At 41.7% G+C, this 288,358-nt stretch overlaps 4 protein-coding genes across 6 annotated transcripts; 3 read left to right on the forward strand and 1 right to left on the reverse strand.

The window, feature by feature from the left end:
* Positions 1–83,524: 83,524 nt before the first annotated feature.
* On the forward strand, positions 83,525–189,472 carry ATG10 (autophagy related 10). 2 transcript variants are annotated; one of them, XM_033163699.1, is made up of 8 exons: positions 83,525–83,546; positions 86,646–86,768; positions 98,307–98,426; positions 157,126–157,252; positions 164,412–164,509; positions 183,747–183,844; positions 184,850–184,965; positions 189,007–189,472. In XM_033163699.1, the coding sequence occupies exons 2-7, from the start codon at positions 86,646–86,648 to the stop codon at positions 184,959–184,961; spliced, it is 678 nt and encodes a 225-aa protein (XP_033019590.1). In that variant the 5' UTR covers positions 83,525–83,546; the 3' UTR covers positions 184,962–184,965; positions 189,007–189,472. The 2 variants fall into 2 exon arrangements, with proteins under 2 accessions (XP_033019590.1, XP_033019591.1); XM_033163700.1 differs by lacking the exons at positions 83,525–83,546; positions 86,646–86,768 and adding exons at positions 153,475–153,597; positions 178,506–178,574 and having other exon boundaries at positions 98,362–98,426.
* Positions 189,473–208,508: 19,036 nt separating this feature from the next.
* LOC117054956 (40S ribosomal protein S23) lies at positions 208,509–211,457 on the reverse strand. The gene is made up of 4 exons (XM_033164211.1): positions 211,365–211,457; positions 209,839–209,998; positions 209,096–209,216; positions 208,509–208,701 (listed from the first exon to the last, which is right to left on the reverse strand). Exons 1-4 carry the CDS (start codon positions 211,366–211,368, stop codon positions 208,555–208,557), a joined length of 432 nt encoding a protein of 143 aa, XP_033020102.1. The 5' UTR covers positions 211,369–211,457; the 3' UTR covers positions 208,509–208,554.
* Positions 211,458–212,075: 618 nt separating this feature from the next.
* On the forward strand, positions 212,076–215,170 carry LOC117054957 (40S ribosomal protein S23). The gene is made up of 4 exons (XM_033164212.1): positions 212,076–212,153; positions 213,027–213,186; positions 214,069–214,189; positions 214,982–215,170. The coding sequence occupies exons 1-4, from the start codon at positions 212,150–212,152 to the stop codon at positions 215,126–215,128; spliced, it is 432 nt and encodes a 143-aa protein (XP_033020103.1). The 5' UTR covers positions 212,076–212,149; the 3' UTR covers positions 215,129–215,170.
* Positions 215,171–223,839: 8,669 nt separating this feature from the next.
* ATP6AP1L (ATPase H+ transporting accessory protein 1 like) lies at positions 223,840–242,746 on the forward strand. 2 transcript variants are annotated; one of them, XM_033164364.1, is made up of 7 exons: positions 223,840–224,015; positions 230,121–230,161; positions 231,327–231,388; positions 233,036–233,268; positions 235,365–235,415; positions 235,878–236,121; positions 241,276–242,746. In XM_033164364.1, exons 1-7 carry the CDS (start codon positions 223,921–223,923, stop codon positions 241,576–241,578), a joined length of 1,029 nt encoding a protein of 342 aa, XP_033020255.1. In that variant the 5' UTR covers positions 223,840–223,920; the 3' UTR covers positions 241,579–242,746. The 2 variants fall into 2 exon arrangements, with proteins under 2 accessions (XP_033020255.1, XP_033020256.1); XM_033164365.1 differs by lacking the exon at positions 223,840–224,015 and having other exon boundaries at positions 230,144–230,161; positions 231,327–231,414.
* Positions 242,747–288,358: the final 45,612 nt, after the last annotated feature.

The raw sequence follows: 288,358 nt of genomic DNA on the forward strand, positions 1-288,358 counted from the left end.
ATTTTTATTATTATTTGTATTTTCCTGTCTCTAGTGTGCTTTATTTCCAAAATTTGAATTTACCTTGCAAACCACTACACAAAAGACTTCTATATGCAAGCACTCCTCAGTTTCTCATACCCTGCCCATCACTCTGCTGAGAGCTCTGCTATAGACATCACAGACCCCGATCATCCTGACACTGTTTCTTCCGGCTGAGAGCTTGCTCAGTCTCTGATGTGCTATAAAGGGAAATCAGTGGGTAGCCCTCTGTCATTGTCAGGGCTGGGTTGTAGGCAGCAGTCTGAGGGGAGCCAGGAACCAGTAGCTGTGTGGGATGAAGCCAGTAACCAAGACTGAAGAGTCGGAACCAAAGGATGAAATAGGAGGCAGGATCAAGAAGCAAGTCAGGAGTCAGGAACGAATCAGGAGGTAGGAATGAAAAGCAGTCCAGAATTCAGGGCTGAAGGACAGTCAAAGGATACAGGAATGCCACAGAATCCAGGAAGAATTTGTTGACCAAGCAAAGCTTAACCGGAACAGGAAACCCTTTTATACTGCTCCTTGTCCAGGTGGATCCTAAAGTCAGCCAGAGTGGGTCCAAGGACCCTAAATTGCCTGTGCAGAAGCTGCAACATGCAGTTCAGTAGCTCATCAACATGAGACCTAAAGTTTCCTATTTTGAGCTCCAGCAGTTCATGAAGCTGGGTTGTCCAGTGCCCTGTACTGACTGTATTCAAGCAGTCTGTAACCATAGAGGTGCCAAGGCCAAGCTGTAGTCTTGGACAGCTGTACTGAAATCTGATACAGTAGTATATTCTTTATAGTCAGTGGCTGAAGGGGATAAGTGTGATCTTAACATTCAACAAGCCAAAGGTGCTGCTCTGTTGGCCAAACAAAGGCAGGAGGTCAGATTCCTTCCATTTTTACCAGGCCTGACCAAACCAGAGAGACTTTGTACTGCCTACCAGGTGCTGTAACTAATCTTGAACATCCCTGTTCCCTCCAACACCTGGAGGAGGGCTCTGAGGTACAAGATTAGCAGAGCTTGGGCTAGGATGCAGCTTGAGATCCTGTGAGTCTCAAAATCCCTGACAATAAGAATATGTGCAAGCTGAGCTATATTGATTAGAAAGCATGTTTGTCTTTAGGGACATTCCTCAACATGTAGCACAATCTATGCAGATGCTGTTCCAGATAAAGGAGTCACCATGCATCTAGTTACTTGGATTCTCCTATATTGATAGAGTGATCTCTAGAGGCTGTGTAATGCAATATGCTTTGTGCAGTTTGTCCATACTTGTGAAGCTCATCTTCCTGCTGTGAGTGTGTTTAACTGAGGTGCTGGGAAATAAAGATGTTGATTTGTAAACTAAATCCAGATTTATTTATTTATTTTAAAAAACCAATGCTGAAGCCCAGATATTGCTGGCTAAAATCAGTGTTTGTCCAAAATTTATAGAGCGGTTATGTCATAGCTTCATTAACTATGATGGGCAAAAGAGAGGATCTAATTGGAGTGCATGAGCTCACCATGGTTTTCTTTAAGGTGACTCTTGTTTCATCCTCTAATATTGATAATACTTTTGTATTACTCGTTATGCCACCATACCGTAGAAAAACCTGTGTTTTCCAGGATTTTAGCTCTATTTTCTTTCAAGTTCTGAAGTCTTAACAATAATTAATATGTCATTTTATTTACTGGTTCCTTCTCTATCTTCTGGCAAAGGTACTGGGAGTGTACTGCAGCATAACAATTAAAACAAGCCTAATCAATTTCATATTTTTTTTAAAGTTAGGGATTCAGAAACATCCCAAAATTTTAACTCCAAAGGGGTTGGGCTTTTATGAGCAGCCAGGTGATCATGTGAGCTGGCCTTTAAGCATCCCACCCTTCCATTTCAGGTCATAATGTCCTCACCCTTTTTCCATATTACCTGATACACCGAGTGGTTCAATAACTTGTCCTTAAGTGATACTCAGCTTGACCATGCGAATCTTGGGGGGGGGGGGGTAAGAGTGAGGGAGAGCCTGAAGGAAGCCTCAGATAAAGACTATGTACACTCTAATCTGTTTGCAACAGAAAAATGTAGGGTTTCCCCCCCACCAATATGGAACTGTTCATGCTAGTTCTCAGAATGCTTTCAATCTAGATTGCTTCTAGACCCTGCCATCCACAAAGGGGTGTGTGGTTATCACTGGTGTAGGAAGGGCGGGGCGTAGGGGGCGGTGCGCCCTGGGCAGCGGGATCCCGATAGGGTTCCATCTCGGTGTGCCACGCCCCCATAACGCACGCCACGCCCCTGCAGGCGGCACACCCCATGCCCCCAGAACGCCCCCCACGCCCCTGCCATCCCCACCCCTGCCTGCTTCCCGCCCCCAGTGCCGGAGCATGAAGCTCCGCCACTGGTGGTTATTTGATACACATTTGAAAAAACTCCCCTTTATTAGGTTATTCGTGCTGTTTTGTCCCCATACATGAAGAAGGAAGTGTTAATTGTGATCTTGGTGTGCACTCACTCTCTCAACATCACTGAGTGTGGATACATGTGGCCCCAATTGCCAGGGCCGCTTAAGATCTGTTTTCAAATGGACACACTGCAGAGTAATGCAGACACAACCTGCAATGAGTTTTTATTTTTGGAATGAAACCATTTTCTCAATAAGTACTTTTCAGGGGCAAAAAAGATGCAGTAAATTTAGATTGTGTGTGGACTACATAGAGAAAAAATCCAAAATCATTCTCCATTGATTCTAGAACAAAATGTTGTGTCTGCACAGCTAAAATCACGTGAAGCTAGTTAAATTCTGGCCAGGAAATTATTTTCTATTACTGTCGTTTAAGGGGGGGATTCGCTTTAAGAAAATTCAGTTGTTGTGAATGTAGTTTGCTTTACCAAGCTTTAACCAAATCCAGACTTTTGTGGGGACGGAAGAACTTGGCTTAACTCTTAATGAATAGCTGAAAAATCTTATGCATGTCCCCATCCCTCCCCCCCCATCTGCCCTGCCATTGAGGCCCAGTGTAGAAAAGCTGAAATCCTGAACAGAAACCATTTCTTCCTGTCCCATTCCATTAGAAAAGTAAATAAATGACACAATGCTGTTTATTCTCTCAAGACTTCCAGTCCATTCTGTTGTGCAAACGTGTTTGGATAACGCTGATGAGCTGTCTACAGGACTGACCCACTTTTCATCCTCCAGAAGTGGATAAATTAATATTGCGGGGTTTACAAAGGATAAAGTGCCAGAGAAACCCAATTGCTATTTTAAACATATGAAATTGCAAAAATTAGCAAATGATGACAATGGAAGCAATAACTCAGAATTGCAGCAAAACATTTTATATTTGGTGTCTTACTTGGGGGGGAAACTCAGTTTGGTTAAACAAGTAACATTTTGATTTGGATTGAAAACTAGCTTGATTTATTATAAGTGGGGAAAATCATGACTTAAAAATAACAACCCAAATTTTGTAGCCTTCCTTCATTGGCATAATAACATCATCTCAGGGCCATATTCAATCTATTTGAAGGTCTTCCTTTTTTTGTCCTGGAAGTAAATCCTGCTGGGAGTCAACAGAGACAACTTCCGCTTAAATGCATTGATTCCTGAGTTAAACATCTTAAAGCATCCATGGTACAACAGTTTTCATCTATAGACTAACTATTTTTTAGCAAAGTTTACTCAATTATGAGTGGAGAATTATTCTGCATTTTAAAAGCCTTTGGCAAAATGTTTTATAAACTGCTATTGCTTTTGTGAGGTTTGTTGAGTAGAAAAGGAGTACAATCTAATAATTTACTTTCTTACTGAAACTCAGGCAATGCAAATGAGAGCAGTAGGATTTTTGTCAGATTTGAGAATCTCAAAGGACACCCTGTTCCCTTTTTATGTATTTCCCCCATTACACCCAGTTGGCATCCTGTTCACACTATCAGTTTTAATCAATACATATAAGGCATGCTAAAAACAAAACAAAACACCATTGTAGTTGATGGGTGCAAGGAGATTTTAACAGCAGCAGCAAGAAACACATAAAGTGTAATCCATGGAAATTTAGGGATATCTAAATCCATTTAAATATGTGGGACCTGGGTGGTTATTTCCATATTACGTCACTGAGACTTTTCAAGAACGCTTACCTTTCTCCAGATTGCATCCACAGTATGTAAATCTTCAACAATATTTAGCTGAAAGCAACCTCAACTGAAATCACTGGGGCCTATTTCCAAGTAGGCATGTTCAATTTAGGGTTGCAAAATAGACAAAGTGGAGGGCAACAGGTACAAAGAGGAGTGTTTTGCCTACACAAGCCTTTTAGGTCACTTCCAGATGTTCTGTTTATTGAGCATTCATCCTGATTTGTTTGCAGGGAGGTTATATGAAATTGCATCAAGCAATTGTTACCCCCCCTCCTTTTGACAATGCATTTGGAGGGTGTGTGGGGAGGGGGTTTGTTAGGAAAGAGCACCAGAACAACTTTTATTACACAAACTGAATTTGCTAGCATGTGATGGAATCCCACCTGAAAACAACATCAGTTACTAGGTCTACCAGTTAAAAAATGGCAGAAAAAATGTAAGGTTAAGCACTTAATTTCCAAACTCTTCACTGTTCACTGTCCTTGCCTATGAAAGTTTACACCCCAATAATTTGTTACAGCCAGTTTAGATGAAATATTAATTGTGCGAGTGCCATCAATGTGTGTGCTTTTTGTTCTGTTAATAATGGCCTCCCTTTTCCTGCCATGGCCCAAAGAAAAATCTTCTCTCTAAAGCTGCTATTTGCATTTCAAAGGAATTTCCCACTGGTGTCCAGACAGAATTTTCGTTGATGGTATTGTCTCTCCATCCCAACATTGCAGATGCTTCCTCTTAGCTACTATGTAGCTCAATGGCAGAGCATCCTTTGTTTGCAGAAGGTCCCAGGTTCAATCCCTGGCATCTCCAAGTAGGCCTGGGAAAGACCCCTGCAAAAATCCCTGAAGAGCCAATGCCAGTGAGTGTAGATCATGGGTAGGCAAACTAAGGCTTGGGGGTCAGATCCGGCCCAATCACGTTCTCAATCCGGCCCGCAGACAGTCCAGGAATCAGCGTGTTTTGACACGAGTAGAATGTGTCCTTTTATTTAAAATGCATCTCTGGGTGATTTGTGGGATATAGGAATTCGTTCATATTTTTTTTTCAAAATATAGCGGCCCCCCCACAAGGTCTGAGGGACAGTGGACCTGCCCCCTGCTGAAAAAGTTTGCTGACTCCTGGTGTAGATAGTGCTGAGCTAGATAGACTAGTGGTCTGATTCAGTTTAAGGCAGCTTCTGATGTACTTACATAACAAAAAAGTGCATATTAATTACACCCATGCAATTGAAGTTGCATGGTCCTAATGAGTCGTAGAGTGTAGACCAGTCAGAGATGATCACTCAGCCCTGTGCTACTGTATGTATGTATGTATGTCCTGAAGTTGAGGCTCCAGTACTTTGGCCACCTCATGAGAAGAGAAGACTCCCTAGAAAAGACCCTGATGTTGGGAAAGATGGAGGGCACAAGGAGAAGGGGACGACAGAGGATGAGATGGTTGGACAGTGTTCCCGAAGCTACTAACATGAGTTTGGCCAAACTGCGAGAGGCAGTGAAGGATAGGCGTGCCTGGCGTGCTCTGGTCCATGGGGTCACGAAGAGTCGGACATGACTGAACGACTGAACAACAACAACAAATGTATGTATGTATGTATGTATGTATGTATACTGCCTTTCATCTGAAGATCACAGGGTGGTTCACAACATAAAAACAAAAAATACATAATAATGACTTACTTTCAGGTACTCAGGTTCCAGGACAAATGAGCACCTTGGGTGACACTGACAGCCAAGACATCTGGAAGGCTCAAAGGAAAGGTTTGGTGCCTCCCTCACTGATGTTGCCAAAAGCAGGAGAAAGTTGCAGATCTGAGAATCTTTATACTTGCTGATGATGCCAAAATGTTCTTTGTGTCAGATGAATATTTTTATCTCTAATATTACTACTACTACTACTACTATTTATTAAACGTATTAGTTGCTTTTTCCTATGATAACTCAAAGTGACTTACAATACAGCTAAGGTGAAGCTCATCAAAAACTTGTTTGCCAGCTTTCAGCAGAAGTCAGTTATGGACAGCACCGATTGGTCCTGTGACATCACAAAACCACCTCCCTCTCATTGCTGATGCAGTGCTATACCTTAAAAAAAACTGTGCTACAATTGTGCTTCTTAAGACAAAATACATGGACAAACATACATTTAGTAATCTAAATCTACAGGTCAAACTTTAAAAATAAAATAGGTAAGGTGAGATGGGTGGAATGATGAGTAAAACTGATGGCGAATGGATCAGAATGAGAATCTTTGGTGTATATGTTTGTCTCTTTTGCAGAAAAGGTGAATGGAAGCCACTCACCAACAGCAGAAAAGAATGTGGATTATATCCACTGTTAACGCTACTCAGGGTAGACCCTTTGAAATTCATAGACGTGACTAACTTAAAGGTAAATGGAACCCAGACCATTAGGTGCAGTCGCGTACGACTCTGGGGTTGCAGCGCTCATCTCGCTTTACTGGCTGAGGGAGCCGGCGTACAGCTTCCAGGTCATGTGGCCAGCATGACTAAGCCACTTCTGGCGAACCAGAGCAGAGCACGACGGATCTACTGTACTTTCGTTAAGACTAGCACCTGAACGTTTGCATCTGAGTGTTTCCATAAATCCTTTTTTGAACAGTTGGATGTTATTTAAACAGCACAGAAGCTGGTTTAAAAGCAGCATCTTCCTCAGATAGCACAAACTGCCAGAGTCCCAAAATGATGTCACCCTGCTTGGATTAGTCACTGCCTGCAGCAAGCTCAGAAGTGCCAACTGCTATTAAGAATATTGGGTTGACCCTCTTTTCCATCCTTATGCTAGCAAGATCATCATTGAAAACAATGGGAGTTCTGAGGGTGGGGGGAAGAACAGGAGGAGTAGTCTCTTTATTTTAAATAACTGCCACTGTGGCTTCTAGGAATAGCAACTTACCTTTCACATCTCAAGGCTAGCCATTGATAACTTCCAGGTGTTAGTCTGCAGTGGCAAAAAAGAAAAAGAAAAAAAATGAGTAACTGGGTACAGAGGCAGGGGATGGGGAGAATACATCAAATGTGCTGCCTTCCAGAAGTTATTGATGTACAACTCCAGTCAGCCCCAGGCATCATGGCCAATGGTCAGGGGTGATGGGAGTTATAGTCAAATAACATCTGGAGGGCACTATGTTGGCCATCCCTGTCATAGAGTCATCCTTCTGACACATACCAGTCAAACTCTCTCTTCCTGTACTTGCTACTTTTTATCCAACATGGGCCTTTCTTTTCCTGCCTGTGTTACTTAGATTGCAAGCAGGGTGCAGCACAGAGACTTGCAGACTCCTGGTACTGAATAAATGTTTAAGAACAGCAGCAAGACACAGATGGGGGCAGGTATACCAGGCTAGAGAGCGATGAAGATGCTGTTTGTTTAAAGACACTGTTTTGTGCCTTAGGCATGTTCCAGTCAAAAACCCATTGAATGCTGCTCGAATGACAAACATCACTGAAGTGAATGTGGCTGCAACAGGAGCAGGGCTTAGCAGCTGGAAATTAAACGAAGGTGAATTCTAATGGTTATTTTTCACTGTAACGTATTGCAGTCCCGGATGATACCAATATCAGATATCTTCCATCCATGTGTGTTGACCGAGACTAGTTGTCCCAAGGTAGAAGAAGATAAGCTCTAGCTGTCTGAATCTGCTGTTAGCTGCAAAACATGGGATTTGGCTTTTTAAAAGGAAAATGAGACGTTTCTTCACTGTTTTTTGGATGGTGTGGAGTAAAAAATGGGCAGGAGAAAACAACGAAAGAGCATGGTAATCAGGCCCCATTATATCATATAAAACTTAGCAAACAAGAAAAGGGGGAAAGGTGTTTAAAAAACAACAGCAGGAAAGCTACAGTCATTCACTGTGTATATTTGAAAGTAACAGAATTTCTATATCAAGCAGTCTAGTTTTTGAAACTGATGCCTGAATATTTTCTGCTATAATAGCGTCAGTGCAAGGCCTTTGTCCTTGGGTAGGCTTAGCCACCCACCCCTTTGTGATCCGTTGTTGTGGCCCAAGGTCTCTTGATCCATAGCTGTCAACTTTTCCATTTTTTTAAGGGAAATTCCCTTATTCCGAATAGGATTCCTCGCAAGAAAAGGGAAAAGTTGATAGCTGTGCTTGATACTCTTGTTTGTGCAATGCAGATGGAAACAAGACTGAAGGTTTTCAGCTAGAAGTCAGGTGCCTTCAAAGCAAGAACAAGAAAAAGGCAGGGTAGCTGGAGCATTTTGCAGCACAGCAGTTCATGTTTACAGAGACATGAATGTGAGCAACAGTTCAAGATTAAGGTCAGGACCACTCAGCAAGCTCACAACCTGTCTATCTTTCTAACACTATTATAACAGTTTTCCATAATTGCCTAAAACACGTTTTTGCTTGTTTGCTTTCTTTCTTTCTTTTAAAAGAATGGGGCAGCTTTTGCACTGTTTCCTGCAAACATGATCAGCTAGTTTTAAAAGAGGAAGAAAGGGGAAGTCATCCTTATCTCATTTACATGGATGGGAGTTTCTGTTCACCCCACCCCCACCCACTTACTTGAAATTAAATTCTCAGAAGAAATGTTCTCCTTGATATAAGAGGAAATAATTTCTGGACAACAGCAGGGCTCTTCCAGACATTTTCTAATGTGAAGAATATACATTCAATTTCACAAGAAATGCCTCATGTGTTATACTTCCTTTGCTGTTGTATGGGGATGGAGAGTGTTCTGTTCCATAGGCAAGGCGTATAATTTGCCAGGGTTTTGAGTTCTGACCAGTTTACAGTATGTTAAGATTCAGACTGTATGATCTCAACAGGAGAGCACAGAAAGGGAACAGACACAGAGGATCAGAAGCAGTCAGGGAACATTAACTGCATACATGCATAATTATTACTACAGTGACCTGATGGAAATTCTGCAAGGATTTCAGAAATACTTCTCATAACCTTAACTCTAGCTGTGTGACTGCTCAGCTGTAATATGAGGTTTATAAAGAATCAAATCCTTTTATTTTCTCGTGTGTGTGTGTGTGTGTGTGTGTGTGTAGCACACTTCCCACAACTAATATGAAAATTAAATATAAACAAATGACCATTTATTTCTACAGGAAAATTACCATACCTTGATGAGCTGTAAAGCTATATAAAATTCAACAGAACATTTTAATATCAGCTGAAGCATAGAAGCAGCACAACCACAAAAGAATGCAATATTAAACTGTTTTGATTACTCCCTGTTCTGGTCTTTGTGTATATTTTAATTTGTCCTAATAGAAAAGTGTTTATTCACCAGGACTAAACTTTCAGGCACTTCATGCATACCATAGTCTACTGTATGTATCATGGTGTATATTTTGACCAATTAAACAATTACATGACAATTTACTGCTGCTGATGGATCAGATCAAAGCATTAAATGTGTGAAGTGTCTACAGATGCTAATATTAATAAATCACAATCCACTTGTCCATAGCTTTATGCTAGCCTGCCTCCACATAAGTTCAAACTAAAAAAGTTTTCTGTTGCATGTTTCCTTCTTTCTGTCTTGTTTCTGCTGCTGAATTTAGGCTAAGCTAAATGTTTAACAGAAGCAATGCAGAAAACAAAAGAAAAAAAGAAATCTACTAATTTAGCTTTAAAATAAAAGTTAAATAAAAGTGCCTTTAAGTTGTGCAATAATCCTTCCAGTCCTTTTGCATCCCAAAAGACTACAAATGTGACCAGACACTGCAAAATGGCAAGTTGTTTATCAGTAGTCTGTGTTCCAAAGCGACACCTGTAAATTCCTTCTCTTTTTGCATCAGCAGAATTAAGATATCTATAAAAAACCCTCCAAGCCACTTTTCTGCATATTAATACATAAATATGCATAGCAAAATGACCTGTCCCTCACCTTGAAGATGAGATACATTGCATCAGATTCTTCCTTGCCAATCTAGCTACTTTCTGTAGGATGTAGGAAATCTCTGCTTCATACCAACAGGGAATTATACCAGGGTGTTTGTTTTGTTGTTTTACAGTTAAAACATGGGCATTTAAGCCTTTGCTATCTCTTAGGCATTCAACTCACTTCAAGGATGCAGTGAAACAACAGCAATTTTCTAATGTGCATAAGATGTACGTAAATATGATTAGCTCCTCCCTACTGTAGCTTCTTGAAAGTTAATTGTTTCTTTTATACCCATAAATGACTTTGGGAACCATCTCTCACACAGTGATTCTGCTGTACACACATACTGTTACTTGAAAATAAAACAAGTATATTATTTAATTGAAAATACTTCCATACACAATAGATTTGTTTAGAATTAGCATGCCAGGCTATAGTCCCAAGGGTATAGAAACACCCCTGGCAGTGGTGCAGCTAGGGCTGAGCCCCAGAGCCAAATTCCACAGCCCCGAGAACACTAGGGGCCCCCCAATGACCTTGCAGAGTGCAATGCACAGGGCCCATGGCAACACCTGGATTAGCATTCTGGGGCCCACTGGGACTGATGCTGATCACTGCAGCTTCCTTCCTTCCTCCTTAAGTTTTAAAAATATTTTATAAGGCAACCAGCCAGGCATGTACATGGTTACAGAGACTTTAAATAGATTATCCCTTTTTAAAAGAACAAAATGGTGCTTTTTCCCCAGTACATGTGCAGCAGAAGCAAACTCTATTTTATTCCAGTAGTCATGATGGTGCTATGATTTAAGGAATGTAGGAGCAGTTGGATAGCATGGAATGGTGGCAAGAGGGGGAGAAGAGGAATGTTTATTATGGGCTTTACAACTGAAGTCAGAAGACATATTACTTTTGTGGTTATAAAAGTTTTCATTGTACACTGCTTTGAGATGTGGAAGGCTAATAATAATAATAATATACACATGTCATTGAGTGTGAGGCCAATTTAACTTAATAGGATTTCTGCCTAGACATGGATAGGGTTGTGCTGAAAGAAGTCTTGAAGAAACTATGTCAGTTTCTGATCTTATCTGTAAAATGGGAATAGCAGTGACCTTCTTTATGATATCATTGTAAGGACAAACAAACAAACACAACAACAACAACATGAACAGATTACAAAGTTGGGTATTTTGTTTTATAGCTAGAACCTGGTTCTAAGCTTATAATCCAAGAGTTCCAGGTATCCTCTCTATTCTCCCAGTTTATATAATAAATAACTTCTTGAAGATCCAAAGTGGCGACTGGATTCTGTCATCAGAAAGATATGTGGGTGAGTAAGAATTTCTGTGTATCTTGTAAAACAGCTCGGCACTTGTACGTGCATGTGTAGAACTGCAAATGATTTTATGAGATTGTTGGGAATGTGTGCCTGCTTATCTAAGAGGGAAAAGTGAAGTAAGAAGAAATAACCTGTCTCCTGACTTCAGCCTTGCCTGCCAAGCTTAAAATGTTTCTTTGTGTATGTTTTCTTTCTTTCTGAAGTGTATGCTGTCTCATCTCCTTCAGTAAAACTGTTAAGCATTGGAGCACACTTCCAAATAACTGTATCGTGAAGAGGCACAGAAGAGGAGGATGTACGCTGTACTGTGAACCAAATATACAGGGCAGGGATGGAGAACCCAAGACCCAGCTCCCAATCTGCACAAATGAGAAGGGCCAATGGTCAGGGATGATGGGAGTTGTAGTTCAAAACATTTGGAGGGCACTACGTTGGCTACCTCTGGTCTAAAATCTGGTCAAATATGGCCAATTAATACCTTCAAGGAATTCACTGGACATACCCACCCCAGGATGATTATTCTGATAGCTGGACCAAGAATACAGGAACAAGCACAAGCCTGCCAAAATTGTGCACACAGCCCATTTACAGTGCCTAGTAACACTGCACCCAAAAAGTAATATCCTGCAAAGCAAAAGGTGTAGAGAGGGGGCTAAGGACCTAGTAAATACATGATGTGTTAAATATAAAGCATGTTGTGAGTGATTATTCTCAAACACACAGCATGCAGGAAGGGGAGGTTTAAGCCTTCACTCACCAAACTTCATATTGGTGAAAATTGTTGTGGTGGGGGGGGGGGATGATTAGCAAAATCAATCCTCCTGGCAAATGGGGAATATCCCTAGGGGTCAGCAAACATTTCCACAGGGGGCTGGTCCACTGTCCCTCAGACCTTGTGGGGGGCTGGACTATATTGGGGGGGAATCCCCCCACCAACTCTCCCCTATCTTCTACACAGCACTGGACGAGCAGCTGCTTACCTGTGCCTTGCGAGCAGCAGGGGCTGGCGGCGACAGAGGGACCTTGAGCGGCACGAAAGGGCTGGCTCTGGAGAGGGGCTGCTTAAAATGACGCTTAGCCAACCACAGCTCAATAAAGCCTAACCCCCCTTCCTCCTCTAGGCAGGGCGGGGAGAAGCCAGGAGGAGGGAGAGAGGCAGTGGCGGCGCAGTGTGTGTGAAGGGGGGGGGGAATGGTGCAGCCCAAATGATCAGAATCCCCATGCCAATCCATGCGGCGATTCCTGGACCGTCTGCAGGTCAGATCCAGAAGGCAATTGGGCCGGATCCGACCCCCGGGCCTTAATTTGCTGACCCATGCCCTTACACATATTTAGGACATTCCACAACTTTCCTCAGCAGAGTTTCTTTCTTTCTTTTTTTAGAAAAATAAGTGGCTCACTTAAATGTAAACTAAGCTTTAGTAATAACGGTAACAAAATAACATGAGAGAAACTACTGTAAATACAACAACATGAGGCAAGTCTGAGGCAAGAAAAGAAGAAGAAGAAGAAGAAGAGAGAGTTGGTCCCTCTTAACTGAAACTTAACGGAACACACTGAAGGGAGGGGCTAATTCAGGAGCGTAACAAAGAAGCCCCGCCCACCAGATACCAAACATTGTGCTGATCAAATTAGGCCCCAGTGTTTTTCCTACAGGTTTAAGCCTTCACTCACCAACCTTCATATCGGTCAAAATACCCACACATGGAAATTAGCATTGAGGGGGAAATTCCAGCGGGTGCCCATGGGTTCTGTTTTGTAAGACACAGGTGGTACAGTGTAACCAAAGTGCTGTCCTGCGTTGATCTCTAAAACTAGGCCTAAGGAAAGGAACTGGCCAAACTCCAGAGCAGTCAGTTATCAGGGCAATCTTGGAAACACAGGGTCTAAAGGAGAAGCTGAAGGCAATCACAGAAAGACCTACCAAGTGCAGGCTTGCTCTTGTAGCAGGGTAATGAGACAAAGACAGGGTCAAACACAGTAAAGCAGTCCAAGAGCAGGCTGAATGCTTCTCAGCAAAGTCTTTGCAGGGAGTTGAAGTAGGGTCAGGCCACTCATGAGGCAAGGTGAGGCAACTGCCTTGGGCACCAGGATCCACAAGGGCAGAAAAGCTGGCCTCCAAGGAAAACACTGCCTGCTACTGCTGCAATGACAGCACCAGCTGCAGTGTACTCCTTGAAGGCTAGATCTGCCACCTCCTCGGCAGCCCCCATAATACTGCCTCTACAGTGGTCTCTCAGCAAAAAGGAGGTGCTGCTGGTTCCCCCCCCCCGGATGAAATGATGGGGGCTGTCCTCTGGGGTCTCCTGGGCACTGCACCCACTTGATGTAATTCAGGGTGGGCCCTTTCTCCCACCCACAATGGCTTTTGATTCCCACTTCAACCATCGGGCGAGGTTGCTTTGACCCCACCATCCTTGTTCCCAATATAGATATTTAGTCCCCCTTGTTCCCAATATAGATTTTCACCCACTTCTTCTTTCCACCATTTTGCGGTTTACCTCAGGTGCCAAAAGGTATTGGGCCAGCCCTGGGTCCAGTCAGAGTGGGGAGATGGCTCAAGAAGCTGTGTTGCTAAAGAGCTGCATTGTTCCAGCAACTAAGTCTTCAGTTGGGAGCTTATGTTGTCTGCACAGCTGCAGCAGGTTAGCTCATCCTTCAAGGTTCCCTGCTTCTGAGACATCCTCTTTTTTTTCCTGAGGAGGTCCCTAATTCTGGTTCTTCTGATCTTAGAAGCATGTGTTCTCTTGATGGGTGGCTGCCTGCCTGCGTCTGCATCTTCTATTCTCTGCATTTCCTGTGCCTGGGACGTAGTTCAACCTTCTTTTATGCTACAGGCAAGGCAGCTGCTGCAGGTGAGTTAGAAACTTTGACATCACTTCTCTGAAGATGCTTTAGGTGTTTAGGGTAGAGCCAGCGTCAGGAGACCCATAATGATGAGGAATTGGACTGTGTTGGGTATGACTGATATACAGATAGTGTCATTATATGGTTTACTCACTAGGTGGTATGGGGCTAGTTTTAACTGCATAGAATGAGGGGTTTGCTATGCTATGTGCTTCTCTTTAAAGAGAGGCAATAAACTTATTTTCTAGCTACCTGTTTTGGTGTGTCCTCTAACTCTTCAATGGCACATACTTTTTCTGACACTTTTATGTGTCTTTCTTAATCTGCTTTTCAAAATTTAAGCAGAAACAGTTAACCTGGACAGACAGTAAATTGCTTACAATACATAGCAGCTACCTTCAAATAGATAAAGCGAAAAAAGAAAAAAGTTTTGCCTGCTTTCCTTGTGGAAGTCATTGATTTAATTTGAGTTTTGCCTAAGCTGGATGGCTCAGTTGGTTAGAGCATGATGCTGATAACACCAAGGTCACAGGTTTGATCCAGCGGAATATTCCTGCATTGCAGGGAGTTGGACTAGATGATCCTCGGGGTCCCTTCCAACTCTATGATTATAGAACAGCCTGCTTACCTTTCATACCTTCAGCAAGGATGGAATACTTGCTTGTAAATAAAAGGGAAAATGTGAGATATTAAAACAGCATTTTGTATTAGAAAATATTAAAAAGCAACAGTACTGTTACCATATATAAACTGTAATATTATCCTTCCAGAGCAAAATGATTTGTGATAAGGAACATAAGCACAAAGTAAAGGAACACTTTATATTCTAAATAGCATTAATACCGAGATGATGCAAGTAGTGAGGTTGTCTAATTTAATTTTGCTGACAGAAGATGTATAATGAGAATGTATGGAATATGGAGATTAAACCTATTGTCTTGTAAGCAAAGCTAATGCCTTAGAATTGCACAGCAGCAAACCTGTGATTTGATTGTGAACCTCTTTCTTCCATAAACAACATTAATCTTGCATACTAGTGATGTTAATACTGCTTACCTTATAAAGAGACAAAATATATTTTCTTTTCTATTAAAAATAATGTGAACAGGGGTTCTTTAAAAAACAGAATAGAGACTCATCCATTCGTCCCATTAAATAATTTATTCATTAAACAATTTGTGAGGGATGGCAAGATAACTCTTCCTTCTAGGCCCTGTGCTTTTCTGGATATCTACACTCCATCCTTTAGCTATGTTCTCCTCCCTGCCCATTCAGAATGATCTCCTGTTTTTGCTAGTCTGCTGCTAGGTAAATGAGGGACAGCAGAGACTGTGGTGTCTTTATGATACTGTATATGGTTTATATACACACACATATGTAACCTGAGTCTATAATGGACGGGCTCACAGCATTAACACCCCAGGTCTTGCTTCTCCCACAGTCTCAGCCTTCGCTTCAAGCAGAAATCAAGCATAGGTCTCTCTCTCTGGATTCTGCAAACAGCCTGCTTCTAGCTCTGCATTCTCTCTCTCTCTCTCTCTCTCTCTCTCTCTCTCTCTCTCTCACACACACACACACACAGGGAGAGAGAGGCTTTTGTTTTTCTCTCTACCATCTAGGTGAGGGAGAGGGCCCACCCATTTGCCCTCTGGCACAAAGCAACTTCCTTTCCTACACTAGTAACAACCCATAGTTAGGGCCATTAACTCACCAAGAAACTTGCCTTCAACAATGGAAACCCCCAAACTTGCAACAATATCAATGTAGGAGATTCATCATGTAGATGTGGCCCTTTTGGATTTTTGCAGTGTTTCATCATCCATCGCTCTCATCTTCATGCTTACCTATTCCTCTATCATCCTGTTTCCATCCATGTATCTTTTCTCCTGACTGAAATATGTCTTATTCAATGTCCATGACTGTTATTACTGCATGCCTATTCCGTGCTACACTGATGACAGGTATGCTCTAGGACATTGCTGTTCAGATCCCTTACTTGAGTGAGTCAACATCATTATCACCTGTGTGATTTGGAACTAGCCTGTAACCTGATGCAGTCAAGTGACTTCGAAATTCCCACACTTCCCCATCTATACCATTGTGCCCTGCCCTGTTTTCTAAAGCAGAGAATAGTCTGAAGGAACGTGACGTGCTTCTACTGCTAAAACGAACCAGATCTGGTCCTACAAGCTCTCAGGATGGGAGACTGTCTGTGAACCATAAATAAGGAACTTTCAGCTCCTCAGGGGGAGAAAGTAAATAAATCATGACGCTTTCTCCAGTCTGATCATGCTACAGTTTCTTGCTCAAAGGGTAAAATACATTTTGAGCTGCATCTAATATTAGTCATAATCAAGAGTAGACCCACTGAAGTTAATAAACATGACTAACTTAATACCAGTGGTTCCACTCTTGAGCAATCCTAAGTTGGATACAGCCCTTAAAGTTCGTTTATGTTATGTTGCCCTGTGCATCAGTGGATATTTTATGTAAAGCTATCCTGCTGAAGAAATCTTAGTATATTTTCTTGAGTTCTTCTTCACTCTCTGAAGTCTAGTCATGTGTTCTCTCCCTCCTATGGGGAGGTGGTGGTGATGAGGGAAAGAAATACTCCTTACTTTTGTTTTTTCATGCTCACTTGGCAGAGGTTTTCCATTTCCTGTTCATCAGGTCTTTCACCAAAATGGTCAAAGGCTTTTCACACTTCATACAATTGTTAAATTAAAGAAAGAAAAAAGAAACGGCAGGCACATTTAGCGGGAACATTAAAGCAATCTTGCTGGTTGAATATCATATTTTAGGAAAGAAGTGAAAACATACATTTTGCATGAAATCAGAAACATGTGGTAATAAAAGGGAAGATGAAATGTACCCAGTTTAAATGTACATATGAAAAGATCTGGTAACATTATGCAGAGTGAGGAAACAAATACTTGGTATATGGCTGAACAGTCTGTGGAAAGATCAAATGAGAGGCCCTGCATGGATCAAAGTGGCAGAAGGCATAGCCTAATCTATATCTAACACTCACCTCGGTTTAACAAACTGTCCATGATGTGATGCAGACTTATCTGAATCTAGGCCCTGCCATCTGTAAGAAGATACATACTGCAAGTTATAAGTTATAAATATCAGGTTTTGGTGCCCCAGAGCATGCAAGCTTTCTTTAATTGGTTCTGCAAATTATAGAAGCTTTTTAACAATCTCTTCTGTTCATGATGCACATACAGTAATGCCCCAATGCATGGGGAAAGACTAAAAAGAAATGGCCTAACGCATACATCTCTCTCTCTCTCTCTCTCTCTCTCTCTCTCTCTCTCTCTCTCTCTCTCACACACACACACACACACACACACACACACACAATTTCTCTCTGTGCTGATCAGACCCAGACCTTTTCCTCTAAAGCAGACAGTTGTATTGACAATGTGTTTGTCAAAAGCAACAGACATTGAGCTGGTAAAAGTCTTGTAGTATGCAAATAATCATGCAACTGCAGGATACTGGAAATTGTAGGAGATGCTGGATAAAACAGGAACTCACGAGGGATTGGCCTGTGAGAACAAAAAACAAAAAAACAAAAATCAGCTTATGGCCAACTCTGGTGGTAAACAAGTATTTATACACAACTTCTGAAAGCCAAGGGTAGGTAAGATTCTGTGGTGTGTTATCTTGGAACCAAGTTAAGGCATTTGTAACTTCATAATTAAATGGTACTGACAGAAGGGTCTATGGTCACTTCCAGACGACCTGTTTCTTAAGCAGCCATCTTGATCTGTTTGCTGTGCTATTATACAACATCACAGCATGCAGTTGTTATCCACCACTTTCCAGTGCATTTTCCTATCGCTTTCCGTACTGCAAAACTCCACTTTAACTGTGCAACCTAAATTTGCCAGTATGCGAATGAATCTCACCTGCAAATAGCAAAAGTGAAAAAATGCCCCAAGACTATTGTTTTTGCAGCTGTTTGATTTTGTACAACAGAAGAGAGATGCAGTTGTAGGATGCAATGGAATTGACTTAATGGCTGAAGAAAAGCTAAACGGTTATGTAATTATGAACCAGTTCTGTGTAGCATTAGATAACAACTAAAATAGATAAATCTAATACAATGCTTCCATGAATTTCAAACTTGGGTGTAAATTCTCATACCTGAGAATAATGATGCCTTATATTTGGACCTTTTGTGTTTTGGGTTTCTGCAGGGCAGACCCAAATAATTTCGACCATAGTGAAATAGGCTCCTGAGTAATAGCATGGGTTTTAGGACTTTGCTGATAAGTAGAGGCCCCTGTCAAATTCGCATCACAGGGAGAAGTAGTGAGTTACTACAGACAAGGAGCTACAGGATGTAACAGACTGCAGTGAAATTTCTTTATGGTACAAAGTCTGATAATGAGTCTGCTTCAGAGAAGATAATACTACTGGTTGGTTGATTTATGTATTTAGACTCTTTCTATCCCGTGCTTCCTTAGCTCAAGGTGACTCACAATAACAGGGAATGTTAAGAACAACTTAATATAAGCATACTGCTACAAAAGTTGGGTGCCTGCCCCTCTCTCTGCCAAGCAGTGCCAAGAGCCCATGGGTCCCAGGCACATACACAGGGTCTGTGTCCCTGCATTTATTCAATCCTAGGGTTTAGGGTAGAGCTTTCCAAACTTTGTGAAAACACATTAGTGTGTCAGCTGCAGTGTGTAGATGTGTCGCAGGAACGCTCTCCACACTCCTCCTGGGGTTGGAAAGGGGTTAGTTTTAACCTCCAGTTTGCTAGTAAAACTGAATTCTTGTGTTGTGAAATGATGCATGTATAAAAAGTGTGCCACCAACATGAAAAGTTTGGAAAGCTCTGGTTTAGGGGGACCCCCCCCCTAGAACTATAGCAGTACAAATCCGCACAACAGCAAAACAACATATTCAGCACCTAAACACTTTGCAAACTGAGACTGTTTTGTATCAACTATGAAAAGCAGTAAGGGAAACAGCTCTGTACTTCCTCTGCCAGGGATTCCAATAATGATGATCTAGAGCCTTAGTAAATTAAGAATTGCTCTCTGAAGCTGATATTTCTGTCCACCAAAGTGAAGGTACTCTATGGCTGCCTGGTTTTTACTTTTTGAAATATGGGAACCCTAAGGAGGGCCTGACCTGCCAACTATAATAGCAACATAGAGTGCTAAAGATGAAATAAAAATGTATGTGTAGATATACACATATGTGGCTTAGCTTATTTCATATTCTTATTAAACGATTTATAGAGAAGTATTAAATATTTTGCATTCCACCTCATTTTTGGATACCGTTGTGGAAACTATTTTACAGCCACATCTGTTTGCCACATGCTTGCATTGCTGCACATCACCATAATGCCATGTGCCATGACAATGTGTGTGCTGGCCCCAAGGGTTTGTCCATGAAGCGAGGTCCAAGTCCAGTCCTGGGTCTAGGGGTCCAAAGGAGGTCAATCCGGCGGGGAGCAAGGCAGGGAGCAGGTCAAGGTCCAAGGCGGGTTCAGGCACAAGGTTGCAGGTTGAGCACACGCTTGCAACTAAGTTGCTCACGCAACTTGGGCTGGGTCTGGCTGGCTTTTATCTGGCCCTATGCTTAGGGCGGTCCCGATCCTCCGGAGACTCGCCTCTCCTCCGGGCCTGGAGGCGAGCACTCCTCCTGCAGACACTTAACTCCCTTCGCCTCTCTGCCCTGAGCCTCTGTAGCTCAGGAGAGGCTGGTGGGTTACTAGACCCAGGGGATGCCTCCGCTTCTTCTGAAGAGGCTGGGAGTGGAGCACCTGCAGGCAATGAGTCCTCCCTCCCATCAGGAGCCAGAGCAGACTCTGCTGATGCCTGCACCTGGGGATCCAGCACAGGTGGGGATCCTTCAGGCTCAAGCCCTGGCCCCGGCTCAGCTGGTTCTGGAGGCGGGGAATCCTGTGCAGGCTGGGATCCCTCAGGTTCAGCATCAGAGTCTGACTCCCAGGCCATCACACCATCCCCCCTCCCAGGCCTCCCCCTCAACCGAGGGGCCGGACCAGGCTTGCTGGGGTAAGCTGCATGGAAATCACGGAGGCAGGCAGGTGCGTGGACGTTTCCCGCTGGTTCCCATGAACGATCCTCAGGCCCATACCCCTTCCAGTCGATGAGGTATTGGAGCTTCCCCCTGCGGTATCGTGAGTCGAGAATGCGCTCCACCTCGTACTCAGGCTCCCCCTCAACCAAAACTGGCTGCGGTCGTGGATTGTCTGGGTGGAACTCGTCGGGTGGGGCGACTGGACTAAGTAGGGACCGGTGGAATACTGGGTGAACCTTGAGCGATGGAGGTAACTGGAGGCGAAACGCCACCGGCGACACCTGCGCAGTGATGGTGAATGGGCCGGCAAATCGTGCATCCAGCTTTCGTGAGGGCCGAGAAGGATGCAGGTGACGGGTGGAGAGCCACACCCGATCGCCAACACGGAGTTCTGGCCCCTCCTGACGATGTCGGTCAGCCTGGGCCTTGTATGCGTCCTTGGCTTGGCGCAGTTGCTCCATCAATAATTGTTGCTGGGACTGAAGCTCCTGAAGCCAGTCTGTCACTGCGGGGACCGCGGAAGCTGGCAGCACGTCCGGGAACAAACGTGGATGGTAGCCGTAGGAGGCCTGGAACGGGGTCTGCTGGGTGGAGGCGTTCACTGCATTGTTGTAGGCGAACTCCGCCAATGGCAAGTGATCGACCCAGTCATCCTGCTGAAAGCTGCAGTAGCACCGGAGGTACTGCTCCAACACCGCATTTGCCCGTTCCGTCTGGCCATCGGTCTGCGGGTGGTGGGCCGAAGATAGACAGACCTCCGTCCCAAGGGTCTGGTGCAGGGCTCGCCAGAAGTGGGATGTGAACTGGACGCCGCGGTCAGAAACCACACGCTCGGGCAGGCCATGCAGGCGGAAGATGTGCTGCAAGTACAGCTGCGCCGTTTCCTTAGCTGTGGGTATGGACGGGCAGGGGGCACAGTGCACCATCTTAGTGAAATGGTCCGTGAAAACCAGGAGGCAGGTACAGTGACGAGATGGGGGCAAGTCCACCACAAAGTCCAGCGAGACCGTGTGCCAGGGACGCGGTGGGACTGGTAATGGCTGGAGCAGACCGGGGGGTCGCCCGGTAGGACCCTTGGCCCGCCGGCAGACGTCGCAACCAGCAACATAGCGTGCCACATCAGCCTTCAGGCGGGGCCACCAGAACTCCCGGCTTACCAGATGGGTGGTCCGGTACCGCCCAAAGTGCCCTGCCGCTGGGGCATCGTGGGACATCTGGAGAACCTCAGCCCGCAATGGTCCTGGTGGGATGTATAGACGACCCTGGTGCAGCAGTAGGCCCTGGTGCAGGGCCAGCCCCGGATATCGAGGGCATGACCCGTCAGACAGTTCCCGGAGCCGTTCCTGTGCCCAAGCGTCGACCCGTTGCTGTTCTCGCACCCGAGCCTGCAGCGGCTTGGCCTCCTGAGTGGCCAGGAATGCGGCTGGTGGTAAGATAGTCGTCGGTACTGCCTGCTGTACAGTGTCTACGACGTCCTCAGGTTTCCGGGACAGGGCATCCGCTTTCCGGTTTTGGGAGCTAGGGATGTAGCGGATCCGGAACTGGAACCGGGAGAAAAACAGCGCCCACCGGATCTGCCTTTGGTTCAACTTGCGGGTGGTCTGGAGGTACTCCAGATTCCGGTGGTCCGTTCTCACTTCCACCGGGTGTCGTGCCCCCTCAAGATGATGGCGCCAGACCTCAAAGGCCACCTTGATGGCCAGTAGTTCCCGCTCCCACACGGTATAGTTACGCTCCGCCGGAAGGAGCTGCCGGGAGTAGTAAGCGCAGGGTAACAGTGGCGCATCGGGTCCGTGTTGCTGAGACAGGATGGCACCGAGAGCCGTACTGGAGGCATCAGTCTCCACCACGAAGGGACGAGAGGGATCAGGATGCTGTAAAATCGGCGCCCTCTGGAAACAGGCTTTCAACCCCTGAAATGCCACTTCAGCCTCCTCATCCCAGGAGAAGGGCGTCTTGGGGCGCAGCAGTCGGGTTAATGGGGTGGTGCGATGAGCATAATCTGCAATGAAGGTCCGGTAATAGTTGGCGAACCCTAGGAACCGCTGTAAGTCCTTGCGGTTCCGGGGCGCTGCCCACTCTCGAACCGCAGCCACCTTCCCAGGGTCCATCTGCACCCCGTCAGGGGAGAGTCGGTGTCCAAGGAAGTCCACTGACCGCTGGTGGAACTCGCACTTGCTGAGCTTGGCGTACAGGCGGTGCTCCCGCAAGCGCTGCAACACGGACCGAACATGACTCTCGTGATGGGCTGGGTCACGGGAATAAATCAGAATATCATCTAGGTACACCACCACGTATTTATCTAGCAAGTCCTGGAACACGTGGTTGATGTACCGTTGAAACACGGCGGGCGCGTTGCATAATCCGAACGGCATAACCAGGTATTCAAACTGCCCATACCGGGTCCCGAATGCAGTCTTCCACTCGTCCCCGGCACGGATCCGAATCAAGTTGTAGGCCCCTCGGAGGTCCAGTTTGGTGAACATCTGCGCCCCCTGCACCCGCTCCAGCAATTCTGCAATAAGGGGCAAGGGGTACCGGTCTGGGATGGTGATCTTATTCAGGGCCCGGTAGTCATGGCAGAGGCGAAGCTCCCCACACTTCTTCTTAACGAAGAGTACAGGAGCGGCAGTGGGTGAGGTAGAGGGTCTAATGAACCCACGTTCCAGGTTCTTGCGAAGGAAGTCCTGCAAAGCTTCACGCTCTGGCTCCGAAAGAGAATATAGGCGGCTCACAGGCAGGGGCGCCCCAGGCTGTAGGTCTATGCCGCAGTCGAAGGACCGATGAGGCGGCAGCTTGTCTGCTCCCTGTTCCTCGAACACGTCTAAATAGTCCTGGTACACGGCAGGGAGCGTTGACACAGCCTGCCCCATGGGGGCAGCTGCTACTAACTCGGACTGAGCACGGGAACCCGGGTCTGGGAAGCGTACAGTCCGATTGACCCAGTCGATCTGAACATTGTGTGACTCCAGCCAGTCCATCCCAAGCACCAGGGGAAACCGGGGCATGGTGGCAATGTCCAGGGTTCGCACCTCCCGGTGCTGCTGGTAGCACAGGACCAAGGGCTGGGTCTCCCGAGTAACAGCGCCCGAGCGTAGGAGCCGTCCGTCAATTGCCTCCACCTGTACTGGTTCCGGCTTGTTCTGAAGCGGCACCTGATGCTGAGTGGCGAAGGCAGAGTCCATATAGGAGCGGGTTGCCCCCGAATCCACCAGAGCGTGGGTGAGAATCCAGGGCCCACCGGGGGGGTATAGACGCACCGGTATCATGAGGTGTTGCAATTCCACTGGTGAGGGCCCATCATGTGATGCTTGGGTCCCCAGGTAGCCTGGGCCATCGGCTACTGGGGTTGGCAGTTTTCCCTGCGGCTGGCGTTTCTCAGGGCAGGTTCGGGCGTAGTGTCCACTCCCACCGCAGTAGAGACACAGGTTCCCCTCCCGACGCCGAGTCTTTTCCGAGGGGGAGAGGCGAGGCCGCGCTGCCCCGAGCTGCATCGGCTCCTCCAATGACTCAGCTCTGGCCACGGAACTGCAGGGAAGCACCGGCGCCGGGAGCCCGGAGTGCCGGCGGCCCCGGGCCTGGCGACGGTCCTCCAACCGATCGTCTATCTGCAGACTCCGTTGGATGAGGGCATCCAGTGTGGCAGGGCGATCCAATGTGGCCAGCTGATCCAGTATCTCGTCTGAAAGTCCCTCGAGATACTGGTCCCGCAGGGCAGAGTCGTTCCAGGTCAAGTCCTGCGCCAGCAGCCGAAATTCCGTGGCGTAGGTGGCCACTGTGGACTTGCCCTGTTTCAACCGCCGAATTGCCCGATTGGCTTGACTCCCCTTCTGAGGGTTGGCGAACGTGGTTTCCAGATGATTGCAAAACCCCGTATAGTCTGTCAGCAAGGGGGAGTCTTGCCGGAGCAGCGGCAACGCCCACTTGGCCGCCTGGTCCTTCAGCAAGCTGATCAGGAAGTGCACCTTGGTGCGGTCGTCAGGGAAATCCCGAGCTCGCCCCTGAATATACAGCTTGGCCTGGGCGAGAAACATGGGAAAGCTGGCTGGGCACCCATCAAATTTCTCTGGCAGGGCCACTGGGTACTTGCCAGGAGCTGGGGCGGCGGCCCCAGGAGCCGGTAGGGCATCCAAACGCTGCTGAAGCGCTGTAACCGCATTGCTTAGCTGCTGCACGGTGTGGGTCAAGGCCTGGTTCTCCTGGGCCAATGCCACTAGCGCAGCCGCCTGGTCTGCCATGGCTACTAGTTCCTCCCGAACGCACCCCAGCGAAGGGGGAGTGCGGGTGTGGCGTGAGCAAACTGTGCTGGCCCCAAGGGTTTGTCCATGAAGCGAGGTCCAAGTCCAGTCCTGGGTCTAGGGGTCCAAAGGAGGTCAATCCGGCGGGGAGCAAGGCAGGGAGCAGGTCAAGGTCCAAGGCGGGTTCAGGCACAAGGTTGCAGGTTGAGCACACGCTTGCAACTAAGTTGCTCACGCAACTTGGGCTGGGTCTGGCTGGCTTTTATCTGGCCCTATGCTTAGGGCGGTCCCGATCCTCCGGAGACTCGCCTCTCCTCCGGGCCTGGAGGCGAGCACTCCTCCTGCAGACACTTAACTCCCTTCACCTCTCTGCCCTGAGCCTCTGTAGCTCAGGAGAGGCTGGTGGGTTACTAGACCCAGGGGATGCCTCCGCTTCTTCTGAAGAGGCTGGGAGTGGAGCACCTGCAGGCAATGAGTCCTCCCTCCCATCAGGAGCCAGAGCAGACTCTGCTGATGCCTGCACCTGGGGATCCAGCACAGGTGGGGATCCTTCAGGCTCAAGCCCTGGCCCCGGCTCAGCTGGTTCTGGAGGCGGGGAATCCTGTGCAGGCTGGGATCCCTCAGGTTCAGCATCAGAGTCTGACTCCCAGGCCATCACAATGTGCAAGAAAAGCATTGGGGATACCTATGTCCTAATTGCTTATGTCTTAGTAATGCTACAAGCCTAAGTACAGGCCATGGGCATAGCCAGGATTTTTGTTGGAGGGGGCAGGTCTTTTGTTAGGGGGTCAGGCCTTTTTTGGGGAGGGGAGAACCTCAGTTAGCTATGTATTTTTATTGATTTTTATTGATTTAAGGGGGACAGCTGCCCCTCCTTGCTCCCCCTTGGCTACGCCCATGGTACAGGCTAGTAGAGCACAATCGTGATACTTTTAAATCATTGGCAAAACTTTAATCGGTTTTAAGGTCTCAAAGTTGCACCATTAATGATATACTCAGGACTGAATGATATGCCAGTGGTGTTGCCTCACCATTGGCAAGTAATTTTCTTTTCTGACGAGTCAAGCCTACCCCAAATTCTACTTTTCATTGAAATGAAAGGATGCAACCTATTTTTCCATAGCATCGTGCAATAAAGCTGGTGAATAAAATCCATGTCTTCTACTTTTTGACAAAATGGCGTTATTTTTCTGTAACAGTTACGGATTGTTCCTATATGCTAACAGCAAACCAATACTTTGAGTATGAATCTTTATGTAACCACACCTGCACCATCTATGCAGAAGCTGGACACATTAGCAGGGCCTCCCAAAATTTCCTGAAGTATAAAAAATTATTTAGGAAAAACTGTGAGAGGAGGTGGGGTGAACCTAGTTAGGACTGACTCTTGGGTGGGGGGAATAGAGTGCAGCATCCCCAAAAGCCTGGAATCTAGCAGTGAGCAGGATATTGAACCAGTGGCTACAGAGTCACTGGCTAAGGAGCCAGACCAGATTCCTGGCACTGAGCCTTGATGGTGGTGATCAGGAAAACACGGGATCTGAACCTGGCAGACAGTATCCCCCTGAAGCAGATTCTACTGCACCAGGGCCCATAGAACCAGAACCAGGACCCTGATGGGTGCCTTCCTGGGTCTGAAGAACCGAGTATTCCCCAAATTTCCTCACTGGTCCAACAAGACGGGGAGCATAGCAAGCAGGAGGTGGCAGAACATAAGAGATGTGCCTGTCTTGAGGCCAGAGGACTGGCACTGTAGGAACTCCAGTTCTCAGAAAAGGAGGAGGAGGAGGAGGAGGAGGAGGAGGAGGACCAGGAGCTTAGGAGAGGTTCTGAAGGCTTTAGCTAAATCCCAACCCTTGGGAGCCACAGAGCTCTCTGTGGTTCTGCAAGAACTGACCTGCCTTGCCCTGTGAGTTCTTCTTTGGAACCAGAGCACAGTGTGGACTTTCATTAAAACCATCTCATTGTTTTGATCAGATAAATATAGCAACATGCTGTGCAGTTTCACTTAACATCAAGCAGTACTAAATAATGTACTGAAAGGTACTGCTGTACCGGCATGATTTGTAATAGTATAGCATGCAGGGCTGTAGCTCAGTGGTGGAGCATCTGCTTTGCATGCAGAATGACCAGGTTCAATCTCCAGGTAGGGCTGAGAGAGACTTCCTGCCTGAAACCCTGGGGAGTTGCTGCCAGTCAGTGCAGACAGTAATGAGCTACATGGGCCAATGGTCTGACTCACTATAAATTTTCCTATGTTCACAGCAACCATGGAGTCTTTCTCTGAACGAGGCCCTAGAAGCCAATGACTCAAAAATGCCAACTTACAGTCATGTATATATGTGTCCAGAATGAGGCATCATGGGATGCTTATTGTTCAGTGAAAGATATAGCAGCTTTATAAAGGTCACCTCATACATTAAGTTCTACAATGTTCTATATATAGTTAAGAAAAGCATAGTCATCTCTGAAGTTTCCACATTGCCTATCTTACTGCACATATGTGTTGGGAATCTGCGTCCCACCATGGTAACATGGACACATATGTGATCCCCACCCCAGTTTTGGCCATGTGTACATTAGTTTTATCAGCTATGCCTTTGTAAATATGTGTACCAAGAACAGTGGCTTGGATCTAGACTTGCAGCAAGGGAGTTGTACTCCGCTAGAAGAAGGGAACAAAGCTACTCAAGAAGAAGGAGAACCATGAGGAAAGCATGAGAAGTGGTGCTGGGAGCTGCAGGGAGAAGCAGGAATCTGTAAAAACCACATTCCCCCCCCCTTCCTCCAGCAAGATCAGAGGCCCTTCTGTGAAGAGAAGAAGAAGAAGAGGAGTTTGGATTTGATATCCCGCTTTATCACTACCTGAAGGAGTCTCAAAGTGGCTAACATTCTCCTCCCCCCCCCAACAAACACTCTCTGAGGTGAGTGGGGCTGAGAGACTTCAAAGAAGTATGACTAGCCCAAGGTCACCCAGCAGCTGCATGTGGAGGAGCAGAGACACGAACCCGGTTCACCAGATTATGAGTCTACCTCTCTTAACCACTACACCACACTGGCACACTGAGAGAGGGAGCACTTGCAGTCATTGAAGGTCATGTCTGGATCTAACCCAATAAGCACAAAGTAGCTGTGTCTGATTCAAGTAAAGGAATCATTTGTGTCCTGTATTTCTTGAAAATCTGGTTATTCTTCATTTAATTTCATAGGTGGGATTCTTAAACCAAGAAGCTACTAAAATAAATTAAGTGAAGTTTTATGTAGGACATTAATTTTGTTCACATCAAGTGATATTTAACAATTTATATTTCTGTGTTTGGCTTGGCATGATGATACCAAATTGTTTGATCGCTTGTATTTTCAGTATTGCTGTTTAGTTATCTGAGTCATTGCTTAGCTCATGTTCAGGCATGTTCTTCATGGAGCACAAATAAGGCAAAATTTTATCTGACAATAGAGAACGTAGCAGTAGGAACACTGAAGTCAATGGCCAGACTTTTATTGAAATACACCGAGGGCACACCCTGGGGACTGAAAGGCACCAGGCCACTGAAACTATTAGGAGTTACTGACTGACTGACTGACTTATTTACTTTATTTAAGAAACTTGTAAACCACTTCACAGCCTGAAACCATCCTTTGATGTACAGCATGGGGAAAATAAGAGAAAATACAAAAACAAAACAAAACAAAACAAAACAAAACAAAACAAAACACCAAGTTCTAAAAACAATGCAAACCATTCCTACAAACTTGAAAAAAATAAAACTATACAAATGGGCAATTAATATTCCATAAATGGGTGGGTCATACCTCAAGGAAGGGTGACCTTCAGGCAGTCTCTCTGCCTAACCTACCTCACAGAGTAGTTGTGAGGATAGAACAGGAGAGAGAGAGAGAGAGAGAGAGAGAGAGAGAGAGAGAGAGAGAGAGAGAACCATGTGTACCACCTGGAAGAAAAGATGGGATATGAATGTAATAAATAAATAAGAAGCGAAAACATTGACTGTATCAATGTAATCTGCGCATATGCACACCTCCCCATTTGCCTTCAAGGGCATGACAATTGGGGTCTCCCATCTGGTGGATTCAACAGGTTGTAACACCCCTTGGGCTACAAGTTTGTCTAATTCTGCATTGATTTTTGGCTTAAGGGCGAAGGGAACTCACCTGGGCTTAAGCCGGATGGGAGCAATACTTGGATCAAGGGCAAAATCAATGCCCCTCCCCCCTAACACCCCAGGGATCATCAAAAAGCATTGCAAACTCCTGGTACAATACATCAAATTTTTCATTAGTAACTGTAACAGAATTAAGCCCCAAAATCCCCAGTCCCAATGCTGGAAACCAGTCCGTGCCCAACAGACTGGGGCGGTTACTCCTAACAATCACAAGCTTCAGTACGGCTGCCTGGGCTCTGAATTGTACCTTGACGGAGTACATTCCCAAAATTGAGATGCGGCTCACCGTGTATGACTGCAGCGTGGCTGGGAAAGGCTCCAATGAGGGAAACTTACCCCCCAGAAAGAAGGCGTGGGCGGTTCGGTCAGAGACCATGGAAAATCCCGACCCGGAGTCCACTTCCATTTTACAGGGATGCCCTTCAATCTGGACAGAGATGGTTGCCTTCTCCTGCGCGGGGAAGGGCACGGTCTTCCCGTTTATCACGGTGAGGTAGTTGCAGTCATCGACGAGGTGAGTACTGGATGCAGGTTTGCGGTGCGATGATCTCGGGGACACTGCAGGATCGTCGTCGTCGGAACAACAGACCCTTGCAATGTGGTCTAACCACCCACATGCCCAACATGTGGTGTTGCGGAAATGGCAATTCTTCCTGTTGTGGAGCCCCCCGCAGCCGGCACAAGCGGGACAACGGTTCCTGGACACGGTGGTGTTCTGGCGGACCAACTCAACCCCTCGCACGGGGCTCTGGTCTGGACTGGCTACGGGATCTCCCATGAAATGGGTGGTGCTCAATGGTGCTTTCGCTGGCTTGAGTGCATCAGTGGACCCTTCCTTCTCCGTGGCTTCTGTAGCAATGGCTTCCTGCAGAGCAGAGGCGAGAGTGACCTCTTCTTTCACCATGATGCAGCGGTGGGCCTTGCTGCTACTGAGCCCACAGACAAAACGGTCTCTAAGGCTCTCCTCGAGATTGGAGAACCCACAATGCTGGGCAAGCTTCCGGAGCTCGGCTAGGAACATTGCCGCGGACTCCCCTGCTTGCTGCTGCCGCTTGTAGAAATCGACCCGCCAGGACATCTTGGTCGCAGTTGGAGCCAAGTGATTGGTCATTTTGGCTATGATGTCTGACCAATCGGTGGCCTGTAGTTTAACTGGCACCAGCAGCGCCTTTGCTAGCTCAAAGGTCTCTGGGCCACAACAGCTGAGAAACGTGGCCCGCTTCTTAGCGGCATTTGTAATACCCTGCGCAGTTGCGTAGAACTCGAAACCCTCTACGTAATCTTTCCACTTGTGTGGAGAGCTGAGCTGGAAGGGTTCCAACACTCTGACGGCCTCTATTCTGCTTCTGGTCTGGGTGACTGCTGCTGGTCGGTGTAGGCTTGAGCGCAAGCAGCAGTCCTCAGAACCTGGGCCAAGGGAATGGCTCCTTGCAGCCTCAGAATTCCGATCCCACCTTCGTCGCCAGTTGTTATGTCGCGAGTGCAGTGTCTATACGATTTCAGCTCTTCGTGTAATCAGCTCTGGGTAAGTGATTCAGCATGCTAGCAAGTTTATGCTAGAGTCAAGTCTAACAAGAACAATCTCCTTTATTGCATTAGGAACTTGACTGGCTGGAGGGAAAGGGCGAGCTCCTTTTATACTCTCAGGAACAGGAGTTGGGGAAAGGATACATTTAGATTTTGGCGGGACCCAATCAGAGTAAGGATCCAAATTGTGCCAACAAGTTAACCAATAGCAACTGTCACCGCACCTGTTTGAATCACCCTGGAGTGGGAAAGGTGGTTACAGAACTACGGTAGCAGTGAAACTCATGTATACATATTAAACCAATACATAACACCCACAACACAGAAGCTAACACAAGAAAGCCTTTTTCAACTGCCTTCTCATTCCACTCAAATCTTTGCCCTGTTTAAAACTGCTGCTTCTTTCCTCTTGTGTTGCTACATCCCTGCTTTACTCAGACCTCTTCCTCTTCCATTCCTCAGCTGCCTCGTGTGTGAGAGATACAGATGCACTAGGTATTAATAGCAGGTAGGCTCCCTTCAGAGTCAAGAACTTAATAAGTGGGAAGACAAAGCTAGGTTAACTAGAGAGGAAAGTTCAATGAACAGAATAAAATGCATAAGGCTCCAGGAGTTTTATAGCCTTTAAAAAGCACAAGCATTCATTCTTATTATGTATCTGTAACCAATTATCCATTATTGTTAGCAAAAATAAGGCAGTAATTAGGAATGAGTGGCAGAGTTAAGAAGAGTTAAGAAAGCAGCACAGAACATAGGAATGGGAGGAACCAATATGAGAATCACTACTTACCCAGGACAAAACCCAAAGCGCTAAAAGATTGGCAATGTGTGAGAAAGCAGAACCTCTGAGAAGGTATTGGGGACTGATATAGCTCAGCTTGCACTGAAGCTTAGTTTGCAATTCACCCTTGATCACGTTATTATAAGCTAGGTTTCGAGCAAGTTAAAAATAAATGCTTGATTAACATGCACTTATAAATATGCATTCTTACGATGTCCACTCCAGTTCCAGACTCTTTTCTCTGAAATATAGAATTTGAGCATGCAATTTAAGCTTGTTATTGGCAGTAGGCCTCCATATACTATATAAAGAAAAAACATTTTTGCTCAAGCATATGTATGTTTCTGTAGCAAAGACGTATCATGCAATCAGTGATAGAGAAGATTATGCTCTTGAATACATGCAGAAAATCTAAGTTTCAATCAATCAAATGTACATTATACTCAATAACCAATGGCAGAATCCAGCCAAAGCTAAGTATATTTGTCTCGTTGATTTTAATGGGTGATTTAAGCATGTGTTCATTTCTATCTCATTTAAATCAATTTGATTTGCAAATGCTAACTTTGATCCTGCTCTATTACCATTTGAATTACAAGTTTGGGAAATTAAAAGGAAATATTGACATTTATTAAAATGGCCTGAATCAGTGGAACTTTCAGGTTTAGGGTTGAGCTACCAACCTAAGGTACCGGTAAATCCAGGAAAAACAACAACAGCAACATTTGTTATGTTTACTTCAATAGTATTAGGCACATTGATACATACAAAACAGTACAAAGATATTGATATATTTTTGAACATTATACATTGCTCCAGTAAAATGTATTACCTCCACCACCTTCTTCCTTTCATTTTCTGGAAGCATTAAAATGACAACACCATCTTATTTGGTACCTTTGAACATATAGCTCTTTCATTTTTTTTTACCCACATCCAGGTTGCCACAACTGTCAATCTTTTATTGTGGACATTTTCATGCCTTTTATTTTATTTCTAACTTTTTTGTGCTATCAATGCCTCCTAAGAGTTATCCAGTGTTTGTCCTTTTTAATATTCTGTTCTAGCTGGAACAGTGTGAAAGATGTATAATTGCCTGGAGTAGGAAGCACCACTGGGAGGAATGCTTGTCCACAGCAGAGAAGTAGCTTGACATTACTCTGATATTACTTTCGGATTATTTCTAATGAACCAACATGACTGCATTTGAAGAATCCTGAATTTAGCTGCTGAAGAGGAGATTCCTAGAACCAGAGTAAGACAACCTTTGCTGTTGTTGTTTATTTCATTTATGAATCTCTTCCCTTGAGGCATCCTGAAGTGATTTACAACACAGTAACATAACTGATTTACAATACAAAACAGTTACATATATAAAAAAACAGTTAAAACAACTGCAGGTAGAAAAACAATTTTAAAAACAATTATGAATATACACACAGTTTAAATAAACAACAGCACATACATAAAATCAGTTCAAATCCAAGACAGATACGGTACCAACTGGGATAATGAGTTTAGAAGGCTTGTTGAAAGAGGAATGTCCTTGGCAGGCATCAAAAAGACTATTATAAAGAAGATGCCTGTCTGATACACAGTGGAAGGGAGTTCCAAAGGGTATTTGCCACCACACTACACACCCAGTTCCAACATTGTGTGGAACAAACCTCATCGTTGATGGATCTGCAGAATACCCTTTACCACAGAATGTGATTGGTTGAGTGTGTAGGGAAGGAGGCAATATTTTAGTATTAGAAAACTGGCTGGAAAGATAAACATGTCCTCCAATCACTAGCTACTTACAAATAAAGTTTTGCTAATCTAATGCTGCCATATTTTCTTTACTCCTGATCTCTGCCTTGTAGGACAGTAAGTTCCAATTACTGCTAGAGGCAAAACTGAGTAACTAGTGGCTTATATATTTGCATAGAGTGAGCAAGCTGCCTTGTTTCTCTGTCCATGTAGCCTTTGAGGCAACCCTACTTAATTAAGCCTGCACTAACTCTTTCCCACTTTCTAGTTTAAACTTTTTCCCAAACTGCAAATTACTGATAATCAGCAAGGTCTCGCCACCATCTCTATGGCCCATGAAGCCTGACAAAGAATTTTGAACTCAAAAGGTTATTTCTTTGTGGTGATTTAGTTGGTTTAAAAAGGGTATCGCCGTATTTGTCGCTTTTGGCTGGTCTGTTTTATAATGGGCCAAGAGAGCTAATGCTATCTGCTTCAAAAAACACAATACTGTACCAAAAAACGTGGAAGTACAGTCATTCTTACTTAGAACTGGATCAATGTAACGGTGGAATGCGCAGCCAGACCTGCAGGGGGCGGCGTGATTTCTGGTGCCCAACTCGCCGGCAGCAACGTTGCCTGACGAGAACATTGCAACATGTTCAGCTTTGGGCTCAGAAAACGATAGGCAAGCTCATGCAAAAGCCTATAAACATCTCCACAAACTATTTCTGTACTCCTGTCTTGTACAAACCTACAAGAGTTTTGGCAAGCCTCAGGGCGAATCAGCCACTGTAAACGAAATGCATCGCCCTCGTCGTCGTTCCCCGCCCGCTTCTCCTGATGGCAGCAGCCCAATTGCTCACAGACCCATTTGAGAACAACGTGGAAAAACTCATTTCCGACTGAAACGTGTGTCACTAAAGGCGAGGGAAGCGGACAAACTTCTAAGAAGACGTTGTCTAAGTGCCATTTTGGCACAAAAGTCCTGCAAAGCACTGCTTGGAGGCGGTGTGTGTGTATATATATATACACATATATATGCCTGTGTGTGGTTGTGTGTGTGTGTGTGTGTGTGTGTGTGTGTGTATGTATGGTGTGTGTGGAGACTGGACCACCAAAGGTGTGTGTCTGCGCGTTTAGATGTGCGCGCATCTGGCGTGTTTTTGTGTGCCTCAGCCGTGGCTGTGCAAAGAAACCCGCGCCACCTCCTCGCTCCGAGCAGAACCGCCTGTCTGAGGCGGGCAACGGCAGCGCACGCGTCCTCCCTCTCTCACTTTCTCTTGGCAGGGCACCGCCATGAGACGAAGTGGGAGGAAGGAACATTAACTCCAACAGCTGTTTCTTGACCCCGGCTGTCAGTCTGCCCGAACATACATTTTTGGAGAGCCCTATTCGGGGAAACAAAAGAGGGAGTTTTCGGGTGCGGGAGAGAGAGAGCGTGTGAGAGAGAAATGGGCTATGCGACTCCAGGGGCCGCAGCCCCCAAAGCAGCAGAGGAGGCGCCGCTCTCGCTCCACAGGAAGCCTCGTCTGCCTCTGCTGTGGCAGGGCTGGAGCGAAGTAACTTGAAAGCTCCCGGCTCGGCTCCCTTGCCTGCAGCCTCCCCCTCCCTCCTCCTCCTCCTCCTCCTCCTCTCCTCTCCCGACGCACGCGCTCGCTCTCTCCCTCTCTCTCTCTCTCTCTCTCTCTCTCACACACACACACACACAGCCAGCGCCAGTGCTAAGAGCCGTAGCTAGACTACAGTAATTCCCCAGCATGGGCGGCTTGAAACTGCTCAGGCTGAATAGCATTTGCTGTTCCGTCCCCGCGGCCGCCTCCCGCCGCCCTTGCAAGAGCAGCTCTCTCATTCTCCTGGAAGTTGTGCTGACACAGTCTCGCTGCCACAAGAAGTTTGTCAACATCAAACTTCTCCTGCGAGCGAGAGGAGCTGCTCGACTCCCGTTCGCTTTTTTCGTTCGCGGCGCCGAGGCAAGAGCGAGCGGCGGCGGCAACAGTTTGCCGAGGCTGCACCCCGCCCCCCACCGCCCCCAAAAAACTCGCGGTGTCCGCGCACACGCGATGTAACCGTGTTTTCGATACTTGTCTGAACGCCGGCGCTCGTTAATGAGCACCAGTGGCGCAGTAGATTATTTGGCCTCATGCCTAGGAGGCACCAAGAGACCGAGATATTTCATAGCGCAAAAGTTGGAAAGGTAGTTCTGTCGTGTTGTTATGTATGAACTTGGGCGACGCCGGGTTGGAGGGTGGGGAGTATTCATGGCAAGTTGCTAGGCACACAACAGAGGTTCTGTGTTGTAAATGCACACATGGAAAAGTCAAGTTTACTATTTCCCAACAGTTATAAGTGACAGGAGTCTGGGCCGTACAAATGAACATAAAAGGAGAGCTCAAGAAATCTACTGCAGAGGGAACGAAAGGCAATTTATTGTTAGAGCGATGGTTCAGTTACTTTGGCACCTTGATTAGCCAAAGAGCAGAAAAACTTCAACTGAGTCCTTTCCCTAATCCAAGCAGGTCTAGCAATATGTAGCTACATGATTTTTCAGACTTAAAAAAGAAGACTTCTTAATGTTCTCTTGCGTTTCTCCAAAGTTTCTGAAGAGTAGTGGAAGGTTAACCCTTTGCATTCCTTGGAAGTATATGCTGGGGAATGTGCTAAATATAGCCTGCTAAAATGAACATAACAATTATTGTTCTAGAAATATATTTAAAAATAAAAAAATTGTTCAGTAGCACCTTAGAGACCAACTAAGTTTGTTCTTGGTATGAGCTTTCGTGTGCATGCATACTTCTTCAGATACCTGTTTGCAAAGCTCGGATATGGGCATAAGGCCATGTAGGTTGGTGGAGGGGGCAGTAAGAGAAACTACCACCACCCTTAAAACCCCCAAACCCAATCCACTTTCTATGTAGTCCAAAACAATAAAGCTGTAAAAACTTTATTAGGAAATTTTGTTTTTAGTGATTTCTCTCCCTCCTGCTTTTCTTTTCAAAAGTGTAGCCCATTCCAAACTTGATCATCTTGTTGGCTACATTCATAGGCCCACCTTTTCAAAGCAACTGCCTGAGGACTTGTGGAGTACAGTACTGCTTAGCTTAAAATATATGAGTGCTAGCGCTTGTCAATAAATTAATTCTAAATTGATTAATAATCAGTAAATTTGATTACATTTCTTTATTACCACACCTCTATGTGCTTTTTTAAAAGGATATTGAGGGATGTGTTTTAAGTAGAAGATAACTTCCAGAATAGCAAAGCAAAGCTACTCCTAATAATTATAGAGGTAAAGGTAAAGGGACCCCTGACCATTAGGTCCAGTCGTGTCCGACTCTGGGGTGCGGTGCTCATCTCGTGTTACTGGCCGAGGGAGCCGGCATACAGCTTCCGGGTCATGTGGCCAGCATGACTAAGCCGCTCCTGGCAAACCAGAGCAGTACACGGAAACGCCGTTTACCTTCCCGCCGGAGCGGTACCTATTTATCTACTTGCACTTTTGATGTGCTTTCGAACTGCTAGGTGGGCAGGAGCTGGGACCAAGCAATGGGAGCTCACCCCATCGTGGGGATTCGAACCGCCGACCTTCTGATCAGCAAGCCCTAGGCTCTGTGGTTTAACCCACAGTGCCACCCACGTCCCTTAATTATAGGGATAGACCACGTTTAAAGGTTTTCTGCTGGTTATCTGGAGTGTAGAACACTCCTCTTTACAGCAACACATCAGGGCTGAAGTCAAATTCTCATCAGTATTGTGGAAGATTTAAAATACATGGAAGTATTATTTGGACGTCCTGGATGCCTTACTCATGCTCATGTTTGAAAGAGCCCTACATGAACTGTAAACATGTGGGCTTTGTCCACACAACTGGGGACCTTGCCCATCAATGGTTCCCTTACAATTTGCACATACATTTTGTAGGCATGTGGATTCTTTCAGCCATTACACTGCGCCAGTGGGTCAGTGGCCATGATCTATCCACCCCTTTCTGCACAGACAAATTATGAGTGATGGTAGATGGATAATGTTTTCAGGTGAGCATGTTCAGTTTGGGTTATCTGTGATTCTTACTGGTAGAAGAAAAGCCACAGTAGCTTCTCTTTGAAATATAATACCTGCAAGCTTTGGATACATATTTGAAGGAAATGTCTACAATTCTTCTTCAATTGGCATCAGAAACAGCAGTGTCTGTGTAGCTTGCAAGATGGTGGGATCTTCAGTTTCAGCCCAACAGTTGCATTCATTCTTCATTCATTCTTATTTTTTTTGGAAGAGTTAAACATTACAAATAGAAAAGGAGGAACTCAGCATGTAAGGGGAATGGTGTGGGAAGAGGCAAGTTATGGTATGGGGGGGCAGTATAGTATTAAGGTTGGGTTTTTTTTAAAAAAAAATCCTTCCCTCTTCTTCATATTTCTATGTGGATATATATTTAGGTTCTGACTATGCAAAATTCTACCTAGATTTTCAGATGAGTGTGTGTATCTGTATCTATGACTCTCAATAGACTCTTATACAAGGGTTCATTCCTGCTCCACTTCAGCAATGGCAGAGCCTCTGATGCTCCCATAACATTTAATCAGGCTTGTGTTACCCTTACTTTTTTGCATATATTTGGCAATATTGAGACGTCATGTGCACTAAATGGTGGGAATGTTTGAAATCTGCAACACAGCCCTTAGATCTTGCAATTTTTCCGACATGCAAGATTGGTCTCCTCTTTGCAGATGGCATGGTAGGTCTTAATTGAGTTTTTAATGATATTTTGATTGTTTCAGTTTTTAAAATCAGTTTGTTAATAGTATTAGAGTGTCTTTCATTGTTTCTGTTTTGTGAGCTGTCCGGAGAACTTTTGTTAATGAGTGCTTATCTAAATGTAGCTAATAATAAAGAAAGAATCGTCATTCATTTATTTCACCTTTCTTCTATCATTGAGCTCAATGCAGCATAAATAGGGTTCATTTGCAGTTTCCCATCTAGGCACTGCCTGGAACCAGAGTTGTTCATCTTCAGCAAGTTTGCTGCATACCTTCACGCCATGCCTATGCCTGCATTTAGAGTCCCATTTCTTTATTGTTGTGGTTCTCTGGTATGGTGTGTTGGGTGATGTGTGTGCTTGTCTCTCTCTCGTGAGAAAAGTCACAGGTCCTCTAAACATGTTTTGTTGCCTTCTCCACCATGTCAGCCTTCTGGTAGTATCTCTTCACCGGTGGAGCAATTCAGCTGTATTAGGTGGATAGATGCACTCACAGACAGCAGGTACATTATATTGTTATGTTCATCATCTCACAGCCAGCTCTTACAGTGCCTCTGTCCATGGGGCTGTAGTGGATGGAAACCGTGTTACCTAGTACTTCTGAATTAAATTAATTTCACTTAGCTTTGCAAAAGATTATTTATTTGTTCTTTAATCTTCCCAATACTAAGTTAGCATGATTGGAGAAGAATACCTGTTATTTATGACTGGAATATTTACTGGATCAGCACAAAAAGTTGTTGCAAGCAAAACAGGAAAGGGGAAATCCCTGAATCTTAAGTTGTGCATCCAGCTGCCCATTTCCCACTATCAGGAAGGCTGAAGATTGGGAGACAACTATTGCTTTGGCAATGAAGCAGCTCAGACAGAAGTTATATAGGAGCAGGAAGTTCCACCCTTTTCTGCCTCTCATCCAGACCCTAATCCGAGCAAGTGTTTCCATGCACTTCTCCCTCCTGCTGAGTAGGTTTATGTGGAGCTAGATGGACGCTTTGGCAGTGGTTCTGAAGTTCCTCTGCTCCTCTGGCCCTGAGGTGTGAGAGCTGGTCAGGCAGCTGGCAGGGATATCTGGATCCCTTGGTAATTTGTTGGCAGTGTGGAGCTCTGTCGGGGTTTGGGTGCTGGAGCTCCTCGTGCATGGCCTTGGACTGGTTATGCACGAGGTACCAGTTGCGGGGAAAGCGGCCAGCGTTCCGCGTGCTTTTGAGCACGGTCGCCGGCCAAGTCTCACAGTCTGAAGGATGTTGAGTAAGCCAATTGACGACTCCGATGAAGTGTGAGTTCCTAATTGCCTTCTTTAATGAATAGTTGCCTCGTGAAATAAAATATATACCCTGACTCTGAATAGACGGACCAGTTTAAAGAAATTAAATTTTTTTACTTTACTCCCCCCTTTCAACCCCAAAGGAAGACAGACACCGGTTGTATCTTTAGTGGCTTCGGCAGAACCCGCATAGGCTCGTCCCCTGAGCTAAGTTCTCCTAAGCTTAAAGTCCCTGCGCGCCCAATCTTCCGCGAGGCTAACTAAATAAACTAAAAACCGAAATATCTTCCGCGGGCCTAACCCTAGGCTAACCTAAAAGAACCTGTCTAAAACTAAAACCGAATGATCTTCCGCGATCTAACTCTAACTAAAGAAAAACCCATCCAACCCATCCAGCCCGCTCCTAATCCCTTAAACTAAACTTGACTTCAACTAAAACCCAACTAAAAGAACATAAGAAGAACGTACGACTAACCAAAAGAACGTGAAAATCTCGTGCCTAAGCGGGGTGCCTCTGCCTTTTATTCGGGAACAAACGTGACATCATCAATAATGCCTCAACCAATAAAATCACTGTTGCTGCCCTCCAAAAGGGCGGGAAGCAAATTTAACGCTCATTAACAACTTTGAACATGACCGGAACTATAAAATAAAGGCGGATTAATCTCGTAAGTGAACCACACTATTCATTCATGCTTTCACTTTCGCTTTTACGCGCAGTTATACCAAAAGTAGACCTCGAAAAACTCATAAAATAACCAAATAAATATGAATCCATGGCGGATCCGTGAAACGTATTCCGACATATCATCTTTCTTTTTTTGTTTTAAATTAAATTAATTTTGATTTAGTTATATAAAAAAAGAAGGTTAGAGATATCATAAGCATTTATCTGACACAAACATTACCATTTGTTTTGATATAGACCTTGACATGAAAAGGCAAACGTCGACAATGTCGACAGTGTCCACACCAAAGTCTACATCAAAACTGTGATATAAACACCAGCAAAACCATCAACATCCACCCCCTTCATAAGAGGAAATACTTGTACAATAATGTAGCAATAAAGTCATGAAAATAACAAACCACTAGCCGAACATAAAAGGTGATCGATCCGATACACTGTAAACCTTTTAGGCATATATATAAATACTTCAATATGTAGTGTAACACAACAAATCACCTCATAAACATGTATACTTTCGCGTGCAGCGTAAAACAACAAATTACTCCCCAAACACAAGAGAGGACCTGATACAGGTCCAAAATTAAAAATAACGGATAACGACTGCCCAAACATAAGAGAGGTCCCGATCCGGGACCCAAAATTAAAGTATAACTAGAGCTGGGGCTACATGGCCTACCCAGACCCCTCCCCCATTTTTTTTAATTTTTATTTGGAAAACTGAAGAAAAATGGATAAGGTAACGGAAAAGGGTTGTGGCACTGAGGCTACAGAATCGAGGGAACTTTCAGGAAGGTAGATTCTGGACTTACCACAGCGACCACAGGTAACGGGGAACTAGGGTCCGATTCCAGAGAAGGGATTTAAGCCACCTATGTACAAGTGTTTTTCGCCACAAGAGGGGATTTAAGCTACCTACGTAAAGGTGTCCCAGCCAGGATGAGGATTTAAGCCATCTACGCAAGGGTTTCCAGCAACAAGCGAGATGGGATTTAAACCAGCTACATAAGGGTCTCCCATCAACAGCAGGAAACAGAGTGAAGGGAAAAGCTGGGAACCTGGTTTACTGCCAAAAGGTAGCATATAGAGGGGGATTCTTTAAAAGAAAAGAGGGGTACCAAGAGGGTAGGACGCCACCAGACTTGACATATATACCTTGAACAAATCCGAGAATGACCAATTCTTTGACCAAAAGAAAGCATTTCAACTAAGGTATATAAGTGTTACCACATTTTGAACTACAACTTTTGTAAGCACAACGAGGAGATTTAAGATTACTGAAATAAAACATATATGCATGAATATGTCTATGACTAGAACTGCATAAAGACAATGCTTTGACCTTACATAAACATTTCCATATCATCAAAATTGTGGCACTCTAAATGGAAACCATTTCAGAAAAGCTTTGTATATATATAAACACCCATATCATTAATTACCAAGCTATATTGAAAACACATGTAACATGCGAGGCGGATATTTCAAGAAGCATACAAAGGTAAATATGCAATTTTTACAAGTACAATATAAAGTACAAGACAGGTTTAGAACTGCAAAATGGTGTTGGAGAGGAGGATGAAGACGATGAATGAGTTGCCGGTCGTCTTCTTCTCCGACTACACACGACCATGTAGAAGAAATAGTCCTGGAACTCAGGAAAAGTTCATGGAGCTCAGGAAAGTACTGAAACATCGAGTTCTGAAGAAACAACGATACCTGTAGAAGAAAGGAGGTTAAGCAAGCAAATCAGGGTGATCTGCCAGTGAATGCAGGTAAGAGAGTAACTGGAACAAATCCAGGCAGCCAGGAATCAGAGGGCTGCCCAGAGGCAAACAAAAGGCCTAGGCAGTAGGAGGGTAAGGCAAACTGCCCAGAACTCAACTGGTGCTATTTGTTGAGCACTTTTTGAAGAGTTGCTGCATTTGACAGGAAGTTGAGAAGTTAGCGAATAGCTAACAACCAGAGTTAGACATCACGGCTTGCGATGAAAAGGGAGTATCGAATTTCACGCAAAGTTTGTCCAGCGTGTTTCTTGAGTGAAGAATGGAGTTGAACACACAAACAGGTGTGGGAAATAGGGGTTCTTTCCGCAGAAGTAGGGACAGTCCTCCGCTGAGAAGGATTAAGCAACAAGGGCTGTCGTTGAAGATGCAGGCTGGCAAGTACCACGCAGGGTTACATGACTTGATCTTCAGGTGAAGAGTTCCTTGCGGAAGACAGTACTTCTGAGCACAAGGAGGAACCGCCTGAAGAGCCTGTAGTAGAGTTCTTGGTTGATGCAGGAAAAGATACTCCAAAAGAATACCTGGGGAGATGCGGAGCATATTTGCAATCAGGTAGAGAGCAACAGAAAGCAGGTGAAAAGGGTTTGCGATTTTGGTTGGAAACAGGTATGCTGCAAGAAGTGATGGCAGCAATCTGTAGGCACGGTGAGTACCATTCAAAACCAGCCAACAGAATGCCCATGCAAAAGACAGCACGGAACATAGCAAGGAACGTCCCATGGTTGGCGATTGGATCACTGAAACAAAGGAAAGTTTCAACGGCGTGAGAGCGCTGGAAGATGTTGCTGAACAGAACTTGTAGACAGGAGAATTCACCTTACCAAGCAGTGAAACTTTCCAGGGGGACTTTACAATAGGCTTATAGCAAAGGACAGTTTTAAGACTATCAAGGGAACGCTCTAAGGTCAATGACTGTGGAGCTTTATCCATGAGGTACTGACGGAGAGTAAAGGGTTGCATGCGATCCTGGTGTAGCAGCTCTTTGATTAGGGCCTCTGCTGCAGCGAGCTTTTCTGACGTCAGCGCCCATTGGTCGACCCATACAGGGGGTCCTTCCTTCCATGTGAGTGGAAGAGCATGTACTGGCGCTGATGCAAAGGCCCACATCAAAAATGCGTATGGACAACAGTTCTTGCTTTAGACAATAAGTCTCTACCCCAAAGGGTGATAGGCACATCCATAACAAGTGGACGGAGCTGCACCATGGAGCCTGAGTCTGACTGGAAGGTAATCGGATGCACGCTCTGGTGGGCGGGTTCGAAACCTCCGACTCCGAAGACTTCCTGGGTGACAGTCGTTGCCCACTGGTCAGGCCAATCCTTTCTGGCGATCACTGTGACATCTGCGCCTGTATCAAGAAGACCCTTGATCTTTCGTCCACCCATTTCTAAGACGAGATGAGGGCGTTCTTCTGTAATCTTGATTAGCGCCATTGCTGCCTGAGGAGGCAGAGAGTCTACAGGAGCTGTAGGTGTGGAAGTAAGCAAATAGAGTCTGGCAATTTCCAAACCTTTTGTTAGGACACAAGGAACAGTTGAAAATCCTGGAATCAGCAATTGCGATGAATCTGTGATTCGAACTAGGCCTGCAGTCAGTGTGACTGTGGCAGGGAGGCGATCCATCCTAGGCAGGATAAGGCAAATCGAGGTGTCTGGGAATGGACCACGAATGGATGTTGGCAATTGCTGAGCAAACCATGGATTTGAAAAGTAACAGTCCTCTGTTAAGAAGAGTGGTATACCTGGGACAGAGGATTCTTCTTGTTCCTCATTGGCAGTGTCTGAAGACATCTTTTTGGCTTCAGGTTTTTTGCACTGCTGAAGTTGGCAACTCTGAAGCTGCTTGGCGTTGAGTTGGCAAACTTGGGGTTCTTCTGTTAGTAAAAGTTGCTGATGCCGTTGAACCTGCTGGCACTCAGTCAGTTGTGCATCAAACTGGCAGGATGGAACTTCTTCTTTGACACAAGGCAGTTGAAGTTGTTGTTCCTGATAATTGCTTGATTGTGGCGGGCTGAGCTTAAAAACTGGAGGTGACACAAAGGTGTGGACATTGTTAACTGGAGTGATGTTTAAACTTCCACAAGAGGGAGCTGGCTCACTTACTTGTATTCTTTGGCCACATGGAAAGTGATCATCAGCTGGGTTGCAACTTGAACACTGCTGTTTCACCAAGGGCAAATGTCCTTCAACGATAGATTGACCTTGACTCGAAGGTGAGTAAAGCTCAGGTGTTGCAAGGTTGACTTCAGTAGGATGTCTTCTCAACGTTGAAGGCAATTCTGCGATCAGAGACTTGACTGTGATTGCTTGCTGTGAAGCGGGGGTGACATCAGCAGGAACTGAAGGGCGGTTAGCAGAAGGTGAACTGAATGCTGTGTTCTCTACTGGAACTCTTTGAATAGGTAAGGCAGATGATGAAACCTCTGGAACCTGAATGTTTGATGAGGTCACATCTTTTCTCTGGACATCTGAAGAGTAGATATCTCTCTGGATCACTCTTTTTTCCTGATGACCTTGATAAGGAGTAGCGTTGTTCACCTTTCTGGGATGGTTGACCTTCATGATGTTCTTGAACTTGCACCCTATTGTTTTACCGGGGCCGGGGCGCGGCCCGCAGAACCGTTTCCCTGAACTGGAGATGAGGTAGGTGATGTATTTTGTGGATTCAAACGACAATCATTCGCCCAATGAAATCCTTTTTGACAGATGGGACATCTTTCTGGTGGCTTGGCAGAAGGCCTTGGTGTTGCCGTGCACTGCGACCTGAAATGCCCATCGCCTCCACACCCATAGCACTTCTTGACTGGCGTAGAGCTGTCTTGACGTGGCATCTGTACCGCAGCTGCCAAGAGTTGTGCTTTGTAGGAGTGGGTACCAACATTCTGGCAGACGCGTAGCATCTCAGTCAATGTGGCATCTGGGCGAGCTGCAACTGCTGTTAGAGCATTCTTGCAGTCATCATTGGCATTTTCAAAAGCGAGTTGTTTTGTCAGCATGTTTCTGGCATGACGATCTTCTATTTGGCGTTCCACTGCAACAATCAGGCGATCCACGAAGTCCCCATAAGGCTCTTTTGGACCTTGCCTAACTGCAGCGAATCCTGATACTGAGCTGGCATCTGTGCGATTGGGTAATCTGCGCCAAGCTTTGACTACGATGTCTGCTATGGTGACGAGTGCAGCATCGGGTATGGCTAGCTGTTGATTGAGATTGGAGTAATGTCCTGATCCTGTGAGCATATCTTCTGTGGCAAGTGGCGTTGCACGTCTGGCTGCTACTTCTTTCCACTCTTGCAGGCACAGAAGAGCATCTGTAGGCGACAGGAAGGTGCGAAGAATCAACTTCCAATCAGATGGCAGAAGTCTACTAGTGGACAGTCCTTCAAGTAAACTTCTAGTGTAAGGAGCTTGAAGTCCATTTTCGCGTATGGCTTTTCGCAGTTCACATAGTGTTTCAAAAGGGATGGCTTGATATCTTGCAGGTTGTCCTCCATTGGCACGAATCACTGGAAAGATGTGCATTGGATCAGCACTAAAGTCTATTTGTCCCAAAGCTGCTTCCAAAGCTTGGGTTCTGCAGATGGGTTGCATTGCTGTTGGATCTGTAGGTGGCATCAGTGAGTTTAAATCTTCTTGATGCTTTCCAAATGATGAGCCACTAGATGGTGCTAAAGAGTCTTTGACATCTGGATGCCTTGAAGATGGCTGACTATGAAGACAAGATGGCTGACTTGAAGTTGGATGAAGACAAGATGGCTGACTTGAAGTTGGATGAAGACAAGATGGCTGACATGAAGTTGGAGCATAAGGTTGTTGGCTCTGTACTGCAAGTCCTGGCATCTGGATCATCATTGTTTGGCTTTGTTCTTGTCTTGGAATCTGCATTGGCATTGGAGGTGCTGAAGGGTTGGTTAATTGCTGTTGTGCTGCTTGCATTGAAGCTTGGATTGCTGTTGATTGGAAATCAGCTTGCTGCAAAACTGGAGCTGCTGGCTTGAGCGCGGCCTGCAGGGCAGCAGGGTTTGCTGGCAAAAAAGCTGCTTGCTGCTGCTGCTGCTGGATCGCTGGCAAAAGCGCGGCTTGCGATGGAGGAAGCGGGACCGTTGCTTGGAGCGAGGTCCGCGGCTGCTGCTGACTTGAGATCGCTGGCTGGTAAAAGGCCTGCGATGACTGCTGAGCGACTGGCGGTGGGGCAGTCCGCGGCGGGGCTTGAAAGGCCGACGGCGTCTGCTGCACCGGCACAGGCGGCAATGAATCTGGCAATGACAAATTGGACAAGGGCGAGTGCGTGTACGACAACGGGGCCTGAACTGGCTGCTGCGAGGGGGCCGAAAATGGCACAACCGCAAGCGGCAGCACAGGGGCACTATTAAAAGCAGTATTTCCCAAATTCACTGTTCCATTAAGCAAAACATTTCTTGGAGCGATTTGTTGAAAGCAGTTTCTTACTTTGCTCCATACTAATTGTACAGGAATTCCGATTTTCGGGTTGGCCATAAATTCTAACCCGATCCTTTCCCATGAAGCTAGATCTTTCGTTCCCTCCTTAGGGACCCAAGGGCAAACTTCCCCAATGGTTTTAACTAAAAGCTCTACTTCTGATTCAGAGACAGGGTGACCATTTCTTTTCAAAAGGTACAATAAATCTTCACAAAATTTAACTTGAGCAGTTGAGAGTGAGGAGCCCATTTTTTAACACTTTTCCAAAACTTTTCCTCCCCCACCCGTAGGCTTCTACTAGGGGACACCGGTCCTACCCGTAGGCTTTAACCGAAAAACCTGGCACCCGTAGGCTTTAGCCAGAAAACCTCCACCCCCACCCGTGGGCTTCTACTAGGGGCTACCGGCCCTACCCGTAGGCTTTGACCGAAAAACCTGGCACCCGTAGGCTTTAGCCAGAAAACCTTTCCCTCCCACCCGTAGGCTTTTTTCGGGAGACACCGGCCCTACCCGTAGGCTTTGACCGAAAAACCCTGGCACCCGTAGGCTTTCGCCAGAACCCTTCCCACCCGTAGGCTTTAGGGAAGACCTTACCCTGCCCGTAGGCTTACACTAAACTCCTTGCCGCTCTACCCGGGGACCCCTTGGGGCAAAATACACGCGCGCAATTTCTATTTACACTACTTTGGGCAAGCGGTGGATTCGCGCTACTGCAGCGAAATCCTGGATAAACCGGGCCGTTATACCTCACCTCTCAATGTCTGTTTCCGAGCCACTTCCGATATGTTGCCTTTAACCGGAGTCTTCGTGGAAGCGATTTTCGACTACGCTTTGCCTCACACGGGGCACCACTTGTCGGGGTTTGGGTGCTGGAGCTCCTCGTGCACGGCCTTGGACTGGTTATGCACGAGGTACCAGTTGCGGGGAAAGCGGCCAGCGTTCCGCGTGCTTTTGAGCACGGTCGCCGGCCAAGTCTCACAGTCTGAAGGATGTTGAGTAAGCCAATTGACGACTCCGATGAAGTGTGAGTTCCTAATTGCCTTCTTTAATGAATAGTTGCCTCGTGAAATAAAATATATACCCTGACTCTGAATAGACGGACCAGTTTAAAGAAATTAAATTTTTTTACTTTACTCCCCCCTTTCAACCCCAAAGGAAGACAGACACCGGTTGTATCTTTAGTGGCTTCGGCAGAACCCGCATAGGCTCGTCCCCTGAGCTAAGTTCTCCTAAGCTTAAAGTCCCTGCGCGCCCAATCTTCCGCGAGGCTAACTAAATAAACTAAAAACCGAAATATCTTCCGCGGGCCTAACCCTAGGCTAACCTAAAAGAACCTGTCTAAAACTAAAACCGAATGATCTTCCGCGATCTAACTCTAACTAAAGAAAAACCCATCCAACCCATCCAGCCCGCTCCTAATCCCTTAAACTAAACTTGACTTCAACTAAAACCCAACTAAAAGAACATAAGAAGAACGTACGACTAACCAAAAGAACGTGAAAATCTCGTGCCTAAGCGGGGTGCCTCTGCCTTTTATTCGGGAACAAACGTGACATCATCAATAATGCCTCAACCAATAAAATCACTGTTGCTGCCCTCCAAAAGGGCGGGAAGCAAATTTAACGCTCATTAACAACTTTGAACATGACCGGAACTATAAAATAAAGGCGGATTAATCTCGTAAGTGAACCACACTATTCATTCATGCTTTCACTTTCGCTTTTACGCGCAGTTATACCAAAAGTAGACCTCGAAAAACTCATAAAATAACCAAATAAATATGAATCCATGGCGGATCCGTGAAACGTATTCCGACAGAGCTCTGCTGGAGGATCCTGCTTCCCTTGTATCTCCTCTAAGGAGATCTCAGGTTCAAGGTCTTGGCAGGACTCAATCCTTATACCAGTCTGTGTATGTAAGCAGACATAGCATTACCACCAGAAAAGCAGAGGTGGTTTGATGTGCTTCATAGCACTGATCACTGTAAGATAGGATGGAATCAGGATCAGACCCCCCACTGGGTTACCCCTGCCCAACAGGTGATTGGTGCGGTAAAATAAATTGCTCTGTTATAACACAGCCACAGCCATGGATACATGATGTTGTCTTCTGCTTCATTCACAGCTCTCTGGATTGGGGCCATTATCTTTAGCATTCATTTGCAAACCTGGAAAACAGGGTGGCCAGCATATTATGCAGGCATGCAAGGAAACATTCAACATGCACAAACTAGTGCTGTTAAAGAACTCTCACAAAATTAATGCCAAAATGTGGATTTTATGCAGGATAGGATAATAAAGGAACACATCAAAGAATGCTCAGATAATTTGAAGTTCTTTTAATATTAGCAGCATCTGCCGTAGTAAGTTGCTGAAAAGTTGCAGCCATTGGGTATTATTTTGAGCAATTATTGTATGCCAAATGAGGTCACATAGGGCTACAAGAGACGGGGAGGGAGGGAGAATTCTCATGAGTTTCTTAATCAGATTTCTGTGAACAAGAATATCACTGTGGGTTCCCATGGAGTCACGTCACCTAAATATCCTTTTAGAAGTCCAAGGCTCTGGCCAGGTATTGCCTAAAGCAGGGTTAGGCAATGTGGTGGACTCTAGATTTTGTGGACTACAACTCCCATCAGTCCTGACCATTTACCATGCTGGCTGAGCTAATGGGAGTTGGAGTCCAAAACACCTGGAGGGCACCTTGTTGCCTTTCCCTGTTTAAGGCAATACCTGGCCAGAGACTTGGACTTCAAAAAGGGCACATAATTACACATGATATTCAGGAGATGTGTCCCCATGGGACCCATTTCCTACATATTTTTCTTCTTGCTAGTGATTTTAGACTCTGGACTTAATGGTTTTGGGGTGGGTGAGGGTGAGGGTGGAGGGACAATTTACATGGTAAAGTGTATTGCTTCACTTCAAAATGTAGTAAGCCACCCCTGCTGCACAGGCCCCTGCAGAGGGGGGTGGGCAGCCTGGTGTACTTGCTCTGGGTCTCGAAGGGCTAAGCTGACCAGGACCCCCGCTAGGGACTGGCTGCCTTTTTGTTTGAATTTTTAACTTTATTCTAACAAGACCTCAGACAAACTCTGCACTGGTCTGCTGCTGCATTTGGATGCTTGCCTTCTCAGTTGTTCTGCTCCCAAGTCCTACCCTGACAGCACCAGTGACCATTCTGGAATGTTCTGAGCATGAAAAAACAAAGAAGCATGTGGGGCATACATTCTCTCTAGCAAACAGTGATGTGCGTGAGAGAGAAAGTGAGGGAACAAAGAGGGCAGACTGCAGGGAGATAATAACTTTTGGAAGCATTTGTGGTGCAGGCTTCCTGGGCAAGATGGCTGGCGTGTTGCAAGTTTTGGCATTAAAATAGCCTTGGTAACCCTGATTGATAACCATGTTGAGGAGAGAGATGGGGTAGTGCAATCCTGTTGGTTCTCCTTGACCTCTCAGTAGCTTTTGAAACCATTGAACATTATGCTGTTCTGGAGGAACTCGAGGGTGACATACACCTCTGTCTCTTCATTGGGTCAGAATCAAGAGATGCTGTGGAGGTGTTGGAGATTTGCCAGGAAGCAGTGAAGGACTGGATGGGGGCCAATAAAACCAAGGCAGAATCCTGATAAGACAGAAATGTTGGCAGTACAGTGGTACCTCAGGTTACATACGCTTCAGGTTACATACGCTACAGGTTACATACTCTGCTAACCCAGAAATAACGCTTCAGGTTAAGAACTTTGCTTCAGGATAAGAACAGAAATCGTGCTCTGGCGGTGCAGCGGCAGTGGGAGGTCCCATTAGCTAAAGTGGTGCTTCAGGTTAAGAACAGTTTCAGGTTAAGAATGGACCACCAGAACGAATTAAGTTCTTAGTAGGTAGTTCCCCTGTGTAAGCAGTGGCGGAACACTGGGCACCTGGGGTGGGAAGCAGGCGGGGGCGGGGTGCGCCACCCGCAGGGGCATGGCACGCCAAGATGGAACCCTATCGGGATCTGCTGCCCGGGGCGCCCCGCCCCCTACGCCCTGCCCTTCCTACGCCAGTGTGTGTAAGAATTAGGTTTTTAGTATGGAAGTAATCCTGGAATCCAACTTGTCACTAGAATCTCAAGTGGCATCTGTGACTAGGAGTGCTTCTGCCCACCTCTGGTGACTTCCCTTCTAGACTATTGTAATGCACTGTATGTGGGGCTGCCCTTGAAGATAGACCAGAGGTTGCAGCTAGGGCAGAATGTGACTGCTAGGCTGGTAAATGGGGCATCAGGCTGCCCCATTTACCAGCCTAGCATATAAATCTCTAAATTGTTTTGGAACCCAATTACACAAAAGTGTGCCTTCTCCAGTATCAACTATCTCAGACCCTACAACCAGCAGGTGAGGCCTTGTTGGTGATGCCCAGTTGGGGGCTTCCCAGTTGGCATTGAGTAACAGGGCCGTGACAGGGTCATTTCAATGGTGGATAACCATTTGTGGAATCCCCTCCCTGGTGTGGTGTCTCTGCCGGTTTATATATTTTCATGAGGAATTAGAAAATATTCCTGTTTGCCTAGGTATTTGATGAATGAAACGCACTGTTCCTGGCAACCCAGAGATTAAAAAATATTTATAATTTCATTTGCTTTTAGAATGTTTTAACTGTAACCTGATTTAGAATGCATTTTAAAAGAAATGTTTTGTTGAGTGTGATATTAATAATAATAATAATAATAATAATAATAATAATAATAATAATATTGATTGGGATTCAATCACATGCCAACAAATTGAGATTGTGCAATTGTAATAGATTGGAAGGTCTTGTCCAAGAAACCTGCTTCCTCAAAAGATAAGACTATTTGCAATAAGGAAAGTGATGGGGAAACTCACTGGAAAATGTGGGATAATGCTTGCTTGAGGCAACGTCATCCAACTTTCCCACAGACAAATTGCGATGGATGCTTACTAAATAGTCAATGTCCAACCTCCCTGCAAGCAAATCAGGATGAATGCTCAACAAGCTGGTTATCTGGAGGTGCCCACAGATTAAAAACCTCCTCTCATCTCTTTAGGGCAGAGCTTTCCAAACTGTGTGTCGCGTTAGTGTGTCGGCTGCAGTGTGTAAGTGTTCTGCACAAACACTCCTCGTGCTCCTCCCAGGACTGGAAAGGGGTTAGTTTAACCTCCGGTTTGCTAGTAAAACTGAATTACTGTGTTGCAAAACGATGCATGTCTAAAAAAAAGTGTGTAACACCAACATGAAAAGTTTGGAAAGCTCTGCATTAGGACTTCAGCAATAACCCAGTCTACACTGCTAGCAAACTACAGCCAAATAACATGTACTGTATTCTGTTTCCCTCTACAGAATAATCCACTCCTTATTTTCATTCCTCCCTCAACCAACTCTTCACAAAAACAAGGTATCCCACTCAACAATACAAAACAAATCCTTTCCCCAGTAGCTTTCTTACCTGCTTGCCTATTCTCCCCATAATCTCACCAGGGAAGCTGAGGGGTTGGCTATATTGGAGAGAGGTGGGAAAGGAGACCACTACTGTACTGGCATTGGTCAGGCTATTTTTTTTTAATGCTGTTGTGTTAGTTTTAGATTTTTAAAATCTCAAATTGTTGTTTTTTCTTATTGTATTATTTGTTTGACGGGACGTGGGTGGCGCTGTGGGTTAAACCACAGAGCCTAGGGCTTGCTGATCAGAAGGTTGGCGGTTCGAATCCCTGCGACGGGGTGAGCTCCCATTGCTCGGTCCCAGCTCCTGCCCACCTAATGGTCAGGGGTCCCTTTACCTTTACTTATTATTTGTTTATAAGCTTTTGGTTTTGATCAGGTCTTAGATGACATTTTAAAATGTGTGACAAACAAGCTGCAATTTGATAATAAGATATTAAAATAATATAGCATCTAAATAGCAGAGTTGAGACCTGCAATATAGGAATTTAAGTACCTCAAGAGCATTGCAGTTTTCCTATTAGTTCATAACTACTGTTTCCTGCCTGCCCATACTCTTAGCCTTCAGGAGCAGGTTGTCTCTGAGTATATACTTGAGAACGATTTCTAATATAAATGCTGGAGCCCACAATGTTCTCCCTCTTTTTTTCTTTCTTTCTTGAAAACAAAACCACACACTTATGCTTTTTTTCTGCATCCTCCATTCCCTCCCTCTAGCTCGGGGTTTGCAGTTAAAGTGTTGAACTAAGGCATGGGAGAAATGGGTTCAAATCCCCATGACCTTGAGGCCATCCCCTTCTCTCAGCCAAACCTACCTCTGCTCACTTCACCATGAGGTGGTGAGAGTGGTTTCTGTTTTTTTGCTCCTGAGAAGTAAATGGAGTGGAAAGAGGAAGTTGGAAGAGGGACTCCTTCCCACTTTCTCTTTCAGCTCTAAGGGCTTTTCAAGACTCTTATTTTGGAGAGGAGGTCTACATATACACATAAAAAGGTAAAGGTAAAGGACCCCTGATAGTTAAGTCCAATCATGAATGACTCTGGGGTTGTGTCGCTCATCTCGCTTTACTGGCCGAGGGAGCCGACGTTTGTCCACAGACAGTCTTTCCGGGTCATGTGGCCAGCATGACTAAGCTGTTTCTGGTGAAACCAGAGCAGCACAGGGAAACGCCGTTTACCTTTCCGCTGGAGCAGTACCTATTTATCTACTTGCATTTTGACGTGCTTTCGAACTGCTAGGTTGGCAGAAGCTGGGACTGAGCAATGGGAGCTCACCCTGTCGCGGGGATTCAAACCACCGACCTTCCGATCGGCAAGCCCTAGGTTCAGTGGTTTAGACCACAGCGCCACCCGCGTCCCTACATATACACATAGATCCAGCAAATCTGATCCTCTTGAAATTGCATTTCTTCAGTGCCCACCACCACCACCACCAGACCCTTTTGACTGAAGTACAAATAGATCTGGTGCTTTCCAGTGCTGCTGTTAACTCAAAAACATGGGTCTGAGGCACAGCTCCCTATGGATCCTCATCATTTTTACAAGACCACCATCAAAGGATAGGTCACTTCTGAGTCCACAGATCTGTTCTGTGATTTATTGTTAGTTTTGTTGCTATCCTGTGTGTCTTGGATCAATGCTTTTATGGTACTGGAAAGCACTGGAACCGTGATTTTGATTAAGCAATCACCATAGGATTTAATCTGATGGGTTTTTGTTTTTTTGAGAAACCCTATATAAAATCATGCAAATTCAGGAGTACCCTTTTTAATTCTACTGGTTCCACCTTTTGGCCAGGTCTCTTGGAAAAGAAAAAGGGGTGTGTGTGTGTGTTTTCTGCCTGTCTATTGAAAGTGATTTGGGGTAAGGGATGGGCAGAAGGGTGTGCCCCTGGCACTGTCTCAAAATTTCAAATGTGCCCTCAGGCCCCCAAACACTGGCAACCCCTGCAGTTCCCATTCCTCTTTCTCCTTATTCTTGAGGAAGGCACCTTTAATTTTGTTGTACTCCTGTTTTATCGATGGGTGAAAAGGTGGAGCAGAAGCCAGGAAGCACTTGCCTTGTCAATTCTTTTACCTCAGAATTTCTGTCACACCTCTGGGAGAGACAGAAATAAATTAGTTAGCCTGTAGTACAGTAATAAGTTATGGGTTGCATTGAACACTGAATGTTTAAAGCAGGGAAGTTTGGGATATGTGTCTGTATGTGGAATCAGTAAACACATTCAAAAGAATACCTTTTACATCCATGTCTTTGCTTCAAATCATTGGGTTCACAGTTACAACAGCCATACTTTTGCTAACACAACTAGATTTGTGTCAAAGATACAGAACTACATATAACCATATGATATCATAGGTTTAAATGACCACAAACATGCATATACTGTACCGTGTTTACTTGAATCTAACACTTTTGGACAAATTACGTTGTGACAATTAAGGTGCACATTAGATTCGATGGCACATTTACATTCGCCAGCAAATACTTTTTTGGGTTTCAAGGTTCTGAAAATTGAGGTGCGCATTAGATTCGATGGTGTGTTAGACTTGAGTAAATACGGAAACCAAAGAAGGGGCAGACTAAAACTCTGGAGCTTGAGGTGGGGTTTTCCCTGGGACAGTTGCTTGGTAAGTGGCTTCATTTCACTGGTAATTAGCACTCAACAAATTCTGTCTTTAGTATACCTAAGTCTGATAACAATCTGTTACGACCCACCTGAGTATGAGAAATCAGCTACAGCAAATCTTGTATCAGACTCAGAAGTGGGCAACTAGAACTTTACCCAAAAGTAAAAGGCAAGCTGCTGACTAGTTTTGGTTACCATGGGAACTAGAGAATTCGGGGTGGGAGAGGTCAACTGGGAGAAGGCCTAGTTTATTATGCTTGCCTATTTATATGCTTTTTAAATGTTCTTTTTAATATTGACACACAATCAAATAATATGCAGGGTGGGGAAGCCTAGGAGAGATCCCTGATGAAGAGCCTGGGTGTGAAAAGTTGGAGCTGAAAACTGTTGGCTGGACAGATATCTATCTGAAAGCAGAAGAGACTGGGAAGTTCCTGAATAAAAGAAAGCTAGCGGGGAGGGCTCTGCCTGAGAAGATGAAGATCCCAGCCATTCTGAATTTGCAGGCAAGGGAGACCAGAACAAGAGCTGTAAGGAGACTGGTGCTGAGGAGAATCTCATCCTCTTCAGACACCCTCTTGTGTACACATGATGGCTTGAAGTGGCACTGGGATAGTGTGAATGCCAGCCCCACCTTCAATGTTCCTGGGCATGCAGACTTCTTTTTAGACTTTTGCATGTTTAGTAACTGGCAGTTTAATGTGGAATTGCTGCTGCTCATTCATTCACTTTTTTAATATAGATAATACAGATGACATCATTCGCAGATTGCTGTTGTACAGTTTTCAGCATGACTATTTCTTTTTCTTTCTTTGTGCCAATTTCTCAGAAATAGGCAAGATTGCACTGCTACCTTCTGCTTCTGTACCTGGTGCCTTTATATATTTCAAGAGCCTTCTGTCTTTTCTGTTGTTACTACTAAAGCACAAATGTGGGGTTGTTGTTTTTTAAAAATTAATTTTATTTTGCGCTACGTTGTAATATTTCCATACAGTTATAGCATTATTTCACAATTTCCTAGTAGCACCAATATCTCTTGGGCATTTGGGAGGGTGGGAGGGAGATACAGCAACTCAGAAGCAGTCATCAGAATACTGATTCACTAAATTACATAGCTAGAGAAATGGCCTTGCAGGGTTGTAAGCACATATATATCAGGATGTATTGTTAATGCAGTAACTTGCCTCTAAGGTACGTTAAGGAGAAAGTGTGTGTGGAGGCACACACAGAGGTGTATTTCTTCCCACTACATACTAAAAAAATAGCAATTATCTAATTTATATAGTTTGTGCATTTGTTAGGTTAATCAGTACAGCAATAATTTATATTTAGTAATACCCACAATATATGCTATTTGTTCTTCAGCATCAAATTTGGGAGCTGATTATTAATCAGACCTCTAATCCTGGCTTGTGAAATCATCTAGGAGTATATTGCATTCTGGTTAAAATCCTCCAAGCATGTGTTTCAACACCATCCAAGGACATATTGTGAATGAAGTACGGCAAAGGCCATATCTATCTATGGTGGAGAGGGCAAGAATGTAGGGACTAGAGCTACACAGCTTAAGTTACGGGAGGGTAGATTTTGATGGAACATTAGAAGAAACTTTTTGACTGTAAGAAGAGCAGTTTGACCATGGAACCAATCAACTGGTATGGCCTTTTGTGCAGTGTCACAAGGCAGTCAGTACTAACAGAAATTTATAAAATGGTTTTGTATAAAATGGTTCAGTACTATGCCCCTCTGAGGTCTGTACCCTAGGCGGCAGCCTAGTTGACCTAAAGGCATGAGCCTTGATGATGGCAGTGGTGGCAGTGCCCGGCTTGTGGACAATTCGTATACATTAACTGAAGAAGAAGAAGAGTTTGGATTTGATATCCCGCTTTATCAGTACCTGAAGGAGTCTCAAAGCGGCTAACATTCTCCTTTCCCTTCCTCCCCCACAACAAGCACTCTGTGAGGTGAGTGAGGCTGAGAGACTTCAGAGAAGTGTGACTAGCCCAAGGTCACCCAGCAGCTGCATGTGGAGGAGCAGAGACGCGAACCCGGTTCCCCAGATTACGAGTCTACCGCTCTTAACCACTACACCACACTGGCTCTCACTGAAGATGTGTATATTCCCTTGGGCCTTGGGGAGATACTGTAAATGGTTATTCATTTTTGCCTACTGTGTTTTGCTAATTTGCTTTTGGATATAAAGTTTTAAATGTTTTAATTATTGTTTTGAAACTCATTGTATTTTGTCATGTTGTGATCCCTGGGCTCCCTTGGATGGTAGGGTGACAAATACTACTACTATGATTAACAACAACAACAACAACTTGATTCTATGATTCACATAAAATAATGTGACTTTCCTTATAACGGCAGGGGGGGGAAATCCCTGCTAAATTCACAAACAATGTCACTTATGAAGAAAATAATTATCAGTGGGGCAAGTATACAACCCAGCTCTATGCTCTGGATCATTGGTAGGGGGTTAGTCAAAAGACAACTGGAAGAAGCTTTAACCTTTTAAAGCATTGGATAAAGGACTTTAATGAACCGCAAGAAGCAGTAATCCAGATTTGTACACGGATTGTGCAGAGCTCTATTCTATTGTTAGATTTCAACAGTTATGAAAATAACAACAGGTGATCCTTCTATACCATCACATATTTGTGTATCATGTGAGCAGCTACAAAGCAGTTATTCGTGGAAGAATTACTAGATCATAATCCAGCCTTCTCTTCCGTTAATTTACCTCGCTCTTAAATTGATGAAGTAATGGTTGTCTAGTTACTGGTAAGACCACAATGAGTTGCATCCAAAGGTTCAATTCAACATGAGAAAGAAATCTCCCTCCCTTGTAGAAAGGCAGTTTTATATCTCATGCTATAGCATTGCACGAGAAAAGTGAAAAACAAATATGTTCTTCAGTTTGTCCAAGATCATGCATAATCTCTGGCAGAGGTAGCAGCATGAGAAGTGCCAGAGAGACTGTCACAACATTGTGTGAAATTGTGTGAACATGCTAATATGGAAGTGTTTCTGGAACAGCATTAGCATCTATTTTCCTTCTGCTCATGGTTCTTTGGATCCAACCCATAATCTGTTAAATTTATCAGTTTAGTGAGGGGGAGGGGAAAGGTCAAAGAAAAGGAGAGTTATCATGTGAACAAATCCTTTTTATATGTTCTTTGTTTTAAAATATAATGTGGGAAACCTTATGGAAAGTGAGTGATTATCTATCTGCTTAATAATAATAATTCCACTATTATAAGCCTCAAAATTCTATAGCTTATAAAAATAGCATCTGTTGAGCTAATAACTTGAAACTGGATAATCTACCTAATGGGGTCCACAAATGCACCAAATCACAAAAGATCCACAAAAATTGCCACTGCTACAGCAAGTTAAATGCTTTTTAAAAAAAACAAAAAACCCCACACGGACTTTTCTCCGATTTTTAGAAAGTCCTATATATTTCTTTCAATTTTTGGTAGAAACTAACAACTTAGTTTATTCAGGTTTGTCAAGGAACACAATCCAAGGAACATTGGTTTAGTGAAGTGGCAATAGTTAAAAAGGTGTTCCTGCCCCATGGCAGCATCTCCTGGCAAAATAAGTTAGGGCATGTACAGATCGATGTTTGAAGTAGCTTTTTTTTCTTGGACTACAGTGTTTTCTGAGAGACCATCTGCTAGATGCCATGCTCAGTGAATACACCTTTAGTTATGGCATATGATAGTATAATGCAATGGATAGACAAGGGTGCACTAACTTGGGGGGGGCACTTGGAAACCTGAGAAGCTATTGGGGGAGACCACACTCCCAATCTGCAACCTTCCCAATCACCCCACATCCCCCTGTGAATTGACCCATGCCTCTTTGTTGCTTAAATCAGCAGCTGGCAGACTGGTTTAAACAGTGGGAAGGGCTCGCCACAGAGGAGGCCGTTCCTGTGGCACTATAGTAAGACTGAATGAGAGTTCAGTTTTCTTATTCTGAACTGCAACATGATGAACATGAAAGAAATGCTCATTCACTACCGTGTTGAAATTTCCACCGGCCAGCATGCTGCAAGATATCTGGGGTTATCTTTGGAACCTGAGATGCTTGGTGGAGATAAAAGAGGCTGAGTAGGATGGTGCTGCAATTGAGACAAAGTGATACGTAAGTACTGTAGAAGGGCTTTAACATCCCTTTCCAGCCAGTGCAGAACTTACTCGCTTCAAATTACACCCTGCCAATAGCATCACACACACAAAAGATGTGTGGGCTAAGATTTGTGAGTTCAGATGTCTAACTTGAACTTGAACTCCCTGTGAACTGACTTGAACTCCCTCTGAGCTCCTTTTTAGAGGGGAGGGGGAAGCACTGGCCTACAAATGAACTGAAATATAAATAATTAAGCAACCCATCCCTGCTCAAAATCAGTATGTTAACCACCTCCACACTGCCAAGATTCACCATTTGTTGTTGCCTCTTTAAAAATCTATGAAATGGGTGAATTGTTTTTAAAAACGTGCCTTGGCATTCATTGTCGTTGGCTTCAACATCAATCACAATAGTCGCTACAGGACTTCATATACAAAATCGGCCAGGCACAAGAATAGTTTTTTCCCTTGTGCCATTAAATTATTAAATTCGTAGTTGTATAGCTGAAGTGAGGTAAATTATGGGTGGGGTTTCTTTGCTTCTTTGTATTGTGAGAGAAACAGTGTCTGTATGTTTATATTGCAATGTAGCCGAAACAAATTCCAAGTATATTTGAAAATGTACTTGGCCAATAATAAATTATTCCTAATAATTATTCCTATTTTTCCTCTTACCCCTGCTGTGTCAGAGGAGACCAGACCATCTCCCACTGTTTAAGCCAATGAGTGATGTAAGCAAGAAACAGGCATGGGTCAACCCACACAAAGGCCCAGGTGCATCCCAAGGCAATTCAGGACCAGGACAATATGGGGCATGTTTGCTGGTTGCAGGGACTTCAACCTTGCCAGGTGAATTTGGGACTCAATGACCATGGAAAAGTGTGAATGCATGGAAGGTTAAGGCATCAGCTTCCAGTTTCCTGACTGGGGAGCTTGAGCTTGCTGTAGTGTGTGGCTTGTCTCACTACTTTTGTTATCTGGAGCAGTCTGCTTGCATGCACATTTAGTGCCTGCTTTCTGGGGTGAATGCTTTTGTGAGTGCCATTGGTTGGCAACCCCCTGATCAGACTCCTTGTGTCATGGACTAGTGGATATTTTATAAGACTATGGGGCTGCTAAAGGTGCAGCTTTGAAAAACCAAGCAGGGAAGCCTTAAGATCTGCTTATGTGTTATTCCGGAACAGATATAATATCTCAAATTGTGTAGAGGGCCTGGGGCAGCACGCACCAGCTTAGTCCCCAATGCCCCCTTGTACTCCATCCCTTTTATGCTTTGAGTCGGAAGTTTTGAAGGAGGATGGAAATATATTCAGCTGTATATGCTAACAGTCCTCCCATGACTGGGAATACTGGTCATGGGAAGGCTTGTGAGCACATGAACCTACATTTACCAACAACCCCCTTTTTAGACCTTCCTGCTTAACAGATAGGGGGCCAGACACTGGGGCAGGGCTTTCATGTATGACCCATAGCCCTCTTAACACATTCCATAATTCAGTGTAATGGTTGCAGGACAATCTAATTTCCATCTTTTGGGGCAAATGTCAGGAGGATGGGGGGGCATCTATGGGTGATTAACAGTGAATGGGCTGTCATGACATAGGAAGCATGGAAATGGAAAAAGAAAAACAACAACTGTAGGATTTGATTGCTTAAGTGAAAGACAAGGAAACATAGATTCCAGATACAAAATAAACTGGCATTGCTGATTCCCAACATGAATTTTTCCCTTTTAAAATGGCAATAGCTACGATAAGCAAGCCACAGTCATCATAGCCAGGCAGGGTGAAGAAGAAGAAGAAGAAGAAGAAGAAGAAGAAGAAGAAGAAGAAGCTTTTTTGCCTTAGCATTTGACAAAATGCAACTGAACTTTGTTGATGTTGTTGTTGTTGTTGTTCAGTCGTTCAGTCGTGTCCGACTCTTCGTGACCCCATGGACCAGAGCACACCAGGCACGCCTATCCTTCACTGCCTCTCGCAGTTTGGCCAAACTCATGTTAGTAGCTTCGAGAACACTGTCCAACCATCTCATCCTCTGTCGTCCCCTTCTCCTTGTGCCCTCCATCTTTCCCAACATCAGGGTCTTTTCCAGGGAGTCTTCTCTTCTCATGAGGTGGCCAAAGTACTGGAGCCTCAACTTCAGGATCTGTCCTTCTAGTGAGCACTCAGGGCTGATTTCTTTGAGAATGGATAGGTTTGATCTTCTTGCAGTCCATGGGACTCTCAAGAGTCTCCTCCAGCACCATAATTCAAAAGCATCAATTCTTCGGCGATCAGCCTTCTTTATGGTCCAGCTCTCACTTCCGTACATTACTACTGGGAAAACCATAGCTTTAACTATACGGACCTTTGTCGGCAAGGTGATGTCTTTGCTTTTTAAGATGCTGTCTAGGTTTGTCATTGCTTTTCTCCCAAGAAGCAGGCGTCTTCTAATTTCGTGACTGCTGTCACCATCTGCAGTGATCATGGAACCCAAAAAGGTGAAAACTCTCACTGCCTCCATTTCATCCCCTTCTATTTGCCAGGAGGTGATGGAACCAGTGGCCATGATCTTAGTTTTTTTGATGTTGAGCTTCAGACCATATTTTGCGCTCTCCTCTTTCACCCTCATTAAAAGGTTCTTTAATTCCTCCTCACTTTCTGCCATCAAGGTAGTGTCATCAGCATATCTGAGGTTGTTGATATTTTTTCCGGCAATCTTAATTCCGGTTTGGGATTCATCCAGTCCAGCCTTTCGCATGATGAATTCTGCATATAAGTTAAATAAGCAGGGAGACAATATACAGCCTTGTCGTACTCCTTTCCCAATTTTGAACCAATCAGTTGTTCCATATCCAGTTCTAACTGTAGCTTCTTGTCCCACATAGAGATTTCTCAGGAGACAAATGAGGTGATCCGGCACTCCCATTTCTTTAAGAACTTGCCATAGTTTGTTGTGGTTGACACAGTCAAATGCTTTTGCGTAGTCAATGAAGCAGAAGTAGATGTTTTTCTGGAACTCTCTAGCTTTCTCCATAATCCAGCGCATGTTTGCAATTTGGTCTCTGGTTCCTCTGCCCCTTCGAAATCCAGCTTGCACTTCTGGGAGTTCTCGGTCCACATACTGCTTAAGCCTGCCTTGTAGAATTTTAAGCATAACCTTGCTAGCGTGTGAAATGAGTGCAATTGTGCGGTAGTTAGAGCATTCTTTGGCACTGCCCTTCTTTGGGATTGGGATGTAGACTGATCTTCTCCAATCCTCTGGCCACTGCTGAGTTTTCCAAACTTGCTGGCATATTGAGTGTAGCACCTTAACAGCATCATCTTTTAAAATTTTAAATAGTTCAGCTGGAATATCATCACTTCCACTGGCCTTGTTGTTAGCGAGGCTTCCTAAGGCCCATTTGACTTCACTCTCCAGGATGTCTGGCTCAAGGTCAGCAACCACATTACCTGGGGTGTATGAGACCTCCATATCTTTCTGGTATAATTCCTCTGTGTATTCTTGCCACCTCTTCTTGATGTCTTCTGCTTCTGTTAGGTCCTTTCCACTTTTGTCCTTAATTGTGGTAATCTTTGTGCGAAATCTTCCTTTCATATCTCCAATTTTCTTGAACAAATCTCTGGTTTTTCCCATTCTGTTATTTTCCTCTATTTCTTTGCATTGCTCATTTAGAAAGGCCCTTTTGTCTCTCCTTGCTATTCTTTGGAAATCTGCATTCAATTTCCTGTATCTTTCACGATCTCCCTCGCATTTTGCTTGCCTTCTCTCCCCCGCTATTTGTAAGGCCTCATTGGACAGCCACTTTGCTTTCTTGCATTTCTTTTTCATTGGGATGGTTTTCGTTGCTGTCTCCTGTATAATGTTACGAGCCTCCATCCACAGTTCTTCAGGCACTCTATCCACCAAATCTAAATCCTTAAACCTGTTCTTCACTTCAACTGTGTATTCATAAGGAATTTGATTTAGATTGTATCTTACTGGCCCAGTGGTTTTTCCTACTTTCTTCAGTTTAAGCTGGAATTTTGCTATAAGAAGCTGATGATCTGAGCCACAGTCAGCTCCAGGTCTTGTTTTTGCTGACTGTATAGAGCTTCTCCATCTTTGGCTGCAGAGAATATAATCAATCTGATTTCGATGTTGCCCATCTGGTGATGTCCATGTGTAGAGTCGTCTCTTGTGTTGTTGGAAAAGAGTGTTTGTGATGACCAGCTTGTTCTCTTGACAGAACTCTATTAGCCTTTGCCCTGCTTCATTTTGAACTCCAAGGCCAAACTTGCCAGTTGTTCCTTTTATCTCTTGACTCCCTACTTTAGCATTCCAATCCCCTATAATGAGAAGAACATCCTTCTTTGGTGTCATTTTTATAAGGTGTTGTAAGTCTTCATAGAATTGATCAATTTCAGTTTCTTCAGCACTGGTAGTTGGTGCATAAACTTGGATTACTGTGATGTTAAAAGGTCTGCCTTGGATTCGTATCGAGATCATTCTATCATTTTTGAAATTGCATCCCAGTACAGCTTTCGCCACTCTTTTGTTGACTATGAGGGCCACTCCATTTCTTTTACGGGATTCCTGCCCACAGTAGTAGATATGATAGTCATCCGAACTGAATTCGCCCATTCCTGTCCATTTTAGTTCACTGATGCCTAGGATGTCAATGTTTATTCTTGCCATCTCATTTTTTACCACACCCAGCTTTCCAAGGTTCATGGTTCTTACATTCCAGGTTCCTATGCAATACTTTTCTTTACAGCATTGGACTTTCCTTTCGCTTCCAGGCATATCAGCAACTGAGCGTCCTTTCGGCTTTGGCCCAGCCGCTTCATCAGCTCTGGATCTACTTGTACTTGTCCTCCGCTCTTCCCCAGTAGCATGTTGGACGCCTTCCGACCTGAGGGGCTCATCTTCCAGCGTCATATCTTTTATATGCCTGTTGTCTTTGTCCATGGAGTTTTCTTGGCAGGGATACTGGAGTGGCTTGCCAGTTCCTTCTCCAGGTGGATCACGTTTGGTCCAAACTCTCCACTATGACCTGTCCATCTTGACCTGTCCATAGCTTCCCTGAGTAATTCAAGCCCCTTCGCCACGACAAGGCAGTGATCCATGAAGGGGACTTTGTTGATACCAAGGTGCTTTATGGTCACTTTGATTTAAGTGATGCCATCTAACATTGATTAAAGTGATGCCATTGGCCTTTCTGCCAATGTGAATTTCTCCTACAACTGTTTTATAAGCTGTCCTTTGTGCTTATTACCAATGGTAGTATTTCCTCTTCTCTTGAGTTTGAATTTGTATTTATGTATAATTTTATTATGCCTAATGGCAATAATGAACTTTAGTTTTTATTGTTTCATTGCAAATGGGGCATCTGAATTGATAGCCAAAAGTATTAGGGTGTTGTTGTTGTTGTTGTTGTTGTTGTTGTTGTTGTTGTTGTTGTACAACCAGTATTCAGAAATTATGTGATAGACGCTAAACTCTCCTTTTAATGAAGCTTTCGGAACTGCTCCCCCAATTGTATTCATAGCACATCTGGTTGTACTGCAAGGCAATACTAAAAGTGTTAATTAATGTATGGCTCTCAGACTGCAAGGAGATATCAATATGTACTGTATATCCTAGACTCCAAGTAGATATCCTTTTATGAATTGCTAGGACAAAAATATAAAGAGGTTGATACAATTGTACTTGGAAGGATACTCTTAAGGGTGACACCTAATCCTACGATGAGGCAGAGTAAGGCTCCAAGTACGTTAAAGCCCTAAACGGCCTCAGTCCAGTATACCTGAAGAAGCGTCTCCACCCCCATTCGTTCTGCCCAGACACTGAGGTCCAGTGCCGAGGGCCTTCTGCCAGTTCCCTCACTACGAGAAGCCAAGTTACAGGGAACCAGGCAGAGGGCCTTCTCGGTAGTGGCACCTGCCCTGTGGAACGCCCTCCCACCAGATGTCAAAGAGAAAAACAACTACCCTGTTTAGGGATGCTTTTAATGTTTAATAGATTACTCCATTTTAATGTTTAATAGATCACTCCATTTCAATGTCCTTTGCCTCAGGCAGCCAAATGTCTTGAGCTGGCCAAAAAAGTAATAAAATACTGTAAAAACTATTCACCAAATGTGTGTGCCCCAGAGATATTAGCAAAATGATATTATCAGTACTGGGATGTAAGCAGCCGAAGCAGATGTGGAAGGGATACTTCTTCTTCTTCTTTGGCGATCACTCATAGCCAAGTAAGATGTTCCATGAACATGGTCTTAACAGTAAGTGACGGTGAGGCCAATGCTGGATCCACAGGATATAGGCCCAGCATTGCCCCCAGGTATCAGAAGTAGTTTGCTAGTTAATTGCAAGACACCGAACAGCAAGGATAATCCCAGATAAGGTTGTCCACTGGTCTGGGAGCTCAAACCTAACGTGTTTGTCCAAGGAAGCTGGAAGCAGGATACTGGGTGGTTGCAGAGAGGAAGGTTTCCAATTCAAGACCTGCAGATTCCAATAGACCAGACATTTAATTCAGTGTCTCTCAATGTCCCTTTCTCCAGTGTGGGCCAGCAGCACAGCTGAGGCATTCCTGACAGACACTTGCACCGATGCCAGCTAGTCAACATCCAATCCAAAGCAGACTGTGCCAAGGAAGCTGGTGGTCTACAATGACCTGGCATCACTTTGTGGCTGCATATTCAGTGTGTTTCCATGCTTTTGTGAATATTATGTAGTCTGTGAATATTATGATTGTTTATTGCACTTATTTGTTGCTTTACAAAAATAGTCTCAAAGTGGCTTACAATGGTTAAAATCAGTTAAAAATCAGCTTTTTAAAAAAACACGGAAAATTCCTAAAGTGTTGGTACAGATTACTATGGGACGGATAAATCTCATTCCACTCCACTAAAAGATGAGCACCACAAAAGAGGCCAGAATCATCCTGAGGTATCTGGGCAAACAGGAATGCCTTAGCCTGGTACCTTGAAAGTGATATTGATGGTACCAGGCATTCTTCCGAGTATTCAACAAATGGAAAGCCACACAGAAACAACCTGTTTTAATGTTGCCACCATCCATTTCCCTCAGAGAAGGGAGAAGGGCTGATTATGATGACTATGGGGTCTGGTGAGGTTTATGTGGAGAGAGGTGGTCTGAGGTACTGGGGTCCTGAGCCACATAAGGCCAGTCAGCCATCTGGCCACTGAATTCTGCACAAAATGGAGCATTGCAGTATTCTAACTTAGAGGTTACCAGATCATAGACAACAGAAGCGAGGCAGTCATAGACAGGCCATCAGCTGAAGTTTACGGAAAGCACCCCTCAGCACCAGGCCAATAGTGTCTCCAGAGACAGCAGTGGGTCCAGAAGAACTTCCAAACTGTGCACCTGTCCTTTCAAGGGGAGTGGAACCCCTTTCAGAACAGATTGAACCCCATCCATCCTGTCTAGGGAATCACCTTCTAATTGTGCTTCAACCTAATAGTGGATTGAGATTGTGTTTATTGACTCTCATCCAGTCCGTTACTGAAACCCGACACCAGTCTAGTAGTACAGCCACAATGGAAGGCGAAACAGAGCTGTGTGTAGTAATCAGCATATTGATGACAATGCACTCCAAATATCCAGATGAACCCACTCAGTGGTCTCATATAGTTGCCGTTTAACATCCATATTGTACCTAACATACACATTCCTGCGAGTAATTTCCCCTAATATAACTCATATTTGTGTTTTTTTATTACAAAAACAAACAAACAAACAAACAAACAAACAAACAAACAAACAAACAATAGTCTACAGCCTTCTAAATGTGTTTGTGGGAGTGGGAGTTATTCTTATGTTTTGTTTTTGTTTTAACTATCTATTTTGTGCTTTTAGCTTGCATTTTTTATCTCGTGAACTGCCCCGAGATCTTTAGATGAAGGGCAGTGTATAAATTTAATAAATAATAAATAAAACAATAATAATATTTTCCAATAACATATGTGCTCTATGCACGCTTCCCCTTAATATATGCACCAAAAGTTCAGAGAAGTATGAACTGCGGAAGGAAAATTGCTTTTCAGTTTGTCTGTTGTTTGGGAAAGCGTGAATTGGGTCGGTTTGCGCTGAAATACAAACTGAACTGAATTTAACCCCTTTCCTATCAGGGCTGTGTGGTGGACCACAAACCATTTGCAGGTCTGGATGGGGAACAGGGTATGTCCACCTGACTAACACGTTCAGTTCAGTACACATCTAGTGCTGATGATTGCACTGTGGGATTACAGCATCCTCTTAATGTGCCAGATTCATTTCCCCCTCTATCTTGGATGCCATTCAACTGGTGACAGAAATGCCTGCAGGAGGGTTGGTAATGTAGTGTTGACCATCTCTGATTTGCTGGTGACTCTTGTGCACTCAGGGGGGTTTCAGGCTAAAGCGAGCAGCACTTAATTTTTGAGTAAGCATTGTTTAGGATTGGGATATGTTTCTAAAATAGTTTCTTTAACATGCTTTCTGCTTGGAGTGGAAACACGCCGTTACAATTTATACTGTGGTTTGAATTCTCATAATTCTGATCTGTAAAGTTGCTTTTCTACTTTTGTACTGCAATGTTACATTTAAAAATCTAAACGCATAATGACGTTTTACTAGCTGAGATGAATACCTAAACAATTTCACAGTTTCAGTTATGTAGATATAATATGTAAAGTCACTTGATGCCAAGAAGCTCATTTAGTAATCTTGCTGTACCTTACTATATTGAAAAATGACTAGATATAGATTTATATTTAAAAAATTAATGAATTATTGTACTGTAGGTCCACCCACTTCTCATATTTTTTATTAATGGACATATAAATAAGAAGGTGAATCTTTCAGCACACATAGTCTGTTTCAATGACTTCCCAAGTGTACAGAAATGCACGTTTATTCATTGTAAGTAATGCTCTATCTAAAAATTATGTAAATTAATTTCACAATAGAAAGAAGCTGGGTATTATGCTGGTATTACCATCTTAATATAAATTAATTATGGCATTATCATATTATTCTAAATTAATTCTTAATTAATCTGAAATAATTTTGTTTTCGCTAAGTATTTATAATAAAAAGTTCCTAAACTATATGCTGAAATATATATCAGAAGGTCATAAAATTGGAAAGCATACAAGCATTTTGAAATGGGATTTCTCTAAGACAAAAGTACATATATTTCAGACCTGAATGGTCTGCTGAAACACTGTATTATTTGTTTTAATTTTTTCCTAAATCTCACTTCACCCTAACTGATTCTAGGATTGTATTCAGCATGACACTGTATTTTTTTTTAATTATTTTTTAAAAAAACAAACCACTGCCCATCCTTCATAACAATACAACTGTAAATATTTAACATTTGGTATGATGTAATATACCTGTTGCACTGGCCCAGACTGTCCATTCTGTAATAGAAAGGTTCATTCCATTTGTCAAAAACACTGGAGAAAGGGGAAGCAAATTTCCTGCTGTAGATGACTCAGAAATCATGGAAACATTACAAGTTGGTGATGGTGTTGTGCTGCTTGTGAGTGAACAATATGTTGCAGTACTGAGAACGGTCTAGTGTGGCTGGCGGCTAGATATCTTCTGGATACAATGCAAAACTTTAATGTGAGCAAGCATTTTAAAATAAACAGATTTTACTAATTATTTTGTGGCCAGGGATATTTATATGCATATAAATATACAGTATTTAAGTATTTTTATTAGTTTTTTCAATCATTTTAACCCACTTTATATTTAAAACCCAACAGCTTACAATGACAATTATAATAAAATCCATTATAGCAAACAATATAAAACTGCCACCAGAGCAAAATAACAACACACAAAACAACATCTTCATGGGGATCCAAGGTATTTTTGCACCTCCTCTTCTGTCTGCAGCCCTATCTGCTCATTTTAAAGCCCCTATACTGTAAAGATCAGGGGTCTTCTGGAGCAGCTCATGAAGTGTGAGAAGCTTCAAAGAGAAAGAAAACTGGCTATGTATTCCCTTCCATGTGTACACTGAATTGTTTTGCAAGGAAGCCTGGCCTCCATAGATCGTGGGCACCGACCTCTAACCTTAAATGCTTGATAGAAGATTATTTGGCTTCCTAAATACTTATAGAGTTGGGAACTGGCAAATCTAACCAGCTATGTAATGTTAGAGGCATTTCTCTAGAAGGACCCTCCTCACGAGAATTGCAGAATCACAATGACAATAAGACTGCTAACCCATTAAAAGACTAGATCTTCTGTGGCCTATGGGAGAAAAGTGACTAATATATTTATATCATAAAACCTTATGTTTTCCCCTTCCCTGTTCCTGCTATTAACAATTTAAGAGCAGCAGTTTATATAATGCTGATGCCAGGTTCAATCTGAGATTACCTTGCCTAAAGTTCAAATTTGTGCTGTTTTGTAACCTCTGACATGTTTTTACATGTTTAGTAGAACTGCTAATGGGAAAATATGCTTCACTGGGAATGTGATAAAAGTTGGAGGTTTTTTTTAAATAGTTCATATCTATGTACTGTTCAAAGAGAGGAAAAGTAGATGCCTTGCATGTTCTTAACAATATTTTGTTTCATAACATGAGGAGGATACTAAATATTAAATATGTGTTTTTTGGGAAACTATTTGTACAATTCCTGTAATACATAATTATTTCATTTGGAAGCACATTAGGATTCCAAAACATCTCATTCTTAATTGTTCAATTTGACCAAGCAAGATAGAGCATTCCAGTTCTTATCTGAAAGCTTCCTAGAAGCTTCTTATGGGACAGTCTTGAAACATAAATAAGTCTGAATACACCTAGGAAAAATCTAGACATATTTAGCTATATGTAGATGCCCTGTGGGTGCTGTGTTCATATTCTTGACTGGACAGCAGATAATTTTCAAGGATAATGTAACGAAAACTCAAGCCTCAGTGCTGTTCATGGACAGAAACAGGCAAGATTTAGATAGCAGAAGCCAAATAACAAACTTGATCCATTAGCAGGTGTTTGTTCTCAAGTGATACCTTAGATTGGGGTGGAGAACCTCTGGCTTACAGGACTAATTCGACCTGGCACAGGTCCCAGTTTGGCCTGCAGAGCCACCTGCCCCACACCAGATCTGTCCCATGTCAGGTGTGGGGCAGGTTAGTATGCAATTCCAAATGAACAAACAAAGGCTTAAAATGAGCTGTCAATTGTTTCTTTGCGAGTGGGTCTCATCAGTGTATTCAGTGAGTTCCTTTGAAGGGGTGTTTTCAGTGCCAGTCAGCTGATTGCTGGGGGAGGGTGTCACTATGAGCTCCAGTTTGTCCATTTGCAGGTGTAGTTTGATTTCAAACCACACCTGTAAACAAACTTCAGAAGGCACTATGTGACCACTGATCAGCTGATACAGCAGGCCCCCTTTGAAGTTGTTGCCTGGTGTCATAATGACATCTGATGATTGACAGGTGGGCAGTGTTGGCCCACAGGTGATGGAGGAAGTTGGGATCTGGCCTGCCAGCTGGATCCAGTTCACCACCTCTCCCTTAGATACTTGTGAGCCAGAGAAAAAGCAAAGACCTATTTCACACTACTCCGTCTTCTCAGCTACTGTGGCTACTTCAAAGGCCAAGAAATCAACTGAGGACTTTGTATCAGTGAAGCAGGAGCTGAGCTCATCAGTAATATGCATTTGGTGTTCACATGACATCAGTGGATGCTCTGCGTCTTCCTAAATAGATACGTTATGGCCTGTGGAATGTTGAGTAGGATCATGTCACTCCATCCAGTGTGACATGGTATATGGAATGTTAGGCAAGATGCACACAATGCATGGAATGTTAGACTTGGGCCCGGGAGCTCTGGATTCACAATCCCATTTAGCCTTGGACATGTCTAATCAACCTCAGATATTTTACATACTGCTCTGAATGCAACATCAAATGTTATAAGTGAAAATGAGGGCAGGGTGCAGCTCTGCTGGGAAGAAAAGGATCTGGGTTGCTGGTTATGGGGGATTTGGAAGATGACTGAAATTTGATTCTGCAATGAAACGCAGTATTTGAAAAAAAAAATTGTTCCTAGGCAAGTGTCACTAGCTGCTTGGCACAGGCACGTCGCATCAAGGATGATCTCCACAGTGCACACTTCAGTGATCCCAAACAGAGAAACTGTGTTGCACAATCTTTCATGATCAAACTGTAAGTAAACAAGAATGCAGGAGCTCAAACCAATAGACTTTCTTCACTCCTTGTTAGTCTGCAGTAGCCAAACATTAATTTCAGATGAAGAGGGGGGTGGGGAATCTGAATGCTGATGATGTTCTGTGGATATGAAATGAAGATAATTTCTCTTGACTGAACAACATGCATAATTTATTGTTTGGAAAATCATTGGGCAGCAATGCAGTTAAGTCCAAACACCTGGATTTAAGCCAAGTCGCTCTCAGTGGTCTAAGTTGAGTTCAGTGTGATGGGTAAGTGCATATTCGGTAGGATCACTGATGAGCATGCCACAAGCACATTTTATGTATAGCAGGATATTCCCACAGATATCCTTATTGCGGAGATGGTCATGCTGTGTGTGTCCTCTCTGAGAAAGAAAATGTGGTTAATTGAGCACTTGCAGTCATACATCAGAGAAGTGCACAGATGCGATGCTAATATTTTTTCAGAAATGTAAAATAAAATTAGCACAAAAGGTTTACAAAATGGTCTGGGCATTTCTGCAGGAGGGTAGCTTTTGTTTCTGGGTGTGTCTGCGATGTACATAATTTGAAAGGGTTGTATTTTATTTAGTTATATAATTATCTCATAAAGACTGAAATCGGGGGGGGGGGGAGGGGAGAACCTATCCTTTTTCTTTTCCAGCTGAAGCTGGCTCTGCACAGCACGGATTGGCTGACTCTTTTTGGCCTCCTGAGTCTATTCTCTCCTGCTTCCCCAGGCAGATTTTCAACTTTAAACAAATGTGTATGTGCTTTAATAAGATAAAGAATAGACATTCAATTAGCATGGATGTGAAGCAAAAAATTAGAAATTATTCATGTATTTGTATTTGCTTATTTGAAATGAAAAAGTTGTTGTTGTTCAGTCGTTCAGTCGTGTCCGACTCTTCGTGACCCCATGGACCAGAGCACGCCAGGCACACCTATCATTCACTGCCTCTCGCAGTTTGGCCAAACTCATGTTAGTAGCTTCGAGAACACTGTCCAACCATCTCATCCTCTGTCGTCCCCTTCTCCTTGTGCCCTCCATCTTTCCCAATGAAAAAGTAGGAGCACCTAATTGGAGCATGTGGTAGCGGGGGGGGGGAGGGGAAGCAAGCAATAAACTTTGTGTGTCTCCTCCAGGAGAGGTCCAGAGGGTGGCAACAAGAGAATGGGCGTTTTCTGCAGTGGCTCCCTGTTTGTGGAATGCTCTCCCCAGGAAATATTCCTATTCTCTAAGGCCTTTGACTAATTGAACAATCTATTGCCTTTTAATTTCTGTGTGTGGCAACCTCAGGACTGAATTACTGCACTGCATGTGGTGTGGTGATGCCCTAGTGCTGCTAGGTTGTCAACCAAGGCAGCTATCCGAGAACATGCTATATAGGCAACCCCCCATTTACGCATGTTCAATATGAGCACAACTGCCCACATTGCGCCGAACCCGGGCGCGCAGGGGCCAGGGTGCGGTGCCCTCGGGGCAGAATGGGCCAGGGCGTACCAAAATCCCGGTGCCCGAGCCGTGTTCTGTTCCGGTGACCTGCAGGCTTTCACAGGAGACATCACTACTTAACTACAATTCTACATTTTAAAGTATTTGACATATTAATTGACAGATCCATCTTACTGATTCATTGTTACATTCAGATCTGGAAAATGTGTTTTCCTTTACAAAGGGAACAGAAGTAGCAATGTTCCCTATCAAACACGTTCTAGAGTTGTAGCAAGCTAATTCCCGTCTACTACGCAAATAAATTGCATGAACTTTTTTTATAGCGCTAATGTTCTAAAATGTACTTCATTTTATGTTTATAGGAGACATATAAAGATTTTCAGGAAGACTAGTTTCCAGACATGGGGAAAGATTTCAAGACCATGCTATCTCTAACCTTAACTGTAGAATGGAAATGATGAGTCTTTTAAAGAAACAATTCATGGGTTATACATGCAGATTATACATAGCATGTGCGGTTGGTTATTCCTGAAGTTCAGCTATTTTTGGTGAAGTGATTAAAGCTATTTCGCGTACAATGGCAAATGGAGCTTAAAAGAAACTGTACTGCTTTTAATTATATGGCAGCAATTGTGTAGAAAGACCATGTTTAACTTGTGACGTAAGCTAATTGCTTGGAGTAATAATAATCACTTTTGTACTGAATTCCGGCATATCAAACACTTTTGACAACCAATTCTAACACTAAAAATATCTGTGGCATCTCCAGTACATCAGTACATACCTATTTGAACTTCAGCACTTTATCCATGTAATCTTCCCTAGCCTGATTTTTTAATGCCTCGTGCCAGGAACATAGAGGAGAGATCTGCAGACTGAAAGAGAAGTGAATCTCTGCAAGTTAACCTGTGCAGATAAATATCTGGGGCCGGGCAGGAATAAGTCAGGATAAATCACATATTGTTCAATGAAAGATATGTTGCACTTCAAATGATAGACTGAATACAATAACAGTGAGAGTACAACATCATGACCCTAGCAGTTGGGGCAATGCAGCCATTACATTCACCCTGCTTCTCAAGGTTAACACAAATGTATGGTATTTCAGGATAACACGTTATTGTTGCAAATGATGGTATCATTTTTATTACAGAACAATTTCTTCAGAAGTCTTTCCTTAGTGAAGTCCTGCTGTAAAACGTCAGCAAAAGACTGAAGGAGTTTGCTGTTTTGAAACAGCTCACATAAATGTAACATTTTATGTTTTCAGCTTATCTCTACCAAGTTGACTTTTTTTACACACAAAAGGAAGCTGGAATCTATTTTTATATGTGTTATGTTTGTTTACAGTATAGTGCATGACTCCATTTGTTAAGGAGCCTTTGCAAACTCAGGGTGCCTGAATGTGCCTTTGAGGAGTGTTATTCAGTACCTCCTTGTAGTTAAAGGCCAAGCAAAGAGTGTGTATGAATTCTGAAAACGTGGTGCTCCTAAAACTGTCAGACTGAGATAATAAACGTTGAAGGTTAGGGTGGGCAACCTGTGCTCTCCCCACAGTGCTGAGGAGCTACAACTCCCATAATATCTGATGGCTGGCTATTATGGCTATGGCTGATGGGCATTGGCATCCAACATTGGGAGGGCCACAGATCTCCCCACCTTGGCGTATGGGTTGATGGTTATGTCCCCCATGTTGAGGCCACCCACAATGATTCTGTGTTGCACAGAGTAAGCAAACAATTTAAAAAGCCACTTGCTATCTACACAAACCCAATTTGTGGCAGCAGCTCACTTCATAAGCGAGCCAAGCAGCGTATATGGGAAGCAATTTTGTCATTCTGTCATGTTGTGATAGCTGTCCATTGAGGGCATTCCTGGGATGCAGTGAGTAAGAAGAGCCTTGTGTATGTGAAGAGTAGAAGAGAGATGGGACAGGAACGTGTCTGCTGATATGGACACTTTTATTATAGTATTATATATGATTTATTATAGTAGTATAGTTATTTTATAATACTAGCCATTTATTAGCATGCATATAGCACCTGGAAATGTTTAGCTATTGCATACACTTGAAATCTGTACAAAGAAATTTAATAGCACAAGCGGCATTTAGGGCAAACTTCAGTCAGTTGTAAAGTTAAAACAATATGAGTGTCCCAAAAGAAGGACATGCAAAACACAGCTATTCCTGCACTCAGCTGCCATCACCTTTATATTTAAGGTAGTAAAGAAATTGTGGTCTTGTCTACTCAGGAATGTCCTATTGAATTAAGTGGGCTTCCTCCCATGTAAGTTGATATAGGATTACTGTATAACCTGCAAAATCTAGGAAACTGAGGGGATACCCGACTAGTAACCATGAGAAATGTAAAAGCTGAGTAACAATTATTTTCCATAGCAAGCAAACCTGAACAGCAAATGAATGTTTAAACTGTAGCTTAATATTTAATCACTTGTGAACACTGAAAATGGTGTCATTTAAGGAATGATTTTGGGATCTATTTTTATCCAGAGACTTTTCTCACTGCTTTGTGCTGCAACGTAAAAACACAAGTCAGTATGTGCAAGGGTGGTAAAATATGTTTAAGATACATAAAATAATAATAATAATAATAATAATAATAATAATAATAATAATAATAGACTTCAGGAAAAGGCTGCCAGCCATTGTATAATGCATTTCCTTTGTAAAAGAATGGCGTGATTGCCAGTCTGGAGACTGTCCGACTTTTGAACGGAGCGAGGCGGGGCGGAGGGGATCATTTCCCTCCCTGCAAAGGCCACGTTCCCTTCGGGGGCAGGAATGTGTCTGAGGCTGCCTGCCAGTGGTGGAGCTGCAGACAGAAGTAGACCTGGCCACCCCACTCTTTCACAACACACAGCACCCTCATCCACCTATTCACACTCATTCCCAAGCACACTCCAGCCATCCATCACCTGGTTATTCTTTGACACTCACATTTGCATTTGGGGAAAACCTCCCATTTTTAGCAGTGGCAGGTGGGACAGGATGAGCTGGGTGGGGATACACTGCTCTCCCAGGCAGCTTCTGAAGAAGGCAGTGGGGAGCTCAGCATGATGTGGGTGCTACGGCAGGAGTGCCAGATTGAACCTCTGCACCCGCTTCGCTCTGCACTGCCTTGCCCATCCTCCTCCCTGTAAGTGGCAGCTACATGTGGCGTTCAGAGCCTGGGAGAACAACACAGCCCCCGGTGACAGACAGGATACCAACATGCTTGTGTCCAATCTCACTAACTAAACCATATAAAAAAGGCACTACACTACTTAGAGCGCATTGCAGCAATCTAGTCTTGAAGTAACTAATGCATGAGGACCATTCCATTCTTAAGGTTTTATAATTCATTGGGTTATGTTTTATAGCGGTCATGATTGTCTTTACCTGAATGCTCACGGTAATATAAAGAGGTTGCAGATACAACCATCTCCCCTTCTCCATAAACTGTGTTAAGCCTGGTTTAAACCTTCCCTAGAGCAGAATGCCTGTTGCAATCTTAGCAGCCGCTTTCACATTGCTCTGGGACAACTGTAAAGTGTTCCTGATCCCACAGTGTTTTGAACAGAACCAGTGCTTTTTTTCTAGGGGGTACGTATACCCCCTAAACATTTTCTGAATCTTTGTACTTTTGTCCATTTACTGCATTTATTTCCCCCGATTTGAACTATAAAATGGTGATTTTCTTGAGTCAAAATGAGAGTACCCCTAAACATTTATTTAAGAAAAAAAAGCACTGAACAGAACTATGTCTGTGCAATGGGCCACCCGCTTTGCAGACGTTCCTTCAATATGTGGTCGGGGATGGGCATGGAGTGCAGCCCTGCTCTCTGCTTCCATCTGCAGAGTGTAACATCTTCAGAGGACTAAAATCTTCTATCCATGTGGTTAGGGATTGTATGGTTAGGTAGCAGTACCAACAAGAATAACTCAGCTGGGATTGTTTCTGGCTTTGCATGCCTCCTGAATTGCTCCCATCTCATGGCACAGTAAAAGCACTTTATGAAAGGAATCCCATTCTGGCGTTCATAAGTATGGATTTTAAACATTACCCTTTGGTGGTACTTGATATTTCTGGGAACCAGCCAAGAAGGTAACATTTTGGCTGATCAGCAGCAGTTGCCTCTGAGGACAGGAATCACTCAATACTGCTTTTCCTTTTTGACATTTCCATTGCTCCAGCTATGTTTCTTTTATGTCTGTCGAACAGAGTATTTACTTTTTTAAAGCATTTTAACCATACATTAAAATTAGCTACATTGTGACTGATCATGCTGTTGTTGAATTAACCCCGCTGCAAAGTAGCACCACATTATTATTATTATTAATATTATTTATTAAATTTCTATGTGACCCTTCATCCAATGATCACAGGGCAGTTTACAGTATAAAAACACAAAAAGTACACAACACAGTAGCAAATGAAAACAATAAGCTCCCAGTTTAAATGGCCGTAGATTCTTTAATTAGCCAAAGGCTAATTTTGATTTGTACACACATTTACAACTTATAGGGTGTGGGTTTTAAACACCTTTGGTCAGAACAAGACATTATTAGATTATCAGGCCACTGCTGAAAAAAGCAATCCAGTGGCTCCTCTGATAACGTGTGGCAATGTGATATCAGACAAATGGCAGCCGCCATAGGTTATAAAGAAGTGAATAGGTGTGCCATATCAGTTGCTGGGGAACACAAGTAGAAAGAGTGCAGTTGCCCTCAGGTGCTATTTGCAGGCTTCCCTTAGGCATCTGATTGGCTACTGTAAGTACAGGACGTTGGACAGACTTGGGCCTTTGGCCTGCTCCAGCAGAGCTGTGTATATGCTCACTACTGGGTTTTTTTTTGGGGGGGGGGGGAGAGAAGCTATATAAAGCAGCCACCTAATATCTTTCCTAACAGAGCTTGATAAATTAAAAGTGTCCTTTCTCCCAAACAAGCTTCCACCAGATATCTTTAAATATTGGTTGTAGTATTGTAGTTCATGTAACCATAGTGCTTGTGATACCCAGATGGGACATAGACAGCAATGGATTAATGATTAAATCCAGCAAGAGCAGCATGATAGCTATCAAGAAGATCGCCTGTGTGTTTGATGAGAACTGATGCCTGACGACAACCGCCCACCTTCTGCTCTGGTTTGGGAGAGTATGTTATCGCCACCATTCAACTAACTCCATAGGAGCCAGGTAGTTTTCTTCAGAATTTCCATCCCTCCTTAGCATGCACTCCACTCTCTTCCCAAAGCCCTAGAGAAATTCTGGCTGCGTCAGAGCATTACAGCATGCAGCTGATTAGAAACTGTGTTTCAGGCTATTACTCTGTAAAGCAGTAGAATTTTAGCTGTGGAATTTGAAAGTAAGGGAATGAAATTAAGACAATGGTTGGTTGGTTTCTTGAGGCTTACCGTTGACTTAAAGTCAGCAAGAGAGTTAATAAAGCCAAAAAGAAGAGCACACACCAACTGTAAAATGATTCCAGTATGTGTAATAGTTTTTCTGTTGCTCTGCAACCGTATAGTCTGGGATATTATATGCTGGTGAGTACCCCCAAACAGTTGTGTTAATATTTTTGCTAATGAGTTCTGACCTGTATAGGTAGTGTCTGATAATGACTGTAATTAAAAGTCTTACAAGCCTCATCAACTAAATCCTTTTCTCCCTTGAGGCATCTTCTAAATTGTTATTTGCATTTGGTTTTGTATTCCTACCCCCACCCCCAAAGTTTTTAGGTCAAGGTGTTTGCCAGGCTTTTCAGACAATCTGCAGAAAATCAAGGAAGTATTTAAGTCAGACAACAACCCACTATGCATCTACCCCAGAGCAATCTCATGATGTTAGGTGGTACTACTCTAGTATTGTGGTATTTGTGTATTCTTCATTTGCTACTCTTCTAACTTTCTTATTTACTTGTTTGCACAATATTTTCATGGTCATACTGGGTTGCTAACATTCAGCTTTAATCCAACTGAGTAGATTGGCTGCAGAATGAATTGATAGTTGGGTCAAGATATTAGCTAAATGTGTTTGGGCTTGCCATTAGGAAAGCTTGCCAACAATTTGTGAATAGCTATTCAAAGCCCTAGGAGACTTTAGAACTGGCAAAAATAGATATCATTTTATTACACAGGATAAATTGCTCTGTATGTACTATAGATTCGTCAGATTAATGTGAACTGTAGGAAACTTGTGTTGTGGGTATGTAAAACTAAAGAGAAATTTATTTCAGTAATGTAATATTTATTGAAACAGTGACTTTACAATAATACAAATAAAAAGATATGGACTGGAAAAAACAGATTTGCTATATTTTAAGATTTAAAAGCAACTTTCTGATGAAAAGAACCTGAAGCAGTGTACAGTCAAAGCACAAATGTTGCATGATGTGATGAAAGACCAAATCTGAATATAGATGGACTCTGCCACAAACTCTGCTGGACCTCCACATCTAGCGGGAAATTACAGCTTTCAGAGACAGGAAGCTAACTACTCTCTGACAGTCTAAGCCATTGAATTAAACCTTCTTGAAAACGTGATGGGCCGAGCAATCCTATAGTCATATTATGCTGGGGTGAAGATACCTTGCCACTACACCAGCAGAACAGTTGCCAAAGCCTATACTCACCCTGTCGGGGTAGGGGATCTAAAAGTGAAGGGGAAAACACCCACCTCATCCCTGGAAACTTTGCCAGTCCACTCCAGCAAGGGGCACAGTCAGAAATGATGCCTACATGCCACACAGACGAGACGAGAGTCAATCTGAACAAACCAATCTGATCAAATGGCTTTATGTCACAGCATTCCTAACACTCAAGAAATGCAGAGGATCAGGCAGAGGCAGCAGCTGTAGCCAAGGAAACTCTGTGGCATGCTGTGCTAAATGACAAATATGCAAGCATGCTCCAAGGATGGCTTGTTCAGATCTCACCATGGTTGAAATATTTAACTTCACCTCTCTCCCAACAGAACAAAATACATGGATGGCTCCAGTCAGCCAGCCTGCTTGCCTTTGGGCCGTCAATCTGGCCCTACCAGCTGACTCCTGCTCATCCCTTAATCTTATGATAATATAACTTTGGGTGAGCAACACAGGAAAAATGGTGACCCTGGAAGCCAGCCAGCCTCTCTTGAGGCAGGTGCACATGCTCTTTGGGCAATTATCGACCCAAGTGGGTTCTTTGGGCAATGCTCTTTGGGCAATTATGGACCCAGAGGCAGCAGAGCTTCCTCTGGTACATGCAAGTCCAGCCGCACTCTGTGATCATTGAGTGCCATAGGGCAAGGGTACCAGCTGTGGCATCTGCACAGGACCTTGGATTGGAATGGGGATCGTGCAGTGCTAGCCAAATGTGTGGCTGCATGCCACTAGATGGACTTTATCCTGCAGCTTCGGAAGGTGGCTTGTGGAAAGCAAAGGGAGACATACAGAGAGAGCAAGGAGTAAACAACAATCAGTGGCTAGTAGGCTCCAGAGCTGCATACACAGTAGATATTTCTAAGTAAGGGAACAGGGGGAAGGGGAAGCAGTGTCACCTGAGTGATCAGTCAGTACCTCATATCTCAGCATCCTTCCTTTGGAGGGGAGAGGCTCCAGTTCCCCCTCCCTCTTGGAGGATGACGTTTGACTCTAGTGGCAGCTTGCTGTGCTCCATTCTCCTGTCCTGTGATGCTGTAATCTAACAGATCCTCAGCCATCAATCTTCAGTATAGGATTGCATCCCGACAGACTTTGCTATTGTAGATGGTCTTCAGCAAGCTACTTCCTGTTAACTGTGGTCTCTGTCTCTCTGTCTCTGTCTCTGTCTCTGTCTCTCTCTCTCTCTCTCTCTCTCTCTGTGTCACTCCCCATATGCAGAGACTAAACAGTAACCTATTTCACAGGGCTGTGGATGCTCAGATCTCTATTTAGTTAGGGACTTGTAGGATGACCTTGGGCAAGTCATTATCTCCGCTTGTATTTTGTATGAAATCATAATTACTTACTTTAGTCTTTCCAAGTGGAAGACTAAAAATAAAATAAAACTTTACAGCACATTTACAAGACTGATGTGATTATAGCTATGCCACTCCGTTATGAAAATGACTCTCTTTTTCTAGAATGGGTGCTAGAAAGAAAGAGGGTTCATTTTAATTTGGCCAGAGTTTTTCAGCTTGGCTGAGATAAGTAATCTTGAGGCTTTGGGCATGGTGGTTCTGCTGCCTGTGACCAACATTTTGTGAGATAAGCAGCCCCATATAACCAACATGCTTAAGTCTAATTAACACATAAAAGGGGTTAAAACTATAGCATAAGCTGTCGTGCCACACTTAGCTATGTTCACTACCTCTCACACTGGAAGGCAATAGGACATGATGCCTTTGTTTTCTCTTCAGTTGACCTGAGAAGCTTAGCCACATGGCTGTCACAAGCTATGCTTGAGTTCCTATGCCAATAATTTAGGAAATTTCACCACTGCAACTAAGCCAAGTTTTAATGCATTTGCAAGCTTTTCTGAATGCTGTATGGAAAAGCACATGAATCTGATCTTTGGAGAGTTTGTAAGTAAACCATTTTTAATTTAACAAGCATGCTAGGGGAAGTGGAAACTTTGGAAAGAAACATTTTAAGGGGACATTTTTAGGTTTTATTGTTGGTATTTTCACGCTTTACTTTGCTGCATATTTTGTGATTTTAAATCTCTACTGGATTTCTCCACCGAGTGCTTGCCCCAAACTTGGATCTTGGCACCCAGGAATTCTCCTTTTATAACTATTTTTTCCCTTGAACCAACACATTTCATGTGTACATATCTGCTTGCCATCTGCTCAGCAGACACAGCACAAATCTCCTGTCTTTTTCCTACAGAAATTGCCTTATAGTTGTTGACTCACTGGTTTCCCTCTGCTCAGTAAAGGATGTCAAAACAATAAAAATGACATTTGACTCCAGGTGTAGGAGAGGATGAAGGACCACTCTAAATATGATGACATGCAGCTCTGTCCCTCTGTCTGAATCAGCATATGATATTTCATTTGGGGGGGGTGTCTCACCCACATCATATGTTTTAAGTATTCTTATACCACTTTAACTGTCATGGCTATCCCCTCCACCAAGAATCTTGGAAACTGTAGTTTGTTATGGGTGCTGAAAGTTGTTAGGAGACCCTTCACATAGCTACAATTTAAAATCACCCTCAACAAATTACAGCTTCCAGGATTATTGAGGGGAAGCCATGACTGTTAAAGCGGTATAAGAGTGCTTTTATCACATGGTGTTGATGGGATTGACAACAACTGGATTTTGGCTAAGCATTTCACTTAAATATCAGTGTGTGTGTGTGTAATTAAAGTGGGTTGAAAAAGTCAGCTCTATCTTTCTTTACAGAGCTGGCAAGAAGTGAAAAATGAAACGGCTAATATTTAGGAACAAATCATATATCCAGACAAAGTCAGTGATGCAGAGGAATTTAGCCAACTCTACATCATTTATTTGACAGTACCACATGGCAAGCAATGGCAGAGTTGGCTTTAAAAGCTGAAGACAGATTGTTTCTTTAGTTTGTACTTTGGGTGAAGTATAACTGCAGCATAGTAAAGTATCAAACAGATAACACATTCTGGGTATAATTACATAGTCAGCAACTTGTGATATCCACTGTAATGGAGCTGGTCTTAGAGAGGTCACTAGAAATGCTTATAACAAATGTTATGAAGCCCGATGATCAACAGCCTCTTGGATCATGTTAAATTTACTCCCTTTTTGGCTTGAATATGTCACTAAATTTAGCTGTGCTTGTCGGTCATTGTTAACAAAAATCTTCTTCAAAATTTCCCACCGTGGGAGGGATTATGTCCAGCACCTTGAAAGAGGCAGTGGTGCAGATCTTCCTGAAGATCCTCCTTGGATCTATAGGTTTTAGAAAACTACCACCTAGTCTCTAATATTCCCTTCCTGAGCAACATGATTGTGTGTGTGCGCATGGCCAGTAAGCAGCAGAAGGGAAGCAGATTGTCTACACACTCTGGTTTTAGCACTGAAACATCTTCGGTTACTCTGATAGCTGACTTTTATTGGGAGAGACAAGAGGGAGTGGGAGTGTGCGACCATCTTGGTTCTTCTCAGCCTCTCAGCAGTTTTTAGTATCATTGACCAGGATGTCCTTCTAGACTGAGTCAGTGTGGTTGGAGCTGCTGGTGTCATGCCTATCTGCATGGTCAGTACCAGAAAGTAATACTAGGCAACTGTTGCTTAAATCTGTGGCTTTTGAGCTGCAGGGTCCGGCAAGAGTCTTTTCTGTTATTTCTGTTATATCTGTATTAGAGAGCTGTCACCTGGGGATTTCAAGCACAGTACCATCAGTATGCTGATGACATGCAGCTCTGTCTCTCCGTCTGAATCAGTCCATTAACACTATATTTTCCCATATATTTGAAATGCTTTCCTTGTGTGTCCTTTGTACAATACTGACCTACTCAACACATAAGAAATTAATTAATTCCAACAATAGGCACTATTTATTAGGTGGCTTGTAACAGCATTTTTCATCTTTGTGTCCTTATATTTATTTCACATGATAGTGTTTCAATTTCCAAATATTACTTATAAAGTTACTTTACCATCTCCATTTAGTATACAATTATATAATCAATAATTATTTTAACAAATGGTGCAAGAAAGGGTTAAATATTCTATTTTGTACTTTTGTATTATTATTTTTTAATAGAAGGGATAGCAAATGGAATGTCACAGCCACACCATACATTTAAAGCACCCTTATACCACTTTAATAGTCATGCCCCCCCAATTCTAGAACACCCATTAAAAACTACAGTTGAGAGTTATTAGGAGACCCCTAACAAGACCTACAATTCCAAGCATCTGTAACAAACCAATTCCCATTATTCTTTGGAGGAAGCCACAACTGTTAAAATGGTATAACTGAATTAAAATAATTTCCCCTTTGAATAGACCAGAACTTCTTTCCAATCTATCCTATGTAATGCCCGCACTTTGTGCAAGATTGGTTCCCCTCTGAAGTACAGACAACTCCCCATTTACATGGGGGTTACATTCTGAGGCACCACATATTTAAGTGAAGTCGTTTCTATTGGGAACACAATTGAAAAAGCCTGCAAACACACTAGCCTTTGGAAACCCTTGGGGGGGATCCCCAAACCCCACCACAGTTGCTCTCTCCAAGCCTCCTTGCTCAAACTCCCTACTCTCCCCAGGTCTCAAAGGTCAGTGCAAAGGCTTGTGGGACTGCTATGTGCTATTTTTGCACAAATTTTGCCATATTTTCGGGCTCTTCTTCACTCTGCCTCATGGCCCCCAGAAAGTTACCTCGCTTCAAGGTTATTGGAACGAGGAAGGCTGCCTTCTGCCAAGTTCTCACCAAGACTAAAAGATTTCAGCAAAACATTTTACAATTCTGGATGAGATGAGTCAGAGCAACCAACTGCAGGGACTGGCAACGTTCCCACCAACTCTCAGAACTTTATCTCGCCTCATCGCTTTGGTGAAGTTAGCCAGCGCTGCGAGAACCGCAGACGTGATCAGCGCTCATTTTTTGCAGGCTACTAGGAGAGGAGCAGCAGGTTGTGTACTGTGAACCCTTATTTGTTGCAATAGAAGGTAGGAATTTTGGGGAGGAAAAGTGTTGCTGCTTTGCAAACGCGGAAATCGAGCGGGAACAATTCCAGCTGCCTCATGTTTAGTAACACACTTAAAAAAAAAAAAGGAAAAAGGTGGACTTGGGAGGACCTTCACGTTAAACGCTGCCAACCCTGAAACAACGCGCAACGCCCTTTCCCAACACAACACTTTACCCCTGCCCTCTAACCGCCCCCTCGCATACAGACGCGCATGCGTCGGACTAGCACATGCGCTTTCGAGGTGCGGGTCCCGAGGCTCTTCCCGGAGCCCGAGAGCGGTGGCAGAGAGAGAGGGAAGGAAACCGCGCGGGTGCTTCTGCGCTTGCGCTCTGGCGCGCTCTCGCTCCCCTCCCCCGAGCTCCTCCCACAAGAAAGGAAGAGACGGATCCTTGTTGTCAGAAATTGGCGGGAGGCGGAGAAGGTGAGCGAAAGGGGGAGCCGAGGCGAAGAGGGAGGATGGAAAGGAAGAGGCGGTCGCAGGGCGCTCGGGTGCCGCCGGCAGCCCCAGCCTGGCAGGAGGCGCGGAGGCTGGTCTCTCGAGCCTGTTTCCTCCCCGAGGGGCTTTCCATCGCTCTTTGCTAGCCAACTTCGCCTCAGAGGCGCGGTTTGGAAACTCCCGCCCTCCGTTTGAAACTGCCATTGCCGTGGCCCATTCCTTGGGCAGCACTCTTCACTTCCCACATCCCCCCTCAGTGTACGCTCAGTTTCTCTCCCCCCCCCCCACCGTAAACGGGAATGCCATAGGTGTGTGTGTGGGGGGGCGTTGTTGTGCTGCCTTACTGCATGTTTTTCAGGGGAATTCCCACCCCACAGTACACAGATCACTTCTTGTCCATACAAACATGCCGAAAGCAGGAGTGGTTTTACAGGCGAGGAGGAAGGAGAAACAGGCTTGCAATGCGAATGCCAACCTATGCCTTGGCGCAGCTTGGTCCCCTGGGACAACAAGTTTCAGGCCATTTGAAAACAACAAGAAGGCACGTTTTCATTCGGGCGTCCTGCTGCCTCTCCGTTGCTCCTGACTCGGCCAAATGAGGGAAATGTGGGCTGTGGAAAGGTGCACATGTTTGCGCTGGTCATTGGTCACCACAGCAGCCCCGTTGGGTGGTTGGAACTAAGCAGCGACTGAAACTTAGGGAGCAGAGGGCTTTGTAAACGCAGCAAAAGACACCTGTGCTTTCCGAAACTTAGAGCCAGCTGGAGATGTACTAAATATCCCCTGCCAGTGTTCTCTGGTGTGTGTACATAAGGAGGAGCCCTGCTGGCTCAGATCAATGGTTCATCTAGTCCAGCATCCTGTTTCTTACAGTAACCAATCAGGAGCCTATGTAGCCCTGAAGGGGTTTGCGCCTTGTTATTCCGCAGCAGTTTGTGTTCAGAGGAACAGGCGGGATCAACAATGAAAGGTTCCAGTGCTTAATGCTCCTGCTCACTGTTCCATGCCCTCAGGGTCCTTTGCAACCCTACAATTCTATGATTCTAAGAAGGCCTTTGGCTGATTGAACAATTTATGACCTTTTAAATGTTCATGAGAAGGGCATTATCAGTTTGTTTTTTTGGTGTGTATTTTGTGTTCTCATTTTGTATTTTTATGCTGTAAATTTCCCTGTAGTAGTAGTAATAATAATAATAATAATAATAATAATAAACATTTTATACCCTACCTATCTGGGTGGTTTTCCCCAGCCACTCTGGGCAGCACCCAACAGAATTGATGATGATGATGATGATGATGATGATAATAATAATAATAATAATAATAAAGCGATAAAACACCAGACATAAAAAACTTCCCTGAACTTCTCTGTGATCATATCTATCTGTTCCATTCCCCTTCCTATCTGATCTTCTGTTTCCACCTCATCTTTCAGCACTGCAGCTTCTGTGTATTCCTAGTCCTCACTCCTTTTGGAGTTTCTTTAGGCTTTTTAAAAATGTTTTTTTTTTTGTACTGTATTTAGGAAATAAATATGTATGTGGGTGCTGTTTTTTTTTTGCTACAAAACAATGACACAGACATCTGAACAATGAAGATAAAGGAAACAATGTTATGTGTTTCGGGGGGGGGGGAGCCTTTGAAAGTCTCACTTAGGCAGGATACAATGAGACTTTTGTGATGTTTTGGGGTCATTTCCAGGTTTGATGCGGTGTGTGTATGTGCAGTCACACACATATTGAACATGTGTAAATGGGGGTTGTCTGTACTTTAAATGCATCAGTTAAAGCTTGTATAACACACCAAGATGAATCTGAGCACAATACTGTAATGTATTTTGGGTTTTCAGGCACTCTATCTCTCCCCTCCCCACTCCCTCCATTTTTAAGTCTAAGGCAGGTATTAGACTAGAAAAATATATCAAGTGTTTGGTAAAATACCACACATGTCTGATGGATTGCATTCAGCATGATGAGGGACAAGTTGTGCAGCATTGCTATAGGATCCTTAATTCTGAAAACCAAACATAAAGGAAAATTGGTAATGTTACAAGGTATAAGAGCAGACTAAATTCTCATGGATGCTTCAGAATTTAGTACGCTGCTTATATGTGCATTTAATAAAAAAAACTGGCCAATTATTTCCTCTTAAAATGATTTTATTGTACAAGTATGGGGAAAGAAGCAATACTGCATTATAATTTTCAGTTTCTCTGTTATGCCTACATCTGCTCATTTGCTAAAAACAGGTGGTTCTATTTGAAGTGTGTGTGAAGACTACAGTATTTTTACCTGCACTGTGTTGATTACAATTTCACACCTGATAACTGCAATGGGAGATGTAGTAATTACTGACATTTTCCCCAAACTTGGAAACTTCCCAGTTCCTTGTAATCCAGAGTGGTGGTGATATTTGATCCTACTCATACTGTCAATAATCCATGTAAAACTGAGAGATACAAATGGCAGAAGGTTCACCTATACCAGCATTTCAATCCTTGAAAGTGGTCTGCTTGTCTAAGCTCTGCTCATTTTATTGAAGCATATTGTCTGACAGAATGCATTACAGGTTGAAGTGTAAAAAACAGTACCCACTCTGGAGAGGCTTCTGCCTTTGGAAAAGTATACTAGAATTGTAGAATTGTAGAGTTGGAAGGGACCCTGAAGGTCATCTAGGTCAACCCCCTGCAATTCAGGAATCATTAGCTCAGGGATGGGGAGTCTTTAGCTTTCCAGATGTTATTAGATTATAGCTACCAACCACTGGCCATGTTGGTTTGGGCTGATGGCAGTTGGAGTCCAGCAACATCTGAAGGGCTGTAGGTTTGCAATTCCTGCATTAGCTTAATGTCCCATCAAACTGTACAGGTAATAAGTTACTATAGAAATATTATACCATCAAGTAATGACATGAAATCATTGTCCATAAGTAGAAAGTTCATCTGAAGGCAAGGGATTGGGCAGTAGCCCAATTCCTATTGTTTGTTGATCTCTTGTATTGCTTCCTGTTCCTTTGGGAGATCTATATATTCTGTTCAGAGTTAACTATATCTGTCTATACTAACACTTTGGTTTTTTTAAATAGATGTCACTTAACTTGTGTGGTGAAGATTTCTTTCTGGAAGAGAATAAATTCAAGCAATATTGTGCAGAATTTATCAAACACTCACAACAAGTAGGAGACAATTGGCAGTGGAGAATTGTAAAGGTATGTGCCAGATTTTAATCTCTAACCGAAACACTGTGTTGCTAGTTTTGTCTCAAATTTTATAGGCCAGGGATGTGTTTTGATGTCCTGGAAGGCTTGCCTGGTGCCTTCATTGCATATCTTTAAATGCCAGGCAAAAACATTCATTTTCTCCGAGGCCTTTCTTTTGGCCAGTTAAACAATCTGTGGCCTTTTAAACTTGGTGGTGGGTGGTGGGTAGTGGGTGGTGGGTGGTGGTTACTGTTTTGGTTTATTGCTATGTTATGTATTTTTGTATTTTTATATTGCAAACAGCCTTGTGATCCATGGATGAAGGGCGGAATAGAAATTTAATAATAATTAAGAAATCTGTACTCCTGTTTTACTTTGTTACCTTTTCTGCACTATGGTTCCTTCAAATTGAAAAGTAGTTTGGGGATTCAATGTGTGTTTAACTATTTTTCAGGTGTTTTTAAATCATGGAATTATCAGAAAGATTGTATAGTTTTGGAAATATTTACAAAAGTTACCAACCTCCCCCCCCCTCTCTCTCCACACACACACACACACAAGCTTTCCTGTTCACAACTGGCATTAGTATTTATAGAACATAAATTGTGCTTTGAATGATATTCTGATTAACAACAGCTTTCCTATCTAATTGTTGAGAGGGGAGCCTTTTTTGCAACAATTGACCATGAAAATCGCTGTTTGTAGTCTGACCATAAAAATGAGGTAAATTGACAATTCTGAATTGAAATAAAGATTGTTTTTTCTGCATGTGTGGTGTTCCATTTAAAAGTATCTTAGGAAAATATATGTCACATAAGTAATATTTTGGGGTAAAAATAGTCAAGCTTGGGAGTTAAATGTCAAGGCTAAGTGATTTGTGTGTGTGAGGGTTTTGTTTCAGAGCAAATCAGATCTTGATTGCAAAATTTCAGTGCTACAGTCGATTGTTCTACTTATTTATTTTACTCCTTCCCTTCCTCAAATGTGGTCAGGGTATTGTATATGGTTGTGTCTCCCTCTCCCCATCCAATTTTGTCTTTACAACAGCTCAGTAATGTATCAGGTTGCGCTTGAGACCAGATTACCTGTGAGATCACCTTATCCCATATGTGTCCACTCAAACATTTCGATTGGTGGAATTGGCACTACTACAGGTGCCACATAATATCGGTTGCACATTTGTAAGAACTCGATTGTTTAGTATGACAGCAATAGCACTTTGGAATTCCTTGCCTATTGAGATCAAGCAGGTACCGGTAATTTCACGGTACTCTTTTTGGTACCTACTAAAAACACTTTCGGTTAGGCAAGCCTACCCAGATGCTTGGAAAGTTGAGGTAATTTTAATTTGTGTTAGTATTTTAACTTTCCCAGTAGTAATGTACGGAAGTGAGAACTGGACCATCAAGAAGGCTGATCGCCGAAGAATTGATGCTTTTGAATTATGATGCTGGAGGAGACTCTTGAGAGTCCCATGGACTGCAAGAAGATCAAACCTATCCATTCTCAAGGAAATTGGCCCTGAGTGCTCACTAGAAGGACAGATCCTGAAGTTGAGGCTCCAGTACTTTGGCCACCTCATGAGAAGAGAAGACTCCCTGGAAAAGACCCTGATGTTGGGAAAGATGGAGGGCACAAGGAGAAGGGGACGACAGAGGATGAGATGGTTGGACAGTGTTCTCGAAGCTACTAACATGAGTTTGGCCAAACTGCGGGAGGCAGTGAAGGATAGGCGTGCCTGGCATGCTCTGGTCCATGGGGTCACGAAGAGTCGGACACGACTGAACAACTGAACAACAACAACAACAAAATTTTAACTTTTGTATGTTTTTAAGTGTGGCTGTGAATTTTTCTTGTTTTATCGTTTTGTAAACTGCTTTAAGGTTGTTGGTTTTTTTTTTTTAAAAAAACCCCCAACAATAATCAAGTGGGATAGGGATTTGAACTTAGGTTTCCTTGGTCCTGGGAAACCTAAGTTCCCAGGTCCTGGGCATGCAGTATTATGCTACTATAGGAAACTGGAACCTGTCTATACAGATTATGTTGAACATAGCTCATGGCTTTAGTTTCAGTTCGCGTGCCTTGCCTGTAAACAGTGCCAGGTTAAATCCCTGGCATCTCCAGCAAGGCTTGGGAAATATCTCATTTTTAAATCCCGAACAACCACTGCCAATCATAGGCAATACTGAGCTAGATAGACCAGAGATTTGACTTGGTATTGGGCTGCTTCCTATAGTTTTGTGATCATACTTTAGTTCCATTAAAATTACAGAGGGATACAGATGAAGGGTAGTATGCAAATTTATATAATAATAATAATAATAATAATAATAATAATAATAATAATAAGTGCATCATGTTGCATGAGAGTAGCAGTGGATACAATGCTATGCAGTAAACCCTGCTATGATCAACGGAATTTACCCACATGAAAATGTGACAAGAATTGCACCCAAATCCATTAATTTCAATTTGATTTGAGAATACCCAACTTCTGAATTGTAGCTAGCATTTAAGTTCAGAATTCCATAGCTACTGAATATGCTACTGAGATCTTTCTCTTCCTGGTAGATCCTATTCCCCCCAATTGCTTAGATTTGAGTTCAGTTATTGTTCCTCATTGAACATTACAGCTGCATGCGCAAAAAGAATTGGTTTTTTCTAGCACAGGTATGTTCAGAGTTTGGCTTATTGTGTCTTAGTGGGAATATAAATAAAGCATCGCCACAAAAGTAACTCTAAGAACAAGGTAATTTTCTCTAAACTGATCTGTTCTGTGTTCAAATGTTTACTGACAGAAGCACACACACTGATTTGTTTTAGGAGTAAACTTGATAAAAAGAAAGTGCTACTATAGCCCATGGCACTAGCCATACATAACACACACACAGAGATATGTGTATATATGTAATGCTACTTAAAAGACGGAACTAATGTGCTGGAGTGAGACACACATTGATTTAAAGATCAGAGCAAATGAAATAAACTCTGTCAGAAATGATAGATTAGTCAAAGAGTTAAATTTATAGTTAAATTTGCAGCCTTGTTGAGTAATTTAATGCTACATTAATGGGTTCTGTACAGAGACTTGTTTTGAATAGAATCCTTTTATATCAGATGTTGCACATATGCTTTCTGTTGTGTTTGTCTAAAATAAAACTTAATGAAACAGCTAATAAAACCCCAATTTGTTTGTGCTTCCTTTGAGAAATAAGCTCTTAATATGCAGCTACCATTCATTATCAACTATGCAGTTTGGTTCCCTTTCAGCAGATATTCTTCCCAGCTATGTTTGCCACGTGATTCAATCAGTACTTAAACTTTTTTTGGCAAGACTTATTTGTTGAGGACAGCATGCTTAATTTGCTTATTGGAGCTAGTATGTAGGAGGTTTATAATGAAGTTGGGGGGGTGACAGGGCACCTGCTTCAGGTGCAGTCTTTGCAGGGATGCAAAATGGTCCCCAAAGGTTATTTAATATATTTACAGTTAATAAATAAGGTTAAATTATGCAACATTTTCTGTTTGGGATAATTGGATATGTTTTCAAAGAGGCAGATGAAAAGGCAGATAATGGGTTTTCAGGAGGCTTTGTGAAGGCAGCAGCTATGGAGGGAGGCACACTTGCATATTATTGCTGGTTCTGCGTCTACAACCTAGCACTTACAGCTATTGGATATTGCTAGGAGGAGAAAGTGTTTCAGAAAAAGGAGATTCTGCCCAGTTAAGTGTTGATTGGAAAGCGGCAACTGACAGGTTTTTGTACCAAACATTCCAAGCTGTCTTGATCTAGAGCCACAAACAGCAGGAATCTGTGTACTGAAAACTGAGCAGCACCCTTAAAGGTATGCAGCTGTTCTAGACTCACTTTAGATTTTATTAACCATTCACATCAGGCACCAGGCCAAGAATAATTCCTGTTTTATTCTTTTGTACATACAGGACGTGCAAATATACATCTCCCATAGAAAAAGATGCTTCTTTAAATTTATGTGGTGCCAGGTATGAGGAAGGGGTCTGTCTGAGGTGCAGGGAGTTCCTTGAGAGAAAAATAGCATATTCAGGCAAAGTAATTTAACATAGTTTAATTAAACTTGATGTTACAAGAGATTGGTTCAAAACAAAAAAGGATGTATCACACCCCTATTTGACATGAAAATTACTTAAAGCTGAAGAAATGAAACATCTGGTTTTCTTCTGTGAAATTTCGATGAAGCTATATTCCCAAAGAGGTAAACAGTTTTGCTGAAAAATATTGATGTTCCTTTCAGTCTCCCCCAGGAACAAATGTTTTCTCTAAAAGTCGTCCATGTGGCCATCTAGCTAACAAAAAGTTGTTGGTGTGAACAGCTTACATTTAGTTAATAAAATGTTGTTGGAGTGATCTGAACAAGAAAGATATATTTATAGACTAATTCAGTTCATTCCAGGTAAACATAATAATTAGAAAACAATATTGTACTTCATATATACAGGGGACGCGGGTGGCGCTGTGGTCTAAACCACAGAACCTAGGGCTTGCCGATCAGAAGGTCGGCAGTTCGAATCCCCACAACGGGGTGAGCTCCCGTTGCTTGGTCCCAGCTCCTGCCAACCTAGCAGTTTGAAAGCATGTCAAAGTGCAAGTAGATAAATAGGTACCGCTCTGGTGGGAAGGTAAACAGCGTTTCTGTGCGCTGCTCTGGTTCGCCAGAAGCGGCTTAGTTATGCTGGCCACATGACCCAGAAGCTGTACGCTGGCTCCCTCGGCCAGTAAAGCGAGATGAGCGCCACAACCCCAGAGTCGTTTGTGACTGGACTTAACAGTTAGGGGTCCCTTTACCTTGCTTCATATATAATATTGCATATGTCTGCACATTTGCAGATATGTTTAATCTGGTATCTTCTTGCTAGTGGGAGGAGGGCAGTGTAAGCTTTCAGAGACAGGGAGAATGACACACGGGGTGCAGGGTGCATCTCCTTGGGGTTTTGTTGTAAGGTAGCAGGTTTGCTGATAGTTGGGAGTTCATAAGCTGCTTGCCTCAATCTATGCTCTACTATATCTGTAAATAAACCAAATATTACAGAATATTTCCTCAAAGAAAAACCAAACCCTGAGTAGCACTGTCCTTAGAACTTCTCACTTCTTGAAATAGTGTACATTGGTGAGGATATTATAATACATTTCCTCCTGCAAAACTTCCCTGGCTAGCTTTGATTAGTTAAGATGGGCAAGAGTTAAGAGTGCATGTGGATGGGTGCATACTAGCAAGCAGCTTGTCTGTGTCCTTGGGCTACATCAACTAAAAATGATCTCAGAAAACTCTGTTAGATGCAACATTGATGCTCTCATGTGGACTTGCTGTAACAACAGTATCAAGGTCATTGTGAAAACAAGCAATTTTACCCACAACATGCTTTGCACACAAGCTACAGTGGGCAACCAAAGAATCAGTCACATAGAATCATGTTGGCATAGCTGTCAAGTTTTGGATTTGAAAATAAGGGATCAGCAGTCTCATGTCAGTGGTGGGCAGAGCCAGAAACAAACGTGGGCGGAGCAGCAATGTAAACTCCAAGAGGGCTCGGAGCGGAGCATAGAGGAGGGCAGCCAGCAAAGAGGAGGGCAGCCATGTGCTCCGCGCGATGGAGCCCCATCGTCTTCTTGTCTGATCCCATCAAAACAGGACAGGAAGCAGCAGCTGCTCAAAGGCAGCCAGGCTCTGCCCGCCAGCTAACCCTATTGGCCAGCTGAGGGGCTCGGTGGCAATGGATAGGGGCTGATGCAGGGGGAGGAATACACCCCCCTGTAAGCACGGGAAAGGGCTCCCACTTGCTTTGAGGGCTGAGGCTTTTCTCTCCAAGTAGGCGAGGTCTTCCCACCCAGTCCCTGGCCAGCAGGGGAGGAGCTGCTTCCATTAAAAACAGGAAATTTAAGGGAAATAAAAAACAAGGGAGAGCAGCGGGAAACTGCTTGAAATAAGGGAGAATCCCGGGGAAAACGGGATACTTGACAGCACTGCATGTTGGAAGGGACCGTGAGGATCATCTAGTCCAACCCCCTGCAATACAGGAATGTGCAGCTGTCCTGTATGGGGATTGAACCTGCAATCTTGGTGTTATCAGCACCATTCTCTAACCAACCGAGCTAAAGTTTGCTTAACTGAATGAAAGTTTCAGAGGCAATTTTGCCTCTCACTACCAGTGATTGCTTGGAACAAGAGAAGATGGCTCTTGTTTTTATGTTCTGCCTTGGGCTTCGCAGAGGCATCTGACTGGTTGCTGTGAGTGACAGGATGCTGGCGAGTCCCTTTTGTCTGATCCATTAAGGCTCTTCTTAATCTGCAAGAAAGAAGGTGTAAAGTAGCCATTCCCAGTCTGGGTCCTCATTTAGACTATAGACTATAACTGCTGTCAATCCCAGCCAACTTTGCCAATGGTTTGGTGATGGGAGTTGCAGAGGATGCATGTGAGCTGAGGAAAGGAAAATAGGCAGGATCAGCTTGGAGTACCAGAGTGTAGGAAACAGGACATGGGAATGGGGTGAGCAAGATATTCCTAGGACTAAAAGTGATTGCATTGACATGGATTTATCTGTATAGCTTCATGTTAGTGTTGGCTATGTTTTATTCTAAAGTTCCTCTAGATGTTTTAGATGTTTTAATTTTGTATGGATAAATGTATTTTTTCTGACTGCCAGTCGAATAAAGAATGATGATGATGATATTCCTAGGAAGGATAAAATAATGTACAGTACAGTATATTATAAGAAGGTGCCAGAAAATATGAAGAATTAGAGACCAGGGAAAGGAAGTTGGAGAAAAGCCACCTGGGAACAAGAAAGCAAAGTTGCAGTTTACATTTGCCCACCTACCAGGTATCATCTACCTTTGCATCATTGATTCTGTACACATTTCACCATTTGCCCAGTATCTGGCATTTTAAAAAGCAAAAGCTTTAAAATATTTACTAATGAACTGCAGCTAATATTTGGCAGGTGAATATATATATATATATATTCCCACACACTGTCAGTAGACTCATCTCTTATGTGTTTTATTTTGTGTTGGCATTAATTTTCCTTTTGCCTTTATTTGCCCTGATAGCATCAAGTGGGCAAAACAGTGAGCAAGTAGTCCTCACCACCATTCATCCCCAAAAATGTGTGAAAAGACCCACAGTGCTGCATGATTATACATCAGTCTTTGTTTATACAACCTCATCACTTGTTTATTTTTGTGCCCATCTTGATTTTGTTCCTCTTCCAGCTTCCTAATGCATATATTATTTATAGTATAGTTTCATTATCACAAGCATAGTAGATACGTATTTGTTGTATCAATATCGTCCTGGCCATATAATTCCTATAAATGTAAACATATACTGCATTTTTCGCTCCATAAGACGCACTCCCCCCCTCCTAAAAAGTAAGGGGAAATGTTGGTGCGTCTTATGGAGTGAATGCTCCCTGTCAAGTGAGTGGCGGGGGGCAGCAGGCAGCGGAGCAGATGCTGCTTGTTCCTCCCTGCCGCCTCCGTTCGCAAAAGCAGACTTGTTTTTGCAAACGGAGGCTGCGGGAAGGATCCAGCAGCATCTGCTCCGCTGCTGCCCCCCCACCTCCGCCATGTTCGGTGGGGGGCGACAGTGGAGATGCTGCTGGATCCTCCCCGCCACCTCTGTTCGCAAAAACAGGTTTGTTTTTGTGAACGGAAGCTGCGGGCAGGATCCAGCAGCATCTGCTCCACTGCCCACCGCCCCACCTCTCGCTGAACGCGGTGAGAGGCGGCGGCGGGGGGCGGGACCTAGCAGCCTGGGAGAGCCGCCCTGACGCTGTGTACATTGCTAGCAGTTCTTCCCCCTTGCTTTAAAGCCAGCGTCAACGGGGCGGGGGAGGAAGGAGGAACGTTTCCCCCCCCCGCCCCTTTGCTGCTGGCGGTGGTGGCAGCTGCGGAGGAGGAATGTGCAGCCCAAAAGCTGCTTTCTCCTCCTCCGCCGCAGTTGCCGCCAGGTTTGAGGCAGAATATTTTTTTTCTTGTTTCCCCCCTTTTACAGAATAGGTGCGCCTTATGGCCCGGTGCATCTTATGGACCGAAAAATATGGTATTTGGGATTACATTTGCAATAAATTTCTTATTTCTTTTCATAATTGATGTCATTTTAATATGTATCCATTACTTTTGTTCACTTGTTCTCTCATATGAAGTGCTCTTTGTCTGATTTGCATGCTTTCCTGCGTTTTAGGAATAATGTACAGTATTTTAGTTTTATGATGTGAAATATGCAGAATTTTCTAACTTTCACAGACCTTAAATTTTGAAATTTAAGTTAGTGATTTCTAATGCTTTTGTTCTTACAGGGCTTTTTAGTGTGAGTTTTCTGGGTCTGAATACTTTTAATGTTTAATTTTAGAAAGTGCTACTTCACATTTCCCTGATTTACAGATGGTAAATTTTCCAATCACATTTTCAATGGCATATGGGAAGGATACATCCTCAATGCTTCTATTGAAATATCAATTGAACGTTTGTTCTTTTTTTGTCAGTATTTACAGGTTTACCATATTTACCTAACTGAAAGTAGGTCAGCTGTTATGGCTTAAGGAATACCACCTTGTTTTATTTGGATTATCTGATGTTTTTGAGATCTCTTTTCTGAATAGAGGGTTATCTGTTGATCTATATTCATGGCCATTCCTCTGCCCCATATCTATTTTTATTTTCTCTCATTAACACATATAGCTAATATAATATAAACATATATAATATTTTAAAAAGTATTTTAAAGGTGATTTTCCCCCTTTTATTATGTGTAAATCATCCTTTCGCAAATGATGCATTTCCTCCACCCTTACACTTTTGTGTATCCACTGATGTGTTCTTAGGATAAAGTTTGATCTCGAAAAAGGTTTGGGCATGTATATATATAAGCCATATAAACAAAATACCTGGTGGAAAGAAGAGGAGGGAAAAGAGGACAAACAGTAAAGGCAAAGGGATTTTTTTAAAAATTGAACAGTTTAAAAGGCAAAAGAGAGGAAGTAATACTAAATGGATCTTAAATTATTTCCATGGAATGTAAATGGACTTCATAATAAAACGAAGAGAAATATCACACATTGGCTAAGCAGAAATTAGATATTATTTGTTTGCAGGAGACACACATAAAAAGACAATATATAAAACTACTAATAAATAAAGGACTAGGACAAGAGTTTATATCTTCAGATAAAACCAAAAAGAGAGGGGTAATGTGCGTCAATCCTAAATTGGATCCAAAATTAATCTTTAAAGATGAAGAGGACAGAATTATTGCCATCGAAGTGACTGTAGAAGGAGAACCTATCATTTTAATAGGAGTATATGCTCCTATCGATCAGAAAGCTGAATTCTTCAAAACTATAGAAGAGAAACTGTTTGATATTTGATGGCAAATTAATAATGATGGGTGACTTTAATTGTGTGGTGTCCCTAGATTTAGACTGATCTATAAGAAAACCAGACGCTAAAGAAAGGAAACTACCTAATGCTTTCTTCAACATGGTGGCAAACCTGGATCTACCGTAATTGATCTTTGGTGTCTCAGACACCCACTTATCCGGGAATTCACTTTTTCCTCAAATGCAAACAATTCTTCAAGTAGAATAGACTTGATATGGGCTTTGAAAGAACTGACAACTAGAGTAAAAAAGGTTGAGATCCAACCAAGGATGTTATCAATTCACAATGGTATTCTGATGACCATGGCAGGTGAAAAATGTTCTTCTTTCTGATGGAAGCTAAATGTTCCCTACAAGAATTTTTCGACCTAAACCTTAATAAAGGAACAGATCTAAATATGGTTTGGGATGCCAGTAAGGCAGTAATGAGAGGCTTTTTAATCAAACAAGGTGCATGCATACACACCCACACCCACACCATGGAAGCTCGAATTTTGCTAGCCCAAAGATGGAAAATGAGCGAGATCCCTAGTAAGGAAGACTGGCAACTTAAGATGATAGAATTTGCAGAAGCAGCAGGTTTAACATAGAATAAGAGGGCAAGAGGAGTGGAAATTTTTTACTGAATATTTAGAAAATAATTGTGTACAATTGAAAACGCTGGTAGTGTTTTGATAAATTCAACAGTATGGTAAATATTTGAAGGATGTAAAATGGAGAAATGATTAGATTTGCTATAGTAAAATATGCAGGAATGATGATAAGTAAAATGAAGCATGAAAGGGGAAGGAGGGAAGTCAATTGTTACATGGTATTATGTAAAATGTTTATTTTGAGATGTATAAACTGAAAAATTAATAAAAATTGTTTTTTTTAAACAACAACAGCACCACTACCACAATACCTGGTGGAAAGTATTGTGCAGGACACCATTTGCAAGTAAAAAAGACATAAAATAGAGTAGTGAAGAATATTTGTGAATTCTGCTGAACATTTTTAACCATATCTGTTAAGAAATATATATCGGTTATTTGGCTCTGTGCCTCTTTCTTGAGGTGTAAAATTTTCCACTAGAGTCAGAAGTAGCCCATTTGTTATTGTTAGAATTTTTTTCATACAGGGGAGCTCCGCACATATCAAGTAGAACTGGTCTGAAGATAGCCGTCTCTCTCCACTGTTTGAGTACATTTGGAAGTAACCTGTTGACTTTGAAAGTTTTTTTCCAAGCTCAGAAGGTGTCTTCTGGGTCGTTATATCAGTTATGTTTGCCTTATAGGATTTCTCAGCTAAGGCCAGTTCTTGAGCCAGGCTTGTTGGGTAGTTAAATTTTTTGGAATCTTGACGGAGCCCTTTAAGATGAGTTGATCAATCCAGAACAGTGGAAGGAGGGGGAATGGCCTCATCTAGAATTAACTCGTTCAGCTCCCTCTTACTCTCTTCCTTTTGGAGAAAATAATGTATGATTTTGCTCTGTCTCCTTCGGGGTTCTGGGGAGCTGGTTAACGAATCTGGCATGATTCCCAGATCTTTTCATTTCTTTCTAGTAAGTACCATAATAATTATGATTATTTGATGGCAGTTTGCAGAAATCAATTATCTCCAAATGCAGCGGCCTTGAATTTACGAGTCCAGAGTCAATGCCACGCAGCAGAAGGGAGCATTTTGGACTCTCTGCAGCTGCCACCTGGGCTTGCTCGTCAACAGTTCTGATAATTAAGATGTTTCTCTTCCTTAATTTATAACTAGTATCTTGTAAACTTTGACACGGCATTGCGTTTGGCACTGCCTAGTAAAGTGCTCAGCCAGCCCAGCTTCATGCGGCCTCACAGTTTAGGGGAGTTAGAACAATAAAACAATGAGATAAAACAATAAATTAAAGCAACAAAATGAAGCACTAAAAGGAGTTAAGAAGTAAAACGGAAGAGAAGGTAAAAACAAGTGCTAAGGGTTGGTTATGGAGCAGAAACATGCCTTAAGAGTTGGCCTTAGAGCTCAAAACCCTGCTTCAAGCATTTGGCAGTCATCTTCTCCCGCAATCTATATCGGTTAACGAGGCCTAAATGTTTCATTTATTGAATTGCTGAGGTTTCTGGTGAAAAGATAGCAATGTCATTTATTTTCTTTAAACACAGGACTCTGTTGATGATGGCTATATGACTAAAACACACTTTCAAGTGAAAGGTGGAAGTGTCGCAGCAGACATAGAGGATATGGCTAGTGAGTGTGATGAAATAACATTTGCACATATTGGGGTAAGTACAACCTACAAAATTAGACAATAAGTCCCTATGTTATTGAAAACATTTTGATATTTTGCTGTTGAGCTCTGTGACAGTTCAGCCACTGCCTTATCAGCAAGTTGCATAATCTTTGTTGAAGTATATTTGCACTTTGAAGAGAGTCTAGAACTAGTTACACAAAAAGAGATATACACAAATTGGAAGGGTTGCTGTTACCAAAGTCAGGTCCATAGCTAGTTCTGAAAAGTGAGTTGCTTCTGTTCTGCTTCTTGGTAGTCCTATGTACTTGTGTGTGCTTACAGTTAAGTGTACTGTAATCTGCAGCTTTGTGCTAGCCTGCACAATTCAAGTAGATGTTGATTCTCAAGAAGGTGGTGGGAAGGACAGTAGCAGCCTGTGGGGTGGGGTGGAGCTTAGAGCTGCCCTCTTGACTGGTGTTGTCACTCCCCTCCACCCCAGCCCCATTAAAGTAAGCTGCAGTGACACTCAGGGTGGTTTGGATTTAAATCAAATCAATTTAAATCACTAGTCAGTAAGACTTGATTTAAATCACTAGTCAGTAAGACTTGATTTAAATCTTTTTTTTTAGAGAAAGATGCATTCTTGCTGATATAATCTTAATATTTACAACCAGATCAAGGTTTAATTTTTGGAATAATAAATGTTCAAAGTAGTTTTTACAGTTATATCAAAAATTACTGATTTGGTTATACTATTAGAAATACATAGATAATTATGAAATTATTGTGAAGTGTAATAAGTTAACTGTTTATATTTGGACAACTTTTCTGTTGTACTTTATTGGAAAGAGAAAAATAATCATTAGTAACAATTTAAACAATTTATTTAACTAAAACAATAACATTATAGCATATGTATCCATGTTTGTTAACTGATGTGGTTAACTGATTTTTTAAAATAAAAAAAGACTAAGTTTTACCACACATGAAAAACTTAAAACAAATCTTTATTTCCTGATGAATAACCTTTGGACAATAATGTAACTTAAATAGAAAACTATCTTTAGGAAGATTTTTCCTCCAAAAGCATATTTTTTTTAATTTACATTTAAAAAATCCAATTTAAATTTCAAAAATCCTCTATCTATCTATCTATCTATCTATCTTTGTTGATTTTTATCCACCCTGGTGACACTGGTGTAAGAAGGGTGGCTCTGCAGCTCCACAATGCTGCACAGGCTGCTATAAGTGCACTGTCCTTTCAGCTACAGGAGGAAAATGAGTAGCATAGCAGTATGACTGAGGCTAGCTGCTGTTTTGCCTATAGCTCAACTGATGCCTTTGCACCAAATGAAAAACTTGCACTCAGCATAAAGAAGATCTCAAAATCATCTGGATTTCACTTCCTGCACATCAATGAGTTTTTAAAATCCAAAGCACACAAATCAGGAGCAAACAAGGTACTGCAGGGTAACTCATGTGATTTTAGGCAAACTGTGCTACAGTGAAGCTGAGCAAGGCTTGGGCTACTCAAAGAAAGCTACCCTGCAACTAAAGAGAATTAGTTTATAATTCTAAAACAAAATTGTTCTTTTTTTGGGACATTATAGGGAATAAGTTGGAAAACAAACTGGTTGAGCAGCCAAGTAGTGGTGATTGCTAAAACTTACAGGGCTGATCACACTGAGAAGGATCATTGTACTACTAAACCTAAATAACTTCAAAAAATAGGATATTAATTAGGAGACGCCTGGCGGGAAAAGTTAGGAAATTAAAGTCCATACAATCGGCACGAAGGCTGCTGAGGAATACCTTATTAGAGAAACTGAATTTATGCATAGCGCTGGAACAAAGAAGGAAAATGGCAAGGAAGAAACCTGCTATGGCTGCTTGACAGAGTAGAAGACTATATTCACACTACAAAGGGATTCTCTATATAATGGGAATTCAATCTAATAGTTTCTAATAGAAGAAAACATAATTTTTTGGCAGACAAGATGAAATATTAAGGAGGCATTTGAAAAAGCAAATGTAATTCACGAAGTCAGAAGAAAATATGAAGTTCTCAGGTACATCACTGGTGCATTACTGTAGTCACTGAAATTAAAATAAATATAGCATCAGAAGTGAAATAACATTAATTGGATTAATTTTTATGCTAATGAAGGTGCTCCATGAAATGATGGGCTGTGTGAAGGATATGACTTGTCAACAACTAGCATTCTGATCCTGAATGTCTGTCTGCACTATTGGAATAATACCATATTTTATGAAGTTGTTGCAAATTGCTTTCTTTCAGGAAAATTAAGAGCATATAATCATATGCAACCATTTCAGCCATACAAATGAATTAGCTTAATATTAAGTTCAAACCAGCAGTAACAATCTGCATTAGGACCAATCAGTAGTCCCAAAATAGAAAGCTAACTTTCCTGTTTCGCAAGACTTCCCCAAACTGGATATTAAACAAAAAGTGGGAAGAATGGGAGAGGAGATTTTAAAATGTTGCTGGTAAAAAGGCATTATGGAAGCACTGTCTGTGATAAGATGGTGAGTTGGGAAACTTTCAAACTAAGTGGAGTCGCATTATGCAAATTGCAAAGTGTTTTGCTATGCAAAGTTTTTACAGTTCATTGTCTTAGGGCCAGACTATATGTGACTCAGAAGATTTGTAAATTGATTTCCTGACTTCTTTTTTTTAAAGCAGCAATGTTGTACTGGGTCTGTAGTGTGTACCGGTATGTATGTGTGTGTGTGGGGGGCAGGTTTTAACTTTTCTTTTGCATGCCATTTCTCCAATTCAAATGTTCCATGTCATACTGCTGTTAGCTACAGAGCTGGAAAAGACAAATAGCTGTACTTTGATTTGAAGTTGGTTTTTTTTAAGCTGAGTCCAGTTTTTTAGTTCTCCATTTATATTTATTATTCTACTTAATGTTTTGGATTTTATTGCTGTAATTTAATAATTGTAACCTACTCTCTTGGTATTTCTAGGTATCTTTCTGGAAATACTTTGATAGATATGTGTACAGTCATACCTCTTGTTACAAATACTACAGGATGCATACAACACGGGCTACGAACGCGCCGAACCTGGAAATAACGGAATGCGTTACTTCCGGGTTCGGCAGTTTGCGCATGCGCAGATGCGCCAAAAGACGTCACATACATGCGCAGAAGCACCGAATCGCGTCGTGCACATGTGCAGATGCGGCGCTTCAGGTTACGCACGTTATGGGTTATGAACAGGTCTCCGGAACAGATCCTGTTCGTAACCAGAGGTACCAATGTATTGTGCTAGTCTTTCCATCCCTATCTTCGCAGTAGCAGTTTGGGGAGCAGTATGCAGGAAATGCAGGAGATGGCAAGAATAAACATTGACATCCTAGGCATCAGTGAACTAAAATGGACGGGAATGGGCGAATTCAGTTCAGATGACTATCATATCTACTACTGCGGGCAGGAATCCTGTAAAAGAAATGGAGTGGCCCTCATAGTCAACAAAAGAGTGGCGAAAGCTGTACTGGGATGCAATTTCAAAAATGATAGATTGATCTCGATACGAATCCGAGGCAGTCCTTTTAACATCACAGTAATCCAAGTTTATGCACCAACTTCCAGTGCTGAAGAAACTGAAATTGACCAATTCTATGAAGACTTACAACACCTTATAGAAATGACACCAAAGAAGGATGTTCTTCTCATTATAGGGGATTGGAATGCTAAAGTAGGGAGTCAAGAGATAAAAGGAACAACTGGCAAGTTTGGCCTTGGAGTTCAAAATGAAGTAGGGCAAAGGCTAATAGAGTTCTGTCAGGAGAACAAGCTGGTCATCACAAACACTCTTTTCCAACAACACAAGAGACGACTCTACACATGGACATCACCAGATGGGCGACATCGAAATCAGATTGATTATATTCTCTGCAGCCAAAGATGGAGAAGCTCTATACAGTCAGCAAAAACAAGACCTGGAGCTGACTGTGGCTCTGATCATCAGCTTCTTATAGCAAAATTCCAGCTTAAACTGAAGAAAGTAGGAAAAACCACTGGGCCAGTAAGATACAATCTAAATCAAATTCCTTATGAATACACAGTTGAAGTGAAAAACAGGTTTAAGGACTTAGATTTGGTGGATAGAGTGCCTGAAGAACTGTGGATGGAGGCTCGTAACATTATACAGGAGGCAGCAACGAAAACCATCCCAATGAAAAGAAATGCAAGAAAGCAAAGTGGCTGTCCAATGAGGCCTTAAAAATAGCGGGGGAGAGAAGGCAAGCAAAATGCGAGGGAGATAGTGAAAGATACAGGAAATTGAATGCAGATTTCCAAAGAATAGCAAGGAGAGACAAGAGGGCCTTTCTAAACGAGCAATGCAAAGAAATAGAGGAAAATAACAGAATGGGAAAAACCAGAGATCTGTTCAAGAAAATTGGAGATATGAAAGAAACATTTCGTACAAAGATTACCACAATTAAGGACAAAAGTGGAAAGGACCTAACAGAAGCAGAAGACATCAAGAAGAGGTGGCAAGAATACACAGAGGAACTATACCAGAAAGATATAGAGGTCTCATACACCCCAGGTAGTGTGGTTGCTGACCTTGAGCCAGACATCCTGGAGAGTGAAGTCAAATGGGCCTTAGAAAGCCTTGCTAACAACAAGGCCAGTGGAAGTGATGATATTCCAGCTGAACTATTTAAAATCCTAAAAGATGATGCTGTTAAGGTGCTACACTCAATATGCCAACAAGTTTGGAAAACTCAGCAGTGGCCAGAGAATTGGAGAAGATCAGTTTACATCCCAATCCCAAAGAAGGGCAGTGCCAAAGAATGCTCTAACTACCGCACAATTGCACTCATTTCACACGCTAGCAAGGTTATGCTTAAAATTCTACAAGGCAGGCTTAAGCAGTACGTGGACTGAGAACTCCCAGAAGTGCAAGCTGGATTTCGAAGGGGCAGAGGAACCAGAGACCAAATTGCAAACATGCGCTGGATTATGGAGAAAGCTAGAGAGTTCCAGAAAAACATCTACTTCTGCTTCATTGACTACGCAAAAGCATTTGACTGTGTCGACCACAGCAAACTATGGAAAGTTCTTAAAGAAATGGGAGTGCCGGATCACCTCATCTGTCTCCTGAGAAATCTCTATTTGGGACAAGAAGCTACAGTTTAGAACTGGATATGGAATAACTGATTGGTTCAAAATTGGGAAAGGAGTACGACAAGGCTGTATATTGTCTCCCTGCTTATTTAACTTATATGCAGAATTCATCATGCGAAAGGCTGGGCTGGATGAATCCCAAACCGGAATTAAGATTGCTGGAAAAAATATCAACAACCTCAGATATGCTGATGATACAACCTTGATGGCAGAAAGTGAGGAGGAATTGAAGAACCTTTTAATGAGGGTAAAAGAGGAGAGCGCAAAATATGGTCTGAAGCTCAACATCAAAAAAACTAAGATCATGGCCACTGGTCCCATCACCTCCTGGCAAATAGAAGAGGAAGAAATGGAGGCAGTGAGAGATTTCACTTTCTTGGGTTCCATGATCACTGCAGATGGTGACAGCAGTCACGAAATTAGAAGACGCCTGCTTCTTGGGAGAAAAGCAATGACAAACCTAGACAGCATCTTAAAAAGCAAAGACATCACCTTGCCAACAAAGGTCCGTATAGTTAAAGCTATGGTTTTCCCAGTAGTAATGTACGGAAGTGAGAGCTGGACCATCAAGAAGGCTGATCGCCGAAGAATTGATGCTTTTGAATTATGGTGCTGGAGGAGACTCTTGAGAGTCCCATGGACTGCAAGAAGATCAAACCTATCCACTCTCAAAGAAATCAGCCCTGAGTGCTCACTAGAAGGACAGATCCTGAAGTTGAGGCTCCAGTACTTTGGCCACCTCATGAGAAGAGAAGACTCCCTGGAAAAGACCCTGATGTTGGGAAAGATGGAGGGCACAAGGAGAAGGGGACGACAGAGGATGAGATGGTTGGACAGTATTCTCGAAGCTACTAACATGAGTTTGGCCAAACTGCGGGAGGCAGTGAAGGATAGGCATGCCTGGCGTGCTCTGGTCCATGGGGTCACGAAGAGTCGGACACGACTGAACGACTGAACAACAACATGCAGGAAATAGATTTCTCATACCTTTTATCCCTGCCACGTGCCTCTACTCTATCCCTGCCACCTGTGTCCTGCATAACTGGCTCTCAAAATGTTTTTCACTTGTGCACATAAGAACACATAAAAAAATAAGAAGACCCCTGACGGACCCCAAAGTCCTGAATCCTGATGTCACAGTTGCCAACAGGTGCTTATAGGAAGCCCACAAGAAGGACTTGAGCGGAGCAGCACTCTCTGTAATTGTGATTCCCAGCAACTGATATTCAGAGGCAAACTGACTTTATTTATTGTTATTGTTATTTGACAGTGGAGATGGAAAATAGCTGTCTTGGTTAGGAGCCATTGATAACCTCATCCTCCATGAATTTATCTGGTCCTCTTTTAAAGCCATCAGAGTTGGTGGCTATCACAACAACTTGTGGGAGCAAATTCCATAGTTTAACTATGCACAGTTTAAAGAAGTACATTCTTTTGTCTGTCATAAATCTTTCAATATTCAGTTTCATTGAATGACCCTTGGTTCCAGTACAAAGGATGCAGGAGATTCCCTCCTCCACTTTTTCTACATTATGCACAATCTTATTATACACTTCTATCCTGTCCCCCCTTACTCTACTCTTTTTCTAAACTAAAAAGTGCCACATATTGTACTCCAGCCCTTGGTCATTTTGGTTGCTCTTTTTTGAACCTTTTCCAGCTCTACAATAACATTTTGGACAGAAATGACATAGCCATTGTAATTTGTGTTTTGGTAACTTCCAGAGTGGAGTTATTTTTAGTACCTACTCTATTTGTATGTGTGCTTGTAAGTTATTTTAAATGGTTTTAAATGTATTTAATGTACAGTGGTACCTCGGGTTACGGACACTTCAGGTTATAGACACTTCAGGTTACAGACTCCGCTAATCCAGAAATAGTACCTCAGGTTAAGAACTTTGCTTCAGGATCATGCGGTGGCGGCGCGGCAGCAGCAGGAGGCCCCATTAGCTAAAGTGGTACCTCAGGTTAAGAACAATTTCAGGTTAAGAACTGACCTCTGGAACGAATTAAGTTCTTAACCCGAGGTACCACTGTATTTTAAATTATTGTAACCTACCCATAGACCTTAGGGAGAAGACTGGGTAATAAATAAATTTATTGTTACTATTTTAAATAATACTAATAATACTAATACTAATAATAATAATTGTACCCTGCCCATCTGACTGAATTGCCCTGAGTACTGGTTTGCATGTGATGCTAAGCAGCTACTCAGTGATTTGTTTTCTGCCTCTGGAAAAGGAGCAGTGAAGTGAGTAAGATTGAGTAGCATGCACTAGCATGGTAAGCCATGGTTTATTTCAGACAAGGCTTACCATTCGCTGTGAATGAAACCTCTGTGTTGTAGGTTGAGGTAGTTATTGTTAATTTTGCAAAAGGAAAATGTTACAATATTTTTCAAGATAATAAATCACATTGCTTTCTGGCTTTTTACTTTGTTAATGCTTGGTAGCCCAACTAGTGCATGCTAATAAAGTAAATGTGTTAAATATGAGCATGACCTCTCTCTGTCTAACTATTTCAGACAGATCAGAGATCCCTTAACATAGATGTTAATAATGAAAACATTGTTTTTGTTTGTTTGACTAACATTATTCGGAAAATGTGACTACTGCTAAATAGTGAGACATAAGCAAATCATCTTAAATTGTTGGCTATAGAATTACTAAAATGAAGCAATGTTTACTCTAACTCGAACCATTCCTTGTTGAACATCAAATTTTAGAATATTTTTAGTTGAAAAAAACAACAAAATATGTACCAAACTCATATTGTTTGCTCTGGGAGATAATCCCACCCATCTATATCTCATATACTGCACATAGATGGGATAGGAAAATTGCTTTTCTAGAGAAAGCTGTGCCATGGATAACTTTCTTGATATTTGTGATAATTTTACAGATTTCTCCCCCTGTAGCTAATTACTAGGATTTCGTTTTAAAAGCTTTGGTTTATTAATTACATTTACTAATCATTAGAAAGAGGTTGAATCCTATGGCTGTGGTCACATATCATGCTAAACTATAGTTAAATATCAACTGTGGTTTAATGAGAACAAGCAGCATGTTGTTGCATGCTCCTCAAAAATCATAGAATAGAATCATAGAAGTTGGAAGGGACCCTGGTTTGCTTCTCTTCCACCTGGCCATGTTGTGCCAAGAGCAACAACTCACAAGCCTTGCCTTGCTGTGTTGTCTGAACCTGGGCTCATGATTTGTGTCCCCCCCCCCAAATAAAATAAAATAAAATAAAACAAAACACAAGCCCAGATTTGGATGGACAACTCTTGTGGTTGGTTGCTTGTGCCATGGCCAGGTACTTCATACTGCTTTGTATTAGACCATATTTCACTACTCACCATGTTTTAATGCGACATGTGACCCATGCCTATGCGTTAGTAGTAGGTTTAGCATTTTACAAAGCCCAAGATGAGTGCAGTCCTTCTCCAAATAATATATTACCTGTAGGATGAAGGCAGTGATGATTTCCTGTAAAACGCTGAGGATTTACTTAGTTTTACTGTAACTTGATCTATCTATATGTTTTCTGCATGCTTTGCTGCTTGTGGCTACTGCAGATGGCATGACTCAATGTGGAATACGTTCTGAGGATACAAAGATATCTGCTGGATGAATCAGCTGGCAAGTTGTGGGTGCTGAACATGATCTCTTCATTTGAAAGCAAAACACCAGCCTGCTTAAATTTGTGTACTTCCAGTAAAGGACATCATCTTACACATCTATGTAGGCACAAATTGCTGCATCTTAAATATCTATGTAGGCACAGATTTCTGTATAGTCACAAGTACTGTCCATGTGAAAAATCTGGGACTTAGGCCATCTTGCCCATCAAATTAATTGTGACAGCAATATTGTTTTGCATACATCATTGCAGATGAAAATATTCCAATTCTTAGGGTTTATTAAATCTTTTCCCCTAAACAAATCAGTGGATTGGGAATTAAAAACCAAACCATTCTCATTTTTGTGTCGAAATAAATAGCATGAACAAAAATGTAAATATTTGCAAAACCAAAGTATTTGCTAGAGGGCAAAAAACCTGAAGTAAAAACTTAACAAACATTACTTAAGGAAAAAAAATGTAAACAAATTTAATAAAACCCAGCATTCAGTAGGAATGTCAAACTGGTCCCAAGGAAAAATAATGTATTCTAGAACTAAACCAGGAATTAACTGTTGGTTTTGTCAGAAACCCAAGGCAAGGTTCAAGCCAAAAATCTAGACAGACCAGCTTTCTCATCTCAAAAAAAGCATCTAGTAGCCTATAGGAAGTATACCAGCAGGACACAAGCACAACAGCATTATCCCTATGTGTGCTCCCTAGCAACTGGTATAAATTATAGTATAATCAAAATAGTAGTTGGAGAAATAAATTGCACTATGGATTGCAGGTCATGTTTTTGAACATTAATTAGAATTTGTAGCTTGTACCAGCCTTGATGCCATTTCCCTTAGGTGATCATTCCATATGTTTCCCTCATTCAGAAATGTTCTGTAGGCCATGGCTAGGTCTCCTACCTCCTGTTTTAAATATCTCCTGGCCCTTTTACCAGGATTGGGTGAGGAAGGGGAATATATTCAGGTTGCCTAGAAATCAGCATGTGGTGCTTCTTTGGGTCTGTTAAAATACAGTGGGTTACATACGCTTCAGGTTACATACTCCGCTAACCCAGAAATAACACTTCAGGTTAAGAACTTTGCTTCAGGATAAGAACAGAAATCGTGCTCTGGTGGCGCAGCGGCAGCGGGAGGTCCCATTAGCTAAAGTGGTGCTTCATGTTAAGAACAGTTTCAGGTTAAGAACGGACCGAGGGGGGTGGAGATGTTCCTTCAGGTATACAGGACCGAGGCCGTTTAGGGCTTTAAAGGTCAGCACCAATACTTTGAATTGTGCTTGGAAACGTACTGGGAGCCAATGCAGATCTCTCAGGACCAGTGTTATGTGTTCCCGGCAGCCACTCCCAGTCACCAGTCTAGCTGCCACATTCTGGATAAATTGCAGTTTCCGGGTCACCTTCAAAGGTAGCCCCACATAGAGCGCATTGCAGTAGTCCAAGCGGGAGATAACTAGAGCATTCACCACTCTGGCGAGACAGTCTGCGGGCAGGTAGGGTCTCAGCCTGCGTACCAGATGGAGCTGGTAGACAGCCGCCCTGGACACAGAATTAACCTGTGCCTCCATGGACAGCTGTGAGTCCAAAATGACTCCCAGGCTGCACACCTGGTCCTTCAGGGGCACAGTTACCCCATTCAGGACCACACCCGCCCGCCCCCTGTCCCCCAAATACAGTACTTCTGTCTTGTCAGGATTCAACCTCAATCTGTCAGCCACCATCCATCCTCCAACTGCCTCCAGGCGCTCACACAGGACTGCCTTCACTGGTTCTGATTTAAAAGAGAGGTAGAGCTGGGTGTCATCTGCATACTGATGAACACGCAACCCAAACCCCCTAATGATCTCTTCCAGCAGCTTCATATAGATATTAAAAAGCATGGGGGAGAGGATGAAACCCTGAGGCACTCCACAAGTGAGAGCCCAGGGGTCTGAACACTCGCCCCCCAACACCACTTTCTAGACACAGCCCCGGAGAAAGGAGCGGAACCACTGTATAACAGTGCCCCCAGCTCCTAGCCCCTCTAGACGGTCCAGAAGGATGTTATGATCAATGGTGTCAAAGGCTGCTGAGAGATCCAGCAGAACTAGGAAACAGCTCTCACCTTTGTCCCTAGCCCACCGGAGATCATCGACCAGCGCGACCAAGGCAGTTTCAGTCCCATGATGAGGCCTGAATCCCGATTGGAAGGGATCCAAATGGTCTGCATCCTCCAGGCGTGCTTGGAGTTGTTCAGCAACCACCCGTTCAATCACCTTGCCCAAGAATGGTAGATTTGAGACTAGGTGATAGTTGGCCATATTGGCCGGGTCTAAAGATGTTTTTTAAAAAAGCGGTTTAATGACCGCCTCTTTCAGCGGTTCTGCGAAGACTCCCTCGCAGAGGGAAGCATTCACCACCCCGCAGAGCCCTTTGCCCAGCCCTTCCCGGCTCACTTTTATTAGCCAGAATGGGCAAGGATCAAGGAGACAGGTGGTCGGTTTCACTCTTCCAAGCAGCCTGTCCACATCCTCGGAGGTAACAGATTGGAATTGATCCCATGAAACATGACTAGACAGGGCTCCAGCACTCTCCCGTCCTGGCCCTGCTCTCACGGTGGAGTCTACCTCCTCCTGAATCTGAGCAACTTCATCTGCAAAAAAACTTTGCAAAAGCATTGCAGGAGATCTTGGGGTCCCTACCAGGCCCCGGTGATGCAGGTGGTTCTGATAGATTGCGAACCACCTGGAAGAGTCTCCTGCTGCTGTTTTCTGCAGATGCAATAGCAACGGTGAAGAAGGTCCTCTTCGCCGTCGCCATTGCCACTTGGTAAGCTCGAAGTTGAGCTCTAGCCCGTGTCTGGTCTGATTCAGAATGAGTTTTCTGCCACCGGCACTCTAGCCGTCTCAGCGACTGTTTCATCGCCCTCAGCTCCGGGGAAAACCATGGGGTTGTCTGGGCTCCATGCAATCTGAGAGGGCGCTTCGGAGCCAGACAGTCAATAGCCCTGGAAAAAGAAGGAAATGCTCAAATGGCAAGAGTAATGCAGCGATGCGCCTCCGCCTAAGTTCATGAAATGCAAAGGCGGCCCTTGGCATGTATATTATGCATGTAAATCTCTCCCTGCTCTGGAAAGCGGGATGTTTGGGGAGGGGGAGGGGGTGATGGAGGGAGGTGGGCTGTGAGAGGAGGTCCATAGGACTGTTAGACAGCGGCGGGTTCAGTAATTGCTGGGCGGGCTGGGTTCAGGACCCTTGCGGGCCAGATTCGGCCCATGGACCATAGTTTGAGGACCCCTGTTCTAAAATGTATTCTAGCCTATGTTCAAGTCTTCCACCATTGTTGATCTAGTTGTCCATCTTGCCATTTCATTACTGTCAACTCCTTGGGCCACAAGGCAAGGAGAAGGAATTGTATCAGAAGGGTCCTTTCCCCATTCCGGAAGCCAAACAGAATATCAATAGGATTGAGTGTCATGGAAATTCCCAAAAGAGCCATTAGAAAACCACTTGGATCCATCAGTCATTTTGGGCAGGAACTGAAATAGGTTTACATCCCCACATCATCCAACCAGTTCTCTGTGATAACACTCTGGATCAGTACTAGACCGCTCAGCACTTGCACTTGCTAAGACTTGAAATATTATTTTGCCTTCTGGTTCAGCACTGTCCAGATGAATAATACATCTCATTAACCTACAGAAATATCCCAGAAATAAACAAAGATAAATAAACTAATTGCAGAGTATATAAACAACTGTAGGAACAAACCAAATGAACTCTAACCATGATCATCCTCCTGTTAAGATGCTTATGTAGAGTGGTTCTGTGTTTTTTTTTTTAATCTGCTATTATGGCATGTAGAGCTGTCAATTATTTTCAAAAGAATGTTCACACTGAGCAAATTAAAAACAGCTCTAATTCAATTTTTTTGTGTCAGCTCAGTTTGAGTCACAGGGATAGAAGACAAGGTGTAATCCCAACAGCAAACCTCCCTTGATCACCTTGGTAAATATGTTTCATTCTTTGTATAGAACAAGTATCACTCAGTCAGAGTGTAAATGAAGAAATTTTTTTTTTAACAGAATTTATTGACATTTTCATAATATAACACAAACCCAACCCCACACCTACAAATACCAAAACAAATACAAATACAAATACACATAATGTCAGGATTCTTCTTCTTATCTATATACCTTACAAAAAAAAAAATTCCTAGTTCTGAATCTTGACGCTTGACTTCCCCCGCCTATACACCTTCGGTTTTAAATCAATGTACTATTTCCTTAACAACTTTTCTCTATAAAAAATGTAACTTTACTTAAAAAGAAAAAACACAATTGTCTTAATCTTTGCATTATAACCTAAATCTTAACCAAGTATTCTTATAGCTAAACTTATTTCTTCTATCCTTTATCATGCTGCTTTTAACTTAAAATTCAATATCTCCTTACTTATTTAAAATAAACTTGTAATTAACAGACTTCACACTCCGATTTCGGATACCATGGCAGACCATTCAGATTATACATTTATTACTTCAACCCACTCCCCTTCTGTCCATTGTCTTTTTCTGTCTTTCACCAGAACCGGATCTCCAATTATCTTCTTCTGGATGTCCACAGATCCAGGCTGCATTCACAACAAACCTTGCATCGAGCTTCAGGATATTCATCCCCTCCATTCTGGGTTTCTCCGTTTCTTTGTGCCATACTTCTTCTTCTTGTAGAAATCTTAATTCTATGTCCCTTGCCTCCGAGCTGCCACCTCGGAGTCTGGATATTGTAAATTTTCCCGTTCCAGGGCTGCCACCCCCAGAAACCGGCCCCCCTTCCATTCGGAGTTGCCCAGCCATCTCAGACCATCCTTCAAACACCTCTCCCAGCTCTTTGCAAAAGTTTGTTTCCATTGTGTAGAACTTTTGAAAAGCCTCTTCTGTGGAAGATAAGTTCTTTCCATTTACAATTCCACTCAAGACTTGCAGTTTTCGATTAAGCAGTTCCAGTTGAAAGACAGTGAGCATTTCCTCATCCTCCATATCAAAGTTCAGTATCAGCGCAAGCGCAAAGTCCAGCATCTTGGGGGGAAGGGTGGGTATCAAGTTTCAGTTCCTGTCTCTTCCTTCCTTTGTTTCAGTTTTTTCCCACGAAAATCCAAGTCGCCGCCATTTCTCCGATGCCGGAGTATAAAGACCAAAACTTCAAATGGAGATATTTTTTCCCCAGTTAACCCCCGGAGGGAAATCTCAACAGTCTCAGTTTTCAATTTCCAGATACTTTCTGTCAATTAGTGTAGCAGCAGTCACTTAAAGAGTTAATTCCTTTCATCTGCCGAAGGGAGGGAGGCGGGCTGCCTTTCTTCTTTCCCCCAGATCGTTCCAAAGATACAAAGAGTCAATCAATTACTCACCGCCTCTGGGTTCTTTTCACTCACTAAAGACAGGTAGAACTTAGACGCTCATCACAGGCTTTGTCGCCGCATTTACATCCCGGTTGGGGCATGTCCCCTATAGCCCGGCTCCGTCGCCCCTTCACCCCCACTCCCCCTTTACAGGGGGAGCGGGGGAAGGGTTCGGAGCCACAATGGGCACAGCCGGGGAGCCCAGGGAGCGGGACGCTCTTCCCGCACCCCAACCGGAGCCCCGCTTTGCGGTAGCGGGGCTCCTAACCCCCGGGATGGACTGGGTGCTTCGCAGCCGAAGCAACCCACGACCACCCGCAATGGCGTCAGCCGCCGGAAGAAAAATTTCACAGTACTTCTACATTGAAAGCCCAATAATTTCCTGCTATCAGTAAGGTATTTCTGATCTCTTGGGTTTGGTGCAGTGTTTCTGCATAGAGCGAGTTAATGCAGAAATATAGCAGCTGTAATTTAGTGAGTGTTCAGTGTTATTTCTCATGGCATCTAAAATGCTTACAGTGTGAAAAATGAACGGTGAACTCAATGGGTGCTTTGTCATTGGCTTTTGTCAGTGACCTTCATAAAACCCAGTCTCAGTAAAGATCACCATTCTGATCTCCTGTTATTTAATGACAGGCCTGTCCTACTCCGCTGTGTTCAGTAAAAATTCTCAAACTCTATGTAGACTTACATAAGAGTGGGTTCAGGAAACAATCCTAATTAGCATAAAATTTTGTTGCATATTTTTGAAACCGGGAAATTGGATGTATTATTATTATTCATTTCATTTATCAAATGTCTCAAATTGACTTTAAATCCATAAAATACAACAATGCTTACTAACATGTAAAAATAAATACACCCCAAAATGCAATAACCTTCAGATTTTATGAGAGTGAAATGAAAAATATGTCTGTAGCTAGAACAGGCAGTAGCCAGGCATAGTGTGTGATCATTTTAAATAAATTTATTTATTTATTTCACAAAATTTATATACTGCTTGATTGTAAAACAAAAACCCTCAAAGGGCTTTATAAAAAGAATTTTAAGAGTGTAATAAATTTTAATTTTTAATGTTTTGTACCAGTACCAGTCTTTAAGCTCCAGTACAATTCTAATCAAATAAATAACTTAAGTCAGTGTTTTTCAACCACTGTTCCGTGGCACACTAGTGTGCCGCGAGATGTTGCCTGGTGTGCCGTGGGAAAAATTGAAAAATTACTTTATATATAGTCAATATAGGCACAGAGTTAATTTTTTTAACATTTTCTAATGGTGGTGTGCCTCGTGATTTTTTTCATGAAACAAGTGTGCCTTTGCCCAAAAAAGGTTGAAAAACACTGACTTAAGTAATGCAATTCTTTCATTTTTAGCAGGCTCTGGGTCAGGGAGTAGTTTGAAATAACCACATTGGATAATTTCTCCATTATACCAGGTTAGTGGGTTATGCTCTCAGTACAGGATTGCACAGAATTGGAAGTTAATATATATTTTTGTAGAAGAACTTCAAGATAAGAGGCCCTAAGCACGTGGTTTAGGAGCTCAGGAAAGCATGTAAAAAATATTTATATCTTAAAATTTTATAGCCTACTTCATTTCCAGATAATATGCCATTTATATGAGGTTAAGTGTTCTTTCATCATTCTCTTAAACTGTATGTTATTTATTCCATGTTATAATTTTCTTCCATTTCATTGAGGTTATTGTAGTTTTCTAATTACTTCAAACCTGGATAATATACTTTAGAATTCAGCAGTACATGCAAAAAAAAAAGTTGATAAAAATCTCTTAACGTTTTAATAATGCTTTTATTGAGATTTGGAAGATATAATGAGAGTGCTTTCCAAATACATAAAATAAAATTGGCAGAGTGATGTCAGATGTCATAAGCATAGGATTAATGTTCAAATACAAACAACAGTAACACTGTACTCCACGTTCTTCTCTTTACTAACACCAGGAATTTTCTATATTTAACTGAGCAACAGGAAAATTTGGAATGATTATATATATGGCATATTTGTAATGTGTTCTGTATATCATTCAGAAAAAGGAGCCTCTGTTATTTTCAGATACTTAGGTTCCCTTTTCAAGAATAAAGTTGTCTGTAGTGCCCCTGGATAGTGATCCTACAGGCACAGTAAGTCCACTTTCTGTTGTATGCCCTGGGTTATCCTTGATATTTTAATAATCATTCTATAGGATAACCAAAGACTCTTCACCTTTCATGATAAAAGCCTGCTCCTGCTCAGTAATCTGAACACCCGTGCCTCTTTTGCTGCAGCTATGCCTACTTTTGGCTGCTGAGTTCTGAATTGACTTTGGGCCCATCTGCACCATCTCAAAAACCGCCTTGCTTTGGACTTACTTCCTCATTATTTTCAGATGAACTGTTTGATGTTATTGTGGATCAGAGCAAATCTTGATTTTTGCGTGGCTAAAATCCAGCTTCCTACTAGCTGGCAGTAAAGAGGTAGGGTTTCAGAATTGATTGTGTATCACGCAATTTCCCAGGCTGTGGGTGTTTGCCATTTCATGGTTTTTGGGTTCTCCCATTTTCTTCTGTCTCTTAACTCTTCCTCTGTGCTGCTGCACAAGCCCTCCAGCCAATCTCAACTCTCCTCGCTTCATTTCTTTTAGTTGTTGCTGTGGTTGATTTCTGTCCTTTCTGTGCAGAAACACAGGCTGGATTTCCCTCTATTCATTTGTAAGATTCCTAATAGTTCTAAGGGCATTTAGTTTGGTGTTTGCTTGTGATGCTGATCAGTGAAATGCATTGTTAGCTAGAAGTTGAAATGAAGTTTAGTTGAAGGATCGTAGCAATCTAATGATGTCCTGAAATACATGAAAAAAGAGAAGCAAGCAAAGCAATGCCTTTTCCTAATTTCCACTGGAAGCAGTAGTAGAGTCAGTGGGTTTTGTGGGCTGCATACGAAGGGTTCATGGGCAGTTATTTAAAACGAATAACATGATTCTAGATACAAAGTACAAGTAGGCAGAGCTTGTGGTTCTTGTACAATGATATGTGGATACAATGAAAAAACTCAAGAGGTTGGAACCTCAGAGTGCTTCAGCAGAGAAAATGGATTTAGAAAATGTGCATGTGATGTGGACAAGCCCTTTGCTTATTTCCTACCTTCATGATACCATCTCTCTTCATCCCAATGGTTCTTATCATGACACAGTTTAGGAACTGATTACAATGCATTAAAGGTAAAGGTAAAGGGACCCCTGACCACCAGGGCTAGTCGTGTCTGACTCTGGGGTTGCAGCGCTCATCTCGCTCTATAGGCTGAGGGAGCCAGCGTTTGTCCACAGACAGCTTCCGGGTCATGTGGCCAGCATGACAAAGCCGCTTCTGGCGAACCAGAGCAGTGCACGGAAACGCCGTTTACCTTCCCGCTGGAGCGGTCCCTATTTATCTACTTGCACTTTGACGTGCTTTTGAACTGCTAGGTGGGCAGGAGCTGAGACCGAGCAACGGGAGCTCACCCCATTGCAGGGATTCGAACCGCTGACCTTCTGATCAGCAAGCCCTAGACTCAGCGCCAAATTTCATTCACACTAGTGAAAAAGTGGCACTTTAAGAATGAAAATATTTCTGCCTAGATATGATAGTTATATGATAGAATTCATCCATAAATGTCTATCGCAGATGGTTTTCTAACATGTATTGTCCGCTAGTGTAAGAAGTTTAAGCATTCCACTTGATGACTACCCCTAAGCTGATTCTGCAAACTGATTTCTAGCTTTTGGTGAAAGAGGAGATTTGAGTTGGTGTCTGCTGCCCTGTCTGCTACCTCAGTCCCTTCCACCCCTTTTGTGTCACTGACTATTCCCACCAGTGGGAAAACGTGTGTGCAAAGGATAATGAGAAAAACGAGTTTGGAAGTCAAATGGTATAACAAATAGGTTGTTGAACTTAATTCATGGAGTCAGATTCAGGACCCTGTTTGGCCAATTGGTTCTCAACTTCATTTCTTCACCTGTAAAATTATAATTACAAAGACCTGGCATACTAAAATTAGTTTAGCAACTATATAAAGGCAATGTGGGGCTTGTGTCTCTTCATGGAGAACTTCTGGTGTGTGCATAGGGACAGAACAGTCACATAGCTTTTTTTAACAGTTCTCTCAGCCTTTCTGGATTGGGATGGGTAGCCTCAGGGAGACTATCATTAGAGCAAGGATGAAGACCTGTGGCCTTGCAAATGTTGTTGGACTCTCCATGTTTATGCAAGATACAGATAATTCAATGTCAAACACAGAATGAATAGTAGAAATGATGCTAATGTTTCTCACTCTCAAAGGGGTCGTAATAGTAACATCTGGGAGACTTTGTGGGGAGGGGAGTATGTGGCCCAATTTTGGCCGTAAGTATTTTGTAATTGTCATGCCTAAGGGGTAGAATAATTGGCCCTCTAGATGTTGTTGAACTCCAGCTCCTATCAGCCCAACAAGTATGGTTTAGAGCTATCGTTGCTGCCTTAGAGAGAGCTTTCTCTTCCACTCACTATTTGACTAAATAGTCATTAGTCCATCTGTGTTCAATGTTTTGGGTCCAGCTAGGAGTTGGAAAGGCAGCAGATCCAGGAACAAGACCAGGTGATTTGGGGCTTTGAAACCAGGGGCAAAATTCAGATGAGAATTTCATAACACCCCCCTGCTCCCAATGAAAGCCCCATATGGCAGCAAAAAAGGTGAAAGGAATAATAAACTTTCTATTTTGTTGGTTTCTGTTTTCGTTGAAATAACGCAAAGCCATGTGCTTGTTTAGTATTGTGTCTGAGAAAATAAGATAAAAGACCAAGATCTTTATTGTGATAGGACGACTAACCTATAGTTACCAAAAGGCTGACAGGATGCAAAATGCGGAGAGCAACAGCTTTAGTGTCAAAGGAAAAAAACACATTTATGCCCAAATGTCTTGCCACTTAGAAAGTAATATTTTCATACACAAGCTTTATAACTATGTAGTGATATTTTGTAATGTGTAGTTAACTTTCCATTCTGTTATAATTTGCCAGTGAAAATTTGTTTGCCAGACAACTGATCTATCAGATAAACTGACAGGGGAATGCAAACTTCAAAAGAAGACACATTAAATCGCTTAGAAATAGTCAGAAAGCTTTAACAGCTCTCTTGGCTGTTGCACAATGGGATGCAGAAATCGCAATAATGTTCTCCTTCCATCTGGTGCCTTCAAACGTGTTGCATTCATTATTCCAAGCTTGTGTGTTCATATGTGGCTGGCCAGTATTTTCTTAGGAAATCCTTTGATAGGAATAGCCTTTTTAAAAAAAGGATTGTGGTTATGTCATGAAATTCCTGTTGGAAAGAGGATGATGGGCTAGCTAGATGAATCTTCAGTCTGTTCCAGCAGGGCTCTTAGGTACAAGGTACATGTACAAGACAGTGATAAACTAATAATCAGAATCTGCAAGAGCTTTGGAATTCAATGTCTGACCATATAAATCCAGTTTGTAGTTCTCTTGGACTGTGTCTAATGCATCCATTTTGTTCTGAACAGGTCCTAGGTGACTTGGTGAGTCTTTATCATAGAATAAAAACTTGTAGAAAGGATGCTTTCAAGTGCATTTGGAACTTGCCCTGATGATGGTCCTGCACTCCTTTCCTTGTCTACTCCGATGTCACAGTGGGCAAGACATCAAGAAGTGTCAGAGCTGCCAACGACTTGGCTGCTTTGATGTCACAGAGCCACCTGAGGCCAGCTTTAGGCTTCAGAAGCATCAACAAATGCAGAATATGTCTCCAGAAAATGTAAGAGCCCAGCATCTGCACTGACATTTATAACATCCTGGGTGACTTAGCCTTCTTCCCTACAACTTTTATAGTCAAACGAGCAATCTTTTGGTGTTTCTCTTCATGCTCCAATTTCAAAGGGCTTATCTCATGGCTGCTCTGGAACTCTTTTACTCCACCATTCCAGAATTGCAAAGCTTAAACATTTTCCAGAACATAACAAGTCTTAAAACAATAGGTGAGCAAAGTTGTTGACAAAAGAAGTCTGGGAACCACTGATTGGACATTTCCTTTATAGTTTATACAGTACTAGAGGCTTTTCTGCATGCTACTCATCCCTCTGCTTTTTTTATTATTGTACTTTCCTCAAGCACCTCACTAAAAACATAATTATACACCCAGGCTTTTATGGTTGTTTATTAGCTGCATTTTATTTGTATTATATTACTAATGTTTGAAGTTTATAATTAAATGTTTTGTATACTATTTTTAGATGTAAAGGAGGTTAGTTATAAACAAACAAACAAACAAACAAACAAACAAACAAACAAACACTACAAATGGGGAGAGTTTTAAGTCCTGGCAGAGGACCCAGTACACTTGCTTAGGATGCTGGGCTCCTTTTGAATCATGCTCCACATATTGAGCATTTCACCAGAGCAACCTGAGAGGTTTCTGGAATGTCCTTCCCCTTGAGGGCATTCATAAGTCTAAACATCATGCGGAAGCCATTTAAGGCAGGGTGGGGGCATGATTAGGGATGATGTTGGATGAGTTTGTTACTCAGAAGTGCTTTTGCATATTAAGTTTTGGATTGTTCCTAAATATCAGAAGGACTCTAATTTTTTTTGCTACTTATTAAGATAAAATCCGATGAGTTCTTTAATATAACTAACTAAAGTGGGTTATGGGGTAGGCAGAATTAATACTCTGATGCTTCTCACTCCTTCCCCCAAATGAAATTCTCTTTTTGTTCTGATGTTCCTCTTGTGTCTCTGCATTCATTTATGCCCCCCTTCCATTTAAAATAAATGGTTTGTGGAAAGTGAAGACCAAATTATCTAGGACCCAATTTAGTCTTATGGATAATTAGGGAGGTTTAGAAAACCCTAGCTCTGTACCTGATGGACTGGACAATGCTGCAAGGGAGCTTTAGTGCTACACAAGTAGCGTATAGTCCTTTATGAAGGAAATGCGTTAAAAAAAACCTTTCTTAAAATTACTTTGCACTAGCAACTATGCAGCTTAAACTATAATGTGTTGGCTAATTTTATGATAGAGAGATTCAACAGGCATTTAAATGTTAAATTTGTAGCTTAACTTTAGGTCTGCATTTTTAAAATTACTGGTTCGTTGAGAAAATCTGGTATTGAGCTCAACTTTAATGATAACATGCTTGATTAGATGACCTAGTCTCTGAGAATAATTAGATTAAAATAATAAGATATAAAGCTGGATAATAGTTATCTGATACAGAAGGTATTTTTCTATCTGTCTAATTTACCCAATAACCTAAATTCTTTGTATGTAAAAATTTCATTTATTATGATAAATCTTGGGGTGTATATTTATATAATATTACATTTGCTTTCACTAGCATAACTGTCATAGTTGGTTGAACCTGCAAATTGACTGACTGATTCATTGAAATGTTTAAGTTCTTGAAATTTTTTTGGGGGGGGAGGTAAAGGCAGGTGCTAAAAACAGTTATCTGTTGCAAAGACCTATTAGTGCATTTGTTACTTAACATAAATGTCTCTCTATTAGCAGCTTCCTGTTTAAATAGTCTATTTTTTGAATGTGCTGGCACAGAAAAGTGATATTTAATAGGATATATAAGATAGTTCACAGAATAACCAGGCAGTGCTGTCTACATTTATCTGTTTGTTTTGACATCTCTGCTTCTTGCAGACATTACGAGGGTACATTATTGGACATGAAGTTGATTCATATCTGAAAGGCCTTGTTGGTCTAACAATTTGCCTATGTGAAAGTACACTTAACAGCCCTGGAGCTGTGCATTGCAAAGAATGGTTGGTAGTAGCAGACATGCTGTGTTTCAGGCAACATGTCTGCCATTTACAGATCAACATGTCACACAGTGCTTCCCCCCCCCCCCCGATACTCAAGGGTACACAGTACTGGCACCTTAAAAAAAAAGTTATAAGTGTGGCATTTACTGATGTCACATAATCCCTAATACCAGACTACAAGTTTGAAAAATTGTGGAAATTTATACCTATTAAATATTTTTTGGCCACTTTTCTGCATAATGCTACCCAAAGCTTATAAGCAAAGCAAAAGATAAAAAATGATTAAAAAGCAACATTTAAAGTAACACTTAACATAAAAATACAGAACCAGAGAGATCATAGACAAGTCAAACCATCACCTTCCTAACAAGCCTCTTGCCTGAAAGGCCTGTTGAAAAAGTCAATCTTCAGGGCCTTCTTAGAACGCACACTGTGTAGAGATTTGGTGTATGTCCAACAGAAGGATGTGAAGCCACCACAAAGAAGGACCTCTCATTTAATCACCCATAAAAAGAGTCCTTCAGGATCAGACCAAGGTCCATCTAGTCCAGCAATGAGTTGTTGCAGTGGCCAATCAAAACCAAATGCCTGTGGGAAATCTGCAACTGGACCTGAGTGCAACAGTGCTCCTCAATTTGAATTTCCAGCCATGGTCTTCAGAGGGGGTCCAAAGCACCCTCATACCAACCTGTAGGGTGAGCACACTAGGACATACACTTTATTGACATATGGGGTGGGCAAAGTAGGAGAGCTTCCACAGCAGGTGATATTAATCTGCGGGCAGGATAGTATCAAGGTGGTTCAGAAGATAGCTGGGACTCAGACTGTTTAGCTGGGGCACTGCTCCAAAACTTCTCAACATTCAATTTGTGTGTGTCTCTCTGTGTTTTTAAACAAAACAGTACATGACTTTCATTTGCATTATCTGTTTTCAGCACAGTTGAGAATAGTTTTATAGACATAATTTTATAGACGAAGTTCTCTGCATGGCAAAAATGTGCAAGAAAAGTGAAAAGAAGCAAATAAAAGGGCACTTCTCTTTTGATGGTGCTAATTTATGGTGCTAATTTTTGAATTATGGTGCTGGAGGGACTCTTGAGCGTCCCATGGACTGCAAAAAGATCAGACTTATCCATCCATAAAGAAATCAGCCCTGAGTGCTCACTGGAAGGACAGTCCTGAAGTTGAGGCTCCAGTACTTTGGCCACCTCGGAGAAGAGAAGACTCCCTAGAAAAGACCCTGATGTTGGGAAAGATGGAGGGCACAAGGAGAAGGGGATGACAGAAGATGAGTTGGTTGGACAGTGTTCTCGAAGCGACTATCATGAGTTTGGCCAAACTGCGGGAGGCAGTGAAAGATAGGCATGCCTGGCATGCTCTGGTCCATGGGGTCATGAAGAGTCGGACACGACTGAACGACTGAACAAATTTATGGGAAACCAGCTAGTACCCTTCAGTTTCCTCACTGTCTTTGTAAATTAGATAACTACATGTGTAATATTTCTTTTTGTTGTAAGTAGATAAGTAGTAGTTAAATCCTTAGATATTGGGAGGAATGCAGAGAGCCTTCGCAGCCCATCCCTCTAAAAATAGTTTAGAAAACTGTTTTATAATAGAAGTTGACATCGGCTCTGGCAGATTCACAGCTTTTAGGCAGCAACAATACTAACTCAGAAAAAAGATGTTTCTTATCTTTATGCAGTGCCTAAGCAATTCAACAAAACTCTGTTCACTTAGTTCAGAATTCTTTTCACCTAGTTATCCGAATATTTTAATAGGCAACTAAAAACTGGGGGGGAGGCGGAAGACACATGTAAATGTGGCATGCAAGAGGCAGTTTGGTGTAGCCACATTGTATATTTCCTTGGTACCATAGAATATCCCTATTGTTACTAGACAAGTGCAGCATCATTGAGTGTGGAGAATCAATTTGTGTGACTGCCACAAACAGCACCAGCATGAGATAGCACTGACTTCCCATGGTAAGCAAGTTGTAGGGCATGGACAAGCAGTAATGGCTCTTTCTAACTCTGTGCTATCCTACACACTCACCACAGACATATTGTGCTACGCCATACACCCAGCAGTCACCATATTGTGATTGGTGCCCTTTAAATTTTTTTATAACTCAATAAGCCCTGTAGCCAATCAGCATAAAGAATAAGGTGCACCTAAGTCTACTGAAATCAATAGACTTTAAGCATGCTGAGTTCTGCATTGTATTGAGCCGTTAGTGTAATATTCATTGTTTGCTAATTTCTCGTGCACAAACAAATATTTCCCCTCAAAATTGACTAGAATCCAACGAAACAAAAAACCCCCAAACAAACAGCTTTTCATGCACTTCAGGGGGCTTTGGTTTTTAAAAAGCAGTTTGCTAGACCATGTGGAAACGGAGGTGATTTTCAAATCAGCTTATGGTATGGCATGGTACTCTGGTTTGCTTCTCAAAGAAAATAAGTAAAAACCATCTGGGCATAGGCAAGCTTTGGGGGCTTGCATAACATAGAGCTTTTGGATTTTTGCCATTGTAAACTTAACACTAGAGATTTGATACCAATGTAATAATTTTTAATAGTGTGTTTGTATTTCCCCCCGCCCCCCAAAGAGCTGCTTTAAATGTTGCTAAAATTGTAGAGGTTCTAACACATTTGGATTAATCTTTTGAGACTGTTTGCATATGTATACTGTTGTGATTTAAGATGGTTTCAGGCTTATTCTAAACCTTTTATGTAATGTGAGTGACTTTTGGATTAAATTGGAATAATTATGAAAAGGGATTTTAAACTGTTTAATATTTTGCTACCAAATAATCACAGCTTGAGGTGTTTACATTTGATTTCAGAATATTTGGTTTGGCAGCCGTCATACTTTTTCAACAGTATGTTTAAAAATACACATCAGTTTACTGCACATTTATGCCCCTGGAGAGTTTTTTCCCTGTCAACCTCACAGTTTATGCATCATCCCTGTCCAAATTCAAGGACATAAATTTGTCTTTGACATTCATTTCTAAAACTTGCTTTTCTTAATATACATGCACACACATACCCCAAACCACCCTGTGCTTATATTGCCAACTGCTGTACTGCTTCTGTTCATGTTCCTTCTTTCATCTACAGGCAGGCTATCCATTTCTTCTGTTGTTGGCCTGTTTGTCATTACACCGTTCATACCGCTCATATTTTATTTCCTTGTACTTATAATCCACCCTTATTCCCAATGGAAGCACAGAGCAGCTAAGAATTCAACATTGCATACATAGCAGTACACAACACTAATATATTGTTATCATCACATCATAACTGGATATGAAAGCAGAATAGAGCAGCAGTAGTAGAGACATCAGAAATGATAGAATATTAAAATAAAAAGCCAATTACATCTCAGAGGTCTGGACAAGGTAAGAAAAGGTTTTAGCTTGTGCCTATACGTGGTCTGTGTGCTGGATTGCTGAATGTTATTAGGAAGGGAGTTCTACAATTGGGGATCCACCACTGAGAAATAACTTTCTCTTCATCCCATGGTACAGCAGAGCATCATTTCCCTAACAACTTGCATGGACTGGAAGTCTGCCCCTCAGGAACCTACTTTTTCCTTCTAGTCCACCTCAATACATTTTCCTAATTTCATTATATGTTGTTACCTCAACAGTCCATTCATTTCTACTATTTTCCAGGCCCAGTTTTAAGTAGATGATACTGGCTTACACATTCCTTGGATACCTTGAGGCCTGGGATCCACCCATAACCGTAGGCTGTGCCTCTTGCTATATGGAAACTGCTAACCTGTTTACAGAGGCTCACAGGAGAGACTCTGAGAAGATTCAGTAGTAGCAAGTGAAATAAGACCTTTCCCTAGTTCCTTAAGAATCCAACTAGATATGATGATTTTATTTATACCCCTCCCATCTGGCTCTGTTGCCCCAGTCACTCTGGGTGGCTTCCAACACAAGTAAAAACATAATGCAACATCAAATATTAAAAAAGATCCCAATACAGGACTGCCTAAACTTGTGTTATATTTCTTTTGTGTTCTGAATTTGTCTGTTTCACTTTCCATTCCCTTCTTTCAATGTATAGGTCATGTACAAACTAATTAAGTATATTAATATGTACTCTATAATCCAAGTTAAAGTTTAGTTTCATTTAGATGATAGATTTTGAAGACTTATGTTGTCTTTTCTTTGTTCTCTAAGCATAATATTGTGGAAGTGAATAGGCTTCTACAGCAGCCAACACAACCACTGCCAACACAACCACTAATCCTGCAACATTCTGAAAAAGAGCAACTGCAGTCCAAAAAGGCTTTATTTTTTTGGTCAACCAGCAAAAATCTCTAATTTTTGTATCTAAATTCCAATCAGCTTCTTTCTAGCCTTCCTGCAATATTCTGATGGGTGTCACATACCAAGGGCTAGAACATTCATTTATTTGTTAAGTTTCAGATTACCTGTTGTTCAGTAGGCAAACCTACAGTTATTAGTCACAATAATGAAAGCTTCCAAGCAGATAACAATATAACTATTTCTTCTCATCACGCCCATTTGAGCATCTTTTATCTTATTCTTGAAAGAACAGTTGGTAAAGGAAATTATCATACAGTTCCACAGTGCATTCCCAAAACATGCAAGGTACCTGAAGACGACTATAGAAATCACCCTTTCTACAGCTAGAAAGCAACAAATATTAGCTGTTCATAATTATGCTGCTTGGCTCCACGCCCCACTGCTTCAGAGGATATGCATGCCATAATTTTAATACATGTGTGTGAGATGGTGGGTTGTTTCAAGGTTGCATAATTATAATCAAATTAGCATTTGTAAGATAAATTCAGCCACTTAAGTTCTGAAAAACCTGAATATATACAATCACTCCATCTATGAAAGTGTTAAGAGAATATGTAATGTCTGATTATATACTATGCTTTAGCAATTTTAATTTTTAATTTGCAACAAAATGTTAATGAATGTTGAATGAGAGGTAAGACAGGTGCCTTCAAGTTGAAAGAAATAGCATTATCTTGGACACAAGGTAAGTCATAACTGACTTCAGTATTGTTATCTAGTTTCTACATTCTGAAAACACCCAAAAGGAACATGATTTGTTTGTTGTATATGGGCTTTTATGATATTTCCTAATTGCTTCTTGTCAGTTTAGTTAGGTAATTAGTAATTGCATTTTCAGTTTGAATGCTTAATAATTTGCATTGCATTTACTCTTACATATTACTTTGGGTCACTCAGTTTAGCTCTCTCAAGAACCAGACTAAATATTGGCTTAACTGTTCAAAATCCAAAATTTATGAATTTTATTTGCTGTAAAAACAAGAAAGAGTGCTGTGTTATGTCTTGTGGCTTGTCAGCAGATAAAATTTTGATAGTTAACATTTCCCTTATTAAATGCATCGATAACTGATAGTTTAAATGTTCTTTTCTAAAATATGAAAAGCAAATAAATATTTTCTATTTGAAACTGAATAGAGCTACATGTATAGTTTAACTTAAAACTATTATTAACTACTATGCTTCTGGAGTTTTGTGTAGACAGCCCCCCCTTTTTTTCTTTTGCAAAAGCGACAAGTAAATCTGACTGACAAGCAGTACTTCTTTTAAACATATTGTGTGTTTTGGCACATGAATAACATCGCAGACTGCTCAGAAAAGGAGCTTTATAAGGACACAACACAGAGATTTAAAAAGCGCTTTTTTGAGTAGCTGTTTTCACTTAATGTTACTTGCTTTACTTTTAGAAAACATTTTAGAATTTAATTTCTATGTGTCTTCAAAGTATATATTTTTGAGCTGACAGTAATGTCATATTTGAATATGCCTTTTAATTTACCACTCAAACCATTTTTTGTGGGTTTGAGTATGTTGGAACAATTTTGGAATATCCCAGGTGACGCCAGTTCACTTTTATGGACCTTGTGAGATTAGGTTAACAATTAGGCTTAACCGTGGGCTTTCCATGTCCACTCAAACTCATTTAGGCAATATGTTATGGTATCCTATGCTGAACATCCAAAGTTCACCACTGCCTTGACTGTCAGTGGTAGAGGGATGGACTTAAGTCTCAAGATTTGTCTGTTCACTGGAATAGACACATGGAATTTATGTGACTGAAGTGATCATTCCTTGTCACAAGTACCCAACTGGTAAATGATACCATCCACATAGAATGATTGAGCTGGAAGGGACCTTGCTGGTCATCTAGCCACCCCCCCACCAGAGGTAAAGCATCTTTCCTTTTAGTTACTTTAGGGAATGAACAGGACAGAGACTAATGCGATGTTTTTTGCACACCACAATGTCATGCAAGCGTGTAGCACAACCTCACATTTGGCGTGGGCTACCATCAAACATACACATTGCCGAGTTTCAAATCAATTCACTGAGACTTTTTCTAACAGTCATAGAATGTAGTACCCACTTTTATAATGACTTGCTCATAACCCAGGACCACAACTGTGGTCCTATAATGTTCTCAATAAATTATTAGGGCAACATCTTAGTCCTGCTTTTTTTTAATAGCTGGTTTTATTTCCTGAATAAGAGGGAACCCCCCCCAAAAAAGGTTGGAAGTCTTTTTGGTATAGTCATCTATCCAATATAACCAATACAAGCCTTTCCAGATTAGGCATTTGATTAGTAGAACAGATTAATTTGAAATAAAGGCACAGGAAAACTGCAACATGCTTCAGCTGTGCAAACAATCTTGTCACAATCATTTCTAGTGAACTGTGCTCAAGAACCCTACCTCATTTGACCCCACAGCCTGTACAGTAGTTAGCTGAACAGTTTTGTTTTGAGATTTTTTTGCACATAGCAGCACGAGAGATTGTTTGCTAAACTTTCAGTGAGAAAGAAATAATCTGTTATCTGAAAAGTGTGTTTATACATGGCTAAAGAACAGAAAATTGATTATTCATTTAAAATAAACCATGACAATTGATCACATGTTTGAACAGAACAACCCGTGATGACTAGCTGGGACTTTAAGCCCTTCAGTCACTCTGCTAAGTAATAAAAAAGGTAGTCTATATAGTCTAGATATTGTGTGCTTGGCAAATCTACTTCCACACAAGATAGTTAATTCAGCTTGTCCTACAGAGCCCCTGTGATCAGCATTCTGGTTTGTTTGATCTCTCTTCACAGTTGCTATTGAGGCTGAGGGGTGTAACGAAGGTATTTCTTTCCTGATGGAAGTTCTTTGGTGCAAACTCCTCCTGGAAAGAGCTTGTCAGCCTCTTCTTCTGGTACACTTGGAATCACCATGACCTGGTCCCCAGGCTTCCAATCAACTGTGGTAGCAACCTTCTTAGCAGCTGTTAGCTGTAGGGAATCGATCACTCTTAGAATCTCATCAAAATTTCTTCCAGTGGTTGCTGGGTAGAGGATAGAGAGTTTGAGTTTCTTGTCCGGGCCAAAGATGAATACCACACGGGCAGTCAGAGACATACCATCCTTGTCTCTCTCATCTGGGTCTAGCATGCCCAGCTGGACTGCAAGCTTCCGTTTTGAGTCAGCAGTTATGGGAAAGGGGAGCTGCTGTTTGGCCTCCATTGTAGGCATTGATGTCCTTGCTCTAACAGAGATGGTCTTTGACATCATCAATAGAGAGGGCTATCATTTTAATGTTACGATTTGCAAACTCTGGTGCTAGCTTTGCTGCCAAGCTCTGTTGTGCACACTGGAGTAAAATCTCGTGGATGAGTGAACAGGATGCCCCACGAGTTTCCAGGAACTCGTGGAAGCGGAGAGGGCCGTGTGTAAAGGGACAAGGCTAAGTAGCATTAATGCTGAGAAACCTGTGGTACTTGAGATGTTGGACAGCTCCCATCAGCCCTAGCCAGCACTGCCTAGAGTCGGATAATTGGAGTTATGGTTAAACAACATTTTGAGGACCATAGATTTCTTTCCTTGTGTCTTGGGGAGAATTTATGTCAAGGTTTTTCAGAATGTATCAACTGAACTGCAGTAGTGCCTGGGATTTTCAGGTTTCCTGCAATGTGGTTAGTCAAAAGTTTCAGTCGAGGTGAAGGCATAGGAGAGCAACAGGGAAAAGAATACATGGTGGTTGCTACAGTCATAGCAGCCATCTTTGCTCTTGTAGAGGGTCAGAATGCTGGTGTCACACATGTTGTGTGGCATGAATCCTGTTCCCCAACCCTGCAAAAAAAAAAAAGCCATAGAGGTGTGTCATGAGGGAGGATTTGAGGCTAGCTTTCAGAACATCTGTTGAGATTTCATTCTGCCCTTGGGGCTTCCCTGCATACCTGAGAGTTGATGGCATTTTTTAGCTTTTTGAGGGAGGGAAATGCAGCTTTTCCAAGACAGGCAGTCAGGGTGCTCTCAACTGCTGTGTTGAAGACAGTATTTTCCTATGAATACAATTCTTCATAGTGCCCTGCCGATCGCTTCATATGCTGCTGTCTGATGGTCTCTCCAGGCAAGGTTTTTAGTGGTGCAGTTTTTCTGACTGTTGTTCCAAAGGCTTTCTTCATGCCTTCGTACATTTTGTAAGTATTCCCACTGTCAGCTGTAAGTTGAATGCTCTGACACAGCTTTAGCCACAGTAGTCATTGGCATAGCATATGGCAATCCTCTGGGCATCATCGCTCCTTACCTTTCTCAGTGCTGCAAGTTTCTTATCGCAGGGTGATTCTTGTAGTTCACAAGAGCCTCACACTTTGCAGCGATAACAGGCTCCATGTCCTTAATGTCAGCCTCAAACCAGTTGGGGATCTGCTGCTGTTTGCCAAAAGAGGATATAGCTGTATTGTAGGTTGCCTCTTTGATGTGGTTACACTTTACTTCAATGCTGTCTGTAGGACAATTCAGTAGTGTTTGTTTGACAGAATCAGAGAAGTAGACAGAGTTCAGGTATGACTGTTGTCACCCTGTTGATTTGATGCCACACTTTCTGCTTTGGCTGGAGAGGGATCTTGCTCACCACCAGGGACTGATCCATGTCACAGTCAGCACTGTGATAACTCTCTGCGTGAGAGATTTATGGATAACGTAAATTCCAAGTTTTCATTGGATTAATTTGGAAGATTACAATGTTCAGTGTTAAATGTTGGTCAAGTGATTTTCAAAATGCTATTCTACCACAAATAGTTATAAAGTTATTAGGAACACTACATTCATTATGCAGCAGCAACTCTGCTATATACCTGTTTCTATATTTCCCACAATCAGCCATGCACCCAAACTGGTTGTGCATAGCTGCTTAGGCTGAATTTAGCCACTCAATAGTCCAAGGAGTGGTTTATGGCAAGGAGTAAGGAGGTACTTAAAGAATTTTTTTCCACATTTAAGGTATTTCTGACAGCTGAAATAGAAGGCAGAGGAGTTTGTTTCACTGAATGATTTAGTTTTGAATCTTACTCTTGATAAAAAGACTTGACCTCATAATTTGGAAACAGTCTGGTAGCTCAGTGGAATTTTGGAAGATACGACTACTGTTGCCCACAGTTAAGGACTAGGTGCTGTAAACAGTATGAATATGAGTATGTTGTCAGTTAGAAGACTGACGATCTGATTTGCACATTTAAGCAGCCTTTTCTTGATGCAGGCTATACAAAGTTTTGAGTTGAGCTAAAAAGGGAGTAGGGTACAGCCAGCACATAATAATGAGGTAATTAGGATGTCTGGGGTTTTGTATTGGCCCAAAGCCAGTTGCGGTGGTATGGTTAAGGAAGTCTGTGGAATCGTCAGACAAGTGTTAAAGATCTGTGGGACTTGTGTGCAAAACGTTTAAAAATATCTTTAGAAATCAGTTTCTTATATCTGGACTACGTAATATGTTCATTTGTATCCTTTCCTTTCCTTTGATATGCTGTTAACAACCTGTTAACAAGTGAGACTTGATGGAAGTGACTGCATTCCATTGTTAGAGTATAAGACTCCTTTTCTTATGTGTCACCAAGTTTCCATTGTAGAATTTGTGTTCTTGTACAAAAGCACTGAAACTTTTTACCAATGACTCAGATATTTTCTCGGTTCATTTTAAAATGTTTTTGGTCTGCTCCATGTTACAGTGAATTCTAAGTGCCTTACATTAAAAGATGCATATGTATTTGTGTGTGAGAGAGTAACAATAAAATATCATTTACATGTATTCATATTTGTAACAAAATCATAGAAAAAATGCTTGCTAAAAAGAAGTGTCATGCAGGTCTTTAGAAAGGCTGATGAGGCCACAGTTTGGCATTCCTTTGATGGCTTTGTAGTCTGACATCATTAGAAAGCAAAGTTGTACTGAAAGCAAGAAGGATCATCAGCTGACAAAAGTGTCTCTGCCCCAGTAAGAAAGCTTCAAGGTAACAAGCGTATTAGGACCTGTGTAAAGAGAGCGTTAATATAATATTGTCTGTCTGTCTCTCTGTCTATCTGTCTGTGATCTATCAAACTATCAGCTAAAATCAAGAAGGGCAGGAGCTGTATCCCAGTGGGATAAATCTTTGGGTTTAGTAAGACCAGACAAAACTTGTGTTTTATTTTATTTTATCCTACAGGACAACATTGAGGGACCATAGTAAACTTCAATCAGGAACCTAGATTAATCCCATTTTTGAAGAGGGGTTCTACAAAACCGAATGTGTATTTCTATACAGTACAGACCTAGCTACTGGAAAAGTCATAGTAGATCTCAGTCCAATTTAAGCTTCAGCTTTAATTCAGTTAAAAACTAGGTCAGTTTTAATAAACTAGAGTGCAAGTTACAATTGAAACCAGATGATTTCAAGGTAAATAAATATAATTAATTTAACTTCTTGATGAAATAAAATCTAATAAATCAGTGTGTCTGAATATGTCCTAATACATTTTATATGTACTTTTGACTAGCTGCACATTTTTGTATACTGTTTCCCCTAGTACAGTACGTTTTTTTAAATAATTTCACTAATGGCTTTATGCACACTTTCCCCTAAAATAAGCACTTTTGTAAACGTTGGTTGAAGGATTGCATCATAAATTCTGGTTAAGTGTAAATTTCTAAGGGTAGCTGGTTTTGCTTTGTATTTTGTTTAAGTGTAAATTTAATAGATTTGGCTTTAAATGTATTCTGAATTGAGTTTCTCCTCTATTCCTACTTATAAGTGATTAGTTAAATGAGGACACTGCCTCTATTTTAGATACAAAGCAATAAACTGAGATAGGGGCTGCTTAGAAATGAATTGGTAATACATGCAGGACAGATTTTTTTTAAGGCTTAATTGCTGTCCAGTTTCCATCTATTCTGAATAAATGAATCATTGCTCAATGGATCTAGGACTGTCTGTGGGCTGTTGGATAGCAACTGGGCTACATTCCTCCCGTTAGGTAGAAAACTGGGTAGTTTCTTTTTCTCCCTGCAGCAGGAAATTGAGCCCTGCCCCCCCCCCCCCGCCTTCTCAGGCACGAGAAGCTGATTCTGCATCTCAGTGCTGGATAGGAACAGTTCTGTAAGCAGCTCCCTGTCTGTTATACAGCAGAGTGAGTGACCTCAATGCTCTCACTACTGTGCAGGAGGACCAATGGAACCCATCCCACATGTCTCTAGTCTGGTTGAGTAGAGCAGGCATAGGCAAACTTGGCCCTCCAGATGTTTTGAGACTACAATTGCCATCATCCCTGACCACTGGTCCTGTTAGCTAGGGATGATGGGAGTTGTAGCCCCAAAACATCTGGAGGGCCGAGTTTGCCTATGCCTGGAGTAGAGGAACTCTATAGAGAGGTATCGTTCTCTTTTTAGCCTTGAACTGCTGCATATGGGAGATCTTGTTTGCGTATTCCTTGCCACATTACCAGACTAGATGACTAATCCCTAGGGTAAAATCCCATTCTGATCTCCAAAATTATGTGTGAAACGGACTTTAGAACTATGTGGCTAGTTGTAGGAATGCATTTTGAAAAATTGTCATCACTTTTGCTCAGATAATGTTTGAGTATAAGATGATAATTAAACTTACAAGACTGTGTTGAAGTTGCAAACTAGTAGATTGGCTTTTAACTTGGTTTGTTAATTAGTATTTTATTACTTAACCTCAGCAACATACTCAAGTTAATGTATTGATAAAGTATATAGGCCTGATTTTTTTAAAATAAAATTTGCAGAATACATGCCGACAGTGTTTGAATTGACCAAAGGGCACCTTTATAGTGTCATTACCCAACTTTAAAGACTGAGTTACAACAATGTTTTTATTAGCAATGTTGGTTAAATAGAAGACACGGCTCAGGAAAACTGAGAATACACATGGGTCATTTTCCAGCTATGTAAAAAATCTATCTGCAGTTCAGTAAGGAAAAAAATCTGAAAACTGTTCATTGAAGCAGTGATCCATGAACTTCTCCAAATGGATAAAACTTTCATAACAGCTAAACATTTTAAGAGAGTGATCTTACATTTATTCTTAATTTTAACTGTAGGAATTTTACTTCATTTATATGCTACTGTTCAAAATACACCGATTTCACACAGTGGCTTACAAAATATAAAACTCATTTTTAAATCATGTAAAGTATAAAGCAAGAAAATAATAGCAATAGCAGCAGTAGAAATAAAATCGAGAATAAAAATAGGCCCCACAAATTGTTTATGTACTTCTTTCTAGATATCATATTATTAGCAGCATATTTTTCTGCTTTTTTCTAATCCAGGCATTTAAAATACAGCAACTAGTTTCTCATCCTATAACTTCGTGTTTTATTCCTGCTGCACCACTGAGTAGTAAACTGTTTCCTTTTATCCACCACACCCCCACCAGATTCTGATTATGGGTGTTAAATTGATCCTTTACCTAATAAGGAGGAATTAAATAGGAAACTTGTTTTTCTTTTTTCCAGCACTGCATTTAGTCTGCATGTGGTAGCGTGCAGAACAAGAAAAAAAATCTTTCAGCAAGTGTTTAGGAAAATACTTTCCAAAAGATCTGCATGAGATTAGAATAGCTGAGTGTTCCTCTTTCTGGCTTCCTGTTTTGGAATTACTGGTAAATGCCTTGAAGGTTCTCAGAATATCTCAGTTGAGAAAAAACAAGACTAGTTAACCTTTTCAGTACTTCATCCTTTCATATTATTAATTATAAATGCAAAAAGAAAAGATCAAAGTATTCTTAAAACAACTTCATTAAATCTTGCAATAGTACAGTTGTACTTTCTCTTCTGTCCTTAGTGTAGGAGTAGTTCCAAGACGAAAATGTAGTTGTAAGCATACAGAGAGTGCCATCTTCATTCAAGTGAAGATAAAGTTCAGTTAGAATTCAGGCATATGCTTGAGGGAAATGCCCTGTCTTTTCCCCTCTCCCACACCAAATCTATGCTCTGAAAGTTTCATTTTTTTGTTTTGTTTTGTAAATTCAACAGAAAGCATAAAGGAAGAAACTAGACCAGGTCATATTAATTATAAGCATCAGCCGTCATTCCTAATTTAAACATATATATTAATATTAGTAGTCCATATATCTAGATAGCCTAATGAGATTGATGATTGATAATTATAAGATACATGTTCAGACAAGGACAGTCAAGATCCTTCAGACCAGAGTGGTGGGTGTTTTGGTCTCTTTGCAACCATAAGGGCTTGCATGATCCACTTTCGTTGGCATCTGTTGGTCTACACATTACAGTACAGCAATATAAATTAAAAGTACCCAGGGATTATTTTTTCCCAAAACAGGGTTAATACATACAGTAAATTCTGGCCAAAAAGAAGATGCCACAGGACATGCCCCATTTTATGACTCAAAGAGCCACTATCAGCATTACATTTCAAGCACTTATCTGAAGCAACCAGTTCCTTTATTTTAATATGCTGTGACATGCAATATTCCCCAAACCTGATTTTTGTTGAATCAATATCAGTTTGAAACAGTACACATAGACGCTAAATGCAAGTTTCCATTGATTAGGATGTATGGAACACACTTGATTCTCTATTCTATTTGTCTCCAAAATCCTGAAAATTTGCAACATGCCAATAAATATTTATAGACTACTGTTAAAGTTTTAACTTTCTTCAAATATCCAATTTTTCCCTCCAGCGATAGAGGAGATGCCAATGTGCTCAAAGCTGATGGCCCATAGGCAGACAAAGGTGCTATAATAGAATATATTGGCATTTAGCACTAGTGGTGTCTAAATTGCAATATTGCAAATGACAGAAATTCTCCACCCAGTCCTATTAAGTAATCTAATGAATAAATTCTACTATCAGCCCATTTCTTCCATAAAAGGACAGCCTCTTTGTCTTCAAATCTAATGCCATGCATGCATGCATCCATAAATCCAAAAAAAGGTGCTAAGTAAGTCCTCTCTAGTGATTACTTATGCAGGTATATTTGCAGAAAAAGAAGCATGCCAATCCCTCATGATTAAAAAAAAATATGCCTCGTGATATAGACTAAGATCTGGAAAATTAAATTCTCCTTCCAATATTGACAGCTGCATTTTTTCAAAGTAAAAAAATGAGGTGGCGAAATCCCCCCCCCCAAATGAAATGCTGCATTAACTACAGAGTATGAAAGGAATACAATGGCATCTCATATTACATGCATTTTGCTTACATGGATTCAGTTTTACGCACTTGATTGCAGCTTCAGTCAACTCAAAAGTTCCTCTTTTAAAATGACATTCCTGCCGCTTCTGCACAAGGGACACGCTTCAGTGAAGAAGTGGGCAGACAAGGCCTCCTCACCATTGACACACTGTGTTTGGAAGCTTGGAGAGCAGTGATGCCCTGCCTCTACTGGGAGGGGGCTTATTGAGATCTCAGGGGATGTGTGGGGTTGGGGGACAGAAGGAAGGATTACATGGGGGAGAAGAAAGCAAACTCAAGGAAGACAACACATGCTTGTGGAGGCTTCTCTTCCTCTGGCTTGTGTCCATCGTTACTGCCTTCGGCTGTTGCCTTCTCTGCTCTTCCACAGTCCTGGGAATAGGGGCTGCTACGTGTTTATGGTGGCGGTGGTTCCACAGCTGCTCCCTCGGTGTTAGTCACATTCTGCTGCTTCCAGCTGGTCAGCAAAGGATGCTGGTCTCTTGGCTTTGCTGGCATGGAGTCGCTGACACTGTCCCGCCAAGTTGGCAGGGGCTGCAGCTAATTCAAACCTCTGCCAGCAGGAAATGCATGACTGGTGGGGGGTGAGTGGGGATGGGCAATCCCAGCAGGATGTGGTAGCAGTTGCTTTCCAGGCAGGAGGCTGTGCTGCTTGCCCACCCACAATGAGGTAAGTGCAGAACTTTTTTTCAGATGGAACTTGCTGGAACTGAGTTCCAGCACCTCTCAGGTAGGTGCCATTGCCATTATAAGAGAACAAGGGAAGCATTCATGGTGAGTTCCGGCACCTACGGTTTTTCTAGAAAAATAATACTGGATAACTGTAATCTGAACTAGCCCCACAGTTATTATTTAGAGCTACTATATGTGAAAAGAGGAAGCAGCTTTCTAGGGCCCTGTCTGGGCTGGAGGGTGGTGATCCCAGGGAGTCTGAGGCTCTTGGCTATATGTGATTTTGCATATGCATGCTCTGCCTGGAGCCCAAGCCTCAAGTAAGATGTGATCCCATTGTACCACAAAGCATATAAATTATCTGTAGCAAAGCATTCATCTTTAAGTGTACTAGGTAAAAGGTAAAGAGACCCCTGACCATTAGGTCCAGTTGTGTCCGACTCTGGGGTTGCGGCGCTCATCTCGCGTTACTGGGTGAGGGAGCCGGCATACAGCTTCTAGGCCAGTGGCCAGCATGACTAAGCCGCTTCTGGTGAAGCAGAGCAGCGCATGGAAATGCTGTTTACCTTCTCACCGGACCGGTACCTATTTATCTACTTGCACTTTGACGTGCTTTCGAACTGCTAGGTGGGCAGGAGCTGGGACCGAGCAACGGGAGCTCACCCGTGTCCCACTTAAGTCTACTAACTTCGCTCCAAATACTAAGAAATGCCCATCTTCCAAATTGAAAGATAAAATTGTTATCAATCTGTTTAAAATTCAGTATAACCATTTGAGAAATATCTCTAAGAACCAAAATATCTAAATATGTTATAACCTCTGTGTACCAACAGAATTGCGAATTGCATATAAACTTACTAACTTAATAGTGCCCACTAACATTTTTGCTTACTAATAAATCATAATAAATCAGCCACATATAAAACTATTTAGAATTTTGTGTACAAAACCTTGACTCTCTCTGTAATGCCTTATTGTGCACTTCAGCAGCTCCCAATATAAATCAAATATCAAAGGAGAAAGAAAATGGTTTTAGTACTTGATTCTCAAACTAGAACAAAGTTGCTGCCTGGTCAGCATACCAAGGTTGCCCCGAGTTTTGTTACGGGAAGATGCTTTGAGCTCTTTTGCTTTGCTCTTAGTAGAACTGGAAAGGTGAAAAGTTATTGATTCTGAAACCTGAGCACCCTTCACTCACAATAATGTTTTTAGAGGGGATTATTTGCTGTAGCAGTGATACTTCTCTTAGGAAAATGGAACAATTGATTTGTTTGAGATTTATCTTGTTTTCTAGTAATCATCTTAGTTTTAATACAAGTAATTCTTAGCAAATAAATTGAAAATTAGATTCAAATTCAAATTATAGAATACAGTATTGGATTCAGGTAAAATTTTTGAACTCTTGTATATCTAAGTTATGCTGTTTGCTGAACTGATTTCTGCCCTATATTCCAAGTTACCTAGGTGGTGCTCGTAAGGAAGTACTGTTGATTAAACAATAACATTAAATGCAAACTGGTATTGTTTATTTCTTAAGCTGAATGTTAAAATTAAAAGCCTAAGAAGGTCCCCAGACTTTGGAGGTGTTACAGCAAACAGGGCACTTACATTCATCTGTGGTGGGAGTGTCCACAGGAATTGAGATATTGGAATGAGATACTAAAGGAAATCTATACCATAACAAAGCAAACAATAATTAAAACACCAGAATTAATGCAGCTTTCACTGTTTGACTTTTTTGGGCATGGGGAATTGGTATTTAAGAACGTGATTAGATGTTAGTTGCTGCCAGGCTTGTGTTGGTAAAACTTTGGAAGAGTAATAGGATTCTTGCTATCAATCTATGGTACAGTAAGCTTCAGGAAATTGCCATTGCGAATTGTATGCATTAAATCTATGTCATCAAGGGACAGGTAAAATAGAATGCCTTTTTTGCAGAATTGTAGTTTTATTTTTCATATTAATAAACCTGATATTACAAAGATGTTTCTAGCTCAATATGTAACACTGTAAAAATAATAAATGATGCAAGTATTTGGGGACTTACCTGTTAATGATGTCTTAACTCCCTCATGCTTATGTTAATAGTAATGGTTATCTTCTATATTCAATATATAATAAGAGAGAATATTAGTTAAAGCTTTTATATTACTTCAGCTGTCACACATTTTCTCTGGTCCAGAATCTTTATTTGGGGTTTTCTTTTTTGGGGGGTGGGGGGTGGGAGGTTGTTTCATATTTATAATTTTTTTAAAATAGAAAAATCCCAATAACTTTACAGCCTAGTGCATATGGTCTAATTGTGGAAAGGGGAATAACTTAAGAATTGATCATCTTATTTTTCAGATGCAAAGACTTCCTGTATTTTAATCTGATCATCTTTAGTAGCAAAACTGATTTTTTTCTCAGCCCTGAGCAAAGGCACTGGAATTATTGTAGGGAAAGCAAACATATTTTCTCCAAAAATCACTTTGAAAAGTTTCTGGCTCAATTTGAAATATTCCAAATTAATTTCTAATTATAATGAAAAGTATTTTGCCGTAACAACTCTAACTGATTATAATTCTCCCCACCATAAATTCTTGTCAGTCTTAATTAGCTGTTGTTGTTTTTTGGCTTTTATTAAGACAACCAAAATATGTTTTGTTCAACTATTTTGATGTTAGGTAGATAAGAAAAAGTAGAGATCTGTTTGGTTGATTAAATTATTAATTCACCAGCTGTCTGAAATGCTGTAAGATCCGAAATGTTAATCTTAGTTTGACTAGAGTTAAATACTGTAATTAAAAACTCCAGGTAAATTATGGAACTTAAGAGCCAGGATGAGCAACTCTATATTGTACATGTTTTACTCAGAATCAAGCCCCACTGTGATGAATGGGTAAGAAGTCTCTCCTTGTGTGTTAGGTATTACATTGTCATATGCTGAAAAAGAGACATTCTTAACAGCAGAAGTGCACATGTAAAGTTGAATTGGCACTCTTGGTGATGGCACTCAAAACTGTGCCCTGAAAGACCACTTGGAGCCAAGTGATAGAGATTTTTAGCCATCAGTATAAAACATGATTTTCCTTTAGGGAGGCTTTCTGATAATACTTATATGTTACATGGACTCATGTTTGTTTCAAGTATTTTACTTGCTGTTGACTAAGAAATACAATATTTGTATTTCATTATTAAGTAATTTGATTAGTGTTTTTGCAAATTACCTATAACAGATTTTCCTCCTGAAAGCAGAATAGAGAACTTGAAACATGTGAATAAAAAAATTAAATTAAAAAGAGAACAAGTGGCGAAGACTTCCTCCCTTCCTTGTTTATTAAAAATAATTTGTTAAGGTCTCTATTTTAGCCAGTTCTTCCATTAGCTCTAATGTATACATGGATTTCTCTAAGGGAAAACAATAATTGGGGATCAATAGTTGTCTTTTTGAGTTTACACCATAATTGTTCTCTATCTACTGAGTTAAAGCAGGTTTCAGGTCAATAAATGCTCCAAAGAGTTTTGCTTTGTCTGACAACAGAATATGTAAACACTGAACAATTAAGAATAAAACAGTTCCTCAGTACAGAACATCCTTCTTTTTGACCAGCTTGCTCTTCCTTAAAAACATTCTCCTTTTATAACAATCTGAAAGTTTATTTCAAGGCTTGTTTAGCATAAATGTGGACCAGTCTGTTTATAGTTGGAACACAGAGGTAGTCGACAACAGCTGTGAAATTACGTAAAACGAACATTCATAATCCCCTTGCACTCAGTCATTTAGCAAAATAAGCCAAAAAACTGAAAACTGTTTTAGATGTTTGTCTTTTGCCATTACAACAAATGTCTGTTTAGAACTTAGAGAGAGAACTAGTATGCAGAAAATATTATAATTTGTTTAAAAGCTACAAAGTGCAGTATGTAGTATTCCTGGTTTTTTTTTGCAAGTGCTACTGTGTTCAGTGTGGTTTGCTTCCTTAGTTGCAGCCTTAGTTAAGCAGCATTCTATGAACAAGCACTCTAGCTACACAGCCTTGGGTGCGGAAGATTTAAATTAATTGGCTCTCCGAATGCACATTTTTTAGAACTATCTTTGAACATTTTAGCCAGTGTCACAATCTGCTTGTGAATATTTCCGTAGGTGATTTTACTGATGACAGTTAAAATATAGCAAATTTGATGCACTTACTATTTGCTCTTCAGAACAGAGAGGGGGGCCACTTTATATTCTTCAGGCAGGACAGCTGATGACTTCTAAAAATGGAGGTGCTGTAAGACCTATGCATAATGTGAAGACTCCTTCTATCTGTGACCCCCCCCAAGCTACATGTTCAACCTACCGCTTCCAGATTAGATTTATGTACACACAAAAACTGTGTTTCAAATGGAACGCCTATGACGCTCTCTGTCAGCTATGACAACTAACAACTGATATCTTCCATGCTTAGATTATCACTTCCTCTAATGGTGAACTCAGGTAGTGAGTAGTGCTAATAGAACTAGTAGGCTGAAAAGGTGTCATGAGAAACAAGAAGGAGCATTATCCACATATTTGGGAGATTCCTAGACTTTGCAGAAACGCATCACATAATTATCTTTTCTTAAAACAACCCCCCCCCAAAAAAACCAAAAAACCAAAAGGAATAGAATAGGATGGAGATGGGGAACTGGACCTTATTGGCTGGCCAGATCTTTCTCTCTCCTTCTCATTGCTGGTCAAATTTGGGCAGGGGCAACCCACATTTCAATCATCTGATATAACTGGGATGTCTGATGATGGGCACATTGAAGTCCTGACAATTGGACCTATCAGCTTGCCGGCTTGAATAACAACAACAACAATTTTATATTTATACCCTGCTCATTTGGCTGGGTTTCACCAGCCACTCTGGGTGGCTCACAGCACATATCAGAACCTACTAAAACATCAAACATTAAAAATCTCCCGATACAGGGCTGCCTTCAGGTGTTTTCTAAAAGTCAGTTGTTTATTTCCTTGATATCTGATGGGAGGGTGTTCCACAGAGCAGGCGCCACTACCGAGAAGGCCCTCTGCCTGGTTCCCTGTAACCTCACTTCTCGCCGGGAGGGAACCAGCAGAAGACCCTCGGAGGAGGACCTCAGCGTTCAGGCTGAACAATGGGGGAGGAGACGCTCCTTCAAGTACTGGTATACTGGGCTGAGGCCATTTAGGGCACTTTGAATTGTGCTCAGAAACGCACTGGGAGCCAATGAAGATCCTTTAGGACTCGTGTTATATCGTACCCAGCAGCCACTCCCAGTCACCAGTCTAGCTGCCACATTCTGGATTAGTTGTAGTTTCTGGGTCACCTTCAAAGGTAGCCCCGTGGTAGAGCGCATTGCAGTAGTCCAAGCAGGAGATAACTAGAGCATGCACCACTCTGGCGAGAGAGTCTACAGGCAAGTAGGGTCCCACCCTGCGTACCAGGATGGAGCTGGTAGACAGCTGCCTGGACACAGAATTGGCCTGCACCTTCATGGACAGCTGAGTCCAAAATGGACTCCCAGGCTGCACACCTGGTCCTTCTGGGCACACTTACCACGTTCAGGACTGGGGAGTCCCCCACCCTACCTGCCCCCTGTCCCAAAAAACATTACTTCTGTCTTGTCAGGATTCACCTTCATTCTGTTAGTTGCCATCCATTCTCTAACTGCCTCCAGACACTCAAACAGACTTTCACTGCCTTCACTGGTTCAGATTTGAAGGAGAGGTAGAGCTGGGTGTCCTCCGCATACTGGTGAACATCAAGCCCCAACTCTCTGATGATCTCTTCCAGCAGCTTCATATAGATGTTTAAAAGCATGGAGAAGAGGACAGAGCTCTGATGCACCCCACAAGTGAGAGCCCAGGGGTCTGAACACTCATCCCCCAACAACACTTTCTGGACACAGCTCAGGAGGAATGACCCCCCCCCACGTGCTGTTCTAGGGTGACAAACATGGTTCCCCCTGTCCTGATTTTATCCATGCAACAACCATGTTAGGAAGGTTAGGCAATAACTGACCGAGCTCACTCAGCGAAATTTATAGCTGAGTCTAACATACTTGGATCAGAATGAATGGATCAGTTAAAGAGGCTGGGTGTGTTCAAGTCTAATTGAATTTAATCATATAGTTGAACACTTTATATCAGTGTTCCATTTATAAACATTTCAGGATTCATTTTGCTTATTTACTTTCATTCCTCTTTATGCTCTCTGTGTAGTCATTCATTTTGGTTCTGCACAGAACAGGATTTCAAGCTTCTAAACCTACTGAAACTAGGAGCTAAGCTTTCTCCCTGGTTACTTAGATTGTTCATGCTTACATATTATTAATAATCTTTATTATAATGTTTCCCATTCCCTTAATGGTTTTTCAGTAACATATTTGCAGACTTGGGAGCCATTGAGCATAAATGGGATCCAAAACGGTTGCATTTATGCAACCATTTGACATAAATCTAGTTATATTTATATATAGAATAAATGTTATTACTTCTGCTTACAATGAACAATTATTTCAGCCAGCCCAAGAGCTTCATATATGTGTTAGGAATTCATATAAAGAACAATTAGTTATTGACTTTCTCCTGTTTGTTAAAATCACCCACAGTAAAATAGTTTCAAAAAGATTATATTCTTATCCAGGGCTGGCAGTATCCTAGGAAATAATAGTTTGGACAGGCACTGTTAGATAATTGCTTTTGTCAATTGGGAAAACTGTAAAAATGAAATTGGAACTGTAGAAGATACACATTTTATAAAACTAGTGATGCAAATGCAGTGTGTTTAGTAAGTATAGAATTGATATTTTTCAAAATTTGAACACATTTATTCAAAAGGTCTGGTCTCATTATTGGAAGTGCTATTTTTGTTATACAGTGTTGAGCACCCATTTGGACCTGGCTGAAATGGAAAATTTAGACTACAGATGGCTTTTCCTAGACCACACACAATCCTTCATAGAGGTTGATTCTCCATATACAGTGGTACCTTGGGTTAAGAACTTAATTCGTTCAGGAGATCTGTTCTTAACCTGAAACTGTCTTAACCTGAGGTACCACTTTAGCTAATGGGACCTCCCACTGCCACAGTAGTTCTTTACTCAAGGTACTATTTCTGGGTTAGCGGAGTCTGTAACCTGAAGCGTCTGTAACCCGAGGTACCACTGTATTAGACCACACTTGCTCATATAGTTGTTTGACCCAGACAGTTCACTTTTTAAATCAATGGCCACAAACATATTTCTTAAACCCCTCCTTTACAATTTGAAAGTGAAGCTCAATGTGTGATGGTCTGTATGCTCCTTGTCATGAAACATTTGTAATAATAGAAGACACTGAAGAGGACTGAATGTCTTAAACTGAGACTAACTAATTTTTCCCATAGTGGAAAAAAGCACACACTAACGTATCAGTAAATGCGATGTCAACTCTGTTATCATATTTTTCAGTTGTGTATTCCTTGTCCATAGTTCATATAAAGCAGCTACTCTTGATTTCACTCAGTTTTACATTTTGCCAACTACCATTGAGATACTACTATTGGATTATTTTATTCTTCACTAATTGTCTTTCAGGCTTTCTGTCAGGAAGCAAAAATGTCCCCAAGACAAAGATTTTAGCTGATTCATTGTGCCCAGGAACACTTCAAATGCTACATTTAAAGTTTGAACATGACCTTGTAGCAACAGTGAGAAAAAAAATCTAATGCCACAGAATAGAAAATTTTAGGCATACAGTATTTGGTTATCATAAGGTATATTTGTATTTTATGTTTCAGGGTGCTCAATTTTGTGTGGGTGTGGGTGAGATATATATATACACTCAACAGATTTATTTTAATTTCAGTATTAAAAATGCATGTCCTGAGGTGTTGTAACAGTTTAACAGTAGAGCTTTTTAACTGTAAGAATAATTATTCACGCAAAACACTGTGTGAATAATATAAATTGCATCAACCATTCAATTGTGAGGGCTTTTTGTGTTGGCTTTGTTGGGAGTATGATGCTGACCTGTAGTATGTAACCAAGAGATTTGTGAAAAATAATGGTTTTAATTACAAACTTTGATTTTAATCTAATTTAGTTTTAATCTAATTTAGTGATGAATGCAAATTTACTGCTGATAACTTTTTCTTTCTCTTTCCCCAATATAAAGTTCAGTATAGCCATATTATGACCTCCAACTTTCCTTTTGTGAATCATTGTATGAAGGAACAGATTTGGGGTGGGATTCGGATTGAGCATTCAACCTTGTCCAGTGGGGTTTTATAGGCACTTGAGCAAAGGACTGTGGCTCCACTGGGTATCTATTCCCACTCAAGATAGAAGGTTGACAATTGAGATTTTGATGGACACCTAACCTTGCCCAAACAAGGGGGGGTTACTTTGAGGGGAGGTTAAAATGGGGTTCAGATTGACATTTGATCATTCCCAAATGATGCTTGACTTTGGATTCAAATGAATATTTAATAGGGTCTGAGAGGTGTGGTGGAATTGTGGGCTGAGATCATAATCTGGCCTTCCCTAAATGAAAGATAAGAGTTTAGGTACACCATTGGCAGCTTGTTTTACCAGAAACAGAGGATAATTTGGTGAACTTGATGGTTGCCTTCGGTTGTCCAATGGAGCAAGTGATTTTTGGGATTGGGATGCATTTTTGAGATGAGTGTCTGGCACCCAAATTAAAACAAATGACCTTTTTACAGATCAGACTTTGGGGGTTTAGATGAAAATGTGGCATCACAAAAGGACTGGCAGAACTTTTGAGGTTCGAAAAGGGTTTTGAAGAACTCTGGCACTGCATAAAAGACAGAGGGGTGAGTTTTAGAATTCATTTGGCTCTTTGGCTTTTCCCCCCAATTGTGGGTGACTTGAAGTTAAGGAAGTGCTAGACTTAGAGGAATGAAGTTATGGTGGATCATCATATGGCACCTTCAGTAGTATAACTTTAGGGCTGAGTGGGAGCTATTTCACAATAATAGGGCGAGATTTGTATTGGGATATAAGTGTAGTTCTTGTTTTGGACAAAAGAAAGGGGAATTTTGGTTATTTGGCTCTGTCCAAAGGATACAGGTAAGTTTTGGGGTCAAGTGTCTAGATTCTCCCAGATTTGATAAGTAACTTTTGAGGTTTGGTTGGGACTTTGGGAAATCCAGAGATGTGAACTAACTTATGGAAGCTGCCTACATGAGATGATTTTTGGGTCCCTTATTAATCTTGTTTCAGCTGAAGTGGGAAGAGGACATTCCCAACCCTAAAAACAGTAAACAAGCAAACAGACTCTCAGAGTATATTAACCAAAACACCTGTCAGTTCAGAATAAAAATATAAGTTGCAGCTTCTAATTCACATTGGGAAATTGCAGTCGCTTTTTTAAAAAGCTGAATTGCAATTAAATTTACACTCAACTAGTACTGGATCACATCACAGCCCAACCAGGGCAGTGTTTATGTGGTAGCAGAGTGCTGTGAATGAGTTTCCAAGTGCTGCATGTATCCTTGAAATGCTTGCTTCATTATTTTTGTAGTAATGGTACATCATCTTGTTTAATGAAGTCATGCTAGGTTTATGTAGATTCCCCCTGTCCTAAGTTCTTACTTGCTGATGCAGGAGGCTTTGGATTTTGAAGTATCATTAGGGTTAATCATCTACTTTTAGATTTAAGTTGTTGTTGAGATAATGCTACTTTCCCAAGATCATCCTCAGACTTTATGCCCAAATTGAGATTGGGCCAGTGTTCTTTCCCCAATCTATTCTACCCTCTGGACATTACTGGATAACCAACACTTAAATAATTAATCAATATTTTCTATTTAATATTTTCATATTAAAAACATACATGTAAGTGGAAATTTTAGTCTTTGACGTAGCCACCTAAAAGATCTCCCTATCACATTCTAATTTAGCATGAGTGATTTGTAGATGGATTGTGTCCAGTATGGTATGTGCTCCAGAGGGCAGGACCTGAACCAGTGGATTCAAATTACAAGAAAGGAGATTCTGACTAAAAATTAGGAAGAACTCTCTGATAGTAAGAGCTGTTGAACAGTGGAATGGGCTGCCTTGGAAAGTGGAAGACTCTCTTTCATTGCAGGTTGTAGAACAGAGGTTGAGTGTCAATCTGTCAGCGATTCTTTAGCTGTGATTCCTGCATTGCCGGGGGTTGGACTTGATGACCCTTGGGGTCCCTTCCAACTCTACAATTCTATGATTCTTCAATTCTTGTATGAAGCAATGGGGAGAAAATTCAGAATGTGGTGGTAGTCTTGTACCTCCACTGGTGTCACTGAAGAGTTGGTTCTGATGGCTTTGATAGCTTGGGGTTAGAAAGGGCTGATTCCAAGCTCCAAACTAGAAAGTTACAGCATTGTCAATAACCTAACCACACATTTGTGGGTGAATTTGTTGTGCATAATGACTGCTGTGTCTTACGCTTTCTCGGCTGACATCACTGATTGCTCTTGCCTAGCTGAAAATGAGGCAAAAACATAGAAAACAATCAACATGTTCATGTTCTAACATGCTTTATTTGGCAAATATCTTTTTAAATGTTACATGTTAAGGATGACTATGGCAGCCTAGAGTGTATTGACACCCCTTACATTGCAGAGATATGTTCAACAAAAATTAAATCCATATTCAGCGATCAGCTTAATATTTGAGTTTTCAAACATTTAGTAGTTTCTGGCAGCACTTCAGAAAGCTCCCTAAAAGTGAGGTTGAAATGTAAGACAATATTGTTGAGTCTAGAGAGGGGAGCATACATATTGAGAACAGATAGACAGTAGGAGAGGGGAAGAGAGTGCCTGTTGGTTCAGTGACTCATGGAAGCCTTTTGCTTGTTAGCATTCAGTTTTTCTCCATGCATAAAAGCTGCATTTTGGCTGTTCATAGAATTTGCTTTTTAGTGTGGCTTAATTTGGCAGTTGGATGCCCTCATACAACACTTCCAATCCCAACAGACTCTGTGTTGTATAAGATAGAAACGGCACTGCTGGTAAGATGATTGCAGAATCAATGTGAGCTGTGACATCAGCACGACAAGCTTTGCTCTGACAACATAGGGATATTCCTTTTCCTGGGATCATTTTTGCATTAATTTTTAGGTATTGAATCATGGAGTGCAGGCAAACAAACACTCTGTTGACAGTCTCTCAGGGTTCATGGTAGTGTGTCTCATGATCTAAACTTTTGCACTGTATTGCAGCCTGTTGCGTATAGAAATGTTGCAGTGAAGGCCAAAGGCAACACAAAATATTGTTCAGAGAGATAAAGGCAATTAGGAAAAAAAACAGTTGCTTGTGATCACTGCTCATCATCCTTTTGCCTCTGATAAACAGGTTTTGTAAGATTGTGTTGAACCCACAACCCTGATATTAATAGTATCATGTTCTACCAAGTGAGCTATCCCAAAAAATTAAAAACAAATAAACATGAATAGAAAATTATTTTTTAATGGAAGGGCTGGTGCTGTGATCTGCATGTTTTAATAGATCATGTATCTGTTTTATGATCTATTAAAACATACAAATAACTAAGTAAAAACTTCACAGCAGCAGCCCTTTCCTTACAAAAAGTTCCCAAAAGCCTGTTGGAATAAGGAAGTCTTCACCTGCTCATGGAAGGACAAGGAGCCAGCCAGTCTTAGCAAGGGAGTACTACTGTCTGGGAACAGATTTATCAGAGTACACAACTGACTTCTCACAGTTTCCTCTTGCTCTGATAAAATTGTTCTATGCAGATTACAGTTTCAGATCTTTTTTATACCAACAGTCCTTCATATTTCTCCCCTTACTTTGGCAAAACGAATAATCTGTGACCAAGGACTGCTTCTTCCCTGACCCGTGCCCCCAATTTTGAGAGACTTCCTTTTGTCTTATTTACAGTTTTATTCACATTAATCTTCATAAAGCAATGGTTGGATAGAGGACTGACATAATAGTGCAAGAATGACTCAAAGGTAGCTTCTGGTAGCATTTTTGGAGAACATCTTGGAGACCTGAAGAGAACATTCAGCGGCTCAATGTGTCAATAGCCATACTTGTAGTTTATCCCTATGATGATTGCAAAGAGACTAAGCTCCAGTTCATGCCTAACAAGAACAAATATTGTGCCCACACATTCCTTTGTCTGCTTCTCTTCTATGCCATAATGGAAAACCCCCATTATTAAACCACAGTGTCCTGTTAAACCACAGTTTCCCATTAATCTGAATTGTGGTTTGATATGTTGGTTTATAGCCAGATATTAAACTACTGTGTCATGGTTAAAATGTAATAGGAAGTGGTTGTTTAATATGCATTGGGAGTTTTTTCATTACACAAAAGGAGAAGGGAGTGCATATATTCAAGGCTCCTTCTTGGTCTAGTAAATTGTGGTTTATTGGACCAAGAACCTTTCATCTGAACCAAGTTATTGATTATAAGGCTGCACCACAAAGACCCAGATTTAGAAATGAATCATCCCTTTAGGAAGCAGATCGTGGTTTCTCATTATTTCACAATCATTGGCATGCTCCCATGAGGCTAGTGCATATAATATGGTGTGACTAAGATTACATGCTGTGAATCAGAAAGTATGTAGTTCAAAAGTCATGTAAGGCATGATTTTGACATTCATTTGTTGAAACTAGCCATGGGTATAGTTAACCACAAACCCAGGACAACACTGCAAACTGGTTAACTGAAACCTGAATCAAAAGCATCTGAACTCTTCTCAGGCACCTCTTAGGAAGAGAAAACACGTGAGCCTAAGACTTACTGCAGCTTTTGCACATTGCACTAAACCATGGTACAGCCATACACTTTTTTGTGAATGCGGGCAAACAGGCTTATCCTGAAGATGCTATTGCAGTAGGATCAGAGACAGAAAGAACATAAGAAGAGCCTACTGGGTCCAGCCAATGGTCCATCTTGTGCAGCATCCTGTTCTCACACTGGCCCAGGTGCCAGGAAGCAGGACCCAAGCTTAAAAGCACTTGCCCCTCCTGTGGATTCCAGCAACTGGTATTCAGAAGTGTTACTGCCTCCAACTATGAGGAAGATCATAGCCATTATGGCTAGGAGCCCTTATCTTCCATGAATTTTTCCAATTCTCTTCTAGAGCCATCAAAGTTGGTGGCCATCACTGTCTCCTGTGGGAACAATTTAGCTATGAGCTGCATGACGAAGTACTTTTTTAAAAAATCTGTCCTGAATCTGCCAACATTCGGCTTTATTGGATGTCCATGAGTTCTAGTGTTAGGAGAGACGTCACCTCTTACTTGCCTTTTCTCTAAACTAAAAAGTCCCAAACACTGCAGCCTTTCTTCATAGGGGAGACACTCCATCCCCTTGATCATATCGGTTGCCCTTTTCTGAACCTTTTCCAACTCTACAGTATCCTTTTCGAGGTGAGGTGTACAGAATGGTACACAGTGTTTCAAATGCTGTTGCACCATAGATTTGTAGTACAAATGTAACAATAAGTGAAATTTATTTTCCTACAATGAAGATTCTGTATAGCTCCCTTAAAACACTAAAGCTTTTGTCTTCCTTGTAGCAACCAACTGAGCCTCAAAGAATATGCCAGATTTGCCCTGGAACTTTCTGGAGAGAAGATAGTTCCCTCTGTGTCCCCACCCTGACTTTATGCTAGGTAAAGTTGCAAGCTATTCTGAAAGAAATATTTTGTTGAAATTACATTTGCCACAAAAATTAACCACAGCCAATTGTTTCTGCAAAACATTTATGTTTAAAACTTACTTAAGGCAGAGCATTCCTTTCGTTTGATCGTCTATAAGTTGTTAGTGAAACATTATTTTTTAATGTGGAGGGGGTGGGATTAGTACTTACCATAATATTATCCAGAATTTGGTTAGGATTTCCCATAAAGCTGTTAAATTGTAGAAGGATGATTATGGTGAATTCATGCAGATGCTCATGTTTGTAATTAGTATAAAGCTTCCTTGCTTCTTTCCGCTTACTGCCATTGGAGTACATAGAAATTTAAGATGCAGTCTTATTTCTTTGGCAAAAGAAAAATAGAAGCTTTTACAGGAAGCTTGAGGATTTTGGAAATGTCAGGCTTTCAACATTCCATGTTTCTTTTTTGTTGCAGAAAGGTTTGTTTTTTCTTATTATGGAGCTCTGTTTCCACTTCTCAAATAATTTTAAGCATTATTTGGTGTTGAGAGAGAATTTTCTCTCATGTCAATTTGGGGGTAAGGCGTTGTCTTTCCTTATAGCATGCTTGCCTTACTTGCTTGAGCCATTTGGATTTGTGTTACCAAACTATTCCTTGCCTGCAGGGTTTTTCATTCCCACTCTGTGTTTGTGGCATGCTGTAATGTGGTATGCGGTCTGGATGTGGATTAATATCTGGTAGAAGATCCTGTCTTAAAGTATGATTTGGGGCTTTGAGTTCCTTCCAGTCTCATGATTTCATGTTTTGGAGCTGAAACTGAATTGCAATCGTCATTGCCTTCCTGGCCTATGTGGTCTAGTGGTTATTCAGTCTGAAGGAAACTCTGTTCACGTGCCAAGAATTGCTGTTCTCCCAATGCCATTCTCCATGTCTTTTGACAGCCATAAGTGTTGGGGGGTAGGTGGTATTGTGAGGTGGTCTGATCCCAGAAAATTATATGTAATTGACCACATATGTTTAACTGCTGGATTATATAGGGGAGGATTAGACACAACTCAGTAAGTTATGCCAAAAAGCCAAAGTAAGCTTGAATATATTAGACTCATGGGGACTTCAAGCAACAAGGGTGAATTCAGGATTAATAAGGAACACCTGGGAGGTGGAAACAAATGGTAGAGATAAAATCTAACCAAGCAGACAAGCCCCAGCAGCACCCTTACATTAAACTAATTTCAGTTCTTTATTTGTTTAACTTTGTACTGATGTAGTCTTCCATGTTCGTTTGATCTGGTACTCCATTTGCCCAAGGTGAAGCGTACCTTTGTAATTGTATAATTTGGGGTGTAAAAAGGGCAGTATTTCTCACAGAAGTTTAAAATATGTGAAGCCTTGTGGAAAGTCATTGTTGGTACACAATATTACTGATTTGTGCTCTCCAGAGTAGGAAACCTAAAATAAAAGCATACAGCCTATTTACTGGATTCATCTTCTTCTTGAGACTTTCCTAGACAATTATTTATTGCATGGGGATTGCACCATATCCCACATTAAGGAATTTGGAGTTTAGGGATACAATATTTATGTTCCTAAAACTTAACAGATTAGTGCTACTTTAGTGTTCCCTATTAGCACTAAATGGTTTGCATTTGCTTTTTTTCCCTACATCTTTCAGATCCAATAGCTTTTCAGCTAATCATATAGAAACTTTGTGCCTCTTCTGACTTCCTGTTGATGGGATCAAGACTTGACTCTGCAATATGAATTTTGAAGGGAGTAGCAGTAGGAGAGCAAAGGAGTTTGTTGAAGAGGTGTAGGAAGGACTGCAGTCTTGCAAATACATCCATGTCATGTCACCCTATTCCACTATCACTTTTTCATACTGTTAAAATGCATAGAAGCTGGATCTTCAATGCTGGAGAATCTTGCTTCAGAAAGGATCTGGACCAAGCTTTGTGTGACATTTGAGGATGGGGAAGAAAAGTTGCAGCATCTTTTTTGTAACAGTTGCCTTCTTTGTTTGACCACAACTTCTGTCAGCGTACCTCTTCCTCAAGAGTAGTCTTTGCTCACTTTGTGTTCTGCCTTGACCTGGACCAGTCAATGCCAAAGTCAAATTAACGATGTCTGCTAACAGTTGAACTTTGTGTGAAGGGTCTTGTTGGAAGAGCCTTTTGAGAAGACAAAAATCCTTTGTTTGCAAACAGAGAAATGTATATGTTGTATTAACTTTACTCTCTCAAAAACCTCCCAAACAATTCTAATATAGTTTTAAAGGGAACAGAAGAACTGATACATTTTGGAAGCACACATAATACTTTAAAAAAAACCAACCACCCGAAGATTGACAAATTTTGCATTTGTAAAGCAACTTGTATCATTAATTAGATGGCAACTACTTGTCTTTTTATTATTAAACATTTATTGCACTAGGTATAGTGCTTTAAAGCATCTGCTCAGTACTCCATTATGATAGCACAAAAATGCATTTACGTGAGTGTAATAAAATAACAGATGCTTCCTGATGACAACTTCCCAATTTGTTTAGGAAACATTCAGTCCCAGATTCAGTTTTCCTATGCAGTGTGGCAGCCATGCAAGTGAAATTATCATGGAGAAGAAAATAAGTGGGAAAAATCAAGTGATTGTGTGCTGTTTTTCTAGAAAATATTAGTTCCTCTTGAATTAAATTAAGTTAAATCCTGTTTTGAAACAGTTGAATATGACAACTTTCTACTCACCATTCTGTAAGCAAATCTTTTCATGACAGACTTTAATTCTGCCTTCATAAAACCAGTGAAATTTACATTAATGCAACCAGCATAATGCAAAATGAATTGAGCAGTAATAGAACTATTTTTTGTACTGCATTGTTTCAGTTGCATTTATTAGAGTAGTTAATTGTTTGTTATGACACATCCATTTATTTGTACTATTTCAGTTTCAATATTTTAGACGGCCTTTCAGGGGTACCCTTTCGAAGGCAGCACACAGTATTAAATACCATTTAAAAACAAACCATAAAATTATCAAAAATTAAGGTGACCTCCAGTTATGCTCACTCAGTTGCCTAACACACTTCACTTGCACAACAGAGTTTCCCTTTCCTTTCCTTTCCTCTCCAGTTACTCATCACAAGTCTCCAGAAACTGCTCCAGAAGATGGGGAAGGAGAAGTTCCATTTTGCAAATGGAAGTTGATTCACATGGTGGTGGATGTCACCCATATTCTAAAACACACTAGTGCATCTAAAAGATTTATAGGAGCAGCACAGAAACTATAACAGCATAATAAACCAATGCACATATACAATAAAATGACTTTTTTAAAATCCGCAGCAGTAAATCCTAAGACTAAATATCAGTTAAAATCATTTCAGAATAAATTGCATGCTGAGGATAAAATTGCTTGTTTGCTTGTGGTGCATGTCTGTCTATGGCCCTATTTGGGCATTCTGCTTGTGTGTAAAATCAGTACCTAAAAAAGTGAGAACAGGAATAAATCTCCTAAGATCTGCTCTTCCTGTAGCCCCCCTCAAATCATGAAGGGCAAAAGTCTGAAGTGGAGAGCTTCTTCTGCTGAGGAAGGCTTCCCATGCTGTTTGGAATGCTCAACTTACTTATTGAATCCAACTTTGTCATCTCAGTGGACTTAAGTTAGTCAGGCCTATTGATTTCATTGGATCTGCCCTAAGGCTGACTTAGCTGAATTAAGCACCATGAATTGAATTCAACGATGCACTATTAACAATAAAAACAGATTGCATTGTCTTTCAAAATTAAAATATCCTGCTGTGTCAGCATTGGTGAAGAGGACAGAGGGGTTCCTCATAGGAATGTTTTGTAATTGTGGACTATCACTCCTACTCTGAGTAGTCTGCATAGCAGGAGAGACTAAAAAGGAAAAACTTGTTGGTATATATACGTGAAGGCATGGTGCGGGAGGGACTTTGTTTACCATAACCAGTTGGTCACTTTTATGTGCACCTGGCACAGCTGTGATGTGCCAGCATGGAAGGAAAAGGAAGGGCTATTTTAATGACCATATAGGGTCTCTTTATACCTTGCTTTTAGGACATGAGGCAGAATCATGGCCAAAGAAAGGTATCCTATGGTGTATTATACATTTCTTAGTGATGATCAAAAAAATTCTTTGCTTCATTACTACTTAAAGTCATTGCTAATCATTATAGCTAAAGCTAGGATAATTTGTTTTAAAAGCACAATTTATTTTCCTTTGCACATAATACCAAACATAGAATAATCTCTCAGATTTTGTGGTCTTTTCATTCACAGGGAGCATCAAATACTGTAAAGGGTGTATTAAGGTGACTTAAAATGAACTTCAGTTATAACATGGCTCAGCTTCAGAAAATGATGCTATCAACATTTGCAGAGACCAAAGTTGACTTCCCCTTGGTAAATTCTTTTCATCCACCCTATTGGAAGTACAGAGAAAAATATTACACATGAGTACTCAAGCCTTTATGTCATGCATCCTGTTACTACTGTTTACCAAATAAAAAGGGATTAGAGCTGGCCTTAAGGAGGATTCAGAAGTCCTTGTATGTTTATAGACCACAGATATAGCAAGTCATCATGTCTCTAGAAACAAGGCAGGCAAAAATGAGAGCTCTGAATATCTAGTAAAACCATGCATGTTTTCTTTATAAAAAGGCATGTTGTGTTACAGTTGTCTATTGAACAGGTTTTCATCTTTTAAAAAATTGCTTCAGCATCTTTCTAGAAAATACTGCTGTTCTGTTTTCCCAGTAATTATCTTGACTATTTTAAATCATGGGGACGCGGGTGGCGCTGTTGTCTAAACCACAGAGCCTAGGGCTTACCAATCAGAAGGTCAGTGGTTCGAATCCCTGCAACGGGGTGAGCTCCCGTTGTTCAGTCGCAGCTCCTGCCCACCTAGCAGTTCAAAAGCACGTCAAAGTGCAAGTAGATAAATAGGTACCGCTCTGGCGGGAAGGTAAATGGCGTTTCTGTGCGCTGCTCTGGTTCGCCACAAGCGGCTTAGTCATGCTGGCCAACATGAGCTGGAAGCTGTCTGCAGACAAATGCCGGCTCCCTCGGCCTATAGAGAGAGATGAACGCCGCAACCCCAGATTCATTTGTGACTGGACCTAACGGTCAGGGGTACCTTTACCTTTTTATTTTAAATCATATACTGGTTTTATTTTCTGAACAATATCAGGCTGTTGGCTGATACTAAGTTGGAACATAATGTTAAGTGTTTAGTCAAGTTTAATACAACTCTACCATCTTTAACATGATCCGTTCTGGCATTTTTCTAATGTAGGAGGAAGAATTAAAGTTCATTAACAACCTGAGAGGCATATGATACCGCCAACTGTGTTCTTAGGGAAGCTGTTTTTTCAGCCATTCAGCCATTCAGTACTTACCCCAGAAAGTTCAGTATAGTGAATTTTGAACTCACAGCTGGTTGTCACCAAGTGCACCTACAAATTCTATGGCTGTATAAGGCATGAGTTTGGAAGCATGCCATTACTCAGCTTGTGCGCACATATGCACGTTTTTCTGGCAGGCGTGCTGCCTTTATACTGTGAATGCATCAGTTGTGTTATCTTGACAAATATGTTCCAGTATTTCCTTTTAGTTCACTCCATGAAACATGTTTTTTAAAAAGAAAAAAGAGAAGAAGTAGTTAATGGCCTCATTTGCAAAGCCTTTGAACACCAGTACTTGCCAGTAAATTAATTTGTTAATTGTGATCTTTTGGGAGGGTTTAATAAACACCTCTGCATTAGGCTCCACCTCCCTTGTAGCTTAGATATTTTCACCATATCATTATTTACTCCTACTTCAGTAATGGTCTCCTTTTAGTCAGCTTAAGAGCTCTGTTTTCAATAACATGGTTGCAAAGGTTTATAAACTACAAAAAATAAAAATAAAAATAAAAATCAGTTGTGCAATATAGTAGCAAGAACAGAATTGGAGGGATTGTGTGGATTTTTCTTCTCTTCAAAAATTGAAGCAAGCTGTTTATTTTATACAGTCGTACCTCGTGTTGCGTTCGCTGCGGGTTGCGAATGGCACGGGTTACGAACGCGCCGAACCTGGAAGTACTGGAATGGGTTACTTCCAGATTCGGCGGGTCACGCATACACAGATGCGCCGAATTGTGACCCGCGCGTGCGCAGAAGTGGCGCTGCAGGTTGCGGACTGCTTAGGATGGTAACAGGGCTGCAGAACAGATCCTGTTCGCATCTAGAGGTACCACTGTATATGAATGATGATAGCAGTGCTCAAATGCCTTCTGTGAAATATGTTAATATTTGGCATTTTTAGTATCTTTTCATCTTTAAGTAAGAATATCATACTTTGAGCACAATATTGTATTATTCATAAATAAAACATTTTTTTTAAAAAAAATATTACCCCAACACCGGGAATAATACTCCCCCCCAGATTGTTAATTAAACAAGCCATGTTTGTTTATTTTGGGGGTGGGGGTGTTAAATTTAATTTTTTTCCAGTTTTGCTGCTTTTCTTTATTTTTGTATGACATTGACATATATGTTCTTACTTTAGTAAATAATTTTTTTAAAAGAATCAAGCCTACTATCACTTTCAGTCTTGACATTGGCATTTGTTCCACATAAATTGAATTATATAGGAAATTATCTGATGTTATTTTACTATTCAAATTGACTGGAAGATTGTCAGCAGTAACTGTAATGTTTCACAAAACTAAATTGGCATGTTGACAAAATGGGTAGAATGTATCCATGCAGAATATAGAAAGTGGTAATGCTGTTTGATAATAACTTGTCCATCTACCCAGCCTAATTCAACATGCCACCGCAAAGTTGCTTAAACCAGGTTTAGTAGCAAAACATGGTGCAAGCTGGAAGTGTCATTAAAATTGTACAATTGCTTCAACATGTGTTGATTTCTGTGTGAGTTTGCCTATGTCAGGCATAGGCAACCTTCGGCTCTCCAGATGTTTTGGACTACAATTCCCATCATCCCTGACCACTGGTCCTGTTAGCTAGGGATCATGGGAGTTGTAGGCCAAAACATCTGGAGAGCCGAAGGTTGCCTATGCCTGGCCTATGTGAATTGACCCAGGCTAGATTTATATAACAGTTCACTCCGCTGGTGCATTTGCACTGCACTGACATTACCGCCACCTCTTTCTTTCCATCCCAGTATGCAGCAGTGGCATAGGCAACTGGGGAGGTTAGTGCTGGCACCCTCCCTGCCATCTGCAAGTGCCTACAGTAAAGTACATTGATTATCCTTTCTTGGGTTAGAAAGAACATTACAGGTGAAACACATAATAGGGAATTGGTGTAGTATCATGGCTAAGAGACTGAACTTTGAATCAGGAAGTCCCATGTTTAAATCTCAGCTCTGGTACGAGCTCACTAGACAGTCTTAGGCAAGCCGTTCTGTCTTAGCTTCAGTTGTGCTTTCTGCATTATGGGAGATAATAATACTGAATTTCTCCTAAAGGTGTGTTGCAAGGGGTACAATTAGATAATGCACATGAAGCACTTTGGATGCTTGAATGTGTTTAACAAATGCAAATTACTAATTTGGAAGTGACCTGCTCAATTCATACATGCCCTTTCCATAGTTGAGTTCTGAAGGGCGGAGTGAGTTTTACAAGTTTTCTCCAGGAACTTGCCTATGATACCATTAAGAAACCTTTCTCTCATTAAAAAATATCCTATTTTAATTACCGGTAATGCGTCAACAAGTAAAGAGATAAAGATACATGTGAAAGTTTTAAAAATAAAACAAAAAAGGAAGACAGACTGAAGAATGTGAATTGATTGCTAAAATTATAATCTTATGATAAGGCAGGTGACGGCATGGTGATAGGATTTATGATTAATTAAGGTAATTATTCATTTGTATTTCATTCCCATTCTCTTTGGTTATGTCCACTGTTAATGTTTGTTTCAGGAATGTCTAGATGACTCTCAAGTGGCTGGAAACTCTGCAGCATCTGAAGTGATTCGCTATGAATATCATGTTTTGTACTCCTGCAGCTATCAAGCTCCTGTACTTTATTTTAGGGCATGTTTTTTAGGTAAGATGTCCTCTTGATGAAACAATTATTAAAAAGAAAAATGTGCACATGGAGTATTTATGAGAAATAGAAATTGTACTGGATTAGCAGGAAAATAAAAGGATGAAAAAATATTAGCGTATGGTGGTGGTTGTGTATATTTCAGATTCTGTAAATATCAGTATCCTGGGGCAGATGATATCATCTTAGCCTGAATAAGTTTGATCTTAAGAGTCCTGGCAGCAAGCCTATGGTTAACTAAACCTGCTGGCAATTTCTTTAAAAATAATAATAGGAAAATCTACTGTGTCAGACTCAGAAATGGAATACCTGGGGCCGACTTCTGAAAAGATGCCCTTGAATATGTACTTTCCAGAATTTTCATTTTAAATTAATAATGTATTCTGGCTGAGAATGATTAAATAGAGAACACCACTTACTTTATCATGTTTCAACAATTACAATAATAGTTTTAAAGCTCTTTGTGCCAAAAGTTAGCTTTATGTATTTTCACTGGCTTTTGGTATTTTCTTTTCAATCTGTGTTGCAACCAGTGTCCCACTGTTGCTTCCCTTGTCAGGAAAGTGGAACACTGCCTCCTCCAAGGCCACTGTTAGTAATACTTACTTAATTAGCTGGCATAGAGTGATCATACTTGTAGCAGTGCCTATATGCTACTCTGCTCTGCCCAAGGAGTCTGTACCTGAGGCCAGTGAGTTGGAATCCTGAGGTTGTTTTCTAAACTTAGTCTCCTGTACAGCAGTATCAGTAGCTTTTGTGTTTGGAATGATCTGTTAGCTTTATCTAGATGAACACATCTGAATGTTGCTAGTGATATCTTTTTCTTTTTAATTAAAAAGTAGCTTAAGCTGCTTTGAATGTGTTTGGTAGATTTAATCACTCGCTGCCTTATATTGTTTAATGGCTTTTAATTTTGCCATGTTAGCATTTTAACCAGCTCTTTGGATGTGAAATGGAAGAACAAATTTTCTGACTCCTCTGGTAAAAGGGATTTTAATCTGAGGTTCATTTTCACGCAAATGACAATTCAGGGTATATTTTCAAGTTAGGATGTAGGGAATTGGGGACATATATCAGGCTTCATTCCTAGTAATAGTTCCCTAATTCACACATACCACACTGCAATTATATACGTGGTTATTGCAAACATTTAACGAAGTAGCAAATGTTTAACTTGTCTGCAAATGGCAGGATAAATAAAATCTTGCTGCCCAAGTCACTTAGTTGTTTCAAAATATACAGTAGGCACATTAATTTATTTGTAGTGTGATAAAATGTCATCATATTTGTATTAGATTGAACAATAGTATATACCTCTTAGAAGCAAGTGGGGAGTTTGGGAATGGTGATGCTGCAGGTAAAGGAAGTAGGGCAGTCCCCCCCCCCACCTTTTTTTTTTACAGTACTGTATTTTCACATAATTAGTATTCACTATAAGCAGTTAATCACCAGAGAAGAGCTCCCAGAGACAAAACAAGTTGTTTAGCTTGTCAGCATCAGGGAATCGGAGGTGTTGAAACATGACTCCTTATAGCTGGAAGTGGATATTACAGAAGCTGATGGATGATCTAATGCACAATCTTTGTATTGTGTGCCAACAGCTCCCCTTGCAGTACAGAGTTTTAATTGTTCCTGCAAGTATAATTATACATTTTAGCACTCTTCTTGGGGGTTTTTCACAATAGAAAATAATGACTTTTGGAGGATTTCTACAATAAACTAGGGCCTCATATCTTTTTAGCAGCCCCCTTCTGACCTAAATAGTGTAGCTTATCCCAATTTAACAGATCTTTCCAACAGATCTTAGGTGTCCTTTATATGTAACAGCAGTGGTGTTGGAGCTGCTTTACCATGGGCAAAAAATTCCTCCTTGAGCACCATTAGGTGGGGCACAAATATACACACGTGCCACACACACACATACATCACATCACATATCAGCAGAGTGAGTTGTGCAGATTGTTTCCTTGCAGACATTGCTTGACTGGGATCAGGTTCAACCATTTTTTGTTACAATTTTGCAAGGCACTTTAGGGATAGATTCGGACAGAACTGGACACCATGATTAGAGCAAGTCCTACACTGACTGTTCTATCTGTAGATCAGTTTTGATTATTGCAATACTTAAAAGGACTTTCCTGGATCCAAAAATATTCAAAAATATCACTGAGTGGCAAATATCCCATTTTGGGGCAATTTAGTTAAGAGGGCGATGGCTGTCCAGCTTCAGGCATGCTTGGAGGAAACTGATTAACTAGACCCATTTCAGTTCAAATTCTGACCCAGTCATGATATTGAAATTGTGTTGGTTGCCCTGGTTGATGATATTTGCTAGGATAGAGATGGAGGAGTGTGACCCTGCTCGTTCTCTTTAACCTGTTGGTGACTTCAGTACTGTTGACCGCAGTATCCTTCTGGAACGGCTCTGAGAGGTGGTGGTTAGAGGTATCGAGTTATGATAGCTCCATTAGCACCTTTTAGGCCGTTCCCAGAAAGTAGTTATGAAGGACTCTTGTTCAGTGCCACTGAAGTCCTCTGCTGTCCCACAGAGTTCCATGTTGCCCCCCTCCCCATTTAGTATCTGTTTGAAGCTGCTGGGAGCTGTCATCGGGAAATTGGGAGTGAGCTGTCACCAATATGCAGATGACACCCAGATTTCTCTTTCTGTTCCACCTACATCAGGAAATATTATTTACTTACACCCCAATCCTATGTATGTTGGTGTATCAGACTTGAGTCATTAGTATAAAATTGTGGTGTGTGACATTGCAAAAGCCAGGTTTAAGATTGTGTTGTTAGTGTATAGTGTATATTAAAACACACACACACATATTTTGGAGCATTTTCAAAACATTTACTTCCATCATTAATTAAAAAAATAAAATAAAACCAGCAGAAAACATAATATTTAAAATTTTAAAATTTTTGGAATGTGTCTATGCTAGAGAGAAAAAATACATCATTTTTCTCTTGGTTGTATTTTCACCACTTCCATACATAATGCTGCTCCTGCTTGCATGATTCATGTTGCATCATCTGTATGGTTGTGATTTTCTGGCAGCAGTGTCCTATGAGCAATTTCTGGTGAAATGTATCGGCTTAGCTGCTGACAACAGATAAATTAGAAATGTGATACTAGTAGTGTATCAAGAGGCAATCCTAGTTTTAACAAGGAAGCATGTTTAGCAGGGCGACATGCATAGCATTTCATCCTAAGTTCATTTGGCATAAGATGAGCTTTCTGTGCAGACTTCCCTGCACCTGTCCATTTTTGTGACTCTTCAGCTCATGTATATGCATCAAAATAGAAGTGTATGTAAACATCATGTCTAAATTTCCAACATGGAAAACATACCACGTGAGGATTCATGATCTTCAAAACGATTGTTGCTGGAACATTTGCCTCTGTATGACAACTGAGGAAGAGTAATAGTCAATGGGAGCATTATTTTTTTTTTTTTATTCTTTTTTTTATATAAGAATTTATTGGTTTTACAACAAACAACAAACAAATACAACACCCACATTGACCCAACACCAACTGAAAGTAAACAAATACACAAACACCAATAATTCTTCTTCTTATGCTGTAAAAAAAAAAATTTCTTGGTCGAATCTTGGTACAGACTTCCCCTGCCTTTTCGCCTTCGGTTCCAATCCCAATTATTACTTAAATAACATCTTATGCCATCATAATCTTAAAAACTCAAAAATCCAAAAGTTAAAATCTAAAGCTTCTTTCAAACAAATCTTGTTTCATAATAAACAATATTTTCCCATTCTTAACTTAACATAAATCAAATCATGTTATAGCTTCATGTTAATTCCACACAAGATTCTGGTTCTTATCCATTTATTTCCAACATAAATCGTAACAAGTATCTTCATTAACTATAACTGCTGTTAATAACAAAAATTTAAAATACCTCTTTTCTTTCTCTAAAACTTAAAGTCTTGACACACCAGTTTCAGGTTACCATAATACATCCCTTTTCCTTTATACCTTGATACTGTTCACCCTATCCCCCTTCTGTCCATTTTCTTTGGTCGTCCTGCTCCAGGGCTGCTCCTCGAAGTGTCCTTTTTCTTTGCATATCCACAGATCCAGACTAAATCCACAGTAATCCTTGCATAGAACGTCAGGGTGCACACCCTTTCTCCCAGCCTCTCCGGTTCATCATCACAATCTTCTTTTATTTCTAAACATAAACATAAAGTTCTCACCTTCACTCCCAAGCTCTCACCTCGGGAGTTAGATATAACAATTTTCTCCGTCCTGGGTCTGCCACCCCCAAGGGACGATCCATTACTCCGGAGTAGCCATATCTTTTCATCCTGTTGTTCAATCAGTCCCTTCAGTTCAGTGCCAAGGTTCTCCTCCAATACAGCCATTTCCTGTACAGTCTCCTCTGTGGGGTATAACTTTTCTAACATATGACAGTTCAATATTTCCAATTTTCGGTTGAGCAGTTCCAGTTTCAGTAAAATAATCCTTTCTTCATGGGTCATTTCGCAGTTCGTAACCAAGTCAAAAACAAAGCCAAGCATGGCAGAAGCGGGCATAGGTGTCAAATTGCAGTTTCGGTTCTCAGACTTCTCCATCTTAATACCAGTAACTTTCCATTCAGTCAAAGTCCTTCACGGCCATTTTCCCTGAATCCAGGGCGCAAGAGCCAAAAATTTTAAAAAGAGATACTGTCCACCAGTTTGTTCCCCGAAGGGAAATCCAAAAGTCTCACTTATCAAATTTTAAATACTTTGTAGCCATCGCTGTAACAGCAGTCTCTTAAGCTGGTTATTTTCTATCCCCCGAGGGGAAAGAGGCAGGCTCCCTTTCCAAGTGTCTCCCAGGTCGTCGTCAAAGCGCAAAAACAAATCAAATCCAATACTCACGACACCGGGATTCTTTAGCTCGAACTTTGACAGGTAGAACATTAACGCTCATCGCGGGGGCAACCGCCGCTCCACGTCCCGGTTGGGGCATGTCCCCTGAAGCCCGGCTCCGTTTTCCCTTCACCCCCACTCCCCCTTTACAGGGGGAGCGAGGGAAGGGTACGGAGCCACAGTGGGCATAGCCGGGGAGCCCAGGATACGGGACGCTCTTCCCGCACCCCATCGGAGCCCCGCTTTGCGGTAGCGGGGCTCCAACCCCCGGGACGGACTGGGTCGCCTCGCAGCCGAGGCAACCCACGACCGCTCCGCAATAGCATCGCCGCCGGAAGTCGGGAGCATTATTTTATAACCACTTCATTAGGTGCTATCACATATCTGTGAAATGCTAAGTGATAAAGCTTTGATCTCTAAAAGAGGCAAAACTCACCCCAAATTCACACTATTGTTTGAATGAAGCTTAATTCTTAGCAAGAATTCAGAAGCCTGAAATTTTCCCTTTTATATTTATAGATAAAATGATTTTTTTCTTTTTACCATTTATGTGTATCATGGTAGTGTTGCTGATGTCACCCATTTTAGGTTCAACACAGCAATCCAGGTGTGGGTCTCAGCCTAGTAGAGTAAGACCTTCTGATCTAGATGTTATTATGGGATTAGAAGAAACAACATAAAGTGCAGTTTGTTGTTTCTGAGGACCAACAAATTGAATTTAAGACATGGTCAGGTATTAGATTATTTTATGTATTTATGTGTGGTTATATCTATAAGATATAACCGCTATATATATATATATATATGTGTGTGTGTGTGTGTGTGTGTGTGTGTGTGTGTAGGCGGGTGGCGCTGTGGGTTAAACCACAGAGCCTAGGGCTTGCCGATCAGAAGGTCGGTGGTTTGAATCCCTGTGATGGAGTGAGCTCCCGTTGCTCAGTCCCTGTTCCTGCCAACCTAGCAGTTCCAAAGCACGTAAAAAGTGCAAGTAGATAAATAGGTACCGCTCCAGCGGGAAGGTAAACGGCGTTTCCGTGTGCTGCTCTGGTTCACCAGAAGCGGCTTAGTCATGCTGGCCACATGACCCGGAAGCTGTACGCCGGCTCCCTCGGCCAATAAAGCGAGATGAGCGTCGCAACCCCAGAGTCGTCCATGACTGGACCTAATGGTCAGGGGTCCCTTTACCTTTACTTTTATATCTATAAGGTTTTTTACCCTCTTACCCTCTTTACAGTGATTAAACAGTGAACATTTGTAAGAATAGCAATTTCAAATATGAAATTTAAATTATGTGTTGACAAATATAGAGATTGCCATACTTATCTAAAGCAAAAAATCCTTACATAGCATCCAGAACATAACCACTATCAGCAGACAAATGGAGGAGGGGAATTCCACAGCAGGAATCTGCTTGCTCTTTGTGTGCTCTCCAGTACTAAAAACCACACAAAGGAGATCACCAGGAATCTTTTCAGTTGCATTTCCTCTTATGTGTGGTAACTTAGGGCATGCTCCAGCCGCCTCATTAGTAGTTGTGGCTTGTGTATCATTTTATCACATAATGCAATAAAATCCTATGTCCCTACATAGATATTGTTGATTTTGCTTGCTCACTGTTTTATTTTCCCACATTGAAGTTACTACTGGTAAGATGTCAACAGAGAAGTTTGTCCTCCATTTTGAGTGTGCTCAACAAAAATAAGATAAAACTGAATCTGATGGCAACAGGATTTCGGATTGTATCTAAAGATGACATTCAAATGTTAATTGGACGAATAAATCTTGTTTATTTCACGGACATGAAAATGTCAGTGGAATAAAACTATTTATCACAGGATAATGGCCTCCTGACACCTGATAAATGCCAAGATAATGATACTTATTGAAAAAGCATCAAAATAGTCTCTCATTTGTCAAAAACAAATACTTGGGCAAAGATCATATGTTTCTTTTCAATATAGTACCGGTAACTTCATTCTGTTATAAAACCTTAGCAAGTATCCAGGATACAAGAGTAAGCACCAATCAATACTGCATGGTGAGGCCTCTGAAGAGGGCAGTTATTCTGCTACGCGGACATGACAGCTATAAAACACTCAGCAGGGTTGGGCCATGTTCCACCCACCCCCAGCCACATACACAAACATCCCAGATGTTGTGGCATCTTTTAAAGGAAATAGAATTTTCTCTGTGTTTTCTGTTTTTGCTTTTGAATTATCTGCATTTTGTGTGTGTATGTGGAGATACATATATTACAATTATTATTTTTTTCCAGATGGAAGGCCTTTAACTCTGGATGAAATATGGAAAGGTGTACATGAATGCTACAGGGAGCAGCTCTGGCAGGGCCCCTGGGATACCATTACACAACAGGTTAGAGGCTTCTTCCACCTATTACAGCATGGAATTATTTTAGTTGAATAATGGATACCGGTATCCCAAACTACACCTTTATTAGTCCAGAAAAAAGGATCAACCCTAAAAAAGTCCATTTGCTAAATGTGAGAGATATTAATAGCGATAAAATATGAAATAATTATACAGTCTTTATTACATGGGTTTTAAGCAAAACTAGCTATAGATGATTCCTTTTTTTTTTTTTTACTACTGAAAATCTTTCTACAGACCAGATGGAGGTGAAGTTCTGAAATAGATAATTCACCTCTTTCTATGAGCCAATGTAAGTGGAACAATTCCCAGTTCCATTTTGAATAAAAATAGTTGTTCGGGAGAAGCTATATCTAATGCTATATTTAAAGGGACAGGAAATGTGTGTCACAGGCTCACTCTGGACCTGCCCTTCTATATAATAGAAATTCAGATTAATTTCGGTTGTAGTTGACAAGCACCTACAACTGTGTTGCTGTAAATAGAACTTTTCAGTTAACTGAAAAAGAGGAGGGAACAAATTCTGGCTGAGGCCAGTGCTGTGGTATAATAAGCATGTATTAATCCAGCCTTATTTGGTTCTATTAGAACAGTGGTTTTCAACTAGTGTGCCTTGAATGATGGTTCTAAGTGCCGCAGGCAACACTGGCCTCTGTCCCTCTTTCTTTCTTTTCCTCCCTCCTGATGTCCTCCTGTGTCTCTGCCTTTCAAAGCTTTGCACAGCTGTTTGTTGCCTCAGCCCTGGCTACAAGCTCCACAGGTGAATGGTGCCTCTGGGGCTGGCCAGGGGGTGCTGGTTGTCAGGAACTGAGGAGCCTTGGAGTAAGCAAGCAAGGGAGCCCAGCCAGCTAGTCCACCAGCCCTTGCTCTTGGGAATGGATGGACAAATGGGAGGCTAGGCAGGCAGGCACCACTGGCCTTTTTGTGCTAGCTGTGTGAAATGTCTGCCTGGTATCTGAGTGTCCAAAACCGAAGGGAAGCCTTTCCACCATGCAGGCACAGTGGCGTCTGCTGTTGCCTCCCAAGGTGAGTAAGATGGTGGCCTCATGTTCACCTTTGGCCAGTCTCTATTGGGCCACTATGGCTGGGGGCATCCTCTTCCGAGGCCCCTGTTGGACTGTGTGAGGAGGCACAGTCTTTGGAGGGGGGGCAGCTCAGAGACCAGGGGTGGCAGCAGTGGCTGCCCAGAGGACTCTCAAGGACAGGAGAGAGGAGAGAAGGCTGAGGGAACACTCCACAAGGGAGGGTGTTCAAAAAAGGGTGAGAGTTGCCAGCTCTGCAGGCAAGGGGTGACATAACTGGGCTCCTGAGCCCCACAGGGGCACCGCAGAAATAATGTAGTTGGTCAAGGCAGCCGTGGACTCAGAAAGGTTGAAAACCTCTGTATTCGAAGGTAACAGTTATCATAAATGCAGAATTTTCCTTTGTTGAGTTTCTGTAAAATTAAGATGCAATTATTCTAAGATATATATGTATTTTGCAAAACTTGGAAACTAGGGCATTTTCAGACTGTCACTCATTTGTGAATGGGATTCAGTTATATAGCAGCACATTCAAGTTGCGCAGTTGGTGAATTTTGCACGCTTGTGCAACTAATCCCCCTCCCCCGCCCAAACTTGGATTTTTTTTTCAGTAAGGAAAATGATGGGGCAGTACACTGTAAAGTGTGGATAATTACTCAACACAATGTCATATAACCTCTCCAGCAACAAAAATCAGTTCAACAGACAGTTGACATCAAAGAACTTCCCTGCCCATTTGTGCAAACAAATCAGGATAAATGTTCAGTTAACAAGTCATCTGGAAGCAACCATAGACATATTTAAAGGACTTTGTTGGAAAGATTGGAGAGACATTGATTCAAGCACAGGGTAAAAGGTATAATCCTTAATGAGCCTCCTTCTCACCCCCTTCCTCTCATTTGCCTCTGAAAAGCCTGTCTTGGAAGGGAGTCTACAGCAGGCTTTACTATAAGTAGCAGGGGAGAAATTCTCATTGCTGAGTTTAATCACATCCTGTCAAAAGTGCTTGCATGCTAAAATCAGGTGCTTTTAACTCTTGCCTATTCTTTGACTTGGAAAACCTCCCCTTGAACTTTGTGTAGGGGGTAGTTGTATTTTCTCAGTGTTGGGAAAATACTTCTCTGTGATTGGTGGAAATTGATGGTGCTGCCATAGGCATTGGGGAAGTTTCTGGAAGTGCCGCAACATTCTGTATGGTTTGGTATTCACCCATTGCTTTCTTTGCTTGGTGCCAGATAGTGCACAAATAAGCTTGGTTGAGGTTATTCCAGCATGCGCTAGCTGCTGTGGTGGCGCAATTGAATCGCCACTATTAAGAAGCATGGGGAGAAGAGACAGAGTTCATAGGGAATTTATAAGATGGGTAACCTCAAAATGAATATTACATTGAGGGTGGGGATATGGAAGATGTAGAATTGAAGAAATGTTGAATAAAATAAAAACAGTTGATTTGAGGAAGGCATCTCTTAATTATGTCAAGTGTTCACTGTGATATAGGCAGTAACCAATTTGACACATGTTTAGCATTGTAATGCTTTGTCAAAATGGATCAGTGCAGTTTTGAGGAGAGAGAGGCTCCATGAGGTATCTATATTTATGAGCTGAAATCACCAATTTGCTCTACACAGATTCAGAAACTATTCAGATAATAAAAAACTTAGATGTAAATTAAAACTAATTATAGATAATCCAGCCTTTGTAAAAGAGATTTCTGTGGTTAAAATTTATAATAATGTAATAAATAATAATGCAATAAAAATACAAAATGCTTTCATTTGGCAACTAGAAACCAATTTGATTTCTTTTTAATTCACTTTCACATAAATACAGAATAAATGCCCCGGTACCCCTGTTTACAAAGATCTGGCTTCTACACCTAAGAATAGTTGTAATAAACTTTTCCTTGAGTAAATAGAGTTCTGAGCAAATGAGCTCATATTCACTAAGGCTTAATCAATAATGGGATATATAATTGAATACAAAGCTAGTGGTTGAGTAAGCTAATGAGAATGAACAGATTGAGCCTTTAAATCATCAAGTTGCCAAGAAAAAAATATAGAATCATAGAACCGTTTCACATCTTTGACAAGACTATTGAATTCCTTCAGTGTGATCATCCTTAGACTTGTATGTGCCCTCAGTTGCATAGAAATAATACAATATGTGAATCAGACACACAACTTGGTTATGTAAGATAGGTACAAATGGAATTGTATTGTGTAATAGTTAATTATTATAGTTTATAATATACCTTTCTTTATCCCTTTCCCCCCATATTTTCACTTTTTATTTTTATTCTGTTGTTTGTTTTAAGTGTTGTTTAAAAAAATGAATTAAAAAGAAAAGAAATACATACACAACCTGGATGACAGTCCAAGCTGATACTTGGAAATATACATTCCTGACTTCATGAGTACATTCTGAAAAGTAAGGGTGTTTAGGATTATAGCCCAAGTTAAAGGACTGTGGATTGTGTGATCTTGGTAGCCTTCTTTTGAGCCACTAAGAATATGAATTTCTGCAGTCCTGTATATATTCTTCTGATTCATACCAGGGTGCTCTCAGGTGGTCACAGGTATAAGCAATTTATAAGGTAGCATTTTAGTGAGAATTTGGTGGTGGCATCAAATGTTTGTTCTAGGTGGAAGTATTTGTGGGTAGGTAGTCCATCTGTCGTAAGGAAGTGGTGTGTTCTAATGTTCCAGTGTTAGATAGGGTTATAGATCCTTTAAAGAATGGGTTTGCATTTCAGGGATCCATTTCTATCACTTTGAGTCCTTTTGTGTGGTGTACACGTCACCATCTTAGGCTAGTATACCAGATGAGTATGTATAATTACTTTGCCCCAGAAACTCCCAATTTTCTTGTATGGCAACCATACATGCATGGTTTATGATGCTAGCTTGTTTAAATCAACCATTGTTAAGATTCACCACAGTTTAGAGTTCCCTTTCTGATTTATCCTTCTGGCTGACCAGAGTACAAGGGGGACTGCAAGAATCCGAGAATCACCATGGCTCATTCTCATTTGAAAGTAGCTAGAATCACGAATATCCCAAAGTTTATGATAGCCTCTACTTGTATGAACAGTATGTATAATAATTGTTAGAATTTGCTTTTAAAGCACCTTATGATCCTTAAAATTGATTGTACAAAAGGATTATGCCTAACAAGTGTTTTTTTCCTAAATGATTTAACAGACCTGTTGAGCGTATATAATTCCAACCAGAATCACTTTTTATATTGCCTGATCCAGTTAAGCTGAAGTACATGGACTCAAATGTGATTTAGTCCATAATGTGTAGGTTTCAGTGGCATACATACAAATACTTTGGCTGAAAGTATTTTGCATTATGCATTGCAAATAGCATTATAATTGAAGTAGCAATGGAAAAGAAAAAATAGATACACAGTTTATATTTGATGGTGTTTAGATTTCTGTTGGATGGTTCTACTGGCAAGCTGTGTTAAAGACTCAAGTTGATAGCTTCTAGAACACTGTCCAACCATCGTCGTCCCCTGAGCCATATGCCCCTTAAACTGGGGCTGTCAGTGGAACCATTTAACAGAAAAGATCATACCTTAATTCTAAGAGGAATTTGAAGAATATGTATAGTATACATACTGAGAGAAAAAGTTAGGTCATAGAATCATAGCATTGTAGAGTTGGAAAGGGATCCCAAGGGTCATCTAGTCCAATCCACTGCAATGCAGGAATCGCAACTAAAGCATCCATGACAGATGGATCCAACGTCTACTTAAAAGCATCCAATGAAGGAGAGTTCTCCACCTCCTGAGGGAGTCTATTCCACTGTCAAACAGGTCTTGCTGTTAGAAAGTTTTTAGTCAGGTGTTCAGTCAGAATCTCCTTTCTTGTAACTTGAAGTCATTGGTACAGGTCCTATCCTCCACAACAGAGTAAAATGTGTGACACTAGATTAGTGGCCCTGTTCATGAATATCTTTGATGAAAGTGTTTATACATAAGTAAATAAATTGGCCTAGTTCAGAGAGGTTTTAGTGATAGTTCACATTGGGAAAAGGGCAATGTGATTTCATGTGTGCCAGGAGCTTAAAATCCCTGGCATCTCCAGGATTTCTGCCATCAGGGTTGTAAAAGTTCTCTTCCTCAGAACCACATCATTGTAGGCTTAGTTCCCTTACTACGAACTCTGAAGATATTTCAGTGCTATGTCATGTCTTTCATGTGAACAGGTACCATCTTGTCCACACCTCTGCAATATCAGCATCAAGTTGCACTATTTTTTACATTAATCCAGCTTTTATTCTTTCCATTGTGTAGTTAAGAACCCAAAAGACATGTTTTTTTATAGTACAACAGTAATTCTGTCCATTGCATCACTTAATTTATGGCAGTGTTAACACAAAAATCAATAAACATTTCTAAAATGACCAAGTATGTTAATGGTGTGATATTTTTTTTCTTAAAGGAAGGAGATTCTGAAATGTTTCTGGAGGGCTTTGATGTAGTGGTGCTGAGGCACAGCAAAGTGACATTGTGGTAGGGAAGTTTTATATCTTAATACTTGAGTCATGTGTGGGTAGCTATTCTTAGACATATTGGAGAATTCTGTTAAACAGAAGAGGTTGCGTTCAGTATAGTTTAACAGAAGGCTGCTAAGTTTTTTTCTGTGAAATTTCTTTGAGCTATATCATTGTTGTTGTTGTTCAGTCGTTCAGTCGTGTCCGACTCTTCGTGACCCCATGGACCAGAGCACGCCAGGCACACCTATCCTTCACTGCCTCTCGCAGTTTGGCCAAACTCATGTTAGTAGCTTCGAGAACACTGTCCAACCATCTCATCCTCTGTCGTCCCCTTTTCCTTGTGCCCTCCATCTTTCCCAACATCAGGGTCTTTTCTAGGGATTCTTCTCTTCTCATGAGGTGACCAAAGTACTGGAGCCTCAACTTCAGGATCTGTCCTTCTAGTGAGTACTCAGGGCTGATTTCTTTGAGAATGGATAGGTTTGATCTTCTTGCAGTCCATGGGACTCTCAAGAATCTCCTCCAGCACCATAATTCAAAAGCATCAATTCTACGGCGATCAGCCTTCTTTATGGTCCAGCTCTCACTTCCATACATTACTACTGGGAAAACCATAGCTTTAACTATACGGACCTTTGTTGGCAAGGTGATGTCTTTGCTTTTTAAGATGCTGTCTAGGTTTGTCATTGCTTTTCTCCCAAGAAGCAGGCGTCTTCTAATTTCGTGACTGCTGTCACCATCTGCAGTGATCATGGAACCCAAGAAAGTGAAATCTCTCACTGCCTCCATTTCTTCCCCTTCTATTTGCCAGGAGGTGATGGGACCAGTGGCCATGAGCTTAGTTTTTTTGATGTTGAGCTTCAGACCATATTTTGCACTCTCTTCTTTCACCCTCATTAAAAGGTTCTTTAATTCTTCCTCACTTTCTGCCATCAAGGTAGTATCATCAGCATATCTGAGGTTGTTGATATTTTTTCCGGCAATCTTAATTCCGGTTGGGGATTCATCCAGTCCAGCCTTTCGCATGATGAATTCTGCATATAAGTTAAATAAGCAGGGAGACAATATACAGCCTTGTCGTACTCCTTTCCCAATTTTGAACCAATCAGTTGTTCCATATCCAGTTCTAACTGTAGCTTCTTGTCCCACATAGAGATTTCTCAGGAGACAAATGAGGTGATCCGGCACTCCCATTTCTTTAAGAACTTGCCATAGTTTGCTGTGGTCGACACAGTCAAATGCTTTTGCATAGTCAATGAAGCAGAAGTAGATGTTTTTCTGGAATTCTCTGGCTTTCTCCATAATCCAGCGCATGTTTGCAATTTGGTCTCTGGTTCCTCTGCCCCTTCGAAATCCAGCTTGCACTTCTGGGAGTTCTCGGTCCACATACTGCTTAAGCCTGCCTTGTAGAATTTTAAGCATGACCTTGCTAGCGTGTGAAATGAGTGCAATTGTGCGGTAGTTGGAGCATTCTTTGGCACTGCCCTTCTTTGGGATTGGGATGTAGACTGATCTTCTCCAATCCTCTGGCCACTGCTGAGTTTTCCAAACTTGCTGGCATATTGAGTGTAGCACCTTAACAGCATCCTCTTTTAAAATTTTAAATAGTTCAGCTGGAATATCATCACTTCCACTGGCCTTGTTGTTAGCAAGGCTTTCTAAGGCCCATTTGACTTCACTCTCCAGGATGTCTGGCTCAAGGTCAGCAACCACATTACCTGGGGTGTATGAGACCTCCATATCTTTCTGGTATAATTCCTCTGTGTATTCTTGCCACCTCTTCTTGATGTGAGCTATATCATAAGCGCCATTATTGCTGAACATGTTTTGCCCTCAAAGTTCTTGTTTCCATCATAATGCAATCCTGCCGACATAGACTTTGGAAGTATTCAGGTCTGGAGAGGGTCATTGGCACCCAGAAGTCTAAAGTCACACCATTCTGCTCTTTTGATGGAAGTTCCATTCTACTACTGCTTCAGGGGATAAACACAGCTACTTGTTCCCCCCACTTTATATGACCTCAGAATTTTCTGTGGTGCATGTTGAGTGTTTGAATTTGTGTGGAGACTTGGAATAAGAGTCTGAGTATCCTGGGTATCTGCCTGTCACCCCCTTTTTGTAGATGAATGGAAGAGGAGCACAATCCTCAGGTGTAGATAATCCTAGCACAACTCTTCTTTTTTAACTGGGTAGGGTTTTGATAAGTGCAGTGACATACCATGCTGATGAATATCTTGCTGCTCAATACACCTTCACTATTACCTTTTCAGTTGTCACAATTTTAGCACATTTATTGTTTTTTAGAATTTTAGATTGCTGCTAGAACCCGTTTCCTTTTTCTATTAAAATATTAGCACAAATGAAAGAGTTTGTAAAACTATAGTGAAAAACTTTATTTTTTCACATTTCTTGGACAGCTCTTTTTAAAAGAAGCAAACGCTTAGCACTAATTTAAAAGGTTTTTTTTAGGGGGCTCAGATTTATTAGATTTTTTAAATCTAATAAATCTGAGCCCCCTAAAAAAATCTTTTTTTAAAAAAAAAGATTGCCCAAGTGAATTGGGCCTTCTTCACTCCAAGCATTTGTGTCACACCTTCAGGACTAGATGGTGAAACATAGCAGGATGTATACACAGATAAGGGCACAATACATACCCTTTGATAGTGTGGAAAGTATTCTGCAATTCTGGTAGTTTACAGCAGGAGAGCAGTGATTAGTAGCACTAGGAATTATCTGTCTGGTAGCAGCCTAAGATATTTGTTAACATGTGTCATTTTTTCTTGATTTAACAGGATTTTTAAATTTTGCAGGGATTCAAACTCTTACATTTTCTCTTATCAGGTTGTATTTATACCAAATTCTGCTCCAATATAATTCGTTCCATCCGTACACAGCTTGTTAGATTGTCTTCTTATACCTTAAAAAACCCCCACAACTTCAGAACATATTTTAAGGAGTCATTTAATAAAATGACATGTAAGATACTAAAAAGTTGATAGCTAAATTAATTTTATTTTGGCAAGTATTGAAAAATATGTCATCTGTTTATTTTCATGAAAGAATAAGTGATGTGCCAGTTCTGAGAACAAGAACTAGTCTGCCAATTTTCCAGTATAAACTTTTTTTTTTAAAAGTGTTTAATCAGTAATAAACTTAACTGTAACTGAATAGTAGACGGTGCTTCATAGTGGGTTTTGTTGCTGTTGTTGAATTTATGCAGCATCTTTGTTGTACTTGTCAAATAATGTTTCTCCATTAAGAAGAGAGATCCTTGTTCTTAGGAGTTTAGCATCCTGCATGAAACAGGAAACTAAACAGGAGGGCAAAGAAAAGGGCAATGCCAGCAACAGTTAAGTCTTATCAATAGGGCTATAGTCCACAGATATCAGAGAACTATAATTCCCATCATCCTTGAATACTGGTGGAGTTGGCTAGGACTAATAGCAACCCAGCAACTTATGGGAGCAACACCAGTTTGCCACTCTGACTTACAGAGGTAGGTTATTATTCTGTACATGCTAGAACAGGCAGTTTTTCAGGGTTTTGTGTTAATATCTGAAATGCATTCACCACTTTAACAAAATAGCCACCGACATGTATCTCCTGGAGGTGCAAGAAAACTGAGATAGATTGTATGTTGTAATTTTTTTCTTACCAAGTGTCGTGTACTAGTGAAGGGAAGGAGGGTCATAGTCAGCTTGCTATATGCTACCCCAAGCAACTGAGTATAGCTCAGTGTTTCCTTCTTTCCCCATGCAAGTTGACCATGTTCTTTACAGTCTCATTTATTTTGAAATGGATGAATATTCATTTTATAAATATGGTACATAGGCAATATGAGATCACTGTTGGGATTTGGATCCAATATCACTTTTGCTTGAACCTGGGGAGTAAAGATGGGAATAGAAGGGTGGGCACTGTTTCATAAGCAGCTCACAGGAAGACCCCGATGAGATCATTTTGTTACAATAAGTATTGGAAAATAACCAGGTTGCATTTCCCTAGTCCTTGAAAGGTTAAAGGTAAAGGTAAAGGGACCCCTGACCATTAGATCCAGTCGTGTCCGACTCTGGGGTTGCGGCGCTCATCTTGTGAACCAGAGCAGCGCACGGAAACACCGTTTATCTTCCCGACGGAGTGGTACCTATTTATCTGTTTGCACTTTGACGTGCTTTTGAACTGCTAGGTGGGCAGGAGCTGGGATCGAGCAACAGGAGCTCACCCTGTCGCGGGGATTCGAACCACCGACCTTCTGATCAGCAAGCCCTAGGCTCTGTGGTTTTTCCCATAATAAATCTGTTAGTCTTTAAGGTGCCACAAGACTCATTGTTTTTGCTGCAACAGACTAACATGGAATGATGGTACCTTAAAGTTCTGTGCACATGTAGATAACAACGAATGACTTCTATTGCTGAACAAACGCTCCATCACAGAGTAGTTGGCAATTTGTCATTGTATAAATTTGAATTACAAGTCTTTGGGGGGGGGGAATGACAGAGAGAGAGAGAGAGAGAGAGAGGTCTCACTGTTTCTATGGCAGCTTCTGATATATTTGCCTTCACTTGATTATCCAGTAGCATTTCAAGTGATGTCTTGCTAGTCTCACTTTTCTAGGTGCAACAATCACAGCAGGGAAATGCGTCTCTATTTTATTAAATCTAATAAAGTGTAGAACAGAAGTAGCCAACATGGTACCACATTAGCTCCTTCTTGATAGAGGATACTGAGGAGAGACTGTATCTCAGTGCAGAGCACATGTTTTGCATGTACAAGGTCTTAAATTTGCAGCTCCAGTTACAATAAGCTCAGGAGGAGAGCTTCAAAAGTAATCAACCTGAGACCCTGGAGAGTTGCCAGTCAGAATAGGTAATCCTGGGATAGTTGTAGTCTAAATCAGTATAGGGCAGCTTCATATTTTCAATATGTCTTATCTGAAAAGCAGGATTCTCAAAACAATTTTCTTAGGAATGTGTGCTCCATATATAAAAGGTAAAGGTAAAGGGACCCCTGACCATTAGGTCCAGGCGCAGACGACTCTGGGATTGCGGCGCTCATCTCACTTTATTGGCCGAGGGAGCCGGCGTACAGCTTCTGGGTCATGTGGCCAGCATGACTAAGCCACTTCCGAGCAGAGCACGGAAACGCTGTCTACCTTCCTGCCGGAGCAGTACCTATTTATCTACTTGCACTTTGACGTGCTTTTGAACTGCTAGGTTGGCAGGAGCAGGGACCGAGCAACAGGAGCTCACCCCATCACAAGGATTCGAATCACCAGCCTTCTGATCGACAAGCCCTAGGCTCTGTGGTTTAAACCACAACGCCACCTGCTCCATATATAGTGGCCTTAAATTGAAGCACTCTATTCTGTGTCTTTATACTGTGCTTAGCTTTTCTCCAAAATAAGTATTATAAATATTGTTCAATGTGCACAACATTGTTCCATATGGAAGGAATACTGGTATGTTATCGTCTCTGGCTGAGACTGTGGCTGCCCTGTTTCTTGCAAACTTAAACAGTTCCTTTCTTTCAAACCTCAGTATTTGATTCAGTGAACATATACAAGGGCAAGGTAGTAAGTCAACAGAGGAATGTTGCCAGAAGCTTTTGATTCAAAATGTGCTACCTAGCTAATTTGTAATTAAAAAGTAAGTTTATGGAGAAAATAAAATAAAGTTTCCCACTTTGAACTTCATTTCCCATTGCAGAAGGATTTGGACCTGATATTTCTTTTCTTTTTTTTGTAATGGCTGAAATAGTGAGAGTTCCAGTTTCTTTTCAAAAACAAGCTTCCAAATGATTGAGTGCTGTATTGCGAGGCTAGGCTCTGGTTAAAAAATGAAGCATTCTCCCCTAGTAACAGCAGGGCAGCCTGACTAATGGGAATTGAGCACTTCCTTTTCTGTCATGATCCAAACAGAGAGAGGCCTTATTAAGGGTGTCCACTTCCGTTTCTTTTTTAAAGGGATTGTTTAGAAATCTTTATTATTTAAGCAATGTATAGGCAAACATGACCCTTGTTCTGCTGTTTACCCATCTACTTTAGCAATCACTGTGAACTCAGGATTGTTGTACTTACTTTGTCTCATCACTATCTTGGAGCATATTTGGAACATTGCTATTTGAAATCCCTTCGCTAAATCAAAATTCCATTGCTTTTTTATACCCCAGCTGAGTGGCGTACCTTTAGCAAACATGTATCAAATTGTATATACGGGTTCTAGAATGATGTGTTGTGTGCGGGTTTGAGGACATATCTGAAGGGGGATGTTTTGGTGGTCAGGCGCATCTAGTCTTTATAGCCCAGCCTTTCCCTACCTGGGCCCTCCAGATGTTGCACCTAAATTCTTAGCAACCCTAGTCAACAGGACCAATGATAAGGACCAAAACATCTGAAGTGCACCAGATTGGGTAAGGCTGCTTAAGTCCATGAATTAGTTAATTTCAACCTTCACTAGTCCAATGTCTATCTGGATGGCAGAGCACTGGACACAAACCTGTGTATTTTAATTGCATGTCAACCATTCTTTTCTCAGAGTTTTCAGGAAGTAAAGTTTATTATTATTTCCTCCTCTTAGTCTGAAGAATGGCTGAAGTCTCAGGTGGTATTGAAAAAAATGTTCAGTTACAAACGTTTTCTGCTGCCCTTGATAAAAGTCTTGACATCCCTCTATGAATGATTTTCATCAAAGCTATATCATGCAAACTGGATGTGACAGAGGATGTTTTGGACAACAATCCCTTTCCACTATAGGAGAAATGGAGAGCCCATAAAGGCTATGATGGATGCTCCAAGGCAGTTTAATGTAGCACTAGAGAAAATAGAAGCCATTACTACTGGTGGAGCTCCAGTTATGACAGGGAAAATAAATGGTGCTGTTACAGGAATTGTACCAACAACAAAATACCTGCTGTTTGGGGGAAGGGAAGTAAAACACACAATACCAGCTATCCAGAACTAATTACCTTGCTGTAATGCCCAAAAGTGACATTCATTGTTAATTGAAATTTGACATGGATAATATTTCACATATTATTTTAGGCATTATCTCACTTTGTGCTTAAAGTTGTATAACACAGGCTGAAAGTTTTGTTTTGTCGGTGCTAGAACTTAGGCATGGTTTGCTTTCTCTTGGGATGAAAAGAGAGTGTTTCATATTTTTTTCTCATTGAGATCTAGTAGAAATGACATTTTATTTGGTCAATGATAAAAGAAGCATAACCAGAAAGATTTGTCTTTATTGAATGCTGCTGTTGCACACGCTGGAAAAAGTAGCTTGCCCCATAATGTAATGGCTTTTGGGGCCATCAAACTCCTAGTGTAGGACTGCATTCCTATTTTCAGATTGCAAAACAAAAAGCTTTTTAAAAATATCACAGCTGCTATCTTCCTGTTTTCGCTCTGAATTGCTCTATAGCAGAAGATAAAACTAATTATCATTAGGTTCAATGTGTCATTAAGCATTTCCTGGCTTTCCTTCATAATAAGATCTTTTAAAAAAGAGAGTCAAGCAGAATCTTCTGTCTGACAATCCATGATAAAGAAAATGGTGGTGGGAAATTAATTTGCCTGGTAGGTTGGTGGGGGGGAATTCTGGTAGACCCTTCGTTTCATGTCTATGATGCTGTCACATTCTTTGCACGGAAATAATGCTTTAAGTTTCAGAAAAGTATTTTCACTTTTTGATGCTTTGTTCCTGTCCAGAAGACACTTTTGCTCCTATACATGTCAGGTTGCCTCCTGCAAAATTCCAACACACATTAATCAGGAAATGTCTACTGCAGTAGCCGTTTCACCCACAAAAGATTAATTTATAACTAAACTAAGTTGATTTTTCATTTAAATAGGTTTGTGCTTGCAAAACTCAGTGTGATTCATGTTTCTTTTCATCACTGATATATAAGCCTGACATCTGGAAACTAAATGCTACTTCCCCTTTGTGGAGAGTATTTCCAGACACGAAAATTAAGGAAAACTTCATATAGTAGAAAGTTTTTCAACATATGTATTTTGGCATTCTTACTTTGTTTATACATTTCTCTTTCTATGTCTCTATACTATTTTCTATATCTCAATCCCAGTTGGTGGCTTGGACAAAGAAAGAGGAAGCAGTAGCTTTTGAAACTGCTCTAGGAACTACACAAGGAGCGAGTTTTCCATTATCAATTCCCCGAGCTGCTAACTCTTTCAATAACCTTCATTGCATTGGCAACTATCCACAACTTGCTTTAGTGTGCCTCCATTTCATTGGTTTAACCTTGGAGGTACATCAGACTTTTTAACAACTCACAAACCAAAGGACATAGTTGAGCTTATCATATAAAAGTCTTAGCACAAAAGTTTGAGAAATATAGCTTCCTTCCAAACTACTTGAGTGTTGAGTGTAAACTAAAGTAGCAACTTTAGGGGATTGATATAATCAGTCAAAAGTGAAAATTTGCATTTTTTTGTTTCAGAATAGTCTTGATTCAAAGGCAATCATGTTTACATGTACCAAAGGGAGGGTAGGCTTGCTGCTGAATGAGGTAAATTATCTGTATGATGTGTCTGATGTGTGATCCAGAGTGCACAATAGGGATCACTCAGCCTATAAAGAGAAGACTTACCTGGATCTGAAATATATTTCATTTATGAATCATTTCCTGTGAAACATCCCAAAGTGATTCAACAATTTTAACAGTAAAAATGTATCTAAAAGCAATTTCAAGCCTAATACAGAGACTGGGAAAAGAATATCCACTTAAAAGTGTTGTTGGAAAAAGAAGTTCTTTAATAGGTGCCGGAAATATAATAGAGGTACCAGCTCTTTGATATGTAACAGGTATTTCCATACTAGAGGTCTGATTCCTACATTTGTATGGGCTCTCTTGCAGAGTGCAGTGATCATTTGAGTATATAAGTAGTTAAGTGATCTTCTAGGTAGTGTGGTGTAATTATTAGAGTGCCTGACTAGGATCTGGGAAACCAGGGTTCAAATCTCCACTTGGCCATGAATCTCACTGGGTGGCATTGAGCCACTAACTCAACTCTCAGGTTGTTGTGAGGATAAAATGGGGAGGAAGAGAACTATATGGTACCTTGAACTCCTTGGGGGAAAGGGAGGCTATAAATGTGATACATACCATAATTAAATAACTAGATATCTAGACTGGGTCTCAAACTGTATAGGCCTTTGTACACCAGTACCAACACCTTATACTTAGCCTGGTAGCTAATTGGTTGCCAGTGCAATTCTTTTAGTGGTGGCGTAACATGGTGGCAGTATTCTGCCCCAGTGAGCAGTCAAGCTGCTGGATTTTGCACTAGCTGCAGCTTCCAGGCCATCCTCAGGGGCAGCCCCACATAGAGTGCATTGCAACAATCCAATCTGGATGTTGCCAATGCATGGTGTTGCAGTCCAAAAATGGCCATAACTGGTTTTAAAAAAAATAAAAATCAGCCAGAGCTCATAAAAGGCACTCAGGTCACCTGGGCCTGTCATTTTACAGAGATGGATTGAACCTACTCCTTCAGGGGAAATTGACAATAATTGACCCCCAAGACTTTGAACCTACTTCTTCAGGGGTGATTGACAATAATTGACCATAATTGATAAAATCTCAATTTGAAGTCCTAAGGTAGGTAGGTGTGTATGTGTGTGAATGAGGGGGAGAGAGAAACAACTTGAAGAAGAGTTGATGTGTTCATATTCACAGCACAACAAGACATGGGCAAGACATAACTGGAATGTATGCATAAGTAGGGCCACAGTGTTGTTATTTAATACCATTGATGTCATGCACACTATCCAATAGATTTCTGTGATTTTTGTTCCATCCTTTTCTAGACAGCATTCCACATTCCAGTGACCCTGCTAGTTCAGGAGAAGATCTTATTTTCCCAGCAACAATATATTTACCGGTATTTTGAACTGTGGGAAAATGCAATATCCTTGACACAGAAAATGGTGTATAATAGCAGGATGACCTTCATTATATCAGAGCCATTATCTGATGAAACAAGATAAAGACACTATGCTGGGTACAGAGACTCAAGATGTAGGTCAGAGAAAATGTTTGGGGAAAGGTTGTCAGTTCATTGTTTTAGTGCAACAGTGTTCTGACTGTTGGTAGCATAGAATTAGATTAACAAAAACAACATGTTAAAACAACAACAACAACAACAACAACAACAACAACAACAACAACAAAGTATCTAAAAATATATACTGTACAACTAAGGAGATTATATTATTTTTTGTTGTGTGAATAGTCTTAATGATACAATTTTGTGAAAATTCAGCTTGTGAAATTGCTTTTGTGTCTAGATGGAAAATCAGGAATTCTAACAAAAATCTGAACGTGTGTGTTATTGGTTAAGCTGATCATGGTGTGTGTGTAATTAATATTCAGTATCTTCAGCAAAACACTACTAACAAAGTAGTGTGTATTGTATGTCAGTAAGCATCCTATATTGTGGGAAAGAACCCATCACAACAGTGATGGAATTCCAACTTTACAGAGTGTAGGAGGGCAAGTGCCTGCCTCAATAGCTTATAACCTGCAATTCAGTAAATCTGGAGGGGGGGGGAGTGTATGCAGGAGTAAACAGAGAAGCTGTATACAAGTTGAGTTAACTGTAAGGAATGGCTGAGTTTGTTCCTGGTATGAGCTTTCGTGTGCATGCACACGAAAGCTCATACCAGGAACAAACTCAGTTGGTCTCTAAGGTGCTACTAGAAAGAATTTTCGATTTTGTTTTGACTATGGCAGACCAACACGGCTACCCACCTGTAACTGTAAGGAATGGGAACAAGGTGGTTGTGCCAAAGGCCTTATAGAAATTGTCCATGAAGCTGTTAGCTGCCTAGGACAAAGGTGCTTCTCTTTGTGGCACCCCATCAGTAATGCTAATGAAGCAAGTGAGACCACAATATTTGTGCCTCTCTGATATTAGAGCATATTAGCCCGTGTCCTTGAGAGAAGAGACAAGCAGAGAGGAAAGATGAGAGAGGCAGGATCCAGAAGCACATGGCAAGTATAAATATATTGAGGAACTGGAAAGCCACCAGGAGAGAGAATTTATGGCACCATGGCTTCTCATGCTGACTTTCTAGTTTGAAGAAAGGATAGCTACCTGCTAGCTGTGTTATAATTTGTGTTTGTTAATTTTTTTGTCATTGATAAAACTCTTGTTGCCAATTCCAGGACATAGTCTTTTTCAGAAATCTGTCTTTGCTAGAAGTATTTTCATACATTTCAGATTCAGTCTAACAGCTGAACGAAATAATATATTTTCATTCAGATTGGCATTTACTTCATAATACAGAATGGCATCAGTTCACTAGCATGGATAGCAGATGGTAGCATCCTTGCATGAATTTGTAGTTTGGGCTGTCTTCTGAATTAAAATAAAAGGAGCCCAAACAATTTTTAGTGTTCTACTACATAAACTTTGTTGAATTAGTAAATGTTGCTCTGTTGGGGTTGTATCCGATTGTGTCTTTCCATTGACAACAGGCTCTTTGATCCAGTGGAGATTTATGTGAGTGAAAAAGGGGATGGAATCTTTTCCAAAAATCCTCCCTTTCTCCTGCAGTCTTTCCCACACTACTTCCCAAAGTGTTCTCAATCCTCTGGAGCAGATTTGTTTGGGGCAGGACAGAGATACAAAGGAAAGGGGGAATTAGCAACAAAGTCCATTTTAGTATTTCAGGTCTATACATGGGATTACAGGTTTGCAGAATCCCAGTTTCTGGCTGGCAAGTCAGTCTTGAATGTTGGCACTTGCTGCATTTTTTTCCATTGTGTAATCAGACATGGAAATCAGTCCTGAGTCTACAAAAGTGTAGCTGGTAAATTGAGATCTGTAGCAGTGCAGATGTAGGCTGTGCTTTAATGTGAAAAAAACATTCATTGGTTTCAATGTACAGTACATGTAAGTTGGTAAATAGAGAAAGCATTAGTATTCAATCTTACAGATGGCCAGATAATTTACTTTCCAGCCTTCCTTAACCGGGTGGCTGTGCTGGCTGGGTCTGATGGGAGTTGAAGTCCCAAACACCCGTATGGCATGGGTTGGAGTGCGGGGAGGCTGGTCTAGACTCTAGTCGTATTTGAAATTCTTGGTATTTGTTTGGAATGTATTTTTTAGGCTTGAAGTATGCTAGGCTCCAGTTTAAAATCATTGCATTTGAGGTGTGTGTGTGGAGAGGGGGTGTCATTGCAGAGCATAAAGGTAGCCTCAAAATGTCTTCCTAGCGAATACTGTTGTACTGCAGGAATACATTAAAAAATAACTCTTGTTGTGAACCAATTGCAAATTCTGATATTCAAATCCAACAGTGACTAATATGCTTAGACAACTCTCATACTGCTGTAGAAGAGTTCAGTGGATCCAGCGTGGAACAGACCAAATTACAGAAATAAACATGGAATTTGTGGTACCTCTATAATTCCCTCTCCATACCTTCAAGAGAATAAGTTCTTTAAGGATTACATGTTTTTATTTATCCAGCAATTCTAATCCCTTATTTAATCCCTTTAATTTCTGTTTCCCCCAATAGCTTATTTTCTCTTGTATAGTCTTTATAAAGTGATGTTCTAACATGAGCTGGTGTTCTTAAATATCTTCAGGATGTTCTCAAAGTATACTCATCTTACTATTTTTAATATAGACTATCTATTTAATCATCTGGCCTAATATCCAGATGATTCACTACTATGATTGCACATAGTTATAGTTCGTTGGCACACTGAATCCCTGAGGCCTAAGGCTGTTTTCTGCATGTACATACAGGTACTAGGCTTGGGAACAGCTAAAATATTAACAAATGGCAGAGAACCTGCATACCCAGAGAACCCAGTAGAGGTCTTAGATAGCTTGATACTGTGTAAATTCATTTTTAGTAATAAATTAATAAAGTTTATTGTGTTTCTTTTAAAATGTTTACATCTTTCATAGCTTTGTATAATTGATATATCTCTTCCTGTGTCAATATGCTAAATTGTGTTGGACTATAGCTTGATTATATAAATTTAGTTTTAACATAGGTCACTTTGATGACTGTTCAAAGTCTAATGAGGATACTCAAATGACTGTCTCCTTCCATACATTCCTGTCTGCTCAGTGAGATCAACTGGTGAGATACATCCAAAGTGCCATTGGCAAGAACGTGTAAAAGTGCCTTCTCTGTTATTGTGGAACTCTTTGCCCTGGAAGATCTAGCTTACCATCATTACTGTGTTGGTTGAAGTGCTGTTTGAAGATGTTTTTGTTTCAGCAGATTTTCAACCTGGTTGGTGTCTGATGATGCCTGGATTTCTCACTCTTGGTGCTGTTATCTATACTGGACCTTTGTGTTCTAACTTGTTTGTGTTTTGTTTTTAAGTTTAAAATGTTTATTTTTTAAAAAAAAAAGAATGTTAATTGCTTTGGGTGTTTCATTTATTAATATTTCTGTAGAGAAGTGAATATGACACATAAATAAATGAGTGTAATCTATCAGAAAGAACATTGGTCTTGGATTTAGAAGTCCTAGTCTAAAGTCTTAGATTTAGATGTATTGGTGTTTGGCAAGTCGCTATTGCTTAACCTTCCATTCCTCATCTGTAAAATGAGAACCCTAAGAAAACATTACAAATGCAATAATGATTGTAAACTACTTTGGATACTGAAAGTGCTATATAAATAATAAAAGCATGGCTGATCTTTTTCAGGAGCATCCATTGCTTGGACAGCCTTTCTTTGTTCTTCATCCTTGTCGGACAAATGAATTTATGTCTGCGGTGTTATCCAGTTCATATAAACAAAGCAGGCAAGTAGTATCAAGTTTATTAGGTTCTCATATTCACGCTAAATAACCAAGTAAAAGTGCACTGTTGTAGCCAGACAAACTCAGGTTAGAAATAAGGCACAATTCTTTAACTTGTTCTTTATCTTATACTGTAATAAACCTGGGGTGTTGCTGATAGTCCTTGGACATTTTAGGAGGTGTTTCTCAAATTTCATGTTCATAATATTTACTTGGTCTTCTTTGTTATTCATGCGTGGACTAGGCTCCTCTGGAATTTCTATGATTAAAAGTCTTGAGTGGAAAATATTATCCCCAGGGGCTTCTTATGGCCTCTGGCTACTCATGTATGACCCAGGGAATTCTGAGAATTTGTGTTTTCATTTTTTCTTCTTCAAAAGAAATGTTCAGCTGCATAGTTTCAAAGATAAATGTGTGATGGGAGACAAAATTACAAGCAAGGTCTGATCTTCTAGCTTCCATGATTTGGAACTCGAGATATCCTTTCCCTAATTACTTCCGTGATTTAGAGGGACTCCGCTTAGAATATACTAATATTTTGCAATGCTGTACCCACTGAACCCAACCTTGCAGGTCTTCAGAAGATCATGTAAAATGTTCTTGTTTAAGCAGGCTTTATGCTAGACCTAGCTTCAGAGCTTTAGTAGATTTGATTTGGGAGTATGTTTTTTAGATCTGTTGAGATGTTTCATTGACAGTTCATTGTGTTGTTCTTTGTTTCATTTCTTTGGTTGTAGCTTTTATTGTTATAGATATGCTTTGTTTATAAAGAAACTCATTGTTTCTGGATTTTTACAACCTTAAAGTTGGCGGTTTCAGATTATTGTTACACAAAACTTGGAACGTCAGAACTTCCAATTAGGGCATTTTGGGATTTCCCCCTCCTCCATAGTAATGATGTGTGCAATGTTTTATCAATTTTATAAAAATTGGTAGCCATTTAAAATGATATCCAAGCTTTTAAAGTTAGCTAGAGTGTAAAAAAGTTATTTTCTTTTTGCTTTGTAGGAATACAAACTATATTATTTCATGGCTGAGTATCGTAGGCCCAATGGTGGGTCTCAATCTGCCTCTGAGTTATGCAAAAGCCAATTCTGAGCAGACTACAAGTGCTGACTAAAGAGGTAAAAAATCTTACTTAAAATTGCATATTTAAAAGCCATGTTACTCTTTTCCAATTTGTTATATACTATTCTGGATCTGCTTATCAATGCTTAAAATAAAACATTGTTTTTGTTTGTTAATATCTTCATCATCACCTTAAACCTTAAACTTGTACGTCCTTTTTATTTCTGATTTTAGCAATTGCAGATTATTATAGTAAAAGTGCTTCACATCTACCAGCTAAGCTGTCTGTGATGGTGGTTGGCATTCTGGCTTAGGATACTTCATCTTTTTCCCCTATGCATATTTTATTGCCATTTTTTTTTTCTTCTGTAACTTTTGTTGTACACCACCCTGATACTTTGTACAAGAATGAACACACACACACACACACACACATGTAAAACATATGGGGAACATGTGGTTATCCAGAAATTGCAGGTCTTCAGCCGCTATCATATTTGGTTATTTGCCATGTTGGCTGGGGCTAATGGGGATTAGAAACCAACGCTACTTTTCATGTAAAAATGGTGCCCAGAGTATCATTTGCTTTTCCTTTGGTTGAATGACTTGTACAATTGGTTTTGTAGACATTCCTTAACTGTAAAACACATTAAATATATATTGAAGGGCTTTCTCTTTAGTTGTGCTGCTTCTGTGGAATCCCACCCACCTATAACAACAACTGGCATTTTGGGCATTTGGTTATATGGGGTGGGGCTTACCTACCTCCCCCAATATTTTATTAAAGTTGGCACCCCTGCTACTTATACCCAAGCACTTTTTCTCTGCAGTGAAGCAGTATATTGAAACACTGCCAATAACCTTTTTAGTAGCTGAAGGAGAGGTCGCCAAAAAATAAAATAAAATAAAATCAGGAGTGACTTAATTTAAGCAAGTCTAGTGCATGCTGATATCTCAGTGATCATGGGCAGGAGGAGGAGTCACGCTAAGACCAGACCATGTCATTACCGAGGAGGCAGGTTTAGTCGTTGTCTGAAGACTATCCCTGCCTCCAGGTCTGGTCCTGACCGGATGGATACTGGAATCAGCAGGGGATACCCACATGACCTGAAAGTGTTGCTGTGTAATGCCAGGTCAATGATTAACAAAACCACTGCCATCCACGACTTGATTGTGGATGGAGGATTTGACCTGGCATGTGTAACAGAGACCTGGTTGGATGAAGCAGATGGGCCTGTCCTTGCCGCTGCTTGTCCACCAGGTTTCTCTTACGCACAGCAACCCAGGCCATCTGGGCGGGGAGGGGGGGTTGCAGTGATTTTTAGGAAGTCATTAGTTTGCACCAGGCGTCCTATTGGGAAGACCCAGTTTTCTGAGTGCATGTTCTGGAAGTTGGGCAATAGGGGCAGTACAGGATTCCTTTTGGTGTACCGACCTCCCCGCTGCACCAAGGATTCCCTGCCCGAGCTGCTTCAGGTCGTGGCGGATATGCTCCTGGAGACACCTAGTTTGGTTGTCTTAGGGGATTTTAACATCCATGCCGACACGACCTTACAAGGGGCCGCTCGGGACTTCGTGGAAAGCATGGCCTCCATGGGGCTGTCCCTGAATAAGTCTGGTCCAACTCATAGCCGCGGACATGCCTTAGACCTGGTGTTTACCTCTATGGATGTTGGTGATCTGACACTAAGTAAAAGTGAAACAAAAGAAGTGCCATGGTCAGATCACTTCCTGGTGCAGCTGGACTTCTCTGCGACCCTTCCCCTCTGCAGGGAGGTGGGACCGATTCAGATGGTCCGCCCCCGCTACTTAATGGATCCAATTGGTTTCCAGAGAGTGGTAGGGGATGCATTATCCCATGTTGATGGCCTTTCAGTTGATTCCCTGGTGGCCCGCTGGAATGCGGAGTTAACCAGGGCTATTGACTGTCTGGCTCCGAAGCGTCCTCTCCGATTGCATGGAGCCCGGACAGCTCCGTGGTTTTCCCCGGAGCTGAGGGCGATGAAACAGTCGCTGAGACGGCTAGAGCGCCGGTGGCGGAAAACTCATTCTGAATCAGACCGGACACGGGTTAGAGCTCAACTTCGAGCCTACCAAGTGGCAATGGCGACAGCGAAGAGGACCTTCTTCGCTGTTTCTATTGCATCTGCAGAAAACAGCAGCAGGAGACTCTTCCAGGTGGTTCGCAACCTAGCAGAACCACCTTTATCACCGGGGTCTGGTAGGGACCCCAAGATCTCCTGCAATGCTTTTGCAAAGTTTTTTGCAGATAAAGTCGCTCAGATTCAGAAGGAGGTAGACTCCACCGTGGGAGCAGGGCCGGGGCGGGAGAGTGCTAGAGCCCTGTCTAGTCATGTTTCATGGGATCAATTCCAATCTGTTACCTCCGAGGATGTGGACAGGCTGCTTGGACGAGTGAAACCGACCACCTGTCTCCTAGATCCTTGCCCATCCTGGCCTATAAAAGCTAGCCGGGAAGGGCTGGGCGATGGGCTCTGCGCGGTGGTGAATGCTTCCCTCTGCGAGGGAATCTTTCCAGACCCGCTGAAAGAGGCGGTCATTAAACCGCTTCTTAAAAAAACATCTCTAGACCCGGCCAATATGGCCAACTATCGCCCAGTCTCAAATTTACCATTCTTGGGCAAGGTGATTGAGCGGGTGGTTGCTGAACAACTCCAAGCACGCCTGGAAGATGCGGACCATTTGGATCCCTTCCAATCAGGATTCAGGCCTCATCATGGGACTGAAACTGCCTTGGTCGCGCTGGTTGATGATCTCCGGCGGGCTAGGGACAAAGGTGAGAGCTGTTTCCTGGTTCTGCTGGATCTCTCAGCGGCCTTTGACACCATCGACCATAACATCCTTCTGGACCGGCTAGAGGGGTTGGGAGCTGGGGGCACTGTTATACAGTGGTTCCGCTCTTTCCTCCTGGGCCGTGTTCAGAAAGTGGTGGTGGGGGATGAGTGTTCAGACCCCTGGGCTCTCACTTGTGGGGTGCCTCAGGGTTCTGTCCTCTCCCCCATGCTTTTTAATATCTATATGAAGCCGCTGGGAGAGATCATCAGGGGGTTTGGGTTGGGTGTTCATCAATATGCAGATGACACCCAGCTCTACCTCTCTTTTAAATCAGAACCAGTGAAGGCGGTGAAGGTCCTGTGTGAGTGCCTGGAGGCTGTTGGAGGATGGATGGCGGCTAACAGATTGAGGTTGAATCCTGACAAGACAGAAGTACTGTTTTTGGGGGACAGGAGGCGGGCGGGTGTGGGGGACTCCCTGGTCCTGAATGGGGTAACTGTGCCCCTGAAGGACCAGGTGCGCAGCCTGGGAGTCATTTTGGACTCACAGCTGTCCATGGAAGCGCAGGTTAATTCTGTGTCCAGGGCGGCTGTCTACCAGCTCCATCTGGTACGCAGGCTGAGACCCTACCTGCCCGCAGACTGTCTTGTCAGAGTGGTGCATGCTCTGGTTATCTCCCGCTTGGACTACTGCAATGCGCTCTACGTGGGGCTACCTTTGAAGGTGACCCGGAAACTGCAATTAATCCAGAATGCGGCAGCTAGACTGGTGACTGGGAGTGGCCGCCGGGACCACATAACACCGGTCCTGAGAGATCTGCATTGGCTCCCAGTACGTTTCCGAGCACAATTCAAAGTGTTGGTGTTGACCTTTAAAGCCCTAAACGGCCTCGGTCCTGTATACCTGAAGGAGCGTCTCCACCCCCATCATTCAGCCCGGACACTGAGATCCAGCGCCGAGGGCCTTCTGGCGGTTCCCTCACTGCGAGAAGCAAAACTACAGGGAACCAGGCAGAGGGCCTTCTCGGTAGTGGCGCCCGCCCTGTGGAACGCCCTCCCGTCAGAAGTCAAGGGAATAAACAACTACCTGACATTCAGAAAACACCTAAAGGCAGCCCTGTTTAGGGAAGTTTTTAATTTGTGACTCTGTATTGTATTTTGATTGTTGGAGGCCGCCCAGAGTGGCTGGGGAGACCCGGCCAGATGGGCGGGGTATAAATAATAAATTATTATTATTATTATTATTTCCATCCTGTTCCATTTCCCAACTTTTGATTCTGCTTTTCATTATTTCTGTTCCAGATTCTGAACAAGAGCATGGGTAGTGGCGAAGCATGAAGATGTCCCACCAGTCATGTAGCACAGCTCAGACAGGAAACTGAGGATAACATCAACATCACCACAAGAAGCCTAAGTAGAGGCTATGGTTCATTAACATTCATGTGTTAATTATAACCAAGTCTTAGGAAGCAATTCTAATTGCAACAAGTATGATACATGGTCTTGGCAGGAAAGAAATGTCTGTTCTCTTTTCCCAAACTTGATACAGTAACTGTTTGGGGGTAACTTATTTCTGAAGTAATTCACAAAGTATATCCACAAAAAGACAACATTGGTGATTGTCAAAGGAATTTAAACTTTCTACCTACCTTAGCTTCTGTTGTGGTTTCAGCTGCTCCTAGGAAAAGGGATTATTTTGTAGGAAATGGTTCCCTTGCTGCTGTTTTGCCTTGGCTTAGACCCATTAGCAACATTTATAAGTTACAAATACAGTCGTACTTTGGGTTACGTCTGCTTTGGCTTACGTATTTTCGGGTTACATACTCTGGTAACCTGGAAGTGTTTTTCAGCGTGCGCGCAATCCGTGCATGCGCAGAAGTGTCCTGCACAGTTCGCGCATGCACAAAGCACGATTTTCGGGTTGTGTACTTTTCGGGTTATGAACGGCAACCCGGAACCAATTAAGTACATAACCCGAGGTACCACTGTACACAGATTGCTTCACACATTACAGAAAACACTTTCCTTTCAGAATCAGCATGAAACTGCTGTTGTGCTGTTCGTGTGTTAGGATCAGACATGGTGTTTATAGGCTTCATACACATGAACATCTAGAACTGGCTGTGAGTTCTCACGTAGTCTGTACACACAGTAATATACACATAGCAATGCACACATTTGACTTGGGACCAAACTGGGTATGATGTGGCAGTCACATTTGTTGTTTATGTGTCTTCCGTGAGGATTTTTGACATCAGAGGTGCTGTGCAGTATGAGCACTTCCTTTTTATTACCTTTTCAGGGTCTGTCACCTAAACACTTGAACCCTCAGATTTGTTCCAATACCAGAAGTGAGCCAGGCTGTTGGGGGGTGGATTGGCATGAGGACAGTTTCACCTTTGTACCTCTCTGATAGTACAATTAAACTTCACCACTGGCCTGCCTGTCATTATATGTGAAACAGGAAACATGGCTGCTGTTTTCCCACCTAGTTTGCTTCATGTTATTTCTACAGTGAAGCATTTTCCATGTAGGAAAAATGTAATGTTAAATGTTGACCCTAAATTAAGCTGTCTTGGCTTTAAAATCGCCCTTGATGTTTTGTGTCACTTTCTTCCTGCCTTCTCTTTGTGCTGCCTTTCTCCTCAGTGTAGGCTTCGTAAAAGGTACAGCTACATTGAAAACGTGTTTAGTAGCAAGTCGTTGTAGCTTCAATTAGGACTCTGCTAAATGCCCAATAACAGTCTTCATGTTACATATGTTTATCTGGCTTATCCATTCAAGAGGTTAATTAACAGTTAATATATGAAATCAATTAGCAAAAAACGTCGAGATATTAATTTCACTTCCATTTAAATCAGTCACTCCTCTATTAATGTCAGTCACGTTGCTGAGATGCATCATAGCACAGATATACCTCTTAGTTTCCCTCCCACTGTCCTGGACGGACTACACACAATCTGTATTTGTTACTGCATTGAGTGGGTGTAGTTTAATAGAATAACGAATATAAAGATGACTAAAAATTCCAGTGTTGCATTGTTGAAGTTAAAAGTAAAGTCTCCAAAGTTCACTAACTGGTAATATATGGTACCAGCTTTCTTCTTAATATTAAAAAAATGGTTTAGCTTCCACTTAAGGTAGTTTAGTGGGTTTTATGTTAACTTGGGCTTGTACTAGTCTTTGGTTCATGAATAAAGACTACACCTTACTTTACCTAGGTAAGTCTCCACTAATATTAAGTGGATTCCACATGAATAATTATAACCACCACAGTGAGAAGTGTTCCTCTGGCCCAGTTTGCATGTGACATTAAACCATGAACTTCAATTCATTGTCAATGAACAGGAAGATTATGTGTGGTGTTAAAATGTTTGTGCTTCACTCCTCCCCTGCTCCTGATGCACCAGGCGGGAAACAAGCCACAGACTGGCATGTGAACCAGAGCCGTAGCGTGGGGGCTACTGTGGGGGCTGTGGCCCCAAGTGCAATTTTGAGAGGAGGCACAAACAGGTGTCCCCACAGCAGGCTCCTTCATTGGAGCCTGGCTCTGCACCAGAAGGAGCTGCACCTTGACTGCGATGCTTGTGCCTGGTGCAGCTCTGCTCCCTGGGTCAGACCTGACCTGGTGGCGGAGAGCAGGAGGATAGTGGGCAGCAGCTTTCCTACTCTGGTGCAAGGGAGGGTGCCCTCCGTGCCTTGCCCCCCCTCAGGGGTGCGCCCTGTGAGGATCTGAAAGGGTTACACACAGCTCAAGCTTCGCCGTCCCACAGGATCTGACGTTATGTTATGCTTTGAATATGAGACTTCTGTAATTCTCAGACCGAGTGTGAAGACCGTGTGTGCAGGTTGGTTTCGTTTTTGCTTGTATCGGAGAGGAGCCATGAACGCCTCATCTCCTGGCATTTGATTTATGCTACGCTGTAATAAATCTGCTTTGCTGACAGAGAAGGAGTCAGTGTACGTTTGTTCCAGACTGCTGTTTTTACACAGACGATATTGCAGGAAGGCTATGCTTCGGAACGCTGTGCATTTAGACTCTGCTATGAAAGTGAAAGTATTTTTGAACTGTGTAATCGGGAAGCCTACCGGACCCATTTTGGTGATTTATGGCTTCTGAACGCAGGGTTTTTATTGCTCCTGACCCCTCGCAACACAAAACGCCCACCCTGGACTGCACTGGCCGATGTGAACCCAGGGTTCTGGTCTGTTTTAACCAAACAAACCACCAGTAGAAGCCAGGGGTGTTGTTCTTGGCTACCTGCTTGTGGTGTGTTTGGGGGAAAACAACTGTTCTGTGCAAGAAATAGTAGGAGCTGTGTTTCCTAACCTGGCTCCCTCCAGATGTTATGAACTCAAGTGACCCTTGGACATGTTGACTCTGCCCGATGGGAGTTGGAGTCCCAGACATCTAGAGGGCACCAAGTTGGGGAGGGATATATTAGAGGATAGGAACATGAACAGCTGACTTAAACCAGTTCAGATAAATGGTTGATGAAGCTAGGGATATTGCATCTGAACTTTGCCTTAGTCCATGTAGCCCAGCATTGTGTACTCTTAGTGGTAGTGACTCTCCATGGTATCAGAAAAAGAGAGGTCTTCTCAAGGCGCCTGTTAAAACAACAACTTTTTTTTTTTAATGCAGAAGCTGGGACCTTCTGCATGCAAAGAATATGTTCCAGCATTAACTTTTGATGTCTCAACCAAAGAGAACAGGATTGCAAGCTATGCAATGAAGTGTTTTGTACAGTTCCCTCCTCTCACATCTAAAAGTAAAATAAATTACACAAAGCAAACAAATAAACAATTTGTATTATTTGTGGGAGTAACACAATTTGCTTTCATGCAAATTTTGGATTTGTTTTTTGTTTTAGTCAAGTATGCACAAGGGACGCAGGTGCCGCTGTGGTCTAAACTACAAAGCCTAGGGCTAGCTGATCAGAAGGTCGGCGGTTTGAATCCCCACGACAGGGTGAGCTCCCGTTCTTCGGTCCCAGCTCCTGCCCACCTAGCTGTTCGAAAGCACGTCAAAGTGCAAGTAGATAAATAGGTACTGCTCTGGCGGGAAGGTAAATGGCGTTTCTGTGCACTACTCTGGTTCGCCAGAAGCGGCTTAGTCATGCTGGCCACATGACCTGGAACTGGAAGCTGTCTGCGGACAAACGCCAGCTCCCTCGGCCTATAGAGTGTGCAACCCCAGAGTCGTCCGCGACTGGACCTAACGGTCAGGGGTACCTTTAGAGTATGCAGAGCCTTTTATTTTGGCAATATTTTTCACTTTTAAAGGAGTGCTATTTCTCTAGAAAATGATAAAGTTTTATATGTTCCATTTATGAGGGCAAGATGTTTGGCACAGTTCCATTACCCTTCTCCTGGTTCAATAGAGTTCAGACAGTCACCTGGGATTTTCCTTAAGTATGAGGAATTTACCCAGTGGCCTAATGCCAGTGTTTTCAGATTAAGAAGTTATAGTGCTTATAGCCATCAGTGAAAATGTAGGACTGCTGCTTACATATTTTAGGAGATCCAAACTATTTAATTCTTTTTTCCATTCTGATGCAAAAGGATCTAGCTTGTCAGACTATCAATAAGTCAGTCATTCAGTGGTGTATCTTCATCACTGGCAACAACCAACAAAACCCATTTTCTGAAAACTATAACTTTATACTAGTGATTCAAGCTGTTTGAGTGCTTTTTATTCATGTTAGGTCACAATTCATGACTGCGAAGCAAGAATTGAGACCAAGAAAACATTTCTTCTATGGCTTCTTCATTTTCTTCCCTCCCAGAGAAGTTTCTCTAGCAAAGCTAATTTGTATCTCTTTTCAAGATTTTATTTTTTAACACAATACTAAAAAAAACAAAAAACCAGGAATGTTACGGACTGGAAGGAAACATAAGGATGCTATTCCATGCTGTGCAAACATTTCCCCCTGTTTCGTTCATTACTGCAGACACCCAGGTTGCCTTGCTGAAAGCATGGCATTTTGCCTTTTGAAACCACATTGCCTTTTGCAGTGCATATGGCAAATGGGTAACTGCACAGAGGACTGCTTAAATGCTTTCTCCCCAACATAACTCCAGAGGTTCTCTTAACTGACAGTGTTCCCTGCCTGCCCTTGTTTTGAGAAGCAAACTTAAATGTTCAAGTTGTCATCTGTCTCTGCAGCTGATAGACCTGTTTTCAGTGTCTGCTCAATATTGACAAGCATCCTAGCTTAACTTCTAGCAATAGAAAATGATAAGATAAACAAGAAGCATTTTGAAACAGAGAAAGTAGGGACCTTACCAGACAAAGTTTTTCCAGATGAGAAATATGCAGTGCTCCAGCTATAATACATACACCTCTGTGGAATACATCTTCCCCCACCTTGTGCAGTGGAAAGATTAAACCATTCTGAATATTTTAAAGTACATAAACCCAGCTATTAATCAGCAACAGACCCGTAACTGGTTTTGGATGGGGCACGGTACAAAGTAAAATATGTGGATATTGTAATCTGGAAGTATCTAAGGGTATAGGCATCCTATTTAAAAAATGTGGTTGCAGTGAGCTAGGGATATTGCTTATTTTTTAAACAACAGCAAGACATGCAATTTTATGAATATAGAAATATCCACAAAACACATCTAAAGGGTTATTTACATCAATAAAAATGACTTATGAACCATCCTTCTAAACTAACAGCTGAAATGCTTCAGAAACAACCCAGTATTTGCAGGAAAAAAGCATTTACAAGTTCTGTTCTTTGTGTACTTTTAATTAGTTTATTGCCAAATTCACTACTTCAGAACTTGACTCTCCAGAGACAGTAGATGTAACTACTCGGGGCTATGCTTAGCCCAGGTTGCAAAAAGAAGGGAATTGACTATATTAAATGGCAACAAAGTAGGGGACCGCCCAGGGGAATATACCCACTTTTCAAAGGCGGGAGGAAGTGTCATAGATTATATATTGATATCAAGATTTGCCTATAACCTTGTGTTGAAGTTCCAGGTGGGGCATAACACTGAGAGTGACCATCTACCACTAATCTTAGCACTAGATGGTCCACCTCTTACTAAACCTATGGCTAATCTATATTTCATCCCCACCGCCAACCTGAGCCTACCTGCACCTAGAAGAATTAAATGGACTCCCATCCTCAATACCGAGTTAATCCATCTTCTTCACTCGGAAGAAGTGAAGACCATCCATTCGGCCATCGTATCAGCTAATGCTGCGAGTTTGGCCCTGGACCTATTCAAAGAGCTATCGGAGAGGCTGAAAAGCTTCCTAACATCACAAATCCTCAGAACCTCCACAAAGAGGGCAAAAGACTCAGCGAGGTGGTTTGACGCGGAGTGTAGACAAGCAAGGAAGCTACTGAGACTAACATACCGCAAATATAGAAACTCCGGAGCACCCTCTCTATTTGCGGCATACGTCTCTTTAAGACGAAACTACAAACAAACACTAAAGAGGAAAAAACAAAAAGCCGAGAGAACGGCATGGGGTTGTTTAGTGAAGGCTTCAAACGAGAAAGATACCACCTGTTTTTGGCGTACTATCTCGGGCCTCTTGGATCAGGAGCGCAATGGGCCCATATGCACGGTCGAACCACAGGAGTGGATGAGATATTTTCAAACTCTGTATCAGGATGAGGAATCCCAACAAAAAGAGATCGGTGCTCAGACAGGGGATTTACCATCTTGGCATCCAGTCTCTGCAGAGGAGGTAGCGAAACTAATTGCGCAACTTAAGAACAACAAAGCTCCGGGCATAGACTATATACCTGCAGAACTCCTGAAGGCAAATATAGGCTGGTGGGCCCCCCTTTTGACAAGAATGTTCTCCTACATCGACTCTACAGGCATAATCCCTGACTGCTGGACAGAGGCGATAATCATCCCAATCTATAAGAAAGGACCCACGTCAGACCCGGCAAGCTATAGACCGATCAGTCTCCTCCCTGTACCCAGCAAATTATATGCCAAGCACCTTTACATTAAATTAATTAACTGGGTGGAATCCGAGGCAATTCTGGCAGAGGAGCAAGCCGGGTTTAGACAGGGCAGAACGACAATAGACCACTGCTTTGTATTAGCACACCTCATTGATAAATATGTCAAAAAACCACGTGGGGTGCTATACGCGGCCTTCATAGACCTGAGGGCGGCCTTCGACTCAATTTCACGAGTCAGACTTTGGGCCAAACTGAATGCAACTAGCATTGATAAAAGACTATTGGGATTGATAAATTGCCTATACAAAGATACCAAGCTTTATGTAAGAACATCACTTAATGGGCAACTCATTGGCCCTATTACAGCCACCAAAGGGGTCAAACAAGGCTGCATTTTAGCCCCGGCCCTATTTAATTTATACATCAATGACATGATCAACTGCCTAACAGCCCCGGAGTTTCATGCCCCCAAATTGGCTGAAAAACCAATTTCAGTGCTCCTGTACGCGGATGACGCGGTTCTCCTTTCACGAACTAAAATTGGCCTCAAAAGATTGATGAGGGAATTTTCGGCTTACTGCAGGAGAGAACAATTGGTGGTCAACTGCCAGAAAACTAAGGTTATGGTGTTTGCCAGGAGACACAGAACACACAGATGGGCAATGGATGATCAGATAATAGAGCAGGTCAAGGTCTTCAAATACCTGGGAATCGTCTTCCAGTCAACAGGGTCGTGGGTGGCACATAAAAAATATGCCAGTGAAAAAGCATCCCAAAGCGCTAAGATTCTGTCGCGCTTTTTCTATACAAAGGGAGGCAGGTATATCCCAGCAGCCTTAGAGGTATTCCAAGCAAAACCTCTGGCACAATTACTCTACGGGGCTCCAATTTGGGCGGGGAATCAGTGTAGCATCCTGGAAACGGTCCAATCAAAATTTCTAAGACAGATCTTTGCCGTTCCACCATGCGCACCAAATGCGGCTCTACGTCTTGAGGCCAGCCTTCCATCTGTTGAGACACGGACTTGGCAAAGAACATTGAATTACTGGCTCCGTCTAAATCTAAATCCATCTGGGCTATTGCATCTAGTCACACGGGATGTACACAAAAGCTCATGGGAAAAGGCTGTACACCAAAAACTCCTCTCGTGTGGCTTGCATGCACAGCATTTACTCACATTGGGCCTATTCAAGGCAAAAAGCATCATAAACCATCGCCTGAAGAATATCGAACAGCAAAATAACCAGGCCATCATTAAGAAATTCAGTGCATGGTACATTCATCTTCCCCCCTCCTACCTGGACTCCCAGGCGGCATACCTGTCCAATCTAACTATTCCAAAATATAGACGAGCTTTTACGTTGACCAGATTAGATATGCTACCTTCCGCTGTTCTTGAAGGCCGATTCTCAAAAACACCATTCCAGAATCGACTCTGCCCCTGTGGAGTCGGTAATGTGGAGACTGTATCACATGTACTCCTGTCTTGCCCCTTATATAAAGACCTGAGGGAAGAGATCGTCACGCCGCTTATACTCACCATTCCAGGCCGCTCGCCCGAGGACATACTGTTTTTCCTCCTGGCAGACCAGAATACCCAGATAACGGAGAAGGTAGCCAGATTTGTTGAGAGGGCCATGAAATTGAGGGCTGCCAGCTGAATAACAGTGCCCCCTCATAATTAAGATCTCATTTATTCTTGTTTTAATTGTGCCGAATCCCGATTCAGCTCATTTTATTGGTTATATATGGTTTTTATCAGTATCTGTAATATGTTTTGTTTGTTTGTTTGTTTGTTTGTTTGTTTGTTTGTTTGTTTGTTTGTTTTGATGCAACGGCCTGTGGGCTATGCAAATAAATAAAGTTTGCTATTATTATTACTTCAGAACTTGTATAGTTAGACCAGGTAGGTTACTCTGTTATTCCTACTTGGCAGTGACAATGGAACAATGTAACCTGTAAATGATGGTTTGCCAACTCTCAATTTTCTCAGAAGAGCAGAAAACGATAATATAAATTCTGATGTGTGTATATATTTGTACCCCACACTATCTTGCAAACTGAAGAGAAGAAGCATTCCTAAAAGCAGCTAAGATACCAAGTATATACAATTTAGTCAGTAAAATACTAACAGCTTGAGCTCCAAATGTTAGTCCAGACAGAAAGGTTGCTTAGGCTGCGTACAAACCATGGATTTAAAGCACAGTTCTCCCCCCCCCCCAAGAATCATGGGATGTGTAGTTCACCATCACAGAGCTATGATTCCCAGTAGCCTTAACTAATTACAGTTCTCAATATTATTTGTGTAGGGTGTGTGTCTTAAAAGTATGGTGGTTATTGCAGCCATAGTTCCTAGGAAATACTCCTGCTCAACTTTTGGCAGACCTCCAGAGCCAAAGATTTCATCATTGTGGGGTAACCACCAATAATATTTCAACATTTTCTTGACAGCACACTCCTCATGAGTAATTTATTTAAGGTTTTTCATTATAACCTAACAGTAAACAGTGAAAGAAAATGAGGGGGGGGGGAACAGAGCTAAAATAAGAAAATGGTAAAGTTTTGAAAAGCACATGTTACGCATTTTGGTGGTACAAAACGGGAAGAAAAGAAGCTATTCTAATCATTAAATAATGTCATTTGTCTTGGGCTTCTGCAGAGGTTATTGAAAATTCAGTCTTCTGTTTTCAAACACAAAAGCAGGAAGCTGAGGAACAATATAGAAGAAGATGAAGAGGGAAGCAAGATGTTAAAATGAAATGGAAATGCAATGAAAAGGGAAAGAAGGTGAGCTGGAGTAAGTTGTTATATATGAACTGGGCCAGGCATCAAGTGTACCAGGTTGTAGTAGGTGCAGCTTTGGGGCAATATGGCTGTAATCAAAGTGCTGGTACTAAATGGGATAAGAGGCAAAGGAAAACATGGCCTAATTTTTAATAACTTGCCAGTGCTCCAAAATGCAGTTGTTGTTTTTACATAGGTAACAGTACTGATAAGAGGGTACATTTGGGATAGTTCCAGATGACAAGAAGTGAGGAAAGTTGTACTTCCAGGGAGAAATATCCAAAGCATGAGAATTGCACTATTTGAAGGTTCCAAAGGCATATCGCTTATATGTGAGCATTCAGGAACTGAGGTTGCAGCTGTATAAATTAGAACTCTCTTCCATTTGGAACATTTTTTTAGCATTTTCATTGTTTTATTTGTATCTTTATAATTGTATCTTCTGTTGTTGTAACCCACCCTGGTTCCTTATGGTAAAGAATGCATAAGAAAGCGTATCAATAAGTACACAACTAATCATTCATTGCACTAGAATCATCAATAAAACTTTGTACCAGAAAGAGGCAATGATAACCATCCCTGGTCATTGTTACCACCTGATTTTAATTGAAGGAAACCCCTCAAAAAGTCAGGTGCTCAGGTGCAAGTTACTAGGAGAGGCTGGGTCTCCTCTATAACACACTGCCCAGATGACAGGACACGCCGACAATTGAGATCAGCAAAATCACATGATTAAGTTCTTGCTGCACAGTAACTTCCTTTTGTGATTTGGGGGCTCAGTGAAACATAGATGGACAGGAAGGAATCACCGCCACTTATTTCACAGCAGGAATTACGGCGTCATCTCCTGGCCAGTCTTCTGCTTGCCAACAAGTTTGTTTTCAGAGAGAAGCTCAGCAAATAAGCTAAGCAGATGGAGATGTAAGTTGCATTAATATGCATGGCTAAGAGACAAACTGCCACTTTTAGTTGAAAAAATCCTCAAATGCCTTATGATCAAGCAAAACGTAGAAAATAGTGAACATTTTTTTGAGTCCAGCTAGTCATATATTAAGCAAGGTAGTGGTGGAGTGGGTTTATACGTGAAAGGACCATGAGCTCAGTTCTATGAAAAAAAAAGTCCTAGGTTGAAATGGGAGCACTCTTTTCATTAATGTTATGTATGTCCTCCCTTTTCAAGGCACTATTTTGCACTTGCCCCCTGTTGGTGGACTTGGGGTGTGTGTGATGGGAGTGGGAGCAAAGCATTCCATAAAACTGAACCCGAGTGGTGTGGAGCAACCTCTCAGGTAGAAGCCTGAACGAAGTGGTGATGCCCTGTTCATGTGGTTATAGGGAAAGTGCGTCTCACTGCTAGAGGTGCTTTTCCACAGGGAGTCTGGGCTTGTACCTGAGTGTTCATAGCAAAAAGCACAGGTGGAGAGTTCCTGGGATATCCTGAGTTAATTAACTGTCATGCCACAGGGTGAAAGCCCAGCAATAGTGACATCTCTTCTCATCCGGTCTATTTTTAGCAAGATGTTCTTGCCTTTGCTGAAAGGGGTGAACATGGAAGTTCTCAGAAATGCAGAAAAAGGAATACTCTTGACCTAATTAACACAGTCTATTAGCAATGTGCCCTCATTCTTGCTGAGAAAGGGACAGGCTTGGGCTTCTCAAGAAGTGTGAAAGGGTGCTTAATTTAATTAGGTGTGTGCTTGCTGGTTGATACTCATTTATTACTAATGGGAGATTATTGGCTGAATTAAGGGTTTAGCTTGCATGTAGAAGTGGTACTGGATTCTGGATTTAATTGGGGCAAGGTGCAGACTGTTGCTTATGAATGGCATGTGCCTGGGAGGGGATTATCATTGGCTCAAGGCACAAGGGCTTTAGCTCTCCACCACGGCGATACTTTCACCACTGAGAACCAAACAAATTACATAGGCTTGGGTCATGTACAGAGTTCAAACTGGACAAAGCTTCCTTGGAACATGCATTTAAAGTCCAGTAAAGCTTTCTATTATCACATAGCTAATCTAGGCTAGCCACTTACACACCACCCCAGCTCTGTCCCCCACGAAAAGAAAAGGATATGCATCATCAAAGAGTAGTGGAAAAGAAGACCGCAATTTGCATAAAACTTGCAAACACCAATTTATGTACATAGATGCAAATTTAGAAGATGTTAATTATAATTTCAGTTGAAATACGCTACATATTGTCATAATGGGGCAGGCTAACCAGGGACCTGTGTGCATTCTGTCTGCGATGCAGGTGCTGCTGGTGGGCAATTTCAACACCCCTGCTCCTCTTTTTCATGGTTTATTGTATTCATACTGGTTTTGCCTTTCAAATAGAGGACTGTCCTCTAAAAAATAGGACACACAAGCTTCTTAGGCTCCACTCAGTGTTGTTTTGATTGAGTTTCAATCAATACCCACATACAAATACAAAGTTGTTTTAAAAAAACCAAACCCGAGGTCATAGTACTAGGTTGGAAACTAGACTGGCAGACTTCCAGCTCCAACCTCTTGTTCATATTTATACACCTGGCCTACAAAACAGGAATTTTGATGAGTGTTAGAAGGAGTTAGACAGAAAAATAAAATAAATATGTTGTCATTTTCATTCCATTCTCTCCTTTTAAATCCCTTTGTTTTATAATCTTACATGTAGGGATGGGGCTACATAAAAATTAATAGCAGAGGAGCTATTTATTAGGTGTAAAACCATTTTTATATTAAGGTCAAGCAACTGGATCATTTTTAAACATTTACTTTGGCTTCAAAGGCCCTACTTTGGCTTCCTTGAGGCAACATTTATTTTCCACCCAGTAAAAAGTGTGAACTTGACTCAGCTGGCAGGAAGTAATGCAAAGGTACACAAATGCTCTCACTGGCAGACTCTAGGTGATCTCTGTTGGGCAAAAGAGGGTTTTGCTTGAAGTGTAGAGTTAGCTGTTTCAGTTTAACAAGTGAAGACCCCTGCCTTTTCTTTTTAAAAACAACAACAGGGAATCTCTCTTATTCTTGCCCACTCTTTTTCACACACGCTCTGCTGCCAGCCAGTTCTTTCTCTTGCCTGAGAAGAACACATAGCAGTCAGTTTACATTCACAGAAGAAGAGTCCCACTAGGTCAGACCAAAGGCCCATCAATTCAACACCCTTTTCTCATGGTGACCAAGTGGGTCTTCTGCAAAGCCAGCAAGCAGGACCTGAGTGCAGCAGCAGTTTTCCCACAGAGATGATAGAAATCAGTGGTTAGCTTTTGTGCACAGGATATGTAATTGTAAGGAGCAGACTTGCTCACATTTTCAACTCAAAGCTGGAGAACAGCTGGAGCTTGTTCTTACACCAAAGATCCACATCTTTCTCTCCAGCTTAATTCTGGAGCTGGGGAAAGGAGCTGGCCTATGCTGTGTTTTAGAGGTGTGGTACAAGACCAGGGACAAGGCCAGCCAAAAACACGTTGACCCCTCTTCAGACTTGCCAGCTTAAGATAGCAGCCCAGTTGTGTTTCTGAGCTTTGCAAGGGTATGTTGAAAGTTGGCCTAGTCAGGAGACACTTCCTGCGATGACCCTGCTCTCTGACTACTACTGTAGCATATTCTATGTGGACTTGAGAGTGCAGAGTACGTGCTTTGGGTTTGGCTCCATTATCCCTGACAACAACTGGGCAGGTGGGAGACCGAACACTGGAAAGAAAGCAATTAACAATGATGCTTCGAACTACTGTAGTGTGTGCAGAGTGGTTTTTTCTTCTTTTTTCCTGGCCGGCAGCCATGTAAGTGGCCTAATAGCTTATATGCACGCCGGACTTTTATTTGCAAATTATGTATATAAAGTGCTCCCATCCATTTAAGATGTAACCTAATACCACAGATAGTCAACAATGAGCACTTTGATATGTGACTCGTTTTATCTAATGGAAGTTAGATGATGGAAGTTGTAAGCCGATGCGTACAAGAAACATGTCCAGTATAAATGAAATGCACACACCCAGAAATACTAGGGGTGAGGGTGGAGGAGGTAAAGTTATTTATTTCAAATGGTTATATCCAATCTTCGCATTCATGAGGATCTTCAAAAGTGCCTTAGCAAGAATGAAAAAAGCTCATGCAGCAACAATAAAGCAAAATGTAATTGATAATTATCCCAAATACTCTCTAAAATAGGAGGATTTTTAACTTGTACTCTAAAGCTGACTGGAGAGGGGGCATGTGAGTCCTTGAGAGGGAGTTCTATAGTCTGGTGCCACAACTGAGAAAGGCCCTGTATTGTGTGATGTGCACTGTACATTAGAATGCCTGAGGAATATGCAGCAGAGTCTTTGAGGACAATATACCGTGAGTGAGTGGATAGGTTCATACAGAATAAGATGGTCCAAAAAAATATTCAGGCCTCAGATAATTTGGGACTTCATAGGTAAAAAACAAAACAACTCAAAATGGGCTTGAATTGTGAGGAAGAGCAGCTGAACGAAGAGCAGTTGTAGATTGTACTGTATTTGCTTCCTGATTCCAAATGCTGGTTTCTGCAACTGCAATGAAGTGGATAGATTCTGTTGTTTGGAAGCCCAAGAGACACAGGCAAATGCTAGAAGCAGCTTCATACTACAGTCCTGTGAACACATGTCAGGGACTAAGCCCCATTGAACATAGTAGTTCTTCCTTCTGTTTAACTGCGTCAACAGGATTGCACTGCCAGGGGCTTGCTTTGCATTCTTCATGAAAGAAGAGAAAGCTCTACTCACTCCAGCTGAGTTAGATTCAAAGTGAGGTGCCAAAGGGTTAGGAAGGGGGCCCTTGGTTTTCATAACACGTCTGCATTGTTTAGCCTTGGGATCCCCTTCCGCTCCTTATTGTGAAATTCCTTCCAAGATGGTTAAATTTGCAAGTAGCAGAATAGAACAGGGGGGTTATGTAAACAAATTATGTGGATCGTAAATGAACTTCCTCCTGAGGTTTGAATTACCATTATCTCCTTTTTTGGGGAAATTTTGATTTGTGCCACTATATTGTGAGTCCAATTTTTGTATATTTTCGATTTAAGACCATTGCTATGATTATTTTTTTTGGGGGGGGGGAGGGTTAGACATACTTGCTGTTGAGTGATAATTCCCCTCCTTCACTTGTTCCAAGTAAACTTTTTTCCATGCCATTAAACAATAAATCTGTTGTCTTAACTACTTCCTTTAGCTCACTGAAAACCTCCCTGAAGTCCCCTTTTCTGATTTGTTGTTGCCTTCAGCAGCATTGGGAAAACCCCACTCTCTGTTGAGTGAATGTGTCTGAACGAGCCTCTCTACAGTTCTTTCCAAATATGTATCTCTCAATTGTTCTTCCATTCTGTGTATTTTCTTACGGGGAAGCCAAAAAATATGGTAATAATCTTATAAATCCTTCAAGACTCAGCAGGAGCAGTCTTCCCTTCTAGAGACAGAAGCAGTTTGGCATGCCTTGAAGTAAATGGGAGACATTTAGTCCTTCAATGCATCAAGCTTGATCAATTCAACCCCTTACATCAAACAATTCCAAGGGATTTTCCACTAAGAAGCTCTGAACATTTTACAGTCAACAGCCCATACTCCACCTTTGAATTTTTCTCAGCATCTTAAGAGTGGCATCTAGTGGCAGAACGCCCTCATATCCCTAACTGCCATTGTGAAGCAACCTTAGCTGCAGATGTATGCAAGCACATTTCAGAACAGGAGCCATGTTAGTCTATAAGGGCAAAACACACTGTAGCTCTTTAGAAGCAAATTTATTAGGAATCTGCAATTCAGTGTTTATGAAATACCTTTTTTTGTTCCTTTCTAGAGGGGTGTGTGTGTGCATACAGCACCAAAGACAAGAAACCCTAAAACGTGAGGAGGCCTCCAAATGGTACTGAGGAGAACAATAAATACATTTAATAAAATATTAAGCTGCCCAGTGCACATCAGTGAAGATCTTCCTTTCAAGATGCTAAAAGACAAGTCATATAATAAATTAAAAAATAGATCTCCTAATGCAGAATTATATTGCTGTATACATAGTCACTAATTGTAATTAAACACTCCATATTAAAAAGGCTTATTATGTATAATGAAATAGATTTTAAAACTGTTACCTTAAGCAATCAATACAAACGATGGATCTATTACAGCTAACATGCTTCTTTTCCCACTACAGAACATAAATGCTCAATCCTTTCTCATAACTAAAGCACTAATTATAAATCCCTTCATAAGCATAAATTCCTGAAAAAACTTAAATAATCACTAGCAAGTCTAATCTTTTGTTATGAGTTGTGGGTGCAAGACACCCTAAGTTCTGAATCAAGCTAGTGTTAGAATTTAATTGAGGCTTGTGTGTTAAAACTGTGTGCTAGACTCCCACGTATTAAAATCTAATCATTTGTGTATTAGGCTGCATCAGACACCTCTTTAATCCTTGGAAATCGGCAAATGTCAAAAGCTAAATTAGTCAGGCTAATTAAGACAACACAGAGCATCAAGGGCAAAACTCATTTGCAAATGAGTGGGCTCCCTCCATCCTTCAACTTAGAGATAGGACTCAGCTATATTAGGGGGGGAAACAACCTGTTTTGAATGCGTTTTAAACATTACCACATGGTAATGGAGAGCAAAATAACATTTCTAAGCAATTTTCCATAGTGTTTTTCCCACTTTTGTTATAACCATTTAATTTCTGACTTATTTATACTGTAGTGTTTTTTTCCTGTGTGTAGGTCCAACCTTAGTTTAAAAGACAATGCCATCGTTTTAGGTTAGAGAGTTTAGAACTGTAGTTAGGAGTTATGCAACAGAGTTTGTAAGCAGTCAGAGAGCAACTTTTGAGAGCAATGGTTAGGGTCTGCTTAAGTCCAAGGCTGCTGTGGATATGAGAGAAGCCAGGACCTCTTGGGGTGTTAATGCTGGGTTCCCTTCTGTTGTAAGCTCAGGTTGTACGTATGTGTAAATTAACATATATATTTTCCAAAAGTAAACACAGAGCCTGGGAAAAGCGTGCCTTGAAACCCTAGAATTTTGTACTGCTCAGATTGTGGTGGCGTGCAACACTGTTGATGTTCTTGAGCCATTTCCAGACCATTGGTATTTTGCAGAGGAGCTTTGATTGCTTACTGGCAAATACAGATCACATAATTCAAGTGAATTTGGCACTCATATATATATATGTGTGTGTGTACACACACACACACACACACACACACACAAAATCCAAAAAAGAAGAAAAAAGCTCCAGACTTTTTGCAGTAAGTAAAGTACTGTAGAAATGCCCTGGCAAATGTGGGTAACAGTTATTTGGTGTGGCATCATATAACTTCTCCACAAATATATCAGAATGAATTCTCAAAAAAACCAGTTTTTTTATTGCTGTTCTTTATTCTTTCCCACCTGTCAACAGAAGGCCCCAGGGGGCAGGTTACAGCATATAAAAGCACAATTAAAACAGTAAAATAACAGCAGCAAACCCGATAAAAACCAAAGCATGAATATACACTTCAACTTGTTGGAACACTAGAAAAAATCGTACCCTATTCTGGTTACCGCTGCACCAGATAGTATAGCAATATCAGCATGGGATAAAGTGTTACTGTCCCATCAAACAGTAGTTGGTATCTCAACACTACTGTAGCAGAAACTACCTTTTTATGAGGGGTTTCCCAACATCATTGTCCCTTGGAAAATGCGTGGGTGGTTGTTTACTATATATTTACTACAACTACAGACCACATTTCTGCCAAGGCACATAAGGCAGCTTCCAATTTTCAAACAGGAAAACAAAGAGATGGTATGAGATGTAGAGAGATAGAATCAGAAGGAACAAACTCCCTTGCCCTCACCTCTGCCTTCCATCAGGGCACACAGACCTTTTTTTTAAAAAAGCAACCCCAGGGAAAGTGAGGGAGGGGCAGCCCCAACATTTTTCTCTGCTGTAGATGGTTCTCTCTGGAGCAGATGATATGCTGAATTTAGCGATAAGTTAAGGCTGCCATCCTTTACTCACTTGCCAGGGAGAAAGTCACACAGAACTTAGTGGGACTTACTAATGCGTAGGCAAATGCTGTAAAAATATGGCTACAACTATCCTTGGCTCCAGCTAGCATGGACAATAGTCAGCGATGATGGGAGTTGTAGTCCAAAAAACATCTGGAGGGTGCCATGTTAGCTATCCCTGGCCTACATTATGAAGCCAAATAACGGTGAAATCATCGCTCACTGACTTAACACACAACTTTCACCTCTTTTGTTTTCAAAATATTCCATTCTGTAAAACCTTGCTTCCCAATTTTGGTAAGAATTCAACAACCACCATAAAACAAATGCAAGATTATCTAAGCCACATAAATTTACCCAAGGCAGCTACTGCTGACTGAGGAAGTGTCTGCCAGGTTGCGTGCAGATTGAAACCACCTCCTGGCATGGCACCATCTAAGGAGAGTAGCTTTCAAGAGACAGGCCACATGGAGGGATTTCCCATGCAGCTGCTAAGGCTGAACCGAAAAGCAAGCCCTTACTGGATCAGATCGTCTGTTACCTTCAGGTACATATCTGAGACAGGATAGCCCCCTCATCTTCTCCAAGCTGTGCCAAGGCATGGAGCTGGATCGAGCATCTCTAGAGCCATACTGCCGCCAATGTGGAACATGTCTATGACTCCCCCTCTTCCACTACCGTGGTGCCATAATTGAGAGCAAGCAGCCTGATAGAAAGGCGGCTCTCTGCCAACATGCCAGTAAATGTGCTGTTACTGCAGACAATCCTTTGGGGTTGTATTCTGATGAGTGAGCAGTTTCCAACAACAATGGTGCTCCTCTTGGCTAAGGATTGCTGAAGAAAAGGATAACGAAAGAAACAATTCCCACTACGCCTAATATAGCAGCAGTAAGAGCAGCCTCTTCATAAATTGCATTAGGTAAAGGTAAAGGGACCCCTGACCATTACGGTAGGTCCAGTCGTGTCCGACTCTGGGATTGTGGCACTCATCTTGCGTTACTGGCCAAGGGAGCCGGCGTACAGCTTCCGGGTCATGTGGCCAGCATGACAAAGCTTCTGGCGAACCAGAGCAGCACACGGAAACGCTGTTTACCTTCCTGCCGGAGCGGTGCCTATTTATCTGCTAGAAGATGCATTTACTCGAGACTGAAAGCGTAAGCTGATTTACTCTGTTCTTTGGAAGTGTACTAACTCTTGCCATCAATATAGTGATTGCATCCGTGAAGCAGGACAGTTTTAGCTTCACATATTTACATTTCCTCCGCAGCGTTGCCAAATCTGAAACATGCTTTGCTCTTATTTCCAGCACCCTATTAAATAAAAGCTTCCCATTGCTTTCTGCTGGAAACATGGGGAATCCTAAATTTTATATGCAAGAGGTTTAGAGTAATCTTTTGAGACTACTATTAAAATTGGTTGCCAGGCTCCCTGCACTTTTCTGAAGCAAAGGCTTCCTGGGCCAGCTGGCAGCTCACATAAATGCTACTTGTTATGATCTAATGGTTTTGCTTCTGCAAATGTTACTAGATTTGGGAACCCCAAAATACAGTAATATAAACAGAGTTTGGGTGCCTTTTATTTTGAGTTTGGGGGTGCTGCTGGAACCAACCCTTTTCAGGGCAGCTGGGTGTGGTGTCAAATAATAGAAACCTGAAGTTACCTAACGGACTAGAAACCAAGAGCTGACAAGGATCTCAGAAAATAGATAGCAAAAATCCTTTTATGGCGGGGGTGAGGAGGGGAGGAGACTTAGCGGTTGTGTTGAAGGTTGAAGGAAAGGCACAAGGGTTTTCTATATGATTGCTAGAGAGAAAGATAATAAAAGCTGTTTCCATTTATCCATGGACATCTGCAGCTACATCGAAACAGAAGACTGGTAGCAAGTATTATCCCCAAAAGACACTGAACATATTATGGCTTCAGACATGATAGTATGGATCTAAAACGTTTGCCTTGGTTAGCATACTCTGTTTTATGTATGACTGTAATGACTTCCTTAATTAAAGAAAAGGTACTGGAAATCTTGAACTTTCATTTCTAAACAATCTACATATAATGCCAAGACAACTTTAAAAAAAATCACTGAGGTATTTCTTAGAAGAAAACTTTATTGATCATCTTGATAACAACATAACTTTACGACCGGGGTCTCTCCTTTTTGCCTTTGTACAAGGCTAACAGAGAAACATTTGCTACTTTGACGACCTTGAAACGAACTCCTGGAATGTCACCAACAGCATGACCTTTCCGACCAAAGCCAGCAACCAGAACTTCATCGTTCTCCTGGAATTAAAACAAAACAAGTCAATTATTTTCTTGCCGTGAATAAGGAGTTTGCAAGTATCAAACGTTATAGCCAATCAAATTCTCCTCCACCCTGCTCACTGGCAAAGCCTGCAGACCTATTAGCAAGATCTATCCTAGATAGGGGTGTCTCTTTTCCTGAACTGCTGAAATGCATTTATCACCATTCCTGAGGAAAGTGTGGATTCTTAGAAACCAAGTTCAAGTGCGAAATATTGTCCTACACTCACCACCATAAAATTAAATTACAAATAATATTGCAATATCGCCCCTGTTTCTGCTACTACACAGAGCAGCAAAACATACTAGTAAAAACTGGGTGGAGTATTCTTTGGCATATTGTTTTATTAGGGTATTTTTTTGGATAAATTACCTCAATGAAATTCAAACAACCATCATTAGGGACAAATGCTGTTATTTTTTTGCCATTCTTGATCAGCTGGACTCGGACACACTTCCTGATGGCAGAATTTGGCTGCTTAGCCTCCACGCCACTAACACAGAAAATAGAAGAAATATATTTAGCACATGTGTCTCTGCGATGTCTTGCCTATTACAGCAAAAAACACTACATTCATCAGAACTTTGACTCTAAGCAGATATATTTCACAAAAGTCCTTCAAACTAAATAGAGCCACCCAAAATATCAATTGTTTTTGTATGAACAGCCTGAATTCACTGTGTTTAGATGAGAACAAGATATTAATATGAATGTGCTGTTAATTTTTCAATAGATGACCCAAATTGGCAACACTACTCCAAGCTATGCAAGTTTTATATCTACTTTTTTCCTTAAGAGTTAAAATACCTAAATGGAATATGTTTGAAATGAAAAGACTAACTAAACAGTTGAGTATTTGTTATTTGTAGAAACATCTACTACTGATCAATTAATCCCTGGACTGGCTCAAACTTGAAATTTCCTAAGGGCCAGAATAAATTAAACCACTAATTTCCAGGTGCAGGAAATAGGCAAATGTTGCCTCTGTCTTGTGTATCAACAATTGAATTTAGATTGTATTTATGTCACCAGTACCGCTATGCAGTACGGAATTCTTTACAGGAAATTCGGCAGATGCAAATGAACACCCTATACGTGTTTTTGATGAAACTCACACTTTTTCCAGGACAATTCCTTTGGCATGGGAAGCTCCCCCAAAAGGGTTGGCTTTCAAAGCAGTGCCCAGATGGGCCTTCTTGTATTGTTTGTCATGCCACTTCTGATCACGTCGGTGACTGCGCAACTTCCTGGCAGTACGAAGACCACGACACTTGCCTAGAAAACAGTACATTAGAGATTACAGAAGACAAGCGCCTAAGTTCATACAACTACCAACCACCATGTACCTCAATTCACTCTAGTACCCCCTATCTGCACTGTGACAGAATACACAATGCCCATTTTTTGTCTTTATATTTTGTTGTTGTTGTTCAGTCGTTCAGTCGTGTCCGACTCTTCGTGACCCCCATGGACCAGAGCACGCCAGGCACGCCTATCCTTCACTGCCTCTCGCAGTTTGGCCAAACTCATGTTAGTAGCTTCGAGAACACTGTCCAACCATCTCATCTTTATATTTAAGACTACACTAAACTTATGGAACACTTTCTAATACCATTTTTTTCCTTGCACAATTGCTTTTAAAGCCTTGATGGTAGCCAATAAAACCTGGCAATAGGGTGGTCTGTGATTAACACCTTATCTACCACACACTTATGGATGGATATTTCTCCTGGTCAATTAGAATAGTTCACATTACTGCGTTGTGACCCTCAGAACCCTATATACATGTGACCCTTAGTACTTTTGGAGTTCCATCCTGACTTCCTTCTGCAATATATTCTGACCTTAAGTATTCAAAATTCAAGGGAGAAAATAACTCCAAACAACTTTAGAACCAAATATCCGCATGTAAACCACACACAACATTTCTAGATTCATTCTGACCACAACATGAGTTTTTGAACTGCAGGAACTGGAACTTGGTGCCCATCTTGCAAACTATCTATTAGTAAGCTGAGCTGCAAACCCCAGCTTCCTAATCCTGTAGTTCACCCAGGATTACACATGTAATCCTGGTGGAAGTTTATATGGCACCACGCAGATTTTGCAGATATGTCTGCTGCACACCTCTTCCATTCAAATAATAATTCGCAGGCATGACTTAACGATTGGCATTTCCCCATCAAATACTTCCTATTCTTTTATTTTTATACCTTGATTCATACAGCCATGCACTTCAACGGGGGTCGGGGTGCTGATCCCTCAAGCCTTAAATTATTCTACTGCCTTATTCCTTACAGTGGACAACTAGATTTCACTTATTTGAAGCATTCCCCAGCCTTCCTCCTAGCCGCTGATCGGCCTTTCTACACGCACTTTTTAATTAGCAGGCAACGCCACATCTTGCGGCAGCGAGTTCCACCGGTCATTACAAGCCGCGTGAGCGACTTCCGAGGCCTGCGCCTGTCGGAGGCGGCCGTGCACCTAATATCTCAAAGGATCGGGCGGCGGCAGCTCTAGAAAGAGCTGAAGGGGGAGGGGGCACAATTCCCCCTGCATATCAGGGGCCCGCGGGGTCTCTCTCTCTCTTCTCGCCGCTCCCATTGGGATAACGTGGCGCCCCCGACTCGGAGCCACTCACCCATCGTGCCGTCCGACGGTCCCGAGGAGGAAAGAGAAAGGCCCACAATTCACCGCGGCGCAGAGACCCCGCTCCGAGGACCTCGGGAATGGGCTGCCTAAGCCGGTGCCTAACCGGGGAGGGAAAAGTTTGAGCAGGTTAGCAAAAGATGGCGGCTGCCGCGCGATGCATTTTGGGAGTCGTAGTTCTCAGACCGCGCCATCTCTGACACACCCGCCCCTCAGATATTAAAAGACCATACACACCGTTCTTTTCTGTGCTTATACGTAACGGGTGTGTGTGTGTGTTACAGAGCTAGGAAGACTTTGCAGCCGGTGTTCTGGTCGCTACTTCCGCCTTTCCTTAGTTTACGCCTTTATTTCTCGCGCGTGGTACCGTGCGGCCTCTTCCACCACGGAGAAGCTACGGCTAGAGCGCCTCTTAGGCCATCCAATATGGCCGCTTTTATTTTTTTTAAGACGGAAGTTGACCTCCCCCCCCCCGCCACCTGCACGTTCCTAATTTATCAGTAGAGCTTCAAGTTATTTCTTGACACGCATACACACACCCTTCAGCTTTCGGCACTCACCCGGCGCTTCGTTTTCACAGCCACCTCTTTCACCTCAGTGAAGCGTTTCGGAAGGTAGGGACACAGGCGCGAAAGTAGACGCCCCGCGTGAGGTCCTCGGCGAGAAGCTGCCGCGGTGGGTTGTGGGTCATCCTCTCTCCCTCTCTCTCTCTCTCCCTCTCTCTCTCTCTCAGGTTCCTTCGGGCGAACCGGCGGCAGCTGCAGCAGGAGGAAGAAAATGGGTGAGCGGAGCGGGGCCTTTTTTGATTTGGGGACGCGCGAGTTGCCCCTTACCTGGGTTTAATGAACTGCCTTGTTAAGAGGTTCTCAATAACGAGGTCGAGCTGGCTCGAGATCAGAAATGGCATGGCAAACACGTGTTTTCTGTGCAGACGTGACGTTTCAGTTTGCGGGCTGCTCTTCTTTATGGGGGTAGGGAGATCCTCAGAGCAGTTATCACTCCTCTTCTGCACACACGTGTCTAAGGTGCCGGTGAAAAGAATGCAAGGCAACCTGAAACAAATCGTTATGGCAGGGGTATCTTTCTCCGAGGTATCTACTTTGATACTTTTTACACCCCAGGCTAAAGCCCACCCGCCTCTTCCCCCCCCCCAATGTTTCTGGACTGTAGTACCGTTCTATGCATTTTCTGCTGCCCACCATTCTATTATTGAGTTTACTTTATTATTATTATTATTATTATTATTATTATTATTATTATTATTATTACTATTTTACTGGAAATATTGATTCACATCCTTGCTTGTAGGGATCCAGCAGAAACTCTTAGGTTGAGGAAGGGTGATGGCATTTTTGCTGATTACCCTGCAGCCCCTCAGAGCCACCTCCAACCCACTGCTGCAGCTTTTGTGGGGGCTGCAGCAAAAAGGAGGGTTTTGTGCAGATCACTTACCCCTCCCGCTTCCTCCAAGTATGTAGGGCAAACGACTGAAGGATATATATTTTTTGTAATAAAATAGAATATATTTAAGTTCAAGCATCAGAAGCTACAGCAGTGCTGGTTTAAATGAAGTCATTTAAAGACCAGCTTAGGGAAGTTGGCATTACTTGGTGCCTAAAGATGAAAGGCTTCTCAATTTGTTTTGTCTTTTCAGGCAAGTGCCGTGGGCTTCGGACAGCCAGGAAGCTGCGCAGTCATCGCCGAGACCAGAAATGGCATGACAAACAATACAAGAAGGCACATCTGGGTACTGCTTTGAAAGCCAACCCTTTTGGGGGAGCTTCCCATGCCAAAGGAATTGTCTTGGAAAAAGTGTGAGTGAAGCTTCTTAGTGGGACTAATGAGAGAGAAACTCTGAATGTTTGGTTTGTTTGTTTGTTTTGTCCTAGCACCAGAGATGGTATTGAAACATTGCTATAGCATATAGTAAAACATTTGTGTATTACACCAGTTGTTCCAAATCTGTACAGACTTAGGCATATCTAAGATCATTTGTAACAGTGGACTTAGGAGACTCTCAGTACTGTTTTGTGGAGGGGAATGTAAACATTCAGGCCAGAAGTTAATGAAATTCAGGATAGTATAGATTGAGAATTTACCGGTAACCATGAATGAGTTCTTTAACCATGCTCATTCACACACACACAAAAGCTTTGTTGGTAACACAGATATCATAGTGTTGGTTTATTTCTAAAACTGCAGGATAAAATTTCTGTATAAATGTTTTGCAGTCAAAAGTCCTAAAGGATTCACTTTCTGTAGAGTTTTTTTTTAATTATTCTTGTCACTGTTCTTATAACTAAAGGTAGAAAACACTGGATAACTTTCCCCTTTTTAAATTTGTGATTAGCCTATGGGGTGATCGTCAGCTATGTTTTACTCACAGCAGACCTAATAAAATGAATGAACATGGCTAAGTAAGGTCCATTAATTTTAGTAGGTCCATTGTTGCGTAAAACTTAGTTGAACAAAACCCACTGTCTACAAAATTACGTTCCACTTCATTATTTTTTAAAATTAGTTTTAAGTAGTCTAGAATCAATTACTGTTATGTCTTCTGACTGCCAGCACAATCCTATAAATGTTTAAGTAAAAAATTACTTTGAATTAAATATAAATTTGAATTAAATATAATTAGCAGTGGAACTTAGAGACTTGTTACTCAAATCATTTATGTTGTACACTTCATGTTTCAGTGGTGTTGAAGCTAAGCAGCCAAATTCTGCCATCAGGAAGTGTGTCCGAGTTCAGCTCATCAAGAATGGAAAGAAAATAACAGCCTTTGTTCCTAATGATGGTTGTCTGAACTTCATTGAGGTAAGCATATTCCAGAAACGGTTATTTATTGTATTTATTTATTTTCTTGTATAAATAAACTCACTTTTCATCATATTAATCAAGGGTAGGTTACAACAAAGTCCTGAGCCAACCAGGCCAGTACCAACATAAAATAGCACAAAACATTTTAGAAATATAAAGATAAAGGACCCCTGGACAGTTAAGTCCAGTCAAAGGTGACTATGGGGTGTGGTGCTCATCTCACTTCAGGGTGAGGAAGCCAGCATTTGTCCTCAGTCAGCTTTCCGGTCATGTGGCCAGCATGACTAAACCGCTTCTGGTGCAATGGGACACTGTGCTGAGTGCCAGCGTGCACGGAAACTCCATTTACTTTCTTGCCACAGTGGTACCTATTTATCTACTCTAACTGGTATGCTTTTGAACTACTTGGTTGGCAGGAGCTGGGACAAAGCAACAGGAACTCATCCCATCACGCGGATTAGAACTTCCATCTTTATGATCAGCAAGGCCAAGAGGCTCAGTGGTTTAGACCACAGCGCCACCACTTCATGTTTTAGAAATATACACAGCTCTAGAAATAGTTCTTTATACAACAAATGGTATAATCACAGCAACCAGTCACAGTACCTACCCCTTTAAAAGTTTGAGCAAAGTGGTGCTATTGGTGAATATGCAGTTCAACTGAGAAAAAGAATGAACTAATTGAGCCAAACTACTTTATTATAGCTGCTTGTAGTTATAACAGCTTTAAAAAAAATGCATGTGTATTTGTTGTGAACAAACACTTTTTCCTTTTCATTTTAACTGTAGGAGAACGATGAAGTCCTGGTTGCTGGGTTTGGTCGGAAAGGGCATGCTGTTGGTGACATTCCAGGAGTTCGTTTCAAGGTCGTCAAAGTAGCAAATGTTTCTCTGTTAGCATTGTACAAAGGCAAGAAAGAGAGACCAAGATCTTAATATTTGTTGCTGCATTCAGCTATAATAAAACTTCTCATTTGACAATATGTTTCTGAGGAATCTTTTCATAGTAGTTTAGCTTTTTTTTAGTATGGAAGTAATTTCACAGCAAAATTCTCTCTTGTACAAGTTGGGTTGTTTTAGCTTTTACATGGCTTTTCTTGCTGGTCCTGTGCAAGTGTGGTTTCTAGTTGGTCTGTATACGATTGCAGCCTCAGTTGTAGAAGAATTTGGTTCCATTCTGTACCACAGAAATGAAAGCGGTATAAAGGAATGTCTACATATTAGCGACACTTTAAAATTCATTGAGTCCTTTAATCCTTGTGCAGCAATGTGTCACTTTCTTTTAAGTATTGACATAACTAAAAGTTAAATGACAATTTTTGCTTGATGCTTATGTTGCTGGGCTTGCTTATTTAAAAAAAGGAGAAAACTAGCCTTTTAAGGAAAAATTGATTTTTTTTTGCAGAACACAATAGTCCATATTTGTTTTTAGATAATGGCCTTTTGATTGGAGTCTTAAAATGACTTACTTTGACATGCTGCCATTGATTGGTTGAAGGCTACAAGGCTTTGTACACTTAGTAGTAAATAAGCCTATTAAAACCAGTGGGACAGAGTTCTGAGTAAATTGGATAGATTTATGAAATTTCCTTTAAATTATCAATAGAAGCTTCTATAGGAGACTGAGTCCAACCTATTTTAATTATTGATTTACTGAGACAATTTAATGCAGGTTTATTTGTCACTTCAGAGGAAATTGCAATGACAGTAAAGTATTCAGTTCCACATTTATCCTTGGATTCTCAGCAGCATCTTGCTGTGGCCTTTCACTCGTATACATATCAAACCAAGATTAATATTTTGATGTTCCATTCCTGTCTAATGTCAAGGATTCGCCGACCTTCCTTGGATGCCAGCTGCTGTATATCCCAGCCCAAGGTGCAGCTATACCTGTGCAATGGTAAAGCTGCAGTATCAGAGAGATTAAGCAGACAGAAACTGTGATATACAGTAGGTGTGCCCTGTCCAAAATGTCATGTGTTGCATGGATGCAATGCACTCCAATACCATTATCAGAACACAAACACAAGCAGTACAGATGTTCTGCTCTACACGTTCAAGTGGCTGGTGTCTTAACGACACCATAAACCATAAGGTGTTGCCTGGCACACGGCTACCTATTTGCACTCTTGAATTATCCTTGTGCCTAAACAGGGGAGCAGCTCTCCCAACCATAATAAATGGAGAAGTGCAAGGGCCACCATGGCCAGAGAAGCAGAACATGTTGAAATGATACTACACAAAGAGAGAGGACAGAATTGCAACTAGGCAGGTTGGAGGATAGGATACCGATTTCATTGCACAGAAGCCGTCTTAGCCTACAGGAGCAGGATGCTAGTCTGGCTCAAATGGAACTACCGTGTTTCTCCTAAAATAAGACACCGTCTTATATATTTTTTCGCTCAACAAAACACAGTATGGCTTATTTTCAGGGGATGTCTTATTTTAACCGTGTCGCATCGGTACGCTGCATAGCCACACCTCTCCAGGCTGTTTTAATGGGAGGTACCACGTCACTATGGCTTATTTTCGGGGTATGGCTTATTTTTGGGGAACGGCTTATATTTCGCAAATGCATAGAAATCCTGCTATGGCTTATTTTATGGCTATGTCTTATTTTAGGAGAAACAGGGTAGTTACAGGTAGGTAGCCGTGTTGGTCTGCCATAGTCAAAACAAAACAAACAAACAAAATTCCTTCCAGTAGCACCTTTGAGACCAACTAAGTTTGTTCTTGGTATGAGCTTTCGAAGTGTGCATGCACACGAAAGCTCATACCAAGAACAAACTTAGTTGGCCTCTAGGTGCTACTGGAAGGAATTTTTTATTTTATTTTGTCAAATGGAACTGTTCCCTCGGTAGTAGGGGGGAGGAGGGAGATCCTGAACAGGTTTAAGATTTGGACAAATAGCTACGTCTGAGTGTGCTATTTAGCTCAAACTTAGGGAATTTTGCTCGGCTTTTTTCTCAATTGTATATAGATTATGCCTACAAAATGCTTGTTTCATAGTAGAATATAACATTTAGAAAGCTTTGTTATGGTTGGGAACGTCGTACTTGTTCTATGCTGTTCCCTAAGCTCTTAAGGGCCTACGCATTATAACTCAAGAACCAGATGAGAGGGAGTGATCAGAGGGGAAGAGGGACACACGGGTGTGCGCGTGCCAGCTGGGGAATGGGTGTAACGGTGTTATATTGCTCCCTATGCCAATCTTTTCATACAGTACTTCCGTTAGGATGGGTTGTGTTCTGGGTTTTTTAAGTACTGATTTTGATCAAATACTAGTATTATTAGATTGCTGGTTTAAGCCCTGCTTTCCTTAAAACACCCCCAGATTTACTTAGGCTGTTTTCCATTGTTTAAGACTGTTTATGTTTGCTCAGAGACACATTTACTCTATTTGTTCTTGGCTCAGGTAGCTTGTGGGCTGGTTTAAATTTTTCTCCACCCTGCAATGGGGGGCCAGAAATAATTTTTAAAACAAGGGGAAAGAGCTTGTGCTTGGCATGCCAAAGGTCCCAGTTCCAATCTCTCAGCTTCAGGTAGTACTTGGAAAAACCTGTCTTTCAATAGAACTTACCTCTGAGTAGAAATTGTTAGGATTGTGCTGTATGTATCTATGTAAGTCACAACACCAGGAACTGACCTAACAGTATTTTATGGCTACTTATGGAAACACAAGTGGTCAGAAAACAATATTCTGTCAAGAAGGGGGGGGGGAATATTGGAGGTGTGATGGCTTTGTAGTGTGCCCCCAAAACTGATTCAGTAAGTATGGCATAGATGTGTGGGTATGAAAAATGACAGCCACATTAAAAAGACGTGTACCTGTTTCGTGTTCAGCAGCTGTGATGTGTGAAGGCTATTGCACTTCACAGAGTGTTTAGCATGAAGGGATCTTCAGTCCTGATGTGTTACCAGCTTTCTCTGTTCAGAGCTTTTCTCACCTCTGCTTGCCTGAGGAGGTGCTAGTCGCATGTATGAATTATCCATGCTGAAAACCATAAAACCTGGGGCCGTTGCCATTCCCTGGATTAGGCAGCGCAGCTGGTGTCTTCAGGTCTTCATCAACGTTTATGTAATCCTGGTCGACACAAGGTTTTCTAAGTTGTGCAACATGTTCTGACTTCTTGCCGAATGTGTAAAACCAGAGAGGATTGGGACATTGGCTGCCTCTGTTAGGGGAGCAAAGAAGCAATACTGCCTAACCATTCTGTATCTTTCACATCCTGTTCAAATAGCAGTGTTGTTCACTAAACAGTTTTCTGTCAGGGAGGATCTAAGAAGATACTACCTTCCCTGCCTATGCTTTTCTTTTTAATATTTACCGGTAAAAGTTGTGGAATTTCACACTAGCCAGCTACATGGTTTTACTGTAAACATTCTTGGCTGATGCCAGGCAAGAGGATTTCAGGTGGGTAGGCAAAGAGATGTCAGCAAGACAAAAGAAAAGAAGAAGAGGTGGGTCATTTACCATTGCGAAGAGCCTCCATATTGAACCTGTTGGTGTGAGGTACGCTGCTGCGTCACCATTATGGCTCTGTGACACCTCCAGGCTCAGACAATGAGTAAACTACTTTCAGATATTATTGGACCAGAACTCTCATCAGCCCCAGCCAGCATAATGGGAGTTAAGAACCAACAGGGACCGCCTCTTTCCATATGAACCTACTCAAACCCTGGCAACATGAGAATGGGCCTTCTCTGCAGTGGCCCCCTGTCTGTTGAATGCTCTCCCCAGGAAACTTCTCCTGGTGCCTTCATTATACACCTTTAGGCGCCAGGTGAAAATCTTCCTTTTTAACCAGGCCTTTGGTTGATTTGATTGACATCCTATGCCCTTTTAAGATGTGTTTTTTTTGGGGGGGGGGGGGTATTTTGTTGTTTTTTATTTGATTATGTATTTTGTGGTTTTATATTTTGATTTTATTCTGTGAACTGGCCTGAGTCCTCCGGGTATAGGCCGGTATACAAATAATAATAATAATAATAATAATAATAATAATAATAATAATATCTGTTAGGCACCACATTGGCTACCTCATGGGTGCTGAATACCAGCCATTGGATGCAGGGCAACAATGGGAGATCTGGTGGTGACTGACCCGAAGTAAGACCTTGAGGTCATCGTGGATAACTCGAAGATGTTGACCCAGCATGCAGCAGCAGCTTTAAAAAGTCATATTCCATGTTAAGGCTTATTAAGAAAGGGATTGAAAATAAAACTGCCAATATCAGAGTTTCATTATATAACTAATCTATGGTGAGGTGACATTTGGTACGGTTCTGGCTGCCTCACCTCAAGAAGGCTATTGTAGAGCAGGAAAAGGGCAACCATAATGTTCAATGGGCAGGAGCAACTCTCCTATGAGGAAATACAGCAGCATTTCAGGTTTTTTAGTTAAGAGGTGAGTAAGACGACTTGGTAGAGGTGTATAAAATTATGCATGAAGTGGGGAAAGTGGATAGAAAAAAAGTGTTTCTCTTCCATAATACTAGAAAGCAAGGTGAATCTGTGAAACATGCACACTGTAACTTTAAAGCACTTCCAAAAATATATTCTTTCCTTCAAATAATACCCTCACAGAGCTACTGTTCCCACCAACTCTTAAACTACAGTGCCCAGAATTCACCTGAAGGGGGGGAAAAGTGGACTTTGAATGTGATTTCAAGGTGTAGTGTGTGTACATTCGGTGAATGTTGGTCAACTCAAGACAGACAAAGGAGAGGACATCTTCGCACAGTGCATAGTTAAACGATGGAATTTGTTTCCACAATATGCAGTGATGGCTTTAAAAGAGGTTTAGATAAATTCGTGGAAGATCAGGCCATGGCTACTAGCCATGATGACTGTGCTGTTAGAGGCAGTATGCCTCATTACTGTTTTTTGGAGGACTCACCAGTGGGGAGAACGGAAATCCTGTTTGTGGGCTTCACATGGGCATCTGACTGTCCACGGTGAGGACAGGATGTTGGGCTGGATGGGTCATTGGCCTGATCCAGCAGAGTTCTTCTTATGTTGGATGGTAGCTGCGCACTCAGTTCTGTAAAGGCAAGACTTCTACTGATGTGCTCCTTTAAGCTTAAAATGCTAGCAGGAAAAGGCCAGCCTAACCTTATCAACCCATCTCTTGTTTTTGCTTTGAGATGATGGCTGCATTACAGCTCATTTTTCTGCACAATGCTAGTTGGTGAAGAAATGCCCACACAGCAGTTCCCAAATTGCTTACCATGCTGGAGTCCACTTGTCTTTATTTGGATTTCAAGGAGGCTCCTAAAAATGGCTGGACTCAAGCTTGCATCTGGAAAGCGGATTTTGATGATCGTTGCGGCATGCGATTGGCAACATCCTTTTTGCAAGTTTAAAACCAAATACCTTTTCTAATGATAACACATTCAGTTGCAGAATCTGAAGGACGGTCAGCGTACATTTTTGGCCTGGTTACTGCTGACAACTTACATCTCGCCTACTTAGTTATTAGTAATTTTTCTTTTCCCAAGGTCTTGTCTTCTGACAAAGAAGGAGACAGATGTGGGAATTTTAAAAAGAACAGTGAAGCTGTGAAAATGTGCTGATAGATAAAAGGGTAAAACTTGCAAGTGTTTGCATCTTTGGTCACTGAAGCATTCATGTATGGAAGAGAGGTTTTTGTTGGAAATGTTTTCATTTCTGGATTGATGGCCCCAGAAAATTTAAGAGAGAGGGCATAAATGAAGTTCTAGGATCCTTGGGACCTGGGACATGGGTGGTGCTGTGGTCTAAACTACTGACTGAGCCTCTTGGGCTTGCCAATCAGAAGGTTGGCAGTTCAAATGCCTGCGACGGGGTGAGCTCCTGTTGCTCGGTCCCAGCTCCTGCTAACCTAGCAGTTCGAAAGCATACCAGTGCAAGTAGATAAATAAGTACCGCTCCGGCAGGAAGGTAAACGGCATTTCCGTGCGCTGCTCTGGTTTCGCCAGAAGCAGCTTAGTCATGCTGGCCACATGACCCGGAAAAACTGTCTGTGGACAAATGTCGGCTCCCTCGGTCTGTAAAGCAAGATGAGCGCCGCAACCCCAGAGTCATCTGCGACTGGACTTAACTGTCAGGGGTCCTTTACCTTTACCTTTTTAGGATTCATGGGAGTTAGCCCTGGGGCCTGTTTTCAGTGGAACATATGACTAGTAAGAATATGGCAGTCTCTGAGCTTATAAAATGTTCTTTTCCTTAGAGGGTTCAAATCCCACTCAGCTGGCAGTGGGGAGATCAGGTTCTCACAAGCCTACAGTCCTCATGTTTTTGTACTCAATATCATTTTTTTTAATGCTCTCTAGAAGACTTGTAGCAGAAAAAAGCTTCTTTTCAGCAGTTCCCCCCCCTATAATTATAGAGGTTAAAATGTTGATGCCACATATGAATTAATGTCTTTTGAATGCTTCTAAAGTCTCTTCCAGCCCTTTTTTTATTCCCTCAATAAGGTGTGTTGAAATAATTTCAGTCCTGTCTGTTTACATCAATTGAAATTTCACCCCACCCCCACCCCAGTCCCATTTCTGATCTATATTTATCTCCACAAACAAATGTTTTACTGTGGTTTCTTTTTTTCAAAAAAAAAAAAGGGTGTGTTTTCTGCCAATGCACTCCAGCCATTGGTATGATTCCTCTCTTTGTTTCGTTAGGCTGGGCTTTTGTTGTAAGACCTGCATTTGGGTTTCCTGTCAAATGAAAAGTGACCAGGACGCATACGGGCTGGAGAAGGATTTGGAGATTATCGCATACTCTCTGTATCACTCAAGGAAAAAAATAATTAAAGATGGTAAATCCCAAAGCCTAATGGCTGCAGATGCTAAACCCCCTGCTTAATCCTATATCTAGGTTGCATTTGACTGGCCTCCTTAATCGGTCATTTCTTCACATGATCACATCAGTAGGTATATGACATTAGCTAGTAAGCAATAAAGGCAGCATATATTCAGGGCTGCATACACATTGGACCCAAAGAACAACTAAATTCTTTCATCCAAATTTTGCAATCCAAATAAATTTATTAAACTTTAAGATGTCGCGGGACTCTTCGTTATTTTTATTGTAGCAGATGAACCTGACTAATACATCATCATCATCATCATCATTACTATTATTACTATCCTCCTCCTCCTCCTCCCAGTGGCAGACCTTGGGATCTCAAATTTCAGTAGCACCCTGTGTGATGCCAAAAATTGTCCACCTTCTCATGCTCTATTCTAAATTAAAGTTCCAGTCTACTGTTGTTCCCCTGAGGCTTTGTTCCCAGTATTACAGAAGCGGTCACACTCCTCAAAATCCACCTCTGCTCCTCTTCCACCCTTTACCCTAAGTTCACAGGGTGGAGAAACATAATAAGACAGTATTACGATCAATTAAAACAGTTAATCAGAATAATGGGGTGGCTCCTAACATCTTTATATATCTCAGGTGTCAAGGGCAAGGGTAAAGATTCACATCATATGCCAATGCAAATGTAGATGGATTTATTTTGCTCAACTTATTCTGCTTCCGTTCTTTGGATTTAGGATTTTATGAGCAAGGACTGAAATAATGAGAAAGGGCAAATGAACGGAGAGCAGAGAGCAGACAGTTTACACAGTAATAAAGGACACTGGAGCCTATAACTCTTGAGAGTCCTTGATCATTACACGTCTGCTTGCTGCAGGTCCCTGTTTCAATACGTGCTGCCCAGATGTTTCAAACTTTCATGCATTACTCCACACAAAGCTACATTTTGCACCAGCAGGCAGTGGGGGGGGGGGGCTGTGCTGCTTACCTGATTTCCTAATGCTGGGGTTACTGCTACAGGTAGTTACTGGCAGTGAAAGGGTGAGGTGGCAGAGAGATTGGTTCCACCACAGCCCCTGCACCATACCAACCTGCTCCTCCTCCTTGCCCCTTTCCCTTCTTGTTAACCAGCAGTGAATCTGGTGTTGGGAAGGCAGGTAGGCGGTTTAGCCCACCCTCCCTTCCAACCATTAGCGATAGAGATCCAGAGTGGTGGTGGTGCTGGGCAAAATGAGAGAGACTTGGGTTCAAATTCTGCTCTGCCATTAACCCTCCTCCTCCACATTTCCCGAATTTAAAGTTCAGTCCTTCATATTTCCACATCACTGTGATTTTTTTAAAATCAAGTTTTTTAAAAAAAGGTTCTCGCAAGACTGTGTCAGCATTTTAGTGTACATTTCTCCCACTACACACATTTTTCTATGCAATTTAAACGAGCACGTTTTTGCAAGCACTTTCTTCTAGTAGAATGCATTTTTGGTACATTTTTTCACGAATATGTGCATTTTTGTGCGCAGTATTTGCTTTGAAAACTGCGTCGCAAAAATTCGGAGAACTGTGAATTTCAAAGGATATCTGCCGCCCCATCCCTAACTGCAGTCTTATCTTCATTTAGGGAGCTTTAGCACGGAAGCGCACTTGTCAAAAGACGCTTCTTAATGCTCTGTTTTCTCAAGTTTTCAGTTGCGTCTCCCCCCTCGCTGGCATGAATTGTAAGTCATAAAATAAAGCTGGCTCTATTCAATAGAGAAAGACAGCTCAGGACAGCCTCTTACTATGTATAGAGAGTACAGAGTAGCCCATGTGGCCTCAGATGCTGCTTCCCATTGGTTGGCTGTACTATCCATCACATGGTTCCTGAGACTACTGGCTCAGCTTTCGTTGCTACACATGAACAGATGTGCTCGGTCTGGAGGGACCGATTCATTTCTCAATGGAAAGCAACACCACCTTTAGGCTTTTAGTTCTCTTTTTCTGTGTAGGATTCTCAGCCTCTGTGGACCAAATATTTGGAAGGATGGAGAGGAGGTAAGTCGTTTTGTGAATATTTGTAAATAGCACGGGTGTAGCTGAATTAATGTTGTTTGTGCATGGGAGACCGTAAACATACCTTGTATTTTACATTTACAAGGTGGTTGGTTTCCTCCCCCCCCACCCAAAAAAAACCACATATTTTTTTTAAAAATGCGAAATTAATGCAAAAGCAAATTGTTTCAGCTTTTAAAGATTCTGTAAGCTGGTTCCGTAAAAGCAGGCTTATGAACTTCAGTGGGACTCCTCTTGAGAAACTGTGTTGTCAGTTGCACATTAACGGGATCCTCTTTCATGTGATTTTATAGCTGAAGCTTGAAGATGAGAGATGAGTCTCTTTTTGCATTTCTCTCTGCTTTTGTGACTTCACCTTCCTTCTGAAGTGTTAGTAGCAGAGATATAAATAAAACAGCGTAGGTGTAAAACATGCTTGCAGAACACATTGTCGATGGCCTTTTTTAAATGAAAAACAAACAAAAGGAAGCTTATTGTATGAATGTAGATGCAGTTTGAGCTTTATACAAAGAAGAAGAATCAGCCTAATCTAAGCACTCCTGTTTTCATCGCTGTGAACCTGTAACACACTGTTTCATTTGTGCAGTATAAATGGATCTCAGACATTTCAGCAGGTGTTGGGAGTCGACTTGAGGGAGGCAACAAAGAGAAATAATCATAAAGGGGGAAATAGCTAAACTGAATTCTAAGTATTTTGTCTTGCAGCCACTAATACACTTAACACATACAGGTCAGAAAACACTGATGAGGATCACACAACTACTGATGAAATCTGTGCATTTAGGGTAACAGGGGCATGTGGTGATTTGCTTAAGCTTGTATTAAGAGATCTGTGGCTCAGTTAACTGATGAATTAAAATGTACTGTAACATTTAAGTTGTTTGCTCTGATGATGGTAGATTCCCAATTAAGGAGTGTTGCACGTCACGGAGTAGGTGATGTAACTTTCAAAGAACTGATTTTTTTTAAAAAAAACTTTTACAGGGTCAGTTCACAAGTTGGCTCCAGATGTCTGATTTTATGTTGATGAAAGCATGGTCATATGCTTGGTTTAACAGGCATGCAACATAATTTTGAGGTGGTGGTGATTTTTAAACCTGACATGTTCATTCCTCAACCATTAACTAGTAAGTAGGAGGTACTTAACTAGCAGTTTTACTTGATACTATTTTAAAGTTTGCATTATCTTTCAATGTATGTTAAATTTCTGCAAAAAGCAAAGATAAAGGAGTTAGGAAAGCAAGTTAAACCTTGCAGGAGCTGAGCTCATAAGCAAGACAAAGTTCCTTGTAAGAGTAAAGGGCCTTTTTCAATTAAGTGTCTGTTGAAATTATTTATTTTATTTCAAACCATTTATATACCTCTTGATTGTATACAAAACAAAACATTGAAAGTGGTTTAGAGTTATCAAATCAGAACTTCATAAATGGATGCGTGTCAGTGATGGTCTCCTGAATATATTGTATCTACTGTGTTGTGCCTATCAACTTTCAAGAAAAATATTTGTGGAAAATATATCTATATACTGTATGTCTTGAATGTGATCTGCACTGTTTGGAAAGCAGGGTTCTCTTTGACTCTGGAGTTTGCCAAAGGGTGTGATTCTTGATTTAGTGCCAAAGTCACTGGGGAAACTTACACCTGGAAATAAAAAGCAGGAGGTCCTTCAGGGAAGAGGCTGAAATTATTGCTGTTGTATAAGAATATACAACAGCATGCATATAAAACACGTATTCTTATATATCTCATTGTCTGCACTACTAAGGTTGCTTCAGATGAAAAATGTTTGCACGTTGTGAGTGTAGAGAATTGGCTTGCCTGAATTCCATCTGTCCTGCATGAGTCCAAATAGACAAACAGAATTATCATAGAAACATAGAATTGTAGAGTTGGAAGCGACCATGAGGGTAATCTATTCCAATGTGCAGATAGATTACCACAACTACACAGCCTTCTGCTTGCTGCTGATTGGATATGCATGAGCATTGGGATGCACATCCCCGTGGGAACATGGGACTTGGTATAAAGCAGGTTCCTTCCTATTTCCCCATATAACCTATTACTGTCTACTTTGACTGGCAGTGGCTCTCCAGGGTCTCAGATCTTTCACATCACCTGCTGTTTGATCCTTTTAAACTGGACGTGCCTGGAAGTGCCTGGGAACTGAACCTGGCGTGATTTGCACACCACGCTTATATTCTACCATCTTAATTGTGATATTCACTTAAACGCAATTGTACTGAGCCCAGTAAGGTTTTTAAAAACACATAATTCAAAATAAAAATAAAATAACCTACTGTTATATTAAACAACATACAAGTCCTTATCATGCCCTTTTTTGCAATATCATAGCCCTGGATCATCTGTGATTCAGTCATATTAATTAACAAGTTCGTTGCTAACAAACTCTATCCTCTTGCATGACCTTTTTTCCAATAAGCAAACCAGATTTTTGTTATCTTGTTGATGGATAATGCCATCTGATAAGTAGGCACTTATACTCTTTTATACATATAATCTTACGTAATTGGGCATTACTTAGTGATTAGCTGTTCCAGTGCCATTCATTAGAGCTAAGCCAATTTCAGTTCTGCTAGTGACAGATCTGGAATAGATGAAATAACCAGCGCACAGGTATTAAATGATATAATGGGCCTAGTATTGCTATGTTTACATCCAGGTTGCATTTTGCTTGAAGGCCCAAATTATATAACACATGGATCATGGGCTGTGTGCAGATTACTAGTTCTGCGAAACAACTGAATTGACTTTCCCTACTGTGGCATCAACTCTGATCAAATGTCAGAAATGTTATAACTGTACAAAGGTCATGAAGAAGGGGAATAGCCTCACTGAGTGGGGAGCCAGTAGCAACTGCTGCTTCTAGCTTCATACAAGTCAGTGGAGAGATGAAATTAAGTAGATGGGATCCTGGTTTGTCTTTTCAGGGTTCAGTTTGAAATACAATGAAAATGTCAGAAAACAATTTGACCAGAGACAATATAGAACACTCACAATATCTGAAGAAGTGTGCATGCACACGAAAGCTCATACCAAGAACAAACTCAGTTGGTCTCTAAGGTGCTACTGGAAAGAATTTTCTATTTTGTTTCGACTCACAATATAGACACAGATGCCACAGGCAATGGCAATCTATGAAAGGATATAATTGATATATAGGCTAGGTATGTATATATTTTATTTGTGTCCCTACCCATCTCATATCTCCAGCTCTGACCTGAATGGGGAAGGTGAGAAATGTCGGTTTTACATTGCCTGTAGCTCCAACTCTAAGGCCATCTTGCTTGCCAGGGTCTGGCTCCCTTCTCACCATGGCAAGGAGGGCAAATTGCTGTGCTCAATGTTAGGGAACTTTGTTTCAGAGCCAAACTTGGGCTGTGCATGCACTATACCTTTCCAGCACATTTGAAGCACATGCCTTCCCTCAAAGAATTCTGGACACTGTAGTTGACCCCTCACAGAGTTCCAATTCCCAGCAAGTTGCAACCCTTAAACTACAGTGCCCAGAATTCTTTGTGGGAGGAAAATGTGCTTTTATGTGCTACATGGAGTTACCGGTACATGTAACTTTACCCCCCAACAAATGGCTCTTAAAAATAAAATGAGAAAATGAAAAGCAGCCCAGGGAGATGGCAGTCAGGAGTGGTTGGAAGGGCAGGGGGTTGCCATCTCTGTTTCATCTTAAAATTACTCAACCCCAGTTGCTTTTCTACCTATACCTATATGTTTTACACTGCAATGGAAAAGCAGTTTGAGAAGATGATTTTGACAAGAAAAACAGTGGTCAGGATAACATTAAGCGCCTCTTCTCCACCTGTTCTTCCTTTGTTCTTAATTATAGCCTCCAGTGTGTGCTTAATTAATTAAAACAGAAAAAAAATGTGCCTGGAAAAGTTACTTTAAACGTCACATAACATGTATTGTATCCCTTAGATGTGTTGTTATGGGAAATCTACAGAACACACAGAATGAATCCTAGGCCGTGTTAACGCATTGCAAGACATTCACACAAGCCCATGGAACTATGCCAGCATGCAAAGAGTGTGTCACGGTTTCCTAGATACAACGGCGACGAGGACAGTCTGCAAATCGCAAGGAAGCAAATAACCATCCTAGGCAGAGGCCTCTTTGTGACAAACACCACCTGCTTCCCTAGAGGAGTGGGAAGCTCGCTGTTTGTATCTGTCAGTCTGTGGCATTCTGCAGAGGCTCACAGATTACTCTTGCCACCAGGTTTCTAGCAGAGTTATGCATATTTCATTGGGGAGTGCACATTTAGCACTTTGTGGATGTTTTCCTGCTGAGAGTAGAATCTTGTTACTTTGGCGTGAAACACGGTTTCATTTTCTGGTGGTTTTCTGGGAGGCAGAAGGCAACCTCCCATAAGTGTCAGATTCTAAACCAGCATCTCATAGCAACTGCTCAGGGACACGCCATACGCCTCGCTGGGCGTCTAAACAAGCATATCCACCTTCTTGCTGTGAATTGATGTTTCACACCAATTAGGCTCCTTCTGAGACGAACTTTTCAAATGTGACATAAACCTTCGTTTCGTTCCAAACATCACACGAAGGGCCTTCACAGCAGCTGTGCTAGAAGTGCAATTCTCCAGGTGCTCCTCTAAACCATATGGCCTGGCTATGTCCTCTTATCTCACATTTCTAGACAGATGCAATTAATCATATTAATTTTGCCCCTGGCACATTTTGCAGCTTTCTTTATCTCTCCTGTTATGTGTTATCTGTCTAAAACATGGGCACTCACTAACTACCAAGAAGTGTTGATGTGAAGGGTATTGGTGAATTAAAAAAAAAAAAATCAGCAGGACTACAGAATATTGTCAGATCCCTCAGGCTTTTGTCATCTTCTATTTTTATGACATTAATATTAAATCAAAAGGGCACAAGAAGAGCCACCTGCACATGTCCAATTGCCCATTTAGTCCAGCATCCTGTTTTCACACTGGCCAACCAGATGCCTCTTCTGGGAAACACTCAGATAGGACGTAAGCACCTACGAGGTGACATCTAGGGAGTCTTGGGGGGGCAAGGCCCCCCAATATCTTCAGGGACGGACCGGACCCCCCCTTCCACGGCAATCCTCAAAAGGATGTGCCAGGGCGAAGAGGCTTTGCCTCTGCCACATCCTTTTGAGGATCTCTGGGCAGGGGCATAGGAAGGGGGGTGCGGCCCGAAACGGCAGCATGGGGCTTGTCTCCACCAGGTGGACTCCGTGGGCAGCTCTCCCTGCCCCCGTGGGCAGCTTGCCCCTCCCCTGCCACTCCAGGTGCTGGAGCAGCTAGCTACGCCCTGTCGCTGGAGTGCCTTCCCAGAGGTTCTTAGGCCTATTGTTCTGAAAGCAAATGATGGATATTCCAGTAGTTAGGATGTACCAAGGAGACAGTGTTAGAAACTGAGATATGAAAGCTAGGAGCTAAATGGCACCATAAACCTAGGTTATGGATGCAACAACGGTAAGTCTAGGCGCACTTTTTTAATAACAGGAATACAAAGCTGAAAATGAATGAACTGCAGCTAAAACATTATGTTCATTTTTCACATGGTCTAGTCTTTCCCCTGCCTACCCCCCTAATATTCTTAAGAGGGTCTCTTCTCTAGTTTTCAGAGAATAGCTGGGAGTGGGGAGGCAGTTTTCCACTCTATAGTTTTTATCTGAAATCTTAGGCGCAGTACTGGGCCCAGAGCTCAGAAACTACTCACGCTAATGAAATTCCCAGTTGGAAAAAGGAGCCTAGAACAGTGGGGTTTTCTGAACACTGCAAGGAGAGAGTGGATCATAGTGAGTGTCTGCAAGAAGGCATCCCAAGGTGCAAGAAAATGGACCTACTAGCTATAGCCACAGAATGGACAACATGGTGGCTAGTTAAGGCTGTGTTTTCCGTGGCCTTTGAGATTTCATTTGCATTTAATAAATGCATTGTTTTTCAGGTTATCTTGCAGCTCTGCTTTAGCTAAACACTGATCTCCCCCAGCACAAGTACCGGTATGGTCCAGAAGTTGAGAGAATAGTGCTGATTTACTGTTTTGTGTGTCTGCTTTGTTGCAGTTTCTTTGCATTCTCTGACCAAGACTTGCTACAAAGAAATGGTAAGGTTTTCAACTTCCTTTTGAATGAAGTGGCACCAGTGTTCTTGGTCACTGTATACAATTTATGATTTTTTTAAAAATGTATGGAAGCTTTTTGTCCATATGAGAACCTGGCCAAGGATTTAGGACGTTGTGTGGCTTTAGTTCTCTGACAAGAGTCTTTCCTTTGCATAAAACGGGCATTCTCAGTGGTGGTGCCCTGGCTATGGTCTGCTCTGACACCTAAATTATGTTCCAAAACCCAAACTTAGGAAAAAAAAAATCCAACCTCCCCCCCCCCTCCTGCCAAAGTTTCTTTCTTTGATGTATATCAAAACGCAAATTGCTTTGCCTTTGCTGGGTTTTTTGTGTGCTTACGGTTTTAAATATATATATACCGGTATATACTGTATATATAAATTTTTATGCCGGCCTGTTTCTAAGCTGATTCTGAGTTTTTATGACACCCTTTTTGATATTATTTTATTGATTTTACTGTATTGGTTGACTTTTGGAAATCACCCAGTGAACTTTAATTGATGGACAGTCTAGAAATAGGATATACAAACAAACAAACAAGATGACTAAAGCCTCCCATTCAGTACTGACCACACTGGAACACTGTGTTCTTACTGCATTGTAAATATACCCTTTCCTCTTCCTGTGGGTGGGACCAGGTATGTCTAGAAGTACAGGTAGCTAAGCAAAGGGTGCGCAGTGCTATAGCCTGAGAATGACAGGGAAGATTGAACAGGAGGGAGAGCATCTCAAGATGTTTATGAGCACCTGCTTGCTTGGCTGCACCTTGGAGAAAGTCCCAGAATCATTAAAAGGCCCAGTTTTGATTAGCTGTTCTTTCTCAAGAAAGAAGAGGTACATACATGTACTTCCTATTCTACCCAAAATTCAGTTTGTGGCATATTATGAAAAGGGTAGTCATAATAAAAAAATGATGGGTGGTATTCAGCTAACTTTTACTCGGAGTAGATATGTTCGCCATGTTCATTATTTTCAATGGGTCTGAATAAAACTTATATGAATACAACTCTGTAGTGTTAGAATTAAATTTTAATGAGAGAATTGTAGAATAGGAAGTGGTATTCTTTTTTTTTTCATTAAGTAATGTATGTTGTTGAAAGGTGTCCCAGCCTATAGACAACAAATATTTTTATTTCTTCTTCTTCAGGCCGACGATATGATGGCAGTGTGAAGCCAAAACTTAATTTACAACAAATAGCATTTGCACAGGTATGGAGGTACCAGGAAACTGGATTGTAAGTTCTTCCATGATGCACATAACCATACTTTTCTTCTGAATTCTATAGGGTAGCTGTTAAGCTGGTCTGATTTTTTTTTTCAGTGGAATATGTAGTTTGTGTATTGGAAAGCTGTTATCTTTTTCAACCATGGAGCAAAAAATCAAAATAAAAAATCAAGGTTTCGGATATATTTTGAAAAGTGTTTGGCATCTTGTAAGTTCTGTTTGATTAGACCAACTTTTACTCTGGTACAGTTTCCATTGACTGCAAAGGCAATGCTGTATAATCAAGAGACATTAAGATCTTAGTTGCAAATATTGGGGCAGAATGCATAATTTTGGTGCAGCCTCTGAGTTTGTAATCTTGGTGTGGACTTTGCTTGGATAACACATTGCTTACTTCCTAAAAATGCAAGGTACCTGTTTCAGTGACCCTACAAAAAAAATTATACTAATTCTCAGAACCAGTTTTGTATTTCCTCAAAACTTACAAGTCTGCAAATATCTGAGCTACGTACTTGAACAATTAGGGGGTGTTCACATGTTATCTTGCACCTGTGCACAAGTTGTTTGTACCTGTGTTCGGCTGCTCCTGAAAAAGAATCTACCGTGATTCATTTCCTTATGTCAGTTTTCTGCCCTCGAAGTCATTAATGCCATGTTTTCTCTGTTACTCACTGCTGACCTAAGATTTGATATCTTGTCTTCCAAGTTCCCACAAAACCACTGATAGCTTTTAGGCCTCAGTTTGAGAATCTATTCCCTAAGTGGACAAGCAAATAGTTTTGTTTGGATCTAGACAAGAAAGATAAGCAGATTTTCTTTTCACACCACCACACTTCCACAAAAATGTAATTACAATTGCTTGCTTACTTTCTACATTTCTATTTTCTACATTTGTTGAACTCCTAATCTGACTTTTACCATGGCACAATGAGTTTCACAGAAGTATTTTTAATGAACTAAGAGATATTCTTGCATAATGGTGAGTAGGGGAAAAACTCATGTCCTTCATATCACATAAATTGTCCACTTTAGCTGATCTGCAGTTGGAATGTCATCTGGAAAAGCAGGGAATAGTTAATCTGGTGCCTTCCAGATGTTATGGACTACAACTTCCATCAGCTGCAGCCAGTATGGCCAGCAGCCAGGGATGATGGGAGTAGTAGTCCCATCTTTGGAGCTCCACATTGGCTGTCCCTGAATTGTTAATGTGTGTCAGGTATGCTTTGCTATGCTCATATTAGGAGCTCACCTGAGGATTATTATTTTAGCATTTCTGTTGCACAGTACTAACAACGTATATCCCATTTTATCCATGCAGAATCCTGGAAGCCAGTTTTTAAAACTGTCTGGTGAGCTTTTATGCCTCAGCCAGGATTTGAACTTTTGTGTTTCAAACCTACCCACCTACAAGTCTCTGCTTTACACTGAGCCTTGCATTGGGAGTAGGGAAACTAAATTACTGCTTTTCAGCATACTCCACAAACCCTTTATGGTGAAATGCTTTATGCTGAAATAACGGGGACTGCATTTGGCTTAAAGATTCAAAGATAATTTGCATGCTGCTATTGGTATTATTGTTACATTGCAAAGGCAGACCTGCTAACTCTGAACTCTTCCTTGATTATATGCAGATTGTGAATTACAATGGAAGCAGCAAAGAGAGTTCAGAGAGAGAGTCTGTCATCCACACTCACTACAGCCCTGTCAACATCACAGTCAATGGAAGCCATTGTATTCTTTTTTGGGCTAGAAGGATCATGATTAGGTTTCAGAATCACACACAGCTGGACCTAACAGACAAGACATTTGGTGTTCATGCCACCGTGGATGTTGCAGATTCAAACTGCAGTGAAGAAAATGCAATGTAAGACCTACTGTGTTCATGAGTTGCTCATGCCTGGTGTACAATTGAAGCAAATTTAGAAACATCCACATACCGGTAGTATTGTCTTTGTATCGGTACAGCCTGTGATGCTACGTGGCTGAGCAGTTTCGATGGCTTGAAATGTTCACCAACATCCCTATTGCTCAGGCTATAAAGTTAATACAGGTATTTGCAGTCCAGCTTCTGTGAGAAAGGTAAACCTGCCAGTTCATCTGAGATGAACACTTCACACAGGGCCAAGAGACAGAAAGAAATAGGTTTGTTGTGCATGCTGGGTGGACTGGGGAAAGCATCCAAGATGTAGGTGAGAGGAAGATCTGAGAGCCATGAGCCAAGATATCTGAAGGAAGGATGCACAGCTAGGCAGTGGATTGAAAAACTGGAACCTGAGGGAAGGGTAGGTGAGGAAATGTTGGTTTGGGGAAACAGGGAAACTGAAGCAAGAAGAGGCTAATTATACTACAGATTCCAGAGTTCCCTGGGAATAGGGATCAATTTTCAAACCACTCTGGGAATTGTAGCTCTGTGAGGGGAATAGGGATCTCCTAACAATTCTCAGCAGCTTTAACAAACTACCACTCCCATAATTACTTGAGGGAGAAGGCCATGACTGTTGAAAGTGTTATCGTAGTGCTTTAAATGTATGTGTATTGTGGCCTAAGAAAGAGCATGATTCCCAGCTCCCTTAGTAAGGTGGTGGTGCAATCCTTCCAAATCCTTCATTGGATTTGGAAGATCTCAATAAATTTAGGCTAGTCACAGTTCTCTTCCGGGACGAGCTTCTTCAGCTGATGGCCATTGACCAGAATCTCTCAGTTTGAACACACCTGGTTCCTTGGCCATCCTCCAAGTGTCTCCTTTGCAGGAGTATGGAAGGTTGCCACAAGAGAGAGAGGAACAGACTTGCAACATACATTGATATTTGGTTGTTAATTTATAGCCTCTATGGTTTGCTGGTTTTGTTAATGGCTGTTTAAATTGTGATTATGTGGATGGTTGGAAGTTTTAAATAGGTTCAATTTATTTATGATCACTTTGAGCCTGTGGGTTTATGGAATTGCCTCAGTTTTTATATTTTACTGTCCTGCGCAAACCCCCAGGGCTGTATGTTACGAGATGAACCCCCCCCCCAGCAAGTTAGCTTGAGGGAAGTGTTGCCAACCTTGTCCCTGTGGGTGCCATAGCACCGGCAAAAGGGTTCTTTGCTGTCTCCACGCACCATAATCCTCAGATTTTCAGCTTTCATGCTTTTTTTTTTTTGCATTTGTAGAACCTGATAAATGAGGCAAAACATACAGGCTCAATTCTCATTATTAGCCTGCTTCACCTTTTCAGTGTTTAACTTTGCACCCCCCTCACCCCTCCACAAAACGAGGGAAAATCCTCACCCCCCAAAATATTATAAATTTGTAGGTAAAAGGCAGAGAGATGCATTGGGGACAGAGAGGGAGAGGTATGTGTGGCCTGTGTGTGAGAGGAGAGGGGGGGAAGGGGCATGTTATGCTGCTGTCTGTGAGAGGGAGTCAGCAGTGTTTGTGTGAGGGAGGTATGACTATATGGTCTGTGTGTATGGGAGAGGGAGAGATGCACGGGGGGGGGGGGAGAGCTGTGTACATATGAGGCGTGTGAGTGTTGAGTGTGAGAGAGCTGCCTGTGTCTCTGTATGTGTGCTGGGAGTGTGTGCATGTATGTGAGGCAGTGACTGCAGTGTCACCCCCTTGCATGTTTCTCCTGGTACTAGTAGGGAATGTTCCCTGTTGTGACTAGAAAGCAGCAGCATCACAGTGCGTGCTTGTGAGGGATCAGTATTGTGTGACCTCCACAATCAGGACCAGCAAGGAATCTCTCTAATTTTGTGTTATGTCATGCCCCCATGTCAGTCATGTTGTGTTATTCCAGGCGCCCAAATCCGGCACTAGGGCCTACAGCACTTCCTCAAAACTCAAAATGTGCCCACTGGTCCAAAATGGTTGGCAATCTCTGGCTTGAATAATACAGTTTAGCTACTGTACATTTCTTCTTTCTTCTTTTTCACATTTATGGATCTAAGCTGACATTGTTCTTTTTTGTCATAGGCTTTCACTTAATTTTGGTGACATTGACAATTTGAAGGGATTTGTCATCAGGTATGTCTTCAAACATGAATTCATTTTTTTCCCCTGGATCAGGAAACATCTTATATTAAAGCCTGTTTGAACTGTTTGCTTATCACTAAGCAAACTGGAGGCTTTAATGCCTTTTAGATAGTCCTATAATGGAGGAAAATGCTGTCATAAAACACTACCTTAAAATACAATTCCATTCATTTCTGTAGGAGAGTTAACCATGTGTCTAACTCTTTCTCGTTGACGTGAATGCGGCTTAGAAGTATTTAACTTTGACTGGCAATGTGCTTGGTGTTGATAGCCCCAAATGTGAATTTTATGAGTAGCAAAATTCTGTCCTCAATTGACTGGCAATGCAAAGAGGTTTTTGCCTGACCCCACAATTGGGTATTTCCCCTTGGTAAAAAGCAATGGAAGGAAACAGCGAGATCTGTTGCATCTATGACTCTGTTTCTTTTATTTCTCTGATTCCTCCTCTCCCAGATTCATGCTGACCAACAGTTATTACAAGCTGTCCATTCAAAACTGGTTTACCTTACATAGAATCCAACTCATTTACAACCATTCTGTACAAGCAACGTTCAATGCGACACAAATACATGCACCAGCGAGCTACTCCTATCACTGTGAACATGTTAGCAACTTGCAGAGGTATGATGCGCTCCTGACGCCCAGCTCCACAAATGATGCAGCCAAGCTCTGGGAAGTCACTTTTATTGACTTTCAGGTAATATGAGGAAAAACCAAAGCAAGTACATGTGGTCAACCTGTGGTCCCCCAGGTGTTAATGGACTACAACTCCCATATTCCCTGACCATTGGCCATGCTGGCTGGGGCTGATGGGAGCTGGAGTCCAACGGTGTTTGACGGACTCAAGTTCCTGCCCCTGATGTGCATGGTGGCAGCAAGAAAGCTTAATGATCTACTGAAAGCAGATTACAGGGATTTCAAGGTATAAGTGAAAAAGTAGGGTTTGAACAGGAAAGAATGTAGTTTCACCTTCGTTATATGGCATGCAGTACAATTGTAAGCATATTTACTCAGAAGTAATTCTCATTATGTTGATATATATATATATATATATATATATATATATATATATATATACACCCACACACACCCACACACACCCACACACACACCAGTATATATATTTATATGTTGTAAAGCATTTTTATCCCCCAATCAAAAGGATTACAAATGCCAATGATAAGAAGAGTCCCTGCCTTCAAGTTTAGAATCTTAAATACATGGCACAAAAGGAAAAAGGGTTAGGAGGGAGGAGAAAAACAAAAATTCAGGAACTTTTTCTTAGTTATGTTCAATGGGACTCTCTAGGAAATGTGTTTAGGACTGTAACCATAATATTGTTTAGGGTTGATTCATTTGTCTATGGGATAATTTTGGAGCAGCTTGCAAGACAGGGTTCAGGTGTCGCCGGACTACAGTTCCCATTGTACATGACCCGATCATTGGCTATGCTGGTTGGGGATGATGGTTGAAGTGCAACAACATCAGGAGGGCCACAGTCTTACTACCCGTGTTGAATAGACGTTTGTTGATGACTCCGCTTGGGCTTCATGTGCAAAGCAATAATACTTTCTATGACGTTTGGAAAATCTTCATGCAGGACTATGCTCTGCATCCCCAAATATCTGCCCGTCAACTTCGTGGGGGAACATAAGAAGAGCCTGCTGGATCAGGCCAGAGGCCCATTTAGTTCAGCATCACAGTGCCCAAGCAGATGCCTTTGGGAAGCCCAAATGCAGGACACAACAGCCCTCTCCCCACTTGTGATTCCCTGGAAATGAGAAGTGATCCAGAAACCACATAAATCTGAGTGCCTATATTTAACCTGACTTACAGAATAATCCTAAGCATTTTAACTGAGTAGCAGTGAGGCCTACTATGTTTAACAGGGCTTAGGAAGTATGTCTAGAATCACATCCCATGGATAGCTAAACACAGTGCATTTGTCACTGAAAATGACAGCTTCACATTTATCTTTCACTCCTTTTAATGCAATATTTAGGTGGGAAAATACATGTCGTGGCACCACCATTTCTCTCTCTCTCTCCCCCCATGTGGGATGGGAGGAAGCAATAGCATGTTGCTATTTCTGGTGACAAATGCACATTTAATAAAATGTCTAGTTTGAGCCTTCCTCTCATTGCCTTGTTTTATGTGGATATACCGGTAGATCCCTGATTGCTCTGCCTTCCACAGTTCAGTGACAAGATCACTCTTGGGTCAGTTGCTGAGGTCAGCTAAGGAGAGGATATAATGGCTGCTACTGACTCTTATCTCCTTATGAGGCTCAGAGGAAAGGGCGAGAGGGCAAGGCTAACTGCTCACTCCAAAAGAGACAATTTAGCCACCAAGGAATCTCCCCTTGTGTCTCCCCTTCTTGTGGGATGTGGAACGAGCCAGCCTCCTTCCTTTGAAGTTGCAGTTGAAATGTGTAGCTGAGATTCTCAACAGCCTCAAGTTCTGTCCTGAGGCTTTTACTCATCTGCATGGTGGGTGCTGGAGTCTAGACATCTATCATCTGTTTTTGATCACAGAACACTGTGGGGGAGTTTACCTTCTGGAAAAAAGGTCAGGTGGCAGCTTCTGTGTCAGGATAGTCATATCCTCAGGTGATTCCCTATCTGGTATTCCCATGGTTTTGATTTTAAATATATAACTCAACATTTTTACATGAGAATATTTAAAATCTTAAACTGATTAGGCTTTTGGGGAGAGAGTCTTTTTTCCTTGCTTATTTTTACATGTTACTGAAAAAATGTACTTGTGCTGCTGATACACGTAGTAATCCAGTATAATATATGCAACACGTTGGTGTCACACAATAATCTCCAAGTCACTTATACATTCTTTATCATATATTAGTCATCAAAGTTCTGAGAAGAATATATAAAGTCTTATACAAAAGCCACAAGGACTTATAACCTGACAAATCTGAAAACAGACTGTTGATATCTAATTACAATGTGTGTTTTTTTCAAATGTTTGATACCATCTAAATATCTAATTCTAGTATGTCTTCCAGATGTTAAACTCGGTCTTTAGATTTCCTTTGAATAAATTTCTTCCTGGAGAGAATTTTTACTTAGAAACTGGCTGCTGGGCTCCTGATTCTTCTGTGTTTGATGGAAGAGCAGTCTACACACCTTGGGTTGTTGTGCTCATGTCCTGCTCGCAGACTTTCCATTGGCATCTGGCTGGCCAGTGTGAGAACAGGATGCTGGATTAGATAGGTCATTGGCCTGATCCAGCAAACTCTTCTTATGCACAGGCCCATTACCCAGTGTCTACTGTAGGTGAACTGACATGACGCCCCTCAGATAAATACAGAATCATCTCTACCTCTGGAATGGGTTTTTCTAGAGTTCCTGCCTTTCTCTTTCTCAGCATGTATAGCATACACACTCACTTCAATCCAGGTATAGTGGGAGTTTCTGCTGTTTTGACTCCTCCAATCCTAACTTGGTTTGATAAAATTAACCTCCTGGTTCTGTGGCTCACTGGGCTATTTTCATGTATAGTTTGGGGATCAGCGGAAGAGTCATGAGCAATGTAGATTGGGAAGGGGACATTATTGAGCCCCTGTAATAACTTGGATGAATGATTCAAGATATTTCATAGCACTTCTGGACAAGAGCAGCAGGATCTGTGGCACAGAGTCATGTGTTGCAATGCTCCCTTGGCTCAGCAGATTGGAGAAGGGCCTATGTATGTTTTGTAGAGGACACTGTTATATAAACTCAGATCTGGACTTGACTTGTGGTGCTCATTTTGAAAAGGTTGGCAACCACTACAGTATTCAGAGATTCTTTCTGGTAGACAAGGGGGTAGGACAGGTGACAAGTCACAGGGAGATAAGGATAGAACTCCAAAAATGCTGTACATGGAACAATAAGTGCTGCTTAATTGCAATTCTAAAGGCCCTTAAAATAACTGTAGATGGGTGAGCATCCCATCCCTAGTGGGGAGAAAGACCTATTTCCCCCAAAGTTCCAAACATATTAATAACTTGCAGCCCCCATGTGATCTCGCCAATTCTCTTACTTGGTAGTTATTGTTGTGGCATCTTGTGTGCAACTGTTGTCTCTCTCCTTTCGTCCTGGACTGCTCCAGAGGTAGAGAAGGAGGCATCTGAGCCCTAGCTCTGTTTTCCATAGGCAGGGCAACCTGGGCGGAATTGCATTGCTCTCCTGCCTTGCCAACACTGTGTGCCACTTCTGGTTGTTGAGAGGAGAAGGGGGAAAGCAGCAGGGAACTCGGCATGATGCAGGTGCATCAGCAGAACACACCTGATGCTCTCTGTGCCCTGCTTGCACCGTGCTGAGCTCCCCACTGCCATGCCTCCTCCCACTCACCGTAACCAAAACATTGACAGGACCCCTACCTGTGGAGTCCTGTCAGCCACACCTGGTAGGGGCCTTGGGAAATGTGGTTTCCCCAGGGCACTAAACAAACATCAGGTGGGAGGTATTCTTCCACAGCTCAGGTTAAAATCAGAGCTGAGTAAGAACGTCAAAGAAGGATGTTGCATTCTGAGAGTTATAGCCTGAGCCTGAGATATATGGACTTCTGCATCACCCGCAGCATCAGCACAAGCAAATTCTGCAAACCTTTATGTCTATATCTGTATAAACAGGTCTACCTCAACAAATCAGTTGATTATGGGTTGCCTTGGTAGCAGACAACAATGAAATAGTACATTTTAAAGCCAGGTTTACACTGAATTACAACAATTGATGTTCAAGAATCTTGATTGCGTGTCAAGGCCCTCAAGCCAGCCCCCCAGAAGAACTTATTCATACAGACACAGATTTTGGCTTAAGGTTAATGGGCAAAAATTAGGCCACAACTTTATTGATTACAGCATACGTGAGCGGTATTGGCTTAGGCATTGCCAATAAACTGTAACTGACTCCTGCCCACCTTGTAGGGAGTCAGGAAGGGTATACCACCAAAAAGGGAGCCACATCGGGGGAACCCACCTGCAGCTCTCCTCGGTGTTCCCAGAGGCCTGGCATGGCCCTGGCCCCTCAAGCGGACTTGATCCAGGCCCCAGATTCCTTTAACGGAATACCCTTGAACATGGAGAGGCAGGCGATGGCCGACCTCCCCTCCCCCCCCACATCAATAAACCAATGCCTAACCGCCTAACCTTACAAAGTTGTGACGATTGCTAAGAGGTAGGCGAAAACCAAGTGGCCTGTGCCAATTTGCCAAATGGAAAAATTCCTACCCATCCCAAGACAGGCGGCCAACCAAAGTCCAAAGCAAGGCCAGGAGGCACCTAAAACAAAAGGAAGGGTGGGCGGGTGTTCAGCAGCATGAAGCAGGTGCTCAGCCCACATCACACTGCCGCTTTTATACAATCACCCCACTCAATTGCAATTAGCCAAAAGAGGCCTGGGGTGATCGTGGTGCCACTCTGGGGTAAAGGGCATCACTCCCCCCACGCCAGAGCCAGTGTGGTGTAGTGGTTAAGAGCAGTGGACTCGTAATCTGGTGAACCGGGTTCGCTTCCCCACTCCTCCACATGCAGCTGCTGGGTGACCTTGGACTAGTCACACTTTTTTGAAGTCTCTCAGCCCCACTCACCTCACAGAGTGTTTGTTGTGGGGGAGGAAGGGAAAGGAGAATGTTAGCCGCTTTGAGACTCCTTCGGGTAGTGATAAAGCGGGGTATCAAATCCAAACTCTTCTTCTCTTCTTCTTCTTCTTCTTCTTCTTCTTCTTCGCCCACCTGCAACCAGGACCATCCTTTAAGATGATCCAATTTAGCAATGGGGAGAAAATAATGACATGCCTTTAGCCTGGAGAGAGAGGAATTTTTAATCCACACCATTTTATTCTTTCAACAGATTCAAGGATTCAACATTGAAGACGGGCAGTTTGCTTATGCCAAAGACTGTGCATCTATGTTCCCGCCAGCAATTCTGATGGGCCTGGTGATGTCTCTGATTTTGCTTCTAGTTCTGGCCTATGCTCTCCACATGCTGATACACTTGAAATCCCTTGACAGGCATTATGAATGCAAAGCTTCTCCTGCTTACTTCCCACAGATGAAAGATATTGATACGGTAGATGAAAAAGAACCCCTGAGAAACAATGGGATTGAAGTATATGAACTTAGAAGTCAACAGTACTCAAAAATCTATATTTAGCAGTTGTTGTTTTTTTGTTTTCCATGGTTAGGCAGCATACTATTCCTGAGGAACTTTTGCATCATGTGGACTCATGTTAGAATTTTGAGCATCTCAACTTTGATTTAAAACAAGATTTCTAGTCCACATGGTTGTAAAGGGGGAAAAACGTGGAAGTGCTACAACAGTGTGTGTCCTAATTTCTCAGAAATTCAGAAGCAAATCAAAATAACACCAATTTACATTGTGTTTCCAATAGCGTAAGTAAAGAGCATGGTTTTAGAAGTGACAGTCTCATGGTCAGGAACATTTTAGACCCTTCATATTTAGTGTATGGAATCTAGATGCCCAGAACACTCGGCTAACAAAATGGGAACTTATGACACTTCAAAAACTGCCAAGACTTCCACCCCAAATGAGAGGAAAACATCCCAGCCGAAGGTGCATAGCAAAAATTGAAGCTTGATCAAGCTTCTTCAGAAACTAGCAAGCGAAGACTCTGCTCTTTTTTTTCTTTTTCTTTTTGCCATGACATGGGAAGACTGAACTACAGTTTTGCATGAAGCGAAATGACCTGCCCTACTTAGAGGCTGATGAACAGAGATTCTCTGGTGCTGAAATGGCACCAATCTTTGGGCAGAAGGAAACAGCTGCACTTGATCTAATGCAGACATCCCTAACTTGGAGGCCCTCCAAATGTTTTGGACTACATTTCCCATCATTCCCAGCAATGGTCAAGTAGTTACTTGTAGTCCAAAACGGTGGGAGGGAATCAGCTTGGGGAAGGTTTATCTTAAGTGCCCCAGTGAGCACTTTCTGCAACATACATATGACTCCAATTTCGATGTAACAGAACATGTTAATTGCTGATCAGCTGCCAAATGATGCGTACCTATTATTGTACCTGTTTGCATTATAGAAAAGTGATATTTCTGCTAATCAGCAAATGATGTGCTGCTTCTAAAGATGTTATGCAAATTGTGTCAGTTACATCTCAGTGTTATGCAGATTTGCCGTGGATCTCTTTATCTTGTGATGCTTTTCCAAGGGTGCCCTCAGCACTGAGCAAATTTCTCACTTCTGTTGTATCTCAATTAAGTTATCAGCACTTTCTTTTTTGATGTTCCATTCTAATACTTAGCTAAATGTTTTTTACTACATGACTTCTCTGATAAATGATCAAAGGATATCAGACTGTTGGCATTAATTTAAAAAAAGGTGTCATTGAGAACAAGGTAAAAGAAAGATGTCAGCGGGAAGGAAGAAATTAATGTAACGAAGATTAGCTCTGATACTGTAAAAGTAAAGCCCTTGTCTTCGCCACTCATTTACAAACCTTTGCAAATCGCATTTCATAATGAAGGCTTTGAAAACACTGAATAAACACCCCTTCAAAAGCAATAGGCCTCTTAGCAACAGTATAGAGTCCACTGATGGAAAGACTTCCTTAACATGTAGAAACTAGTTCAGTACTAATTTGTTAAATTAACCAGTTTTAGGTCAATCTTGCTTTGAGGTCGAGCACAATCTGGATTTCTACGATATAGTACTTGGGTTCCCTTGGGTTATGCAAGGAGCTTCCATCCTACCTTTAATGCCATTGGGCTCCAAGAGGCACTTTAGGTGCATTCAAGTGGGATTTTAAAGTAACTCTCCCCACACTGCTAGAACAGAAGATCCTAGCATTACATCAACTACAAAGCTGCACCTTTAAGTCAGGGGTGTTCTGGATCCTTATCTACCCCCCCCCCCATAAGCTAAGTTTGACAGGTGGGTGGAGCCAGCTACCTGCCAATCATATGACATCACCATGATTTCAGGTAAACTATTTTTGCCCATGCTGGTGAACAGCGTATCGGTGGTGCCTGCCAAATCCCTTTGGCCCCACCTTCTTTTTCTTGTCCCATACCTGACATCATATATAGATCTACGGATACAAGGCAGAGCCCATAGATCATAAAATCAAAAACTTGGAAGGGACCTTGAGGATCATCTAGTCCAATCCCCTGCAATGCAGGAATATGCAGGTGACCCTTAGGGAATCAAACCTGCAACCTTGCCATTATCAGCATCACACTCTAACCAACTGAGCAGTTCAGGCCAAATGGGGAAGCCTGACAGGCCCAACTATTTATACAGGCTGGAGCTTCCCCACCACTGCTTTGAGTGTGGACCTTTTCCTTCACATGTATTGCCAATGTGGGAGGCCTGAGCCAGACCAGGACCCTACCTACCATGGGGGATAAGGAGCTTTATAGCTTTATGCTTGTAATATGCATTGGGAACTCCCATTTGCTGATTTTTTTTCTCGTGCAAATTGCCCGTGAAGGGAGCCTGAGACAGATCAGGGCCAAAGTCAACAAGCTGAAAAATAAAGCTAACAGAACATATCTTGACAGGGGTTTTTTTGTGGGAAGAAGGCACAAAGAAGATGCTTTCAGCAGCCCCCATCCTTGGGTAGCACAACCTCTTCTTTATCGCTATTGCTGTGGTGGGTTCACTTGCTGTTTTGTTCTGGGCAGTATCTGGAAGGGTCTGGTGCTCCTTTTCATCACTCATGTCACTCCTCCCTCACTTGGGGAGGGTAGGTGAACATGGAGTAGCAGCAAGAGGAACAGCAGGGTCAGGGGGCTCTTCTCTTTGGAGATGTGCCTTGACGGGTGTCCCCTGATCTCAATACTTGACACTGACCCTGTATCCGGGTCTTCAACATGAGTTAGTATAAAATGGCGGACACACAAAATGATTTACAAAAACCTGTGGCTGACCATGTGAAAGGTAAAACAAGATTAAGAGTGGACTATTGCAGAGATGGGATCCTGTATGTACAGCATGATTTATGTCTCTTCATTTACAAAGTAGAGCAGCCAGCCTGGCATACTGACATCTCTCCCTGCAGCAAATGCTCCATACGTTTTCTGCATCAGTCTGTCAGTAGCAAGAAAAAAATAGAATTGTCTATGAGTGCCAGCAGTTTGGTAACTGGAGAGAAAATGGGGCATCTCACCTGAGGCAGTGATAATGAACCTGTAATAGCCAATTTCCCTTGTAATAAAAGTAGCTGGGTGAGGGGAAGACATGTTCTGCTTTAAATCAGTTTAGTGTGTTACATAAAGTGGCTATTGGGGAATTTATGTGGTAATAACTGGAATGCACTGTTTTGAGTTATTTATATGGTGTGACAGATGTGCATGTTGTTGTTGGGCTACTTGGAGGGACAATCTCGGGCAATATTCTGACAAATAAACCCAAATGCAGGTCGATGGAATAACAATGAAACCCACCACAGGCACTTCAGCACAGTATTTTGTTTATACGGTACACAAGAGCCCTCTAGTGGCCATTTGTAAACATTTGTTGTTGGAAAGATGCTATTTATTTATTACAGGATCACAACCTTTCTTCGAACCCACGAAAACGAGAAGGCAACGAATTACCTTTTGACATTTGTAGAATGCTTCCTCGTGGTACAGAAAAGGATGGAGACAAAATTTTTTTTTTTCTCCATTAGATGGTTTTCTTTTCACTTGATCTCTTGTCTTGTACCTTTTAGTCTTGCCCTCAATACTTTTGTCAGCCAGATCTCTCTGTCTTGATGCTTACCATGTTGTGATGCTCTACAAACCCCTCTACTGCACGCACATATGGCAAGAGGTGGGGGCATATTGCAAACTGCAGGTAGGCTGAAAGTTGGCCATGCTATAAGGAGATGCAGCAACAGAATCTCAGAAGACATCTCACTGCAGACTGGATTGGAAGGTTCTGTAGGCCTTGCTCACCTGAGGGTTCCCCATCCTTGCTTGATGTGATGATACGTCAGATAATGTTCCTGTATTACTCCTGCCAAGTCCCACCCACCCACTAGTTGTGTCATATTGGAACCCTGCAGAGCCTAAATGTGGGGGGGGGGACACAGTTTTATTGCTCCCTCACACACTCATCTTATACGTCTGATACAGACAAGCAGGGTGGCTCCAGGTTTTGGAGGGTCTTTGGGCAGGACACGCTCTCTTCACCTCCCCTCTGTCAGGGTGATCCCACTGTAGGGTTGCCACCCATCCCTAGAAAAATGATTGTCCTTTTTTTTGGAGGGGAGAAAAACATCACCTGTCCTGTTTGGACTTCAAACGGGATGCCTTTTTCACATATTCAAGCTCCTTCTCCATCTCCTCCAAACTGTGTGGACAGAGAGTGGGTCCGGTGGAAGGAGAAGAGTGAGAGCCTGAGTGGGAGTTTGTGCTGGCAGAAGGTGGATCCATGAGGAGGAGAGCCGAGAGAGCAAGAGTCATCGCAGGATGCGGGCAGAGGGTGGTATAGGGCCAGGAGGAGGAGTTTGAGAGAGTTTTTGAGTGGGCAGAGGGTGAGTTGCGGAGACCGAGAAAGGGGGCTTGCAGTGCATGGGCCTGCTATGGTGGAGTCTCAGGTTTGGTGGTGGTGGTGGTGGGTGGGTCAGAGACAAAGACTCAGCATCAGAGAGCAAGAGAGAGAGAGTAATGGATTGCTATGAAGTCATCTCTGCACCAGGTAATATAATATTTAACCCCTCCCCCCAATTTCCTCCCAATCTATCCCGTATTTTGCGAGGCCTGTCCTTTATTTTGCCTGACCAAAGGGGGCAACCCTAGCCAACCACCATCTCCCTACTGCCATGGCAACCAGCTGCGGCCAGTTCTTCTTCTTCCTCCTCCTCCTCCTCCTCACCATCAGTATTATTGTGCTCTTGCTTGCTAGGAAGAGCACTGGCAGGCATGCAAACCACCATCCAATGGCAGCTGTTCTCCCTTCTCCCTACCAGCACCTGTCCCCTGTGCAGGTAGGGAGAAGACAAACAGGTGAGGAGGCGATGGTGCAGAGACTGTTGGCAGTGGGCTCTGCAGCAAGAAGTGTGGGCCACGTTGGGGCTGATGGGAGTTGGGTGATCCACAGGTTCCTCACCCCTCATCTAGAGGAAAGACAACATAATTTACCTGCATTTTTGTTTGTTTGGAATATACCTAATTAACTCCCAATAGATTCACTTGCAGGTTTTCTTTCTCTTCCTGCACTGTGATACCTTTCTATTTATTGATTTCTGTCTCTGTTCTTACTATGCAATTCTGATGTGACATTTTATGACCCTTGCTAGTGATGTTTGAGCATCCTGAAATACTGTTTCAGCCTTTGATGCTCCTGCTATTAAAGCAGAGCAGTTACGTGTAAAGAGAGACATCTTTTTTTTTGTTTTTGTTTCCCTTCTTCTTTTGCTTTTGAACAGTAGAGATGTCTTATATTAACAAGCAGGAACATCACTGTTAATTCTTTCCTCATACAGTCTCTTTCCCATGGGTCAATTTTGCCCTTTTCTTTCTGCATTGTTGTAATTTCCCCGTTCTCTTTTTTTTAAAACAAGATGTAGCAAACTAAGGCAGGGGAGCTACCACAAGCCTCAGGCATACTTCTTCTTCTTCTTCTTCTTCAAAAAAAAAAGGTCAGGTCAGGGATGCCTTGAAGCATCTTAATGGTCCAAAGGGAGCACATTACTCACTAAAGGGATGCAGATGCTTAAAGAGGAAAACAACTCTTTTAATTGTGTCAGCACGGAATTGCATATGCACAAAGCCTTTCTTCTTTATAACCTGTAAAGATCCCAGAAGATTACTGGTTGGGTGTCACCTGAGAAGGGATTAGAGGAAGATTACAGTTACACAAAAGATTTTCACTGAGTAAAGAAATGGAAATTATTCAGCACCTCAGGCAAAAAACCTGTATATGATCAGATCTTTATAAAGGCTAGAATTAGGATCAGCGAGAGAATAGCAGGGGATGCTGTTAGACCTATGAATAGCTGTTGGGAGGGGGAAAAACAAAACAAAAAGTATTTCATTTTCATTCTATATGAAATATGTGTACCTTAAGACAATTCAAAGAGGCACACCTCGTATTCTCCTGTGGCAGCAGCAGAAAAAGCAATTGTATTATATTCCAGCAATGTCCACCAGAAAACACACACAAAATAATTTTGCTCTCTGCAAAACTGCAATGCTTTCCTGGCACCTGTAAAAGCAATTTTCTTCTTCTTCTTCTCAGATGGCATTGCCCCTATCAATCCTTGATCTTATGTAAGAAGCTGACATAAGATTATGTCAGCTTCCTTATGTGGTAGGATTAGAAATTTATTGCAGAGCTCCTCTGCAGTGTCTCTAAAGTAGGTTACCCATGCCTGCTCTAAAGGTTTTGGCCAGCAAGAGGAAGACCCCAAGTCATGAAGAGAAGACAAATTTAGGGGGTGAATGTCTGTTACGTATAATGGAGAAGTTAGCCTTGCATTAGAACAATACTGGCAGTAAGTCATCAAAGGATACTCTGCTCTGGGTGACCCCACTTTCAGAGATTAATTGAGTGTGGCACTTTGACTAAGGATTGCCTTCCCAGACATATTTACAGCTCCATCCCTTTTTACTTACTGTCTTTTACACCAGGTTGGACCTCAAGTTGCTGTTAGGCTATTTCAGCCCATTTAAGTGAAACTTATTAAATTGCTGTTTTGAATTCTGATTTTTATTAATTCTCAGCTGCAGTCCTATACTCACTTACCTGGAGTAGATATGTATAGGATTGCATTGTTAATTGTTTTCTATTCTGATTTCACGTGGTTAAATTTTGTAAGCTGCCTAAGGGGTCTTCTGTGGAAAGGCAGGATAGATTTCTTATAAACAAACCGATAAGGTTGCAATAAGGCTACATATATTTATGAGACTCCTCTCTCTTTATGTGCCATTTTAAGTTTAATTCCTTCAATGCAGATTTGGTTAGAGTCTCTATAGGTCACTCTAATATGATGTATGTGTCAACATGCACAGCTTAAATAGCAGCTGGTGTGTTACCACCTGCAGGAATGATGAAAACCCGCAGCAATCCTGAATGAAAAATAAAACGTGATCTTAAAACAATACTTGTCTCTTCCTCTGACAAACTCTTTCTCCCCTCAAGACGGGAGCATTCCTCTTCACTGGAGATTCAGACTTTCAATTAATAACAGACAAAGCCTGCTAACAATAGACAGGCATCCTCTATTCCTGCAGGTGTTTGAATGTTCTGTTGCACACATTTTTGAGGTCAGGAGGATGTGACTTCTTGTTGAAATCTGCAAACACAAAGGGATAAAGACAGAGCACTACTTCAGGTAAGAATAATAGTTTCCTTGGCTGAAGGCCATGCTACATTTTTGCTAACACAATGCATCTGTTTTCTGTAAGTGAAGTATTACATAATTATTTTAGGCAGGAAGAATTAACAAAACCTACTAAGGCTGTAGGTAATTCAATGCCAATTCGACTCTTCCTGTATTTTTTTTTGTTGAACATCAGGAGGTGGAAGGGATTCAGAAATTAAACAATAACTGCCTAAACTCTGCTTTACTCTATGAATGAATTCTTAATGCCCACCTGAAGGAGCACTTACTGGTTTATTGTCTGTTTTACTGGAGACTGTCTCAGCTTTGGAGATGCTAGTTACAACTATCTTAAATACATTAATGTGAAGATTGCATCTCGGTTCTAGACCCAGAAGCATGCATCCATGGACTTTATATGGACTTTATGCTGCTCTGGGAACTAGATGCAGCTGCAGTGTATGTTAAGCAATAGCTGTCAAGTGTACAGTATGAATTAACTTGTATGTACATTGGAAGCTGCCTTACAGGGAGTCAGACCATTGGCCCAACACAAATGGTTTGATGGATGAGACAGAGCCATTACGCTAGTTTCCTGGCATTATGCTAGCTTACTGACGGGGAGGGACAAGGTGGCAGAGAAGCTGGCATAATGCAAACACAATAAAGGAGCCAATAAGGCATAGGTCTAAGGTGTATGTGTGGCATAGGCCTAAGAGTGTCGGATAAATGCATGGAATTCAACAAAAACATTAACATGAATCAAAGGCAGAGATAAAAGGGAAGGACTCATCCTTTCAACAATTGAAATAACATATTTATACAGATGTGTTTGTAGCAATCCGCACAGGGGCCTGTAAGGTTTTAAAAATCAAATGCCATCATGGAAATAACCCATTTTAGACAGTGTAATTCATTCCTGTAGGCAAACTACCAGTAGGCTTTGATGGCAGTCTGGAAAATCCTAGTACACAAAGGTGGGGGGGGTAGTTTCTTACAGGAGCTCCACATGCACATTGAAAGCTAATTCAAATTATTTTGCTATCTAGGGCAAAAAGAACTCTCCCCTGCTCCTTCCTAGCAATGGTGGTGGGTGATTATGTTTCTTTCCAGAGTGTTACACTGGTTTGTGTTGCTCTTGCTTGTTGCATACAGCTGCATGGAGCAAATATCTTGGCAGAGATGGATGGTGTACCTCCTTGAAGATTTTTTCGACCCACGAATTCTGAGTCAGCCATCTCTATTGCCTATTGGGTCACAAAGCTTTGAAATGGAGAGCTGTCATTTGCAATTCACATCTACTTGGAAATAAGTAGGTTTGATTACCAGTTAGGATTATCTATGAAGTGCCCCCCCCCCCACTCTAGATAGCAGCTCTGACTTAGAGGAGCAGGGGCCATCAGAAGAACTTGCAGCAAAGGCTGTGGAAGAGATAGATTCAAGTACTAGGCCTGAGAGACCTTTGCATAGGACTTTTCCAAGACTGCTTCTCAAACTGGAGTCCACTGCCAGACAACCAGCATAAGCCATGAATCAGGAGAGAACTAATAGGGAGATGATGGAGTGCTTGGGTCCAGCCCCGAAGACTACCCTTTTAAAGCTTAATACCAGTTGCTGGAAACCACAGAAGGGCAGTGTGCTCTTGTGCTCGGGTCCTGCTTGTGGAGAACAAGATGCTGGACTAGCTGGACCATAGACCTGGTTCAGCTGGCTCTTACATTCTTATGTTAAACTCATCACCCCCAAGAAAAGAGGTGGGGTAAGCTGGCCTGAGCAACATGAGAAGTCCTCATTTGGATGCCAGAGCAATGTACTACTTTGAGCTCTTCTGAAGCTTTGTAATTCTTCCTAGCAATGTAGGCTTCTGCTCAAAGTCAATACTGTACATTAAAGCAGGCACTTGGGGTAAGCTGTGAGATGTTGTCTTGTGGCGTCAGTGCTGGGGTAGGGAGTGTTAATCCTGCTCCTGAACCAGGCTTGGAGGGAAAAGGCAGGCGTAATATGAGATGGAGAATATGATGGAGAGAAATGTTGGAAGAACATATTATTTGCAAGCACCATTGTTTCAATTGACCCTTGTAACTAGCAGGTGCTTTTATGTGTCCAAAAAAGATGTTTGAAGATGGTGTCCTGGGTTCCCCACATTTTGTGTAATTTGGCCATACCCATTTGAATTAGTAACAGAGTGGGCTGCGGGGGGCACACTATTTTATCGTGTTAATATGCTATTTTATAGGGTTGTGTGTGTTTTTTTTAAGTGTCTGGATACTTCTTTCTCCTTTTAGCTTTGGTGATTGAACTAGCTATTGCTGGCTAGATGTACAGACTTTATTTTTTTCAGCAAGGGACTTAAATGTAAAGATTTTATTTACAATGCTTTTTACAAGCCAGCAGCTAAACTTGATTATCTCCTATAGGGAAAATGCCTGACAAATTTTGTGGGAGTGTAGTCAGTGTGAGAGCTAAGGATCAAATATTTTATGTTACACATCTAAATTTGTGAGTGTGGATCTGCTTTTTTTTAAAAAAATAGGGCAGCGAAGCCAGCATACAGACACAGAAACAGCTATGGGGAGGATGAGAATGTTTGACCTAGGAGGCTGGGGGAAAGAGCGTCATGCCGAGATGACAAGTTCGTCATTTCTAAGGCGTCATCAGAGAGATTTGCACTCCTTGAACTCCTGAGTTATCCAATTTATCTGCTATTGAAAGATAAAAGGCAGAGCCAGCCCTGTGAAGGTTCAGCCTTGCATCTCATGAAACCTATGTCACATCTGATTCCCCAGGCATCACCTTTTGTCTGAACTTGTCTCATTTTCTGAAGCATTCTTCCACTTGACATGGAAGGAGTAATAACTTAAATGGCTTGGCCAAAGAATTTTAAAACAAGCAATCATACAAATCAGTTGCTTTCCCCTGAAATTTATGCTTTCCTTCCTTAGTCTGAAGCACTATTTGAAGTATTCTGAATCAATAGTATTATTGCATTGTGTCATTTAGCTATTGCACTCCTGGTCTGCAGAAATGAATCACTTTCATCTTCCTTTCCTGTGATTTTCCTTGCAAAGGAGGCTCGGAACAGCTTACATGTACAAGCGATCATTCATATTTCACCAGGCCATTTTGTAAGTCACGTTGATTGCAATGATGAAACACAGGATGGGACTAAATGAAGAAAGAAAACGGGTAATGATAATCAGGGATGCCTATATTAATTAGGGGCAAGTTCCATGAGGGTCATTTCCGCAGCTGATAATGCTTGGCATGGAAGAGGAAGGATCCCAATTCCTGGATAAATTCAACCACCAAATAAAAAGGAAAGCAAATGCAAATGGTGTGAGTTTAGCAAAGCCTATAGCCAAGTCACTGCTGTTGCATCTGCCAAGGCAAATTTGAAGGAGCTCAGGTTTCTCTGCAAAACAAGTCTTGCAATGAAATCCAAAGCCTTCACTTAAAAGCTTTATTATATTAACAAGGAATTGCATTTGTTTGCTATTTTATACATTTATTTCCCTGTAAAAAGCAAATGTCATGTAACAAGCCTGTAGTTATAAGAAGAAAAGTATAAATATCTACAACGTACTCATATTGTCTATACGCTGAATGTGCACATCTGGTGTGTTAGGGCAAGTCAGCGGGTCAGGGCCTTCTGAAATTGTGGGGTAGCGCTGTTGACTCTTCATGGGGTAAAACAGGGGTGGGGAATCTGTGGCCTTCCAGATGTTGTTAGTCTACAAATCCCACCACCCCTGACCATTGGCTATGCTGGCTGGGGCTGGTAGTAGCTGAGATCCAACAACATTTAGAATAGCACAGGTTCTCTCTGGGTTAAAGAGAGAAAAGGGAATACTTTTTAAATTTATCTGTCCTCAGTTTACCTTCACTGCATAAAAAAAACAAAAACTATCCCACTGGGACACCATGTAGTGCAGTGTTTTTCAACCACTGTTCCGCGGCACACTAGTGTGCCGCGAGATGTTGCCTGGTGTGCCGTGGGAAAAATTCCAGCCAGAATATCAGCTTTGTGTTCAGCCAAACAGGCCCTGGTTAAAGTATTTTAACCAGGCCCTGAATAAAGTATTTTATAATTTTTCATATTTCTGTTTACTTACTATTTCATAATAAAGTAATTATAAAATACTTTCTTTGTGTTTATTTGATTCCTATTCAAGAGAATTACTTTATATATAGTCAATATAGGCACAGAGTTAAATTTTTTAAACATTTTCTAATGGTGGTGTGCCTTGTGATTTTTTTCATGAAACAAGTGTGCCTTTGCCCAAAAAAGGTTGAAAAACACTGATGTAGTGTCTACGAACAAAAGATTAGCAGCCATGTTGAAGGAGAAACTAAGTGCTTATCTCAGAGGTGATAGTCCCTCCTTTGCTGAACTTTACTCTATTTCTTATACTCCCTTAACCCATGAAGAAACATTATGGTATGGATCCCTTACCAACCTAGGGTCACATTTGGAAATTAAGAATCTGCTATGGGCACCAGAAAATACCAATTTCACAGAGAACAGACAATGCATAGAATATTCTGCTGAACAACAGACAAAATACCTTTGCACACTCCAAAAGGTTTGGTTGGTTGGTTGTAAGCCACTTTGGGTTGCTACTTCCCCTACATTTGGAGGAAATAGGTAATCAGGCCTATTGTTCTCCCTCAGTCCATCTGCAAAGCTCAACATATGAAGAGGTTTGAGCTGGTTGTTCCAGCTTGACTGCATGGCTCTTATCAGCTGGATGGGATGTTGGAAATACATACAGACCTTCCAATCTTTGGTATTCCCTTGGGTGCTGATGATGCATCAGAGAGGATGGCACAAGGAGAGGAAGACTGCTCTCTTGAGTCCTGCGAAGATCCCTCCATGCCTGGCCAAGAACTGTATCCTTAGTATTTTTTTTAAAAAAATCCTTTCAAAATCACAATAGGATTTTTTAATAGAGTGATTATCACTTTTCAGAAAGAAGGAAAGCTGTGCAGATATTTTGACCATGCAGGTATTATTGTTCATTGATGCAAATTAAGAAGCAGAACGACGATGACAACAACAACAACAACACAGTCTTATTGTTTAGGATTTAATGGCTGAGCTAAGGTGACCCTGTTTAGGCCATGCTAACATTTCGGTGTAAGTAACAGTTGAGTAGCTGTTACTTTACATAATAACAGCCACCAACTTGGACAGCTTTAAAGGTGAGTAAGACAATAGTCTTGGAGGTTCAGGCTATTGATTGGTACTATTCATGAAGGCTGTATATGACCTCCATTAACAGGGCCAGTATGACTCAGGTGTCATTTCCTGGTTTGTAGTATATTGGGAAACATGAGTAGGAGAGTCGGCAAACTCCATGCTGTTTGTCCTGAACAACGTACATTTTAAGTGTGAACATTTAAATTATATTATGGAAAAATATATATATTTTTAAATATGAAAGTCTTCCATACATCAGCTGCATTCTTCTTAGTTTGCCAGAGTCCTTTTCCAAAATGGTATCTTTCTAACCACTGGCATCCTTCTTCCATGACAATCTCAAGAGAGACTTGCTCCCTTGTCCCTCAAGTACTTACCACTTGAGAGTGATGCTATGCTCTACACATTTCAGTCCTTGTTACACCATGGGAAGATTCCGCTCCCATCTTTTATATTCTCAAGGCTATTTTCACTTATGATAAGCTATATCCATCAACACTTTACAGCTCTGCTGCGATGGGAAATCCACTTAAGAAGGCTCCATTGCTTTCTTTGTCTATGGATAGAAGTACTTTCCGATGTTATACTTCTTGTTCTGAAATATTCCCATGGACTTCAGTGAAGCTATTCCAGTAAGTAGGTTAAGGCTGACAGCTTAGGCTGAGCAGAGCTATGATGGCGTTTAAGATATATGTCTTCCTCTGCTTTGTGGCATATTTAACCTTTTACATAACAGGTAAAAACTGGTTTTAAGGTTATCTATTGCTTGTAGACTTTTCTATAGTCACTGATTAATAATACCAATAATCTCAGTTTATAGTAGTGGAGCACCCGAGCTAGAGGAATCTATCTTGCTCTGTGCTATAAACAATTCTAGAAGACGAAATACCGGTAGGTATCAAATAACTATTTAACAGAGCCTTCCGATGGGATGAACCATAGTCAGGGCACCACTATGACTTGGTCCAGATGTATTCCTGGTCTGCCTAAGAGGTACAGCATGGTCTGCTTAGATATTTTTGAAATATGAAATGGTATCTAAATAAATAATTATAAATAATAAAATAAACATAATAGTCCTGAAGTAATAAACCAGGCTGAGAATGGGTGGATGCTGTGCCTCTCTCCTCTCTTTCCTCATGTGTTGGGATAAAATATTTCTGGGGTTCATCAAAGTGTATGAAAGGCCAGGAATTAAGTAAGTAAATAAATAAACAAACATTTCCCCTAACATCTGAACTGGAAAACTATGCTTTAAATTTGGACTACAAACCAGGATATGGAACTGGTTTGTAGCATCAAGACTGAACCACAGTTTCCATTTTGGATATGCCCAGACAATTATGATGCAATAAACCCAGAATTCCTTTATTCCAACACACAATTAAAAAGAGGAGAGAAAGGTAGGTGGGCACAACGCTCATTCTCTGTCTAATAGGCTATGATTTATTAGACTCGTAACTCCCCTATAACTCTTGATAATTGCATATTAAGTGGCATTACTGAGCAGTTAAGTGGGAGGCAGATATAGTTAGTGCATTTCAGAGCATTTCAGGCATGAATAGATCCTTGAAATTAGCCACCCCATAGATACATGCAACTTCATATCTATGAAGTCTGCTTCATTTCTGTAGCCTGAATGCTGCTAACTAAAGGGGCCTCATTCTGCTTTGACTGCAAACACTCCATTGGTTGACCACCCAAAGTTTAGATCTGCAATTATTTGCTGAATTTATGCTGCAGGCTACAAAGAACTATCTTGTCTCAACGTCGGAAATGAGTGGAAAAAGAACTGAGCTCTTTGTGACATGTGTTAGCTGTTATATAGATTATGGCTCTCATCCAACAAATGTTGTCATGCGTGAGCCCCATTCCAATCACAAGTTTGTTGTGACTAATGTAAGCTCTACTGGTTTCAATAGAACTTAAACTCTGGTAACTTCAGTTGGGTTGGATTTTAGCAGCTGTCATTTTCTCCAGATCCCTTTCTACTATCAAATGTGTGTTTATTTACTCAGATCATCCAGCCAACGAGTAAGAAGAGGGTTTGTGTAAACTGTGGTGGGGTTAAGGGATCATATATCTATAGATCATTTTTATTGCAATTTCCTGCTGCCTTCTAGGATGATGCTGTTTAAACCTGCAGAGCACTGGCGCAGCAAGAGCATTTGTAAAAAGAAAAAGAGACTCACATTTAAGATGAAAAAGATGATCCACTAAGGAGCAATTTACTCTGTTATATGTTTATAATGAATCTCTTGTTGGAGGCTATTTACAGTAGCTTGTTGACAAGACACATATGCTTTACTGGGGGCAAAAATGATAGCAAGCAGCACAGCAGTATCTCTATAGCTTATTGCTGCAGACACTTCAGGGAATCAGTAGAGGGCATCCCCTGCCTTTGTTTCCAATTGATACTGTGAAGCTGGGAGGTTTACTAGCACATTTTACAAAGCATGGAAGGAGATTGTGATAGCTGGAGCTTTCAACCAGTATTTGGAGTCACCGAGGCTGTATACACACTGACCATTTAAAGCACATCCCAAAGAACCCTGAGAAACTCTAGTTTGTTAAGGGTGCTGGGAATAAAAGCTCTGTCAGGGTAAACTACAGTTCCTGAAATTCTTCAGGAGAAGTCATGCAGGAGAAGTTGTGTGCTTTGAATGTATGGCATGTATCATAACACCATAATACCACCATAATACATAATAATATATAATGTATCATGATACCGTAGAATCATAATGGCGACAACTATGAAGTAACTTGGATTTCCACCCCACAACATGGACACTTACGGAATTCCCCCTTGCCCACAAGTGACGCTGACTCACAGGAGCATATTTGTTGCGACAGGTATGCTCAACCACACGGTGACATGTAATCATACATCTGGAATGAATTAAAAGTTTCACACAAATGTTGGCAAGCACTCTCACACAGAAGTGTTGTGATACAGAATAAGAGCTCGTGACGTTGGGGTGAAGTGCCCGCCTCAGGCGGCGGAACTGCGCTTTCACCGCCGAGAGGGAGGCATTCCAGGGTGCAGTCGGCAACACTTTGAGGAGCACTGTGGCTCCCATTGAGTTTGGCAAGAGCTGGGGTGTGGCAGTGGCAGAAGTGGGCCATGGCGTGAGGGGTTCAGGAGGTGACAATTCCTATTTTGCCTCAGGTGGTGAAATAGGATGGGCTGCCCCTGTACAGAATAGCACACATGCATCATGACATAGATTCATACAGCACACTGTGACATGGTTGTACACTGGCAAACAGGCACGTAGTATAATAAACTCACTTTTTCACACACACACACATGTCTCAGTATTAACTCTCCAACACAGGAACATGCATGGTGCCCAGTCTGGCTTCTGAGTATGTTGCTTGGTCTACTGTGACACAGCCAGGGCTCAGTGGGGATTTGAACCCTGGTCTCCCACACCCCAGTCCCAAAGTGTAACCACTATATAAATGCTTGTGTTCATGTATACAAAGATGCACAGCTGCACTGGACAAATACACCAGCAATATTTTTCTGATGCTGGCTCATATCCTGTATCAACGACAAAAGAATATCATTGTCTTTTTTTATTTAATCCCAAGAATTTGGAATATATTAACTGGGGCCTTGGAGGAAAACACTAAGGTGGTTCCTTGAATAACAGTTCAATATATTTTCTTTTGGAGTTGCCTTTTATGTTAAAATAATGAATAAATGTTTTTTAAGTGGGAGGATGGCTATCTTTTCTTAAGAGGAGTGCAAGTTTGCTGCTGAGGTAAACCGAAGTGACATAAGAAAAGCAATTGCCTGCCAACAACATGATGATATTGGCTGGTTGTCCTCTTCCCTCAGCTATTGCTGTGCTGAAAAGAGAACTCTTGTTTTGAAAGTCTCCTCCTATTCTTTATACTGAAATGGGTTGTAATTGGAAGCGATGGTCTGAATTAGAGATAGGGATTATTTAGACTGAGCACCAAGATAAATTTCCAGATAAACACAAGAGAGCAATGATCTTCCAAATAGGAATGTGCAAACCTCTTCATTTGGCATGCTTGAAAATGGGATTGGCATGACACTAGTAAATCCGATGGACTACTTGCTCATGAGAAAAAGCGAGAGAGAAAATAATGCAGCCTGCCAAGAGCCAGGCCCAGGCCCTATGCAACTGGAAAAAAGATAATACCAGCTCACATGTGGGAAAATCTCAGGTCTGATTCAAGTACCCTGGGAGAACAGAGGACTGTGGATTGATGTAAAGTTGTTCAGGGCCAATCTTATTATTAGGCAAAGTGAGGCGGCCACCTAAGTTGGTAGATGACAGAAGGTGAGGAGCAGCATTAAGATTTTGCAGAACAAAGCTGTATGTGCCACATAGCCTGCCCTGTGGCCTCTGAGTGGCCATCTGCCCTCAGGGAGAACCAGTGTGGTGTAGTGGTTAAGAGCGGTGGACTCTTAATCTGGTAAACTGGGTTTGATTCCCCGCTCCTCCTCATGCAACTGCTGGGTGACCTTGGGCTAGTCACATTTGTCTGAAGTCTCTCAGCCTCACTCACATCACAGAGTGTTTATTGTGAGGGAGGAAGGGAAAAGGAGATTGTTAGCTGCTTTGAGACTCCTTAGGGTAGTGATAAAGCGGGATATCAAATCCAAACTCCTCCTCCTCCTCCTCCTCCTCCTCCTCCTCCTCCTCCTCCTCCTCCTCTTCCTCTTCTTCTTTGGTGTGGTGTAGCATGCTCTCCCACCCCCAGTGCTGAAGTAAGTTTCAGTCTGGTCAGAACGGGAGGGCTGCCATCATGTCTTTTGCTTTAGGCAGCAAAATGTCTAGCTCAGAAGGTGGTTGTGATCTATTCATCATGTGTCTATCTTGATTTTTTTGTTTTTAGTGTACAGGCATTTCCACAGAGCATTTTACTGAGCCATTTCACTCCTATAGAGGAAAAATATTTCCTCACTCTACACTCTGATAGTGCCCAGTAGTTCTGCAGCTACATATAGGACAGCGTGGCTATTTTGTCCAGGTGAGAATACCAGACCAGGTTCAAATTCAGCTTCTGCTGGATACCTTCAAAGCAGATTTCTTTGGGCTTTAGTTCATGGGAAAGGATGGGATATGGGCCTATGGTGCCTCTACAGTGAGCTCACCACTAAAATGTTAAAACAAAAAATAAAACAAAAAAATAAAAAAATCCTTCCAGTAGCACCTTGGAGACCAACTAAGTTTGTTCTTGGTATGAGCTTTCGTGTGCATCTGTATCCACGCTACAGGATTAATGAGGAAAAAAAAGGTTACTCTAAAAAGCGCCCAGATAATACAAACAAGAAGAGCCCTGATGGATCAGACCAAAGGACTATCTAGTCCAGCATTCTGTTCTCACAGTGGCCATGAGATGCTTGTGGGAAACTTGCAAGTAGAAAATGAATGCAATAGCTTTCTCTTGAGTTGTGATTTCCAGCACCAGCTATTCAGATACATACTGCTTCTGTCACTAGAGGTAGTACGTAGACAATCATGGTTAGAAGCTGCTAATTTTCAATTTTTTAAAGAAGAAGAAGGGAAGGTCCAGCATCAAGATCTGAAAGCAATGTTGTGCATTGACATGTCCTCATTGCAGTTACCAGATTGCACTCTGGTTTAAGGCATTATGGTGAGTTGACCAAAAAAGGGGCTGGTGACTGAGCAGAGACAGTCATGAGGGTGAGGCTCTAGGACCCTACTGGAAAGCAGCTTGTCACACGCAAAAGGCACAAGCAAAAATAAGAATTTAATGGATTCTTTTAACATGCTGAGAGACTAAACACACAACTGAGAGAGGCACCCAGGTCTAACCACTGTCCATACAAAAAACCCACAGCTCTTCTTCTGATGTGGGAAGAGCGCATCTGAATCTGCCTTAAGTGTTGTGTGAATCAGATGAGGTTCAAGTTTAACTTTTGTTTCTTCTTCAAGAAGAGGGTTTGAGGAATGGATAATCATAGAACATCAAAGGGGAATGCAGTGATCTGTAATTTATACAGGATCCAAACAGCTGACACATTTTAGATCTAGTCTTACAGATGGGAGGAACATATCTATGGATGCCTCTCCTTCCTGCTGTATCAACTGTGTGCAGTTTTGTGTGTCAGAAACTAGAGCTGCTTTTAAGGCTATTCTTGGATTCAGGGCGTATTATGCTAGGCAGAGACTGGACTTAAAACATTTCACAAAGTTAAACATTGTGGAAATTTGTTGAAATCAGAAAAGTGGTGTCAGAGGGAGGAGAGGGGGAAGAATCACACAAGTTTGGTTCCAAGTTCCTTTCCAGATAATTTTCTGCTCCAGATTCCATGGGAAAATTCTATTGGAATTGCTCTTTCTCTGTTTTGAGGTTGGAGCAAAGCATTTCTTTTCTGTATGCTGTTTTTGTAGCTGCAGATTATTAGAATCATAAAGATGGCAAATGGGGAGGCAGCAAAGTATAACCACGAATGATCCATACCTTGTGTTCTCATTAGGCTTCTGCTGTGATGTACAAAAATGGTATAGCTTGTATGAAAAGAGGGATAGGAATCAAGCCTCTATAGAAAGGTCTTTCTATGCATGGTTGCTCAGAAGTCCTGAGAGCAACAGCGCTCTCCTTGCTTGTGATTACAAAAGAGCATGAACTGTAGTATAGTGCCTATACAAATAAGCGTATTAGTGAAAACAACATAAAAATGCATGGTATTAGGAGATATTGTCTGGTAAAAATGTCTATATTAGGGCAAAACCGCATACAAAAATATTAGCATTAACACACTGCTTAAAAAAATTGTAAACTGATTTAGAAATGTGTATATCAGAATTTAAGATTGGAAAGATGAGAAATTGTGAGAAATGAAAATGGAGAGAATTGGACTGCCCATGAAGATGACAGGGCACACACTGCCTCTTGTTAGACTATTCTTATATTGAAAAAACCCATCTGACTGTGAATGGGCTCTGAGTTCTAATCTTTACAGGAAAAAGCAGCTGCCCACACCTTGTAGAAATAGGTCTACTAAGGAAAACCAACTAGGACTTCATTCTTCTTCAAAAAAGTATTTTATAGGCTTCATTCCTTACACCCTCAACAGTAGTGCTTTCAGTCAAAAGTGCCATTAGCAAGACATTTGTCGTCACATAAAATAGGTCAAAGGCATCTGGGGTGACAGCTGTAGAAACCAGCACTTGCTTCTGGAGCGTAGATGCGGCTGAAAACCTAAAGCAAAATGTTTGCCATAAAAATGTTTGTGACTTTTATAGTCTGCTCCTCAAATCATATGGCACAATTTCTACTTCCCCGAATTTGTGAGTTGGGTGCTGATAAAATAAACTTGAAGAATTACTGGGAACAGAACAGCTTTGAAATGCAGTTTTCCCAGAGAAATTACCATATTATCTGAAGGTATGCAGACCAATAAAACAGAAAGGATGCTCTCTGCTCACATTCTACTCGTAATTACACATATTTTCCCCATACATAAAATGGCACAGCCAGGTTTGGAGGCAGACAAATTTATCATATCAGAACAGCTGCAGGCCTCAAACATTTGAGTGACAAGCTTTATGTATATTCATCGGGACACCCTAAAACGACACAGCGCCTATATCTGGATGTAGGGTTTTTGTTGTTGGCAGCTGATTGGGCTGTCAAAGAACCTATAACTGGAGAAAATGAATGAGGCTTGCATCTTAATGTGGGTGAAGCTTAATCTGGCTATTTTATAGGAGGACAGATCTATTAACTCTTATTAAACCATGATAGCTAGATGGAGCCTCCATGTTCAGGGAACATATGCATCTTTACACCAGATGTTGTTGCCTCCAGGCTGTGCTTGTTGGCTTTCTGGAAGCAACTCCAGTTGAAAATGGGATGCTAGACTGGTTGGCACTTCATTTAACCCAGTTGGACTCTTCTTCTGTTCTTGGTTATATAAACTAGAAGGTGTTTGTAGGGGGTGGGGCATGGAGAGCAAAAACAAAAAACAAAACCACAACCAGCCACTCTTGTTACTGTGACACCACTTACATTGTTTCATTGCTTACCAATGTGTATCAGTTGCTTTTTCACTAGAAATACACAGTGCGACACACAGTCCATAAAAAACTGATAAAAGTCAATTTTGGAAAAAAAGAGAGAGGAAACAACGCAGACACAACACAAAAAACCAGCAGCACGAGAGAACTCCTTTAAAATTCAAAGCTCTTTCTGCATTGCAATGCTTCAAAACGCAAGACTGTCAGCGTTTATGCCAGAATAATTCTGAGTAAATTATCATTTCATTCTAGTGATTTTATTTCTTCATGGAGCTTCACACACACAAAGATACAGGGTTTTTGTTTTTGTTTTTAAAAATATATTGTGTAAAGCCTACCTAAACGGTAAACTACTGGGGCTGAAATCTTGTCTAACTGAATTGTGTATGGTGGATTAATGTTGTCAGTGCTTGCTTCATGTTGAACGGATTTCAAAGAGGAGGACTTCACAATATGTTCATGACTTTCAGAGTATTGTTGTATTCTATCAACTTTGTTGGGAAGTTTCCAGATAAACTGTACAATCCTAGACATGTCCACTCAGAAGTAAGTGCCACTGAGTTCAGTGACACTCCCATGTAAGTACCATATGTATAGAATTCCCACTTTCCAGGTCACTTTCCAATGAAAAGGAGATTGTTGGGCTCTTGAAATATGTAGCCACCATGTGATATGTGGTTTGGTCCTGAGTGCCATAGAAATGAATGGAACCAGCTAGTCATTGTGATTAATGAAAATAAAACCTCATTATTTTTGATGGGATGGAGCAAATATGAACAGACTTCTTGAGGGACACGGGGAGGCCTTATAGGTCAGTGGCAGAGGATTTGCTTCACAGGCATAAGGTCCTAGATTCCCCAGTATCTCCTGTTAAAAGAGTCTTGGGCAGTTGGAAAAGTCCTATGCTTGAGACCATGGAGAGTATCTGGCAGCTGGAATAGACAATACCTGGCTAGATCGGGGTGGTGAAACTCCTGCCCACAAGGCCGTTATCCTCTAGTCATATGTGAGGTATGGGGTAGATAGAGATGTGGCAGTATCCTGTGGGCAATTTGGTTGCACAGCTGATCATCCCTGCAGAATGCACCCCTGTGTTCAGTGCTTTGCTGAGCACAGGGCTGGCAACGTCCCTTGCGCTGCAGTTCCCAAGGGCCTGACAACCAGTTGGCTGTTGGGTGCTTCTTGGGAAGTGCTGCGCAAAGGGCTTTGACAGATGGGAGGGACAACCCACTTGTCAATCAACTGCCATCATAATAGGTGTTTGTCAAGCAGGTTGTCTGCCTATTTGTCACAGCTGGCCTTCTGGGGTGGGAGGACAAATAGCCAAAAAGGTTTCCCACCCCTGGACTAGATGAACAAACAGTTTGATCTGATGCACATCAGTGACCTGTTAGGGATGGTGATGGATTCTATTGCAATCAAGTTCTAAAGCAAACTTATCCTATCTGCACAGGTCAGACCCATGTACAAATCAGAAAATGAGCCTGGTGTGAAATTCACAGTCTGGACGATTCCATTATGAAGCTTTTTCAGGTGCTCTTCAGAGCCTGTGTTGGATGTCACAATCCTCCATTACTCCACAATCCTCCATTACTTGATTTCAAACTGGCTCTGCAAACTGGATTCCATGCTTCCGTCACCTCCAGCTGTGTTCAGCATTGACAGTCTTTATAAGGCATTTGCTCTGAGGGTTAATTACACAAAGTAGTTTCCATGCTTTGTGATTTTAATGTAAAGGTATTTCTCAAGATCTTTTCAACAACTTGAAATCCATTTGCTGAAATCCCCCTTGCTGAGTACATCCATCATTACCTCTTTCCTTCCCTCAAGGATGAAATCTACATTTGATGAGGAAAAGGTAGTCTAGGAAGAATTCCAGGTATGTGCATCTGGGTAATTACACCCCTTTTAATCCAAGTAATGTCTGCTCTGCACCAGCTGTGAATGCCCTCCCCCTCCTGTGTGAGTGGCATGTTGTTGACAGAGGTAGTGACTGGTGACTGGACAGATGCTCACCTGTGCATTATAGAACAGTTCGTTTGGCCTTGGCATGACAAATTACATGAACTCCTTGTCTGGGCATCTCACATTAATTGAGGTTTCAGTCAATCCTTTTATGACAAGCTTTTTCTTTTATTAGTGTCCCTCTGATATTAAACTTGATTCATTTCTGCAGCGTTCCTGATTTTAAATATTTGTGCCCAATCCCATTAAATATAATAATCAGAAAGTATTGCTGTCATCATGTGCTCAGCCCCCTTAACAGCATGCACTGATTTGATAGTTACTTGAGAAGGTTCATATGTTCTTACAACAATAGGGGTCCATAAACGGTGATGATGGACATTCCAATATCCAGTTGGTTATCTGAACACCACCCTTTCTCCAAATATAACTTTGGCTCGCACCCCAGAAGCCGGGCAATTAAAAATGTTCCAAATCAATTAATCTAGCTGATTAATTTATTTAAAGGCTGCTGCCCAAGTTTTAGCTGCAATTGTTGCCCTAGTAAATACTGGGTCAGTAGAGATGACAATTTATCAAGTGATAACTTACTATGGAGTGCATGGAATCACTTGGAAAGTTCCTATTTTGTCATGTCCTGTGAAGTGGTGAGGAGATTTTTAAACATTCTTCTCTTTCCCCAGATTTCTTATTGGATGCAGCTGGGTGCTTAAATGTTCCTTACCACTTGGTGAATTTTTAACCAACTGGCTTACCAAGTGGTTATATACAAGCACTGTTGTAAGTTACCACTCACTAGAGGATTGTCTGTGTCCATCCATTGCTGTGGGAATCTCATTTTCATATACATATTTTTTATAATTATCTGTCTAGACCATCCTCTGGATCCCATCTCTAGAATCCCTGTCAACTTGCCTGTCACTTTGCTACTTGGCTGTAAATTAGCTTAGCTACCTGCATTTCTTCTGCCAAGCACCTGACTGCATCATGAGAGACATTTTACGCTTTCTAATCTTCACATAGGTGTGAAGCGTATGTGTTGTAGGTATGTATGTATTGGCTGCTATTCACTTGGCTGCTGAGAGTGTTGGCTTGCTTCTTAGCTAGTCTAGGTCCTGCATCCAGCAAAAACATATGTGTTCAATTTAACTCTATAGGAGTCTTACTGATCTTGAGAAGGATTACTTACAGTTAGAAACACTGGTTCTTACCAAGTATTGGAGTGGATTCTTACAGCAGCATTCATCTTTGTTTGTCCTCGTTACACACGGACAGTCTTTGTGCCATTCTTTATCACCTAAAGAGGCTCATTATATGTGGGAAATGTGGGAGTCCCCTTCTGTGAATGGAAGTGGCATTCTGCTTGTGGAAGGGGTTCCCTGTTTTTAACCACAGAGACCCTCTCCCAGGTTAGGAAAAATGGCACAAAGCCTGCTCAGATGTAACCAGGAAAAAACAAAGATGAATACTTTGGCAAATGGTTTCCACCTTCTGGCTGAGCAATAGGGAGATCTGACGTGAAAAGGAAGGAGTCTGCCTGCATAGGCTAATGTTATCCTCTACAGGCCCCAGGTGGCCAACTTCAAGGAAACTATATCAAGTCATCTCAACTAGTGGAAATGAACAAAGCCAAGACAGATGGAGAAGCATACCATGGTGAGCAGATTAGCGTGTTGCCTCCTGATTTAGGTCAGATGTAGGTTGCTTCCCAACAATCTGTTTATTGAGTATTCATCCTGATATATTTGCATACAGCTTACAGGGAAGTTAGAAGGTTATTGAATAAAAATAGAAAAAGAAAAGAAAAGAAGGTTATTGGCTATTTACTGAGCATGCATTCTGATTTGCTTGTGCAGGTGTTGCCCCACATTTCCACTGTATGTCTCAATCACTTTCCTTATTGCAAAAAGTCAGATTTTGTGGGGAAGCGAGATTGTTACACAAAAGTGCAAATCAATATTTATTGTGCAACCTGAATTTGAATAATTATTCTAGCAATAACCTGCCCCCTCCTGAGTTTGTTTGCCTCACACTTGGATTGCTCTGGATCGATTTTGAAAGAAGCCAGTGACTTGGTTTTACTACATAATCATTGTATCTATTCCAGTTGCTAGTCCCATATATTTCTTCTCTCCTGGAGAAGGGAGTGGCTGTTTCTGGGGCTGCCTAGACATGACTTTGTTAGCGTTTGTCTGTTCACATGGGTGACTCACTCCAGGAATATTAATAGATGGGATAGGAGCCAAATCAAAGACAGTCCCATTAAAGTCTTTGAGTTTTCAGGGTGCTTACAAAATCAACATGCTGTGCAATGTTAATATTTGACCAGTGAAACTGCAGCTTCCCTTATCCCGACTCTGGCTCTGAGCCATATAAAACACAGGACAGATGTTATGCTTTAGTAGGGTCAGGGTTATCAAGAGGGTGTGATTAATAGCCCATTGCTTTACTTTTTGACACTTCATGTTTTGTTTATTGCCAAGGAAACGCAGAAATCATTGATAATTTTGTCTCTGTGTAAAATACAACTGAATAGAAAGTACAGAGAAGAATCTTGATCCTGTACTCTTTCTTGCAGTACCCCAGATTATTGGGCTGAAACTTTTTGGATCTGAGTGCTACTGATACAGACATGTCAAAGGTCAGAGGTTAATGCCTCTTCACAAAAATAACAACTGTGAATGGAAACAAGGTGTTCTCTACTGTATAATGATTTCCTATCATATGATCAAGGCAAAAATGTTAGAGTTCAGAAAACCACTGACTTTTAGGAAGGCATCAAAGTAATTTGTTAGTCTTTGATGTAGGAAGTTATTTATAACATTACAGTGCTTGCTGATTGTATGATATGGCTCCTAGCAGACATGGATGGTCAGAGTTAAAATAACATTGTATAGTGGGAAATCTGAAGCTTGGAAATGGATGATGTAATTAGTTATATTAAAGGTTTTTTACTTGTTTGTTAAAAAATACCTAAGTATTTTGGAAAGGTACCCCTTTTCTGTGAGGTCTATTTCATCAGTTATCAATTCCTTAATAGAAACCAATTATTTGCATAGAAAGGGTGTATCCAGTAATATTTGAAGTGGCCTGCAAATGCAGGTTTTTTTTTTTAAAGGAATGCCCCAGTTTGGCAGATGCTAAACCATACATCTTTAGTCACTTGTTTGTCTGCAATATATTTTTGTTGGGTCCTCCAACAAAATGACTCTATTTACTTCTCCCCTCCCATTTTATATTCTTAACAACTCTGTGTCAGGAGTGGGAGACAGGAGCAGGTCGGCAATAAATCGCACGTCGTCAGTGAAGTTAACTCTCTATTCAAGGAAACATGGTCAACTCTGAAGACCGGGCCTAGTGAGCACAGCAAATCATCCCAGTAGATCTTGCCCTTATGAGGCAGTTGTGGAGACTGAAGGTCCTCACCTTCCCACTGTTGTCTAAAGTCTCTTCATCCTCTGGGTCCTTCTTAAGCAATATGAGACTGTGTTACCATATCTATCTCTGCTGCTCCCTCTTTATACCTCTTCTGGTTTGGGGAGACAAGGGGGAACTGGTTGCAGTTAGGCTTCTTCACCAGCCAGACTCATCTCTGCCTCTTGGTCCCCTTCCTGTCCAGCCTCTACTTCTGCCTCTGATTCTGGATTGTTCTCTTCCTGCACACTAAACCCTGTTACCCCTTCAGCTTCTGACACCTCTTCTTCCCAGTCTTCTCCCTCTTCTCCCTCTGACTGCTCATTGTCATCCCACCACCAATCCCTGGGCTCTGAGCCTTCTTCCCTTGGGAGTTCCTCAGCACGTGCTTCCCATCACTCTTCGGGATCCAGCCAGTGCATGATATCCTTTCAGGTAGGCTAGACTAAGAGATAGTGACAGACTCAAGGTCACCCAGTGAGCTCCATGACTAACTGGGGATCTGAACCTGGCTGCCCCCTGTTCTAGTCTGACACTCTGAACACTTTGCCACCCAAACAAAGCCCATTAAAGCAAAACAACAAAGAAAAAACACTTAAAAAATGAAAAAAAGCTTTTCTTAATACAAAACATTTTTACCTGTTGCATAAAAGTATCCAGTGAACTGCCTAAGCAGTGGTGGCCCTACTATTAGGCAGAGTGAGGTGGGAACCTCAGGTGGCAGGTGCTGAGGGACAGAGAGCATCAACAAGGTGTTAGAGGACAGAGTTCTGTGACCCACCTAGCCTGCCTTGCACTGCCTAAGGAAGCCTGATGCCCTTGGGTGTGGTAGAGGACATTGTCTCAACACCAGCATTGAAGTAAAATTAAATTGGCAAATAGATCTCTCTTGACAGGGAGTTCCACAGGGAGGACACTGCTGTTCCTTGTCTCTATCGGCCTTGCCTTGGACAACAGCAGAACCCAGAGAGGATGAAATGAGTGGGAATGGAACTGGGTTGTTCTTACATCAGTTTCAAAGAGTGCACATGCAGTTTTAACCTTAGCAGTTTAGTCGGAGATGGGAAACATGTGGCCTTCCAGATGTTGTCCAGCCAACAACGTCAATTGTCTACAATGATGAGAGTTGTAGTCCAACAACATTCATAATCAGTGCATGGATAGCTCAGTTGGTTAGAGCATTGTGCTGATAATGCCAAGGATGAAGGTTTGATCCTTGTATGTGACCGCTGCATATTCCTGCATTGCAGGGGTTGGACTTGAAGATCCTCAGGGTCCCTTCCAACTCTACAATTCTATGATTATAACCCATGAATTATGCATTGCGAATTCTCTGATAATTTCTATTGATTTTATTGTAAGTTTGATATTGTTCTTAGTAATCATTTCAAACCAAAGCAAAACTTCACATGTTACTTATTGACATGAATTATGTTCTTTGCTCCTGGATCAGCAGTCGTTCAGTCTATATATCTAGAATAAGAATCACAGCATCAAGGCTGACATCCAAGTCATGAAAGATTCTTCCTCCATAATTAAGCTCTGTCCTCCCCATGCTCTTTTCTGTGGCTCAAGTAAGATAAAACGTCCAGCTCTTTATTGCAAGGGAAGTTGAGTAACAGGTTCACTGGGATGTCAGGAGGAGGTATTTTAAAAGGCTCATTGGCTCTAACCTTTGCCTAATCTAATCTGTTGATCTTCCTGCCTTTACAACTGTCATTCAAGAAAAATTAAACCCAGTAGGTGAGACTGGTGGAGTTAGACTGCTAGACTGGAAGAGCATCTAGAAGATTAAAAAGTGAGAGAAAGTGAATGAATTGTTATTTAAAAGAAAGACTCACGAAATAATCTGATGAAAGAGACAAAGGAAATAAGATGGGGTTGAAAATAAATAGCAATGAAAGTTGAAAAGGAAGGAAAAAATCATTGAACAGAAGAGAAAAAATGTTAAGATAAGTAAGTGCATATAAAAAGTAACGCTTAAGAACAATAGTGTGTTGATGAAAAAAGATGGGTAAACGGTTGAAAACCATGAAAGAAGCTCAAAATAGAGCATGGCATCCCAAGATCTCATGCCAGGGGCTTGTCCCCCCCCCTGGAAAGCAGATTCATACAACATATAAAGGTTCAAAAGAACTATTGAAGACGGACTTACTTTTTGGCAAAACAAAAAACTTTAGATACTGTAAATGAAATCCCCCAAATTTCTTTTGCGGCAGAATGTTGAAATTAAATTAATTGTATTTGTTGATCTTCAAGCTGTGAGATGAGTAGATGTATGAGATTGCATGTTGGTCAAGAAAGGAAAAAGCTAGCAGCCCTGAATATATGCCTTTGCTTTTCATTTCTGCAGGGGTTATTTGTTTGTAGGGCTGGTATAACTTTGTTAAATTGCCAAAGTGCGCTAGTATAAAAATCTCCATTCACCGTGATCCTGCTGAATAGACCTATGTTTCCATGCACAGATCAAGCACTGGATCAGGAACAGCAGACACACATCTGGTAAATCCAGCTGTGCTCCTGTGTGGAGATGTTGTCTAGTAGTGCTACATTGCTTTTAATGGAATACTTAACACATGCTCATCCACATTTTGGCACTAATACTAAGAACATTTCCGAAAAGTGTGACTAGACTTGAGTCGAGATGCCTGTCTTCAGGGTAGCTTTTTATTTGGGCTGCAAAGGGATCAAATAATCACAAAACCATGCCTATTATGGGATAGCATCCATTGCAATGTGAGACCATGCCTGTGTGAAGTGGCTTGCGCAGATACTGCCTTCTTATCAAGTAATTGCGAGGCCTGTCACTGGAGGCAGGTTTATCAACCGATAACCTTAAGTACCACTTCAGCTGCTGCTACTGCTTTGGAAGGAAGTTTAGATACTAGCAGCAACAATTCGGGCTTCGGAGAGAACATAGAATTCGTGCAGTCCCCGCTCAAAAAGCTTAACAAGTCAGAGACAGAAATGGAGGAGGGCAATGGGAATAGAGGAAAGACATGGCGGTGAATGATGGTGGGAACTGCAGGTAAAGGAAGCAGAGGGAGGATTGGGAAGCAGGTCTGAACAGAAGAAGGAAGAGTCTTGGTGAAGAAAGAGAGAGGAAAGGCAGCAGTTCTGCAGTAGAGCACAGATGTTGCTTACAGAAGGTCCAAGGGCCATAGCTGAGTGGTAGAGCATCTGCCTTGCATGAAGAAGGTCTCAGGTTCAATCCCTGGCATCTTCAGGTAAGGCTGGGAGAGAGCTGCTGCCAATTAGTGTAGTACTGAGCGAGATGGATCAGTGGTCTGATTCAACATCCTATTGTAAGTTCCAGATAGGGCTCTAAAAAGCCCTGGCCTGAAATCCCAGTGCTGAATTGCACAGACCTGAGTTTCCCCACTCCTACTTTAGAGAAAACCTAAGTAAAAATTCTTCATTTAAAAAGGAAAGCAATACAGATTTCTCCTTTCTCACTTCAAAGCCTACTTTGTGTTGCTGAATTTTCAGTAGTGAAAATTAATTATGCTTGTTATTGTATGCACTGATTCATTTCCTCAACAGACAATAACAGTTTTCATAGCTTTCTTTTATCTGGAGTGTGTAATGGTAGCTCCCCCAGTGCTATCTGATTTGGTAAGGAGCTGTTCCTCTGATCCACATTCCATTGTCAAAACAATGGCTGATTAAGCCTCTTTCTTTTACCAGAATGGAACGTTGTTCGCCATGCTTTTTATTCCCATGAATCTCTCATCTTGTATAGTTCTAGGTTTACCATTCTTTCTTTCCATCTGGTTTTTCTCTGCTTTAAACACTTGTCTGCTACATAATTTCCCAGGTGAATTATGTTATTATATCTACCACAATTTCCCCGTTTTCTTGCTTAACTTTAAAATATCATGGTGTGAGTTACAGGAATTCAGACTGTGATGCTGAAATCAAACAGGATTGTGACATCTTCTCTGCTGTGCAGTTCTTGCTGGATGAGTATTCAGCTGCTAAAAATGTGTATTGGTTATCCACAAACTCAAGAGTTTACACTTTCCCTATCATTTGCCATAAAAATCCTGTTACTTTAATTAAACATGAGGCCATCCAGTTCATCCTCTGGAACAGGGTTGGGGAACCTGTGGCTCCCCAGATGTTGCTACAATCCAGCTCCCATCACCCCTGATTATTGGCTATGCTGGCTGGGCTGGTGGGAGTTGCAGTTCAGCAACATCTGGAGGGCCAAAGGTTTTTCTTTCCCTGCTCTATAACTTATTCTTTGTGTTTACAGTGACTTCTAACTTCAGAATAATTTTGTGATCGGTTAGCTTTCCTTGTAATTCTTCCCCCAAGTTTTTCCTGAGAATTCTGGGTGGGGTGGGGGATGGGGATCAGTTACTTAGAGCTATTCCTGAGAGATATTGACAGACCCAAATCCTGCCCCCTCTAGCATTCTTCATCACGGCCCCCCTTCTCAATCCAAGTAACCTTTATAGGGTGATGGTTAAAAAAGGGCACAGTAGTGGATAAGACTTGTTGGTGACAGGAGAGGCCTCTAGATTCAATGCATCAGACTGAGAGATGTGGGAAACTAGCCTTGTATTCAAGAAGGAAATGATGCGTGGGAGCATCCAGGCCATAGGGATGGGGCTTAGACCTCTACTGCCATCAGCAAGCCATCCAGTTGTTAGTTCCCTCAGCCTAACAGGGCCTGGCTAGTGGCAAACATAATATGTTCTGGCCTGAACTTCATAGATAGTTTTGGGTGGGATTTCAGAACTGGGGCTATTTAGTTTTCTAAGCTGCACTCCCCTAAGTCTATTCACTTCAATCACTGGTGCTCCCCAGAGAGAGCACGACAGATTCTGCCTTCTTATTTAAGTTTTTGTAAGATCCTGGTTGACCAATAAGGCTACAACCCTTGCACTGAATATTGTCCTAAAGGACACTGGCCCTAGTTCAGCTCTACCTTCATGCAGCCAGTTGCTCCAGGTGGAACTGCACAATCCCACTCATGTTAAAAGTTTAATTGAGTGAGTTCAGTGGTGTTGGTGTTGGGTGCAGTAATCAGGATACTTCAGTACACTATTTCCCTTTCTGGTGCAGGGTAGCTTTATTTAGAAGCTTTGTCTATTCCAGTGAACTTTTTGAACTCGGCTCCAGTTCTAAATTTACCCGGCCGTGCACTGAACCAACTGCTTGTTTGATGCATCAGTGGGTGGAGATTCACTTGTGCAGCTGCATGCATCCATTTCCTGCACTCTGTAATTTGTACAGCTGGGCAAATAGATAATAAGGAGTGATATTATGCAGCATACAGATATTAGTCATACTCTGAGTAGACCCATTGAAATCAATGGAGTTTAGTCCATGGCTTTCCATAGCTCTGCTCTGAGTACAACTAACCCTGGCTACCACCCAAAGATTTTAGCATGAATGCAGCTATCCCCTTCCCTTCAACCCTTCTTCCTCTACTATCTCGCCTGGCAGCAGGACGCTCCCACTCTTATCTGTCTGACAGGAACTGAGCAGATCCTCCTTCCAGCTGCTGATTACAGAGTCCCCCTCAAGGTCTCATTTTCTATGTGTGTGTTTGTGGGAAGTGGAGATGGCCTTCAACTGTTGAGTGTCCTTCTGCAGTGCTGGATCACCTCCAGAGTCCCATTTCTGACTCTTCTGCAGGTGTATCGTGGCTTCCCACAGGGTTGAGAACCCACAATTCATTTTATTAAAAGTTATTTTTTAAATAAATCATCTTTTTGTTGTCAAAAATGTGTACCACTCAAAACAATTACTTTCCCTATAATGAGGGAGATATTTAAGAGCAACCTTCATCTGAATAATTATATTTATACATCTTTTCAGTATTTTGTTGTACATTAATAATATGCAATGGCTCTACTGAAAGGCTCCTTGTTCTTTTCCTTGGTTGAAATCCAATTTGCGCTAAGTCACTTGTTCACTGCCAAGGATAACAATCTGTAGGCAAGAGACAGGAAGCTAACAGGGTCTTACTCTTCAAATTGCCTTTCTTTTCTAATAAAGCTTTCTCTCATCCGTTTTGAATAAGATTGCAATTTCCCTCTCCTATTTCTGTTTCCCTATATTCCTGTCACAATGCTGGTTAGTTATACCCATTTTCAAATGTAATAATGGTTAAAGCTTTTCTTTTATATACTTTTGGAACATCAGGGAGGGGTGGAGCAGTTAAGCAAGAAATGGTATACTTTGGGTTAAAAGTATGAAACTTGGCATACTTATACATGGATCCATATTAAACTTTTTTGAAATAAATTGATCTCAGGAAGCACTGTCCTTTGGGTGGCTGGGACAGTGGCAAATATGTACTTCTGCCTTGTAGTCTGAGATCATGCACCTTGGGTTAGAAGTATGAAACTTGGGGATGAGGACAATGTATACTCTCATCTTTTAAGTTTTATTCTAGTCTACTTTTTTAAATACCTGCTCTATGGTTCAAGGAGTCTGCAGTGACACTCCCAGCCTGTAGGTGTCACTGCTATCTCTACACCGCAGCCTCCATACTAGTAAGGACCACCCACTCCCAACACTCCTCAACCACACGCCCTATTCCCAGCAGCCCTTGCAAACCCCACTTATTCCCAGGAATGTGGGCATAGAATTACAGTCTAAGTGGCATTTAATGGCTGTTAGTGTACCTTGACTGCTGAAATACAGAGATAGCACTGGGGTCTTCCAGCCATTGTTTAATTGCTGGGGGAAATCGTTTTTCCAGCACTGAAATGTGAAACTTTACAGTGCTATGAAAGTTTGTAGGGGTGCATTTCCTCCTGACCTTGAGACAGAGGAAAAAGCAGAGTCATACAGAGTCATGTACCGGTACTTAGCATTCGTATTTGCACTCTCAAATCATTTTCAAAGCACTATCTTGTTGCAACTCTACAAGAAGCCCTGTCCTAATTGTGAGCGAGAGGCTGGAGGTAAGGTGGATACTTGAGGGTGGCTTAGTCAATGTCAGGCTGGAGATGCAGGACCATGGATAGCTCCAAGTTGGTTTGGCAAGGTATGAGGCTTTTTAGCCCACTTTTGCCAGATTATCCCTTCATAGCCCCACCCCATTCCTGAAGAATGGGATGTCTTAACAGAGTAGTTTCTTGGCCTGGAGCCTAGCATTCTGTTGCCTCAGTCATCTCCTACCTCGTGCATTGCCTGTGCTGGCAAACAAACCCTGGAGAAGGTAGGAAGCTAAAGGTAAAGGTAAAGGGACCCCTGACCATTAGGTCCAGTCGTGTCCGACTCTGGGGTTGCGGCGCTCATCTCGCTCTATAGGCCAAGGGAGCCGGCGTTTGTCCGCAGACAGCTTCCGGGTCATGTGGCCAGCATGACAAAGCTGCTTTCTGGTGAACCAGAGCAGCGCACGGAAACTCCGTTTACCTTCCCGCCGGAGCGGTCCCTATTTATCAACTAGCACTTTGATGTGCTTTCGAACTGCTAGGTGGGCAGGAGCTGGGACCGAACAACAGGAGCTCACCCCGTTGCAGGGATTCGAACCGCCAACCTTCTGATCGGCAAGCCCTAGACTCTGTGGTTTAACCCACAGCGCCACCTGGGTCCCATGGTAGGAAGCTAGTCCATAGCTAATTCCAAAGTTTAACTATGAACTTCATTTCTAGTATTATGAAATAGGGGGAAATTATTGCCAACTTGCTCCACATCATGAACAATTGTATTGAGATTTCTGGCTCAGGAAGTGCTGTCTCTGAGGGTTCCAGTTCAGGTATCTCCAGCTTAAAAGTATCTGAGTGAATAGGCTCTGATTTAGGCTTGGTGTTTGGGCCTAAATATGGATTCAGCACTCTTTTTTTTTGGCTTATCCTGCTGATCTTCCCGATCGTGATAGTCATTGAGTACTGTTCTCAACCACTGGATGAACTGTTTCCATCTGCCCCCCCCCCGCTTTGTCTTACTCCGTGGTAAGTTTTTGGAGACTAGGATATGCTAGCAGGTGGGGTGTGAGTGAGAGTGAGTGAGTGAGTGAGGGCAGAATTGGGGACTCTCTTCTGCACCTGATTTGGACTGCAGGGTAGGGTTACTCATCTTTGGCTTACTCAAAGGTAGGCTTCAGCCAGTAACACAAGATGAGTGCCGCAACCCCAGAGTTGGACATGACTGGACCTAATGGCCAGGGGTCCCTTTACCTTTACCTTTATGAAGGTAAAAGTCACATCCACTGCCCCACTCACGTTTGTTTCTCATCACACACACCACTGGTATGCAGCCCTCAGAGGGTAACCTATAAGTCAATATGGACTTTGGTCCTCAAAGTGTTCCCTCCCCCTGTGTTCGACATTCAGAATCTGGAGGAGTTGGCGATTGAAAATAATTTCTTTTCTTCCAAACCTTACCGTTTGATACAAGTGAAAATGTGATGTGATCCTTCTCAAAATGTAAATAGAAAAAAAAGAAACGCCACAGCTATCTTCCTTGAGTGTAGGAATTATCTAGAAACCCCGAGAAGCACAGATGGAGCAAATTAAAGGATCCCATGCAGATTATGAGAGTGTGCTCTGCATTATCTGTCAGTGCCCTCTGCAAAAAGAAGAAGAAGAAAATTCTTCCTGAGGGCAGGGGAGGCCTTGGCTGTAAAAAGGCTTTTTCAGTTAGTTTTTGAACCTTAGCTGCAGAAAACCTGGTTTGCTTTAATGTGGAATCTTTGCTTCAAGGAACCCCTTTCCTGTCGACATCACACAGCTAAAAATGGAGGGACGTCTGCTTGCTGTAGTTATTTTAATCTCCAGCCTCTGGGTATGTTGGTGGTGAGCCCAGCTGCCTCGTCGGACTGATACCGCAAGATACTTTGTATTGAGCTATGCAGTGCATGTGAGGAAATAAATGAATAAAATAAAAAGGAACTTATTCTGCAAAGGCAACTTGAACTTTAATAATGCCATGTTGTAGACAACATGTGAGCTATTCATTTAAAATGTTTACACCCTGCCTTTCCTCAGTGAGTCCAAAGTGGTCAACAACATAAATTAAAGCAATAATTCTGTAATATCATTTTTTGAGATGTGGCAATCTGTACCCAGTATTCCAATTGTTGCATGCTATCATATACCTTTCCATAAATTTAAGGCGCATCTACACATTATTTTCTTAAACAGATTGAAATCCTCAACCTCAACCAAGATTCACCAGAATGAGTGAGTGAGGATGTGGTAGACCTCGGGATCAGCCAGTGTAAGTCCGCCAAAAGGGGCATCCCAAGGGTATAGCAGGAGTGGGCAGAGAGACTGACACTGAATCCTAACTCTGTTCAGCTTAGTCATGTGACCTGGGAACCTGGCAGAATTTAAACCAGCAAAAAGGGGGGTGTAAATTAAACTGTTTCCTCAGAGTTCCTGCAGTGTTGCTACAGCCCCTTTGCATTTTTCTATGCTATCATTTTTGTTGTGTGGTGACCAGAAGTTTACACAGGATTCCAAGAACAATATACTGTAGTAAGGTGCAATCCTAACTATGGGAAGCCAGAGTAATGTACACCAGTTTCATTTAAGACAGCTTAAAATGACACCTGCTCCAAACCCCATTCAGGGGCAAGGCTACAGTCCAAGTATCTGCAGCATAAAGACTCCACCTTGGTCCATCTGCTAGCTCATCTAAGTCCCCAAGGGCATGTGGCCAGCATGACTAAGCCGCTTCTGGCGAACCAGAGCAGTGCACGGAAACGCAGTTTACCTTCCTGCTGGAGCGGTACCTATTTATCTACTTGTACTTTGACGTGCTTTCGAACTGCTAGGAGGGCAGGAGCAGGGACCGAGTAACGGGAGCTTACCCCATCATGGGGATTCGAACCGCCGACCTTCTGATCAGCAAGCCCTAGGCTATGTGCTTTGTCATACAACAGACTATATTCCATCCACGCAACAGTCAGGGTTTCTTCCCCACCACCTCTCCATCTTCCATGCAGGAATCAAGAGGCATTATCACAGTGAAGGACACATTCCAGCTAGCAGAAAGCATTCAGGGTGTTTGTGGCCTGAGGAGAGTATTCAGGATGAAACAGGGAAGCTTGGATTCTGAGTCTGAGGTTCCTTACCCATGGTAAAAAAACAACAACCTGTTTTGAAGCTCTGTCCAACTGTGCATTGAGTACTCATTGAACTCTACAGTCCAGACCCTATTTTGTTCTCAAAATCAAATTTTAAAGGAAAGTAGGCGGGAGAGATCTATGGTTTATTTAAATTTGTGTCACAAAACTACACATCAAATGCCACTCCATCCTTTGGTCCCCATATATTGTTGGATTACAACCCCCATAATCCAGGGGGTGGGGTGGGGTCCAACAATATCAAAGAACCAAGGATGGGAAATGATACTCTACCACAGGCATAGGCAAACTCCGGCCCTCCAGATGTTTTGAGATTACAATTCCCATCATCCCTGACAACTGATGCTGTTAGCTAGGGATGATGGGAGTTGTAGTTCCAAAATATCTAGAGGGCTGGAGTTTGCCTATGCCTGCTCCCCCCTTTCTCACAGGAGTTCAGAATAATGTCTGCCTGGTTTATCATTGTTTCCAAATTACGGTTAGCTCTTGACCATCTAAATAGTCTCAATAATAAAGACATGTCCATAGATGCTGAATTTAAATTTTGGGCTATAAATGAGTGAAGAGTCAAATTCACTTTTGCAGATCCAAATAATCACTTGCTAAGTGTCCCAAATGGGTCAGCTGTTGCCAATTGCTCTGAATGACAGTAATGTTTTATTATACTTTTGTAGTGAGGCAAATGGAGCTGGGGTATAAATGTTTTAACAAACCATCTTCCTGTTAGCTCAGTAAGTGCCGCAGATCAAGTGCTCTTGAGTAATTGGTTTACAGTTCTGGACCTTGCAAACCATGAAAATGACAAGAGTGGGCTGTCACTGTAAAACAGGGTAAACTTCTTGGGTTCAAAGGAGGTCACACCTTTATAAGGTGATCTCTCTACAGTTCTGAAAATAAAGTTAATTGTATGATTTTTAGGGGGAAGTCACAGCCAATGTCTTGTATCCAGACTAAGTTGGTGACTCTAAGTTTGAAACCAATGGGAATTAAGTAATGACTAAGTTGAATTCAGTGGGACTTAAGTGCAATTGACTTGCATATAAACTATACATTTAAAGTACATGACTATTGGGAAATATAGTTTGTTAAGGGTGCTGGGAATTGTAGTTCTGCGAGGGGTAAACTACAGTTACAAAAATTATTTGTGAGAAATCATGCACTTTAAATGTAGAGAGGGATATACAGGCATCTGGAAGCAACCCCCCATTGATCTAGGGTTGCCCTATTTCAAAAAGTGAAAATCCGCACACAAAAGTTGAGCTTTTTTTTTTTTAGTTTTGGAAATTCTGGACTTATGGCAACCCTACATTGATCTTAGTGGAACTTCTCAATAAATGCTTATAGGAATGCCCAGTTTGTCTGGATCCCACCCAGTAGCTTGGATCCTAAGTTGATCATCCATGTAAATGAGGGAGTGATTGCTATAACTAATCACTTCTCATAATATTCCAAAGAGTTTCCCAAACACAGCAGTAGGCTTTCGGTGGAGGACGGGACTGCAAAGGTAAGGAGGAGATAGGAAAGCACAATTCCAGCCCATTAAATCTGCTCCAACTCATGGAAGGGAAGCTGGGATCCAAGTCACTGGCAAGAAGATTCTATCAATAAATATTAAAGTTTCTATCCATCCATCCCAGAGTCGGCCCATCAATGAGGTAGGGTGAAAACCTGCCTCAGGCAGCAGAAGCACAAGAGACGGTGTCCTGCCCCCCACCAACTGCTTCCACCACTGGCAGAACACCACTTCTCTTTCTGGTGCATGACATTGCTGTTCATCTTCTCAGCCTTGGGGTGGAGAAGACGAGTGGCATCACCTTGTGGAACACTCCAGCTCTCACCGAGTTCAGCATTGTTGCTTGTCTATCCCCACTTAGGGGCAGAGAAGTCAAGTGGCAATGCCTTGTGGAATGCCTTGACTCTTGCCAAGTTCAGTAAGAGGGGGGCATTCTGGTGGCAGCGGAAGTGATGTGGGTGGGGCTTGGTAGCAAGGGAGGCAGGGAGTGGCACATTCCCACTTTGCATCAGGTGGCGAAATGGGATGGGCCACCCCATATCCATAAATCCATTCCTAGATAAATAGATAGATGTTAATGTTTTATATGGGTTTTTTAAAATAAAAAATTGTATAATGTATTTATGTTTAAGTTTTTATATGCAAGTTGCTTCAATAACAAGTGATCAATAATTCTAAATAATAATAATAATATTAATATTAGATAATAGATAATATATATTTTACTTACTTATTAGACGATACATTTCAATGATGTGACAATGAAATGGTGCTATAACATGCCCCCCCTTGATATGCTCGTGGGTGTTTACAATGGAAAATGCACTAGTACTTTAGGCAGTATACAGTTCCTTGGAAATGCCACTGCTTTTGGAATTCACAGATTTCAGTTTGCCAGTCAAGGCGTGGGAATAATAGAGTTTCCCTGACATTTTAAATTAGCAACAGATGACCCAGATCTGACTCCTTACAATGTCCTTCAGAGTCCAATTCTGTATGATGACGAGAGCTGACCTTTGCATGAACAATCTCCATTTTCTCTCTCCTCATGTCTATTCCTCCAGGCAAAAAAAACAATATCTCAATGTATGACTGTAATTTTGCTGTAGAGGAGACAGCTGAACCGTCATCTTGTTTGCTGTTCTTCCCTGCACATGCTATTAATTTGTGGATTTAATATACAATATTCTTATTGCATGGTGGTCTTTGAGCCATGCAACTCCTGAATCCATGACTTTTTTTAAAAAAACCAACTCACTGCTTTGCAGACATTTATTTGAAGGTAATTTTACTTGCAACTGGTGGAATAGGTAACACTTCTGTTCACAGAATCTGTAGCTCATTCAGAATTGTGTTGTACCTAGTGCTGCCTCAAAACATGGAACCAATGGAAGCCTATGGAAGATTAAATTATTTTAAGTGTCTAGGTGGAGAAAAATCAACAGGTCAGTCACGTTTATGTTCATATATTAGGGGAGGGATATGGCCATGTAGAAACAGAAAATTAAAAATAATAAAGAAATGAGAGGTAATTTAAATGCAATGGTGTTTTGTTGTAGACACTCTTCAGCAGCGGTTAACAGTGCAACGTGAAAAACTGGCAGCCAAAAAGGTGCAATATATAGAGATTCATTTGACAGTTTGCCAAGAAACAACTAGGTTGTTACAATTTAAAAAGAGGTACTTTCCCCCATTACAACAGGTAACAGCAGAATCCGGCTTTTATGTGGGATAGGAAAACAGGCAGATTGGTTTCTATTTGAAATGTTTGGTTTTCATTGATAGCTCCCTTCTTCACACTATGAGAATTGGGCCTTTTAGTGTCATGGCGCATAGCCTTTGGAATTCCCTCCCCTTCAATATTGTTTCTGTTGTATATTTGACAGCTACTGAAGACCTTCCTCTTCCAAGAAGGCTTTTAAGTAGATATCTCCCCCAGTCTGCAACTGCATTGGAATTGTTTTTAGGTATTGTAACTGTTTAATCATTTGTGTGCCTTGGGATCCTTTGGAAGGAAAGGCGACACATAATTTTCATAAATAATCAAATGTGTTAATTCCTATTCTTTTGATTTTTATACTGCCCCTCCTCTAAGGAGCTGAGAATAGTATATACAGTCCTGCCAATTTATTCTCACATCAATCCTGGGAGGTAGGTTAGACTGAGAGATAGTTACTTCCCACAAACACCCAGAGATCTTCATAGTTGAGTGGCGATTTGAACCCAGGTTTCCTATCTTCCTTCTTCATAACACTGGACCAAACCCCTCCTTTCCCCCCTGTTCTTTGTAATTAAAAAGCTGTTGTTTCAAGGCACAATCTGTATCATATTTTGCTAACCTATATGATGTTGGTCTCTTCACGGACTTGATTGTTCTAAAGAAATAAGACATATTTCTACATAGCTGAGTCCATTATTTGAAATGCAGACCAAAAATGAATATAAAAAGAAACATAAATAAAAACTCTATTTTATGTATGTATCATATAAACAGTAAAAATATTTACATTACTTAATTTTATGTGAATCTGTTCCCAGATGAGAGTGGAAAACTAGATTCCCATCTTAGTTGTAAACCATCTTCACGATTTTGAATGAATGTATCCCCTGGGGTGTGATAAATAAAATCCAGTAGACTGAAGCCAACATAAACTTCTCAAAATTGAAACCTTTCCCATTGTTGGAAGCATCATTTCAAGGATTTTCCAAAAAGTGTTAGGGAGTAACACTGGAGATGTCTGATTAACCCTTATGTTACAACTGTGAATTGTATCTGCGGCATTTTGCTGCCTGAGGTTAAGGACAAGAATGTGCCCACATCTGCAGATATGGAAACTGGTTGGACAAAACAAGTGACTCTAACTTCAACATAGGCAATGGGACAGTTTATTCTACAGCACCTTACAGCAGTTAATTCACCTTAGAGCAGCAGAGCTGATAGCCAATATGGAATGGGAGGGAGTTGCAAAGGGTAGGTACTGCCACACTAAAGGACCAATTCATTTATCATATGTGGTGGACCTCCTGATAAGATGGTGTCTGCAGGATGTCCTCTCCCACAAAGTGCAGTGATTAGCTGGGTATGTAAGGGTTCAGTTGAAGAACCACTTTTGTCTATAAAAAGGAAATATGTCTCCATTTATAGGATTGCCAGTGTGGTGTAGTGGTTAAGAGTGGTAGACTCATAATCTGGGGAACCGGGTTCGTGTCTCTGCTCCTCCACATGCAGCTGCTGGGTGACCTTGGGCTAGTCACACTTCTTTGAAGTCTCTCAGCCCCACTCACCTCACAGAGTGTTTGTTGTGGGGGAGGAAGGGAAAAGGAGAATGTTAGCTGCTTTGAGACTCCTTCAGGTAGTGAAAAGCGGGATATCAAATCCAAACTCTTCTTCTTCTTCTTCATATTATAGCAAAGTATATGGAGGAAAAGGTTGGTGAGGATTATTTCTTTTAGTGTGGCCATTGAAATTGTAACCTGAATTGTGGCCAAAGACATCCCAGATAACTTCAAAAGAAGGTGCATTAAACTCAGCCCTTAATCTGGGACATCTTACAAAAACCCTCTTAGTGCTGGGGTGGTCTCTAAATTTTCTTGGCAGTATTGGCTTCATAAGACAAATTCCAATAAAGGAAAAAAAAGTTCTCAAAACTGATATATGGAAGCCAATAAAAACAACAGAAAAAGCTTAAAGTACTGTATCTAGTCTAAGAACTTTGTTCTCTTTTGGAGCTTGTCATACCTTGAGTTTCTTTTTCACTGGATCAAAAAGAGTGGGACTGCAAGTGAGCATAGCATGTTCCCTTCTCTTTGTAGTCCCAGAGCCAGGCCACCTGGCCTCACAATGCTGACTTTGGTGTTCTCACAATCTCTTAACTCAGTATGTGGCCTAGTTTTCTCTCAGTTAATTCACAGTCGTGGCCAAATGTTCAAAGCAACTTTATTAAGCACATAGAGGGCTAAAAATATTGCTTCAGTTGCAAGAATGTATTTGAGTGGGGCATGATTCTTATTTTTTCTTTTTATCATTTTCTTCTCATAAATTCTCTGATGTGATTTAATGGAAAAAATCATTACAATAAAAACAATATATATATATATTGATGATATATATACAATTGGAAATAATTCCATCTATAAAAACAATTCCATATATATATATATATATATATATATATATGTGTGTGTGTGTGTGTGTGTGTGTGTGTGTGTATATATATATATATATATATGAACAATTATAGAAAATTTCAAATTTAGTGAGGATACAGGCTGGGGTATGGATCCCCAGGTAAAAGGCTTGTTGAAAAAGAAAGTTCTTCAGTAGGCTCCAAAAAGACTAAATAGAGTTGGAGCCTGTGTGATATGTAAAGGGAGGACATTCCAAAGGGCATGTGCTACCACAACTATAGATCCTGTTCCTATATTGTATGGAATGGACCTCCTGATAAGGTGGTATTTGAGGAGGCCCTCTCCTGCAGAGTGCAGTGATGGAGTGAGTATGCAAAGGGTGAGATGATACTTTAGGTATCCTGGTCCCAAGCTGTATAGGGTTCTGTATGCTAAAATAAATATTTAACTCTCTAGTAATTATTTGAGTAGTGTCATAACATGGTGGTGATGGTCTGCCCCAGTTCAGCTGTTGCATTTTACACTAGCTGCAGCTTCAGGGTCAACCTCAAGGTCAACCTCACACAGAGATTCTTCAGCTCCTCCTCCTCCTGCTGGTATCTTTTCCACTTCATTGGAAGAATGAAGACTTATATTGAAAAACATATATAACAATGTAATGCTTCCTAAGGATGATAAAACCCCATTAAGTTCCTAATCTTCAAAATACTTCTACCAGGGATGATTTACTGAAACTAATGTCACTCATCTCTAATAGCATGGATTAAAGATGGAAGATGGAAGTGCCACATTCCTCCCCCTTATCACAACTGGGCTGCTGTACCTTTAATAAATTTATGTCTGGCAGACATTTTGCAGATGAAACTTCTACATGATCACTGTGCCTTTTTTTCCTCAAAGAGCTGCTCCTGTTTAGTTTCTGTCTGCCAGGCAAAGCACCTTATCAGGGAAAAGTTGACAACTGTGACTGCCAGGTCAATATTAGTGGTGGTTTTTAATAAAAAGTTGTGGAGTTGAACTGCCACCCGAACAAAGAGTGATGAAGTATTTTATGGTGCAAACACCACGCATTTCCAGATTATCAGTAGCACAGATTATGGCAGGTAACCGCAAAATAATCCCACAGTGACTGTGAATCAAATTACAGTAAGGCAAGAAAAAAAAAAAGCTGATTCATATTTTCATTTGGATGGACTTTAGTGAAAGAATTTCCTTCTGGTGGGACTGTTTCAGTGGTAAAACACCACTTCCTGTAAATGTCTATACCTCCATCTGGGTTGTGTTAGGATGGAAAAAAGGGTTTTCATCTGTATCCTGCTAGCAACTCTTTCAACAGTAGACCTTAAAATATAATAAGTATTCTTTCTCCACATGTTCCAGTAAAATATTATTATGGCTGTTCTTTAGTCTAGTTATATTTAAGGCTGTTACCAACTTTCCCCATTAAAACAGGGGGAAAAGGTTTATGTACTGTTATGAACAGAGAGCTATTCTAAGGGCTCAGCGAGACTTTCAGTGGCAGACAAGGGGCCTACTGCTTTCCCCCTGTGAACTCCTCCTCACAACAAGCTGCTTTCCCCCATGATGCAACAAACATGAGTGATAGGAAAGAGGTAGGCTGGGTAAGGGTTCAGCACCACTTGCAGCTTCACAGTGGCAAATGTTCCCTTCCTCCAAACCCTTCTTGCCTCTTATCTCCATGGCAGCTGCTGAGGGGAATGCTCTTGAGTATGACTTTTTTGGTATTGGATCGGAATGTTGTTAGGTGTGATCTTTGCTGTCTACTGCGTTGTTTCTTCAGCTTGTAAACTGCCTTGTGTATAGTAATATAGAAAGGAAGTATACAAGTAAAAAGTGAAGTGAAATGAAAAATAAGTGGCAATACATTTTCAAAAAAAGAAAAGAACAACCTCCTGTATTCTACCCATAATCCCATGGAGTTAAGTAAACTTAACTGGACTGTGTCCAAAATGCAGAAGGCTTCAGATATTCAGATAGTATGGTAACAGAAAGTTTCTTTGGTCCTTTTGTAGAATATAAGCAGAGTAGACAGGTCCAAAATTTTCTGGTTCTTAATTGTCTCCATAGCTTTGAGAACTGGCACTTGGAATTTGGGAAACCCTAAGTCAGAATCAGGTTTAGCTGGACTCTCTGAAGCTCTGCTCCACACAGTCTACACTCCCGCCATCGGTGTTTACACAGTTTTTATTGGCAATGCTTTAGCAGCACATATTTTCTTTGAACTTTACATCAGATAACAGGGGAGGTTATACTCGGAGCAAACCGAACCATTAGAGCCTGTAATAAATAATTATGAAACCGTTGGGGCTGAGAGATTTATCACAAAAGGAGGTAATATTTGTCAAGAAACTTTAAATTATGACCTGGCATGTTAGCATGGGTATAGAAATAAAGTCTGAAGTTGTTGGGTTTAAGAAAAAATCATTACAAACACAGGATACGTTGAAGGCGATTGAAACTGGCTAAAGTATTATTTTATTATTTATATCAATTTATTCTGGGGTTCTTGTCTATATTGCCAGACTAGCCTGCAATAAAATCTTGTGAAAGCCTGCAAATGCAGATAATTAACAAAGAGACACCTAAAAACAGGCAAGCAGAGAAAAACAATTTAATGCAGCACAACTTAGAAATCTGAAACAGACAACAGTACCAACTACCTCAGAGTCCCCTATTAAACATGTAGGTCTTCAACAGGTAATGGAAGAATGCATGAGCTGACTTTTATTGCATTTCATTTTCTAGCTTTTCTTGAGTCAATGCATTGGCTTGCTTGTGTTGATGGTCATAGCCTCTCTGCGACATTTATTCCACCTTGTGACTATTTCTGATAATTTATATTAAATTGGGTTTGTACAGTCCTGCTGGACTAGGATAAAGATCTACCTCAGCCTGCACCAACCTTATGTGTTCCAGATGTTTTGGACGGCAATTCCCATTGTCCCAGGGGTCTATTTTGTTCAGTGTTCAAGGAACTGGTGTTCAGTCTTCTTCTGGATGGAGCTGCACTCCCCCTGAAGGAGTAGGTATTTATGATTGCCCTCTGTCATTTGAGGCTCAAGTGGCTTCAGGGAGCAAGGAGTGCTTACTTCCAGCTCCTCCTTGCCATGATGCTCTTCCTGGGAAGCAGGGGAGATAGCACCTAGGTGACCCTTGATGCCGTAGTTAGTGGTAGAGGCCAGAGTAACTAACAGATTGAGGTTGAATCCTGACAAGACAGAAGTACTGTTTATGGGGGACAGGGGGCAGGTGGGTGTGGAGGACTCCCAGATCCTGAATGGGGTAACTGTGCCCCTGAAGGACCAGGTGTGCAGCCTGGGAGTCATTTTGGACTCACAGCTGTCCATGGAGGTGCAGGTCAATTCTGTGTCCAGGGCAGCTGTTTATCAGCTCCATCTGGTATGCAGGCTGAGACTGTCTCTCCAGAGTGGTGCATGCTCTAGTTATCTCCTGCTTGGACTACGGCAATGCACTCTACGTGGAGCTACCTTTGAAGGTGACCTGGATACTACAACTAATCCAGAATGCAGCAGCTAGACTGGTGACTGGGAGTGGCCACTGAGACCATATTACACCGGTCCTGAAAGACCTACATTGGCTCCCAGTACGTTTCTGAGCACAATTCAAAGTGTTGGTGCTGACCTTTAAAGCCTTAAACGGCCTCGGCCCTGTATACCTGAAGGAGCGTCTCCACCCCCATCATTCAGCCCGGATACTGAGGTCCAACTCTGAGGGCCTTCTGGCGGTTCCCTCACTGCGAGAAGTGAAGATGCAGGGAACCAGGCAGAGGGCCTTCTTAGTAGTGGTGCCCGCCCTGTGGAACACCCTCCCATCAGACGTCAAGGAAGTAAAAAACTACCTGACTTTTAGAAGACACCTGAAGGCAGCTCTTTTTAGGGAAGTTTTTAATGTCTGATGTTTTATTGTGCTTTTAATTCTGTTGGGAGCTGCACAGAGTGGGTATAAATAAATAAATAAATAAATATAATAATGCCATGTATGTTATTTTTCAACATGTCCATGTGTCTTGCAGAAAGCACTCGTACTACCCCTTTCCCTTTTATCTCCTTCAAAATGTCTCCTGTAAAGAAGACAGCATGATGTGATGTCATGGCATTGCATTGCATCATGAGTTATCATGCTTCTGCAACAAGTGTCAGCCAACCAGAAACCCACAAATGATGGTGTGACCTCAAATGTTTATGATTTATTTGACATTCATAGGGGATAGAGAAATAAATCAAATGTTGATTTCGGCAGCAGCTACACAGCCTTTGTTAACACTGAGCTTCAGCCCAGTTAGGAAAGTTTGCACATATGTTCTCCTGCCCTCCCACTGCTACTGTATAACAGACATCTTCTGGGAAAGCCAGTACAAATCTCTTCGGCATTGACTCATGGTTTTGTAGATCCATGTGTTACCTTCTAATACCTTGTGTTTTATTAAACTGCTTCTTAAAACACAGTGCTTTCAGACTCCTGTCCAAGTTAATTTCATCTGTACTTCATGTACTGTAATTGTTAATGTAGCTAATAATGCCCTGCCAGATACGAGATTGAGATTTGCCAGATATTGAAGGCATATGGCTGAAATCTGTCTTCCATTGTGCCTATAACAACCAGTTAAGTGGTGATTTTTTACATCTGCCTATAGTTTAAGCAGTTAAACACTTGAGGACTTTTAATTAAGAATAAAGAACAGTTAAATTCAACTTGCTTAATTTCAAATCCACCTGATAATAATGACTTTGAAAGTTCATCTGGGCAGTATCAAACCCTTGAGTTTATTGGAATGGTGGCCATTATAGGTAGAATCAAAGGAAGTTGTAGTGAATTACTAAGAGTCTATTTTCAGAAATATATACTGAACAGTCAGCTAAATTGATAGTAAACAATGTCCTGACTGAGAATTGCAAAATAATTAAAGGAATGAGACAAGGCTGCCCGTTGTCACTCTTGTTATTTTTGTTTCAATCAGTTCTGGTGACTGGCAAGTCAGATTGTTTCAATGTATGGCAAAAAGATATTTCTAAATATATCTGGCAAAGGAAAAAACCCAAGAATAAAATGTAAAATATTGATAGATGCAAAAGGGAGAGGAGGTTTCTCCATGCCAGATATGAGATTATATTATGAAGCATCTTGTCTTTGTTGGTTGAAGGAATGGATTACATTGGAGAAGCCACATATCTTAGATTTAGAAGGTCATGAAAATATTTTTGGTTGGCACGCTTATTTGCGGTATGAAAAGGTGAAAGCACACAAAGGATTTACAAATCACATAATTAGGAAAAAGTTGTATAGAGTATGGGATAAATAC

This window comes from Lacerta agilis, chromosome 11 (genome assembly GCF_009819535.1).
Source record: "Lacerta agilis isolate rLacAgi1 chromosome 11, rLacAgi1.pri, whole genome shotgun sequence".
In the NCBI taxonomy this organism is placed as follows: Eukaryota; Metazoa; Chordata; class Lepidosauria; order Squamata; family Lacertidae; genus Lacerta; species Lacerta agilis.

Excerpts from the sequence above, each read along its gene's own strand:
- ATG10 (XM_033163699.1), top strand. The coding sequence starts at position 86,646 with ATGTCACTTAACTTGTGTGGTGAAGATTTCTTTCTGGAAGAGAATAAA. Across the intron at positions 157,253-164,411 it reads TTTTAGGGCATGTTTTTTAG|ATGGAAGGCCTTTAACTCTG; the intron begins GTAAGATGTCCT and ends ATTTTTTTCCAG. Across the intron at positions 164,510-183,746 it reads GGGATACCATTACACAACAG|GAGCATCCATTGCTTGGACA; the intron begins GTTAGAGGCTTC and ends GATCTTTTTCAG.
- LOC117054956 (XM_033164211.1), bottom strand. Across the intron at positions 209,217-209,838 it reads GGAATTGTCCTGGAAAAAGT|TGGCGTGGAGGCTAAGCAGC; the intron begins GTGAGTTTCATC and ends TTTCTGTGTTAG. Across the intron at positions 208,702-209,095 it reads GTTGTTTGAATTTCATTGAG|GAGAACGATGAAGTTCTGGT; the intron begins GTAATTTATCCA and ends TTTTAATTCCAG.
- LOC117054957 (XM_033164212.1), top strand. Across the intron at positions 213,187-214,068 it reads GGAATTGTCTTGGAAAAAGT|TGGTGTTGAAGCTAAGCAGC; the intron begins GTGAGTGAAGCT and ends TTCATGTTTCAG. Across the intron at positions 214,190-214,981 it reads GTTGTCTGAACTTCATTGAG|GAGAACGATGAAGTCCTGGT; the intron begins GTAAGCATATTC and ends TTTTAACTGTAG.
- ATP6AP1L (XM_033164364.1), top strand. The coding sequence starts at position 223,921 with ATGGAAAGCAACACCACCTTTAGGCTTTTAGTTCTCTTTTTCTGTGTA. Across the intron at positions 230,162-231,326 it reads AGACTTGCTACAAAGAAATG|GCCGACGATATGATGGCAGT; the intron begins GTAAGGTTTTCA and ends CTTCTTCTTCAG. Across the intron at positions 236,122-241,275 it reads TCACTTTTATTGACTTTCAG|ATTCAAGGATTCAACATTGA; the intron begins GTAATATGAGGA and ends TTCTTTCAACAG.